This window comes from Malaclemys terrapin, chromosome 9 (assembly GCF_027887155.1).
Source record: "Malaclemys terrapin pileata isolate rMalTer1 chromosome 9, rMalTer1.hap1, whole genome shotgun sequence".
Lineage (NCBI taxonomy): Eukaryota > Metazoa > Chordata > Testudines > Emydidae > Malaclemys > Malaclemys terrapin.
This window is the reverse complement of record NC_071513.1, coordinates 49,003,885-49,290,194: the sequence shown is the minus strand read 5'-3', so window position 1 is coordinate 49,290,194 and position 286,310 is coordinate 49,003,885. Positions and strand designations below refer to the sequence as shown.

General features: G+C 50.5%; 4 protein-coding genes and 1 long non-coding RNA gene across 14 annotated transcripts in view; 2 read left to right on the top strand and 3 right to left on the bottom strand.

Annotated features, from left to right (window-relative positions):
• Positions 1-54,300, bottom strand: part of SNED1 (sushi, nidogen and EGF like domains 1) — a 147,959-nt gene extending 93,659 nt beyond the window's left edge. For all 10 annotated transcript variants that reach the window (XM_054040823.1, XM_054040830.1, XM_054040824.1 and 7 more), the window contains exons 1-2: positions 53,699-54,300; positions 2,597-2,884 (exon numbers count right to left, since the gene is read on the bottom strand). In XM_054040823.1, coding sequence (XP_053896798.1) covers positions 2,597-2,884; positions 53,699-53,902 — 492 coding nt within the window. In that variant the 5' untranslated portion in view covers positions 53,903-54,300. The remainder of the gene's footprint in view (positions 1-2,596; positions 2,885-53,698) is intronic.
• Positions 54,301-64,204: 9,904 nt separating this feature from the next.
• CROCC2 (ciliary rootlet coiled-coil, rootletin family member 2) lies at positions 64,205-234,325 on the bottom strand. Its single transcript, XM_054039911.1, has 37 exons — positions 233,724-234,325; positions 209,298-209,448; positions 208,324-208,469; positions 194,987-195,160; positions 193,387-193,470; positions 185,511-185,617; positions 182,539-182,704; positions 181,727-181,833; positions 179,845-180,072; positions 178,054-178,150; positions 177,843-177,932; positions 175,898-176,113; positions 173,395-173,594; positions 171,657-171,839; positions 171,075-171,198; positions 168,461-168,607; positions 165,891-166,121; positions 165,210-165,403; positions 164,023-164,150; positions 163,620-163,789; positions 132,528-132,707; positions 131,181-131,315; positions 122,307-122,450; positions 112,547-112,785; positions 111,792-111,951; positions 110,847-111,014; positions 109,987-110,338; positions 109,236-109,420; positions 100,634-100,754; positions 99,761-99,924; positions 91,959-92,399; positions 89,270-89,419; positions 79,041-79,241; positions 67,267-67,398; positions 66,028-66,177; positions 64,663-64,775; positions 64,205-64,276 (listed from the first exon to the last, which is right to left on the bottom strand). Exons 1-36 carry the CDS (start codon positions 233,763-233,765, stop codon positions 64,692-64,694), a joined length of 5,991 nt encoding a protein of 1,996 aa, XP_053895886.1. The 5' UTR covers positions 233,766-234,325; the 3' UTR covers positions 64,205-64,276; positions 64,663-64,691.
• On the top strand, positions 165,337-173,027 carry LOC128843245 (uncharacterized). The gene is made up of 2 exons (XR_008446210.1): positions 165,337-165,426; positions 172,532-173,027. It is a non-coding gene; the product is annotated as an uncharacterized LOC128843245 (long non-coding RNA).
• An 8,156-nt stretch (positions 234,326-242,481) lies between the features above and the next one.
• Positions 242,482-259,801, top strand: MAB21L4 (mab-21 like 4). Its single transcript, XM_054040726.1, is given in 7 exon segments — positions 242,482-242,782; positions 242,785-242,985; positions 249,291-249,513; positions 255,190-255,343; positions 257,546-257,693; positions 258,728-258,930; positions 259,709-259,801. Coding segments are annotated over 7 exon segments (1,323 nt in total).
• Positions 259,802-260,278: 477 nt separating this feature from the next.
• Positions 260,279-285,303, bottom strand: AGXT (alanine--glyoxylate aminotransferase). The gene is made up of 11 exons (XM_054040341.1): positions 284,869-285,303; positions 283,458-283,650; positions 281,614-281,678; positions 279,401-279,501; positions 274,185-274,255; positions 267,159-267,243; positions 266,051-266,146; positions 265,322-265,391; positions 264,480-264,575; positions 263,927-264,055; positions 260,279-261,589 (listed from the first exon to the last, which is right to left on the bottom strand). The coding sequence occupies exons 1-11, from the start codon at positions 285,130-285,132 to the stop codon at positions 261,482-261,484; spliced, it is 1,278 nt and encodes a 425-aa protein (XP_053896316.1). The 5' UTR covers positions 285,133-285,303; the 3' UTR covers positions 260,279-261,481.
• Positions 285,304-286,310: the final 1,007 nt, after the last annotated feature.

Here is a 286,310-nt window from a genome sequence, read left to right as displayed (position 1 = left end):
CCCTGGCCGAGCGACCCCGGCGGCTCTGGCTCCAGCCCGGCATGGGCCCCGGGGCACCGGCCCCGGCCGAGCGCGCCGGCCGAGCACCCCCGGTCCCGGCCCGAGTGGCTCCGGCCCCAGCCAAACGGCTCTGGCTCTGGCTCCGGCCCGGCTCGGGCCCCGGGCACCAGCCCCGGCCCCAGCCTAGCGGTGCCGGCCAAGCACCCCCGGCCAGGCTCGGGCCCCACGGCTCCGGCCCCGGCCGAGCACGCCCAGCTCGGGCCCTGGGGCGCTGGCCCGAGCGGCCCCGGCCCGAGCCCCTCTGGCCCCGGCCCCGGCCGAGCACGCCCGGCTCGGGCCCTGGGTCGCTGGCCCGAGTGGCCCTGGCCCGAGCCCCTCCGGCCCCGGCCCCGGCGGCTCTGGCTCGGGCCCGGGCCGAGCGACTCCGGCCTGGCCCCGGCCCCAGCGGCTCCGGCCCGGACCCAAACCTGCGACCCCAGCCCGAGCGGGGCCCGATTCCTGGGGGCGGGGCTTGCCAGCGGCAAGCCCTGCCCCCAGGAATCGGGCCCCGCTCTTGCTAAGGCCGGCCCTGGTGGCGTGCCTCCAAAGGGAGGTGTGCTGCATCTGGCATTTCTTGCCCCGTCTGGGGAGGCTTAGCCTCCCCAAGCATTTTATCCCCACATAGTTAACATATTTCAAGGGACACCATTCAAGGTGAAATGGCCCGTTAACTCCCCTCCAGGTGTAGGGGAAAAGGAAGTGAGGCAGCTTGGGGGGGGGCTGTTAGTAGGCTACATACCAGGGGTCGGCAACCTTTCAGAAGTGGTGTGCCGAGTCTTCATTTATTCCCTCTAATTTAAGGTTTCGCATGCCGGTAATACATTTTAACGTTTTTAGAAAGTCTCTTTCTATAAGTCTATAATATATAACAAAACTATTGTTGTATGTAAAGTAAATAAGATTTTTAAAATGTTTAAGAAACTTCATTTAAAATTAAATTAAAATGCAGAGCCCCCCGGACCGGTTTCCAGGACCTGTGCAGTGTGAATCAGCTCACGTGCCGCCTTTGGCATGAGTGCCATAGGTTGCCTACCCCTGCTACATACGAATTCATAACTTTACTAGACACTTAAAACCATGGACTGAACAGGTAGACTGGATTTATGGCTTATTACAACAATCTGTAACCCATTAACAACTCCTCCCACCTGCCTTCCCCCTTTTCTTCCCCCTCTCTGAATGGTGGAGCATTAACAGGCCACTGCACCTTGAATGGTCCGTTGAAATATGTGTTAAATCCTTATGCTAAGCAATCTGTTCCACCTTGTATTTAGCTGTGACCTGTGATACTCTGAGTACCTTTCCCAGACCTGAAGAGCAGCTCTGTGTGAGCTCGAAAGCTTGTCTCTTTCACTAACAGAAGCTGGTCCAATAAAACATATGAACTCACTCGCCTTGTCTGTCTCAAAGAAGTCTAAGCATATTATGTCAACATTTTTACCTTTATCAATCAAAATTGTAATCTCATCAAAAAAAGATATCAAGCTAGTTCAACTGGCTCTGTTTTCCATACATCTATGTTGATTTGCATTAATTACATTACGCTCCTTTAATTCCTTATTAATCGAGTCCTGTATCAGCTGCTCCATTATTTTGCCCGGGATCGATGTCTGGCTGACAGACCTATAATTACCCTGGTCGCCCTGTTTATCCTTTTTAAAAATTGGACATATCGTTAGTTTTCTTCCAGAACTTCCCTAGTACTCCAAGACTTATTGAAAATCAGCATTAATGGGCCAGCGAGCTCCTCAGCCAGTTCTTTTAAAATTCTTGGATGCAACTTATCTGGATCTGCTAGTTTAAAAATGTCTAACTTCAGTAGTTTCTGTTTAATATCCTCCAGAGATACTAGAGGAATAGAAAGAGATCACCATCTGATGAGACTATATCATCTGTTTTTTCCCCACATACAGAAGAGAAATATTTTTGGATCACTTCTGCCTTTTCTGCATTATTATCAATAATTCTACCATTTCCATCTAGTAATGGACCAATATCTTTGTCAGGATTCTTTTTGTTCCTAATATATTTTTAAAAATTGCTTCTTATTGTCCTTAACTCTGCTGGCCATACATTTCTACTTACGTCCCTTTGGTTCCCTTATCAATTTTCTACAATTCCTAACTTCTGATTTATATTTGTTACTATTAACTTCCCTCTTCTTCCATTTTATGTATGTATATATATATATTTTATTGCTGTCTTCACTTCTGCTCTAAATCAGGTCAATTTTTTAACCAATAGGTCATCTTCCTCAATTGCGGGATTGTGACTTTTTAGGCATGTAATAAGGTGTTCTTAAATTATTCCAAATTATCACTCACATTTTTCTGATGAAATTTCTAATATAAACTCCCTCATTAATATCCGCAGTTCCTTAGTTCCTAAGTGCAGCTGTGCAGGTGAGAGGGGTCTGCCTTTGAGTTCTAGACTCTGAGAGGTCTTAGCTAGGTCAAATTTAATTACTTTGGGCAACTCAGAGAGCATAATATAGGACTCCATACCTTGACCCTTTCCCATCCCATCCTCCACCCAGCATTGAATGCCAACAACTCACTGGAGAAAAGGAACTTCCTCCAAAGAAGGTCACCCGGTGCCAGGTGGCCACAAAAACCCATACGGCAGAGAACTCCAGGAATTCAGGGAAATACTGTCCGATGTCCTTGGTGGCTCTCTCCAAGATGGTCTGGTCCTTACTTTCCCGGTAATACACTTCACCTGCCCGTCGGTTATCCACATCAGCCCAGAAAGCTGCTACCACACGCCGGTCTTTGGAGATTGGGAAAGCGACCGGCGTAAACTGGGAAACCTCCTTCAAGAAAGAGATGATTCCATTGTTGTTTACCTATTAGGGGAAGAAGAACAATTAGACATGGGAGAAAGAGACAGCCAGTGTGAGAGAGGAAGCATTTCCCAGTGGGTAGGGCACTAGCCTAGGAATTGGGAGATCTGGGTGCAGTTCCCTGCTTTGCCACAGACTTCCTATATGATCTTGGGCAAGTCACTTAGACCAGTGGTTCTCAAACTAGGGCCACTGCTTGTTCCGGGAAAGCCCCTGACGGGCCAGGCTGGTTTGTTTACCTGCCACGTCCGCAGGTTCGGCCGATCACAGCTCCCAGTGGCTGCGGTTCACCGCTCCAGGCCAATGGGAGCTGCAGGAAGCGCGCGGGCTGAGGGACTTACTGGACACCGCTTCCCGACGCCCCAATTGGCCTGGAGCGGCGAACCGCGGCCACTGGGAGCTGCAATCAGCCGAACCTGCGGACACGGCAGGTAAACAAACCAGCCAGCCCGCCAGGGACTTTCCCTGAACAAGCAGCGGCCCTAGTTTGAGAACCAGTGACTTAGACTATCTGTGCCTCAGTTCTCTGTCTGTACAATGGGGTGATAGCACTGCCCCACCTCCCAGGAATGTTGTAGGTTGTGAGGTGCTCATTACTATGGTAATGAGGACCATATACGTACCTTAGATACACAGATCAGGGCCAAAGAGCCTGACATAAACCATTCCCTACAAGCTGTTGAGTGACTCTTTCATGCTTTGACCTTCTGGAGTAGACAGCTGCCTTTCCTTGCTGTGGCTGACTGAATGGCCTGATGGCTGCAGGACATGGGCTGGATTCTTATTTTAGAGAGTTTTTCCATAAACATTTGAGCTTTTCCCCTTCCTGCCCTTTGAAGCACAGACTGCCCCTCACTTAGGTGCTGATGGGCTGCAGATGAAAAACGGCGTGCTGAGGCCCTGCCAGGGAATGGCTGCCCCTCCCTGCCACCCCTCGCTCTGCTGCCCGTCTTGCCCCTCGCTGGCTGTGACTGAGGGGCGGGTTGAAAAGCCATAGCCTGGGGGTCTGGGAAGGAGGACAGAACAAACCGGGCTCTGTTCTCCTGCCGGAGATGGGCCAGAGGAAGGAGCAACAGCTGAGAAAACTGCAGCAGCCACAGCAGTTTAAACAAACAGCGCCCAGTTCATTTGGGTCGTTTGCGCGTTGCCGGGAGGGAAGGCGTTGGTGCCAGCGGAACTGGCTTTCACTTCCTCGCTTTAAATAGGCTGGGATTCATCTTGCAGTGTGAGGGAGAGGTTTTCTTTCTCTCCCTGTTCAAGGCTGGCTGCTGGGATGGGGATCGGCCCAGCAGCCGCTGCAGCACAGCAGAGAGCTGCTCAGCCCTTTCACACTCAGATCCCCACAGACGTCTCAGTGCTGACCTGCTGCACTCGACCCTGCTCTCCAGCCCCAGGCTCCCCAGCTGCACACCTGAACCTCAGACATCTCTGCCATGCCAGAGCTGGGCCTCCTGCTGCCCTGCTGATCCCTGGCAGTCCTGACCCACACCCGTTAGTCTAGTACTGAGTCGCACAGTGCGCTGCATCATGGCACAGGTTTGCCAACACCCCCAAGTGACAGGAGCAAAACCAATCTCATCTCACCTTTGATGTGAGGCCAATCAAATCCTGAGGCTACTAATAGGAGAGAGCCATGCATTCCCTTATATCATCAGCCCATCGCTCGACAGTGTTCTGTGCACGATCCAGCAGCAATGCCAGCTGCTACCAGTTCTGTCTAGGCTGCTCCAAGGCTGCGCTCAGCTTTCAGCAATGTCTGCTAGAAAGTCGGATTTGGGCTTTGCTGCCACAGGGTGGAGAGGCTGGTGCATTTGCCTCACCTCCTTTCCAGCTCTGAATTTCTGGAGCAGCCCCATGGCCTCCTCCAAGACCAAACAGATTCTTCCTGGCAGCCACAGGGCAAGGAGCAGAGGTATTACAAAGGAGCCCCTCGCTCTCCATCAGTGGCATTGCTTGTACGTCTCAGCTCTTTTGGCATCTGCCTCTCCTTTAGTGACAACTGGAGTGTCTGTCACTGAGCCCTGCACCCTCCACCACCCAAAAGGAACCAGAGAACACTTAACGAAGCCAAAGAGTCACAGGAGGGCAGCATCCATGGACTCCAGTGGCAATTCCATCAGGGTGTAACCGATGGAGAACTGGGCCGTACGTGTTCTCAGCGCACAGAAGGGTTCCGCTCCTGCATGGGAAACCCTCATTACGGCCAAAAGGGAGTTTTGCCTGCACAGGATCAGACCCTGAAACACAAATACACTGGTGTCCCAAGACATCAGTCAGGAGCCGGAACTACTGGGGGCTCAAACGACACACAATAGTAATCAATCAAATAACCATAATAATACCCCACTCTTAGCTAACACTTTCCGGGGTAGACCCCAACAGTGCCTTACAAGGTGGTCAGCATCACTATGCCCGTTTTACAGGTGGGGAAACCGAGGCACATATGGCAAAGGGACTTGCCCAAGCAGGCAAGAGCTAGCAACAGAGCCCAGGGCTTGTTAGTCCTAGTCCATGTCCTAGCCACTAGGCCAAGCTACCTTCCAAAGAGGCAGTACATTTTCCCAGCATATTCCCCCCACCTCATCAAAACCAACCAGCAACCATGACTTCCAGAATGGTCAGGCATGGCTCATGGCTTGATCTTGGCAGCCCATTGTATTCCAGGGTCACTTGCTTTTTTAAGTTGGCCTTCCAAAGAATTAATTAGTGATGGCTAGAGACCCCCTCCTGGCCCACGTCAAGCTAGCAGAATGGAGCACAGCACTGCTTTAATGCTGCAAGAGGGGAGAACGTGGCCAATGATGTGATTCCTCAAGAGCAGAGACCCATTCCCACATCACGTTAATAGGTTTTCCTCCTTCTGGAGTTTAACCCCGGGCAGACAGGGAGGGGCCAAGAAAGGGGGTTGGGGTCTTGATCTTCCCTAGCTGGGGGTGGGGAAGTGTAGCTGCTGGGGGCTCTCTGCTGCACCCCTCCCCAGATGCCCTGGAGGAGATTGCTTTTGGCTGCACTGCCTGTCTCCAGGCCATGGGGTGGCAGCTCCTTTTCAGGAGAGATGGTCAGGCATCCTGCCCTGCCCCTGTCTCACTGCTTTCCCCAGGGTTATCACCACTGCCCTGATGGGCAGCTGTCCACAGAGCTGTCGGATGGGAGGGTGGAATTACACGTCACTGCAAAATGGGTGCCTCCCCCTCAGCATAGGGGCAAGCAGCCATGGTGCCCTGCTGGGCCCCAGAGGACCTGAGGGTCCTGGAGGTGCCTTGGCTTAGAATCTGGCCCTGACAGATTGAAATAACAAGGCTTTGTTTAGAGTATGGTCTAGTCCTCTTACATCCCAGGAGGAGATTGGTGTCACATGTCCCAAAGTGCTTTACTATTCAGAACCCCTCCAGAACAAATCCCTGCAGAACTGGAAACACCATAAAAAACTGATCGGGGACAAGAATGGGCGCTGGGGACTTGATCACTCCCGGCTGGGGGGCAGAGTGGCTGCTGTGGGTGTCTTGATGCTAGTCCTGAAAACAGAATCTTCTGGCCCAAATCAGGAAAAAGAATTCCATCCTGGGACTCAAACTCACAAGAGGATGCCGCCAAAATGCTCCTTCTTCCCCAGCTCATAATAAGCCACATGGGCCCCAGGTCCCTATGTTGCAAAGGGCAGGGAGCTGGGGAAAGCTCTTCCTTTGCTTTCTCATTCCAACACACACACTTTCTCAGGACTATCTGCAAGGAGGGTAGGCAGCCCCACTGGGAAAGCAGCCCACAGCAAGTCCCTCTTTGCTGGAAGAGTTGACGCTATGTTCCTGAAAACTCCACTGCCTCTCTTGATGGGAAATCACAGTGGTCAGCCAGTGTCAGAAGAGGGGACAGCTTCAAGGGGACTCTGTGCACAACCTGCACAGGGAGGGGCTTGGGAAAAGTCCTGTCACATGATGCAGTCTGGGCTGCTCCAACTGGCAAGAACGGTGCTCTTCACAAATTTTTTGTTAGCCCTTGGCTAAGAGTCTTGTGTGGAAGAGACCATCTCCAATATCCAACCAGGGAGAAACTCTGTCAGAGCCTGGCAAAATGCCCCAATTGTCCCTTCTTCTGGGTGGCTCCTGCGAGGCCCTCCAGGAGCCTGCCTAGGACTGAGCACTGCAGGTGGCATAGAAGGAGTCAGTAAGGCACACAGGACCCCACCCAGAGCTGCAGTGTCAACCAAACTCTTCTGGGCGGTGACCTTTCCCAGGACACCCTAGTAGCGAAACTGAGCTGAATAAAAACCGAGGTGCATGTGTAACCCACACACCTCCTGGGCATGGTGCTCTGTCCCATCTAGTAGCAGCGAGACCACTTAGAGTTAAATGAGCCTGCTCTACAGCTTTAGCTAAGAGCCAGTTGGCTTTTAGTTCTTGCTGTAGGGGTTCATGCACTAAGCTCCAGAGATCCCCAGTTTGATCCTGCTCGCCGATGACGGGGGTCTGTCGGCATTACACATGCAGGAATCTTGGCTGCAGCAAGGCAAAAGAGACAAAGTATTTTATCTGCTAGCTCAAAAAGCAGCAAGTTACCATAGTCCAACCTAGATGTTACCAACATACACTTTTGGAGCTCAGCTGTGTTCCCCTCATTTCCATTCTTCTAGCCCTGGACACAGGGGCGGCTCCAGGCACCAGTGCACCAAGCGCATGTCTGGGGCGGCAAGCCGCGGGGGGCGGCCTGCCGGTCGCCGTGAGGGCGGCAGTCAGGCTGCCTTCGGCGGCATGCCTGCGGGAGGTCCGCCGGTCCCGCGGCTTTGGCAGCAATTCAGCGGTGGGTACGCCGAAGGCATGGGACTGGCGGACCTCCCGCAGGCATGCCGCTGAATCCGCGTTACCAGCGGACCTCCCGCAGGCATGCCGCTGAATCCGCGTTACCAGTGGACCTCCCGCAGGCATGCCGCAGAAGGCTGCCTGGCTGCCGTGCTTGGGGTGGCAAAATACAAGGAGCCGCCCCTGCCTGGACAACGTGGCCAGGTCCCAGGTAGTTACCCAGGCTAGCTGAGCCCCTCAGCTTCTCTCTTTCACTAAATTACCAACTCATTAAGACTCTTGTAATTGCTGAGAAGTTGCAGCACCCTGCTGGTCTCAGGTGGCTGAAGGGGGCAGCACGAACCCCTTTCTTCATTATTTCAGCAATGACCAGATGCACAAGGATTATAAATGACCTCTGCAACAACAGTCCTCTACCACAGCAAAGCTCTGTGCTGGCGCATGGCCATTCTCTGGGAGAAAAGGTGACAAATTAGTCTCACCAATGAGAATACCAGGGTGTGCTGAGTTCAGGGAGTGCACTGTGATGGCTGCTGATCACACAGCCCCTGCCTTTGAGCCTAAGTTAGAAAAGGAGCCAACCCAGCACTGAACGTGCTGCCATGCAACGTGCCAATGTTTTGGAAAGAAGGTTTCACTTTCCACCCCAGAGAGAGTTTGATCAGATGTAACCATGTTGGGAAGAGAAGCCAGGCCCAGGAGAAAAGCAACCACTTGCCATCCTAAGAAGTCCCTCTTGCACTGCTAGTCCCTTGTGTGTCATGTGCACAGCTCTGGAATGGTAAAATATTCCAGGGAAAAGAAGCTTCAGCCTTGTGCAGATAAGTGCATAGCGAGAGCAAAAAGAAGGCTGGGGTCAGATCCTCAGTTGGCACAAATCAACATAGCCCTGATGACTTAAATGATTTGTGCCAGCTTAGGATCTGGCCCTGAAGTGTTTGAAATACAAAAGGGTTTGACTTTATTTCTTGACCCTTTGATTAGCACTTTGGTGATTAGTCCAGAGGCAGAATCTGAGAGTGATGGAAAGTTCTCCTAAGTCTCCTTCCTGCCTGAGTCCCTAACAGCTGCCCATATAGCACAACTCCTTCCTGACAGTGGCATCTATTTCTTGAACAACTTAAAGCCTATCAAGTTCCCACTCTGGGTAAAATGGCAAGAAGAGACATCAAAGAAGGGATGGGTGTCTCAACTTGGACTGCACACTGAACCTGGACCTTTGGGCCAAGCTGGGATCTTTTAGATTTCAAAGAGATCAGAAAATTTTCTCTGAACTAGACTTTGACTTTTGATGGCATGAAAGTTACAGGCCTGGGATGGTCTGTGAGAGTGAAACCGTGGGGCTGCCAAAGTAACTCACTATGCTGCAGCGCTGGGGTTTAACATATTCACCAGGAGGCAAGACCTAGCTGAAGCAAATTGAATTTGCCTTCAGGGCACATGGCTAGATTGTGTTTTCAGGGACTTGGGACTCGGGACTCATCCAAAGAGCGTGTTGGGAAGGAGGAGTGGGGTCCTCAGCCAGTGCTCTTACTGACAATACATTGCTGGGGACATTCTCCTAAATAGAAGAGCAGGAGTCAAGGTTTGTAGAAAGGAACATCAGCTTTGAGGTCATATTGAAGCACTTTTCTGTATGTTTGCTTTGTTCTGCAACTAACCTTACTGGGATTTTAGTGACACATTTGTCTTGCTTACCCTAACCCGATGACTTGCTGCGTTTAGGAGGAGGCTCTATACAAGGGCAATAAGAAGCCTACCTTTGATCTGCCCAGCCTATCACAGGAGGTGTAACACACACTGCTGGGGAGTTCCCACTGTGCACCGAAGAGCTACAAAACTACCAGGTGCTAGTCTAATTGTCCTTTTAAGACCTGCCTTCTTGCGTATAGGCCATGGTGTAGAGGAGACACATGCCCATACTTCCTGAAGCTGGCTGATGCACGAAGCTGAAGTGCTACAAGAAGGGTACTGAGGGAGTCAGGATAGCACGGGGCTGTGCATGGTGCTGTACAAGAAGACAGAGCTCCATGAGGCCTGATCCAGCTCCACTACGATGAATGGAAACTGGATCGAGTCATAGTCCTTGCCTTGTTTACAAGCTAATAGCCCAAACCTGGGAAGTGCTGGACACCAGTGGGGCAATGGGTGTGGAGGCACTGAGCACACTGCGCCTGGGCTGGGTCGGGCGGCTACAGCGCAGCAGGGAAAAGGGGAAGTGAACCCTGCGAAGGGTGTGCAGCTGGAAGGGGGAGAGGATTATTTCACAGGGAAAGGTGCCTTTCCACTCTGCGCTTAGGAGATAGAGCCCATCTCCTCCCGAGAGGCCCTGCTGAAGAGAAGCATGGTTTAAGAAATGGATTCAGTGCTGTGACTTTTCCCAGCGGATGCAGCAAGAGGGCGAAAGAGGACTACAGTGCCATGCCCCTCTGTAGCAGGGTGAACACCCACTCCTGCCCTGAAGGGTTTGAAATCAGCCCTGAAAGAGGGCTGCAGGGGTAAAAGCAGCCCTTGAGAGGGCTGCAGCTCTAAAAGCTGGGCTGATTGGGGAAGTGGCCACAGCTGGGCCACACCCCAATCAGGCCACAGCTGGCCTCTATAAAAAGGCTGGGAGCCAGGCGCTCAGCACTCTCTCTCTGTGTTCAGGGAGAGAAGGGCCTGGCTGCAGGGAGCTTAACCAGGTATCTGAAGTGGAGCAGGGCTGGGGAAAGGCCAAGGGAGCCAGGGAGCTCTGGCCTAGGAAAGCCCCAGGCTGCAGGTCCAGGGTAAGGCCTATTAGGGACTGGATTGCAGGGGGCAGCCCACGGGTAGCCAGAGGCAGCACATCTGAACCCCTTTGCCTGTGATGAGTGGCTTATACACTACAGTCTGCCCCAGTGAGCAGGGGCTAGATGAGGAGTGGCAGTAGCCAAGACTGAGCCAAAGTACGGATAGTCGGTGGGGGTTCCCTTGGGAGGGGGAGACCCAGAGCTGTGAGGGGTTACTGCCAGAGGGCAGCAGCCCAGACAACAGGGCACCAGGTCTGGGAGGGACACGGGGGCCAAGTGGTAGTGGGACACCAGCCTGCAGAGGGCACTCCAATGGCTGGAGAGCTAATTTCCGAGATGACCAGCAGGAGGTGCCGCCAGGTGAGTCTGTGCTCGTTACACCCTCCTCTATTAGCACCAGATCACTCACAAGATATTTGCTTTCCTGATAAAAGGAAGAAAGGAGAGCAGCAGAATACAGACCCTGGACTTCAGAAAAGCAGACTTTGACTCCCTTAGGGAACTGATGGGCAGGATCTTCTGGGAGGCTAATATGAGGGGGAAAGGAGTCCAGGAGAGCTGACTGTATTTTAAAGAAGCCTTATTGAGGGCACAGGAACAAACCATCCTGATGTGCAGAAAGAATAGCAAAGATGGCAGGCCACCAGCTTGGCTTAACAGAGAAATCTTCAGTGATCTTAAACACAAAAAGGAAGCTTACAAGAAGTGGAAACTTGGACAGATGACTAGGGAGGTGTATTTAAAAAAATGCTTGAGCATGCAGGGGTGTAATCAGGAAGGCTAAAGCACAATTGGAGTTGCAGCTAGCAAGGGATGTGAAGGGTAACAAGAAGGGTTTCTACAGGTATGTTAGCAACAAGAAGAAGGTCAGGGAAAGTGTGGGACCCTTACTGAATGGGGGAGGCAACCTAGTGACAGATGATGTGGAAAAAGCTGAAGTACTCAATGGTTTTTTTTTTGCCTGGGTCTTCACGACAAGGCAGCACAGTATGGGGAGGAGGTGAGCAGCCCTCAGTGCTGGAAGAATCCCATGCACTGCTACAGGCAGGAGACCAACCGACTAAGCGGCAGTTCTGCAGAAAAGGACCTGGGGAACAGTGTGCCCTTGTTGCCAAGAAGGCTAACGGCATATTGGGCTACGTTAGTAGGAGCATTGCCAGTATATTGAGGGACGTGATTATTCCCCTATATTCAGCATTGGTGAGGCCATATCAGTAGTACTGTGTCCAGTTTTGGGCCCCCCACTACAGAAAGGATGTGGACAAATTGGAGAGAGTCCAGCGGAGGGCAACAAAAATTATTAGGGAGCTGGGACACATGAGTTACGAGGAGATGCTGAGGGAACTGGGCTTATTTAGTCTGCAGAAGAGAAGAATGAGGGAGGATTTGATAGCAGCCTTCAACTACCAGAAGGAAGGTTCCAAAGAGGATGAAGCTAGGCTGTTCTCAGTGGTACCAGATGACAGAACAAGGAGCAATGGTCTCAAGTTGCAGTGGGAGAGAAGGCCCAGTCCTTGGGTATGGCTGAGCCGTGCTCATACAGAACCCAGGTGGTGAGAGGACAAATCTGGCTATATCCTGCCTTTGCATTAGTGTAACATAGAGCAGCCTCAGAGTTGCTCTAATTCACACTAGCTATTAATGGCTCTCTATGGACTGTTATACTGGCTGGGGATCCTTTCCACCACACCTCCTCGGGCAGGTATGTCAGCCCTACACTATCAGGGATTCTCCTATACTTAGGGAAGCTCTCCCACCTGAATCTGCCCCTGGGCATTAACCAGATATTGTGCTTTCCCCAGAACTCCACCGGCAAGTTGGACAGAGTGCTGGCAACGCACCAGCTGCTCAGCTTTTCTTTGTAGCCCATCTGTGCAGCATGTAGGCAAAGAGCACCATCCCTGATCCCATGGACTATAAGGTGGATAGAAAGCTGGCTAGATCGTCGAGCTCAACGGGTAGTGATCAATGGTCCATGTCTAGTTGGCAGCTGATATCTACACAGGTTTTTAAATTGACTATTTTATATTTTTCAACACGGGGTAACTGGGTGGGGTTTAATGGCCTGTGCAGAGGTCAGACTAGATGATGGCTCCCTAATGTGGGGTCTTGGAAGCTATGATTCGACATAGGTATCAGCCCCCATTTTCTAGAGCAGTTAGTGATTTGGGTGCCTAACAAGAGACACCTAGGAGCCTGATTTCAGAGGAATGTTGCTCTAAGGCAACTCCAGTTGGGCACCCAAAAAATTGCTCACTGTTGTGACACTCTGCCGTTCTATATAATGGGAATGCACACGGCCCTTTCCAGTAGCTAGCACAGGCCAAGCAAAGAACAGAATCCCCATCACCTTCAGAGACATAAGGAGAAAATACAGAAACGCAGAATACCCAGAAGATAAAGACAAGGGGTGGAGGTTAAAACCAGCTAAAAGGAGTTAGGAACATGAGTCCAACGGAAAAAATCAATGTGATGTATGCTTCTAACTCCCTTGGGCACACCCAGAGTGCCTCATAGTGTTAGAGCTGGATCCATGGTTGTTTCCTCATGAGAAGTTTAAGCACTGGAAATGGTTAATTCCCTCTAGTCTAACACGGCTGCTACTCTGAAATCCCTCTAGTCTGGCTTTCCAGCCTGCTCATTACAGTTCCTTGTGAAAGGGCTACAGTCAAGCAGAGCACATGGCAGTGCTGGGGGTTGGTGTGGAGAGCTCTCCAGTCAGTATTCTGGCTGAGGTATCCCCTCCTGTGTAAACACACGGTGAATTATTGCCATAACTAAGGGGAATAAAATTACTGCTCCATAAATTCTTAGTAACTTTTCAATGTCCACAGAGCAACATTCTTCTGATTATTGTAGCAAGGTGGGAAGGTTTTTAAAGGAGGGGTGGGTGCCTGTCAGGCCCCTACAGTGAAAATTTCAGATCAGTCTAGGGGATTGAGACGCTTCCCTGTCATTCTTTTTAAATGAAGAGGTGTCTAAATCCCCCCGGCTTCTGTGACAAATCTCAACCCTAGCTCAATATTTACAGCATCTAAGTAAATGGCTTGATTTTCAAGAGTGCTGAGCATCCAGCAGCTCCCAGTGACAGTGACTTCAGCCCTTTAGAAAAGCAGGCCACTGATTTGAGTGCCCATGTCTGGGGTTAAGAGCCTAACTTTTGGCAGCCACTTAAAAAAATTCTTGCCCTAACCATACAAGTTGTGACATGAGGTTCTGCGATGCCACACTGCTCCTGGGCTAACAGGGGCACTACAGTGAAGGGTTTGTCAGTATTGTCATCCTGGACTCTGACTTCTAGGGTCCTCTCCTGCCAGGGCTGAACTTGCTTTGTCTGTGGTGTAGGCCCCAATCCCCAGGACTGCATTTGTGTGCCAAGGTAGGCAGACGTGGGCAGAATTGGGGCCTATCTGTGGCCGATGGGTATAAAACTGTGCGGGGCTGACAACTAGCCAGCCCAGGGCACAACCTCAAAGTGATGTTAATTCACTGGGTGTGGATAACAAAGGGATGTTAAATAAGCTAGCAGGCACAAGCCCATTCACTTGTGTTGATAAAAGTCAAGAATAGATGTTAATTGTATTTACCTACATCCTGTTAGATGTATACCAGCAGTAACCAAATTAACCTGGAGTTGCTAAGGCTACAGCTACACTACCTGCCTGAATCGGTGGGTAGAAATCCATCTCTCGGGGATCGAATTATTGCGTCTCATCGGGACGCAACATTCGATCCCCCAAATCGACACTTGTACTCCACCAGCAGAGGTAGGAGTAAGCGCCGTAGACGGGGGAGCTGCGGAGGTCAATTTGCCGCCATCCTCACAGCGGGGTAAGTTGGCTCCGATACATCGAATTCTGCTACGCTATTCGCGTAGCTGAATTTGCGTATCTTAAATCAACCCCCTCTCCCCCCATAGTGAGGACGTTGCCAAATCCTTTTCATGTCTTATAACTCTATATTATCTTTACATTATGTATGCAACTATACTCAATTGTCGTTAGATCAAAAGGTACAAATTTAACATTTCAGTGTGAATTTACTTACTGAAGATAGGTTTGGCGATTGTGTGTACAAGATGGAAGCCTTAGGGCTGAAGCATTTACTCTTCAAAGCAAGTGCCATTGGAACTTTTCACAGACTCAAGTATCTGTTCTTCACCAGAGGAACAAACATGCTGTGAAGGACTTTCTGGGAGAACACCAGTCTGCTTGCTCGCTGTACCAGAGAGCGATAAACACGGGTTCATGGGACTGATCCAACATCTCTGACCTGCTGAACTCTAACAGGGGGAGTTTTGAGCCATTGGACCGAGATCCCAAAAAGCCATTTTGGGACACCCTGACAGGTTCATGGAAGGACTCTGATAGACAGAATGTCTGCTAATTCTCCATATATCTCTGCTAACAACTGGGCTCATATCTGATTCACTGTAACATATTTTATCTGCTTTGACCTTTTAATGACTCATTTCTTTTTTTTAGTTAATGAATCTTTAGTTAGTTTACTAAGGATTGGCTACAGCGTTATTTTTGGTGTGTGATCTGAAAAATCCATTGACCTGGTTAGTGACTAGCCCTCTGGGCCTGGAAGAACCTAATGTGTGGTGAATTTGGTTTTAATAATAAAGTCCAGTTTGGCTGAGTGGAACAAAGGGGTGGGGATGCCTAAGGGGACTGCCTGTACTCTATGGTAAAACTAGTATAGTGGTCTAGGTGTGAACTTTTGTTACTGGCCTGGTGAAATCTAATGATTGAATATACTACCAGTTTGAGGTGTCTGCTCTATTTTCTGACAGCCTGTCCTGAGTTTGGCATTCTCAGCTGTGAGTCCTTCCAGGCACCATGACAAACAGTTTATGAGATCTGTGCTGTAGAGCTCCCCTAGAGCCAACCACAGCAGATCTGCTGGGCCCTCTTGCTGAGAGATATCCAGCATTCACCACTCCCACTGCAATCAACAGGAGATGCAGGGACTTAGCATTGGAAGAGGACAATGATCCATACAGAGGCAGGATGGTTTGGTCTATGGGGCATTGGACTGGGAATCAGGAGATCTGGGTTCCAATTCCGACTCTGCCACTGAGCTGCCGTGTGACCTTGGGCAAATCCCTGCATTGCTTGGTGCCTCAGTTTCCCCTCCCACCTGTTGTCTTGTCTATTTTGATTGGAAGCACTCTAGGGTAGGGACTGCCTCAGGCTGTGCTTATGTACAGCGTCTAGTGCAATGGAATACTAATCTCCATAACACAAAGAATGAAGGAGTCTAGGATCAATCTGAAATTTAAAAAAACAAAGCACTACAACCAAGATGTTAAACTCTGAAAAATGGCTGCCTGTTACTAACAGCAGCTGCTTCTCAAAGACTTTGCACCGAGATTCCTTTTTAATGCACATTCACTGTGCAGGCAAAGCAGAGTAAGAAACCCAAGGGCCATATTTTCACAATACACCCTCTGTGGCCATTTCTGAAGGGGTCTTCCAACCTTTTGCGGGTAGAATGCCACCTTTCTAATTGCTGTCATATGTCTGAACTCCAAAGAGCCACCTGGTGATTACGTGTGGCATGGATGACGCATTCATTAAGAAACTGATTTCATAAACTATAAAAACTTTATAGTTTTGTTCCAGCAGAGACTAACAGAGGGAGTTTGCCTGGGAGCTGTCCGAGAGTAGGTATGCTAAGTGCTGCATTAGGGGGGCTGTGTTGGTGAGTACCTGAGTGTCTGCTGCTGGGACAGTTGGTCAGTTTGACCGTGTGCTTGATTGCTTGCTTGTTTGTTTGAAAAGTGTGAATTGGGAGTGCTTTGTTCCAGGTGGGCCTTGAGTGGGCCTGACTGGTATATAAGGGCAGTCAGCAGCAAACCAGCTGAGCGGCGAACAGCAGAGGCTAACAGAGGGAGTTCGCCTGGGGAGAGCTCACTGAGGCGTTCATCTGCAGGTTTCCCTGAGTAGTTCCTGTAACAGTTGAGGAAGCTCTTAGGAGGACGGTGATATGGAAGGTGAGCGATCAGCTGTTGTAACCTGCACAGGTTGTGCCATGTTTGTCTTTCTTCCACAGGACAGAAGCGACTTTGTCTGCACAAAGTGCAAGCTGGTTTCCATATTGGAAGAGAAGGTTCAAGGGCTGGAGAAACGAGTATCGACTCTGCGTTGCATAAGGGAAAATGAAGATTTCCTGGACAGACGTCAGGAGATGCTTCTACAGCCACAATGTTCTGAAGATTCAGAGCAGGCGCAGCAGGGACAGAAGGATTGTGAAGAGGTTTGGCAGCATGTGACCTCCAGAAGGAGAAAGAGGAGCGTCCATGCACCAGCAATGGAGATACAGGTGAGCAATCGTTTCCATGTTCTCTCTACAGGTACTAATGTGGAGAGTGGACTAGATGACCCATCTGAGGGAAGAGAGCAGAAGGAGACTCCATCGATTGGAAGGCAAAAGATGCACTGTCCTAGGGATGGGGGTTCCACAACCACCACTCCCAAGAGGAGGAGGAGGGTGGTGGTGGTCGGGGACTCCCTCCTCAGGGGGACTGAGTCATCTATCTGCCAACCCGACCAGGAAAACCGAGAGGTCTGCTGCTTGCCAGGAGCTAGGATACACGATGTGACTGAGAGACTGTCGAGACTCATCAAGCCCTCGGATCGCTACCCCTTCCTGCTTCTCCACGTGGGCACCAATGATACTGCCAAGAATGACCTTGAGCGGATCACTGCAGACTACGTGGCTCTGGGAAGAAGGATAAAGGAGTTTGAGGCGCAAGTGGTGTTCTCGTCCATCCTCCCTGTGCAAGGAAAAGGCCTGGGTAGAGACCGTCGAATCGTGGAAGTCAACGAATGGCTACGCAGGTGGTGTCGGAGAGAAGGCTTTGGATTCTTCGACCATGGTGTGGTGTTCCAAGAAGGAGGAAGGCAGAGACGGGCTCCACCTAACAAAGAGAGGGAAGAGCGTCTTCGCCAGCAGGCTGGCTAACCTAGTGAGGAGGGCTTTAAACTAGGTTCACCGGGGGAAGGAGACCAAAGCCCTGAGGTAAGTGGGGAAATGGGATCCTGGGAGGGAGCACAATCAGGAGAGCGCAAGAGGGGAGGACTCCTGTCTCATATTGAGAAAGAGGGACGATCAAGGAGTTATCTTAAGTGCCTATACACAAATGCAAGAAGCCTGGGAAACAAGCAGGGAGAACTGGAAGTCCTGGCACAGTCAGGGAACTATGATGCGATTGGAATAACAGAGTTGGTGGGATAACTCACATGACTAGAGTACTGTCATGAATGGATATAAACTGTTCAGGAAGGACAGGCAGGGCAGAAAAGATGGGGGAGTTGCATTGTATGTAAGAGAGGAGTATGACTGCTCAGAGCTCTGGTATGAAACTGCAGAAAAACCAGAATCTCTGGATAAAGTTGAGAAGTGTTAGCAACAAGGGTGATGTCGTGGTTGGAGTCTGCTATAGACCACCAGACCAGGGGGTGAGGTGGACGAGACTTTCTTCTGGCAACTAGCAAAAGTTGCTAGATCGCTGGTTCTCATGGGGGACTTTAATCACCCTGATATCTGCTGGGAGAGCAATACAGCGGTGAACAGACAATCCAGGAAGTTTTTGGAAAGTGTAGGGGACAACTTCCTAGTGTAAGTCCTGGAGGAACCAACTAGGGGCAGAGCTTTTCTTGACCTGCTGCTCACAAACAGGGAAGAATTAGTAGGGGAAGCAAAAGTGGATGGGAACCTGGGAGGCAGTGACCATGAGATGGTAGAGTTCAGGATCCTGACACAAGGAAGAAAGGAGAGCAGCAGAATACGGACCCTGGACTTCAGAAAAGCAGACTTTGACTCCCTCAGGGAACAGATGGGCAGGATCCCCTGGGAGAATAACATGAAGGGCAAAGGGGTCCAGGAGAGCTGGCTGTATTTTAAAGAATCCTTATTGCGGTTGCAGGAACAAACCATCCCAATGTGTAGAAAGAATAGTAAATATGGCAGGCGACCAGCTTGGCTAAACAGTGAAATCCTTGCTGATCTTAAACGCAAAAAAGCTTACAAGAAGTGGAAGATTGGACAAATGACCAGGGAGGAATATAAAAATATTGCTCAGGCATGCTGGAGTGAATTCAGGAAGGCCAAATAACACTTGGAGTTGCAGCTAGCAAGAGATGTTAAGAGTAACAAGAAGGGTTTCTTCAGGTATGTTAGCAACAAGAAGAAAGTCAAGGAAAGTGTGGGCCCCTTACTGAATGAGGGAGGCAACCTAGTGACAGAGGATATGGAAAAAGCTAATGTACTCAATAGAGGGTCCTGTGGCACCTTTGAGACTAACAGAAGTATTGGGAGCATAAGCTTTTCTTCAGATGCAGTGATGTTCTTACCCACGAAAGCTTATGCTCCCAATACTTCTGTTAGTCTCAAAGGTGCCACAGGACCCTCTGTTGCTTTTTACAGATTCAGACTAACACGGCTACCCCTCTGATACAATGTACTCAATGCTTTTTTTGCCTCTGTCTTCACGAACAAGGTCCACTCCCAGACTGCTGCACTGGTCAGCACAATATGGGGAGAAGGTGACCAGCCCTCTGTGGAGAAAGAAGTGGTTCGGGACTATTTAGAAAAACTGGACGTGCACAAGTCCATGGGGCCGGATGCGCTGCATCCGAGGGTGCTAAAGGAGTTGGCGGATGAGATTGCAGAGCCATTAGCCATTATTTTTGAAAACTCATGGCGATCGGGGGAGGTCCCAGATGACTGGAAAAAGGCTAATGTAGTGCCCATCTTTAAAAAAGGGAAGAAGGAGGATCCGGGGAACTACAGGCCAGTCAGCCTCATCTCAGTCCCTGGAAAAATCATGGAGCAGGTCCTCAAGGAATCAATTATGAAACACTTAGAGGAGAGAAAAGTGATCAGGAGCAGTCAGCATGGATTCACGAAGGGGAAGTCGTGCCTGACTAACCTAATTGCCTTCTATGATGAGATAACTGGCTCTGTGGATGAGGGGAAAGCAGTGGATGTGTTATTCCTTGACTTTAGCAAAGCTTTTGATACGGTCTCCCACAGTATTCTTGCCGCCAAGTTAAAGAAGTATGGGCTGGATGAATGGACTGTAAGGTGGATAGAAAGCTGGCTAGATCATCGGACGGTGATCAATGGCTTCATGTCTAGTTGGCAGCCGGTTTCAAGCGGAGTGCCCCAAAGGTCGGTCCTGGGGCCGGTTTTGTTTAATATCTTTATTAATGATCTGGAGGATGGTGTGGACTGCACTCTCAGCAAGTTTGCAGATGATGCTAAACTAGGAGGCCTGGTAGATACACTAGAGGGTAGGGATCAGATACAGAGGGACCTAGACAAATTAGAGGATTGGGCCAAAAGAAACCTGATGAGGTTCAACAAGGACAAGTGCAGAGTCCTGCACTTAGGACGGAAGAATCCCATGCACTGCTACAGACTAGGGACCAAATGGCTAGGTAGCAGTTCTGCAGAAAAGGACCTAGGGGTCACAGTGGACGAGAAGCTGGATATGAGTCAACAGTGTGCTCTTATTGCCAAGAAGGCTAACGGCATTTTGGGCTGTATAAGTAGGGGCATTGCCAGCAGGTCGAGGAACGTGATCGTTCCCCTTTATTCGACATTGGTGAGGCCTCATCTAGAATACTGTGTCCAGTTTTGGGCCCCACACTACAAGAAGGATGTGGAAAAATTGGAAAGAGTCCAGCGGAGGGCAACAAAAATCATTAGGGGGCTGGAGCACATGACTTATGAGGAGAGGCTGAGGGAACTGGGATTGTTTAGTCTCCAGAAGAGAAGAATGAGGGGGGATTTGATAGCAGCCTTCAACTACCTGAAGGGGGGTTCCAAAGAGGATGGAGCTCGGCTGTTCTCAGTGGTGGCAGATGACAGAACAAGGAGAAATGGTCTCAAGTTGCAGTGGGGGAGGTCCAGGTTGGATATCAGGAAACACTATTTCACTAGGAGGGTGGTGAAGCATTGGAATGCATTACCTAGGGAGGTGGTGGAGTCTCCTTCCTTGGAGATTTTTAAGGCCCGGCTTGACAAAGCCCTGGTTGGGATGATTTAGTTGGGAATTGGTCCTGCTTTGAGCAGGGGGTTGGACTAGATGACCTCTTGAGGTCCCTTCCAACCCTGATATTCTATGATTCTAAAAACAAACACAGGAAAAGGGATAAAAACAACAAACAAAACTAAAACAATGATGAAAAAAATTCCCAATTAAACCCAGGAACAATTACCCCCCCCACCCCAAAACCAAAAAACAGACCACAAACAAAAAAACATCCAGGAAAAATGATCAAACGAGAACCACTCAGACAAACACATTTCAGACATCAATTGCTCAGGCAATACAAACTATCCATTGAAGCTAAGTATGCCATGGCAAGCAGTGTGATTAGGAATCAGAGGACCTCTTCCACTACAATTAGAACTAGGGCTGTCAATTAATCACAGTTAACTCACGTGACTAACTCAAAAAATTAACTGCGATTAAAAAAATTAATTGAGATTAATCACACTGTTAAAGAATAGAATACCAATTGAAATTGATTAAATATTTTCAGATGTTTTTCTACATTTTCAAATATATTGATTTCTATTACAACACAGAATACAAAGTGTACAGTACTCACTTTATATTATTATCTTTGATTACAAATATTTACACTGTAAAAATGATAAACAAATGTGATACAGCATGGCCAGAGGGCAGCAGGAGAGGGTTAGAAGGGAGCCTTATTCCCTGTAGAGGAAAGAAAGTTTGCTATAGATTAATTAAAACACCTGAAGCCAATTAAAGCACCTGAAGCCAGTCACCTGATAAAACCCCCCTGCTTCAATCAGACAGGGGAAGGAGTTGAAGCAGAGTGGATTGGTGTTGGAGCAGTGCTGTGGTGGGTTAAGAAGACCAAGACCCTAGATGAAGGGACACCTGGCTTGTACAGAGGGAGGGCAGGATAGGGAAATAGCCCAGGGGAAGGAACCACTAGTTCAAGTGGTTTACCACTATCCCTAGGGCCCCTGGGCTGGGACCTGGAGTAGAGGGCGGGCCCGGGTCCCTCCCTCTCCATTCCCCTCCTCTAGGACACTAGTGGGGCAGTTAATATCCCACTACAGGGGCAAGAAACGGTGCCCTGAACCTCCCCCCCCCCCCCACAAGAAGTGAGAGTGAGAGACCCATCATAGTAGTGCTGGCAATTTGCCACACAAAATAAATAGTATTCTTCAATTCACCTCATACAAGTACTGTAGTGCAATCTCTTTATTGTGAAAGTGTAACTTACAGATGTAGATTTTTGTTGTTGTTGTTACGTAACTGCACTCAAAAACAAAACAATTTAAAACTTTAGAGCCTACAAGTTCACTCAGTCCTACTTCTTGTTCAGCCAATTGCTAAGACAAACAAGTTTGTTTACTTTAACAGGAGATACTGCTGACTGCATCTTATTTACAATGTCACCTGAAAGTGAGAACAGGTGTTTGCATGGCACTTTTGTAGCTGGTGTTGCAAGGTATTTACATGCCAGATATGCTAAACATTCATATGTCCCTTCATGCTTTGGCCACCATTCCAGAGGATCTGCTTCCATGCTGATGATGCTCGTTAAAAAAAATAATGTGTTAATTAAATTTGTGACTGAATTCCTTGGGAGAGAATTGTATATCTCCTGCTCTGTTTTACCCGCATTCTGCCATATATTTCACGTTATAGCAGTCTTGGATGATGACCCAGCACATGTTTGTTTTAAGAACACTTTCACAGCAGATTGGACAAAACACAAAGAAGGTACCAATGTGAGATTTCTTAGGATAGATACAGCACTCGACCCTAGGTTTAAGAATCTGAAGTGACTTCCAAAATCTGAGAGGGATGAGGTGTGAAGAATGCTTTCAGATGTCTTAAAAGAGCAACACTCCGGTGTGGAAACTACAGAACCTGAACCACTAAAAAAGAAAATCAACCTTCTGGTGGTGACATCTGACTCAGATGATGAAAATTAACATGCGTCGGTCCGCTCTGCTTTGGCTCGTTATCGAGCAGAACCCATCATCATCACGGATGCATGTCTTCTGGAATGGTGGTTGAAGCATGAAGGTACATCTGAATCTTTACCGCATCTGGCACGTAAATATCTTGCCATGCCGGCTACAATGCCATGCGAACGCCTGTTCTCACTTTCAGGTGACACTGTAAACAAGACGTGAGCAGCATTATCTCCTGCAAATTGTAACCAAACTTGTTTGTCTGAGCGATTTGTCTGAAGTAGGACTGAGTAGACTTGTAGGTTCTAAAGTTTTACATTGTTTTATTTTTTGAGTGCAGTTACTTTTTGTACATAATTCTACATTTGTAAGTTCAGCTTTCATTAAAAAGAGATTACACTACAATACTGTAATATTAGGTGACTTGAAATATACTATTTCTTTTATCAGGGGGTAGCCGTGTTAGTCTGTATCTACAAAAACAACAAGGAGTCTGGTGGCACCTTAAAGACTAACAGATTTATTTGGGCATAAGCTTTCGTGGGTAAAAGCTCATCTCACTTTCACTCTATGCATCTGAAGAAGTGAGGTTTTTACCCATGAAAGCTTATGCCCAAATAAATCTGTTAGTAAGGAGTCTGGTAGCATCTTAAAGACTATTTCTTTTGTTTTTTACAGGGCAAATATTTATAATAAAAAATAAATATAAAGTGAGCACTGTACACTTTGTATTCTGTGTTGTAATTGAAATTAATATATTTGAAAATGTAGAAAACATCCAAAATATTTAAATAAAGGGTGTTCTATTATTGTTTAACAGTGCGATTAATTACAATTAATTTTTTAAATCGCTTGACAGCCCTAATTAGAACCACAGTCTTTATCTGGAAAAAAATCACATTGCTACAAATGCATGGATGCCAATAAACGGCTTTACTGGTTCCAGATGATCCCTTGGAGTGTCCTGGCCAACAGCTTTAAAGCTATAAACAGGATGGTCCTGAGCTCCATCTGGGAGTGCAAACAAACAACTCAACCCAGTCCTTGGGGGGAGCATTGTAGATTATCCACCAGCACCAGGAGCTGAGGAAAGGGGGATAAAAGGGAGTATCATTTCCAGACCAACGGAGCTACCATGTTTCAGCAAAACCTGGTCCTGATTTTACATGGCCTAATGGATAGAGCATTGAACTGGGACTCAAGAGACCTGTTCCTCCCCCCTCCCACCTCTGCCACTGACCTGCTGGGTGAGCATAGGCAAGTCCCTGTACCCCTCTCTGCCTCAGTTTCCCCATCCGTAAAATGGGGCTAGTGATGCTGTCCTCCTTTGTACAGCACTTTGAGAACTATGGCTGTCAGAGCTAGGTATTACTGGCATCCTATTGCCACCATTCTTCCCACTGACTAGTAACATGCCCTGCACTGAGCACAACAGGGAAGGAGGAAGGGTGGCAGAATAGAGCCCGCCCCTTCATTAGTCTTCAATCGCAGGGAATCCAGAGCTAAGCTGTGCATCAGGCCATCCCCTCTGAAATACAGACCCAGCCCACTGTGAGGTAGGAATTCTAGTCAACTTTACTGAGAAGGGTCCGTTAACAGCAATGGTACCATTTCAGATATTTCTCAAGGGGGAGGGATTTGGTCTCTGCCCCCCTGCAGGGACTCTGTTCTGTCTCCCTCCCCCCGCCCCTGCACCTCACAGGGACTTGGGTCTCCCACAGCCAGCAAGTCTCCCCACTCTCTTACCCACACAGTGCATGAGCCAGTTCTGCCAGATGTCGAGTTCTGGGCAGCCTCCCCTATGCTCCACCGCACAGGAACAGACTCCCCATGCACCAGGTCACAATGCCATTTGGCCCAGCCTCACCTCTGTCTGGAAGGAGGGACAGCCAGGTCAAATCTGAGTGGCGTTGTGCCCACACAGCCAGAGCGACGCTCTGGACTTAGTACGGGACCACTGCTTACAAGTGGTTGGGCCACGGCCACCCCCAGCTCCATGGCCTGTGGAAGTATGAGCAAGTGAATCACCTCCCCCTAATTGGTGCCATTGATTAATGGGAACTGAGTCTCCAAATGCCTATTGAAATCTCCCCTTAATGACATAGTCAATACCATACCAAGCAAAATGACAGCTGCACATGGCCAGTACCTGTGGCAAGGGACATAGACGGGGCAGGTCGGATTTGGAGTGCTAAGGCCCTGATCCAGCAGTCTAATCCCTGTGGGCAGACCTGTCAGTCCAGGGGACTCCGCACAGGCAAAACGGTCTGCCCAGGCCTGTCAAGTGCAGGGTCCAGCCTAATTTCGGGTGTCCACTTGAGACATCTCGGGTGAAATCCCAGCCCCCATTTGAAAGCAATGGCAAAACCCCCATTGACTTCAGTGGAGCCCTTGTGCCTAATTTTAAGAGGGGAAGGATCCACAGCTCCGACTTAAGTCAACAGGAACGTCAGGTCCTTGGCACCTCTGCCATTAAGGCAGCAGGTATCCCAGCTTGGCACACTGCAGGTGAAAAGTTGGCAGCTTGTCTACACAAGCATTACTGCTCCATGCTGCTGGGACCAACGGCAGGCTGGGCTTTGGCCGTATGCTCTCAGAGCTGTCCTTCAGGGACCCTCACCTAAGCACCACACGAAAATACAAAACAAAGTCTCTAGTGCATGAGCGAGGCTGGACTGTGCATAGAAAGCTGACCAAATACTCCATGTTTCAAGGAGCACAGCTCACCAAATGCTCCTCCGTGCAGCACGGAGAGACAGAATGCAATTGCACAGCTCCAGCAGATGGCTACTCGTGCCACACCCAGAGCTGGCAGGCAGAGGTCTTTATGCTAATGAAAGGCTAAGCTTTCCTTTCAAGTTACACCCAGTCAGAGGGCCCCTTCAACACACTCCTTTCTTCCTTTTAGTGCACTCTAGCTCCTTTAAGCTGTCCTGGTTTGTTTGCTGCCAAGCCAAACACCACTGAAGCGTGAATTTTTTAGTGTAGGATTTAGCTCTTGATTCACGCATTAATAGAAATCAAGGACCACACCTTTGCTTACTCTGCTTGAAATTCAGACCTAGGTTCATGTGCCATCGGAATATAAATTAGTACTGCACACATTATTCTCAGAAGCCCTGATTTCTATAGCAGAGGGTTGAATCCCTTATTTCCAGAATAAGAATTCTAGAAATAATATCAACTGGAGAGCCGGGCATGGGGATTGGCAGGGACAAACATCCACATGAAATAATGGAAGTCCAGAGTTTCTCAATGTGCCACTATGTGTAAGATGCAATTTACAATTCTTCACTATTGCTTCCTCCCACCCCCACGCCAAGTTATTTTCTGTGGAATGTAGTCCCAATGTCTCTTGGCTGAATCATGCTGACAAACAATGCCATAAGGCTCTGGTGTGCTTCTCATGTTTTGAACAGCCAGTATGTTACCACTATTCTTAAGTATCAGAGGGGTAGCCGTGTTAGTCTGAATCTGTAAAAAGCAACAGAGGGTCCTGTTTGTTAGTCTCAAAGGTGCCACAGGACCCTCTGTCACTATTCTTAGTAACATCACTATTTTATCCCCTAGAGAATACCACTAACAGTATGTCCCATGACATCCAGTAGTAATGGCAGCTAAGAGCAACCATCCTCAAGACAGATCCAAGGGTTTTTCACTTCAGAGCAGCAGCGTGGATAGGACACTGGGTGTCAGGAGACTTTGGTTCTATTTCCAGCTCTACTGGTGATTGGCTGTGGGACTGTGGGCAAGTCACTTTCCCCCTCTATGCCTCAGTTTCCCCTCCCACCTTTTGTCTACTTAGATTTCTAGATGTCTTTTTAGAAGCTCTTTGGGGCAGGGAATGTCTATTACTAGGTACAGCAACAAGCACCTGGAGTCCTGATCTGAGTCACGTCTCTGGTGCTACCATAATACACAGAGTTAATCATTCATTTATATATTTGTTCAAATTTATAAGGAGTATCTACACCCCCACACTATCCTCTGGGCACCTCTTCTGTGAATGAAACTGCCAACATACAGGGACTGCTAGTAAATACCCACTACACTTCTCTGGCTGTTGAGGCCAGCTATACTCTTTACTATGTAGTTCATTTATATATTCAATCATACCAAACCAAAAAACCTGGACCTTTACTTCAACTCAAAGAATCCACTACCCCCAAAAATGTCTTATGTACAGATTGAAGTGGAGATTTCACACAGGTAAAGAGGGGTATTTAACATGAGTCTCAGGATTAGTCACCACTTTGTAGTGTAATTCTCTTCAACACCCCAAGTGAATTGGTATCTGAATTTACACTGAATTGTCTCTGTTAGTTCCTCAGAACACAGCTATCATTAAAACACACATGCCTGGTAAGTAGCTTCTCCACAATCACTCATTCTTTTATTAAATGGAGTCACCAAATGTACACGGTGACAGATTCTAGGCTTGCAGCACAGGAGACCATAGCCTGCCCCAGCCATCTCTCCTCTTATGTATGGATCACAACAAAGGTCATATTTACAAATGGGAATAAGTCCAGGATTACCAACTCCAAGCACTCAAAAATTCTATATGAGGGTCCAAAGGAGTCATGAAATTGTCTTAAAAATCATGAGATTTAAAAGAAAGAAAATCAATAAAATTTGCCTTTTGGTGTTCTCATTTTCATACTTTTCTCTGGTGGTATGGAGGGCAAGAGGTGTACGTAGAAAAGAGCAGTACGCTGGGATTCTCACAGGATCACATGATGCTAGGAGCTGGGGCTGTAAGAAAAATGCTAGCTCCCAGGAGTTCGACAAAAGGGGGAAAGGACAAGTCTGTGCTCAGACACTTACCTCACTCCTCCACTGATCTATGGGAAGTGAACAGTAGGGACTCCCTAGCTCTGATTCGCTCCTGCCCAGCACCTTGTGTTGCAATTTACACCAGTGCACAGTCTGAACACTCCACTCACTCCCCCTGGCAGGAGCATCTTACACCCACTGTGCACAGGGCTCAGGGGCTGCACGTGGCAGTCGGGAAGCTGGCCCCAAGGGGCTAAACTCACACAGATGCCAGTTCCCTAACAGAAAAGCTGGCCCCTGCATTCTTTCCTGCTGCAATGTTGGGTTAGTGAACCAAATACAGCTGTCCAGGATTCACATGCACACCGTGTATTTGCATTTTCACTCTCCTGTGCTTTGGCTCGCTGAAGTGGGATGGAAACTGCATGACAGCCCCTGCCCTGGGGCCCCCACACTGCCAATGACACAAAACAAGGGTCTTTTTGGCAGGCAGATGGCCACCAGCTGCACTACTGGCAATGTAACTGGCAATTGTGCACAGAGCTTCAGCTGCTCTAACTCCACGGAGCCCCATTGACTTCAAGGGACCAGCAGCTGAGGATCTAGCCCAGTCCATGCTGAGTGCTCTCCACCATGGGAATGCTGAGGTTGCTTCACTGAGCAGGGCAGGCAGAGGCAGCTTTCTGCTAACCAACCAGGAGCCTGGGTTTGCAGCTGCGCTTGAAGGGCAGCATTTATAGGACTGGTATCAGTGCACACTTCTCAGGCGACTTGTCCTTTCACCAGAGCTCTGGAAAACAGCCCATCCCGTCAGATTAGGTCGGGGGTCTCCCAGTGCAGTGTTTATCCCACCAAGACATCATTGATCACCTGTCACTTGCCCTCACTGCTTCTTTCAAATAGCAGAGAACGGATAATGGATTCAGCCCCCCAGCAGGAGATGCTGCTGCACTGCATCCCGCACAAGCCAGGACTGCTGCTAATTGGTGTGGGGCAATAACAGAGAGACATGAGGGAAGGGGAGGAGCTCACCAAAGCCAAGGAGTTAGATGTGCCTAGGTAGTGGCGGAGAGCGAGATGTGCAAAACTCATACATATGCAAAAAAACTGACCAGCAAATAATATATATAGTCAATTCCTTACTGCGTTATAGACCTATTTTCCTTGCTAAGCCCGAAACTCCCTCACCCATGCTTATCGCAAGAGAAACACTGGATTATTAGAGCTGCTCAGGATTTTTCCCCCCATGTGACATCTTGACAAAAATAACAAAATGATCAATTTTGACAAGTTTCCTACAGAGGCTTTTGGGGGATTTGGTTTCAGTGAAAAGTTTGGCCCAACCAGCTGAAATTCCAGCTTTAGGTTGCTAAAAATCAAAACGTTTTTTCAAGACATTTTTGGTCACCAAAAGCTGAACATTTTTCAGCAACAACCGGGTGGGGGAGTATGGCAGGGAGGGAATGACTTGAAAACAGCCATTTCCTGTGGAACTGTCGCTTGGGATGAAAAAGCCTTTTTTCACTGAAAAAACATATAAAAGAGTCCCTTCCCACCAGTACTAGTGATTACATAGCAGTGACCCATTTAGCCAGGCAAGCAGTCTGCTCCCAGGCTACCACCAATACCCTTTAGTCGCCTGGGGCTACATTCTGGAAATTGCTGTGATGCCTGCCCGATTGCAGACAGTTTTTCATCCCATTAAGCATGCAATTATACCAGTATATATTTAACTCTTCCATCCCTCAGGATGAGTGTTTGTGACTCCAGGTTTCTTTAAGGAGGGATGGGAATGGAATATATGTCGCTGAGTCTGGTCCAGCCCCTCTGCTCCATCAGCAAAAGCACCTCTCTCTTCCCCAGCCTGCCCCATCCCTTCATTGAGGGTCCAAGTCCCTGCCCCTACCCCTGGCAGACTGGCTGACATCTCCATGCTATGCTGAGTTCCATGCCAGCTCCCGCAGGCATCAGCTCCTGATCTCCACTCCCAGCTCCTTCCCAGGCCAAGGGAATGCTCAGGGCCCAACAGCTAAGGAAGGCAGGTCACGAGAGAGGGCAGGCCAAGGAAAGAGGCTTCTCATCAGGATGGTGGCAGGTCAGGTTAAGGCTCACTGGTCCTAGGAGTCCCAAACTGTCCCCTTCCCTGCAGCCAGCATCTCTCCCTCTTCCCTAGATCAGCACCTCTCCAATTGCACCTGGCCGATTATGCAACACTGTGCGTGGGCAAAAATTCCTTCCTGATCCCTGCAGCAACCAGCTTGCCCTGCAGCGGTTGATTTGATTGTCCTTATTGTAGCAGGCTTAGCCATATAACATTTCCAGCAAGTAACTCTTCAGGGTATGAAAGCTACTAACCAACACTAGGGGAGCCCCAAAACACTGCCTGGGCCAGCTCATCAGCAAGTATAACGCCACAGAAAGCAAGGGCCTAAACAGGAAGATAAAAATCAGACAAATCAGGTGTGTGTCGTGGATGATTAGAAAAATATGGTGCTCATGCACAACATTTAATAGGAGTTCATTCACAAGCAACAATGGCAACTGGTTCCGTAGGTCTTCCCACCCTTCTAGCTGCCAATGACTTCTAACATAGGACAGCTCTGCTAATGGCCCATATTCACAGGGAAAGGAATCAGGAGGAGAGGACGAGGAGTCATAGCCCAGATTCTCAAAGATGTTTAGGCGCTTAACTCCCATTGATTTCAACTCAGCTTCCATCTACAACACAGAGGCCTCAAGACAAGTAAATTCCTCCTTAAGCTTCCCAGGGTTAAGCACTCACACACATACAGAGCATCCAAATTCAGCAACTACCTGGCACTTCCAATTTATTTTGTTTTAAAGTTTTAAAAAGTTAAAAACATAACCACAAAACCCCCGACTGGGACAAAGCAGGGGCAGCAACCCAAGTAGAGGGCCAAATACCCAGTTCTGGCTGGCCTTTTAGCATGCCTGTATAATTGACCCCGCTCAGGACAGCAGCAGGACCTCTACCTTGAACCTCCAGAACTAACAGCATGAGCATCTGCTGCTTCAGCTACAGAACTTGCTGTGGTAGCTAGTAGCGGTGGTAGACTCAGAAATCTCCTACCTGCACCAGCCAATAGTCTGGGATAAAGACCCACCCACTCAGTGTGGACTATACATATATTTGCATGAGCAACTAATGGCAACTCAAAGTGTGCATACCACTCCCATCTTGGTCACCCAACCAGCTACTTGCATATGTAAAGATGGTGGCAGGATAACCGGCAGTGTTTCCCCCAGGAATTGAAATTAGGGGGGCGGTGTTGGAATGTTCAGGGGGGGATGAAGGTTGAGACTGTGAGGGCAAAGGTGGGCTATATGGCACCATTGTAAATGAAAAATGTTTCATGACCATTGTGACGTTGTGCAGTCTATATGGTTTTATAAAAACATGATAATAAGTGAATATAATGTAACTGGGATAGTTTTAGAAAAATATGGTAAAAAGTGAATATAACGTAACTGAGATATGCTTCATGCAAAAGGTCTCTTGTCAGGTATCATTACAAAGCTTATAATCTACTGAGTATGATCATCCAATTTGTATAAATGTACCACTCTTGTATCTAAAACTAGAAATATAAAATATAACTCTGAGGGCCTATTGTAATTATGTAAAGTGTGGGCCATTAATGATGGTTTGGAATCTTGATGACTCCCATTAACAAGAACCATTATCCGCAGATGGCTGTGTTTACCTGTGAGTCTTCCTGTATATGTGTGTGCTGGCAAGTGGGCAATGAAGTCTTGCAGTGACATGTAGGGTGACCAGACAGCAAACATGAAAAATCGGGACAGGGGGTGGGAGGTAATAGGAGCCTATACAAGAAAAAGACCCAAAAATCGGGACTGTCCCTATAAAACTGGGACATCTGGTCACCCTAGTGACATGTGATCATGTCACCTGAACTGGAATCCATCTTTAACCTGGTGCTTTTCCAATGAGGGGGGGTGGAAACCAAGAGGGACAAAGGGTTCCTGCCTTATGCAAAAGATATATAAAGGGGTGGAACAGAACAAAGGGGAGAGAGGAGCCATCATGAAGAATCCCCTAGCTATCACCTGAGCTGGAACAAGAGTTGTACCAGGGGAAAGAATTGTGCCCAGGCCTGGAAGGTGTCCAGTCTGAGAAAAACTTATTGAAGCATCTCTGAGGGTGAGATTATCTGTATTTAGTTTGATTAGACATAGATTTGCGCATTTTATTTTATTTTGCTTGGTGACTTACTTTGTTCTGTCTGTTACTACTTGGAACCACTTAAATCCTATTTTCTGTATTTAATAAAATCACTTTTTATTTAGTAATTTACTCAGAGTATGTATTAATACCTGGGGGAGCAAACAACTGTGCATATCTCTCTATCAGTGTTATAGAGGGCGAACAATTTATGAGTTTGCCCTGCATAAGCTTTATGCAGGGTAAAACGGATTTATCTGGGTTTAGACCCCATTGGGAGTTGGGCATCTGAGTGCTAAAGACAAGCACACTTCTGTGAGCTGTTTTCAGGTAAACTTGCAGCTCTGGGACAAGTGATTCAGACCCTGGGTCTTTGTTGGAGCAGACGGGAGTGTCTGGCTCAGCAAGACAGGGTGCTGGAGTCCTGAGCTGGCAGGGAAAACAGGAGCAGGGGTAGTCTTAGTACATCGGGTGGCAGCTCCCAAGGAGGTTTCTGTGATCCAACCTGTCACAACCATTTTATTAGATTTAACTCATGTTTTAAAATCATCACAAAAATTAAAGTTGGCTACTCAAACCTGCTACGAAGCACTACATCTACATCTGTCTTGGTTTCTTGTAGTAATTTTGCACTCTTTGGTGTCTTCTTGTGTGTCCGTTACTTCCAGTCCTTCATGATATGTTCACGATCAGGCAGAAGGTGACTTCTTTCAGAACACAAAATTCTATTCAATGAGGAAGAAGTGTGCTCAACTGTAGATGTTGTTACTGGCAGTAGCAAGAGATGGATTCCTACTTCTTTCATCTCAGGAAACATAGCACAAAGATTGGGTTGAACCACTAGTGATAAGAAAGAAGTTGAAGTTAAATCTTCATTCGTTCATCGTATGATATTCCACTCTGTGTTCAAAATTCTCTATTCTGCCCTGATCACATAGCAGCCCTATTGCTGGTAGTGCCTCACTCCATTCAACTGTAGGTGTTTTATAAGACAGGCATCTGTAAAAGCTATGTGGAGGTTGAGTAAAACCCAGAAATCGCTATAGTGGATTTGTAAGAATCAAGTCTGTGTACTTTTTCAGCTGGCTTAACAAACACTTCTTGTCCTCTTCACTTAAGGAGTCAATATAAGTACCTTAATTAGTCAACGTCTTTGCCTCTTCTGGTACATTTTCAATGGATATCTCTGAGTGATCCAAGGGGAATTTCTATTGCTGGACAAAGATCTACTACTGTTGAAGCAGATGCCTGGGATGACAATGTTTAATGACCCAAGTGGTTTCAACAGTAGACTTACAAGAGAGAGACTCACAATAGTCTTCTCTGAACTTAGTAACAAAAGTAATCCACCAGCCTCACTACTTAGATCTGTCCTATCTTGGTGGATACTTTCCAAAGCCAGTAATAACAGTTGCAGTAATTTTAAGACAACAGCCAAGAAACGCTCATGAGAAAGCGCATATTTTCCCAGGTTAGACTAATTTGAACTTCAATTCCAGTGTATCTTCTATTTGTTTCCAAGATGTTCAGTCCTTTTGGACTCTTGCTGAAAAAAAGAGTATAAAAAAGCCATTAAATTTGTGGCTTTTTAATGTCTTTTTAAGATTCTGCAGCTTGTACTAGCACTAGCTAGAGTACGTTGCCTCTGTAGTGTGTATAGGAGAGATTAGGGTTACACTTTTCTCTGAGCAAAGCTTGTACTTCACCATGTCTTCCAGAGAAGTTTGTAATTCCATCAAATGCACAAGCAGCCATCTGTCTGGGGTTCAATTTACAAGCATTTAACTCTTCTAAGATGTCACAGATACAGCTGATGTGTCTTCTATAACCTGAACATCTAGAATGCATCTACTGGCCTACCAAGGACATCAAGCTAACATATGCAATGACTTAATACTCGATGCCTATTTGCATTGGTGCTTCATCAGCCATGTATGCACATATTTTGAATATGGTGAGAGAGTTCTTCACTTTTTCAACTGCTGAGTCTTTCATTGTCACACCGCATGCTTCTAGAGCAGGGGTCGGCAACCTTTCAGAAGTGGTGTGCCGAGTCTTCATTTATTCACTCTAATTTAAGGTTTTGCATGCCAGTAATACATTTTAATGTTTTTAGAAGATCTCTTTCTATAAGTCTATAATATATAACTAAACTATTGTTGTATGTAAAGTAAATAAGGTTTTAAAAATGTCTAAGAAGCTTCATTTAAAGTTAAATTAAAATGCAGAGCTCCCCGGACCGGTGGCCAGGACCCAGGCAGTGTGAGCGCCACTGAAAATCAGCTCGTGTGCCGCCTTTGGCACGCGTGCCATAGGTTGCCTACCCCTGTTCTAGGGTGACCAGACAGCAAATGTGAAAAATCAGGACAGGGAGAGGGGGGTAATAGGAGACTATATAAGCAAAAGACCCAAAAATCAGGACTGTCCCTATAAAATCGGGACATCTGGTCACCCTACCCTGTTCTAGAGAGTCAGCTGAGTTTTTTTCAGAAAGATAGCGAGCATTTGTCAGTCTTGTTTGAAACCAGTGTCCAACTTCAGGATTAATAAGAGACAATGCACTTAACATTGGCCTCCAGTTTGTAGTGTGTGGTATTTCTTACTTAAATAGAAAGTATGGTGCAACAGCCATGTTGGTTCACATAAACTAAGTTGTGTCTCCAGCATTCTTAACAGCCTCATTAAGTTCTTCTAAAATTGGCTTTGACAGTGACTAGCTTATAAGGCTTTCTGCATGTTGATGCAGTCCAGAGGCATGGTGTTTTGCAGCCTTTTCATATAGGTTGTTAGTATTGGCTTAGCTGATCAGTCTGGCAAACCAAGCTCCTCCACTTTTACTTTTATATGATATGCCCACATCTTGAATACTGCATGCAGTTCTAGTCACCCCATCTCAAAAAAGATATATTGGAATTGAAAAAGGTACAGAGAAAGGCAACAAAAATGATTTTCAGCTTGGAAAAGAGACGACTAAGAGGGGATATGATAGAGGCTTATAAAATCTTGACTGGTGTGGAGAAAATGAATAAGGAAGTGTCATTTATCCCTTCACTTAACACAAGAACCACGAGTCACCCAATGAAATTAACAGGCAGTAAGTTTAAAACAAACAAAAGGAAGTATTTCATCACACAGCTCACAGTCACCCGTGGAACTTTTTGCCAGGGATGTTATGAAGGCCCAAATTATAACAGGGTTCAAAAAAGAACTAGATAAGTTCATAGAGGTTAGGTCCATCAATTGCTATTAGCCAGGATGGGCAGGGTTGCAACACCATGCTCTGAGTGTCCCTAGCCTCTGTTTGTCAGAAGCTGGGAGTGGATGACAGGGGATGGATCACTGGATGATTCCCTGTTCTGTTCATTACCTCTGAAGCACCTGGAATAGTCACTGTCAGAAGACAGGATGATGGGATAGATCGACCATTGGTCTGACCGAATATGGCCATTCTTACATAAAAATAATTATAATAAAAAAGTTTAGTACAAAAACTCCCCAAGATAATGACCTCTTGAGATAGCGATGATGTAAGATAATGACCTTGGCAAATAATGCATTTTAAATGTTTCCCAGTCACAAATCTAACATTCTGTAGTGAAGTCACTAAAGCATAGTCCAATGCTCTGGCTGCTGTTGTTTGTCATGCCACCGTTCATTCTACTGCTCTGTCCCCAATGGCCGTGCACTGTCCTCTTCTCCTGCCACCCTCCACTGTAGGGTGACCAGATATCCCGATTTTGGGGTCTTTTTTTAATATAGGCTCCTATTACCCCCTACCCCCATCCCAATTTTTCACACTTGCTGTCTGGTCACCCTATGCCACTGTAACGTCTGCAAGTCGGTCTCTCGCGGTACCACCCAGCTGTCTGTGATTTCAGTTCTCAGGGGGGAACCTCGCTGCTAGTGCAGTCTGGACTGTCTCTTCCACAGAAACACTGTCCCACAGCAGGTCTAAGCACTTAGACCTGATTATCAGTGATTTCAGCTCTAGTGGTCACTTATGAAGCCTAATCAGCTCTCTCTCTAAACAGGAGAGAGGGGCAGGTCAAATAGTGCCTGTGACTCTTAGGCAGAGCCCACACCACCAAGCAAAACACCTGTGCCCCACCCTCTCTCACTTCACTAGGATATGGCATCCAAACCTCCTGCTTAGGGAGTGCAGTTCAGTTGGGGGTGACCAGTGCTTAATTTGTAATGAAAGAGGTGCTGGGGCTCAAGCAAGTTTATTACTTTCATAACTGATGTGACAAGCCCAGTGGTTCCACATTTATGAACTGCCGAGCCTAGAGATACTGGGGCTCAGCCCTGGAAAGCTCTAGCACAAATTAAGCACTGAGGGAGACCCCCTCATTCAGTCAGGCTAAGTACAGTTCTGCTGCCCTTTACTAGGACAGTAAGGATAACAACATTTCATGACCCCCACATTTAATACTTAAGTGATTTGTAACCCATCACAGCCAAAATCAATCACTTGGGCAGCACAGCTCTGTCTATGGGATTCCTAGGCAGAGTAGGTGTGTTCATGTAAATACAGTCTGGTCCTGAAGCCTTTCCACCCACCACTGGCTCATCACTAGCTGTCAGGGGAGAGCTCATTCAGACCTTGATTATAAATAATAATTTGAAATTATTAGGTAGGCCAATATAGCCAAAACAAAAGTGCTGACATTGTCATAAACAGCTGTATGAAGAAACTAGTCTTTGTTCATACTTTTCAAACCCATTATACTTTCTCAGGTACAAGTATTTTCTCATATCCTGTATATGCTTTTAAAGTGTGTATGAATGTTTCTATTTCAATTAAAATTTCCAACCAACGATTACATTGGTAACACTGCATGTAACTGGGTGGGGAGGGCTGTTGGGGAAATTCAGGGGGGGTGTAGGTAAATCCCAGCATCTGATTTACATGGATAACTCCAGGGAGGGTTGTGCACGCACCTCGACACGTGTCCACACCTCAGGGTGCAGTGGCACGTGAAGAAAAGTGGACCTGCACAATATAGGCTGAAGATCCGCCCTATCTGACAAACACACTGTAGAGCTGTGCCTGATCAATAACAAAGACTTATTCAGCAGGGCCGGCTCCAGAGTTTTGGCCACCCCAAGCAGCCCTCCCCCCCCCCCGCGATCGCAATCTGCAGCGGCAATTTGGTGGAAGGTCCTTCACTCCGAGCGGGAGCGAGGGACCGTCCGCTGAATTGCCGCCGAATCGCTGGACCTGCTGCCCCTCTCCGGAGTGGCCGCCCCAAGCACCTGCTTGCCAAGCTGGTGACTGGAGCCGGCCCTGTTATTCAGATAGCAGTGACGCAACAGTCATTCTTAGAGAGACCAAATTCAAATCTCTCCCAATCCAAGGAAACACGGAAAGGCTGCCAGATCCGCCTATGTCAGTCTTAACAATCTCAGATGTTTTCCTTGCAGTGTGTATTGGAAACTATGAGTGACAGGGCATTTTTTAACCTGCTAGCAGGGCAGCAGGCAAAAGGTTGGGGTTTCTTTTAACTCGTTCAACTGAACAAGCATTTCAGAGAACTAGGGGCCTGAGCTAGCAAATTCATCCCTGCAAAAGTGGACACGGCTGGAGCCAATAACTAATGGCTTCTTGTCTGAATAAGAACTGTGAGATGGGGCCCTAGTTTTGCCAAACTAGTGTACCTGTAAAGCGTTAAAAGGAATATGGAGAAAAACTGCTGAATGTTGTAAGGTCATTACTTGGTCTCAGTATAGATACAAACAGTCTACTGCTAATTTTCTTTCTGGCTAAATGTTTGATCTGAAGGAAGAGTTTGCTTTTTTTTTAACATGATGCAAATGAGGCCACAGACAGGTGGGGAAATGTGCTGTGTGCCATCAGCCACCTGGGAACCATGTGCCAGCATGAGCCCAATAGTTTCTTAGATGATTTGAGACCAAGATGATATTTTGCATGCACAGTGAGGGCACTAAGACTAGCTATGCAATGAGGTGCCAAGCTTCCTGAGGGAAAGAGACAGAGAGAGAGAGTGTGATTTGAAGGAATAAACACTGGGTTGGGGGTTCTAATCTAGGGTGACCAGATGTCCCGATTTTATAGGGACAGTCCCGATTTTGGGGGCTTTTTCTTATATAGGCACCTATTACCCCCCACATCCTGTCCCGATTTTTCACACTTGCCCTCTAGTCACTCTAGTCTAATCTAGGTTCTGCCACTTAATTTACTGCATGGCCTTGAGTAAGTCAAGTCAGATCCCTGCGGGGCCTGATCTCAGGGATGTGGTGAGAGGGTGAATGATGGTAAAGCGCTCTATAAAGGCTAAGCACTGTTGTTATTCCTGTCTGAGCAGAGAAGAGAAAGGCTAGGCAGCTTCTTACTGACAGCACTTTTGTCCCACTCCACAGAAATCAACTGCTTCCCAGACTGAGCTCACCCCTCCCCTTTCTGTCACCCTGAGCTCCCTCAGAGGACTGCGCTGCACCTAGCAGTTTTTCTCTAGTGAGGAATTTTTGTGCCTGTATAATTACGGGTGCTGTGCTCCTGCAGGAATCTCCTAATCTCCAAGCACACAGCCTTCATTGTGTGTGCCCAGGGTTGGGTTCTTGTTAAATTGCCAGGCTCCCCAGGGGGGAGAATCCCTCCCCACACTAATGCCATCTTGTAGCAATCTGCCAAGACAGTTCAGCTCTCCTAGGTTGCCCACATGAGTCAGGGGACAGAGTCATGCCAGCAGGGCTGGATCAACCTTTTGAGCGCCGAGGTCCTACAAATTAGCACCCCTTCCTCCCCATGTCCTGACCCTCTTATTCCTGACATGCCTCTTTAGAATCCCTAATGCAACAGATTAATCCAGTTCCCCTTTGGGCAGGGCAATGCCAACAGGAACCAGATGCCCCTGCCACTGTCCTGAAATGGGGCAGAGCCCCGCGAACAAACAGGCCAGTTCTGACAATGTGGCAATGCACATGCACTGGCCCTGCTCCTCCAGCCCCAAAATCAGGTGCACATTTCCAGAAACACATGGCTCTCCCGGGTGTTTCTGCTCCAGGGGCTGTTTTGTATCTCCCTAAAAGAAAAGGGGGCAAAGAAATCTAAAAGGCAGGAATCCAGGGAAATCCCCATGCAATAATAAAATTCCCAACCTTACCCAGAGAGTTAAAGGGACCGGCTTCCATGTATTTAAAAATATTAACTAATTTCCAGGCTTTTCTGGGAGAGTGCCCTTTAAATTGGATTTTTAAAATTCCCTTTCAACTTTGTATAAGGGATTTCCTGCCCCCCTGTTGATATTTAAAAGGGTCTTTTGCTAACCAGTTGACAGAGAAACCATAAAACTGGCTAGACACAAAGGCCCAGATCCTCAAAGGTTTTCAGGCTCCTAACTTCCAGGGATTTCAGTGGGAATTAGGAGCCTACATACCTTTGAGGATCTGGGCCAAAGGGCTGTCAAACACACCAAGTAAACAAACTGGAAAATCCAGAGACCATTTATTTTTTTACTAAAGGCTTTTAGCATCTTAGGCCCTGATCCTGCCAAGATTTACAGGCATGTGTAACTCCCTCCCCCCCACACATACACACTGGCTGCAATGGGATTTGTATTTATCAGTTGTATTACTGTAGCACCCAGGGGCCCTAATCATTGAATCTATTGTGCTAGGTGTTGCACAACACAGAGCAAACTCACAGGTGAAGCATGGGCATTACTTGTATTTGTTAGGTGTTACTTGTACATGTACTAGTAGATAGAACGGATTGGGATTTTCAAATGGACAGTGTCCCTTTAAGGGTCCCATCGTAGCTAGCCAAAGTTTTCTGCCTTTACTCTATAAAGGCAGGGAATGCATTGATGCAAATGTCCATTGGGATGTCCTTGAAGATGGCCTGTCCATGCTGTTTGGACCAGAATGAGCCAGTTTTGGGAATATTTTTCTGGAGAAATTGGGATTAAGATGGATCTCCTGACTGAATCACAGCCTTCTCTTCCCCTTGAAGAATTCAGGGTGGACCCCGCATGTTCTGACAGGAGAGCCCGGCCTGCGAAAAGCATCCCCTTTCTTCTCAAGGGAGAAACCTTTCTCTGGTATGGAGAAATTAAGAAGTTTCCCTTCTTTGCTGAAGCAAGAGACTGTTTGGTGAAAACAGACCCTGAACTAGAGCTGGGAAAAGCACTCTTAACCGAAGGTGGGTGAGTAAACCCGATGCTGCATGGGAATGCCTGGTTTGAAGGTTTTTAATCCCTTGTATTCTGCAGGGGGAGATCCGGGTAAGGAAACAAGGTCTCACATAGAACTGGGAAAATCCCTCTCTTAGGAAATGTGTATTGAAAGCATAACCCTGCGTATTCCTCAGGGAGCACAGAACATCCTCCTCCTCAGGAATGTATTTCCCCCTAAGCAGGGAGACCTTATCTTCTCTAATGCAGGTTTTCCTTGTCTTTTTGAGAGTCCTGAGAAAGCCACCAGCTTCCCTCTGAAGAACTGACAAGTTCTCACCATCCCCAAAGGACCCTGCACAGCTCAGACCCCCCCTTTCCCTTTGCCTCTCCAAATACAAAGAGAGAAGAAAACTAGAATGGAAATGTAGCTGAGTGGAGGTCCCAGCATCCTCTGTTGCCCCTACCAGAGCATCAAGAGGTTCCTTACGAGGAAGCAAGAGGCGTGAAGTGGACAGGAGCATGGCCCTAGTGTTGCAGTGAGAAGGGCTAAGGCACGAACTTGGGGAGGGACGATTCAGGGTGCTGGGGAGGGGGGAAATTAGATGGGTGTGAGGAGACAAAGAAAACAAAGGCAAGGGGAAGAAGAGAGAGAAAGATACTTTCAGCCTATGTTTTCAGAGCCAATGGCACTGCAGCCACTTACACGCAGACTTTGGCCCAAAGTAAGATAACAGGAAGAGAGAACAAGAGCCAGCAAGACAGGTGGGGAGAGTAGCAAAGGAGCAGCTCAATCTCAATGGCCTTTGCCTTTAGAAAGTGGTAGCAGGAGGACATTGAGGCCGCAGTAAGTGCTGTCCTAAGTGCGCCATGGCTGGGTGTGGTAAGGCTGCAGATGGTGCTCTAAGAGTTTGGTCTGGTCTACACAGGCAAACCCAAAGTGTATGAGAACATAGGCTGGGTGCAACTGGGCTGTGATTGGCTTCCCCAAGAGGGAGTTAACTGTAAAGCCAGATCTGCAGCTGGTATAAATCGGCCTTGACTTCAATGGAGTGACACCAATTTACACCAGTTGGGGATCTGGTCCCACTGACTACAAGGAGTGACACCACTTTACACCAATGGGGACTCTGTCCCACAATGTAAAAAGGCCATAGCAAAGCAGGTGCTTTTAAGACCTCCCTATCAGTGATTAAAGTAAACTTCAGGGCAAACCAACCCCCTAGGAACAGCACCTTCATTTCTCAGCCCGAGTAAGCAGCTGGAATCTGGGATCATTCCCTGTTGTACCAACTTTGGCTAGCAATGACCTGAATGGTAAACCCACCTGCTCTCTGCTGAAGTGCTGGCTGACTTTCATAAAGTAGGCAGGTGATAGAGCTGCAGAATGACATGGTGGGACTGGCTCCTGAACTGAAGCAAGGAGTCAAGCTGTCTCTGCCTGTCCATTGTGGAAGTGGAGGACAGGCAGATCTAGCACATGTGCATGCATCTCTTTTAGTGCTGTGCGGACACTGCATGACCGATAGAAGTGCATGAGTCATTCTGGCAATAGGTTTCATCCAGCACAGCTCTATCTCTGCCACATTAAATCCCATATCTGGCTGGAATGTGCCCTGGTTAAGATTCTCATCTGGGCATCTCCCTCATTAACCAGGGACAGGGAGTCTTGCTTTCGGCCTGGGGAACAGAATTTTGTTCCCTCCTGCAGCACTTTTCAAAAAAGAGGCATGTGGAATTGGAAAACAGCACTCAAATAAATAAAATCCTAGTCTTTTCTCTTTTTCTCAGGAGATAAAGACCAACCCCTGCTGTAATCTCCCTACCAGACAGCTGGTCACCTCAGCAGGTGAGGAAAACATCAAATCAGGCAGAGCTGAGCTAGGACACCTGCACCAAGCTTTTAACCCCTGGCAGGACAGACTCCCCTCCTATTCAAAAGCACCGAGCTGCAAGGTCATGTTATTTCTCTTAGATTTTAAGACCAGAAGGGGGCAATTAGATCACCTAGTTCAGTGATCCTCAGACTGAGGCTTGTGAGCCACAAGTGGCTCTTTAATGTGTCTCCTGTGGCTCTTTGCAGCACATGGTATTAAAGCCCTGTGTGATTTAATTATTGACCAGTCTAAGTTATTAACCAGTCAGGATGTGTTTTTACTATGTTATTAACCAATTGTAGTTGATAAAATAATAATACTTGGTCAGTCATTTTGCTGGGAGAATATATATATATAAACTCTTTCTATATACTAAATATATATACTAAACTAAATATTTCCCTGCCATACTATTTAAATATGAATATACGGTACTATAGAAAAGAAACAATGAATTCACACCCCATGGCTCTTTGGTGTAATGTTGATTGCTAAATTGGCTTCTAAGGTCTGAGTATCACTGATCTAGTTTGACCTCCTGTATATCACAGGCCAGAGAATTTCACCCAATTACCTCTGCTCTTGTATAGAAAAATTTCTGGATGCCTGGGGCCAGATCCCCAGCTGGTGTAAACCATCTACAGCTCCATTGGAGTCAATGGGCCAGATCCCCAGCTGGTGTACATTAGTGTAAAACCATTGAGATCAACATACACCTGCTGGGGATCTGGCCCACTGAGGCCATCAGTAGCAATCATGGACCTCGTGCCTTCCTCCTGCACAGAACCAGTGCAAGGCTGAGGTCCCGCTTAGGTCTTACTTGGGGTCCACAGTGTTTAAGTAGGATGCTGAGAGGTGCCTCAGCCTTGTTCAAGCCCCCAGCATTGGGGTCTGACCCTCACAGTCACCAAAGCCTGAAATAACATTGTGAAACCTTGCCCTGGCTCCTCAGGGGAGGGGGATGCAAGTTCCAGTCACAGAGACTTGTTGGCTCTTTAGAAGTATTCCCTTAGTGCTGCCACCCCCCAGCACATCACCACAGGGATGAGCGACCTCCCATTCCAGTAACAGAAGAATCGTTCATTGGAAGGATGTGTTGCTTGGAAGCGGGACAGGTCTCTTCCCATGCTACATGACTGGCCAAATTCAGACCTGGTGTAAGCAAGTAACATGCCACTGAAGTCAGTGGCATTGTGCCTGCTAGATTTGGCCCAGTGAACTGAGTCTCTAAAACCCAGTTCTGATGCTGACCGATCTGCAAGCACAGAAGGCCTGGTAGGTTCTGGATCACCAGCAGACCTAAGCCATCATGGAGCTGGATTTTCATAGGCACAGACTGATGGCTGAATAATACTGAGAAACAGGGAATGATTCAAGGTGCATTTTCAACAGGGTGCATGTAAGGTATGTGCCCAAATCATTGGCATCTAGGAGTCATGTGGCTCTGGGACCTCCCAGGCACTTCTATGGATACTGAACTCTAAGACCCAAGAGAAGAGGAGCATTCCAACCCTGCTATTCTATGATTTGAGAATGCCTGCTCTCTGTCAACTCATCACCTGGCAACTTGATCCCCAAGACTGCAAGCCTAGCCGTTCCTATGGGCCTCCTCCATTTGCCAGCACTCTCACCCTCTCTTCTGCTAGCAACATGCCTTGATGGCTTCAGTGTTCTACAGAACCTAAGAGCTCAGTGAAAACTCTCACTCTCACCCTCACCCTCCCCCGCCCCCACCTACCTGTGGTACCTCCGGGAGCTCTTTAAAGGGGCCTGGTTTTATAACCCCCAGCTGGCAAAGCACAGGATCAGGGCAGGTAGAAAAACCTAAGAGGGCAATGGCAGGCATGACCTGGTGCTGTGTCTGCTCATAGGCTCCTCTGCACAGAAGAGTTGTCTCTGCTTATCTGGGCTGCATCAGCATTCCCTGGGGGACCCCCCAGCCTGTCTCCTCCGATTTCAGAGTAACAGCCGTGTTAGTCTGTATCCGCAAAAAGAAGAACAGGAGTACTTGTGGCACCTTAGAGACTAACAAATTTATTAGAGCATAAGCTTTCGTGGACTACAGCCCACTTCTTCGGATGCTCCCTGCCACTTTGCAGCTGCTTTGCAATGTTTTGGCTCAGGTTTCAATCAATCACTGGTTTTCCAAACACATTGATTTCCCCGGCTCCCCCAGAGCACTGGCTGAAACAGTCAGAGGTTTAACCCCAGAGGTTAAAAAAGAAAGAAATCCCCTGCCTGAACTTGGTTGCTGGCTGCCCGCTGTGGGGTACAGAGCCAGTAATGCAAGGCACCCAACAAGAGCTGAAATCAAGGAAGGGAGGAAACAGGGAGCAGACAGCTGGAGCCCAGCTGATGAGCATGACCACTCCCAGTGGGGTCAGTATCTGCCACACTCTCTGCAAATCCTGTTGCCCCCCTTCCCTTTTGCGCACTTGTCTCTTTCCCTGTGCTGCTCCTCCTTGCTGAGCCTCCAGGTTTGTGCTCCTGCAGTGCAGTGTAAGCCCTGATTATGCTGCTCAGTGACACAAGCTTCCTAAGTCCTGTAGGCTGGGCCTAAGATGAAATGGGGAGAGGAATCTGGGTTGCCACATCATATCTGCTAATTCTGAGCAGTTCAGTGACAAGCTGTTACCTGACATGAGTAACTGCCCTGGCAATTAGCAACACGCATGTCGTGTGTGGTCCAACAGCAGGGTGGCTCCTTGCATCAGGGTGAGCCAATGTTGCCCAATGCATGAGAAGCCTCAACAGTTTGGAAAGGAGAAGCCCTAGGACCCCGGCAGAGGCCAGCGCAACAAGCAGGCACTGCCCATGCCACAGAACCAAATTCAATGGATTTTAGCCCGTGGCTTTAATGGGAGCAGGATCAAGCTGAAATTCATCACACTTTTACTCGGGGCCCTCAGGGCCAGAATTTTCAGACAGGTTCGGCACGCACAATTGGGGGCAATTTTCAAGAGCTTAGCACTCATCCACACCATTGAGACAAACAGAGAATCCCCCATTGTGACAAACAGAGACTCCCCCCACTGAGACAAATGGCAGCTGAGCTATTGAAAAGCTGACCCCCATGCTGGATAATGAGCACCCAAAAGTCTGCCCCCATGTGTCTTCCCTCCCTACATTTCCCTCCAGTGCCCTGCCATCATCTCCATGGGCCAAGTCCTGATGTCCGGACTCCATCTGGATTTAGTCCTTAGTCAGGCAAAGTCTCACTTGACCAAATTCTGGTCCCATCACAGTCAAAGGACTTTTGTCACTGGCATCAGTGGAACCAGGGCTGGGACCACTGATTTCCATGCTTGTTTCCCTGAGTATTAAGGACTGGATGATGCCAACATTTGTCCTAGTACATTTTAATACCCCTGCCTAGTGTCTCTCCTAAGTGGCAAGGTGAAAGCAGCAGAACATACAAATCTGTACTCTGGAAGCGGTTAACTCTTCTGCTGCTTGGTTTTGAAGGACCAGATTCTGAGACCTTTACTTATGCTAGGTAGCATCTTACTCCAGAGGTGCTCTCATGGGTTGAAATCCTGGGCCCATTGAAATCAATGGCAAAACTCGCATTGACTTCAGCAGGGTCAGGAAGTCACACAGGCATTATTCCACATGAGTAAGGGTAGCTGGATCCAGCCTAGAGCTATCTGAATAATTACATGTCTCCTATTGCCCTGGAAAGTCAGTGTAAAGGTGGTGCTTGTGGTGCTAGTCACCATACAAACAGAACAATCTTTGTAGAGTGTGGCAGGACCTCACAGGAGATTGGAGCATTTCTACGGAGCAGTGTGGATCCTATGCAGGGGCTGGGGTGAGCACTCCTACATGTAATGAAGATAACACTAGGCATTTCCATTGCTTTTTCCATTGAAGGCTCTCAAAGCACTTCGGAAACAACAGCCCAACCCTGTTAGATAGGGCAGCCTAAGCCCCATTTTACCGATGGGACACAAAGGTACAGAAACAGGTGGGGTGACATATCCAAAGTCCCACAACACGTTGGCGGCAGGGGGGCGCATCAAACCTTCAGGTCCTAATTTCCAGGCATACGCTTTGTCCTAAGTGCAAGCTACTGACAACCCTCTCCTGGGCTTCAGCACAGCAAGGTGTGCCAGTATGTGCTTCGGGTTACACAAACAGACCTGATTCAGGAAAGCAGCTCTGCTCAGGACTGCACATATGTACATGCACATGCTTAAGGCAAGTGCTTTCCTGAATCAGAGTCTTGTTGAATTAGTGCCTTAGACCTAAACATCAAGCCAGTGGAGCTCCAGGCACGAGAGTAGATCCCTCTGCCGGGTCAGGGCCTACAATTGTGCTGTACAATTTGATGGAAGAAGTAGATTGGAGGTGGCAGACTGAGTGCATGGAAGGGCATCTGCAGTGCTGATGGCACATGTGCACCTTGTGATGGACCAGACATTGTCTTTGGACAGAGGCTGTAGGAGAAGCGAGTAGCCCTCAGAGGGTGTGACTGAGGAGTGACCCAGGCTCATGAAGGAACAGCTCTTGCAGTTTTCTTGGAAGCAGCACAATGCTTTGACAGTCCAAAGATGCAGATTATTATTCCCAGCTTGGTTCCGGTCTCTCCCTGTGGATTGGTAGGCCCTTCCCCCAGCCCTCAACATCTGCATGTCAATTTTCAGTCCTGCAAAAGCCTTATGACATCTGCTCAAATGCTGACATTTCCACAGCCATGCAGAAATGCTGAGCTCTCACATGAGACTGAGCTCCAGCTGGGGTTTCAAGCGATCACAGAGATACGTGCATTTAAACACTCAGATCATCAGTCCTTTCTGTCGCTGCCACCGTCTTGGATTTCTAACAAATTACACAGATTACACAAAATCTTTGTTAGTTTATCCACCCTAGGACTGGGTCGTCACCAGGGACTGAGTTCTGGTCCTGCCCCTTGACCCTGGAGCTGGAAGACCTGCTGCACTGACGAAGGAAATCCCTTGACACGAGGGGCAGTGGCCCTGGTTCTCTCCTTTCTGGCCCCTGGTGGTGCAGGTGGCAGCAAAGTATGGAGATCTGAACTCCTGTGAGCCTCAGATAGACTCACAGATGTTAAGGCCAAAAGGGACAATTGTTGTCATCTAGTCTGACCTCCTGTGTAACATCGGCCAGAGAACCTTAGCCATAATCTGTGCATCAAGCCTGGAGCTTCTCACTGAGCTACAGCATGTCCATTAAAGATACCCCATCTTAACTGATAGACCGCATGATGGCGAACCCACCACATCCTTGGGTAAGTTGTTCCAGTGATGAATTATCTTCACTGTTACTTAGATGCTAGCTAGGAGTGTCAGTCCACTCAGTGACTGTTTCCACATGGAGGACAAGAGCCTATTACTGTTACTAGCTAATAAAGTTATCCTTTTAGCTCAAGTATGAGAGTCATCTGGTTTGGTTCTGAATCTCCAGACCTGTGATGACATGGTGAGATTGGTGGATCAGGAACATGTGGGTCTGATTCTCCATTGCCCTGCACCTGGCATTGTCATTTAGATTGGTGCAGAGAGTGCGTAACTCTCTGCCATTCTGCTCTGCTAGCAATCACTTTGCACTGATGTAAATGTTAACACAAGGAGCGGAGAATCAGGCCTCATTCAAACTTCTAGGCTATAATTTCTAGGTCATATCTTTATATTTCTTCTCCCTCAGGGACATTTGGAATCAAAACAAGAGCTTTGTCTCTGAAGAGTTTATCTGCTCGAGTCGTCATCCCTATGTGAAACCCTCACTCTCTGATTATGGCACAAGCATCTCAACAGTAGCAGACGGAGGTTCCAAACTCCGGTGAATTTGCCTTCAGGTGAGGGGCGAGAGACAGCAGAGGAGGGACAGATAAGGGACATGTTTTCATGCAGACTCTGCTAACAATAGTGGAGGAGAGATAAATACAGAAAGTTGCTTCTATGTAAGGTGACTGGTCTATAAATGGAATGCTCTCCAGAAAGTGATCTGAGTTGTTAGAAGGACTCTGAGCATTCCCAGGCACTGTCTTACAATTCAACCCAGAGATGTTTTTTCTACATCACACCCAAGGCCTTACGGTATCCACCTCACAGCCACATATTACAGCCAGAGTTTACAGAGCATGAGCTCTGAGCTCACGTCCATGAATCATCATATCACCACCGCACAACAATGCACGTTCTCAGGTCACCTCTGGGATATGTCTAACCACCGGCCAATACCATACACTCTCGACTGGTGGAGGGGATGTAATTCCTGAGGTTACCTCCACGACGCGTCTGATCTTCAAGAAATGAGTCCTCGGGACAGCTCCACCATTCAACTGGTTTCCGTGGCCCAAGTTCTGGTGGAACTGAGCCCATGTGAGACACCTGAACGTCACCGGCAGAAAGGTGGCATGTGGGAGATGCCTCTGGTGTCTGTCTGTCCAAGGCCTGCAGGCCTCAGGAGCTCCACTACAAGTTACATAATCTCCGCCAGCCTGGACAATGCCACTCTGGAGGTTGCTAGTGGGACAGCTGATTTGAAGGGCAGGGGGAAGCTAAGTGAGTTGTAAGATTTGCCTGAACCCAGATCTCCGGCCCAACAGGACTTTTCACATGGCTCCTGCCTGTGTTTTCCTTAAATACCAAAGGCATTCTGATTCTCAACATCCTGTTATAGCTTTGATGCTTTAAATTCAATTAGAACTGTTCAACTGTCCCCAAGTAAATCCAGATGCATTTGGAACAATTTAAACTGAATTAAAAAGGTGAGGGAGGATGGAGAAAAATGAAGCTGGAAGGCAGCTGAGTCTTAGTCTTCCCGTTTCAATTCTGGGTGCAGGGAAGAGAGTTACTGGTGGGTTTGGACAGTCTGTGAGGGGTGCTGCTCAGCTCCCAGGGGTTGGCAGGAAAACATGTCTCAACATGGGAAACGGCAAGAAGAACAGTCACCCTCAGCATGATGATGAGGAAATGGCTGCTGGGGATGTCAGCCTTGGTGTTTTCATTATGGAGGCCCCTGGCAGAGACTCTGTGGTCAGGCTGCCTTCTACACTGGGCCCCACAGGGGGCAAGGATGCCTGGTGTTCTCTGAAAGTAGTAGGTGGCCAGTGGGTGTGTGCAGAAGAGGGTGCCCTCGGAGCAGAGGCAGAGTGCAGGCTGTGGCGCGTGATGTGCCAGAGTTGTGGCAATGGAAGGGGATGTTTGGGGGGGAGGGGGCAGAGAGGGCATGATGTACCATTAGGTGACTCCTTGCTTTTGTGTCAGATGTGGTGTATGCACAGCAAGCCAAACCATGTGTTCATGGTACAGCCTCTCACATGCTAGCACTTCTTCCTCTTTAACATCACTCAGCTCCCTCCCTCTCACTGCCCCCACGGCTTATCCCCGCTTGCCTTCACTATTGTAGTAGTGCCTGTTGGCCTCCCCTCTTCTCCTTCCTCCCAGCCTGCCCTTGGTAACATCCTCAAGGCTCTGAGCCACCACCATCAGCTTCCTCCTGCTGCTACCCCCACTTCACAGCACCTCCTTCCCCCGCCTTCAAGAGCCTACATCCCCTTGCTCCACCTATGCCTCCGAGCTCACTTCCTTCTCCTCAGTCGCACCCCTGAGGGACAAGGCTGGCAGGAAATAATAGAGAACCCGCGAGGGTGCTATGGAAAGGGAAGAGGGGTCTTGAGACATTATTCCCCAAACCTTCAGGCTTTCGCAGAGAACAAGTTAGCATGGGGTGGTTTGAGCCATACAAAGACATTATCATTCTCTGTCCAATGCCACACAACTGTCCCATAATGGGTCTCCCCAACCCTCTCCTTAACCTTTGGCCACCCTCAGCTTGGTTCTTTCTAGTCTGCTCTCTCTACCCTGGGAGCACGCACCCTCTCTTCTCCTTCCATTCCCTTCTCAGCCCCCACCGCTGTCAGGAGTACTAGCTATCCGTCGCTTCTCACCGATGCTTTCCTCCCTTTCCTGACCAGGGCCGCCCGGGGGGGCGGGAGGGGGGCAAGTGGGGCAATTTCCCCCAGGCCTCGAACCCAACAGAGGCCTCCACGAGAATGTAATATTCTGTAGTATTGCAACTTTTTTTTATGGAAGGGCCCCCCGAAATTGCTTTGCCCCGGGACCCCTGAATCCTCTGGGCGGCCCTGTTCCTGACTACCTGAACCTGCCCAGAGAGCTGAAGTAGGGATCCTTAGCCCTAGGCAGAGTCCATTGGAGACCCCAAGGTCCTTGCTCATGAAACTCTGTCCAAGAATGGGGCCTTCTCTGTGAGCCCTTCATGGCAGGGAATGTGGCTCAGGCCACGTGCCCAGTTCAGCAAGCTCCCAGGCGCGTGGCTCATGCTGACATCAGTGGGAGGGGAGCAGGCCCTAGCTTGTCAAGCACTGCACAGACTGATTGTAAGGAGGCAGTGTGGCGAGTGCATTGCTTTTCACACTGTGGGACGCGACAAGGCATCAGGGGGATGGAAGTTGGGACACAGGGCCACGGCCGGCTGGGTGCCGCACCAGGGAGGGCATGCAGAGAGTCATCAGGGTGGGTGAGAGCACAGCCCCACCCTGCCCAGCCACACCCTGACAGCAGCCTGCTGCTCCCCCTCCTCCCCGCCCAGATGGCTGGGCACTCCCTGTACCCTCCCCTGCTGTCCTAGCCTGACTGCAGCCCTGCGTATTTCAAACCCTCCACAGCCTGCGGGAATGAGAGGCTCTGGGCAGGGGGAGGGAATGCGAGGAGCCCCAGCCCGCTCTGCACCACGCTGCCATGGGCTCCTCCAGGGATGGAGCCAGCTGGGTCCTGCTGCCACCCCGGCCATGAGCTGCCTGTTCCCCTCAGTGAGTCCTTTTCTGCTCAAGACGGGCAGGAGTTGGGGGGGGGGAGGGGAGACTGTGACACAACTCCCACAGAGAAGAGGGGCAAAGAAAAAAAGCTTAGGAACCTCTCGTCTAGTGCTGCACTGGGACACAGGGGACTTGGGTTCCATTCCTGGCTCTTCCACCAACTTGTAGTCTGACCATGGGCAAGTCCCTCTGCCTCTCTGGGCCTCTGCTTCTCCTCCCACCCTTAGTCTCTTTAACAGCAAGTTCTCTGGCTCAGGGACTGTCTCTCACTGAGAGTTTGTACTTAGCACAAGGGGGCCCTGGTCTAGTGATAGTAACGACAATGGTCACAGGACTGCCTTAGCCCATGTTCCGCAGGGGCTGTTCAGCCAGCCCAGGACCACTGGAATGCACTGTGCTCTCACCATGCCCCTTCACCTTGCTCCAGCCACTGCTTTGTCTCCCCAGAATGCTCCTACACCACTGGAGGTTCCCTATCACAGGAACCGCTTTTGGCAGCTGTAGGTCCCTTTTGCACAGCTGTAGCGTGGCTACATGGTCTTGACCTTGGCTGCTGGTTCAGCTCGGAGTTGGTGACTGCAAGGGCATTCCACTCCCTGAACACGAACACCAATTCTAGAGCTGCAAAAACCCTAATTCATCTGGGATGTGATGCTAGATTCACCCTCTGTGCACACTACAAGTGTGTCTGTCCACAGTTTCCCTGTGGAACTCACTGCTAGGGGATGTTGTGATGGCCAAAACTATCACTGGGTTCAAAAAAGAGTTAGATAAGTTCATGCAGGATAGGTCCATCAATGGCTATTAGCCAAGATGGTCAGGGACACAATCAGAGGCTCTGGGTGTCCCTAAACAGCTGACTGCCAGATGTTGGGACTGGATGACAGGGGATGGATCACTCAATGATTGCCTGTTCTGTTAATTCCCTCTGAAGCACCTGGCATTAGCCACGGTCAGAAGATAGGATACAGGGTTGGATGGACCATTGGTCTGACCCAGTCTGGCCATTCTTATGTTCCAGTCCATAGTGCAGACTGCCACAGAGACTTTGTGGGGGTTCTCTGGTGTACCTTCCCACCAATTCTGCACTGATGTAAAGGTTAAAGGTCATTTTTGGAACACAGTGATTGGGGGATATTCACCTTCTGTCTGTTTGCACAGGAAGATGGAAATGGGCTGAGCGACTGAATCACTCCTTCCACTTGCTGCACTCCCTGTTGGCCCCCTTTGCCTGCCCATCCTAAGGGAACAGATGGACAGGAGCTGCCCCAAGTGAAACAAGCACCTCCCTGATCAGTGATCTCCATGCCAATTGGTCACCGGGGAACCAAGTGGGCAATCCAAAGCCACTCTCAACATGTAGCGATCGGGAGCGTTCGGCTGGGGCCAGGCACCTCCACACCAGGTCAGCAGGGAATGAATGTTTTTTTTCAATGGAGACCCAGACACGAGACTTTAATGGGAAGCAGACAAACATATACAAGTGATAAGAGCTTCTCTAATGGCTCTATATCAGCAGACTGATAAAAACTCTCCCATAGCAATACAGTGAGCAGATATGCCTGTTCCTAGACTGTCCAAGGACCTGCTGAGTTACCATTCATGCATGGCATTTGGTCAAGGTCCATCTTTCAGTCCAAATGAGTGCTCAGAGGCAGGTGAGATGAGGAGAGAGCACCAGGGTTTGCAGGTGCAGGTTCTACCTGCATTGCAGATTGTCACCACATCTTCACCCCCACCCCAGCCTTTTGGTGAGAGATTGGGCCTTTGCTAAGAGGGAGCCTGGCCTATAGACCCTTTGGCACCCATTTCCATCCTCTTGTCCTACAGCTGCTCACTGAATGGGGACAAGTGAAAAATAAGGCACCAGTTCCCATCAACCTTTGTGAATTACATTTGCAAAAAATAATTTAAAAAAAATGTATGTGAACATTCTTTCTTGTGAATTCAAACTTTCCAACTTGGGAACAACTCGGAACCACCAGCTCAACGTGGAACCAACACCCCAAAAACTTTGCTCACAGGGCTTGTCTCTTAATATGACCCCACTCGCTCAGATCTGATACGCTCCCTACTGTGCATTTATTTATTGCCCACCTCCTCCTGACCTGGACTTTTAATGGGCTAGATCCTGAGCTGGTGTAAATCAGTGTTACCCCAATGGTTTCAGCAGAGCAAAGCCCATTTACATCTGTAGAAGAACTGGCCCATTGCATCTTATTCCTTGCCAGTGTTAATCATCTTGCTTGATAATAGTTTTTGAATAGTGGGCGAGGACGAAGCTGGGCAGTGTCTGAGGCATGCTGGACAGGTATCCTTCAGAAACATAGTGCCTTGGCCGGAGGTTGTGACACTGTCCATACTCTGGCAAAACCCACATTGACGCCCCTGGAATGTTGTCTGAATACAGACGCCGGACCTGACCGACCCCCAAATCACTACCAATCATTCATAATGCTAGACTTGCCACCTCCCCCAAATGCCCTCAGACACACTAAGGCCGGGTCTACATTCAAAACATTCATTGGCACAGCCCTGCTGATTGGATGTGATTTCGAAAGGACATTTCTATACCGGCACAAGCCCCAGTGTCCATGCAGTTACACTGGCCTAAAAGGCCTTTTGCCAGTATAGCTTGTTTCGCTTGCCAAACCAGTATAAACTATCCTGGCTAAAGGCCTTTTTAGCCAGTGTAAGCAGAATCCACACTAAGAGGGTTTGCAGGTATAGCTATATAGCTCTCCTGGCAAACCCTTCCTTGTTTAGACTGTGCTTCAGTCACAGAGCCTTTGTATCGTCAGTAACCCGTTTGGAATAAGGTAGCAGTTTCAGTCTGGTTCCCAGTGCACAGGTGTCCACATCCCTAAAACCAGCGCCTGTGTAGGCATGTTGCAGAGACGCCAAGGACCGAATGGCCATGGAGATAGACTGATTCTCTCCCTGCAGTTCCAGGAGTGGTGGAGCTGCGGGGAAGAGTGGCACTGCAGCAGGCTGTACTGGACCCAGACTTTGCACAACTTCAGTTTCTCCCCTTGAATCTCATTCCCTCTCACAGGCACTAGGCTCTGACTTGTGGAAAGAAAAAGTCAGAGTAGAGTCTGGGAAAAAATTGTAGGCTCCCCAGTGCCACCCTGCCCGGCCCCAGCCCTTCGCCTGCCTTGGGAGCCGTTTCCATGCCAAAAGCAACTTGTCACTCACTCTATGTCACTTTTTCCCTCCTGGCTCTTTCTCTCCACTCAGATTGGGATGCAAGAGAACTAAACCTCTGCCTGGAGTCCCTCTCTCCCTCTGCGTGAGCTCCGGAGAGGATTCACTGTGGGGAAATAAGCATCCCAAAATGGGCAGCAGGCTGGCTAAACCCTTGTGCCAGGAACTGGCAGCTTGCAGGGCACAATGTGATGCCCCAGCAAAGCCCCTTTGCCATGAAGCCACTCAGAGCCCTCAGCCTCCCCCAGAACCCAAGTAAAGAAACCACTACTTACATACAGTCCTGTGTGTCCCACTCCAAAGAAAGGGAATTTCACTGAGATCGGCTGAAGCCCGGAGCCTCCATCATCCTGTTTCAAAGTGACAGCGTCCCCCTGCTCCAAGCCAAAGGGGTAAAAGTCAGCCAGAGGCACAACACCCTCGACCCAAACCCATTTCCCCAGGGCTAGGATCACCATCCATCCAGCCAGGCCCCGCATCTCCACAACACACCGGCTGTCGCTTAGTTCAACTCAGAGTTACACCGGGGCTTTTTTTTTTTTTGGCTTTCATCAAGCAGAACTTTGCAAAATTCTGCTATCTGTCCTTGCGTGGGCTGGTTGGGTTTTTAATGCTGGTATGATTTGGTTTGGTTGGAGGGGATGGAGTGGGGAGGGGAATGCGATAAAAAAACAGGCTGAGCTGCAAACTGCCTAGCAGGAATAAAAAGGCACAGATCTCAATGGTGCAAAAGCCAGAGTCCCCCCGCTTCCCCCCTCCTAGGCAGTGTAGCGTGGGGAGAGTTAGGCACCACTGAAGAGAGCTAGAATCTCTGTATAAACAGAAAGGTCCCAGAGTCGCAGGCCAGTCGCTGTGGGTCTCTCTCCACTGATTCTTCTCTCTCGGCTACACTAATGTCTCTGTTTAGCTGGGTGTGGGATGAGGGGGGGTCTCATTCACAGAGCAAACTCCACCCTTGCTGGCCATCCTTTAATACTCAGGACATGGTCAGCCAATCATGGATCTTAGGGGTGGGGCTATGTAAATGAAAGGCTGTTCTTAAAGAGCAAGGGCCAGGGCCAGCAGCTGGGGAGGGAGGAAGGGCTGGGTTCACTTTTGGGTACCCCCTGTGTGGCTTGCTCCTGCAGTGGGATGGGGGCAGGGTGCCCCAAGGGGACATGCCGCCTCCTCCTCTCCCAAGGGCCTTTGGCACATGCCAGGGGTCGGGGTGATTGTGCTTGGGAAACAGGGCATAGAGGGAGGTGCAATGGGTCACCCTGGAGTAGGGATGAAATACTCTGGAGGCTTTGCTGGCAGGGAGTGCGCGGACACAGCCCCAGGGTTTGCGGGGATCTTAAACAGGCAGGAACCACAGGAAGCTAGCAGAGGCATGGGTCTGCTTCCCACCAGGGGCAGAGCCCACACTCACATGTGCAGCCCCAAACCCCATTGGGCCTGGGGCTCTGGTATTTGGCTAAGCCACGCTCATCCTGACCCCTCCCCCCCCCCGAGAACCCAGGTGGTGTCCCCTTCCTTTGGAGGGTAGGAGGGCAGAATTATGTGCCCTGGGGCTCAAAGCAGAGCATACTGGGGTTAGAGACTTAGCCAGCCACTCACCCACATTACTGATGAGTGCCATTCATTCTGACTGGCTGTGCTGGCAGTGTCTAGAGGCCCCTGAGAATGGAGAGCATAGAGAGCAAAAGGCTCCTGCAGCTGCTTCTCAGCAGCTTGTCCAGACTATGGAGCATACAGGCACAGTCCAGGGCCAGCCTTGAGGTCTGGGGAGTTCAGGAGGGCCTACATTGTCATTGCTTCTGGTGCTGCTGCTGGGGGAAGGGGCAGGCAAGGAGCCATTTGCTCCCAGTGAGAGAGTGATGTGGAGCTGGCCCAGGCTTGGCAGAGCTTGCAGCACCCCTGAAGTGGCCATCTGCTTTGACTATGCTTAAGGCCACCCCTGAGTACAGCACCTCAAAGGTGACCCTGTCTGAGTCATATCGTCCTGTTCATCAGTCAAGGTCAGGAATTTGAGCACCCCATGCTTCACAACTGTACTGGAATCTCATGGTTTGGGGAGGTTAGGGGGGAAGGACCCCATGGGGTAGGAGCCACAGGAGGCATGTGGTTCAAATCCCAGGGCCAGAAGTCTCATTGCTGAGCCGCTGGCCAGGGCCGCCCAGAGGATTCAGGGGGCCTGGGGCAAAGCAATTTCGGGGGCCCCTTCCATAAAAGTTGCAATACTATAGAATACTATATTCTCGTGGGGGGCCCTGTGGGGCCCGGGGCCTGGGGCAAATTGCCCCACTTGCCCGCCCCCTCTGGGCAGGCCTGCCGCTTCAGAGCTTCCAAGGCCAGAAGGGACAATTGGGATCATTGGCTTCTAGGAACAGCATCCTGCAAGGGAGAAGCCAAGACGGGGCAGGAGAGTCCTGTTCAGACCAGCCCCACGGGGATAGAGACATGATGGACAGACCACGTGGGGAGGACAGAGCCAGTGGTGCTGGAACAATTTGTATGGTGGGAGTGCTGAGATCCACTGAACCAAACTGCAAACCCTGGATATGATGGAAACCAGGGGGTGCAGCAGCCCCCTCACAGACCCCTTAGTTCCAGCACCTATGGTCAAAGCTGATGCCAGCATCCCCTGGGCAGCATCACCTTGTGGTCACCCTGGATAACACAGAAACACGGATGAGAAACTAGCTTGCCTTTAGTCCGATTTGGGAGTGAAGAGGTTAAAGAGGCAAAATCTAATTTTAGAGGCTGAGCTGGGGACAGATTCTCACAACTTAACACAAACTCCCTGCAGGAAGCAATTTTTTTTTATAAAGGCTACACACTGAACTCTCCGAAGGCTTTTATATTAACTCTTTGAGGGCCAAACCTGTGAACACCCCAGAACGTAACACTGATAGTGAGCAACCAAGAGGCTGTGCAAAGCAAATGAACGTTTCAAGTGGATTTTGGAGCTTGATGTCCATATTCTCCCACTTCTTAATTAATTTTTCCTGGTTTAATGACTGGCGTGCCTAATAAACATCCCATGCAAAACTGCTCTCTGGTAAATGTGTGTGCGCGAACATGGTGTGCAGCAATATGTATGTGTGTGTGCTGTGTACGTGCATTTATATGGATGCCAGTGTGCGTGTGTGTGTGTGTGTACTTGTGTGTATGTCCCTGTGTGTTGCATGTGTGCATTTATATGCATGCATGTAAGTGTGCGTGAACATGGGTGTTACCCTTCCTTCAACAACAAGCTTCTCATCAGAACTCCAGCCTTATAGAGATATGTTGTATTCTGGTGGCTGCTGGTTTCTTTCTCTTTCCCATTGCCTGAATTCCTGCTGTCCATTACTGTCCAGGTGTTAAACCTCACCATGTGGCAACACAGAAATGAATGAACCACAAAGGGGTTTGGTCTCACAGGCCCCTGGCCCCATCCTGCTGGCTGTGTCAGGGAGAGTCTCTTCATAATGCAGGCAGTAGGAAAGAGGCAGACGAATGGCACAGCCCAGCATTCCTTGGGGCACTGGGGCTGGAATTGTCTCATTGAACTTTTATCATTCTGTATTATTGCCTCTTATTGTTTGTTATGGTGTCACCCTGGTGCCCATTCAGGATTGGGCCACCCAATTGTGGGAGGTGCTATACAAAGTGGTGGGCACACTCCCTTCCCGTAACAGCTTACAGTCCCAAACAAGGGGCTGTGCTTCCTGGCCACACCACTGTGCTTCAGGGCTATAGTAAGGGGATCATAAAGGAACAGATGTTGATGAGGCAGCAAATGCCCACTGCCCCGCCTGTGTGCAGGCTGAAGTGTGGAGAGATGTGCTGGGGCTATGCCCTGAGGCCAGGCTTGCCTGGGCAGGAGCTAAGCCCAGCCAGGTCAGAACCAAGAGGAATGCAAGCACACTGGGGGAATGGTGCCCCGAGTGCCATGATGACACATGGGCAGGATAGAGCTGATGCTGTGCAAAGTAAGGCCGTCCCAGGCTCCTCTGTCTAATGCCCCCCAGCACTACTCGCCCAGGAATGCCTGGCCAATCCCAGGGAGATAGGCCGTGAGGCATAATGCAGGAGGGAGAACAGGAAGGCTGCTGCAGCAATCGCCCAGTACACCCCACTCTGGTGTTAGTGTTTGTATGATGGCTGGGCCGCACAGGGCAGGTGCTGCACACATACATGCAGGGCAGGCCCTGCCCCAAAGAGGGTCCCACGTAAAGAGACCAGACAGACCCCAGTGGAAGGAAGGATTATTAGCTCCATTGGACACCTGGTGGCACTGGGTCCAGAGAGGTGAAGGGCCAGAGTCTGAAAGGTGCTCTGCTCTCATTTAGATACACAAATGGTGTGGGTGGCTCTATGCAAGCACTCAGTCCTGAGCAATGTCCACCCTTTACCAGGACCACAGAGCTCTCTGCACACTCTCACTATGGCCAGCCCAGAGATTACCCCCCCAGTCGGCCCCGCAGGTATAGCTATGGCCCGTCTTTTGCGGCTGAACTGTCCTGCCCCTCCATGTGGGGCAGCAATCAGCACTGCCCCCTTCCCACACACACTGGGTGAGGGGAGACTGGCTGCCTGCAGCAGCTCTCACCCCACGGCTGCCCAGCAAGGAGCCCTGCCCCCCCAGCTCCCTCAGTTCAGCCCCCCAGCCTCCCCTCTGCTGCTCCTGAGGCTCTTCACCCCCCTCTCCCAGGCCTGGATGGCAGCTGGAGCAGGGCCCCTCTCCCTGTTCCAGGCTGGGTGCTTGCGGGGAAAGGGGATGGGGCAGAGCTGCCCTGAGCTGTGGGGCTCCTTAGCTCCCCCAGCCCACCCGTGAGAACAGCGTGGGCTCCTGAGGGTAGGGGCCAGAGCTCCACCCGCTTGCTGCAGCAGATCCAATTGGCTGTTTACACCCTAGATGGCAGATGATTGGGGATGCCAACCAATCTGGGAGGGTCCCCCAGGCAGAGCTGACATGGGGCCCCTTGCTGAGTACCGGGATAGGGCTGTAGCTGTGTCATAGCCGGGTCTGCCCCATGGTGACCAGGGGCACATTAAGCCATGCAGAGCCTCAGCCACAGACCCGGACTGCCCGCGGATGCAGCGTTTGTTGTGCCGTGCACAAACAGGGGTTGCTTTGTCTGGAGCGAGTAGCCTGGCCAGCTTTGGGGGGGTGAGTCAGACTGGCCCCTCTGGCTCTCCAGCTCCCTCTCTCAGGCTGAGCGGCTCAGTGGCTGCAGGTGTGGGGGGCAGGGCACTGGGGCGGGGTCTCTGCTCTGTGAGCATGAGCAGTGAGGACCAGGCTGGCTGTACAGCAAGGATCTGATGTTTGGCAAGGCTCCCTTCCTCTGTTACCAGTACTCGGACCGGGGTAGTCTGGAGCCTCAGCCACTGGGGCTGCAGAAGCAGGAGAAAATGTCCAGTCAGATAACATCACGGTCAGGATAACACCCAGCCGGTTCATTCAGGAGGCGGGACCTAGGCTTGGGCAGTTGGCTGCTCTTCCCCTAGGATACAGCTGGGTGCCAACATAAATGGGTGTGCAATAAGATGGCCACCTGTCTAAGATGGTACCCACATACCTGGCACCCAGGTTAGCTGCCATCACAGCTGATGCCTATAGTGCCAGCCCCAGCCTGAAATGCTGTTACAGCAGCAACATCAGCTTGTCCTTACTGTGCTGTGCGCCTCCAGGAGCTATGCTTCCTGAGCCCCCGGGGGCCAGGCCTTATAGGGTATTACAGCAGGGCCTAGAGGGCCTTTCTAGTATAAGGGCCCCTCTGTGCTAGGAGCAGTACACACACCTAGGGAGAGACAGTTCCAGCCCTGAAGAGCTTCTACTCTAAACAGACAAGCCAGATAGGGAAAGAGAGGGATCCGGAGGTGCCTATGAACACATAGCGTCAGAAGCAAAGCCAGCTCTCTCGAGTCCCAGGCCAGGGCTTTTCCTATGAGTCTACACAACCAGCCAGTCTGTTGCAACAGCAATTGACATCAGGTGGAAGCTGCATGTGTGCAACTGAAAGCAGGACCCAGGCTGTGGTGCCATCTGCCTGTTTCCGGGGGTGGCCTGGTGCACATTGATCCATATGCAGCAGTTTTCTGCACATGCCCTGCCCTCATGCCTGCATATGCCCCACAGAAGGTGAGAAGCACCAAGGGGTTTCTGTTAGACCCCTAAGCTCGGAATTCTTGGAAACTACTCTCGTTATTGGTCCAGAGGGGGAGTGACAGTTCGGGATGAAAGAGGCTGAACAGAAGCCACTTGTCAGGTCCTTCACCTCCCCTCTGTCACTGACTCTCTGTACAATTAGAAAAGACCAGTCAGAGTTTCAAAGTTCTGGTGCGGAAAAATGCAACCGCCCAAGAAACTTTGCCTCGGCCCAGAGTCCCTTTCAAACACTGCCGAATTCTCCCAGGATCTTCAAGTGCCAGGAAACCAAGCAGAGGGCCTTTCCCCTCCCGTGAGGTAAGGGAAGGGGGGAGCTTCTGGCTTTCAGTTCTGTAGGAGTGGATTTCAGCCCTGCTTGTTCCCTGGATTCTTTAGTGCCTGTGTTTTGTTGTTGCTGCTAGATCCTGGCACCCAACAGGTTAATCCCCAGACCTCACCCTGGGCATTACATTTCTTCTTCTCTTTTAAAATCCCCCACAGGCAAAGAAGGAAAAAAGTGGTGTGGGTTTTTTTTTTAAGGTGCTAAAAATATTATCAGGAAATTCTTTTCAGCAATGTTATGTTTTAGGTTACATTTTAGACTCAAGGGCCTCTTTGTCTCCACAGAGAAAATCCACAGTTATCATCAGCAAATCGTTTTATCAAGAAAGCTCCAGTTATCCCAGCAAAAGCAGCACAAAGCTCCCTGACAGAGCTAGAAAAACCCTGTGATGCTGGCAATTAAGATGCCTAAATATGCATTCAATTTAGATTGCTATTTCATGCTGAATGCCCCACTACTTGATTATTAAATATGAACTATGTAAGACAAGACAGATAATAATCATAACATTGCTACAGACTTACAAATCTATTACATGAGCATACACATTTAAAGGCCCCAATCCTGCAGTCACATCCATGCAGGATCAAGGATTCTTAGTTAGGCGGGACAGTTTCTCTTTCTTAATAAATAATAATAATGTCTAGCTCTTATTAATGCAAAATAGTTACCATCCACCCCCCTGTTCTTCTAAAGTACTATGGCCCCAATCTGGCAAAGTTGTATGCATGAGGTTAATTTTATGTGCATAGCTGCAATGAAGACTACTAACATGCACAGAGGTAAGCATATATGTCAATCTTGGCAGAATAGGACCCTATCCTAGAGCAACACATTTCTACAGAGCTCAAAGGTGTGTCTTCATTTTTCTCCCTGATTGTATGTTCTTGCTCACAGCTGTCAAATATTGCCATATACTGGTAACTCAGTATATAGTAACTCTCTCAATACATCAGCTGCTCAGGCCCACCTCAGTATTGCCAATGACACAAGTTCCAGACTCATACACCAGGCCCGGAGAAATCCTGTGATTGGTTTAACAATCACAAGGTTGGACCCAGAATTTATTATTTCTTTCATTTTATTTGCCTCTGTTTTTTGAGCTGTTCGGGTTCCTGTTTTGAAGCTTTTCTCTACAACCATGAGGGCTAGAAGGTGACCTTTTTCTTTTTAAGTTAAAACTGAGATTCTCATGTAATCACCTGACTCCAGGAGCTGGGGATTTGAGAAAAACAGCAAATACTGCAAGCCTTGGGATAAAATTGGGAGAACTGGCAACACTGGCATCTAAAGTCATTGTAAGAGTACTCCTCTTCCCTTCGCTGAGAATACATTTTGACCGGTCTCTCAATTTAAGGTCTTCAGCTCTGGCGGAAGGAAAATGGAAACTCAGAGAACTTCCTTTTCAGAGACCAACAAAAATGCATCAACATCCCTGCAATAACAGAAGCTGAAGAAAGATGTAGGGCATGGGGGAGGGAAGAATAAGAGTTTAAACAAACAATCCAAGGTCAAGCAGCTGAAGCTAGGGTGTACTAGGACCTAAACTCTATGTAAGACTATTCTATAGGCAGGCCCTGATGCAGCAAGGCACTTAAGCACATTTAACTTTAAGCACAGAATTAGTGCAAAGTTAGGCATGTGCTTAAATGCTTTGCTGAGTTTGGGGCTAGTTACCCATTCTCTTCAAATGCCTTGCTGTGTAGATGATAAGGGTGGAAGACATGGATTATAATCTAACATCTCACTGGGCAATCTGAAAGGAGGAGCAATACAGTATGGCTGGAAAAGTGGAAATGCTGCTGTCCTAAGGTAGAGACATATTTGCTGACAGTAAGCGATCAAGCCTAACACGGTGAGTTCTGCTATCTGTCTGCTGATATAGGACTGAGGCTCTTATTATTTGTACATGTCTGTTTGCTTCCCATTCAAGTCTTATCTGGGCCTCCACTGAAAACCCATTCCCGGCTGACCTGTTCTGGAGGTGCCTGGCCCCAGCTGAACACTCACAATCTCTAGGTGTCGAGCGTGGCTTTGGTTTTCCAGTTGGCTCCCCAGTGACCAACTGGCATGGAGATTGCTGATTGGGGAGGCAACTTGTTCACTGCCCATGCCATCTCCATATCGAGATCAGTCAATGGGCCAGTTCCCCAGCTGGTGTAAATCACTGTAACTCCACTGAAGTCAGTGGGTCAGATCCACAGCTGGTATAGATCAGTGTAGCTGCATTGAAGTCAATGGGCTAGATCCTCAGCTGGTGTCGATCAGGGTAGCACCATTAAATCCAATGGCACGCCTCTGATTTACACCCGTTGGAGAACTATCACCCAGAATAACTCCCTCTGAAGCTCAAGGAGGAGGGGTGGAGCCATGGTAAATGCAGCCAATAATCTATTCCAATCCTTTCAGATCAGGCCTACGCTCTAGTCATCACTTGACCAATACAGAGTAATAGCCATCAGTCCCTGCTCCGATGCATTCAGTATTTATGACAAAACTTCAAACCCCAGCAATTTGTAAGAGGTGCCAAAAATCATCCAGCTCTCAGTGCTTTGAAAATATAAAAATCAGAATCATGGTTCAAAATAATGTACGTTTTTATTCATAGAAATGCAATATAAATATTCCCCACTGCAATGATTGCAAGGTACATTTTAATACTGAACACAGGCCAAGGAACATGTTATGTAAGGACTGAAATGGAGCCGAAAACAACAGCAGGACTCAGTTAGAATCAACAGCAAAGGGATTATGTGAAAACCAACATGGCACATTTCCCTCAGTGAGACCCAGCTGTGCCATCAATGTGAGGGTATTCTCTGGGCTGCCCAGATCCACGCCCACACACTCTTCCCAATCCAGAGGGTCCAGTCCTGAAATGCACTGGCACTGGAATGTGGGCGTGATGATTCCCACCCTCCTGATGGAGATGGTGGTTTGTTTCTGCATGGTCTTTCCTGCCGCCACATCCAACTCCACGTAAACAACCCATTGGAGAGGGGGCAGAAACGCTAGCTACAGAGTGAGATATCCGCTCACTCACCCCAGGGGCACTGCATTGGCTGCAGGGAGCTACTCCTGATTTACAACAGGGTGAGAAGAGAATCAGCCCCAGTGGGCCAGAGCCTTGGCTGGTGTAAATCAGTGTAGCTCCATTGAAGTCAATTGGCCAGATCCCCACCTGGGTGTAAATCAGCTTAGCTCTGTGGAGATCAACAGACCACCTCCCCCCACTGGCATAAATCAGCATAGACCCATGGAAATCAATGGGCGAGATCCCCAGCTGGTGTAAATCAGCGTAGCTCCATTGAAGACAATGGGCCAACTCCTTGAATAGCATGAACCAATCTCACTCCAGTGAAATCAATGATGCCACATTAATTTACACTGGCTGAGGATCTGGGCCAGTGTGTCTGAGGACCCAGTCCTATGAGGACCTGAGCACTTCCTGCTTGCTGTGGGGTCACCCTCAAGGGTGCTCAGCAGCTGACAGCACTGGGTCCCTGTGTAGGTCTGGTCTCACTTTCACTGACACCGGTGTAAGGCCAGAGGGACACCACAGAAGTCACTGGAGTTAGGCCGGTGTGAGAGCAGAATTGCTCTACATGCCTGTATGTTGCATGGGGTGGGGTGGGATGGGGAAGATTTACCTGTATCATGGGAAGGAACAGAATCAGATGTCGCTTATCAAATATTGTTAAAAGATGAAATGCAGGAAGATCCATCCAAAGCCTTGAAAATGCCACTGTTGATTTCCTTAGCAAACACCTATTCTCAGCATTTAAAATCAGTGCTTAAACAAACCACAACGTTGGGACAAATTATGCCGCCCCCCCACTCCCGGCCAGTCATGAGAAAACGTGTAAAGCGGTCCCAAAATGATTGTCTCCGTTGCCATGGAAACCACATTTTGATTCCTTCAGGGATTTGCTTGGAGCCTGTGGCTGGCAGAGTGGGTGGAACGTTGAATTTTACACTTTGACGCCTCTCAGGGCCAGTGAGTCACAAAATGACTTGGCTTTGAGCTAATCCCAGCCACCTGCCACCATTAAAAAAGGCCTGCGTTTCCTGAAAGGATGAAGGGCTTGACCAGTCTCCAGGCATGGTGGCGATGCGCTCTCTCACTGCGTCTCATTAGCGTACACTAGATTTTTGATTAATGCCGGTGGATGCAGTCCCCTGCAGGTTCTGTGCATTCAAGGGCTGGTTCCTCAAGCTGCACAGATCTGTCTGATGGTGACAGACTCTGTCTAGCATATTGAGAAGATGCTGCTGAGATTGGGAGGGTCTGTCACTCCACCAGCTAGACAGGAGGCACTGACAGTACTGGATGAGGCTCAAATGGCACCGCTCCTGAGGGAGAGAAGAGTGGCTCCGATTGCTGGGAGAGCAGAGCTATTTAAACAATAGGGGTGAGATAACATAGGAAGTCAGGACCCATTAGTATGGTTACAACAAACACACAAAGCCCCAGCCAGACCCCTCAGCCCCTGGATGAGAAACACCCTGGTAGCACTAATCACAGAGAAGTCCCTCATTGCCAAATGGCCTAAATAAATTAATCATCAGTGGCCTGGGATTCGGCTGCGTAAGGCCTACAGTCCCCGTTGCTCCAGCCACTGGTGTAGTGCAGGCTCCTCCCAGAAACCTCTCCCCACAGCAGTGCTGGCCATGAGTCAGTCAAGCGTCCTGGCGCAGGAGGAGATGTCAGAGTCCGGCTTGCAGGCTGCAGAGTCACTGTTGAAAGCTGGTCCTGAGGGTTGTCTTTGACTAGATCTTACCAGGCTGGAGCACAGGGGCTATTTCGGGATCATTTCCCTGTCCGGAGCACTTGAGTGAGGTAGGACTGTCTCTTCCGCACCTCCTGGCCCAACTGCTCTTTCAGCGAGTTCACCTGGGGAGCATGGGGCCATTACGACTACGGAGAGGCAAGGTAATACTTCCCCATGGGGCTGTACAGGGATCTGCCTTATGGGGTCTGGGCATCTCCCCAAGGGATTACTGAGGCAGAAAATAATACCCTCCCCGGACCTGCCCTGGGGGTCCGATTCCTGTGGCCCTGCCCTCTGGCACTGCATGGCAGGGGTGAGAGGCTCTGAGATCAGAATTGTGCCACCCAAGTGTACGGCTCCCCTTGGCAGTAGACACTTCACCAGCCATAGCACCCCACTCTGCCCCATCAGCCCCGGTCTTGCCCAACGTGGCCTCTACATGAGCTCATTCAAATCTGGTGCCCATGTGGTGCCCGCACCAGCAGCCAGGGCATGGCCTTCCCGATGGCTTTTAAAGATGTTACTTAGGGTTACCATATTTTGTGCCTCCAAATGGAGGACACTCCACGGGCCCCCGCCCCCGCCCCCAGCCCCGCCCCGCCCCAACTCCGCCCCCTCCCCAAAATCTCCGCCCCCTCCCCTGCTTCCCGCGAACATTTAATTCGCGGGAAGCCTGAAGCAGGTAAGGGGGAGTGTGGGGGGAGGAGGCGCGGCCCAGGCTGGCCCCCGGCGGCTCCAGCCTGTCGCGGCTCGGGCCCTGGGGTGCCGGCCCCGGCCGACCACCCCCGGCCCGCCCAGCACTGCCGGCCCCCGGCGGCCCAGCGCACCCCCCAGCTATCCCGGACCGGCTCCCAGCTCCGTGACCCCGCGGCCCAGCGCACCCCCCCCCCCGCTACCCCGGACCGGCCCGTGGCCCAGCGCACCCCCCCGCTACCCCGGACCGGCTCCCGGCCCCGCGGCCCTGCGCACCCCCCCCGCTACCCCGGACCGGCCCGCGGTCCCGCGCACCCCCCCCGCTACCCCGGACCGGCCCGCGGCCCCGCGCACCCCCCCCCCGCTACCCCGGACCGGCCCGCGGCCCCGCGCACCCCCCCCCCACTACCCCGGACCGGCTCTCGGCCCGGCACCGCGCCCCCGGCTCCCCGCTCGGCCCGGCACCATGCCCCCGGCCCCGCGACCCCGGCCCGGCCCCGCACCGGCCCCGGCCAAAGAGGCCCCGGCCGAGCCAGCCCTCCCTCCCGATTTTCCCGGACATGCCCGGCTTTTGGGGATTTCCCCCCGGACGGGGATTTGAACCCCCAAAAGCCGGACATGTCCGGGAAAATCCGGACGTATGGTAACCCTATGTTACTGTTGTGTGCCTAACCCCTCTACCTGATCCTCTAAGTCCTTGACACGCTGCTTGTGGGCTCTCTCCCGGGACTCCAGGGACCATTCAGCCTGAAGCTGGGTGCTGCGCAGCCTCTCTGTCTCCAGCTCCATCAGGCGCTGGGTATGTGCCCGCTCCATCTCTGTGATCTGGGCCTAGCACAGAAACATAGGTAGGGCGTCAGCCAAATCCCGCTGGAATCATGTACTGGGCCATTGGGCAATGCAGGACAAGGGCCTGGACCCAGACACTCCTTGTCCTTTAGCCTTCCCTCGGGTCATTTCCACAGGGCAGTGCTGAGCTAGCACCGTCCGTTTCCAACAGCCACGTGGGGCTCCAGTACCCATGTGCGGGCTCACAAACAGCCATTTCCCCCTTTAGTGACTCTGCACCATTCACATGGTGCCTGACCCTTAGCTCCCCTGTGCTGGCTGCAGACAGGTCCCTGCCCTCTCTCAAAGGATCCCTTTCAGGGTGTGGGCAAGCATGTGGACACCTGCTCCCCAGGCTTCTTCACAACTGCTGCCTTGGGCCTGGACCCTCTTGAAGAAGTGAGTGTCTGGGCTGCAGTGCACCGTGTCCTGCCTCCTGGATCCCCTCGCTTCTCAGAGAGACTGTGTCCAAACAGCACCGTGTCCCGCCAGATCTGCTCTCTGGGGAACTCCACATGGGGGGGGCGCAGGCTGGGCGGGGGGGAGGGGGGGTGAGGAGAACTGGCCTTTGCCAGCGCCTCCGCCTGCACCCAGGCCACAAGATGCCATGCACCCCATCTCCTAGCCAGGGGAGCCAGGACATGGATTAGAGCCCCCTGCAGAGCAGAGAGACTTTCACTGCCCTAACAGGAACCAGAAGATCTCCTCACCCCACCAGGCCTGGAAACTGGGAGACCCCTTTCCTGGGCACCTGGCCTCCTCCTCCCCAGCCACGGAACTGGGGAGGAAGAAGTTTCCTGGGCAGAGCCTCCTCCCAGCAGGCACCTTCCGAGACCCCTGGCCACAGATGATGCCATGGGCTACGGCTTCCTTTGGCTGGGACTCTAGGCATCCTTTGGACTCTACTGAGCTCCTGTTTGCTCCTACTTACCCCCTGCCTGGCCTGCCTCCCTCTGTCCAGGCCTCCTGTGCTCCTCTCCCTCCCTTTTCCTACTGCCATGAACCTTCATCTCATCTCCTCACCCCAGGGCAGAGTAATCCTCTAAGGCGCCCCCATTTCCTGTGACAAACCACCGTTACCAGTGGACTGACCTGCAGTGGCTGATTCTGTCTCAGGGTGTCCTCCACCTCCTGGTGCAGACTGCTCAGTGACAGGTCCAGCTGCTTCTTCTCTGCACTGAAACGCATGGCATTGTCTTCTTTCCTGAGTGTCTCCCATTCTGCCTGCAAGGACAAGTCGCATGGCAGGGACCTTCACTTTCCCTCTGGCACGCACATTGCTCAGCAGTTCCCAGTGGGTTGGGATTTTCAAGGTCTTGGGCTGATTTTCAAAAGAGCCCCACTGCACCCCGGAAAACCTGACCCTACCAGCTGGCACACATAGCTTGGCTTTGGCTGCCTGGAACTGGCACACTCATTGAAACCAGGGTACCTTCTGGAGTGTCTGCTTGCTGAGTTCATTATTACAGCAACAGCTAGAGACCCATCCCAATCTAAACAGACAACACAGAGAAAAGGTGCAGAGTGGAAACTGAGGCACAGAGAGGGAAAGTGACTTGTCCAAGGTCACTAGCAGATGCAGGGCTAGCATGCAGATCCCCTCCCTCCCAGTCCAGTACTCTTCCCATTGGACCATCCCAGTACCTATGAGAACAGCTGCATCAAGATGTGAAACTGAGGCAGAGGACTTTTCTATCTCCCAGGATTCTGTGCTGTGGGTGAGGGCAGTGTGGGGCAGGCCTCCTTCAACAGAGGGAAGAGTGACAGCAGAGGAATCTTGTGAGGGAAACAAGGGAGTCACCGGAGGCAATGCTGAGGGAGCAGTCCGAGGGGGAGGGTGGTCTCAGAAGTGAGGGGGCAGAAGACATGTCAAAGGCCATGTGTAGATTGAGAAGGAAAAGAGCGTGGTGAAGCACTGGAATGGGTTACCTAGGGAGGTAGTGGAATCTCCATCCTTAAAGGTTTTTAAGTCCCAGCTTGACAAAGCCCTGGCTGGGATGATTTAGTTGGTGTTGGTCCTGCTTTGAGCAGGGGGTTGGACTAGATGACCTCCTGAGGTCTCTTCCAACCCTAATCTTCTATGATTCTATGACAGAGATGGAGAGGAGACCTTGAGACCTGGCTAAGAAGAAGCCGGGGAAACCCTGGGGAGGGAAAAGCCAGTGGAGTGGAAAGGGCAGAGTGGGATCAGGACATCTGAGGTGTTTGGAGGAAAAGGCAGGTGGGATCAGGAGAGAGGCAGAGTGGGGGGAAGACCCCAGGAGGTAGGGAAGGACTCAGGATGATGTGTGGGGGGGAAAGCAGTGGGATGAGGTGGATCATGGGGAACGCTGAGGGTTTGCAGCTGAAATGGGGACACCATGCCGGTCACTATTCAGTGGAAGAAAGAGCTGTCAGGGACTGGCCTCACAGCCCAGAGCTGTGGACACAAATCAACTTCTTGGCAGTTTGTTGAGGTCTGAGGGGCCCTTGGGCAGGCGAGACCAGCTGTGAAGCAGAGCCACATTAGCCAGGACAGTGCAGCGAATGCTTCTCCTCCAGCAGCACTTTCAGTATCTGTGCACACAGTGCACAAAGGCTGGCCAGGAAGAACTGCGCTGCAGCGCTGAGCTCCCGAAGGGCACAACCATCTTCAGGGCAGCATCTGGAGGCTGGTCATGGCATGATGGTACAAGAAGGGCTGTGTCTAGAACCCCCAGCTGGGAGAAGGTCCCCAAAGGCCCAGCGCTTGGGCGATGCTCTGCGTGGAGCCTGCTGGCTGGTCAGGGGCCTTTGTTACCAGCAATTCCTGCCCTGCATGAACAGATAAAAGCCTCCAAATAACCAAAGGAAGGCCTGTCCCTTTAAAAAACAATGAGCGTCTCCTGGAAGAAAATGTTGAAAGGAGAAGAGAAGAAAGCAAAATCCAAAATAAATAAACGGCCACATCCGGATTTCCCCTCCTGAGACGCTACTCAAGGGTTTTATGAGTTCGATATGAATTACCCTCCCTGGCCATTTACAGCTGATCTTCTGGAACTCATTAGCTATCCTCTCCCGCCCCCCAGCCCAGGGGAAGAGGTTGAGCACAGGGAATAAAGGGGCACCATGTAAAAGCTATTTCATGCTTGCTGAGACTCTCATACAGCCTGTAATATTGCTTTTCCACAACAGAAAAATATCACATTTCCCTTCATCCTAGTTTCTGCAGCTAGAAAATCCATTAAGATGCCTGATGGACAATCCCTATTCAGTGCCAAGCTCAGCCAGCAAAGGCATACCTGGCTTTCCTGCCTCTCTGGCAGATCCAGAGCAGAACATTTCCTAGCCTCTCCTCTGGGAGCACGTGTTCTCAAGGATCCCAGTTCAGGCATTCCCTGCTAGCTAACACTAAGACATTAGACAACAAAACGTACTTTTATATAGAATTCTTTATAGAGAGCCCCACCAAGCCCTCTGCAGGGGGAACTGGATAGCTCAAAGGGTGAATAATGGCCTCTAGTGCCTTGTACTTCTAGAATGATGGTTTGAACTCAACCTGGATCAGCTGTGACCTAGAGAGAGGTGAGAGAGTCCAGCCTCAACAAGGTAACTTATCTGCATAATTCTCACCCTGGAACACAAAGCTTTACTAATGTTGCAAGTCAAGATGGCCCCAAATCCAGGTGTTCTCTACCCCAACAGCTGTCAGGTGACAAAAGGGCCACCCAGAGGATTCAGCGGGCCTGGGGCAAAGCAATTTCGGGGGCCCCTTCCATAAAAAAAAGTTGTAATGCTATAGAATACTATATTCTCGTGGGGGCCCCTGCAGGCCCTGGGGCAAATTGCCCCACTTGCCCCCACCCCCGGTCGGCCCTGAGTGACAATGGTCCTTCCTTCTCCAACGGTGCAACCCAGCTGCATTGAAGATGGCTGCTCTTGGAATGGCTTCCACAGCAAGAAATATTAGTGCTTGATTGGATTGTTTTTCCTTTCTTTGCTGATATTTCTTGGGATTTCGAATGCAAACCTCAGGGGGTTTGATCATTATAACAACTTCTTTAGCACCGAAAGGGCCCAACTAGGACATGCTGGGAACAGCTACAGCAGTGAAAAGGAGCAAGCAAAGACAATGAAGCTGACGTGCTGAAGTCATGCATGCTGCCCACTAACACATCTGCACATACCTTTTCCCCTTCTCCATCCAAAGGTTGCTTGGCTCCACCTCTGGAGTGAGAACCAGGAGTGACAATTCAACAGAATGCTATGCAAATGTTCAAAAGAAGCCCATTGTTGGATTGCAACATTAGGATATTCTTGCAGAGTTACTGATGATAGGGTTACCATTCGTCCGGATTCCCCCGGACATGTCCGGATTTTTGAACTAAAAATAGCGTCCGGGGGGAATTTGTTAATGTCCGGACTTCCCTCCCTCCCGCCCATGCAGAGCACGCGCGGCAAACAGGGCAGCCGGATGGTGCCACTTACATGGGGCTCCGACAGCGAGAGAGAGTCCCTCCGCCTCCCCTGCAGCATAGCTCACTCCCTCCCTCCCTCCCTCCCTGCATTCGCCTCCGGCAATCTGGAGCTCCCCTCCCCCGCTGCTGCCCAGTGTGCCGGGAGAATGGCTCCAGCCGTTCCTGAGCAAGCTCCCAGAGAGACCTTAGGCGAACCGAAGGCCAACGACAAGGGAGCCAGGGGGTCGGAGAAGGGGCAGGGAGGTTTTGGAGGGGGCAGTCAATAGATGGGGGGGAGGTCGGGAGTTTGGGGCGGGCTTTCTGGGGGGTGTGTGGATAAGGTTTTGGGCAGTCAGGGTACGGGTAGGGGGTAGGATCCTGGGGGGCAGTTAGGAGGGGGCAGTTAGGGGATAAGGAATAGGGAGGCTTAGGTAGGGGGTGGGGTTGTGGAGGGCAGTTAGGAGCAGGGGTCCCAGGAGGGGGCAGTCAGGGGACAAGGAGCGGGGGGGTTGGGAGTTCTGGGGGGGGCTGTGAGGGGGCAGGAGTGGGGAGAGGGATCAGAGCAGTCAATGGGACAGGGAGCAGAGGGGTTTAGATGGGTCGGGAGTTCGGGGGGGGCTGTCAGGGGGTGGGGAGTGGTTGGATGGGGCGTGGGAGTCCCAGGGGTCTGTCTGGGGGTGGGGGTGTGGATAAGGATTGGGGCAGTCAGGGCACAGGTAGGGGGTAGGGTCCTAAGTGGCCAGTTAGGATTGGGGGGAGGGTCTCAGGAGGGGGCAGTCAAGGGACAAGGAGCGGGGGGGAGGGTTGGGGGTTCTGAGAGGGGTGGGAAGTGGGTGGGGCAGAGGCGGGGCTAGGGCGGGGCTCCTTCCGTCCTCTTTTTTGCTTGCTGAAATATGGTAACCCTAATTGATGATTCCTTCTTCCCTAGAATTCTTACTGCTTGGAATTTGATCATTCATGACAAATGAAGTTTAATTTAAAATGTCTGAAATGATCTTTGAGGAGGATTTCCGTTCTCCCATATTTTCATTTCTTGTGTACTGTTTTGTATAATCACCCTGCAGCAGAGTGCAAATCTTCCCTGGAGATCAACAGGCAATCCCAGGGAAGCACTGCACTCTGATGCAGGCACTCACTGGCATTAAACAAGATAAGTAAAATGCACCAGCTCTCACCATCTTGCTTTTCTTCCTCGACAGCCTAATTTATGCTCCTTCTAGCACTCTCAGGGAGTATATTGTTGTCACTCACACAGCTCCTAGCTAATTCACTATGGAAGGGGCATAGCTCAGGGGGGCAGAAGGGTTTTGTGGTTAACACACTGACTTTAGCCTCAGGAACACTGGGTTTGAATCCTAGCTCTGCTATGCGAGAACTGGAGCAAGTCACCTAATCTGTTTTGGTGCCTCAGTTCTCATGGGGATAATGTACCTTCCTTTCTCCCACTCTTTGTGTATTTCAATTGTACATTCTTCAGTGCAGCAATTGTCCTTTACAATGGATGAGTACAGCACCCAGCATGATGGGATGCCAGTCTCCTTTGGGACAGAAGGGCACTACTGCAATAATGAGCCATGAACAGAGGACTAATAGTCTTTTAGCCAGCCTTGGCGCTCGTATCATGGAGTGTTGTGTTTCTTTTTGACTTTCCTGCACCTTATTTCTGAGGTTGCATAAGGGGAACTGGAATGTAGTCATGACCAAGAGTGGAAGATACAGTATTCATCACATTCTCCTCTTCTCCCTCCCAGTGCTAATGCAGAACAACTTGATTAGTTCAGTATGGACCTCTGAAATAGATCTCTATCCGACGGTATCACCAGAATTGTATTGGACACTCCCTGGAGCTGGGAAATGCCTTGTGACTTTCGGCTCAGAGCGGGATGTTTAAACGACTGTTCTGGAGCTTCGTTTTCACACTGTCCCTTAGAATCCTGATGATGTACCAATGCAATGCAATGTATGCCAACAGGAATTCAGCAGATTCAGCAGCTCACTCCCATCCCACAATCTACAACTGATTTTGCAAAAGGAAACCAAACTGGTGGCTCTATCCTCTGCAGCGCAGCACAGCACACCCAAAATCACAACTGCACACACACATGCCCATTTGTGAAGAAAACCAGGACAATGATCTGACTACCTTGTGTGAATTAAACTCCTTACTACAGTAAATGGAAAGCAGTGACATAGTTAGGGAAACAGCTGTTGGACACAGCCAGAAGTGACTTCCTTTGGGTCAAATTCTGGACCTGATGCAAAACCCAAGGAGCTGGACTGTATGTTGGGAAGGTCTGGCATGAAGGAATCCTTCCCCACATCATGGAGATGATCCATGGTAGTTATCTCTGGCCCCCCCTTCTTCAGGAGAAAGAACAGGAGTACTTGTGGCAAGTACTTGCCACAAGTACTCCTGTTCTTTTTGCGGATACAGACTAACACGGCTGCTACTCTGAAACCTTCTTCAGGAGGGAGAGCCTAGCAGATCTGCACCACTCTTTCCTTGGCCTCCCCCCCATACATTGATAGCTCCCATGGAGCTGTTCTCAGGAGTCCTGGGCCCCCATCCAGGGCTCTCCACGTCGGCCCCACCCTACACAGTCACCTGATCTGTGAGATGGGAGGAGAGCAGAGGGGGTGTGAATTGCTGACTCCTTCCACTTAATGCTCCTAGCAAAACCTTAATCTACACCCTGTAGGATATGCTTGTATCCAATCCATCAGGTACAGAGTTTATCTGCTAGAGCCAACTTGACCTTTCTCTTATTAGTGACTTCGTCTCTTAAGAGACCACCCCAACGTCTCCCTATATGTACTGGGCCAACTCGGCTCTAAGTCACACTAGCCTCAGTCAGAGGTAACTCTATGGACTTCAGTGAAGTGACACCAGAGCTCCATGAGTGCGACTGGGAATGCTGAGTATAGACCTGTTCCATCTTTATTACCAGATTTCCACTATTAAGTAACCAAGCCCTTAAGCAGTTGCTTCGAACAGGTTCTTTATTGCCTGTTCTGTTCCTGTACAGCTCTATGGAGACCCTCAATAGAGAAAATGTTAAAAGAAACAGTTCCCCTTTTCTCACCAAGTCCCAGGCTCTGGTACACCTTGTTGGCTAATATCAAGGTATTAATAAAGGGAAATTTTCCTCACCTATTCATCTTCTTTCTTTGGCTAGGTCTATACTACCCGCCTGAATCGGCGTGTAGAAATCGACCTCTCGGGGATCGATTTATCGCGTCCTGTTGGGACGCGACAATCGATCCCCGAATCAGCGCTCTTACTCCACCAGCGGAGGTGGTAGTAAGCGCCACCGACAGAAAGCCGCAGAAGTCGATTTTGCCGCCGTCCTCACAACGGGGTAAGTCGGCTGCGATACATCGAATTCAGCTACGCTATTCACGTAGCTGAATTTGCGTATCTTAAATCGACTCCCCCCGGTAGTGTAGATGTACCCTTTGAGATTGTCTAAAGCAGTGGTTATTGTTCCTCCCAACCAAATGTTTGGACAGGTATAGCAGATCAGAGAGAATTTCCCCCCTCCTAATAAAGCCCCAGATCAGAAAAGATCTGAGGCCTGATTTTTACTCATGTTATCCATGCAGTTGCAAGCAAAACACATGCTCCCTTGTGCATATAGGTTGTGTGTGCACTTAGCACAACTGCATGCATCGGAGCGGTAGTAACGTCTATTTTGCACATGTAGTTACCAACTCTGCATACACTTTTGGGGTGACGAAACATGCAAATCAAGCACAATTGAATACGTTTTTATGATTCCAACTGTGCATTGAACATTGGCTCACATGCTTCCCTTACACAGTGTTAATGCTACAGCTTGTTGATTTGTAAGGTGCTCCAAACGAGGCACTGGCTGCCACATTAAACAAAGCTATGTATGTCCCCCGATGGAGAGGCTAACATCAGGGTAGTCACCCCTTTCAGGCTGTCACCAATATCTGAACAGGAGCACCCACTGCTTCCTGTGGCATCTGTGGGGTCAGTTGCATCATTCTACCAGGCAGCTCACAGCTTCTGTTAAGATCCAGTTTATTTGAACAGACCCTGGAATCACAGGGCCACAGGGGCAAGGGCAGCAATGCCAAGGAAACATTCACTTCCAGAGCAGGACAATCTGTTCTGCCAGGGAGAGCAGCTTTAAGCTCTGTCTTCATGGGGACACCCACAGGGGAACCCATGGAGCCAAGCTGGCTGTATTGTCCAAGCAGAATGGAGCAGGAAGCAAGGCTGCCCTGGGGGTTAGTTTAGCCAATGCCCAATTTGTGAGGCCCTCCTGGATTCCTTGAGGGTTCTTGATGCTGGAAAAGGGGAGACGGCTTCTCTGGAGGGACGTGGATGTTCAGCACCAGGATCTCTCAGTCCTGGGCTTCCCTACTTTGCCTTACCAACAAGAGCATGAACCTGCTGCTGGAAAATCACTGGTCGCTGAGTTAGATGGGGTGGAGTCAGACTCATGGCCAGGTTTTTGGTCTGCTGAAGGGTCTTTGCAACACTTGGGGAAACATTCTTAGGGGTCCTGGGGTGATGTAGGGGCTGCTGTAGCACCACTAAGCCACCTCCTTGCATGAGGGGCATGGCTGGGGATGAAGGGCATGGCTCCTGCTGATCCCTGGACAGCACAGTGCCCCCTACTGGCTACTGTTAGCCAGTGTAGTTCACAGAAGCCCAGGCTGGAATAGTTTTGAACGGCCTCTAATCCCTTTTGTTTGGAGCTGTCAATATATCAGCGGCACCCAGACTCCGCCCAGGAGCCCTTTGCAGCCACCCTCACCTTTCATACCTTGACTGTGCAGATCAAGGCAGAGTGTTGCATTCTGAGACCTGCGGTGCCGGATCCCCAGCTGATGTAAATGGGTGTAGCTCCACTGGGGTCAATGGGCCAGATTCCTAGCTAGCATAAATGGGTGTAGCTCTGCTGATGACAATGAGACAGATCCCCAATGGGTGTCAATCAGCATAGCTTCACTGAAGTCCGGGAAAATTGATACCCACTGAGGATCAGGCTGGATGTCTCTGTGGGCTGCCCTGGTGTGTCTGAGAGGAGAGTAGCTGCAGGACCCAGGCTGTGTTTGCTCTGCAGCGGCTCATCCCAATCACTTGACAATGGCAGGTTTCCCCACCCCATGCCCTGCCCGTCCTTTCTTCTCCTGTGAGGGAAGGTGTTTCCCTTTGCAAGGCATAGTGCCTTCCTTCTCCAAGGCTCCCAGTCAGAGTCCAGTGCTTCACACTCCCTGGCTCAGCTTCTCCTGGTGGAGCACTGCAAACAGCTGGCCTGCTGGAGGATCACCCCAGGGAGGGCATCCTCAGGTGGTGCAGAGTTGACAGAATGGCTATGCCAGCCCACCTCCCTGTGGCCAGCACTGGAGATGGTGCCAGGGCATCCTTGCACCCCAGTGATCCACAGCTATTGCCTAGGCCCCTTCAGACTATTCGCAGCTGGTGCAAGTTAGAGCAGCCCTCACGGGACTTCTACTGGGGACCATCCCAATGCACAGCCAGCCTAGGGTCAGTGGGTGTGTAAAGGTGATGCAGTCCACTCGAGTTATGCCATGTGAATCTCATCCGCAGCTAAGGAACTGGGCTATTCGGATATGAATATCAATGGCATGTAGCCATTTCTGGGGTGGAGGAGACGGCCAATCAGCAGACAAGCATGCTGTGCAGCACTGGATGAAAGGGAAAATTTGGCCCTGTGGCAAATCCATCCTCTTATGGAAAGAGCCATGAGATGAAGTCTCACAGCACAACTGATGCTCACAGCACACAGGTAAGGACTGTGATTGCCTCCATCTTTCAGACAGACAAATTGAGACACAACACAAGGAGCTGATGTCACTCCCCCACAGTCACCTAGCAAGTGGCAGAGGCAGGAACAGCACTAAGGAGATCCTGGCTCCCAATCCTGCACTCAGTGCAGACTATGCTAAGGGGGCAAACATATCCCATACTCCTCCATGCTCTCTGCAGTGGGTAGCTCAGTCTCCGAGGATATTCAGTTCATGATATTTTACTCTGGGTCAGTTCCCATGGGATTGCTTCTGCACCCAGCTCTACGTGCCGTGGTCAAGTTCAGAAACCATCAAACTGGTTGGAAATGAAACAATAAAAACTATGAAACCATCAAAAAAGAGAGTTCTGAATGAAAGAATGTGTGTGTGTGTTTGGGGCAGCAGGGGAAAGAAATAGCAGCTGATTAAAGAGACAAAAACTTTTAGACACCAATCTTTTTGGGTAGAGGGGTCAAAAGTCAATCTGAAACTACTTGTATTAAATTTAGAAGACGGCTTTAGCACATGGTTTGGATTTTGCTTCCCCCATCACTAGAGCTAATTAGGCCAATCCCAGAGTGCCCCTGCTGATACCTAACACATGCGTGACACAAATTATTCCTTCGAACTGGAATCAGCGCCTCAGAGCTGAACATTAGCTCCCTCTCTAAGTGGGAGAAGAAATCAGGTAGCCAACAGGCACGCACATGTATGTGTGTGCATGCGTGTGTGCTTGTGCATTTGTGTTTGTGGGAGTTTTGGAGGAGAGTACATTTGAATGAAGAGTTTTGAACTCATTATCTGGACTACATTCAAAGAATGCGAGAGCAATAATCATGTACATAAATGCATGTGGTGGGAAGTGACTGGATGGGGGCCAAGAAAACAAAAGTTACTGGAACACACAGTCAGCGCTCTCTCTCTCCCACTCACAGGATTCTGCTTGGGCTTTTGTGTTCGCATGGTTATGTCTATTCCATGTTATGTGACTGTGGGAATGCACAGAGCCTGACTCTCCTCTCTCTCACAGAAGTCTGTCTCCACTGACTTCAGTTGGCAGAGGTGGAAGGGAAAGCTCACATCTATACCACACTATGGCTCTGGTTCAGGAAAGTGCTTAAGCATGTGCTTGACTTTAGTGGAATTTGAGCACATGCTTAATGTTAAGCAGTGCTTTGCTGAATTGAGATGCTTTCCTGAGCGGGATCTATATGCATGAATATACATTGTCAGTGGCAAATGTATGTGTATGTCTGTAATATCTCTATCTATCTGTCTATCTAGAGACATGACTGTGTGCACACACAGACATGACATGATCCAAGGCAAGTGTGTCTATGTACATGATCAGTGGGGTAAATTGACACAGCTCTCTTGACTAACAAAGCCAGGCTGATTTACACCAGCTGGGATCTGCTCCCATGTCTGTATGTTGGTGAACTTGTACGTCTGCACACGAATCAGAATGAAGAAGATAACCCTTTCCCCTTGCACTCCACCTTGTATTCTCACTTAGACTCTTTGCAGATCAGCAAGGTTGCATTTTGCCCTCCCTTTGCACTGGTGGACATGATGATGCAAAGGGCAGGAGAATGCAGAATCAAGCCTGCTCTCTGGATGTATATGCTTGTAAATGCACCACTGGCAGGTTCTCATCACTTGCTTTACTTATTATTTATACTCCAGTAGTGCTCAGAGGTCCTGGCCAAGCTCAGGGCCCCGTGTGCTGTGTAGACACACGATGAGGAATATCTCCAGGGGACAGGAGCGAATGATGCAGATGATGGGGAGAGCCAGGGTTTGGGGCTGGAGGAAGCGACTTTGCAGATGGAGAGAGGGGCCCAGAAGTCCAGACTGGAGGGGAGAGAATCAATGAGTGAGTCAGAAAAAGGAAGGGGGTCTGGAGCAGGGGACTGAGAGCAGAAGAGAGGTCCTGGACATGGATGGAATGCAGCTCATAACAATGTCAGGCAAAGGGGTGGGTGCTGGGGGCACCAGAGCAATGAGGCAATGGTCGAAGAGAGGGGCCATGGAAGGTGCGAGGTCAGAGATGGAACAATACTACAGGGTAAGCAAGGTGGAGCAAGTGGCCCTTTAGCTGAGCAAGGGGTTGAGGAGGTGGGGGGCTAGCGAGTGGGAGGGGACACCAGAGTGGAAGTTGGAGTTACTGAGGACAAGGTCAGGGATGGAGAAGAGAGCCAGGACTTCAGGTCCGAGTGGAAGGTACTTTGGGAGGGTCTGGTGCATGGTAGCTGGCAGCGACAGATGGGGGACGAGAGAAGAACTGAACAGTATTGTACTATGGGGGAGGAGGAAGATGGGGAGCAGCAGCAGGGGGAGGGGAGGAGCTTTTGACCCACCTGCCTCCTACAGATCTTCACTGACTTTGCTGCTTGTATTTCTGTTCATAGATACCTGTGAATGGGCCAGATCCCCAGCTGAGGTCAATGAGCAGAGCTCCACTGACCTCTTTGAGGGTCTCAATGATTTTTCTGCTGAGGATCCAACCCTGGACATTGCTAGTATTACGCAGGCCGTGAACTAGTGTCTGCAGATGGAATACACAGCTCCAGGCCTGAGATAGGTTATGCCTGTTTGCGTACTTGTGCGTCATTGCACGTGTCCAATTTAACATCCGTTGGTGTCTTCACAACTCTACAGTACCTTGCTGAGGGTCTTCTTCAGGGCAGAATTGTCCTGCTTCAGCTCAAAGGCCGATCGCTCCAGCTCCTTGTTCTCCCCTTCTAGGTGGGCTACAGCTCGCTGCAGTGTCATCAGTCTCTCCTGGAGAATGCTGTTCTCATCCTGCACGTTCTGCAGCAATGCTGCAGCCTCCTGCTCACTCTGCTGCTGACGACAGACTATCTATGACATATCCAACAGATGGACTGTAAGACTTTGGGGCCAGATCCCCAACTGGTGTAAATCAGTGTGGTTCCACTGCTGCACCAGGTTACACCACCAGACGGTCTGGCCCATGGCTGTCAATGGGGTGTGGGCGGGGGGGAAGGAAAGAGACTTTAAGGAATTCTTATCTCTAGTGAGAGTTCAAATCCAGGCACCAGCTGAGCAGAGCAGTTGCATTTCAGAGTTAATAACAGTGTGATGCTTGTACTTTTGTGCTCTACTCTTACAGGAAGCAACTACAAGAACCAGTCTCCTTAGAATAGTGACATGTAGGCCTATGATTTACAGCCAACATTTTCAATGTCATGTGCCTAAAGCTAGGCACCAAAATCCATAGGTAGGCACCTAAATAAATGGTATGATTGCTACGAGAGCTAGGCCCACGGAAAATGAGCTGGGTGCCTAGGTCTGAAAAATGCTGGCCTACTATTTTTTGGAGCAGATATTTTCTATCTGTAAAATTGCCCCCGGCACCTGCCAATACTGGAACCCAACATTCACCAGGCCAGCCTCTTGGTAAAGATAGCATCTATGCTCCAAGCGGTGAATGTTTCATCACACGTCGGGTCTGGTGAATATAGGCTTATAGGGACATTCAAAATGTAATTAAGGTTAAAATAGGAAGACCAGATGTCCCAATTTTATAGGGACAGTCCCAATTTTTGGGTCTTTTTCTTATATAGGCTCCTATTACCCCCCCATCCCCGTCCCGATTTTTCACATTTGCTGTCTGGTCACCCTAGGTTAAAGATACAGGGCCAGTGCCCGGCTAGTGCAAAGCAGTGTGGCTTCATTGAGTTGTGCAGCATACACAATGGTATTTCACTGTTCCATGTAGCATAGCAATAGTCATTTTGCCATGCTACAAACTGCACAGATCATGCAGCATGGGAGAATGAGATGCAGCCCAGCCTGTCGCCAGGCTCATTTTGTCAACAGGTGGTCGCTGCTGGGCAGCCCAAGCCTAGCAGAAGGCCGTAAACAGAAGTGGGTACAAGCAGGGCCGGCGCTTCCACTAGGTGACCCTAGGCGGTCGTCTAGGATGGCAGGATTTGGGGGGCAGCATTTTGCCGTCCTCGGCGGCAATTCAGTGGCGGGGGTCCTTCCGCTCTGTGTCTTTGGGGCGCTTCGGTGGCGGGTCCTTCACTCGCTCTGGGACCCACCGCTGAAATGTCCCGAAGACGCGGAGCGGAAGGACCCCCGCTGCCGAATACTTTGAGGAGGAGCGCTGCCGCCTAGTGCAGCAAAAACCCTTGCGCCGCTCCTGGGTACGAGATGGTGTATAGGTACAACACCTAGCACAATGGGGCCTTGTTCTCTGTCAGGACCCCCGAGGTCACTTGTCTTCAGGGGCTGAAGCTCTTTCTGCTGTTTTTCTGCGGAGTCCTGGGTAGCAGTGGAAAAAACAATCCCTCGTTGCACAACTGCAGTTTGGGAGGTGACACATTTTCACACACTATTAGGCTGCGGAGGCCAACCCTGCTTTGGGACTGGTGCTGTGCAGATTGAGGCTGGTGTAAAGAGATGCAGCCACAGGAGGAAAAAACGGATACTCACCTCTCGTAACTGTTGTTCTTCAAGATGTGTTGCTCATATCCATTCCAATTAGGTGTGTGCGCGCCGCATGCACAGTCGTCGGAAAGTTTTCCCCCTAGCAGCACCTGTTGGGTCAGCTGTGGAACCCTCTGGAGTGGCACCTTCATGGAGCTCAATATATGATGACCCCACTGACCCGGCGCCTCCTCAGTTCCTTCTTGCTGGCTGCTCCAACACAGGGGAAGGCCGGCGGGTTTGGAATGGACATGAACAACACATCTTGAAGAACAACAGTTACGAGAGGTGAGTAACCGTTTTTTCTTCTTCAAGTGATTGCTCATATCGATTCCAATTAGGTGACTCCCAAGCCTTACCCAGGCGGTGGGGCTGGAGTTAAGGAAATGCTGATTGTAGCACCACTCTACCGAAAGCTGCGTCGTCTCTGGCGTGCCGGACGATGGCGTAGTGAGAGGTGAAGGTATGCACCAAGGACCAAGTCGCTGCCCTGCAGATTTCTTGGATGGGGACCTGGGCCAGGAATGCAGCTGACGAGGCCTGGGCCCTAGTCGAGTATGCCGTGAGAACCAGGATCGGCACTCTGGCCAGTTCATAGCATGTGCGCATGCAGGACCTGATCCAGGAGGCTATTCTTTGAGATGAGACTGGGAGCCCTTTCATCCAGTCTGCCACCGCTATGAACAGCTGGTTCACTTTTCTGAACAGCTTAGTGTGCTTGATGTAGAAAGCTAATGCTCTTCGAACATTGAGGGGGTGTAGCTGCTGCTCCTGGTACTGGTATAAGGCTTCGGGTAAAAGACAGGCAGGAAAATGTGCTGGCTGGTGTGGAAGTGCGACACCACCTTGGGGAGAAAGGCCGGGTGTGGCCTGAGTTGCACTTCATCCTTGTGGAAAACTGTGTAAGGCGGTTCAGAGGTGAGGGCCACTAGCTCAGACACCCTCCTCGCAGATGTAATGGCGACCAGGAAAGCTACCTTCCAAGACAGATACAGGAAGAAGCACGCCACCAGTGGTTCGAATGGGGGCCTCATGAGCCTGGAAAGGACCAGGTTAAGGTCCCATGCAGGGACAGACTGCCTGATCTGGGGATGTAGGTGGTCCAAACCTTTGAGGAAGCGACCAACCATAGGGTTGGCGAAGATGGATCGACCAGATGCTCCTGGGTGGTAGGCTGAGATAGCAGCGAGGTGTACCCTTATGGAGGACGCCGACAGGCCTTGCTGTTTCAGGTGTCGGAGGTACTCTAAGATGAGGGGTACTGGCGCCTGGAGGGGGGGCGGGTGCGACCCTGGTCACACCAACACAAGAATCTTTTCCAGTTTGTCAGATACATGGCTCTCGTGGAGTGCTTCCTGCTGCTGAGGAGGACTTCCCTTACTTGTTCTGAGCACAGAAGTTCCATGGGGTTCAGCCATGAAGCTTCCAAGCCGTGAGGTGGAGGGACCGTAGGTCAGAGTGACAGAGGCGACCGTATTCCTGAGTGAGTAAGTCGGGGAGGAGAGGTAACGTGACCAGTGCATCCGCCGACAGCTCCAGTAGCGTGGTGTACCAGTGCTGGCGAGGCCACGCTGGAGCTATCAGAATTACCTTTGCCCCCTCCCTGCAGACCTTGAGCAGGACCTTGTGCACAAGAGGGAATGGGGGAAAGGCATAGAGCAGGCGACCTCTCCAGGGTAGCAGAAATGCATCCATGAGGGAGCCTGGGCTGCGACCCTGGAAGGAGCAGAACGTTGGGCACTTCCTGTTGTGTTGAGAGGCAAACAGGTCGACCTGGGAATCCCTCATCTTTGGAAGACAAGGTGTATGACATCCGGCCGGATGGACCACTTGTGAGTGCAGAAGGATCTGCTGAGGCCGTCCGCCAGCGTGTTCTGAACTCCTAGTAGAAAGGATGCTTCCAGGTGAATGGAGTGGGTTATGCAGAACTCCCACAGCTGAAGGGCCTCCTGGCATAGGGGAGAGGAACGGGCTTCCCCTTGCTTGTTGATGTAAAACATGGTGGTGGTGTTGTCCGTTAGAACTGCTACGCACTGGCCTTACAGTTGGGGCTGGAAGGCCTGGCAAGCGAGGTGCACCGCCCTCAGTTCCTTGACATTGATATGTAGGGAGAGCTCATCCTATGACCACAGGCCCTGTGTCTGGAGATCCCCCAGATGCGCCCCCTGCCCTATCCCAGAGCTGACGCATTTGTAACCAGGGACAAGGAAAGTTGAGGGTTGTGGAAGGGGACTCCTTCGCACACCGCTTGGGGGTCAAGCCACCAGCGAAGGGATGTGAGGACTTGCCCTGGCACCCTGACCACTGAATTCAAGCTGTTGCTCCCCGAGCGGCAGACTGAGGCGAGCCATGCCTGCAACAGTCTGAGCCGCAGCCTGGTGTGCCGGGTCATATAAAGTGGAAGAAGCCATGTGACCGAGGAGACTCAGGCACCCCCTTGCTGTTGAGGTTGGGAATTGCTGGAGGCTTTTAATTATGTCCGTGATGGCTCAGAATCGGGACTCCGGTAGAAGGGTCCACTCCTGAACACTGCCCCAATTAATTCTATTCTCTGGGTTGGTTCCAGGGTCAACTTCCCCAAGTTGAGGAGGAGACCCAGTCACTCGAACATGCACCTGACCAAATGGATTTGGGACTGCACCTGTGCCCTGGTGTGGCCCCTGAGCAGACAGTCATCGAGGTAGGGGTACACCTGCACCTGCGGGCGATGGAGGAAAGCAGCCACAACCGACATGCACTTGGTGAACACTCGTGGGATTGTTGAGAGGCTGAATGGTAGGGCAGCAAATTGATAATGTTCATGTTTGATCACGAAGCGCAGGAAGTGCCTGTGTGCTGGATGGATTGCTATGTGGAAGTACGCGTCCTTCATCTTGAGGGCGGCAAACCAATCTCCTGGATCCAGAGAGGAGATAATAGTGCCCAGGGAGACCATGCGGAACTTCAACTTTACCATGAATTTGTTGAGCCCACGCAGGTCTAGGATGGGTCTGAGGCCCCCTTTGGCCTTGGGGATTAGGAAGTATCAGGAGTAGAAACCCTTGCCCCTTAGCTCCTGAGGAACCTCCTCCATCGCTCCCATGGTGAAGAGGGCCTGCACCTCTTGGATAAGGAGTTGCTCATGAGAGAGGTCCTTGAAGAGAGACGGGGAAGGGGGGTGGGAGGGAGGGTAGGAGCAGAACTGGAGAGAGTATCCTGCTTTCACCGTGCGGAGGACCGAGCAGTCCGAGGTTATTTGGGACCAGGCACGGTAGAAGTGGGACAAAAGATTCAAAAAAGGGTTGGGAATGAGTCTGGTGCACTGTCCTCGGGCGTCCCTTTAAAAGGCCTGCTTGGAACTCGAGGATGGTTTGGTCGGGCCCTGGGCTTGTCTGGAAGTGGAGTTTGAGGGCTTCCTTCTGCCGTTTCTGCTCCTTCTCCTGTAAAAGTCCGGCCTCGGCTGAGGAGGGTAGGAGTGCTGCTGCTGCTGTTGGGGCTTGAAATGCTTGTGTTGGGTTGCTGGGATGTGTATACCCAAAGATTTCATAGTAGCCCTTGAGTCTTATAGGTTATGCAGCAGTCTGCTCTGTGAACAGGCCTGCCCCATCAAAAAGCAGGTCCTGCATCATCTGAAGACCCGAGGCCTGCAACCATGAGGTGCACCTCATGGCAATACCTGAGGACAAGGTGTGCGCCACCGAGTCCGCCGCGTCCAGTGAGGCCTGTAAAGAGGTCCGTGCCACCACCCTGCCCTCCTCTACTATGGCCCCAAACTCCTCCCTGGATTCAGTTGGCACAAGCTCTTGAACTTGAGCATCGAGTTCCAGGAGTTGAAGTTATATCGGCTCAGAATTGCCTGCTGGTTGGCAATTCTGTGCTGGACCTCCTCCTGTAGAGTACGCTTTATGCCCAAACAAGTCCAGACACTTGGACTCCTTGGACTTGGGCACTGGGGCCTGCTGCCCCTCTTTCTCACTTACAGCCGCAACCACCAATGAACAGGGCTGCGGGTGCGTAAAGAGTTATTTGTACCCCTTTGAGGGCACAAAATACCTCCTCTTGACGCCCTTGGCTGTGGGAGGGACGGAAGCCGGAGTCTGCCAGATAGTCTTGGCATTGGCCAGTATAGTTTTGATGCGGGGCAGAGCCACCATCGAAGGACCTTCTGGGGCCAAAATGTCGACCACCGGGTCCTCTGACTCCACCACCTCCTCGGCCTGCAGGCCCATGTTGCGTGCTACCCTGCGCAGGAGGTCTTAGTGGGTGCGGCTGTCTACGGGAGGCGGTCCAGAGATGGAAGTGCCTGCGATGGCCTCGTCTGGGGAGGAAGACGAAGAGGATAATGGGGGAACAGGATCCTCCCTCCCTTTCTGCTCATCAGGAGCCTGACAACCTGCGTCGCTGGTAGCCCCAGGCTCAGGAACCGGAGTTGGAGTTGGTTCCAAGGGGGGACAAGGGCATGGTGCCTCCTCAGCACCCCTAGGGGTGGAGCAACTGGCTGAGGCCTCCGGCACCCTTGGTTCAGAGGTGGCTGATTGGGAGCCTTTAGACTGGGTGCCCTGGGCCTAGTGGTTCGCCCACAGGATCCAAAATGGCCACTGCGCTGGTCCCTGCCACTGCACAGGCCACGGTCCTTCCCCCACCTCAGAGCGTCCACGGCCGAACCAATGCTGGTCCCGTTCCAAGTACCTAGATTCCACCTCCAAGGACCGGGATTGGGACCGCAAGGGCCAGGGTTGAGCCAAGTAGAGGTGAGCTGGAGAGTGGTGCCGCAAGGGTGGGGAGCGGTGCCGTGACCTGGAGCTACACGGGGTCGTCGAGCGACATCGGGACCGTTGCCGGGTCCAGGACCTGCTTCCCGAAGGAGACCAATATGCGGATCGGCGTCGCGATCAGGAGTGCTGGCGCAACCTGGAGCGGTGCTGTGAGTCCAATCAGTGCCGTGAGTCCAACCAGTGCTGCGACTGCAAGCGGCGCCGGGACTCCAAGCATTGCTGGGACTCAATCAGTGGTGCTGACAGCCGGATCATCACTGGTTTGCCTCGAGATGGTGCCATACGATGTGGTACTGGAGGCTTGGCATGAATCGTAGGTGACCTCAGCGCTGTCATGGCGATGAGGTCCCTCACTGCCGAAAAGGTGTCCAGAGTGGATGGCAGCACCAACTCCTCGATGATGTGGGCCGGGGAGTCCAACGGCACCAGACTCGACGGTCCCCCTTGCAGGGCCGAAGTCAACGGTGCCATCTCCGCAGGCTTAGGCACTGGGTGCTCCTCACAAGGACACACCCAATTGGCTGGCTCCAGAGGGGTGGGCCTCTGGGATGGAGAGCCACTCCTCCCTTGCTTCTGGTGCTGCTTCTGCGCCGGGGAGTGGGAGTGGTGCTGGTTCGATCCTGCTGGTTTCGGTGCCGGGGAGTGGTGGTTTGCAGTTCTCTGCTACAGTCTGTCAGTGGTGTCACTTCCACCACTGCTGCCAGGGTGCTATGTACCAAAGAACTTGGTGCCGGGTCCTGCAGCACTGAAGGAGGCTGAGGTCTAAGTGCCGCCTCCATAAGGAGCTGCTTAAGGCGAAAGTCTCGCTCCTTTTTGTTTCTGGGGCAAAACCCCTTACAAATCCTGCACCGATCAGTTTGGTGAGCCTCCCCCAGACACTTCAGACAAGTGTCGTGGGAGTCGCCCGTTGGCATGGGCTTGGAGCAGGACTTGCAGGGCTTGAACCCCTGGGACTTGGGCATGAAAGCCCTCCCAAGAAAAAGTGGTCGGGATAGACGGTAACCCCACCTCAGCCCAACTGCTACAAACTACTGCTAAAATAAACTAAGTAAAAAGATGTAAGAAACAACGAGAAAAACAAGAGCTAGGGAAACATGGAGAACTTGCTAAGCAAGACGCCATAGTTCCAACGACCATCACTGGCGGTAAGAAGGAACCGAGGAGGCACCGGGACAGCAGGGTCATATATTGAGTGCGGTGGTGGGGCGACGAATCACCAGCATGGCGCCTCCTGCTGGTCGTCCTGGCAATTAGCTCTTCCAGCCCGGAGCGCCTTCTGTAGGCCGGTGTCTTACCTGCCGCTGGCCCCCGTGTCCCTCTTGGAGCCCGGTGCCCCTCTACGTCAGGGTTCGGCCCCAGCAGTAACCCACCATCTGGGTCTCCCCACCCAGGGGAACCCCCAACCCTCTATCCCCACCTTGCCTCAGTGGCTACGGTCAGTCATCATCTAGCCCCTGCTCACTGGGGCAGACTGAAGTCTATAAACCACTCATCATTGGCAAGGGGATTTGGACCGGCTGCCTTTGCCTACCTATGGGCTGCCCCTTTGCAGCTCCAGTACCCTTTGTAGGCCTTTGACGAGGCCTGCAGCCTGGGTTTCACTAGGCTGGAGCTCCTCAGCTCACTTTGCCCTTCCCCAGTACTGCTCCACCCTAGGTACCCTTCTCAGCTCCCAGACAGCCAAGTCCTTCTCTCAAAGAAGCTAGAGAGAGACTCTGTCTCAGCCTCTGGCCCTCAGCCCTCTTATAGGGGCTACCTGTGGCCTGATTGGGGCGTGGTCCCAACTGTGGCTGCTTCCCCCAATCAGCCCAGCTTTTCCCCTGCCACAGCCCTCTCCCAGGGCTGTTTTAAGCCCTTCAGGGCAGGAGCGGGGTGACCACCCTGCTACAAGCGCCATGAAGGTGCCACTCCTGGAGGCTCCATAGCTGACCCAATGGGTGCTGCTAGGGGAAAAACTTTCTGATGACTGTGCACACAGCACGCACACACCTAATTGGAATGGATATGAGCAATCACTTGAAGAAGAACCGTGCCAATTTACACCACCAGAAAATGGGTCCCAACAGTTTCAGAGAGGACGGCTTTGTGGCTCCCTCAATATTTGTATATCTGGTTTCTCTTCTCGACTTTTTCTCTGTGGGCCCAATTCTGCTCTCAGTCCAGCAATGTAAATCTGGAATAATTCAACAAGATTTACACCACACAGCTGAAACCACAGTCCCTACCAGTCTACATTTGTGTCTCTATCTTGCTTCCTCTTGCTGTTTTTTCTATTCCATCTTTTGCTGTCTTCTTTCCCATAATAAATAAATACATGATAACCAATACGTAATTAAATAATACCCTACATGTATATAGCCCCTTTCATCCCACAGGGTTTTACTAACCATTGTATAAACAGCTGTTACTTCTCTTGTGTCTTGGAAGCTGTGATGGGGCAGACAGGCCCCAAACTGGCAATGACAGGGTTAAGGAGAGCCTGTGGACCCAGTTGACCCCATCCCGCTATACCTGCAACCAATGGCAGGTGTGGAGAGAAGAGCTGAAAGGTGGAAGAGACCTAGCCCTGGGAAGGAGAGTAGAGATCTGATGTTTCCTTGGGGACGGCACCAACTACAGACGAGAGCCTAAGGCAGCTTGTGGCATGGAGGAGCCATGTGGTGGACAGGACGACCAGAGCCAGGCAGACTGACAAAAAGGGACCAGCCTCAGGGAGACAAGCCCAGACCAGAAGGGTGGAGCCCTGGTTTTGAAGTGCACTGTTTTCTTTTTCGTTTTGGACTCACACACACCAGAAAGGATAAGACTTCAGTGTGCCATAGGAGGGGGTTGAAGGCACCATGGCATCAGTTCCAGGAGGGGCAACACCTGACCACTGGAGACCTGCACTGGAGTGAGTTATGTCTTGATGCGCCACAAAAAGGGGTGCTGCCTAGACAACCTGGTAAAAGGGTCAGCACATCTGGGGCAGAACACAGCAGCTGGTTAACAGCCTAGAGCTACACTACACAACAGGCTTTTGGGAAGTGAAGACTACTCTATGCAGCTGAAACGGCACTAGCCAACATCTACTTCCCCCAGCTGCAATTAGGCCCCTCCACTGAAGCTAACTCCCCTCCTCTTGTAAAAGGGATGTAGGGTCATTAATGCACACAAGTACTTGGGGCCACAGTTTTGTGTCTCAATGAGAGCCCAGTCTCTTCAGTGGCAAAGGGCCCGCTGCCTCATGGGAGAATATTTGCTTAACTAACTGAGAGGAAGGCGTGCTATCTCCTGAGTCACCAGTCTCATTTCCCACAGCAGGGTTACTTGGAGGGCTCCCATCCAGATGCTGACCCTACTTAGCTGGATGGGAGCTCTTTCCTCTCCTCCCATCTTCTTTCTGCTCCTTGTTGGCACTCCCCCCCTTGCTATGTTCCAGCTGCTCCTCGGGAATTATGTACACTGCCCGGTTCCTCGACTAGGATCAGGGCCCCCTGTACGAGGTGCTGTACACATGCCCCATATCTAAACAGGTAAAGGAAGCAATATTATGAGGGGGAACTGAGGCCTAGAGAGGCTAAGTGACTCACCCAAGGGCACACAGGAATCTGTGGCAGAGAAGGGACTTGAAATCAGATCTCCTGAGGCTGCGTCTAGGGCCTTTAGCTCAAGGCCATCCTTCCTCTCTCCCCCACTCACCTTCTGTAGGTGCTCGACCTGAGCTTCCAGTTCCCTGCACCTCAACTCCAGCTCTCCCAGCTGGTCCTGCAGCATGCGCATGGTGTCCGTCAGGCTGTGGTTCTGCCTCTTGCTGTCTGACAGCGCCTGCCGCACGGAGTCCAAGCGCTCCTGAGAAAGGAATGGGTCACTCAGAGGTAGCATTCAGAATCCAGGAACTGACTGCTACCTCAGCTCTGCCTGTTCTTAATGCTCTGCATGTGTTAGTTGGCATGTGCAACAAGATATATGTATTATGTATCCCAGTACAGAGCTCTGTCATTGTAAATATATGATAGGCCAGATCCCCAGCTACGGGCCAGGTCCCCAGCTATTGGCCAGATCCCTACCTATTAGCCAGGTCCCCAGCTGGGGTGACTCGACTTTGCTCCACTGGAGTTTATGGGCTAGGTCCCCAGCTGGGATGACTTGGCGTTGCTCTACTGGAGTCTATGGGCCGGGTCCCCAGCTGGGGTGACTCAGCATCTATCCACTGGAGTCTACGGGTCAGGTGCCCAGCTGGGGTGATTCGGTGTCGCTCCATTGGAGCCTATGGGCCAGGTCCCCAGCTGGGATGAATTGGCATAGTTTCATTAAAACTATGTTGGGAATCATTAAGAAAGGAATAGATAATAAAACAGAAAATATCATATTGCCTCTATATAAATCCATGGTACGCCCACATCTTGAATACTGTGTGCTGATGTGGTCACCCCATCTCAAAAAAGATATATTGGAATTGGAAAAGGTTCAGAAAAGAGCAACAAAAATGATTGGGGTATGGAACGGTTGCCATATGAGGAGAGATTAATAAGACTGGGACTTTTCAGCTCGGAAAAGAGATGAATAAAGGGGGATATGCTAGAGCTCTATAAAATCATGACTGGCCTGGAGAAAGTGCATAAGGAAGTGTTATTTACTCTGTCTCATATCACAAGAACTAGGGGTCACCAAATGAAATTAATAGGCAGCAGGTTTAAAACAAACAAAAGGAAGTATTTTTTCACACAACGCACAGTCAACCTGTAGAACTCTTTGCCAGAGGATGTTGTGAAGGCCAAGACAATAACACAGTTCAAAAAAGAACTAGATAAATTCATGGATGATAGGTCCATCAATGGTTATTAGCCAGGATGGGAAGGGATGGTGTCCCTAGCCTCTGTTTGCCAGTGGCTGGGAGTGGGTGACAGGGGATGGATCACTTGATGATTCCCTGTTCTGGTCATTCCCTCTGGGGCACCTGGCATTGGCCACTGTCAGAAGACAGGATACTGTGCTAGACTGACCTTTGGTCTGACCCAGTATGGCTGTTCTTATGCTCTTATTTTTCTCGATGAGGCAGTGCCATGGGTGTGCATGGCACTGCACATATACAGGAGAAAGCAGGCTGCTGAGGGGTCAAACACATAGATAACAATGGTGAGGTCCAGCCCCAAGAGGAAAGACTACAGCCTTCATCAGCTGGGAATCCAGGGTCCAGAAGAGCCTGTGGGATGTACCGCTCTGTAGCTAAGTGTGGGTGCACACAGGCCTGCTGAATCCTCCATGAACAGTTCACGTCGATAGTCATGGGCCTCGACCAGCTCACATCAGGGATGGAGATCACCTCTTTTAGCCATTCATCTTGCACTGAAAAGTGTCAGCTGAAGACTTGAGTTACTGCCAGCCAAGAGCCTGTGTTCCCAGAAGGATCAGCAGGGACTGGGGGTAGGCCAGGGAGTTACTCTCTTTCTAGCTAGCTCTGCATGCCAGTCACACCAGCGACCACAGGCTCCGAGCCCCTAGAGACAGCCCCGACCTCTCAGCCATCTGCGCTTATATCCTGAGTCTGAGTCTGTGCTCACGCTGGCAAAACACCACAGTAACTCCCTCAAGGTCAGCTGTGTGGATGAACTCTCTGCAGGGATTCCAGAGCTGTGGATGGCACATTGTGGCTCTGGAGGGGAATGTACTGGCTGGAATTGATCTGGATGCACAGCTCCCTTTTTCTTTGCAATGGATTGCTGATGGCAGCTCTAGCTTGACAACACATCACCCCACAGAAGAGGAACAGCATGGACAGCATTACCATCTTACTGGGACCCGGGTTATGCTGTGCACCAACTCAAACCTCAGGCCAAGCTGGCTGAAAGGGTTGCTAATGTTTGCAGCCATGGAGGAGAGCCAGGGCCCAGCCCCAAGCAGGCTAGGCTGATTACAGGGCTGCGCTGACATCATGCTAAATCCACAGGTTTGTGGATTTCCAGGCTGAAAGGTCCCATTCTGCCCATTTAGTCTGACCTCCCAACTCAGGCCTGCAAACTTCCTCCTGGGGGGTCCTGCAGCCAGCTGGCATCCCTGTGATCTCTGAACAGGGCAGCTTCCCCTTGGGCCATGCTTCACCCAAACACTGGTTTGTTCCAAACTGCTGCGATATTTGGGCTGGGCAAACCGCAGTGCATTGGAACCAAAGGGAGTGTTTACAAGCCCCTGTTCAGGCTGGTGGGGCATGGTGCATCCTGCAGCACGGGGTGTTTGTGGGGTGGACTGGACCCCACTGGGATGTACACAGGTGGGCTCAGCAGGTGGAACGGCCTTCCCGACTGTATCCACTGACCCCTTTTCCCCTGCTCAGTCCCACCCCTACATTGTCTGCTCGCCCAGTGCTGAGGAGAAGGGGTGGGACCATTACCTGGAGCACCCGGCGGTCTTGTTCCGCTGCTGTCAGAGCCTTCTGCAGCTGGAAGACGTTCTCCTGAAGGGTGGAGGACCCCGTGGAGGCATCAGTCAGTGCCTGGGAAAGGCTCTGCACCTTATCCTTCAGGTGGCTCTCCTTGTCCTCTGTCTGGGCCAGTGAGTGACCCAGGCGGCCCAGCTCCTGCTGCAGCTTGGCTGATTTGCTCTCGCTGTCCCCCAACTGGCAGCGCAGGGACTGGACCTGCTCCTGCAGGGCCTGGATCTCGGTATCTCGGTCCACCAGGCTGAGCTGGACACGCTGAAGCTCCCCTTCCACGGAGCGACGGCTCAGCTCCAGCTTGGTGGCCCTACTCTCAGCTGCCTCCAGGACTTCCTTCAGCCTCCGCTTGTCTGTCTCCAGCTTGGTATCCTTGGCTTTCAGCCTAGTGACCTTCTCCTGAAAAACAAAGGCGACCTACTTCAGCAACGTGTATCATCCTTTCCACCACTGCCTGCAGTGTGCTACTCTCTCATGCGCCGTCCCGTCTCTCCACGCTCCCCACGACGTGCTGGCCAACCCCTCCCCGCTTGTGCATGCACTGGCCTGCCCCTCCACACTCCCCTTGCATGCTGACCTGGGCCGCCCCTCCACGCTTCCACCTCTTGCGCCGGCTCGGCCCGGCCCTCCACGCTCCCCGCCTGCGTGCCAGCCTGCCCCTCCATGCTCCCCACTCACACGCCTGCTCCCCCGTCACATGCCGGCTCGCCCCTCCACGCTCCCTGCTCGTGCACCTGCTCCCCCCCATGCACTGTCCCGCCCAGTCTTGCCACGCTCCCTGCTCGTGCGCTGCCCCACCCCACCTCCCTCGGGTGCCAGCCCATCCCTCCACACTCCTGTGCCTGCTCCCCATGCCTGCTCCCCCCTCGCATGCCAGCCTGCCCCTCCACGGTCCCCGTTCACATGCCTGTCCCTCCACACTTCCCGCTCATGTGCCGGCCCGCCCTTCCCCACTCCTGCGCCTGCTCCCCCCTCGCACGTCCCGCCACGCTCTCCATGCCTGCTCCCCCCTCACACGCACCAGCCAGCCCGCCCCTCCATGCTCCCTGCTTGCACGTCGCCCACCCCATACTCCCTGCTTGCACGCCAACACATCCCTCCACACTCCCTGCTCACATGCTTGCTCCCCCCTCACATGCCGGCCCACCCCTCCACGCTCCCTGCTCGTGCGCCTGCTCCCCCTCATGCGCCAGCCCATCATACTCCCCCATCGTGCACCTGCTCCCGCCCCCCACATGCACCAGTCCATCACGCTCCCCACTCACACGCCTACTCCCCCCTCGCGAACTGGCTCACACTCCCCACTCGCGCAACTTCTCTCCCCTCTCATGCTGCCCACTCCCTGTGTCAGCCTGCCCCCCCCCCCCCCCGCCACATGATTCCCCTGACCTGCTTTGGCCTGCTCCCTCCCCGCCACAGGCCAGCTCCCTACCCTGTGCACTGCTCCGCCACACTCTCTTTAACGCGTGCCCAGTTAGGGTGACCAGATGTCCCGATTTTATAGGGACAGTCCTGATTTTTGGGTCTTTTTCTTATAGAGGTGCCTATTCCCCCCATCCCCTGTTCCGATTTTTCACATTTGCTGTCTGGTCACCCTATGCCCAGTTAAAAGCCAGCGGCACACCCCCTGAACTAGCCTAATAGCCTGGCCCACGTCCCAGTGCTGTCTAGGGACAGCCCCGGGTGCTATATTAGGAGGGTTCTTGGTCTTGTGTGGAGCCTAGAGATTGGTAGAAGGTGTGTGATTGTGTAGTGGCGCAGGGTATGGGGGGCAAGATGGGAAGAGACAGATCAAGGGGAGCGCTGGGTGGGAATCAGGGTCCCAGTGTGACTGGTGATAACAGGAAGGGGAATTTGCCAGGACTGGCTGCTCCGTGAAGTTCTGGGGGCTGTGATGGCCCTGTCCTGGGCAGCCTGGCAGCTCTGGAGTTGGAGCAATCACCAGGGCCTGCTCTACACACAGAACAGTACCAGGGCAACTAACAGTGTGAGGTGGCACCGGTTTAGCTAGCCCACAGCAGCTTGTGCCTGTGGGGCTCTACAGAGGTGTAAACCTGGCCTGGAGCCGTGTCACCTGCCCAGGAATAAAGGTGTATGGATGAGCCCTGTCTGGAGGCACTCCAGGGGTCTCTGCGCTCCCTAGAGAAGCACGTTTGTCTCTGAAGGCCAGCTGATCCCTAGGAGTCATCCAGGACAAGACCCAGACTCCAAGGTAGGAGCAGAGCCAGTGAGCACTGGCGAGCCCCCACTTCCCAGACCACGGAGAGAGAAGCAGCAGCAGGCAGCTGGATATAGAGTGGGGTCCTGCCTGGCAGGCGCAGGCACTGAGGGAGTCGTGAGTCTCACTGTCCAGGCAGGGCACGTGCCCTGCTGGCTCCTCCCTCAGTAAAGGGGCCTGGCTCTTTGATGGGCAGCCCGTTTCCTTTAATGGCCATGCCCTGCAGACTGGTCCCCCTACTCATCTGCTGTTCCCAAGCGCCCTGGAGCTTCCATGGCCCTGGGAAATGGCTCAGCTCTAGGATGTGCACTGAGAACGTCTGCAGCCCTCCCTCCACCCCTCCCGAGCAGTGCAGCAGAAACTTGTCCTGGGCAATGGAGGAGGGAGCCAAGGAGCAGTCTCCCACGCTCATCCATCCCTGTCACTGTTCCAGGGAGTGTAGCAGATTGCGCTCTGCTTGCCCACGCAGACCTGAGCTGGACTGAGGATATTGATATATTAACTGAGGATATTGATGTAATAGTCATCACAGAAATTTGGTGGAATGAGGATAATTAATGGGACACGGTAATACCAGGGTACAAAATATATCGAAAGGACAGAACAGGTCATGCTGGTGAGGGAGTGGCACTATATGTGAAAGAAAGCGTAGAATCAAATGAAGTAAAAATCTTAAATGAACCAAACTATACCATAGAATCTCTATGGATAGTAATTCCATGCTTGAATAATAAGAATATAGCAGTAGGGATATATTACCAACCACCTGACCAGGATGGTGATAGTGATGTGAAATGCTCAGGGAGATTAGAGAGGCTATTAAAATAAAAAACTCAATAATAATGGGGGATTTCAACTATCCCCATATTGACTGGGTACATGTCACCTCAGGATAGGATGCAGAGATAAAGTTTCTTGACACCTTAAATGACTGCTTCTTGGAGCAGCTGGTCCTGGAACCCACCAGAGGAGAGGCAATTCTTGATTTAGTTCTAAGTGGAGCACAGGATCTGGTCCAAGAGGTGAATATAGCTAGACCGCTTGGTAATAGTGACCATAATATAATTAAATTTAACATCCCTGTGGTGGGGAAAACACCACAGCGGCCCAACACAATAGCATTTAATTTCAAAAAGGGGATGTGACGTTGCACTCCATATACTTTATGAAAACATGCTTATGAATGTGAATATGATGTAACTGGAATATGCTTTATACAAAAGTTCTCTTGTAAGGTATCACTACAAAGCTTATAATCTACTGAGTGTATTCATCCTATTTGTTTGCATGTATTATTTCTATGTCTGGAGTTAGGAGAATAAGATATAAACTTGTATTATTGATGTAAACATATTAAGTGGAAGCCATTAAGGGTGCTTCAGAATCAATGAACTGTGAATGGGTTTATTTACCTGCAAGCCTTCCTGCATATGTGTGGGCCAGCCCATGGGTAATGAAGAATGTGGTCTCACAGGGACATGTGACCATGTCACCTGATGCTGAAATCCATCTTAAATCTGGTACTTTTCCATTTAGAAGGAGGGGTTGGGACCCAGAGAGACAAAAGATTCCTGCCTTGTGCCAAAGCTATAAAAGGGGGTGGAACAGAACAAAGGGGGCTGCCAGTCATGAGTAAACCCTTAGCTACCACCTGAGATGTCTGCTGAAACTAACAAGGACTGTACCAGGGGAAAGGATTGGGCCCAGACTAGGAAGGAGTCTAGTCTGTGAAAGAAGCTTATTGGAACATCTCTGAAGGTGAGATATTACCTGTAATCAGTTTCTTAATGTATTAGGCTTAGACTTGTTTGTTTTTGCTTTCCTTTCCTTCATAACTTACTTTGTTCTGTCTGTTATTACTTGAAACCACTTAAATCCTACTTTTTATATTTAATAAAATCATTTTTGTTTATTAATGAACCCAGAGTAAGTGATTAATACCTGGGAGAGCAAACAGCTGTGCATATCTCTCTATCAGTGATATAGAGGGCGGACAATTTATGAGTTTACCCTGTATAAGCTTTATACAGAGTAAAACAGATTTATTTGGGGTTTGGGAACTGGGTGTCTAGGTGCTGGAGTCAGGTAACCCGCAGAGCTGTTTTCACTTAAAGCCTACAGCTTTGGGGGTGTGACCCGGACTCAGGGTCTGTGTTGCAGCAGGCTAGCGTGTCTGGCTCAACAAGGCAGGGTTCTGGAAGTCCCAAGCTGGCAGGGAAAATGGGCTCAGAAGTGATTTCAGCACACCAGGTGACAGTCCCAAGGGGATCTCTGTGACTGAACCCGTCACAGGGGAACTACACAAAAATGAGGAGGTTAGTTAAACACAAATTAAAAGGTACAGCACCAAAAGTAAAATCCCTGCAAGCTGCATGGAAACTTTTTAAAGACACCATAAAAGAGGCTCAACTTAAATGTATACTGCAAATTAAAAAACATAGTAAGAAAATCAAAAAAGTGCCACTGTGGCTAAACAACAAAGTAAAAGAAGCAGAGAGAGGCAAAAAGGCATCTTTTAAAAAGTGGAAGTTAAATCCTAATGAGGAAAATAGAAAGGAGCATAAACTCTGGCAAATGAAGTGTAAAAATATAATTAGGAAGGCCAAAAAAGAATTTGAAGAACAGCTAGCCAAAGACTCAAAAAGTAATAGCAAAAATTTTTAAAAGTACATCAGAAGCAGGAAGCCTGCTAAACAACCCGTGGGGCACTGGATGATCGAGATGCTAAAGGAGCACTCAAGGATGATAAGCAGATTGCGGAGAAACTAAATGAATTCTTTGCATCAGTCTTCATGGTTGAGGATGTGAGGGAGATTCCCAAACCTGAGCCATGCTTTTTAGGTGATAAATCTGAGGAACTGTCCCAGACTGAGGTGTCATTAGAGAAGGTTTTGGAACAAATTGATAAATTAACAGTAATAAGTCACCAGGGCCAGATGGTATTCACCCAAGAGTTTTGAAGGAACTCAAATGCTAAATTGCAGGACTACTAACTGTCGTCTGTAACCTATCATTTAAATCATCTTATGTGCCAAATGACTGGTGGATAGCTAATGTGACGCCAATTTTTAAAAAGGGTTCCAGAAGTAACCCCAGCAATTACAGGCTGGTAAACCTGACTTCCATACCGCGCAAACTGGTTGAAAGTACAGTAAAGAACAAAATTGTCAGACACATAGATGAACATAATTTGTTGGGGAAGAGTCAACATGTTTTTTGTAAAGGGAAATCATGTCTCACCAATCTACTAGAATTCTTTGAGGGGGTCAACAAGCATGTGGACAAGGGGGATCCAGTGGATATAGTGTATTTAGATTTTCAGAAAGCCTTTGATAAGGTCCCTGTAGTGAGGTGGCCTGGCTCCCAGCCGCCCCAGAGAGGGACGAGCCCCTCCGGATGCCAAAGTGGACGGAGCCACTGGAGCCTGTGCCCGCCCCCCAAAGTTCAAAGCGCAGGACAGGAAGTATAAAAGCCCCACCCCAGGGCTCAGAAGCTGCCTGGCCGCCGGAGAAGCCAAATGCTGGGGGGCCTAGCTCCCGCTGGGGAGACTCCTGTAGCCTATGACCGACCAGAGGCCTGGCCATACCAGTCAAGACCTGATGGTGACCAGACCCCGGAGAAGCTGTTAAGCCTACCTGTGGGAAGCGACCCAGAGGAGCTGCCAAGCCTACCGCTCGCCGAGTACCCTGAGGAGCCCATGGTGCTTGATGCCATGGAGGACACCGACCAGACGCAGGTACTGCTAGTGGGGAGGTAGGAAGTAGCCTGGGGGAAGCCGACCCTAGTCTGGCTGTGGCACACCCAGAGCCGATGTCAGTGTGTTGCGGCCAGGATCCCCACTGACACCGCAGCAGGCCGCCTGCCGCTGTTAGGGCCCTGGGCTGGGATGCAGTGGAGTGGGCGGCATGCGTCCCCCCTGCCACCCCACTCACGGGTGGCAGTCTCCCCCTCGCCCAGACGCTCAGAACCAGGAGCCTGAGTTTTGAGCTCCTGCTTGTTTGCTGTCCCGCCCTGACCCAGGGCCTGGGCTTGTTCCTGAACTATTTGCTCAGCCCCTGCCTGAGGGCCTGAGCCCTTGACTGTTTCCTGCCTCACCCGGCTAATTCCCCGACTCACCGGACCTAAGTAGTGAGGCTCCCAGCCGCCCCAGAGAGGGGTGACCCCAACCGAACCCTTCTACAGTCCCTCACCAAAAGCTCTTAAGCAAAGTAAGCAGTCATGGGATAAGAGGGAAGGTTCTCTCATGGATTGATAACTGGTTAAAAGATAGGAAACAAAGGGTAGGAATAAAAGGTCAGTTTTCAGAATGGAGAGAGGTAAATAGTGATTCCTCCAGGGGTCTGTACTGGGACCAGTCCTATTCAATATATTCATAAATGATCTGGAAAAAGGGGTTAACAGTGAGATGGCAAAATTTGCAGATGATACAAAACTACTCAAGATAGTTAAGACCCAGGCAGACTGTGAAGAGCTACAAAAGGATAGCTCAAAACTGGGTGACTGGGCAACAAAATGGCAGATGAAATTCAATGTTGATAAATACAAAGTAATGCACATTGGAAAACATAATCCCAACTATATATATAAAATTATGGGGTCCAAATTAGCTGTTACCACTCAAGAAAGAGATCTTGGAGTCATTGTGGATAGTTCTCTGAAAACATCCACTCAATGTGCAGTGGCAGTCAAAAAAGCAAACAGAATGTTGGGCATCATTAAGAAAGGGATAGATAATAAGACAGAAAATACCATATTGCCTCTATATAAATCCATGGTACGCCCACATCTTGAATACTGCGTGCAGATTTGGTCACCCCATCTCAAAAAACATATATTGGACTTGGAAAAGGTTCAGAAAAGGGCAACAAAAATGATTAGGGGTATGGAACGGCTGCCGTATGAGGAGAGATTAATAAGACTGGGACTTTTCAGCTTGGAAAAGAGACAACTAAAGGGGGATATGATGGAGGTCTATAAAATCATGACTGGTCTGAAGAAAGTGCATAAGGAAGTGTTATTTACTCTGTCTCATAACACAAGAACTAGGAGCCACCAAATGAAATTAATAGGCAGCAGATTTAAAACAAAAGGAAGTATTTTTTCACAAAACGCACAGTCAACCTGTGGAACTTTTTGCCAGAGGATGTTGTGAAGGCCAAGACTATAACAGGATTCAAAAAAGAAATAGATAAATTCATGGAGGATAGGTCCATCAATGGCTATTAGCCAGGATGGGCAGGGATGGTGTCCCTAGCCTCTGTTTGCTAGAAGCTGGGAATGGGCCACAGGGGATGGAACACTTGATGGTTCCCTGGTCTGTTCATTCCCTCTGGGGCACCTGGCATTGGCCACTGTCAGAAGACAGGATACTGTGCTAGACTGACCTTTGGTCTGACCCAGTATGGCCGTTTTTATATTCTTATGTTCTTATGACTCTCCCTTTCCACTAGTGACTTTTACAGAGCTCCCCCTCCGTTTCCTAACGGGTGGCTGCCCCGTAACATGCACTTCCTACTCCTTCTCCTTGCAGGCTCAGACCCACCTGCAGCTCCCTGTTCTTCTCCTCCCTGGCATGCATGCTGCACTCCAGGGTAGCAATCTGCTCTGCCAAGGCATGGCGCTCCCTCTCCACTCTCCGAATGGTCTCTTCCTGCAGTGCCAGGGCCATCTGCGCACTGCTCAGGCGCCCGTCCATGCCTCGCTTGCCTGGGTATGGGAAAGGAGAGGCAGGGGTTTGAGGAACGGGCTCTGATCTGTGGGAGGGAGAAGAGCACTGCTTCCCCAGTGGATCTCTGTGATGGCTGGGGGTGCAATCCAGCCAAGCCATCACCCAGCCTCCTGGAGTCCCCGAGCTACATGTGAACAGCGAGTTCACTGGATCTAAGGGTTGCTGCATCAGTGCATGGGGACATCACCCCAAAGGAGCCATGTGCCAGGAACCCAGCCCTGGACTCCAAGCGGCAAGGCAGTGCTGACCACATCAGGAAGCCAAAGAGAGACTGGCCTTGCCCCAAGGTCAGGAGCTTGCAGTCCCTATGGATAAAGGCTGGGAGGGCAAAAAGAGGCACTGAGAGCAGAAGTGGCTTTCTTATGGTTGCATGACTCTTGGGCTCTGGTCACAGGAGCTGTTTTTGGCAAGCCCCTGTAGCTTTACACCTGTAGCTAACCTTCTAGTCACACCCCACCTCCATCCCTCAGGTTGGGATGGCTGCATCCTGGCCAGGAGATCAGGGCTTGCCTGGCATCACTGTTTAATCCCAAACTAGAACCTCTCCAGTTCTGCCTGACCAGCTAGCCCCTTCTGACACGAGAGGAGAGCTGATCCTGTGTCTTCCTGCTGTCCCAGTGACAGTCTGCTCCAGCTGCATCAACTGAGCCTTATGGAATCTAGGGGGAGAAGAGGAGAATGACTGGCCTTCCTCAGAGTCTGCCAGCAACTTCTGCAGCTGCAGGACATGATTGCTGGTCTGGTCCCGGTCGCTCGCCATTTCATTCAGCTGACGGTTCAAGTTCATCACCTGTGTCCTTAAATCATCCTGGGAGAAAGAAAAATAGTGTCAGATTTTTAAGTGCAGGCCAGAAAGAAAGAGGAATATGCCGAGACAGAACGGGGGGTGGAGGTAGAGAAAGAGAAAGGAGAAAAGGAAGTACATGAAACACTAAGTTTAACAATGAGAACTTCCTGTCACAAATCAGAACATCCCTGGAGCCAGAGCTCTAGGGCGTCCTGTAAATATTGGTGTCATGTCAGTTTGTGAGTGTGATGTCTGACACACACATACACAAATGTGTCTACACGATGGTCCCAACAAAGGACCATTTTAATCTCAGTGTCCCTTTCCCCAAAGTCTTCTGAGCATTTTTAAACATCACTAAACTGCCAAGCTCAGCAAATAAAAGCAACGTGTGCTAACAGATCCTTAGCTGTATAACTGACTCTGTTGTGGATCTATCCTGATTTACACCCCAGAGTCCAGTGTGGGAAACGGGAAAGGAGGACTCAGCAGCAATCCCATACCCAGCACCTAAAACACACCACACCTCCACCGCACACTGCACGCCAGGAAGGTGGATGAGTTTGTTCTTAAAGTACAGGGATTACGAACAGCCCCATTCTTCTTCCTGGCGTGTGGAGGGGCGACTTGCCCAGGGCAGCAAAGTAGAACCTGACTCTCCTGAATCCTACTCTCATTTCTGCTACCCTGGGCAACTCACCCACCCACTCAGTGCTTCCATTTCCTCATCTGTATGATGGGGGTGTCCCCACTTGCCAGGAGCCTGTGACGAGGCTACAGACAGCACTATTTGTAAAGGCTTTATATCCTCAGATGGAAGCTGCTGCCAAAGTGCATGACATAAACCATCATTAAAAAACCAACAAAACAGGATCCGGCTCCAGGTCAGCACGGCAGCAGGAGTGTAATGGGAGGCAGAATCTGGCTGCTGGTTTGCAAATCACAATCCAGTTACCTTCAAAAGAACAATATTATCAAACCCAGCCTGTACTCTTGGCCACAAACAGCCCTGAGTGTCTGTAGTCTCCTGGCCAAAGACAGCTCCCCATTTCTTGCTAGTTTCCATTATGTTCTTTGCCATCCATGCCGCAGGTGCCCAAACTTTGCCAAGCTAAGCTTCACGGGCACCCTGCCGGGAGCCCAAAGGGGGAACCTACTTTGCACAAAATGGCACAGATTGCAGCCATCCTCCTCTTCAGTATGGAGCTGAGCCCTACAGAGACCCCTGGTTCCAGCATGCAATGCTACATCTTGACTGTTATGGCCACGTGGCAGCACAATGGAGTACGGCAGGCAGGGGTCTATAGCCTTCATATTAAAGACAAGGGGTAACATTTTCCACAGCACCTAAGTGACCTACAGCCCAATTTCAAAAGTCACTTTGGACTGGTCTACACTGGGGGGGGGGGATCGATCCAAGATACGCAACTTCAGCTACGCGAATAGCGTAGCTGAAGTCGAAGTATCTTGGATTGAATTACCTGGGGTCCAGACGGTGCGGGATTGATGGCCGCGGCTCCCCCGTCGACTGCGCTACTGCCACTCACTCTGGTGGAGTTCCGGAGTCAACGGAGAGCGCGTTCGGGGATCGATATATCGCATCTTAACGAGACGCGATATATCGATCCCAGATAAATCGATTGCTACCCGCCGATACAACGGGTAGGAAGACGTACCCTTAGCCCTGGTCTGCACTATGAGTTTAGGTCGAATTTAGCAGCATTAGGTCAATTTAACCCTGCACCCGTCCACATGACCAAGCCTGTTTTGTCGATGTAAAGGGCTCTTAAAATCGATTTCTGTACTCCTCCCCGGCGAGGGGTTTAGTGCTAAAATCGACCTTGCTGGGTCGAATTTGGGGTAGTGTGGACGCAATTTGACGGTATTGGCCTCTGTGAGCTATCCCAGAGTGCTCCATTGTGACCGCTCTGGATAGCACTCTCAACTCAGATGCACTGGCCAGGTAGACAGGAAAAGCCCACGAACTTTTGAATTTCATTTCCTGTTTGGCCAGCGTGGCGAGCTGATCAGCACAGGTGACCATGCAGAGCTCATCAGCACAGGTGACCATGGAGTCCCAGAATCGCAAAAGAGATCCAGCATGGACCGAACGGGAGGTACTGGATCTGATCGCTGTATGGGGAGAAGAATCTGTGCAGGCAGAACTCTGTTCCAAAAGACAAAATGCCAAAATATTTGAAAAAATCTCCAAGGGCATGATGGTCAGAGGCTACAACAGGGACACACAGCAGTGCCGCGTGAAAGTTAAGGAGCTGAGGCAAGCCTACCAAAAAACAAAGGATGCAAACAGTCGCTCCGGATCAGAGCCCCAGACATTCTATTATGAGCTGCATGCAATTCTAGGCATGGCCTCTGCTACTATCCCACCACTGTCCATGGACACCTACAAGCGGGAGTCTCATGCAACAGGGATGAGGAGTTTGAAGATGATGAGGAGGAGGAGGTTGAGGATAGCGCACAGCCGGCAAGCGGAGAATCCCTTCTCTCCAGCAGCCAGAAACTGTTCATCACCCTGTAGCCAATACCCTCCCAACTCTCCCAAGGTGGACTCCCGGACCATGAAGCCAGAGAAGGAACCTCTGGTGAGTGTACCTTTGTAAATATAATACAGGGTTTAAAAGTAAGCGGTGTTTAATGATTAATTTACCACGCCAAGCCAGTAGCAAGTAGTCTGGAATCATTGCAGAACAAAACCTTGCAGCGAATGGGCCCAGGCTTTGGCTGTTTGCCTTTGGCTGAAAATAAATAATTCCCGCTGTTAGCCACGCGGTGGGGGGAGGCCCGTTCATGCTGAGCTGTTCGTATTTGGCTGACAGGGATCTTCCCTGATACTAGCCATGCGGTGGGGGGTGAAGCGATCATCCCAGAGAGTTGGGGGAGAGGGGTTGGATTGTGCTGCACATTCACCCTAAAACTGCAGCCCCTCCTTTTAAACGGCCAACCCAACGGGCTTTGCTTGGTATAGGAAAGGAGGGCGCTGCTGTTTGAAACTGTTCCCACATGTTATGAAGGTTGAAGAAGCCGAAACCCTTTGCCTTACCATGGCTGCTGCAAGCCGAATTCTGTTGCCCAGCCGAGCATGTGTGATGTCTCACACCAAACCGGCAGGCCCTCAATATAAGAGGCAAAATGCGACCTTGTAGCAAAAGCACATGTGCTATGTAATGTGAATCACTTGATTCAGTGTGAAATAGTCTTCCCTTTGTTCTCTAAAATGTATCTTTTTAAATTCTACTCTCCCTTTTTTTCCTCCCGCAGCTGCAAATGTTTCTACGCTCCCCCATCGTCTCCGTCCCAGAGGCTAGCGCAGATTAGAAGACGAAAAATATGCACTCGCGACGAGATGTTCTCAGAGCTCATGCAGTCCTCCTGCACTGAAAGAGCTCAGCAGAATGCGTGGAGGCAAACAACGGCAGAGTCCAGGACAGCATTAAATGAATGCGATGAAAGGAGGGAGGAGCATGCTGAGTGGAGGCAGGATGCAATGCTGAGGCTAATGGGGGAGCAAACTGACATGCTCAGGCGTCTGGTGGAGCTGCAGGAAAGGCAGCAGGAGCACAGACTGCCACTGAAGCCCCTGTATAACCGCCTGCCCGCCTCCCCAAGATCCATATCCTCCTCACCCAGACACCCAAGAATGCGGGGGGGGGAGGGGGGAGAGGCTACAGGCACCCAGCCACTCCACCCCAGAGGATTGCCCAAGCAACAGAAGGCTGGCATTCAATAAGTTTTGAACTGTAGTGTGGCCTTGTCCTTCCCTCCTCCCCTCATCCACCACCCCACCTGGTGCTTCCCTCCTCACCCACCCCTCCCGGGCTACCTTGCGAGTTTTCCCCCTATTTGTGTGATGAATTAATAAAGAATGCATGAGTTGGAAACAATAATGACTTTATTGCCTCTGAAAGCAGTGATTGAAGGGGGGAGGTCGGTTGGCTTACAGGGAAGTAGAGTCAACCAAGGGGGCAGATTTTCATCAAGGAGAAACAAAGAGAACTGTCACACTGTAGCCTGGCCAGTCATGAAACTGGTTTTCAAAGCTTCTCTTATGCGCAGGGTGCCAGCTGTGCCTTTCTTATCGCACTGGTGTCTGGCTGCGTGTAATCGGCCACCAGGCAATTTGCCTCAACCTCCCACCCCACCATAAATGTCTCCCGCTTATTCTCACAGATATTGTGGAGCACACAGCAAGCAGCAATAACAATGGGAATATTGGTTTCGCTGAGGTCTCACCTAGTCAGTAAACTGCGCCAGCAAGCTTTTAAGTGTCCAAATGCACATTCTACCACCATTCTGCACTTGCTCAGCCTATAGTTGAACTGCTCCTTACTACTGTCCAGGGTGCCTGTGTATGGCTTCATGAGCCATGGCATTAAGGGGTAGGCTGGGTCCCCAAGGATAACTATTGGCATTTCAACATCCCCAACGGTAATTTTCTGGTCTGGGAAGTAAGTTCCTTCCTGCAGCTGTTCAAACAGACCAGAGTTCCTGAAGATGGGAGCGTCATGCACCTTTCCTGGCCATCCCACGTTGATGTCGGTGAAACGTCCCTTGTGATCCACCAGTGCTTGCAGCACCATTGAAAAGTACCCCTTGCGGTTTACATACTGGCTGCCAAGGTGGTCCGGTCCCAAGATAGGGATATGCGTTCCGTCTATCGCCCCACCACAGTCAGGGAATCCCATTGCAGCAAAGCCATCCACTATGACCTGCACATTTCCCAGAGTCACTACCCTTGATAGCAGCAGCTCAGTGATTGCGTTGGCTACTTGGATCACAGCAGCCCCCACAGTAGATTTGCCCACTCCAAATTGATGCCTGACTGACCGGTAGCTGTTTGGTGTTGCAAGCCTCCAGAGGGCTATTGCCACTGGCTTGTGAACTGTGAGGGCTGCTCTCATCTTGGTATTCTTGCGCTTCAGGGCAGGGGAAAGCAAGTCACAAAGTTCCATGAAAGTGCCCTTACGCATGCGAAAGTTTCGCAGCCACTGGGAATCATCCCAGACCTGCAACACTATGTGGTCCCACCAGTCTGTGCTTGTTTCCCAGGCCCAGAATCAGCGTTCCAGAGCATGAACCTGCCCCATTACCACCATGATGTCCAAATTGCCAGGGTCCGTGCTTTGAGAGAAGTCTATGTCCATGTCCTCATCACTATCATGATTGTGCTGTCGTCGCCTCCTCACCTGCTTTTGCAGGTTCTGCACATTCCGCAGGATAATGCGTGAGGTGTTTACAATGCTCACAGTAGCAGCGGTGGTCTGAGCGGGCTCCATACTTGCCGTGGTATGGAGTCTGCAGGAGAGCAGAGTTGCAGCGGAAGCAGTGGAGGACGACCGTTAGCACCGCGCACATTTCCCGAGGAAGAACACACGTACCCAGGAGCCCATGACAGACAACATGGAGAAATTCGCTATCGAGCCAATAGCAGCAGAGCAGAGTTGCAGCGGAAGCAGTGTATGACGATGGTTTGCAGACCTACTGCACCGTCTGCTGCCAGCAGCACCCAGGACACAACAGCGGCGGTGTTGGTGAGCTGAGCTGAGCAGGCTGCACGCTTGCCGTGGTATGGCGTCTGTGCGGAAAAAAGGCGTGAAACAATTGTCTGCCGTTGCTTTCACGGAGGGAGGGGAGACTGACGACATGTACCTAAAACCACCCGCAACAATGGTTTTTGCCCCATCAGGCATTGGGAGCTTAACCCAGAATTCCAATGGGCAGCGGAGACTGCGGGAACTGTGGGATGGCTACCCACAATGCACCGCTCCATAAGTCGATGCTAGCCACAGTAGTGAGGGCGCACTCCGCCGACTTAATGCGCTTAGTGTGGACATATGCAATCGACTGTATAAAATCGATTTCTAAATATTGACTTCTATAAAATCGACCTAATTTTGTAGGGTAGACATACTCTTAGGTGCTGTGGAAAATGTTACCCCTTGTCTTTAATAGGGAGGTGGGCTGCTGCCGACCACCCAGTAGAACCTGTGAGACTTGAAGCCTACTGAAATCAATGGGAATCCTTCAATTGATGTCAATGAGCACTGGTGCAGGCTGATAGTTTGGCCAGTCAGTGGGAGTCTTAAGGAACGGTTGTACACAGTAATCATATGAAAACGACACACAGAATGTTACTCAAACCATCAAACCTCCTTCAACTGTAAGGGAATACATCTTCCCTTGTGTTCACTGAGAGACACAACTGGACACAGCTGCTCACCTCAATTCCAGCAAACCCCAGCAGCCTGATGGGATGGGGAAGGCAGGAGTGCCTCAAACTCGATAGCTTAGACCCATAAAGTATTAATTAATTTCCCAATCCTAGAGAAAGCCCTTTGGCTGCGCCGCGGCTTTGATTATTATGACAGTCCATGTTTTTTACATTACGCTTGTATAAATATTTATGCATCTTTATAAGAATCATGTTTTGAGCAATAGGACACAACAGAGGAAGGCCAAAGGGGAGGGGGCTGAAGGACCAGAGAGCATTGCTATATAAATGCTGTTAAGGTCAACTTGGGGTCGAGCTCAGCTGGTGGGGTCATGTGACACTGAGCATGTCCTTGAGCTGGCCTGGTGGTTTGCCACGGGTCCCACGCTCCGCGGAGTGCTGTGCGGGGGAGGGTGTTCAGCTCCCATTGCTATTGAGTAGCTGTCTGCCCAATGCCTGCAGGGGCACAGACGGGCTCACTGCTAAAACAGAGGGTGGCAACCATTCTGGCGTGGTCAGCTCCCCAGCTGCTGTCAGTCAGCATCTCTCCATAGGAGTCAATGGGGTCTGATCCCCAGCTGGTGCAAATCAGCCCTAGCTCCACTGGAGTCAATGGGGCCAGATCCCCAGCTGGTGTAAATCAGCCCTAGCTCCACTGGAGTCAATGGGGTCAGGTCCTCAGCTGGTGTAAATCAGCCCTAGCTCTACTGATGTCAGCAGGCCAGATCCCCAGCGGGTCGCCAGCCTTGCTCTGCTGGAGGTGAGTCGCTGGGGGCGAGTCAAGTTACAGTAGCAGGAGATCAGGCCTGGACACTGTAGGGGTGGCCGAGAGAGTAGCTGGCAATATCCTCTAAGGAAATGCAGCTCTCCATGTGCTCCTGCCCCTCCATGTCCTCTTTCCTTGACTCTCCTTGCCCAGTGATAGAGCTTGGCAAACCACAGCACTGCATGGGTGGTCGGCTCTCTGGCTGTGGAGTGTGTGGGGAGGGCAGTGTCTGAAGGCATAGTTTAACTCTTCCATGGCCTGACATGGCCTGGCATACCACTTTCCTGCCCAGGTTGTGCACACATCCCGCACGGCTGCACTGAGCTAACTACAGAAGTGAGCAATGCCTGACTTGCTTTCAAGCATGTGGCATCTCATGTGCCATTCCTTGGCAACATTCCTCTGCTCCCCCAGCAGCTAACAGGGAAGGACACACTGTGAACTGACCATATTCTTCCCTGAGTCAGCCCAAGGGTGGGAACGCAGCTTCCATGCCTCCTATGGCTGCTCTGCTCCCTACGCCACCCCGTCATACAGGCAGAGCTGAAGAGAAAGAGGGGTGGACCTGGTGCTGTGACTCTTGAGCAGAGTCCTCTGTCTCCGGGGATAAGAACTGATGGGAGGGATAGGGAGACAGTTGGGGAAGGAATAACACAAAGGGTCGGGGAAGAAAGGCCAAGGCATGGAATACAGGGAGGGTAGAGAAGAATGAGAAATAATATCCCACCATCCCCCTGGCACTGCCAGTGCCCTTGCCCTACAACCAGACCACAGTACCAGAACAAAGGGGCGTTCAGTGACACTCAGCAAGCAGTGGCGGCCAAGTAAATATTTTTCCATGCAATGAGCCTGTGGAACCTATTGCCTAAAGCTATCACCGAGGCCAAGAGCTCAGCAGGATTCAGAACAAGGATCTCCAGTGTTATAACAAGGAATAAAAAAATAACCAAGTGTTTTAGAAATGATCTAAACCTTCCAGCTACAGGGCTTGAACTGGCCTATAACTGACAGGGGGAGGGAAGGAGACTGAAGGGCTCTTGCACCTTCTACTGAAACTGGTGCTGGCCATTGTCAGAGCCATAACACCAGGCTGGCTGGAGCCCTGCTCTGGTCCAGTGTGCCAGTCCCATGCCCCTTTGTGCAGCGCCTCATGTTCTGAGGGCTGTGTCCCACACTGCAGCACTGGGAGTGACTGTGCTGGTTAGAGCTTGGTGGACAAGGCGTAGATTGGAAGCTACACAGAGAGATTAAATGAATGAGGGTAAAGCTTGCATGCAGTCCTGGGCAGTACTAAGGCCTCATTTCTGGGCTCATTCTAACTGAAAGGGACAGGAGTTTAATGTCCTTGTACATTAGTTTCAGTTAATGCAGCAATCCGATGTGGGGCAAATCTGTGTTAGCATTGCCAGAGACCATGACGCTGAGCATGGCCTGGATGTGAGCAGAGAGTGGGGAGTTTGTGGAGGGGCAGGGGGACACCATGGGAGCAGAAAGGAGATGCTCTTACCCTCTCTCTCTGAGTGTCTCGCAGCTCCTGCAGGAAGTCTCTCAAAGCATCTTGGACTCTGTCTGGGTCAGGCTCGCTGGCACTGTGCTCCCCTTGGAAAGGGGAAGCCCAACCAAAGGGGGAACGGGAACAGCTCCTCTCTGGAGAGCCAGTGCGAGAGGCCGGAGTCCATCGCCCGTCAGTTCCTGTGGTGGCAGAGAAGTTATCAAAGCCTGAATGCCAGGTGGGTGTGTTGGGATAGGGACCATCAGGCAGGCCTACACCATCCCCATGTGATAATGGCAGGAGGCAATACGGATTAGCTGGTGCAAGGCAAGCGTGTCACTACAGCCTTACAACTGTGCTTCTCTCCTCAGCCCAGTCTGGGGATAATCCATGCAGGGATTCAGAGCCACCCTCTCCCAAGATTACTGCTAGGTTGGATTTCCAAGCAGACCCCTGCCCCCTCCATGGCTTTCCCCTTTCAGGGCAGGGATAGCTGCCTGACACTCAGGTCCTTCAAGCGCCGCCCTCTTCCCCTTCAAAGTGACTACTGCCATGGCAACACCTTTCCCTCTATGCTGTATCTGCCCCCACACAGCAAAGCTACAGACCCCGCCAGAGCAGCCCTCACCCTGGAGCACTAGGGAAATGTCATGCAGCTCTTGTGATGTGCAATCAGTGCTCCAGTGCAGTCACACACACGGCACTCTGTGATCTGGCCCAGTCAGTCTGTCTCCCAAACCCAGCTGAGCCCTCCAAGGCTGCTGACCTTTGCTAGGTGAGCAGGGTCTCTGCGGTGAGGGGCTCCGCCCACCCAGCCCTAGTGTCCGGCGCAGGGCGGAGTGCAGCACCCCGAGCTTCAACTCCACCTCCCTCTTGGCAGCCTCCGCCTTGGCCAGCTCTGTCTCTAGGCCTTGGAGGCGCCCCTCAGTGGTGCTGAGGCGCAGCTGGAGGCCTTCGCTGACCCTGCCGGCCTGTTGCAGTTTCAGCTCCATGTTATGGAGCTCATCCCGGAGCTTCTTCTCCTTGCTGTGACTCTCGCCCAGGCTGTCGGCCAGCCCCTTCTCTCTGGCTCTGGCTTCCCACTCCACCTCCACCAGCTTCCGCTGCAAGCTCAGTACCTGGAAGGGAGGGCGCTACAGAGTAACCGCCAGGCCCTGTCTGCATACATTCCACCAGAGAGCATGCTGAAAGGGCCAGGAGGGGCACACCACCTCAACACACACACAGTGGCCAGGAGCTTCCCAGCACAGACCCAAAGAGAGCCCTCTCTGCAGGGCGGAAGCGCCCACAGTTCAGTGCACAGGCTCCCAGGCTGAGCTGCTGCTTTCTACCCCACTGGCAGAGAGAGCCCTGGGTCGCTCTCTGGAGACCTCGGGGCAGTGTTTACAGGCAGGCACCAGGGAGCGGACTGCCCTCCCCTCTGCTTCAGGGCTGCACCCTCAGGGTGATGGGAAGGAACAGGAGGGGAGGGAGACAGTCCTTGAGGTCTCCCACAGGGGCCTGGTGGGCCTAGCTGGGTTAATCTAGAGATGGCCTTGTACCCTTCCCTCCACACCATCCTTTCTCTCTGCCCCCCTCCTTCGCTGCCCGCCTCTGCCTGCCAGCTCCAGTGCCTACTCAGCTCACCTCTTTGCGAACACATTCCTGGCCGCCCTCCATCTCCGCGATCCTCTGCTTCAGCTCCAGGGACTGCCTGCGGCACTGCTGCTCGCGCTGCTCCTGCTGCAGGAGACGGGCCTGCAACTCGCTCACCTCTTTGCCCTTTTTGCTGTTCTCGTCCCCCAGCGTCTTCACCTGTAAAGGGCAGTTCTTCGGGTTGGTCCTGGGCTTGACCTGGGGCGGACAGGCCATGCTGGCAGGCCCGTCTCGGCCACAGCAAGCCACTGCTGCTGCCCTGACCGGGGGCAGGGCTGCCTCCCCCCGGCAATAACTGCTTGAGGATGGACAAAATGGTCCCTTCTTAGTTTGGTTCCTCCGCCTCCCCGGAGGAGCTGGCCAAGTGCCACAGGGTGGAAAGTACCAATGTGGGACCCACTGATTCACTCTATGTCGCTAGCAGGCTCCTCCGGCCGCCTTTCCCCAGCCTGCCAGGCCTGGGCCGGTGCTGGCGCAGCCCATGGGAAGCAGGCCTGTGTAGCACGTTCCCCTCTGCAGTCAGCCACTCCTGTGGCCAGTGGGATGGGGGATGAGACCAGGCCATTCTGCTCCTCGCACTGGGGGATTGAAGCTGGGGAGCTTTGAAGCCTCCAGTTTCTACCCAAGGGGTTTTCAGGGCATGGTCTCCATTTGGGAGGGAGATGCCCCTCACCTCCCTGGGAGCTGCACTTCTGGGCATGCCCCAGGTGGCTTCGGCTGCTACCAGCTCTTCCTCTCAGCCTGGCGCTGAAATCTAGGTTGCCACAGGGGAATGGGACCCATTCAGTGGCCCAAATGGGCACCCTACGAGGAGGCATCGCAGTCAGGAAGTTCCCAGTAGGGGAGGTGCGGGGCAGAATGTGTCTATGGAGTCTGATGGAGCTGGGACAGCAAAGGGACCTGGCTGGCACGTGTCTGGGAGCCATCTGCACTTGCCTGTCTGTGCAGCTCCTGCAGCTCCCGGCGGGCCTCCATCTGAGACTTCTCCACCTCCCGTAGGTTTGCCCTCAGCTCTCCTGCCTCCTTCTGAGCTGCAGCCTTGGCTTCCTCCAGCATGGTGATTTTCTGCTCCTTCTCCTCTAGGCCTCTCTTCAAGCTGAAGCAGACATGCAGGGTCACTCCTGCCCGGGGAATACTGAAGGGCTGTGAGCGGACATCTATGCAGGGGGCAGTGCCCGCCCAGTCACCCAGCTGTCGTCACGGTGTGAGTGGGAGCTCTGGGCTGTCTGGGGACAGGTCTGGAAGGGAAAGAACCCGCAGGGAGTTCTGCATTGGCTGGAAGTGAACGAGGCAGAGAAGAGGTCAAACCATGCTACTGTGCCCATTCTAATGCGCCCCAGGGCAGCCCTGGGACTGGCCTCTGGGCCCAGCTCTGGGGGGAAAGAGACATGGACTGGATGGAATGGCTCTGGGTTGAGCTATGGGAGAAGCAGCTGCCTTGAGCCTGCCTGGAATGGCTGCAGGATCCAGCCCTATTTGTACATCCCAGGCCTGAATACAGTGCCCAGTTCTTAGCTGGAATGGCTTTGGGTGGACATGCTGGTAGGTCTTTGCTACTGTTCTGCACTTTCTGGTTTGGATCTGTGGCCCAGCTAACAGTCCCTGGCCATGCCTGCACCTTGGCAGGCTATCACAGTGCCAAGTAATGTCTGCTGCAGGGTGCAGCCCGCCTGGTACTGCCCTGAGCCTACCTGGTCCTTTTGCTCTCCATCTTCTTGATGGCAGCTCGCAGCTCAGTATTGGATTTCTGCATTATTTCCTTCTCCCTGGTCTCGTCCCCCAAAGCCCTGCGGGTTTCCAACATCTCCTTGCGCTGGAGCTCTCGGGCCTCCTCAGCCTCCCGCAACCTGCGGTGCAACTCGATCAGGTCCTTGTGCGCCCCATCGCGGGCATCCTCTGCAAGCCGCAGCTGCATCCTTAACTGTTCTGCCTTTTGGGGAGAGACATGCACGCCCTAAGCTATCTCACTCAGGATCTCTGCCCTACTAGAAGAGCAGAGCTGGGCTCTGCTGCTTGTCATCTAGGATGGGTGAATACCAGTCCATCCTGCCAGGAGAAGGTGGCAGCTGCTAAGCCAGCATGATGCCCTTTGCAAATGGGGCTCGGCTCCCCATTACCGTCACAGGGAGACTGGGCACTCCACCCTAGCAGGAGGCACTTGGCAACTTGAGAAGCTGGCTTGTTTCACAGCTCAGCATGCAAAGGAGGAATATGAAGTCCTTGTACAGTGCAGCGTGCTGCCAGCCCGGGCTGCGAGCGCTGCAGTCATAGAATCATAGAAGATTAGGGTTGGAAGAGACCTCAGGGGGTCAACTAGTCCAACCCGCTGCTCAAAGCAGGACCAGCCCCAACTAAATCATCCCAGCCAGGGCTTTGTCAAGCCAGGCCTTAAAAACCTCTAAGGATGGAGATTCCACCACGTCCCTAGGTAACCCATTCTAGTGCTTCACCACTCTTCTAGTGAAATAGTTTTTTCCTAATATCCAACCTAGACCTCCCTCACTGCAACTTGAGACCATTGTTTCTTGTTCTGTCATCTGTCACCACTGAGAATAGCCGAGCTCCATCCCCTCTGGAATCCCCCTTCAGGTAGTTGAAGGCTGCTATCAAATCCCCCCTCACTCTTCTCTTCTGCAGACTAAATAAGCCCAGTTCCCTCATCCTTTCCTCATAAAAAATGGTTACTCGCCTTCTCATAACTGTTGTTCTTTGAGATGTGTTGTTCATGTCCATTACAATCAGGTGTGCACGTGCGCATGTTCATGGTAGCCGGAAGATTTTCCCCCTAGCAGCATCTGTCAGGTCGATCTGGGTGCCCCCTGGAGTCGCGCCCTCATGACGCTCAATATAGAGCCCTGAAGAACAACAGTTATGAGAAGGTGAGTAACCATTTTTTCTTCTTTGAGTGCTTGTTCATGTTGATTCCAATCAGGTGACTCACAAGCCCAAGTTTAGGTGGTAGGGTCGGAGTCTTCCATTGATTGAAGTGCTGCTTGTCCGAAGGCCACATCATCTCTGGCCTGCTCGGTAATTGCATAGTGGGTGACAAAAGTATGGATGGAGGACTACGTCGCCGCTCTGCAGATTTCCTGAGTGGGAACCTGAGCCAGGAACACTGTTGATGAAGCCTGCGTCCTGGTGGAGTGCGCAGTGATTGGAGATGCAGGAACCCCCACCAGGTTGTAGCATTCACAAATACAGGACACTATCCATGACGAGATGTGTTGTGACAATATCGGCTGACCTTTCATTCTGTCCACCACTGCCACAAATAACTGGACTGACTTTCTGAACGGCTTTGTTCTCTCCATGTAGAAGGCTAGAGCCCTGCAGACATCCAGAGAGTACAGTCTCTGTTCCCTGCCACTGGAATGAGGCTTAGGGTAGAATACTGGGAGAAAGATGTCCTGGTTAATGTGAAACTGCGATACAACCTTTGGGAGGAAAGCAGGATGAGGCCTCAGCTGAACCTTGTCCTTATAGAACAAGGTGTAGGGAGGCTCTGACGTTAGGGCCCTGAGCTCAGACACCCTCCTGGCTGAGGTTATTGCTACCAGGAATGCCACCTTGTAAGAGAGGTAGAGCATGGAACATGTTGCCAATGGTTCAAATGGTGGTCCCATGAGCCTAGAGAGGACCAGGTTAAGGTCCCAGGTGGGGACATGCTGATGGAAGTGAGGGTACAGTCTGTCGTCCTTTTAAAAATCGGCTGACCATAGGGTTAGCAGACACCGAGCAGCCCCCCACGCCCAGATGGAAGGCCGAAATAGCATCTAAGTGCACCCTTATTGAAGACAACAAAAGCCCCTGCTGCTTTTGATGGAGGAAGTAGTTCAGAATGAGCAGCACTGAGGCTAACGTCGGGGGACAAATGGCACTGCATAGACCAGATTGAAAATCTCTTCCACTTGGCAAGGTAGGTGGCTCTCATAGAGGGTTTCCTGCTACCAAGGAGGACTTGTCTAACCTGGTCTGAAAAGGAAAGCTCCATCGGGTTCAACCATGGAGCTTCCACGCCATGAGGTGAAGCGACTTGAGGTTCGGATGTTGAAGACGACCATGATCTTGCGTCAGAAGGTCCGGGAAGAGTGGAACAGTGACTGGGGCTTCCACGGACATGTCTAGGAGAGATATGTACTACTGCTGATGGGGCCAGGCTGGTGCTATCAATATGACCTGAGGTCGTTCCCTCCGGATCTTGAGGAGTACCTTGTGAACTAGTGGTATGGGCGTAAAGGAGATGGCCTCTCCATGGAAGGAGGAACGTGTCCGCTCTGGAGCCCAGGCTGTGATTCTGGAAGGAGCAGAATTGCTGGCACTTCCTGTTGTGTTGCGTGGCGAATAGGTCTATCTGGGGAAAGCCCCACCTCTGGAAGATTGAGAACGTGACTTCCGGGTGAAGGAACCACTCGTGGGTGTGAAACGACCTGCTGAGGTGATCCACCAGCTCATTCTCTACCCTGGGGAGGTACAACGCTTGCAGATGCGTTGAATGTTCTACACAGAAGTCCCACAGCATGAGGGCTTCCTGGCACAAGGGAGAGGAGCGTGCACCCCCATTTGTTGATATAGAACATTGCTGTTGTCTTGTCCATCTGATACACAATGTCCCATTAAGTGTGCACGGAAGGTCTGGCATGCACCATTCTCAGCTCTCTGATGTTGATGTAGAGAGCCAGATCCGCCTGAGACCAGAGACCCTGAGTCCTGCGGTCTCCCAGATGAGCTCCCCAGCCCAAGTCTGATGCGTCCATCACTAGCGAGAGAGATGGCTGCGGACTGGTGAAGGGGACCCCTGAGAACACCTCCTGAGGGTTGAGCCACCAGATGAGGGAGTCCATGACCGGGTGAGGCAGGATCACGATCCTATCCAAGCTGTTCCGGGCTGGGTGATACAATGACGCAAGCCACAACTGAAGAGGTTGAAGCCTGAGTCTGGCATGCTGCACCACCTAGGTATAGGCAGACATGTGTCTGAGAAGCTTCATGCAGTTTCTTGCTGTGGTGGTAGAAAACTGTCCAATACCTCAAATGGTATCTGTCAGGGTCTGAAACCTTGCTTCTTGCCGGTATGGCCACAGCTTGGGTCGAGTCCAGTACTGTCCCTATAAACTCTATCCTCTGGACAGGGACGGAGTCGATTTTGCTTTGTTTAGAAGGAGACCCAGGTTGTCGAAGTCCTGGAGTGGCCCTTCATCAGCCAGTTGTCGAGGTACGGAAACATCTATACCTGGTGACTGCACAAGAACGCGTCAACTGCCATGCACTTAGTGAAGCCTCTAGGTGCTCCTACAGGCCAAACGGAAGGACTGTAAACTGGTAGTGGGTACCACTCACCACAAACCTTACGTACTTCCTGTGGAGCTGAGTGATTGTGATATGGGAATATGCGTCCCTCAAGTTGAGGGTGGCATACCAGTCTGCTGGATCCAGTGATGGGATGATTGAGGCCAAAGAGATCATGTGGAACTTGAGTTTCTTCACAAACTTGTTGAGTTTTTGCAGGTCCAGGATGGGCCTGAGGCTGCCTTTGGCTTTTGATATAAGGAAATACCGGGAGTAAAAGCCCTCGCCCCTGTACTCCTGAGGAACCTCCTTCACTGCCCCTAGAGATAGGAGTGACTGCACCTCCTGCATAAGGAGCTACTCATGAGAAGGGTCCCTGAAGAGGGATGGGGAAGGAGGATGGAAGGGTGGGTGAGCACAGAACTGGATGGAGTATCCCTTCTCTACTGTGCAGAGCACCAAAAGGTCCGAGGTGATACAGGACCATGCATGGTAGAAAGAGGATAGTCGGGACGAGAAGGTAAGGCGGGTGGGATCCAGTTGGGGATCTGGTGCACCGTCCTTGACCGCATCTTCAAAAGGCCTGTTTCAGCCCAGAGGGTGGCTTAGATTGGCCAGAGCCCTGTCCTGAGGATGGGTGCGGTCGCCTTCTGCCGTTCCTATTCCTCCTCCGTGAGCCATCCTGATGGTTCTGTGGCTGATAGAACCGTGGAGGAGGTTGCAGCCTAAAATGTTTATGCTGTGTAGTGGGAGTATGGAGGCCCAATGATTTGAGAGTGGCTATTGAATCCTTCAGGCTATGCAGCCTTTTATCCATCTTTTCAGAAAATAGAGCCGAACCCTTGTAGGGGAGATCCTGAATAGTTTGTTGGACCTCATATGGCAAGCCTGAGATTTGGAGCCAGGAGCCCCTCCTCATAGCTATGCCTGTGGCCATGACACGAGTAGCCGCATTCGCTGCATCCAGTACGGCTTGTAGTGAAGTCCTGGAAATAAGCTTCCCTTCCACCATGAGAGCCAAAAACTTGGTGCAGGAGTCCTGCGGCAACAGCTCTGCAAATTTAGCCATTGCCCCGCATGTGCTGAAGCAGTACCTCCTGATAATGGCCTGCTCATTTGAAATGCAGAGCTGTAAGCCTCCAATGGAGTAGAACTTTCTCCCATAAAGGTCAAGCTTTTTCACCTCCTGATTCGTCGGGGAGGGTCCCTGGAAGCCCTGACGCTCATGTTGGTTGGCAGCATTGACCACGAGAGAGTCAGGTGTGGGATGTGTGTATAAATGCTCATAACCCTTGGACGGCACAAAGTAGCGTCTTTCGTTGCACTTAACCATAGGGGGCAATGAGGCTGGGGTCTGCCACAGAGTTCTCATGGTATTTGAGATGGTCTTTATGAGGGGCAGGGCAATCCGTGAAGGTCCAGAGGGGGTGAGGAGGTCCACCATTGGATCTGCATCCTCCACTACCTCCTCCGTCTGAATGCCCAGGCCCTGGGAATCCCTCCACAAAATTGCTGCAGAACCCTGTTGTCTTCCAAGGCTGGGACTGTCACCGTGCCCTCCAATGCCTCATCTGGCGAGGACGAGGAAGAGACCCCCATGAGGGGTGGCTGCTCCCTTCCTTCTGCACTCAAGGGATCCCGCGGCACCTGGGTTTCTTGGGCTAGTGCCAACCCATATGGTGTTGTGCCCCTCAGTATAGGGGCTGCATACACCGACGCAAGCAACGCCGGTGCCAAAAGTGCCATCAGTGCCAATGTCATCCTTGACATCGGACTCGACGCCGGTGCCAGAATCGTCATTGGTGCCGGAGTCCCCGCCAATGCCGGGGCTGCCGGGACCCCCGGGCCCAGTGCTGGCTGCACTGGAGGCATTGAGATGGTAGCGAAGGGTGGTAATAGGCCTACCCCCGATCCTGCTGGTGCTGGCGGGGATACAAATAAGGCCGAGGCCACCAACGTCGCCCTGGAATGAGATCCTTGGCTGCAACCTTGGCTTTCCTTTGAAATGCCCAGGGAGTCCAAAATAGCCATGGTGCCGGGGCTGCCATTGGGCGGGCCACGGTGCCGTGTAAGGGTGCCGGTGCCAAGCTGACATGGACCGTCTGCTCCTACTCCTCCGGGAATGATAGGAGCCCGACTCCGAGGTGTCTGAAAACAATGACCATGGGGGAGTGGTACTTCTTGGCACCAAGCTTTCACGCTGAGGGCTGGGGGATCGGAGTGACTGCTGGGTGTGCTCTGGTGCCGGGGAGTGGCCTCCGGTGTTGAAGGGAGGTGCAGCTCCTGGCTCGGCCTTGGCAAGCGAGGAGAGTCTGGACTCAATCGCCCTTCCATGTGGGCAGGAGTTGGCGTGACCATCACCAGTGGTGCAGCACTAGTGTGGCCCGACTCAGGTCTCACAACGGCAGGCTCCTTAGGCCTAGCTGGGGGAGAGTGACCCCTCTCCGGCCTCTTCTTCTTTTGCAGCACCGACAATTGCAAATGGTGCCTGCATGTGGCATCTGAGCCACGAGTGGAGCAGGGACGGTGCCATGAGTCCTTATCCTTACCCGGCACCGGTGCTCGTGCTGATGGTGCCAGAGCGCTCTGCACTGAGGAGGAGGTATTTGGCGCAGGGTCCATCGACACAGAGTCAGACTGGGGAATAGAGTGCTGCCTTCATCAATAGGACCTTCAGGCACTGTTCTCTATCTTTTGAAGTCCTGGGCTGAAAAGTCTTACAAATGGCACGACAATCCTTCTGATGGCCCTCTCCTAAACACTTAGACATGAGGTGTGAGGATTGCTTCTGGGTATACACTTGCTTCAGGCTTTGCAGGCTTTGAAGCCCGGAGACCCTGGTGTCAGGAGAGCGTAGGAAAGGATTCCCCTCCCCACCCCCAGAAACTTATCTAACACTAATGAACTACTAACTATTAACCAACAATGGAAAACTAATGGAGAACAATGTAAGAAACTGCTAAATGCGCTTGTCAAGACATGAGCACAGGGAAGTTTCAGCTAACCATCACTGGCGGTAAGAAGGACCTGAAAGGGTCGTGGGTCAACAGGGCTCTATATTGGGCGCCATGAAGGCGTGACTCCAGGGGATGCCCAGGCCGACCTGATAGATGCTGCTAGGGGAAAAAAGCTTCTAGCTACCATGCACGTGCACGGCACACACCTGATTGGAATCGACATGAACAAGCACTTGAAGAAGAAGTCATGTGCCCTAGCCCCCTAATCATTTTTGTTGCCCTCTGCTGGACTCTCTACAATTTGTCCACGTCCTTTCTGTACTGGGGGGCCCAAAACTGGATGCAGTACTCCAGATGTGGCCTCACCAGTGCCCAGTGGGCACTCACCAGTGGAGTGGAGTGGCATGGAGCGGGGGAAGGGATAGCTCAGTGGTTTGAGCATTGGCCTGCTAAACCCAAGGTTGTGAGCTCAGTCCTTGAGGGGGCCATTTAGGGATGTGGGGCAAAAATGTGTCTGAGGATTAGTGTTGCTTTGAGCAGGGGGTTGGACTAGATGACCTCCAGAGGTCCCTTCCAACCCTGATATTCTATGATTCAATAGAGGGGAATAATCACTTGCCTCAATCTGCTGGCAATGCTCCTACTAATGCAGCCCTTTAGCCTTTTTGGAAACACTGTGACACAGCGAGGTGTCCTTAGGGGATCACAGATGGGGAATTCCTGAGAAAACGGGGCCCAGAGAGAGATTTGCTCCCAGACAGCAAGTCCCATGAAGGCTTGCTCTGCTTCAGCTGCACCTCTCTGGTCACACCAGGATCAGCAACAGTGGGGCTGATCCCACACCCTCCTTCACATGCCAGCACAGCTACCACAGAGACATGGCAGGGAGACATGGAGGGCACTCAAGGGAGGCTTACGGGGAGGCATTCAGGGGCTTACAGATTCAAAGCAAATGGTGCCAATAAATGAATGTTATAACTTATGGCTGTTTACAACACAGTAGCCCCCGGAGGTGCCAGTGTAGATTAGATCTGGGTGCTGCACCCACACACAGGGAGAGACTGGCCCTACCCCAGAGAGCTCTGCAGCTAAATGAGCACAGGGCTGGAGGGGAAATGGAGGCCAGGGACGTGATGTGATTTGCCCAAGGTCAGTGACTGAGGTGGGATGGACCCCGGTCTCCTGACTCCCAGGTCAGTGTCTTATTCACTAGCCCAGATAGGGCCTAATCATGTCCCCTCTCTCAATGTCAAAAGGAGGGGAGTGAAGGTTGTGTAGCATTCCCTGGGAATAAGTCAGCTGTTTCCCTCCTTAGCACAGGGTTGCTGGTGCGGGGCGGGGTGGGGACCAGCTGGGAAATCTCCTAGTGTTGAGCCCATTGATTCTGCCCCTTTAGTAAAAAGCTGCCTTGAGTTTATCCTGCTGCTCCAGTTCTGCCCCAGTGACCTTTGAGGTGGGGGCTGGAGTGTGGGGGTGGGATAGAAATTTCCGCAGAAACTTAAAGTCACCAGTTTCTTTCGTTCCTTTTTCCTCCTTCGATCTGTAAAACCCTAACACTGTCCAGATCCTCCCTGTTGGCCCGGATCACTTCGTCCCACTCCATGTTGTTATTGTTCTGTTTCTGAGGAGGATTAGGGTGAGCTCCCCCTCCCATCCCCCCCACCCACATATGGGATCCACAAATGCGCCTAGCATTTTCCACCGAGCTCAGCAGAAATTCACCCAGAAGGTCAATGACCAAAGAAAGGGACGATCCATCATAAAACAAACTGTTTTCATTTCCCAGGATAAAGGGGAGGGGGCTGGGATTGAGAAAAAGAACAAAACCATGAAAAGAAAACAACCCCAGCTCCTTCTCTGCAAAGACAACCTTCCCCATTTGCAGGAATGTGACAGCCAAAGCTCTTAATATGATTATCGTAATTATTTCTTTACTAGAAATTTTTATAAACAGCCTCTTTTGAAATCCACGCTCAGGGAGCCAAATCTCCAGCTGAGTCCTGGGCGGAAGGACAGAGCAGAGGGAGGGTGGGGAGGAGAGAGAGCGAATGTGTGCATGCATGTGTGTGTGCGTGTGCATGCCTGCGTTGGGAAGGCATGGCTGCAGAACCGGCCTGAGACACTTTCTCAAGTTAAAAGGCTGTGAAAATGTTATGGTTCCCATGGCGATAAGTGGGCCCTAGCAGGCGTCTGCTAGGATTTCTCTGTTTCTCTGCCCTCAGCTTGTTCTATAAGTCCTTTAATTGTCTTTCTCCCACTCTCTGCCAATTTCTCCCTCTCCCTCAGCCCCCTTCTCTCTTCTGTCTTTATCTCTGAGTTTTGCACCCCCTTCTTTCACTGGGACTGGCTTCTGGGTCCCTCTTTCTGTGCCACGGTTCCTCGGCCCTTATCGTATACCAGTGCAGCCCCCTCCTCCCTCTGCCTCCCCATGCTCTGAATCCCCTTCTGCTTCCCTGTGTGGTCCCTCCCAGGGTCGGACTTTGAAATCTGTTGAAAGGAGCCCATTGTTGCCAAAATAAACAGCCTGTCATGTTAAATTACTCTCTCTCCTCTTTCATGTTTTTTAATTTTCTGTCCCCCCACTCTCCTGTCCTTTTGTGGTGGGGGCCATTCTCTCGCTCTGATGCTGACTCACCAGAGCTGTCAGCCAGGGAGCAGAGCCCAGATCGTAGACAGCACTGGGCTAGGGCTTGCACCTGGCCCTTACTCCCCGAGGGTTTGAGCCAGCTTGTGCCATCTGCAGTGGCTGGTGTAGAAGCGATGGCTGTGGGAAGCTCGCAGCTGCTCCCCGTGTAGTGTACCCAGCAGGAAGGCTCTGGGGCACTTGCACGGGACGAGAGCGCACAGCTACAATATGTTTTGGGTCTGTTACGAATGCTGTGCTAGTGTTGTGTGACGGCCGTCACCAGGGACTGACCCCAGGACCCCCAGAGCTAAAAGCATGAGCTGCTACAGATTGAGCTAAAGAGTCAGCCCTCCATGGCTAGAGCTGCTGCTGCAAGGACTCCTCTCCTCTCTGGTGGGCATGGCATGGGGCCCGTAACACACTCCCTTGTGGGTGACAGTTGCATTGATGGCTGGACTCAGGGCAAAGCCCCAGTGCAGGTGAGGCCGAACTTGTCTCCTCTGTCAGACTGGCTTGCTTAGACTCTTGGCAAGCAGAGAGTTAACCCACAGTGCACAGATGACCCAGAACAGCCATACATACCTCCCTCCCCGCAGAGTCCCTCTCTCTTGCCAGCTCCTTTATGTGCTCGTTCAAGCTCTTGGCCTCTCTCTGATGGGCAGCCACTGCGTCTTCAAACTGAGCCTGGAAGGTGTGCAGCTCTCCAGTGATACTGGTGACTGTGTTCTGGGGGGGGACCAGGAGGGGACAGTGCTGTCAGTGATGCTCAGTCTCCATGCCCATGTGTGCCAGGCTGGCTGCATGCCGTGCTGCTTTACCTCTTGCACTCATGCTCCAACCAGCTAACCCCCATGTGTAACACACTCACTGTCGGCTGGCCCCACGGAGCCTGGAGTGTAAGAACTGTGGGGAGGAGTGTGCTGGTTTGCAGGACAAGGCTCTGTAAGCCAGTGGGTGATGCCAAAGGGCCGCTGCCTCCTCCCTAAGCCAGGTCATCCCCGGTGGCAGACAGTGCCCATGCTGCTTAAGGGCCCAGTGCTTTGCTTTACAGCTAGGGTGCACTGCAGAAGGCCCAGGTGACAGCCACCACCTTGGCCAGGGCCTGAACCAGAGACCTCCAGAGCTAAACATGAGGGCTGCTCCAGCTTGAGCTAAAGCTCCAGAACTGGGACTGTGATGGATTGGCATCCTCCGTGCATCAGACACAGGGGGCATGGTACACATGCGGGCCATCCCTGTCTTCCTCTGTCCAGCTCCTGCACTCCCACGCCACGCAACTCCCCTCCCTGCCTTCCTGACATGTTTCCATGCACCTTACAACACAGTCACAGCAAGGCCTGGCTCCCATCCCACCCCCAGTGCTGTGCACTGGGAGGGACTGTGTGGTGCTGCAGTGGAGTGAAAGCACTGTGAGTTCACAGTGAGGGCCATTTGCTTCCATGGGCCAATTCCCCATCCATGTAGATGTAAGTCAGAGGAGAATCAGGTTCACGAGGGGATTCACCCCTGTGCCTGTACTGAGCCCAATGTGTGCCCTTGATCCTTGGACTGCTGGAGCTGGTTAGCCTCCAGCCTGTCCAAGCAGCCTCACAGGCCAGCCTCTCCTGGGTATAGTGTCCCCCCAGCAGCTGGGAATGGCTGGGTTTAGCAATGTCCCAGCCATGCCCCCAGCACACCTCCTGGACCGGAGGGCTCGTGCAGGGCGTCATGCAGGGCAGCTATTCCAGCTCTGTGCCTGGAGGGAGCACCCTCCTCCTGTAGGGGGGCCTGACACTTGTGCTTGCACAAGGGGGTGAATTCCCCCACATAGGACAAGACAGCAGCCTGGCCTTGCACATGCAGTTGAGCAGGGGCATGGCCTCCCCACATATCCACTGCAGGAGCAGGCAGAGGGGTAGGGACTGAGCTGAGCTCCACTGCCAACATGCCTGCAAGCACAGCAATGCTGGCACATGGGGGTAGCAATCTGGTCTGGGCCAGCCCCCTTCTAGAAGCCAGGGGGAAGGGGGCAGGAATTGTGCCTCTTAACCAGGGCTCCTATCAAACGGGCGGCAGTCCATAGCATTTAGCCAGGAAGGGTGTAAAGGGCATCGTCAGCTGTTTCCATATGTTCTCTTTTTCCCTTTCCATTGTGCTGGATGCCCCTTTTGATTCTTTACTGTGTCCCATGATCTGCCCAGGATTTTTTCTCTCCTGCATTTCTAATGGAACTAAAATTCGTAGAATCATAAAATGCAGAGATGGAAGACGACCTATTAGATCATCCACCTCAGGCCCCTGCCAATGCAGAACTGCTCCCTGCAGAACATTCCCGCGTGACTTGTCTAGACCAAGTATGAGCAGTTCCAGCGAAGGGGCTTCCAACACTTCCCTGAGAAAATTATTCCATGGTTTAATTGCCCTTATTGTTAGGAAATTTTTCCCGATGTCTAGCCTAAATTTTTGTTTGTGAAGTTTGATCCCATTATTTTGTCACTCCTCCCTGAACTACTCTATACAATCAGTCTCTCCGAACCTGCAATTACTTTTGTTGCCTCTCTCTGAATTGACTCCCGTTTGCCACTATCTTCCTTGAAATGGGGCATCCAAAACTGCTACACGCAGAATTCCAAAGGTGCTTGAACTAACCCGTTACCTCTCTGGGTTGGGATGTTACGGGCCAGATTCCCAGCCGGTGTAAATTAACGTAGGACTACTGACTTCCATGGAGTTATGCTGATTTGCACCAGCTGAAGATATAGCCTGTGGGGATACAGCCTATGGACCCCCAGGAAGTGACTGTTAAAACTCTAATCAACTCCAACAGGAGGAGCCTCAGACTTTCACCCAGCATGGTCAGTTTCTGCCCCCAGAACATGCTGTAGGGGGATAAAAAGGCTGCTATCCACTGTCACACCTCAGCATCTCCTCTCTGCTTTGTAGATTTATGCTTTCCCCCTGCGCCCAAAAGGTCCTAGACCCTGATCCTGCAAAACTCAAGTGCTTAACTTTACTCATATGAGCAATGCTACTGAACTCAGCAGGGTTCCTCAGCTGTGCGAGCGCTTGGGAGCTTGGGGCCCACTTAGATTTTTTTCCAAGTTAAAAGCTGGTTAATCCTTGCCCATTTCTCTCCTCTCTCTGCGTCCATGTATATTTTCTCTGCAGCCTCCTGGATGTTTGCATTGATTTTATATTATCCAGGCTGCAGTGGGGATTCCTGGGATATCTGCATCTTCATTTGTGTGGTATCCCACCAGCAGCATTTATATGGCTACAGCGGATTTACTCATAAAGCATACACAGAGCATCCCCTGGCATTTCCTAGGGCTCCTCACAAACTAGGGCTTTCTGCTCTGGATGCAAGAAATAGCCTGTATCGAGATACTCCGCCTTAGGAGGGGCTTCAAAGCGATGCGCTCACCCTACCCATTTCTGTCTATATTACTGTATACCTAGTATTGCTACAAGCAGCCCCAAAGCTACCCAAAGCCAAGAGCATTTGACCACTCACTCACTTGCACTGTTTCTCCTGTGTACTAAAGGGAGGCCCCAATTCTGCCAGCTAGTCCTCCCAAACGGCCCCTTGTCCATAGGGCACCATATTGACATCAGGCCTGTGTGGAACCGTACTCTAGTCAGCGTGGCTTTGGGTGGCCATGCACTTGGCAGGATCAGGGCTAGTGTCAGTGGTTTCCCTGAGATCTGTGTGGGTCTCTCACACAGCAACAGGGGAGACAAAACCGCACTTGAGCCGAGGACAGCACAAACCTGTCAAGGGGTTTCATGGGCAGGGGCAGCACCTGACACTACACTGAACTCATTTTTTGGAAGCTGACTAGATTACAAACTGTCTCTTTAAAACCCAGCATTTTATTGCAATCCTCTGACATGGGGCGGGGGTGGGGAGGAAGGACACACAACTCATCAGCTCTCTACAGACCTGATTCTGATCGCAGTTTTCCAGGTGTAAATCAGGGACAGCTCCAGCAAAGTCAATGGAGTTCAGTCAAGTGAGTGAGCAGAGCTGGGCCCAACATCTGCCAGTCTGGGGCATTCCACCAACAATAACGGTGACAAGTAAGCAAGGATGGAAGATTTGGGGGGCTACCAAGAAAGGGACGGATCCTTAGTTGGTGTAAATAGTACAGACCAGTGGACGTCAATGGAGCTTTGCTGATTCACACCAGCTGGGCGCGTGGCCCATTGACTTCCACAGAGCTATGCCAATTTACATCATCTGGGGCTCTGGCTCATTAACTTTCATGGTGCTATGCCAATTTACACCAGCTGGGGATCTGGCCTCATGTTTCATTGAGGGACTCTTAAGTGCTCCCAATGGGCCCATTATTCCACTCCCTGCTCTGCCGCTCTGTCACATGCAGCCTGGCCAGCAAAATTCTTTATAACTCTGAGAGATGTGTGGAGAAAAAGCAAACCAAAGCCTCGAGCTACAGGCAAAGATGCAGATGGGGCACTTGGCATCTGGGACTGAACAGGATTCCACTTCCCTTCTGTGTTTTGAAGGGCTTGTCTGCGAACTAACGAGGCATAAACTGTAGAGCATTCTAACTGCCCCCTGGAGACCCTGCTAGTGTGCTCTAAGTAGTACCTAGTGCGTGTACCATAGCTCTGTTTGAAGCAGGACTGCATCGGCACAAACTAGCTGCCTTTTAAAACTTGTCAGCAGAGTCTACACAGTGCAGTTAGAGCACTACACACTAGAGCATTCTACAATTCACACCCCTCTAGTTCACATTGCGGTGCTGGGTAGATAAGTCCTTAAGGCTACACTGGCCCATGAGTTGCCATCTGAGCAGAGAACTCATCTGGGTTGGAGGGGTGGGGAAGCTCCAGGAAATGAGAGACTCTTAGGCAAGGTCTTTTTTTCTGGTGCCAGAAGCTGTTTTACTGGGTTGCAGGCTACATATGATTTCTCCAAGGAATGTCAATTTCAGAGCCATGCATAGAGCAGGATGAAGAAATACAAGGCAGCTTCCAGCACTTCATTGCAACACACGGGCTCCCTGGAGATGCCTCTGTGGCTTAGACTCACTCTCTGCCCTGCCCATTCTCTCTTTGGCAGAGCCCCCTCCTTACACGACTGTGAGGCACTGCCCACAGCACACAAACAGGAGAGAACTTATATAATCAAACCATCTTTGCCTTAACCCCTTGGCTGCTGAGTCCAGCAGCAACAAGACCACACCAATTAATGAATTATGTGTGGTACATCCTCAGCAGTGTATTCTCAGTATAAATCCATGGCAATGCCAGGAAAGTCATTCTGGAGGGAGCTAATGGTAGAGCACTGTGGGTGTCAGAAGAGGAACCATCCAAGATGACCCTGCAGGAGTGTTTGGTAGGTGAGCAGGGCCTTTCTAGCCAGAGGAGAGCATGATTAGCTGTGTCTAGGGAAGCGCACAGCTAGGCTAAAAGGCTGTGCAGCTTGGCCAGGGAGAGGCTGTTGGTGACCTGGCTAAGGGCAGTTTGAGAAGATGAGGGGCAGGCAGCCAAACTGCAGGAGGTGTAAATGGGGGAAGTTGAGGCAGTGGGAGTATAGCATGTGCTTGAGAAGTATGGAGGAGGGTTGGCAGCTAGAGAGGAAGATAGGGTCAAGGAACTATCTCGGAGGACAGGGAGACAGCAGATTGGTTGGAGGCAGAGTACAGGAGCCAGGTAACCAGCAATATCTGAGGACAAGGAAGAGGGATGGACTAAGGTGCGTTCAAGGGAGGTCAAGAGTGCAGCGGGATTTGGGCTGAGATATGGGCTAGAGTAGTGGTTCTCAACCAGGGGTACACGTGCCCCTGGGAGTACACAGAGGTCTTCCCAGGGGTACATCAACTGATCTAGATGTTTGCCTAGTTTTACAACAGGCTACATAAAAAGCACTAGCGAAGTCAGTACAAACTAAAATTTCATACAATGACTTGTTTATACTGATCTATATACTATACATTGAAATGTAAGTACAAGATTTATATTCCAGTTGATTTATTTGATAATTATATGGTAAAAATGGGGCAGTAGCAATGTTTCAGTACTCATGTGCTGTGACACTTTTGTATGTTTATGTCTGATTTTGTAAGCAAGTAATTTTTAAGTGAGGTGACACATGGGGAAACACAAAACAAATCAGTCTCCGGAAAGGGGTACAGTAGTCCGGAAAGGTTGAGAGCCACTGGGCTAAAGGATACCACATGGAACTGGGCTCAAAAGATGTGGCTTCTGATCCTGCCTCTGCCACTGACTTGCTGTGTGACCTAAAGGGTGTCACTTCCCCTCGCTGATGTGACACTCAGAGAGGGAGAATGCTGTGGGAGAGCAGCCATGATGGGGGAGGGATAATTGTCCTTAGCACATCCATGGCACTTGATGTCTTCTAACCATAATCAAAGCCAATCAAGTAATTAAAGACCTAATTAAATCCTGCTTTGTGGCCTCATCACAAATCTTCAAAACGCCTGATGTTCCCATGGATGAATGTTCCACAGCAGGCTTTGGCAGCCTTGATTTGTGCCCCAAGCCCAGCATAAATCTCTGTGTGTGAGAACGTGGGGTGCAGAGGAAAGGTGGCTGTACAGTGTATGGCATTACTATGGGTGTCACACACAGAGAAAGCTCTGCACATGCCTTTCCTTTCTTCCTGAGGATTTTCTCCCTTTCCCCCTCCCTATCTCCATCTTTTGTGCTCTCTCAATTTTGTCCTTTGCTTCTTTTCCTGCTCTCCCTCCATGTTGCCTCCTCCCCTACCTGCTCATCCATGGTTTCATCCCCATTCCTTGCCCTCCACTTCTGGCCCTTCTCTATTCTTTCCCTTCACTGCTCTGCCTGGATTATCCTCAGCCTCCACCCTGCTTCCCTCTATGAGCAAGCAATGAAGCAAAGCAAAACTGACCAGCTCTGTCCATTTCATCTTGTTTCTGGGCTAGCCTTGAGAAGAACTCAGGAAAGTGAAACTGACTAGATCCTGTTTTGCTATTTCTCTCACATGTAATGGAAGGGAAGGCAGTAAGGAGAGGTGTTTTGTGCCACCCTCTGGCCTGCACTCCTCGGTATGTTAATCCCTATGCTAGAGAAATCTGCTGCTGGAATGTATATTAGTGACTATTATTATTGTCTATATAATGCAATGTAATGTGTGTGTGCATTAATCTTTAGAGGTAGCTAAAAACACAGGTCCAGCAACAAAGGGTTTACAGTCTAGTTATTCGCACAGTTGCACATCCCACATAGGGGTTAAAGATGAAAGTCCAATCCTTTCCTCATAGTAATCAAGGGAACTTTTTTTGTTGACTTCAATGAGAATACAACTGGGCCCAGGGAATCAAATGGAACATTTTCCAAGGGAACAAAGTCTCTCCCCTTTTGATCACACCACTACACCACAGCAGGTTATTTCCATTCCTCCCACTCAGTGATATTTGGGGATAGGGGATTGTTTACAGTCATTGAGGAAAGTTTTTTTTTGCATTTGATTTCCCTTTGGTTCCCAACCAATCTTTCCAATGTCAATGCTTTGCAGATGAGTTCTGGTTGGAGTTTTATATCCTTCTTGTACTGTTTGTTTGGTGTTACGGGACTATTCTTTAACGTGCATGTTCTCGTTTGGAATGATCTATCTGGTGGCTGAGCCCCTGCTGATGTCATGCATAATTTTTCTGATTGTAAAACCAAACCAAACCACCCAACATTATGCTAGCTCACTGAAATCTCACAATGGAATTCTGCAAGCATAAGCAATGGTCAAGCACACAGCGGTGCCGATGTGCCTTAATTTTGGCCTGTAACAGGACTCTATGCAGAGTTATGTGTCTCTGATAACAACAAACTTCAGCCAGGTAGTAGATTTAGACTGGCCAAGTCATCTAACTTGTAAGATCAGTCACATTTTCAGTGCATGGAGGAGGCTGTGATAAATGAAGGGGGCAGGGGGGAGTAGCTCCCTTTTATGGACACCCTGCCAGCCAGTAGTTAAACCTCTTAGTAGCTGTTCTCTAATTGCTCTACCTGTAAGGGGTTAAAAAGTCTCCCTGCGATGCATAGGTAAAAGGAAGTGAGTGGGCACCTGGCCAAAAGAGTCAATGGGAAGGCTAGAACTTTTTAAAATGGAACCAAGACTCCCCTTTTGTCTTTCTGTCTGTTGTTGTTCTCCCGGGGAGAGGAGGACAGGACAGCAGTTATGCTGTAAGAAGCTTGGGCCAGGTAAGAAAAAATCATCAGTATCATACCTAGAAACTACTAATTTAAAACCCCAGATATGTAAGTAGATCAGGAAATATCTAGGAAGATGTGATTAGGTTAATCCCTTTTATTTAATTATGGCTTGTGGATTCGTCTGTGCTAACTCCAGGTGCTTTTGTTTTGCTTGTACCCGTTAAGTTGGACCTCAAAAAAGCTACTCTTGATGCTTAATCCTTGTAGTTGCTCTTTTAAAATTTAGCAATAGCCTGAGTTCCCAAATGTATTTTCTTTCTTTTTTTTATTAATAAAATTTACCTTTTTTTAGAACAAAATTGGATTTTTGTGTCTTAAGAGGTTTGTGCACATGTTGTTTAATTAACTGGTGGCAACAGCTAATTTCCTTTTTTTCCCCTCCTCTTTCTCAGCTCTTCCCGGTGGGGGAGTGGTGAAAGGGCTTGAGGGTACCCCTCAGGAAGGAATTCCCAAGTGCGCCTTCCTGGGCTCTCAAAGGGGTTCTGCATTTGGGTGGTGGCAGCATCTACCAATCCGAGATCAGAGAGAAGCTGTAACCTTGGGAGTTTAATATAAGCCTGGAGTGGCCAGTATTAATTTTTAGAATCCTTGCGGGCCCCCACCTTCTGCACTCGTAGTGCCAGAGTGGGGAATTAGCCTTAACAGAGGCACTGAAAGACTTCTCCCCCTGAAGAGGGTTTTTATTCTCATAGCAAGGCTCAGTCTAAATGAAGAAGTTGTGGCAGTCTAGTGTGTATTGATGTAAATGGACCAATGTAGCTGCATTGACTGTGTGTCCACACTGTGCACATGCCCCAGGTTAAAGCTACTTCCCCTTTGAAGCTTCACATCCACATTTCACAGTGCTGTACTGCCAGAAGCATATTGCACTGCAGGTAGGTATCCCAGGCACCAACTGCTGTTTCTAGGCACTATGCATTCTGGGTACTTTTCATAGCAGATTAGGGGATACCAGTCAGGGTGCAGAGGAACTGTCCGACTATGGATTCAACTCCTATCATCCCTCCTGTTGAATCCCAGAATTCATCTGGAGCTTGCTGGCCCAGGCCATTTTCAAACAATTGGCTAGCAACATGGAGGATAAACAGGCAATCCTGTCCATTACTGATACTCATCAGCTTCAATGGGATCACTCACATGCCTGAAATTCGACATGTGCTTAAGCACCTTCCTGCTGCAGGGCTGGCCACAGCAGAACTCCTGCAGGGCACATGACTGTTTGGGCCACACAGTGTCTAGAGAAGGATCTGAGCTCACCTTATCCTGCTCCTGGCGGTTCAGAGCCTCCAGCTTCACCCGGTCGATCTCCATTCTGGCATTCATAAGCTCCCGCTGGGCCTCGCTGAGCTTCTCTGACAGCAGACTCTTCTCCGTTTCCTTCAGGGACAGTGCCTGGCAGGGTACAACAGACAGGAGCCATCATTTAAGAATGGCACACATGGAAGGACAAGTGCAGGAACTCAGCATGTTGGGACGGAAGAACATTCTCCACAGGTACCCCCTGCTAGGACTGCAGTGGCTGCACGCTTCCTTGCAGCTAGCACTGTTATGCCATTCAATAGAGAGCCTCCTGCTGGCCCAGGCTGGGCCTGTAGTAGCTGTGGGGTTACCCACACCCAGCACTCTATATCACCCCCCACAGCGCCTCCCGTTGGCACAGGCTGGGCCTGAAGTAGACTCACTGACACATAGACTTTAAGGTCAGAAGGGTCTATCATGATCATCTAGTCTGACCTTCTGCACATCGCAGGCCACGGAACCTCACCCACCCACTCCTGTAACAGACCCCGAACCTCTGGCTGAGTTACTGAAGTCCTCAAATCACGATTTAAAGACTTCATTTTACAGAGAATCCACCATTTACACTAGTTTAAACCTGCAAGTCACCCTGCCCCATGCTGCACAGGAAGGCGAAACCCCGCCAGGGTCTCTGCCAATCTGAGCGGGGGGAAAATTCCTTCTCAATTCCAAATATAGCAATCAATTAGACCCTGAGTATTTCAACAAGACCCACCAGCCAGACACCTGGGAAAGAATTCTCTGTAGTAACTCAAAGTCCTTCCCATCTAGTGTCCCATCTCTGGCCATTGGAGATATTTGCTGCTAGCAGTTGCAGATTGGCTATATGCCATTGTAGGCAACCTCAACATACCATCCCCACCATAAATTTATCAAGCTCAGGCTTGAAGCCAGTTAGATTTTTTGCTCCCACTGCTCCCCTTGGAAGGCTGTTCCAGAACTTCACTCCTCTGATGGTTAGAAACCTTCACATATTTCAAGCCTAAACTTGTTGATGGCCAGTTTATAGCCATTTGTTCTTGTGTCTGCATTGGTGCTTAACTTAAATAACTCCTCTCCCTCCCTGGTGTTTATCCCTCTGATGTATTTATAGAGCGCAATCATATCTCCCTTCAGCCTTCATTTGGTTAGGCTAAACAAGCCAAGCTCCTTAAGTCTCCTTTTGTAAGGTATGTTCTCCATTCCTCTGGGTTCCCCACAGCCAGCACTCTATACCACTCCCCCAGTGCCTTCCACTGGGAGAGGCCGGGACTGGAGCTTTCCTGCAGCCATTGCTCCTCCAGGACCATTGCTCTCCCTGCTTACCTTCTGCTTGTCATTCTCCAACAGGAGGAGGCTTTCATCCCGCTCCTGCTGCAAACTCAGTACTTCCTCAGCCAGCTCCTCTTTCTCAGCCTCATATTTGGACAGCAGCTCCTCCTTCTCCTGGTGCAGCCGGTGCACAGCCTCTTCCTTCTCCTCCCTCAGTGCCAGATACAGACTCTCCTGACATCAAGCAAGAGCAGAGCAGGCCATTAGGACAGGTCTGGATGGGGACAGACCTTCCTGAGAAGTTACAGCCCTCACCCTGCTGCTGTGCAGAGCCATGTGGCACTCCATACAGGGCTTGCCAGACAGAGGTCAGGGAGAGCGTTAATGCTGTAATGGCCCAGCTACTGTACAGGTCATGCTTCCAGCCAGCACGGAGGAGAACGCTTAGGACAAAGAATACACAATGTAGCTAGGGTCCCAGGACTGCCTGTGATCTGGAGTCTTCACCATATTACTATGGTGGAGGAGAGGAAGGTGATCAGGAACAGTCAACATGGATTCACCAAGGGCAAGTCATACCTGACCAACCTGATTGCCTTCTATGATGAGATAATTGGCTCTGTGAATATGGGGAAAGCGGTGGATGTGATATATCTTGACTTTAGCAAAGCTTTTGATACGGTGTCCCATAGTATTCTTGCCAGCAAGTTAAAGAAGTATGGATTAGATGAATGGACTATAAGGTGGAAAGAAAGCTGGCTAGATTGTCGGGCTTAACAGGTAGTGATCAATGGCTCGATGTCTAGTTGTCAGCCGGTATCAAGTGGAGTACTCCAGAGGTCGGTCCTGGTGCCGGTTTTGTTCAACATCTTTATTAATGATCTGAATGATGGGATGAATTGCACCCTCAGCAAGTTCACAGATGACACTAAACTGGAGGGAGAGGTAGATACGCTGGAGGGTAGGGATAGAGTCCAGAGTGACCCAGACAAATTGGAGGATTGGGCCAAAAGAAATCTGATGAGGTTCAACAAGGACGAGTGCAGAGTCCTGTACTTAGGAAGGAAGAATCCCACGCACTGCTACAGGCTGGGGACCGACTGACTAAGCAGCAGTGCTGCAGAAAAGGACCTGGGGATTACAGTGGATGAGAAGCTGGATATGTGTCAGCAGTGTGCCCTTGTTGCCAAGAAGGCCAACGGCATATTGGGCTGTATTAGTAGGAGCACTGCCAGCAGATCGAGAGAAGTGATTATTCCCCTCTATTCGGCACTAGTGAGGCCACACCTGGAGTATTGTGTCCAGTTTTGGTCCCCCACTACAGAAGGGATGTGGACAAATTGGAGAGTCCAGCAAAGGTCAACGAAAATGATTAGGGGTCTGGGGCACATGACTTACGAGGAGATGCTGAGGGAACTGGGCTTATTTAGTTTGCAGAAGAGAAGAGTGAAAGGGAATTTGATGGCAGCCTTCAACTACCTGAAGGGGAGTTCCAGAGAGGATGGAGCTAGGCTGTTTTCAGTGGTGGCAGATGACAGAACAAGGAGTAATGGTCTCAAGTTGCAGTGGGGGAGGTCTAGGTTGGATATTAGGAAACACTATTTCACTGGGAGGGTGGTGAAGCATTGGAATGGGTTACCTAGGGAGGTGGTGAAATCTCCATCCTTAGAGATTTTTAAGGCCTGGCTTGACAAAGCCCTGGATGGGATGATTTAGTTGGTGTTGGTCCTGCTTTGAGCAGGGGATTGGACTAGATGATCTCCTGAGGTCTCTTCCACCCCTAATATTCTACGATTCTATGTGCTACTTGCTTACTATAGTGCCACTATTAGGGGCAGGACAATTTGGATGTATAACCAACTGTAGGGCAATCAAGATTGGATCCACAGCCCATTGAAGTCAATGGAAGACTTTGCATTGAGCTCAGTGGGCGTTGGATCAGAAACCACTGTTCAACAGTGGCAGCACAAGTTCACTGCACCCATTGATGTGGTCCAGTTCACTTGCAGCAGATCTTGTTTCCACTGTAAAGTTTGTCCTCTCACACCCAGTGGTGTTAATCAGGAACTATTCCTACTGAGTCAATAGAGATACAGCAGCATAAATTGGGTGTCTGTGAGAGGAGCACAAGACCTGGTGTCCTGCCATGCCATATTCTGCTGAAAAGTCTCGCACAAAAGATCTCAGGAGGATAGCAGTCGGACTGGATCATCAGAAGCTGCAGGGTGTCCCTTCTGGCAGCTCAATACTGCTCAGCACAATTCCCTTCTCACTGCCTTGTCCACAGAGTCACAGATTTGCAGGCCAGAAGGCAGAGTTGTGATGCAGGTCTGACCCTACACAGCCCAAGCCAGAGGGCCTCCCACAGGCATTCCTGCATCAAGCCCAGCCCCTGTGTTGAGCTAGAGCAGGGGTCAGCAACCTTTCAGAAGTGGTGTGCCGAGTCTTCATTTATTCACTCTGATTTAAGGTTTCACGTCCCAGTAATACATTTTAACATTTTTAGAAGGTCTCTTTCTATAAGTCTATAATATATAACTAAACTATTGTTGTATGTAAAGTAAAGAAGGTTTTTTAAATGTTTAAGAAGCTTCATTTAAAATTAAATTAAAATGCAGAGCCCCCCGGACTGGTGGCCAGGACCCAGGCAGTGTGAGTGCCACTGAAAATCAGCTTGCGTGCCGCCTTCGGCATGTGTGCCATAGGTTGCCTACCCCTGAGCTAGAGAGTCCCTTTCCAAATGACACCCATCCTCCCTGAAAGACTCCAAGGGCCACACAGGCCACCATGTCCTGCGTAAGGTGCCCCATAATACGTTACTGAGGGGTCACCGTGCCCTGGATAAAGCCTCATGGTACATTACCCAAGGGTCACCATGCCCCAGGTAAGGTGCACCATGGTATATTACCCAGGGGTCACTGTGCCCTACGTAAGGTGTCCCAAGGTACATTACCCAGGGGTCACCAGACCCCGGGTAAGGCACCCTGTGATAAATGAAAAGGGAGGGGGGTAGCTCCCTTTTATGGACACCCAGCCAGCCAGTAGCTATAAAATCCCTCTTAGAAGCTGTTCTCTAATTGCTCTACCTGTAAAGGATTAAAAAGTCTCACTGCTATGCATAGGTACAAGGAAGTGAGTGGGCACCTGGCCAAAAGAGCCAATGGGAAGGCTAGAACTTTTAAAAATTGAAACAAAGATTCCCCTTTGATCTGTCTGTTTGTTCTCCCGGGGAGAAGCGAACAGGGCAACAACTATGCTGTAAGAAGCTTGGGGCCTGGTATGAAAAATCCCCGATATCATACCTAGAAACTACTCATCTGAAATCCCAAATATGTAACTAGATCAGGAAATGTCTAGGAAGACGTGATTAGGTTTATCTTTTTATTTCTTTATGGCTTATGGACTCCTCTGTGCTAACCCCAGGTGCTTTTGTTTTGCTTATAACCTTTAAGCTGGACTTCAAGAAAACTATTCTTGGTGCTTAATCCTTGTAGTTACTCTTTTGAAATCTAGCAAATACCTGAGTTTCCAAATGTATTTTCTTTCTTTTTTAAAAAAATAAAATTTACCTTTTTTTTAAGAACAAGATTGATTTTCTGTGTCCTAAGAGGTTGTGCACATGTCTTTTAGTTAGCTGGTGAAAACAGCTGATTCTCTCTCCACCCCCCCCCGCCCTTTCTCAGCTCTTCCCCGGAGGGGGGTGAAAGGGCTTAAGGGTATCTCATAGGAAGGAATTCCCAAGTGTGCCTTCCTGGGCTCTCAAAGGGGTTCTGCATTTGGTTGGTGGCAACATCTACCAAACCGAGGTCAGAAAAAAGCTGTAACCTTGGGAGTTTAATATAAGCCTGGAGTGGCCAGTATTAATTTTTAAGAATCCTTGCGGGCCCCCACCTTCTGCACTCAAAGTGCCAGATTGGGGAATTAGCCTTGACATGGTGGCAGAGCGGTGGGATCATTTTGAACCAGAAGCACAGACCTCAGGATTTTAAAAGGACACATTTTTCCTTTTGACAGGTTTCAGAGTAGCAGCCGTGTTAGTCTGTATCCGCAAAAAGAAGAACAGGAGTACTTGTGGCACCTTAGAGACTAACAAATTTATTAGATTCTTCGGATGCATATAGAATGGAACATATATATATATATATATTCCATTCTATATGTATCCGAAGAAGTGGGCTGTAGTCCACGAAAGCTTATGCTCTAATACATTTGTTAGTCTCTAAGGTGCCACAAGTACTCCTGTTCTTATTTTTCCTTTTGGTAGCCTGCAAAGCCAGGTAGTTTGTTTGTTTGTTTGTTTCTTTCTTTTCCTTTCCTTTCCTTTTCTTTTCTTTTCTTTTCTTTTCTTTGCTGCCTGAGGGGAAACAGGCACTCAAAGGGTTCATCCTGCAAAGCCAGGGAGTCCAATGAGCAGTTTATTTTTGTTTTCTAGCTTCATGGCAACGAAATAGCTAGGCTAGATTAGGGCAGCCTTGTGCATGAGGTTGTGGTTGGGCACTGAGGAGGGAATGGGGGACCGGAAATTTCCCTGGAGGGAGGGAATGGATAGCTCTCCTCAACCTGAGATCCAGGTGCCAAGATGGAGGGATGCCCTTAACCCAGACCAAGTTCTAACTGTGGAAGACAGGAATTTCTTCCTACAGATGAAGTGATTGGAGGTGCAAGCGGAGGAGAAGTCCTTGGAAGCAGAGGAGAAGCGCTTGGAGGCGCAGGAGAGGAGAGAGATGTAGCGCTTGGAGGCGGAAACAGAGGTGAAGCGCTTGGAGGCGGAGGAGAGGAGAGAGGCAAAGTGCTTGGAGGCAGAAGCAAAGGGGAAACGCTTGGGAGGTGGAGGAGAGAGGCAAAGCGCTTGGAGGCAGAAATGGAGCGAAGGCGCTTAGAGCTGGAAAGGGCTAAGCGGGTCAGCCAGGTAGCCCTAACAGTCCTCCTCCAGGTACCACTCCCCATTCCAAGAAATTCCCCACATACAAGGTAGGCGATGATACAGAGGCCTTCTTAGAAAATTTTGAAAGGGCCTGCCTTGGGTACAACATCCCTCCAGAGCAAAATATGGTGGAGCTGAGGCCACAACTCAGTGGACCCTTAGCAGAGGTGGCAGCTGAAATGCCTAAAGAACACATGAATGAGTACAAACTTTTTAAACAAAAGGCCAGAATTAGGATGGGGCTAACACCTGAGCATGCCCGTCAGCGGTTCAGAGCCCTAAGGTGAAAACCAGACGTGGCATTTTCCCGACATGCCTACCACATTGGAAAATATTCGGATGCCTGAATATCAGGAGCAAATGTTAAGTCTCTGGAAGATCTGTCTCTCCTAATACAAATGGAGCAGTTCTTAGAGGGGCAACCCGAGACAACACCATCAGAGTCAGCCCAAGGCGCCACCTTGCAAGGAGGACCCCTCCCCACAGACAGGGAGACCCCAGATGCCCTCTCGTCCCACCACCCTACTCTCCAACCACCCACCTCATCCCAGCCCACAGTCAGCTGGGCGATGCTTTAAATGTAATGAGCTAGGATATGTGAAGGCCAACTGCTCCAAGAGCACCAGTCGACTGCAACTCATCAGCCCAGGGTCCCACCAAGAGCCTTCAGACCCAGATGCCTCGCAAATACCCCCAGAGCGAAGGGAAACTGTGAGTGTGGGCGGGAGGAAGATTACTGTATGGAGAGACACTGGAGCACAGGTGTCAGCTATCCACCAATCCCTGGTGGACCCCAAATTCATCGACCCAGAGGCCCAAGTGATGGTGCAACCCTTTAAGGCCAACTCTTTTAACTTGTCTACAGCCAAGTTGCCTGTCCAGTACAAGGGCTGGTCAGGAATATGGACTTTTGAAGTCTATGACAATTATCCCATTCCCATGCTGCTGGGAGAAGACTTAGCCAACCATCTGAGGCTAGCAAAAAGGCTGGGGATGGTCACCCACAGCCAGGCTAAACAGACCTCCACACCTAATTCCATTCCTGAGCCTCCTACAAAGACTCAGTCTGTGTCCCCTGATACCACTGGCCTGGGGACCCAGCCAGAGGTGGTGGAACCAGACCAAAGTCTATGGCAGCGGTTGTAGATCCAGTTCCTGGGAACCAGCAGAACCAGCCCAAGGATTGGAACTGGTGGAGCAGTCCACCATAGTCAGGGGAGCCAGCACCAAGGACCACCACAGAGCCTGCACCTGCAGCAGTAGCTAAACCGGCACAAGAAGCTCAACTGGAGCATGAAATACAACTTAGTACACCAGCGGAGAGCAGTTCACAATCGATGAAGACACCCCCATCACCTGCATCGCTTCCAGTGAGACCAAGCCCAAGTCCACAACCCAGGGAGGAACTAATGTCTCCAGCATCAAGGGAGCAGTTCCAGGCAGAGAAGGAAGCGGATGAAAGCTTCAAAGGAGCTAGGACGGTGGCATGGAACGACCCACCACCTCTCAGCTCTTCTAATAGGTCCAGGTTTGTTGTAGGGGGAGGACTCTTATACAAGGAAACCCTTTCTGGTGGGCAGAAGGAGGACAGGCATCCTCAGAGACAGTTAGTAGTTCCAACTAAGCACAGGGAAAAGCTTTTGAGGGTATGTTACCCAGGGGTCGCTGTGCCCTGGGTAAAGTGTCCCATGGTACGTTACCCAGGAGAACGTGGGCACTGAGTAAAGTGCTCAATGGTACATTACCCAGGGGACACCATACCCTGGGTAAGGTGCCCGAAGGTATGTTATGCAGGGGTCGCTCTGCCCTGGGAAAGGCGCCCCATGGGACATTACCCAGAGGTAGCCAGGAAAGGGGGTGAATGGGCTTGGGGGGATATTTTGGGGAAACAGGAACTCCAAGTGGTCCTTTTCCTGAATCTTTGGCTAACTCACTTGGTGGTGGCAGCGATACCGTCCAAGGACAAGGAAGAATTTGTGCCTTGGGGAAGTTTTTAACCTAAGCTGGTAGAAATAAGCTTAGGGGGTCTTTCATGCTGGTCCCCACATCTGTACTCCGGAGTGCAGAGTCGGGAGGGAACCCTGACACCTGGGTAAGGCACCCCATGGTATGTTACCCAGGAGACACTGTGCCCTGGGTAAGGAGGCCTATGGTACTTTACCAAGGGGTCATCGTGCCCTGGGTAGGGTGCCCCATTGTATGTGACCCAGGGGTCACCATACCCCTGGTAAGGCACCCCATGGTAAGTTACCCAGAGGTCACCGTGTCCCGGGTGAGGCACCCTGTCATAAATATAGAGATAAGGATAGCATAAAATCCCTCCTGGGCAGCTGTACTAAATCACTTTACCTGTAAGGGGTTAAGAAGCTCAAATAACCTAGTTGGCCCCTGACCAGAAGGACCAATGAGGAAAGAAGATACTTTCAAATCTGGGGGACGGGGGGGTGGGAGGTTTTATTTGTGGCTCTCTTTGTTTTGTTCCCTCTCCGGATGGAGAGAGAGTCTAGACAGGCACAGCATCTCCTGAAAACTCATAGACTCATAGACTCATAGACTTTAAGGTCAGAAGGGACCATTATGATCATCTGGTCTGACCCCCTGCATGCTGCAGGCCATAAAACCGTCCCTACCCCTTCCCTGGACTCTGCTGTTGAAGTCCCCAATCCTGTTTTTAGTGACTTCAATCGGCAGAGACCCTCCTGCTAGAGATCCCTGCCCCATGCTGCGGAGGAAGGCGAAAAACCTCCAGAGGCTCAGCCAATCTGCCCTGGAGGAAAATTCCTTCCCGACCCCAAATGTGGTGATCAGTAAGACCCCGAGCATATAGGCAAGAGTCTCCAGCCCGACCCCGTTAGCCATTATACTATTTACCCACCATTGCTTGGCTTTCCTTGACTACTATGTTTTACCATTAAACCATTCCCTCCATAAACTTATCTAACTTTATCTTAAAACCAGACAGGTCCGTCGCCCCCACCGTTTCCCTCGGTAGGCCGTTCCAATATTTCACCCCTCTGACGGTCAGAAACCTTCGTCTAATTTCAAGTCTGAACTTCCCCACGGCCAGTTTGTATCCATTCGTTCTGGTATCCACGTTAGTACTAAGCTGGAATAATTCTTCTCCCTCCCTTGTATTAATCCCTCTAATATATTTAAAGATAGCAATCATATCCCCTCTCAGCCTTCGCTTTGTCAGACTAAACAACCCAAGCTCCTCTAGTCTCCTTTCGTACGACAGCTTTTCCATTCCTCTGATCATCCTAGTGGCCCTTCTCTGCACCCGTTCCAGTTTGAGTTCATCTTTTTTAAACATGGGAGACCAGAACTGCACACAGTACTCCAAATGAGGTCTCACCAGCGCCTTGTACAACGGAAGCAGGACCTCCTTATCCCTACTAGATATACCTCGCCTAATGCATCCCAAGACCGCATTGGCTTTTTTCACCGCCACGTCACATTGTCGACTCATAGTCATCCTGCGGTCTACAAGAACCCCTAGGTCCTTCTCCTCTTCCGTAACTTCTAACCAATGCGTCCCCATCTTGTAACTAAAATTGTTATTAGTCATCCCCAAATGCATCACCTTACACTTTTCACTATTAAATTTCATCTTATTTCTGATACTCCAGTTCACAAGCTCATTCAAGTCTCCCTGCAGGATATCCCTGTCCTCCTCCGAGTTTACAACGCCTCCCACCTTCGTATCATCCGCAAATTTTATCAGCCCACTCCTGCAATCGGTTCCGAGGTCAGTTATAAATAGATTAAATAAAATGGGTCCCAAAACCGAACCTTGAGGCACTCCACTAGTAACCTCCCTCCAACCTGACAGTTCACCCTTTAATACAACCCGCTGCATTCTCCCCAGTAACCAATTCCTTATCCACTTCTGGATTTTCATATCGATCCCCATGTTTTTCAGTTTAACCAATAATTCCTCATGGGGTACAGTATCAAACGCTTTACTGAAATCCAGGTATATTAGGTCCACCGCATTTCCCTTATCTAATAAATCCGTTACTTTCTCAAAGAAGGAGATCAGATTCGTTTGGCACGATCTGCCCTTCGTAAAACCATGTTGTAATTTATCGCAATTGCCACTACCCTCCAGGTCCTCCACTAGTTTCTCTTTCAGAATTTTCTCTAACACCTTGCACACTACAGATGTTAGACTAACAGGCCTGTAGTTACCCGGATCACTTTTTTTCCCTTTCTTGAAAATAGGAACCACATTAGCTATTCTCCAGTCTAACGGGACCACCCCCGAGTTTACAGATTCATTAAATATTATCGCTAACGGGCCTGCTATTTCCCGCGCCAATTCCTTCAATATTCTCGGATGTAGATCGTCCGGTCCTCCCGACTTAGCCCCATTAAGGCGTTCAAGTTTTGTTTCTACCTCGGATACGGTAATCCCCCATCCCGAGTGCCCCTCTATAGTGGTGCTAGTATCCCTAATACCTTCATTGGCCTCATTAAACACCGATGCAAAATATTCATTGAGATATTGCGCCATGCCTAGATTGTCTTTAATCTCCTCTCCGGCAATAGACTTCAGCGGTCCCACTTCTTCTTTCTTTGCTTTCTTCCTATTTATGTGGCTGTAAAACCTCTTACTATTGCTTTTAATTCCCCTCGCTAGGTCCAACTCTACACGGCCTTTGGCCTTTCTCACTCTATCTCTACATTCTCTGACTTCACTTAGGTACATTTCCTTACTGATCCCTCCCATCCCGAAAACATACCTGAAATGATCTAAAATTACAAAAATTGTAAGTAAGGCAAAGAAATGCGTTAGGTTATCTTTTGTTTTGGCTTGTGAATTTCCCTATGCTAAAGAGGTAGTTTCATTCCTGTTTTGTAACTGTGAAGCTGAGCCAGAGGTAAATCCTCTTTGTTTTAAATCTTTTTATTTACCCTGTAAATTTACCATCCATCCTGATTTTGCAGGTGTGATTCTTTTACTTTTTCTTTATAAGTAAAGTTCTTCTTAAGAACCTAATTGATTTTCAGTGTCCTAAAGACAAAGGGTTTGGTCTGTGCTAACCAATTGGTTGGTATATTATTCTCAAGCCTCCCCAGGAAAGGGGGTGAAGGGACTTGGGGGGATATTTTGGGAGGGATATCGATTCCAAGTAACCCTCCCCTGAATTTTTGTGTAAATCACTTGGTGGTGGCAGCAATACCATCCAAGGACAAGGAAAGAAATTTGTGCCTTGGGGAAGTTTTTAACCTAAGCTGGTAAAATATAAGCTAGTCCCCACATCTGTACCCCAGAGTTCAGAATTTGTGGGGGGGAACCGTGACATGGTGTGGGATCATTTTAAACCAGAAGCACAGACCTCAGGATTTTAAAAGGACACATTTTTCCTTTTGGCTGCTTGAAAACCAGGGTGTTTTTTTTTTAAAGGACTTTTTTTTTTTCTTTTAATTTTTAAGCTAAGAGCAGCTGCAGTTTTTTTCTTTGCCTGAAGGTAGAGTACTTAAGCTACAGCAAGGGAATTCCCTTTTTTTCCCCCTAGCTCTCGGGCTAGGCTACAGTCAGGGCAGGAATATTAGCAAAAATGACTGAAAGTGAGGTTCAGAAAAAACTGGAATTAGTCAGATTGGAGGCAGAAGAGAAACAGAAGGAACATGAAAGACAAATGGAATTAAAGCACTTGAAGTTGGAGGCAGAGAAGAGAAAAGAGGCAAAGCGCTTGGAGACGGAAATGCAGGTAGGGTGACCAGATCACAAGAGTGAAATATCAGGACACATTGGGCGAGTGGGGCGGAGGGAAGGGAGAGGACGACAATGACAGACACAGGTGCACAGAGCCATGAGAGGGGGTCCTAGGAAGCTGTGAGAGGGGGCCCTAGGAAGCTGCGAGAGGGGTTGTATGGCCCCTGCTGCAGCCCGCACCATAAGCCACAGGGAATTTTGCATGTGAATTGATGTACCTAGTTCTGAGATTATAAAGCCAGAAGGGATCTGGTGATCACCTGGTCTCACCGCCTGTATAGCACAGACATAGAACTTTCCCAAAATAATTCCTAGAGGATAGCTTTTAGAAAAAGCTTTTAGAAAAACACCATGACCCTTAGTATATTGTTAATCGTTAATTACTCTCACCATTGAAAAGGTATGCCTTGTATCCAGTCTGAATTTGTCTAGCTGCAACTTCCAGCCGTTGGCTCATGCTCTACTTTTCTCTGCTAGACTGAAGTGCCCATTATTAACTATTTGTTCCCCATGTAGATACTTACAGTCTATAATCAAGTCACTTCTTAACCTTCTTTTTGTTAAGCTAAATAAATTGAGGACCTTGAGTTGATCACTATAAGGCATGTTTTATAATCCTTTAATCAGTCTTGTGACTCTTCTCTGAACACTCTCCAATTTATCAATATCCTTCTTAAATTGTGCACACCAGAACTGGACACAGTATTCCAGCAGTGGTTGCACCAGTGCCAAATACAGAGATAAAATAACCTCTCTATTCCTGCTTGAGATTCCCCTATTTAGGCATCTGGTCACCCTATTTCTGTATGCATTTCCCCAGGTTTTTTTGTAAAAATCAAAACTGAACTGCCCCAGAAATTCTGTCATGTGGAATCCTCATGCAACTCGCATTGCTCCAACTTGCCGATGAACCTTTAGATCCACTGCACAGACTTCTGTCACTTGAGTTAATGGAGTAAGTGATGGCAGAGGCAGTAGGTTGTCATCCTATATGTGATAGATCAGCTCTATAGGGGGATGAGACACTTTTTGCCACTGGGTTTCACAGATATCTGCTGACAGAAGAGGAACTGTGAAACTCAGGAATCCTGGGTCTATTCCAGGCTCCTGAACGGAGTGGTCTCTAGTAGTCAAAGACCCTTCTTCCCTGTCCCCTCCAGTCTATGTCTATCCTATTGCTGTCTAACCAGCCCCAGCTCCTCATCTGATTTCAACTACTGCTCTGGATTCCTTGTCCCAGTTTTCTGGTCCTGTCTCACTCTCTTCTCTCCCCGCCCCCATCCCTCAGATGGGATGTTCGTTCCAGACTGGCAAAATTATAAGGCTTCCCAACATTTCAACAATTCCCATTCTAAATTTTCGGTTGCTTAACTATAGGCTAGTTCTGCCTACAACAAAGCATATTCAGAACCTCTGATTAAAGGGATTATAAGTGTAGCAACCTCCATCATAGCTAGTCACCAAAGATTGAACCCGAGCCATTTAGACTTAAAAGGATGAGCTTCTACTACTTGAGTTCAAGCTATAACTCCCTTAGCTGGTAGCTATACAGTTATCCTCAAAAAATCTACCAGAGGAGGGCACAAAATACATGTTGCACAGTGAATTACAAAAGTGCCAAATATTATTATTAGACCTGCAATACTTTTCACAATGAACATCAGTGGGGGATAAACTGGGAGTTTAAGAATATTTGGGAAACAATTTTAGAATAATATTCAGTGCTGTGGTTTAAAAGAAAAAAAACCTGTTAAAACTCATAACTTAGCAGTATTCAGTGTTTGAAAAAAAACAACTTCTAGGAGCTATGGGATACAAGTTAAGAATGTTGAAACAGGAAGATGTTATGCTTAGTTACCACTTGGGCAAGGCGGCGTGCTATGTAATACTTGCAAGATTTCACTGTAATGTTTTACAATATATAGCAGCGCAATGCTGATTCCATTGATATTGTTGAGCAATTCATGCTGATTTTATTTCAGCCCACATCTTAATAGTTTTGAATACTATAGATCACAATTTTCAGCTCAGTTGGTCTGAACATGCAGAGCTTTAAAACTGCTATGCTCTAAACTGTATATTAACTACAATTTTATAAACCTGCATGTCAGAGAACTGTGTGCCACTACTAGTAGACAGTGGCACAAGGCAATTCAGTGTGAATCACAGAAGTGTAGGACTGGAAGGGACATCAACAGGTCATCTAATCAAACCCTTGCACTGAGGCAGGACTGAGTAATAACAACACGAGATCATCCTTGACAGGTGTTTGTCTAACCTCTTAAAAAACTCCAACGACTGCTATTCCATAACCTCTCTAGGTAATTTGTCCAGTGCTTAACTACCTTTACAGTTAGGAAGTTTTTCCTAATGTCTAACCTAAATCTCCCTTGCTACAATTTAAGCCCATTGCTTCTTTTTCCTGCATGTCCTGAGTGGGACGGGGGTGGGTCTGTCCAGACAGTGGGATTGGGGGGAGGGAGGTCGAGGAAGTCAGTGGGTGTGGGGGGATGGACCAGGGGAAGCAGGGTGGAGGAGCTGAGTGGGACAGGACTGGGACTGGGACTGGGGGAGTCGGGGGGGGGGGCTGAGGGGAATGGGACAGGACTGGGATGGGGGGAGTAGGGTAGGGGCTGAGGGGAGCATGAATGGGACAGGGTAGAGAGAGCTGTGTAGAGTGGGGCGGGGTGGGGGAGACAATGGGGCTGGGCTGGGGAGGATCGGGGGGTTAGGGAGAGGGACAGGGTCTGCAGGGGATGAGACAGAGAGGAGCAGGACTGGAATGGGGGGAAGTTGAGGGGGTGGGACAGCAGGGGGAGCAATTGGGGTGGGATGACGGGAGAGGCGGAAGAAGAGATTTGGGATAGGGCAAGGCTGAGGGCAGTGGGTTGTGGGGAGCAGGGGGACTGTGGGGGAGGCTGTTGGAACGGGGGCAGGGACTGAGGGCAGTGGGTTCGGGGTGGGAGGTACAGGGGGGACTGCGGGGGAGGCTGAGGGAACAGGGTCAGGGTGGGGGCTGAGGGCAGTAGGTCGGGTCTACACTGGCACCTCTCAGCATTGCTGTGCCGGGTGGTAGACCTGCACCAGCACTACCCTGGCGATGGAAGAGTCCTCAGTGGAAATGCAGATTTTATGACACAGACCCTCCTCGACACTTCAAACCTGGCGCTGCTCTGGTCAGTCGCTAGGCTCTTGTCACTTTCAAACTCATGCAGGGTATCTGGCTCTTTTTCAGTTCTCAGGTTAAGAAAAGCCTCTGCATTTTGTGAGGGCTTCAGCATTCACTTTCCTACTTGACAAACTATCTGCCTGACACATTGCTCCCAGGGCATTCATCTTTATTCATTATCGGCAGGTCCATCAGATTAAGGAGCAACACAGGGGGAAGCAACACAATGGTGTCAAGGATTTTTAATTTTTCAAACCACTTTGGCCTCAACAGGGATAACAGCAAATCTGGACAGAGCAGATGGGTGTCAGGATGGGTTTGGGTATTTATTTATTTTTTTAAGTGAAAATGTTTGGGTCTGAGCAAAGGCTGCAAACTTCCCTTTGGAAACCTCTGCTGATCTTTTGCCCCAGGGGCTAACGACAGCCTGGAATCCAGGACAGATTTCCACATCCATGCAGGGTGAGATGATCAAGCGGGGGGGGGGGGGGGGGAGGAGAGGGGAGGGACTGTGGGGGAGGCAGAGGGAACAGGGTCGGAGGCCTGAGGGCAGTGGATTGAGGGTGGTGGTATAGGGGGACTGCGGGGGAGGCTGAGGAAACAGGGTCAGGGTAGGGGCTGAGGGCAGTGGGGCTGAGGGGAGCCCCCCCCAGAGGGACCTGCCAGGGGGCCAGGTGAGCCCAGCAGTGCTTACCTGGAGCGGCTCCCAGGAAGCATCCAGCAGGCAGGTCCCTCCCAGTCCCTCTGGCTCCTTCCTAGGGTCGGGTCAGGTCAAGGAGAGGGGGGAGGGCGGCAGGGGTGAGGGGGGGCTCTCTGCCGGAGTCTACAAGCCCCGCCCCACTGCAGCACACAGCAGAGCGAGACCTCCTCGCTGCCTCTCTGTGTGCCGGGGCAGGGGCAGGGCTGCGCTCTGCAGGCTCCTGCCGGCTGGGTGGCGGGCCCCGTGGGCTGGCGCCACCATGCCAAGAGCTCAGCTGCGCGCTGCCCCAGGGCCCAGGGGGCGGAAAGGTGAGTGGCGCTGGCGGCACCGGCTTGCCGCGGTACCCCTCATATAGGGTGACCAGACGTCCCGACCAATGTAAGGTCGGGATGCGGGACAAGTCCCCTAAAATCGGGACTGTCCCGATAATATCGGGACGTCTGGTCACCCTAAATGCAGGTGAAGCACTTGGAGGTGGAAGAGAGAAAAGAGGCGAAGCGCTTGGAGACAGAGTTAGAGCTGAAACAGTTAGAGCTGGGAAGGGCTAAACTGCGTCTACCAAATAATCCTAACAGTTTTTCTCCGGGTACTGCTCCCCATTCCTAGAAATCCCCCACATACAAGGTAGGCTATGATACAGAGGCCTTCTTAGAAAATTTCCAAAGGGCCTGCCTTGGGTACAACACCCCTATAGACCAGTATATGGTGGAGCTGAGGCCGCTGCTCAGTGCATCCTTAGCAGAGGTGGCAGCTGAAATGTCTAAAGAACACATGAACAACTATGAACTTTTTTTAAAAAAAGGCAAGAATTAGAATGGGGCTAACACCTGAGCATGCCTGTAGGCGGTGGAAACCAGATGTGGCATTTTCCTGACACGCCTACCACATTGTAAAAAATTGGGATGCCTGGATATCAGGAGCAAGTGTTAAATCTCTGGAAGATCTGTCTCTCCTAATGCAAATGGAGCAGTTCTTAGAGGGTGTTCCTGAGGAAACAGAAAGGTACATCCTAGATGGGAAGCCCAAAACAGTAATCAAGGCAGGGAAGATCGGAACCAAATGGGTGGAGGTGGCGGAAAAGAAGAAAGCTAGTAGCAATTGGAGTGTATATCAGAAGGGGCAACCTGAGACAATACCCTACCACCAGGGGCAGCCCAAAGCCCCACCTACACCCCAAGGAAAACCCTAGACACCTTATCATCCCACCACACCGTTCTCCAGCAACCCACCTCGCCCCAGTGACCAGTCAGTTGGGCGATGTTTTAAATGTAACGAGCTGGGGCATGTGAAGGCCAACTGCCCCAAGAACCCCAACAGATTGCAATTCATTGCACCGGAATCACACCAAAGGTCCTCTGGCCCAGATGCCTCCCAGATGCCCTCAGAGCGAAGGGAAACTGTGAGTGTGGGCGGGAAGAAGGTTATCACATGGAGGGACACTGGAGCCCAGGTGTCAGCTATCCACCAATCCTTAGTGGATCCCAAATTCATCAACCCAGAGGCCCAAATGATGATTCAACCCTTCAAGTCAAACTCTTTGAACTTGCTTACAGCCAAGTTGCCTGTCCAGTACAAGGGCTGGTCAGGAATGTGGACTTTTGCAGCCTATGACGATTATCCCATTCCCATGTTGCTGGGGGAAGACTTGGCCAACCATGTGAAGCTAGCCAAGAGGGTGGGAATGGTCACCTGCAGCCAGGCTATGCAAGTCTTCACACCTATCCCTGTTCCTATGCCTTCTACAAGGGCCCCGTCTGTGTTACCAGAAACCCAGACTGAGGTGGTGGAACCCGACCCCCTGCCAACAACTGCAACAACAGTAGTGGATCCAGTCCCAGAGTCCCAACCAGAACCAGTCCCAGAACTGAAACTGGCAGAGCAACCAGCACCAGAACCATTTTGCCAGCACTGAAACCAGCACTTGCAACCATGTCTGCAACTCCAACGCCAGAGGGCACCACCAAGCCTGCACTGACAACAGCAACTAAACCTGTGCAAGAGGCTCAGCTGGAGCTTGAAATACAACCTAGTGCACCAGCGGAGAGTGGTTCACAGTCAATGGAAACAACCCCATCACCTACATTGCTTCTAGAGGGACCACGCCCAAGTCCACAATCCAGTGAAGAACTGATGTCTTCAGCATCAAGGGAACAGTTCCAGGAAGAGCAGGAAGCAGATGAGAGGCTCAAGGGAGATTGGACAGCAACACGGAGCGACCCACCACCTCTCAGCTCTTCTAATAGGTCCAGGTTTCTTGTAGAAAGAGGACTTTTATACAAGGAAACTCTTTTTGGTGGGCACAAGGAGGACTGGCATCCTCAAAGACAGTTGGAAGTTCCAACTAGGTACCGGGTAAAGCTCTTGAGCTTAGCCCATGATCACCCTAGTGGCCATGCTGGGGTGAACAGGACCAAAGACGGTTTGGGGAGGTCATTCCACTGGGAGGGAATTGGTAAGGATGTTTCTACCTGTGTCCAGTCTTGTGAGGTGTGCCAAAGAGTGGGAAAATCCCAAAACGAGGTCAAAGCCCCTCTCTAGCCACTCCCCATAATTGAGGTTCCATATTAGCGAGTAGTTGTTGATATTCTGGGTCCTTTTCCTAAAAGGACACCCAGAGGAAAGCAGTACATACTGACTTTCATGGATTTTGCCACTCAATGGCCAGAAGCCATAGCTCTAAGCAACACCAGGACTAAAAGCATGTGCCAGGCATTGGTAGACATTTTTGCCAGGATAAGTAAGCTCTCCGACATCCTTATGGATTCGGGAACTAATTTCCTGGCAGGGACCATGGAAAGCCTTTGGGAAGCTCATGGGGTAAACCACTTGGTTGCCACCCCTTACCACCATCGAGCAAATGACTTAGTGGAAAAGTTTAATGGAACTTTGGGGGCCATGATACGTAAATTCATAAATGAGCACTCCAATAATTGGGACCTACTTTTGCAGCAGTTGCTCTTTGCCTACAGGGCTGTACCACATCCCAGTTTGGGCTTTTCACCATTTGAACTTGTGAATGGCCACGAGGTTAAGGGGCCATTACAGTTGGTGAAGCAGCAATGGGAGGGGTTTACACCTTCTCCAGGAACTAACATTCTGGACTTTGTAAACAACCTACAAAACCCCTCCGAGAATCTTTAGCCCTTGCTAGAGAAAACCTAAAAGATGCTCAGGAAGAACAAAAGGCCTGGTATGATAAACATGCCAGAGAGCGTTCCTTCAAAGTAGAGGACCAGGTCATGGTCTTAAAGGCGCTCCAGGCCCATAAGATGGAAGCGTCGTGGGAAGGGCCATTTACCCAAGAGTGCCTGGGAGCTGTTAACTATCTCATAACGTCCCCCACCTCAAACCTAAAGCCCAAAGTGTACCATGTTAATTCTCTAATGCCCTTTTATTCCAGAGAATTCAAGGTTTTTCAGTTTACAGCCCAGGGAGGAGATGACGCTAAGTGGCCCGAAGGTGTCTACTATGAAGAAAAAAATGATGGCTCTGTGGAAGAGGTGAACCTCTCCATGACCCTCGGACGTATGCAGCGACAGCAGATCAAGGAGCTGTGCACTAGCTTCGCGCTGATGTTCTCAGCCACCCCAGGACGGACTGAACAGATATACCACTCCATTGACACAGGTAACGCTCGCCCAATTAAAGCCCAACCTTACCAGGTGGCTCCTCAAACCAAAACTGCTATAGAATGGGAGATCCAGGACGTGCTACAGATGGGCGAAATCTGCCCCTCTTAAAGTGCATGGGCATCTCCAGTGGTTCTAGTTCCCAAACCAGATGGGGAAATATGCTTTTGCATGGACTACCGTAAGCTAAGTGCTGTAACTCGCCCAAACAACTATCCAATGCCACGCACAGATGAGCTATTGGAGAAACTGGGATGTGCCCAGTTCATCTCTACCTTAGATTTAACCAAGGGATATTGGCAAGTATCACTAGATGAATCCGCCAAGGAAAGGTTGACCTTTGTCACCCATAAGGGGCTGTATGAATTTAATGTGCTCCCTTTTGGGCTGCAAAATGCACCCGCCAGCTTCCAGAAACTTGTAGATAGTCTCCTAGCGGGATTGGGAGAATCTGCAGTCGCCTACCTTGATGATGTGGCCATCTTTTCTGATTTATGGGCAGAACACCTGGAGCATCTATGAAAAGTCTTTGAGTGCATAAGGGAGGCAGGACTATCTGTTAAGGCTAAAAAGTGTCAAATAGGCCTAAACACGGTGATGTACCTTGGACACCAGGTGGGTCAAGGAACTATCAACCCCCTACAGGCCAAAGTAAATGCTATCCAAAAGTGGCCTGTCCCAAAGTGAAAGAAACAGGTCCAATCCTTCTTAGGCTTGGCTGGATATTACAGGCGATTTGTACCGCACTACAGCCAAATCGCTGCCCCACTGACAGACCTAACCAAAAAGAAACAGCCAAATGCAGTTCAGTGGACTGAAGAGTGTCAGAAGGCCTTTAACCAACTTAAAGCGACACTCATGTCTGACTCTGTGATAAGGGCCCCAAACTTTGACAAACCTTTCCTAATAACCACAGACGCATCCGAGCGTGGTGTGGGAGCAGTTTTAATGCAGGAAGGACCAGATCAAGAATTCCATCCTGTCGTCTTTCTTAGCAAAAAACTGTCTGAGAGGAAAAGCCACAGGTCAATCACAGAAAAGGAATGTTACGCCATTCTGTATGCTCGGTAGAAGCTATGCCCAAACATTTGGGGACGGCGTATCCATCTGCAAACTGACCATGCTGCACTGAAGTGGCTTCATACCGTCAAGAAAAATAACAAAAAACGTCTTCAGTGGAGTTTAGCTCTCCAAGATTTTGATTTTGAAATACAACACATTTCAGGGGCTTCTAACAAAGTCGCTGATGCACTCTCCCATGAAAGTTTCCCAGAATCAGCTGCTTAAAATTGTCCTTAAAATGTGGAAAATATTGTTAGTTTTTATATAAGCAGTAGTACATCTAGAGGTGCATGTGTCTTATTAACTCTGTTTTCTCCTAGAGCTCCAGGAAGAAATCACAGCCAATGTGGAACAGGCTGTCCAGCACCGTCTGTGATTTGGGGGGATGTCATAAACATAGAGATATGGGTAGCATAAAATCCCTCCTGGGCAGCTGTACTAAATCACTTTACCTATAAGGTGTTAAGAAGCTCAAATAACCTAGTTGGCACCTGACCAGAAGGACCAATGAGGAAAGAATATACTTTCAAATCGGGGGGGAGGGGTGGAGAGGAAGTTTTGTTTGTGGCTCTTTGTTTTGTTCCCTCTCCGGACACAGAGAGAGACCAGGCAGGCACAACATCTCCTGAAAACATACCTGAAATAGAATCATAGAATATCAGGGTTGGAAGGGACCTCAGGAGGTCATCTAGTCCAACCCACAGTTCAAACAGGACCAACACCAACTAAATCATCCCAGCCAGGGCTTTGTCAGGCCTGACCTTAAAAACATCTAAGGAAGAAGATTCCACCACCTTCCTAGGTAACCCATTCCAGTGCTTCACCAGCCTCCTAGTGAAAAAAGATTTTCCTAATATCTAACCTAAACCTCCCCCACTGCAACTTGAGACTATTACTCCTTGTTCTGTCATCTTGGACTACTGAGAATAGTCTAGATCCATCCTCTTTGGAACCCCCTTTCAGGTAGTTGAAAGCAGCTATCAAATCCCCCCTCATTCATCTCTTCTGCAGATTAAATAATTCCAGATCCCTCAGCCTCTACTCATAAATCACGTGTTCCTAAAGACAAAGGATTTGGTCTATGTTCACATTGCTAACCAATTGGTTGATATATTATTCTCAAGCCTCCCCAGGAAAGGGGGGTGAAGGGGTTCGGGGGGATATTTTGGGGGGATAGGGATTCCAAGTGACCCTCCCCTGAATTTTTGTGTAAATCACTTGGTGGTGGCAGCAATACCGTCCAAGGACAAGGAAAGAAATTTGTGCGTTGGGGAAGTTTTTAACCTAAGCTGTTAAAATATAAGCTTAGGGGGTCTTTCATGCAGGTCCCGACATCTGTACCCCAGAGTTCAGGGTGTGTGTGGGGGAACCCTGACACACCCCATGGTACATTACGCAGGGAGCGCCGTACCTCAGGTAAGGTGCACCATGAGATGTTACTCAGAGGTCACCATGCTGTGGGTATGGTACCCCATGGAAGGTTACCCAGGGGTCACCGTGCCCTGGGTAAAGCACCCCATGGCACATTACCCAGGGGACCGCATGCCCTGGTTAAGGCACTCAATGGTATGTTACCCAGGGGTCCCTGTACTCTGGGTAAGGCGCCCCATGGTACATTACTCAGGGGTCTCCGTGCCCAGTGTAAGGTGCCATATGGTACGTTATCCAGGGGTCACCATGGCCTTGGTAAGGAGCCCCATGGTACGTTATCCAGGGGTCGGCGTGCCCTGGGTAAGGTGCCCCATCGTACATTACCCATGGCTCACCGTGCCCCTTGTAAGGGGCTCCATGGTACATAACCCAGGGGCACCATGCCCTGGGTAAGGTGCCCCATGATATGTTACCCTAGGGTCACCGTGCCCCGGGTCAGGCGCCCAATGGTATGTTACCCGGAGCCACCATGTCCAGGGTAAGGCGCCCCATGGTACGTTAACAAGGGGTCACCGTGCCCTGGGTAAGGTGCTTCACTGTATGTTACCCAGGGATCACTGTGCCCTGCGTAAGGTGCCCCATGGTATGTTACCAGGGGGTCACCATGCCCTGGGAAAGGAGCCCCATGTACGTTACCCAGGGGTCACCATGCCCTTGGTAAGGCACCCTATGGTATGTTATCAAGGGGTCACCGTGCCCTGCATAAGGTGTCCCATAGTACGTTACCCAAGGTTTGCAGTGCCCTGGGTAAGGTGTCCCATGGTAAGGTATCCAGGGGTCACCATGTCCTGGGTACAGTGCCCCATGGTACATTACCCAGCGGTCGTGTGCTCTTTGTATGGCGCCCCATGCTATGTTAGCCAGGGGTCTCCGTGCCACGTGTAAGGAGCCCCATGGAAAGTTAACTGGGGTCACCATGCCCTGGGAAAGTCACCCATGTATGTTACCCAGGGGTCACCGTACCCCTCATAAGGGGCTCCATGGTATGGTACCCAGGGGCACCCTGGGTATGGCGCCCCATGGTACATTACCCAGCAGTCACACTGTACTGCATAAATCTCCCCATGGTACATTACCCAGCGGTCACTGTGCCGTTTGTAAGGCGCCCCATGCTATGTTAGCCAGGAGTCCCCGTGCCCAGGGTAAGGAGCCCCATGATATGTTACCATGGGTCACTGTGCCCCAGGTAAGGCGCCCCATGGTAGGTTACGCAGGGGTTGCCATACCCCGTGAAAGGAACCCTACTGTACGTTACCCAGGGGTCACCGTATATTGGGTAAGGTCCCCTATAATACATCACCCAGGAGTCGCTGTGACCTGGGTAAGGCACCCCATGATATGTTACCCAGGGGTCAGCTTGCCGCGGGTAAGGCACCCCATGGTACATTACCCAGGGGTTGCCGTGCACTTTGTAAGGAGCCCCATGGTTCGTTACACATGAGTCATCAAGCCCTTGGTAAGGTGCCCTGTGGTATGGCTCACCGTGCCCTGGGTAAGGTGCCCCATGTATGTTACCCAGGGGTCACCATACCCCAGGTAAGGAGCCCCATTTTACTTTACCCATGGGTCACTGTGCTCCGAGTAAGGCGCCGAATGGTACATTATGCAGAGGTCGCCGTGCGCTAGGTAAGGCGCACCATGGTATGTTACCCAGGAGTCGAAGGGCCATGCATAAGGCGCTCCATGGTATGTTATGCAGGAGTTACCAATCCCCTGCTAAGGCGCCCCATGGCATGTTACCGAGGGATGATTGCATCCTGAGTAAGGCGCCCCATGGTACATTACCCAGGGGTCACCTTGCCCTGAGTAAGGCGCCCCATGGTGCGTTACCCAGAGGTCTCCGTGCCCTGTGGAAGGAACCCCATGGTACGTTACCCAGGGATCACTGAGCCCCTGATAAGGTGCCCCATGTATGTTACCCAGAGGCTGCTGTGCACAAGGTAAGGCTCCCCATGGTATATTACCTAGGGGTTGCCGTGCCTCGGGTAAGAAGGCCTATGGTACGTTAGTTTGATGTTCTGTACCTCGAGGGAACACCCAGCTCCCCCATGTTCATCCTTATAATATGATTGTGTGGTATCTAATGCAAAGTTTGTCATGTCGGGTGTCTTCGGAAGGCTCATGATGTACTAAGCATTGTTGTTATGGTAATAATATAGTAATCATTGTTATAGTAATGTTATAGGTTGTAATTTCATGTATATAGTTATGAGGCTGAAAATGTGTCCTCATAGCTTAAAGCAAAAACTGTCCAGAAGCAGAGGGTCAGTTCACCCCTCATAGGGCATGTATGGGACAAACCCAGCCCATCCTCACAGGAACAAAGGACACTGGCCTAGGCAAAAACAAAGGGTCTATTGGACTCTTGAGTGAGTCACCCCCCTTCCTGGTCAGTTTTGGGACTGTGATGAGGTAATGCTCACCTAACTCTGAAGTTGCAGGGGGGGCAAAGCCAAGAGGGAGGAAAGAACATGATAAAAGGGAGAGATGTTTGCCATGCTCTCTCTCTCTCTCTCTCTTCCACCTTCATCTACAGACATCACCACCAAGCGACTGAAGCGCTGATCAAAGGGGAGAGCCTGGTTGAAGGGCAACCAGCCAGGTTGTGGTGAGAAGTATCTAAGTGTGTAAGGGCACTGAAAGTGTTAAGAGCAGCATAGAATGTGTTTTGCTTTTGTTTCATTTGACCAAATCTGACTTGTTATGCTCTGACTTATAATCACTTAAAATCTACCTTGGTAGTTAATACATTTGTTTGTTTTTTCTACCTGAAGCAGTGCATTTGGTTTAAGGTGTGTCAGAGACTCCCCTTGGGATAACAAGCCTGGTACATATTAATTTCTTTGTTAAATTGACAAACTCATATAAGCTTGCAGCGTCCAGCGGGCATAACTGGACACTGCAAGACGGAAGTTCCTAGGGTTGTGTCTGGGACCGGAGATATTGGCTAGTGTCATTCGGTTGCATGATCCAAGTAACAGCTTACATAGCAGAGGCTGTGTGTGAACAGCCCAGGAGTGGTGGTTCTCATAGCAAAGCAGGGTAAGGCTGGCTCCCAGAGTAAATAATTGGAGTGACCTAGCAGATCACGGGTCCATATAACACCAGAGAGGAACGTCACAGTTACCCAGGGGTCACCGTGTCCTGGGTAAGGCGCCCTATGGTACCTTACCCAGGGGTGACCGTGCCCTGCGTAAGGTGCGCATGGTACCTTACCCCAGGGCACTGTGCCCCAGGTAAGGCGCCACATGGTACATTACCCAGCGGTCGCCATACACCGGGTAAGGTGTCCCATGCTACATTACATTACCCAGGAGTCGCCATGCCCTGTGTAATGTGCCCCATGGTATGTTACCCAGGGGTCGTGGCACCCTGTGTAAGGCGCCCCATGGAACATTACCCAGGGGGTTGCCGAGTTCTGCATAAGGCACCCTATGGTACGTTACCCAAGGGTCGTTGTGCCCTGGGCAAGGCGTCCCATGGCACCTTACCGAAGAGTCGCCGTGCCTTGTCTAAGGCACCCTATGGTATGTTACCCAGGGACACCATGAGGCGGGTAAGGCACTCCATTGTACGTTACCCAAGTGTCACCATGCCCTGAGTAAGGCACCCCATGGTACATTACCCAGGGATGACCGTGACCTATGTAAGGTGCGCATGGTACATTACCGAGGAGTTGTGGTGCCCCATGTAAGGTGCCCCATGGAACGTTATCCAGGTGTTGCTGAGCTCTGCATAAGGCACCCCATGGTACGTTACCCAAGGGTCACAGTGCCCCGCGTAAGGCTCCCCATGCTACATTACCCAGGGGTCACTGTGTCCTGGGTAAGGAGTCCCATGGTATGTTACCCACAGGTCGGTGTGCCCTGGGCAAGGAGTCCCATGGCATGATACCCACAGGTCAATGTGCCCTGGGCAAGGAGTCCCATGGTATGTTATGCATGGGTCACCGTGCCCTGGGTAAGGTGCCCCATGACAAGTTTGTGACGTTGCACCCCTTAATGCTTTATAGAAATAACTGGAATAGGTTTTATGCTAGATATGCCATGTAACATAACCTTTGCACAGACATGTTATTCTGCATGTATTCATCCTATTTGTATGAATGTATCATTCTTGTATCTGAGACTAGAAATATGAAATATAACTCTGAGGTCCTATTGTAATTGTGCAAAGTGTGGGCCATTAATGGTGGTTTGTAATCTTGATGGCTCCCATTAACCAGGACAATTGACTGTAGATGGCTCTGTTTACTTGTAAGTCTTCCTGTATACGTGTGTGCTGGCAAGTGGGTAATGAAGTCTTACAGTGACATATGATCATGTCACCTGAACTGGAATCCATCTTTAACCTGGTGCTTTTCCATTTAGAAGGAGGGGTGGGGACCCAAAGAGACAAAAGATTCATGACTTGTGCCAAAGCTATGTAAGGGGGTGGAACAGAACAAAGGGGGCTGCAGTCAGGAGAAATCCCCTAGCTATCAACTGAGCTGGAATAAGGACTGTACCAGGGGAAAGGATTGGGCCCAGACTAGAAGGAGGCTAGTCTGTCAAAGAAGCTTATTGGAACATCTCTGAGGGTGAGATTTACCTGCATTTGGTTTCCTACTGTATTAGGCATTAGACTTGCACGTTTTATTTTATTTTGTTCTGTCTGTTATTACTTGGAACCACTTAAATCCTACTTTTTGTATTTAATAAAATCACTTTTTACTTATTAATTAACCCAGAATAAGTATTAATACTTGGGGGCGGGAGGGGGGGCAAACAGCTGTGCATATCTCTCTGTGTTATAGAGGGCAAAAATTTGAGTTTACCTTGTATAAGCTTGATACAGGGTAAAATGGATTTATTTGGGGTTTGGACCCCATTGAGAGCTGGGCATCTGAGTGCTGGAGACAGCAGCTCTTCTTAAGCCGTTTTCAGTTAAGCCTGCAGCTTGTGCGGGACGTGGTTCAGACTTGGATCTGTGTTTGCGGCAGGCAAGCATGTCTGACCCAAACAAGGCAAGGTACTGGAGTCCCAAGCTGGCAGGGAAAATGGGCTCAGAGGTAGTCCCAGCACATCAGGTGGCAGTCCCAAGAGGGTTTCTGTGACCCAACCTGTCATAGTGGCACACCGAGCTGGGTCTGTGCACAGCTGATTGCTTTGAAATACTGGTAGTGATTTTAAGTGAGTTTTAAGGGTGTTGGCTGGAGAACAGACAAAGTGGTTTGTTATTTTCTGTTTGCTTATTTCGGGTAAGGGAAATAGAGACAGAAAAATAAGCAAAATAAGTAAGAGTGAAGATCAGAAGAAACTAGAACTGCACAGGTTGCAAATTGCCCAGAAAGGCTGAACACTGGGCACTGGGCAAGTGTCTGTTAACTAAGAAGCCCCTGAGCTGAGTGCATCCCAGTTTCAGTGAACTGCAGAGGGGTGTGGGGCAGCACAAGAAAGCACGAAAATGACTAGCAGTGAGGCAGCTACTAAACTAGAGCTGGCCAGACTGGAAGTAGAAGAGAAGGCAAAGGGAGTTTCAATTGAAGCTCAAAGAAGCAGAGGCAGCCAGGGAGGAAGCTGCTCACAAATGAGCTATGGAAGCAGAGGCAGCCAGGGACAAAAGAGCCCCAGAGTTAAGGGACAGAGAAATACAGGCCCAGATTGAGGCCCAGAAGCATGAACTGGCTGTTATGGAGTGGAAGAGACAAAACCCTCCAGCAGCTGGCCCCACTTCCCCAAAAATCCACAAATGGGAACAACTATGTCTGCAGTATGATGAGTCCAGTGACATTGCCGAATATTTCATCACCTTTGAGAGACTGTGCACCCTCCATACAATTCCTGACAATCAAAAAATGACCACATTGGTAGCAAAATTGACTGGAAGAGCTCTGGACATATTCAATAAGATGCCTATTGATGATGCTTCAAACTATAGTAAATTTAAGGAACTGGTTTTGAAACCGTTTCAGATTACACCTGAAACCTACAAGGTTAAATTCAGGAGTCTTAAGAGCAGCTCTGGATTGAGTAATGTGGCTTATGTAAATGAAATGAGAGATTTGTTAGACAAGTGGGTGAGGGGGGGAAAAAGGCATAACGGGGATTGGCAAACTTTGGCACGCGGCTCGCCAGGGTAAGCACCCTGGTGGGCTGGGCCGGTTTGTTTACCTGCCGCGTCCGCAGGTTCGGCTGATCACGGCTCCCACTGGCCGTGGTTGGCCGTCCCAGGCCAATGGGGGCAGCGGGAAGCGGCAGCCAGCACGTCCCTCGGCCCGCACCACTTCCCACAGCCCCCATTGGCCTGGGATGGCGAACTGCGGCCAGTGGGAGCTGCGATTGGCCGAACCTGCGAATACGGCAGGTAAACAAATGGGCCCGGCCCACCAGGGTGCTTACCCTGGCGAGCCGCATGCCAAAGGTTGCCGATCCCTGCATTATAAGCTTGGAAGAAATGTGTGATTTGGTTACTCGGGAACAATTCCTGAATATGTGTAGTGATGATGTAAAACAGTATTTGTGGGACAAAAAGGTGGATGCAGTGGGTGGATTGGCTGAGTTTGCAACTCTTTTGAGAAGTCACAAGCTGCAATTAAACATAAGCCACTGGCAGAGGGGTACAGGGTTGATGGAAAGCAGAATCACTATTTTACCCCTGGGGGAAAAAGGAGGCTGGGCGTTCACCTCCCCATTCCCCTGTTACTCGTCCCAAATCTCCTGTACAAGCAGAGAAGTCCAAGAGGTGCTATAATTGTAAATCCACTGACCACCTGAGGAATAAATCTCCTTGGCTGAATCGGAACAGGCAGCAGGTAACATATGAAGCTGCTGCTTCTCAGAGCCAGGCTGCTGCCTCTTTCCACACAGGATTTGTAAAGTTTGCTTCTACACAACCAAGCAGTGAGCATATGCATGCTGTTAAACTTAATGGGAAAGTACTCCTGGGATTGAGGGACACTGGTGCAGAGATTTCTGTGGTCAGGAGGGACCTGGTCCATGAGAAGGATTTGTTGCCAGGGAAAATGGCAGAATTAGAACTGGTGGCAGGTTACAAAGTCCTTGCACCTTTAGCTAAGGTACACATGTGATCCAACCCATCACAACATTACCCATGGGTCACCGTGCCCCAGCTAAAGTACCCCATGATACGTTACCCAAGGCACTGTGCCCCTGGTAAGGCGCCCCATGGTACATTAACCAGGGGTTACCATTGTGACGTTGCACTCCATATGTTCTATGGAAATTTGCTAATGAGTGTGAATATAATGTAACTGGAATATGCTTTAGGCAAAAGGTCTCTTGTAAAGTATCATTACAAATCTTATAATCTACTGAGTGTGTTCATCCTATTTGTACGAATGTATCATTCTTGTATCTGAAACTAGGAATATGAAATATAACTCTGGGGTCCTACTGTAATTATGCAAAGTGTGGGCCATTAATGGTGGCTTGGAATCTGGATGGCACTCATTGACTAGACCAATTGCCTGTAAATGGCTCTGTTTACTTGCAAACCTTCCTGGGTGTGTGTGGTCCAGCCCTGGAAGAATGGAGGCTGGAGTCTCACAGGACATGTGATCATGTCACTTGATACTGGAATCCATGTTAAACCTGGTGCTTTTCCATTTAGAAGGATGGGTGGGGATCCAGAGAGACAAGATTCTCACCTTGTGCCAAAGCTATAAAAGGGGGTGGAACAGAACAAATGGGACTGCCAGTCATGAAAAATCCCTGAGTTAACACCTGAGCTGGAACTAACAAGAACTGTACCAGGGGAAATGATTGGGCCCAGACTAGGAAGAAATCTAGCCTGTGAAAGAAGCTTATGGGAACATCTCTGAGGGTGAGATTTTACCTGTAAACAGTTTCTTAATGTATTAGGCTTAGGCTTGTGTTTTGTTTTATTTTGCTTGGTAACTTACTTTGTTCTGTCTGTTATTACTTGAAACCACTTAAATCCTACTTTTTATACTTAATAAAATCACTTTTGTTTATTAACAAACCCAGAGTAAGTGATTAATACCTGTTCATAGCTCTCTACTCATAGACTCATAGACTTTAAGGTCAGAAGGGACCATTATGATCATCTGGTCTGACCCCCTGCATGCTGCAGGCCACAAGACCCTTCCCTGGACTCTGCCGTTGAAGTCCCCAATCCTGTGTTTTAGTGACTTCAATCGGCAGAGACCCTCCTGCTAGTGATCCCTGCCCCATGCTGCGGAGGAAGGCGAAAAACCTCCAGAGGCTCAGCCAATCTACCCTGGAGGAAAATTCCTTCCCGACCCCAAATATGGCGATCAGTAAGACCCCGAGCATGTAGGCAAGAGTCTCTAGCCTGACCCTTGTTGGCCATTATGCTATTTACGTACCATTATTTTTTTCGTCTAATTTCAAGCCTGAACTTCCCCACGGCCAGTTTATATCCATTCGTTCTCGTGTCCACATTAGTACTAAGCTGGAATAATTCCTCTCCCTCCCTCGTATTTATCCCTCTGATATATTTAAAGATAGCAATCATATCCCCCCTCAGCCTTCGCTTTGTCAGACTAAACAACCCAAGCTCCTCTAGTCTCTTTTCATACGACAGGTTTTCCATTCTACCAGTGTTAGAGGGTGTACAATTTATGAGTTTACCCTGTATAAGCTTTACACAGAGTAAAACTGATTTATTTGGGGTTTGGATCCCATTGGGAGCTGGGTGTCTGGGTGCTGGAGAGAGGTGACCTGCTGAGCAGTTTTTGGTTAAAGTCTGCAGCTTTGGGGGCGTGGACCAGACCTGGGTCTGTGTTGCAGCAGGTTAGCATGTCTGGCTCAACAAGGCAGGGTTTTGGAGTCCCAAGCTGGCAGGGAAAACGGACTCAGAAGTAAATTCAGCACGTCAGGTGACAGTCCCAAGGGGGTCTCTGTGACTGAACCCGTCACAACCGTGCCCCAGGTGAGCCGCCCCATGGTACGTTACCCAGAGGTTGTGGTGCCCCGTGTAAGGCACCCCATGATATGTTACCCAGGTGTTGCCACACCTCGGTTAAGGTGCCCATGGTACGTTACCCAGGGGTCATCATGCCCTGGGTAAGGGGCGTGTAGGTGTCCCTCACCTCTCCCCCTCAGAGGGAGGCCACTCAGGTTGGCCCAGTCTGGTCAGGACCAGGGTTTGCGGGTTAGCCGGGAGCCCACAATAGGGGTGGGCGACCAACCGTCACTACCAGGCTTTGGCCTGGGCTGGGGTAGCTCAAGTAGTCCGCCCGTCAACACAGTCTATCGGGGTAGCCCCGGCCCAAGTCAGGCCCAAGCAGCCAACAACCAAACAGTCTTTAAGTGCTGGCTCTGACCTGGGTGGAGCCCAGGCAGACAGCGAGCAAACAGTCTTCACAGGGCTGGCTCTCGCCGGAGTAGAGCTCAGGCAGCCAGCAAACAAACAGACCTTACAGGGCTGGTTTAAGCCTGGGCGGGGCCCAGGTAGCCAGCAAACAGTCTTTCCAGGTGAGAGATAAGGGGGCTCCTGTCCTGGGCTAGAGCCTCCTTGCATCGTGTAGGGGGTCAGCCACCTGGGGTGGGGTAGCAGGGGGACACGGGCCCACTCTACTCCACCGTCTCCCAGCCCAGGGCCCTGGCAGGGGCAGGATTGGCTGCCCCTGCATCGGCAGGGATCCAGCCGCAACACGCCGACTGAGCCACGCCGGGCTCTGCAGCCGGCTGTTCCGTGGCTGCCCCTGGGCTATTTCTTGCCTCCCCAGGGCTTGGTAGCTGCGGCCTGCAGGCCTCTTCCAGCTCTTCAGGGTACTCTGGGCCATATAGCAGGTACTCCGGGCCATCTGGAAATCGTGAACAGCCAGACACATGTTCCTCTCGGGAGAACAGGCCGAGCGTCCTCCTCCTTCGCTGGCTCTCCCCCAGCTGTGCTGCAAGGCCAGCCTTTTATACTTCCGGCCACGCCCCGGTACTTCCGGCGAGAGGGACGGGGAGATCTAGGCTCCTCCCTCCAAGGCCACTCAGCCTCGCTACAGGGCCCCATGGTACATTACCCAGGGGTCGCCGTGTCCCAGGTAAGGCGCTGCATGGTATCTAAACTATGGGGCACTGTGCCCCTGGTGAGGTGCCCCATGGTATGTTACCCAGGGGTCAGTATGCCCTGCGTAAGGCATCCCATGGTACGTTACCCAGGGGTTGCCGTGCCCTGAGTAATGGGCCCCATGGTACCTTACCGAGGAGTCGCCATGCGCTGTCTAAGGCACCCTATGGTATATTACCTAGGGGTCACTGTGCCGTGGGTAAGGGTAAGGGTACATTACCCATGTGTCGCTGTGCACTGAGTAAGGCGCATCATGGTACTTTACCCAGGGGTTGCCGTGCCCTTCGTAAGGCGCCCCATAGTATGTTAACCAGGGGTCACCATGCCCTGGGTAAGGGGCCCATGGTACGTTATCCTCAATGCTACCTGTTTGCCTCATTTCTATTGCAAATGTGTCTAGTTGCAGTTTGCAGACCAGTAGGCTCCTCTCTCACTGAGGCTGGAGGCTGCAGCTCTCACCTTCTCCTGTTTCAGCCATGCCAGGTCCTCCTCATGGGCCTTCTTCTGGTTCTTCAGAGACAGCTGAGTCTCTTGTTCCATCTGCGCCAGCTGCTGCTTCAGTGACTCTATATCCCGCCTCCGGGTGGTGTCCTGTAGCTCCAGCTCCTGCTGGGCCTTCTCCACCTCCACTGTGGACCAAAGAAACCCTTGTGAGGCTCCCAATGGTCCTGCTTGCATAAAGCGCACTCAGGTGTGCAATGCGGGCATTACTCTCTGCTGCAAGCCATGGGGCCTGAGGCTCCATGATACCACAAGGCAAGGGACATGGGCATAGCTCCACTTGGGCTGGGGGTACTGAGCTGAGGAGCTGAAGCCATAGACAGAAGGGAAGTGGGGATTGGCAGTAGCACATACACTTTACCTTGGAGCACCTGCCTTGTCTGGTCAAGGCTCTGATTCTCCCCTTCCAGCTGTTCCTTCTTGACTTCCAGCTGTGCTGCTAGCTCCTGCATCTCAAAAAGGCTGATCTCCAGTGAGTCCTTCTCAGCTCTGTGGCACAGCAGCAAAGAATCAGGGCCAATGATGGAGGCTATCACTTCCCCGACCTCCAGTGAATTAGTTGGGGCTTTGATTGTGGGAGGAACCTTTGTCTATGCTGAGCCCTGAGGCCTTTATGGCTCAGCTATGAGCCATGCAGCACTGTCCCAGCCACAGCTTGAATGCCGTGTGTGCCCTGTATGAACATCTGCTGCACACAGGCTCCTTGGGGCCTCTCTCCTGTTCTCCATTCGCCAGATGTGTTCCCAGCAGCAGGCCCTGTGGAGCTGCCCCCTGAGAGCAATTCCACATGAGCATGGCTGAGCCTGGCTGTCACACATGTGATGGCTGTGTCAGCGTGTCTGGGCAGAACAAGGGCACGGGACTGGCTCTCCTCACCCAGAGACCATGGTCGAGGAGCAGAACTCCACTTCCTCCTGCGCAAGTGAGGCTTCATTTCCACCAAGGTGTGGCAGAGGAGAACCAGGACTGTGAAGCATTAACAATCCTTTCATCAAACTACCTAGGGAGCTGGAGCGAGGCCTCTGCATGGTGAATGACTGCCTAGGCCAGCTGGCACTGCATCCCCGCCAGCCCAAGGGAGTGTGGGCATCATGTCTCCCCACACAGGTTGGTAGTGGCTGAGAACAGCTACCCTCCCAGCTGTCCACTGACTGTGTGGGCTTAGCTGGAAACTCCCTCCCTTGCTCTGCAGTGCTGCTGGGTACCAGTTGCCCCCCTGTGCCCCTCAGCAGGAGGGAGAGGAGTGAATGCAGCAGCAGGGAGGGGGAGCGTGTTGGGCAGAAGTGGAGCTCCTGGCATTCCTCCGTCGGGAATGGCCCCTTCTGGTCCATCTCCATTACGGATCTGGGCTGTTCCCAGCCTCATACCAGCAGGTAGCACTGGGAGCAGCAGAGCAAGAAGCTCCTGGCACACAGAAGAGACCTTCTCTCCCCTGCCACGGCACCCCTTAGTAGCCCTCCCCCGCAAAATAAGAGACTAGCCAGCCTCCAGGTGATACCCACAGGACTCTGCCAGTCTCCCAGGATCTGAAGAGCAAGGAGGGGGTACCTGAGCATGTCTGTCTCTTCCAGCAGGCCCTTCCTCTGCCTCTCCAGTACATTGAACTCCACAGCCAGCTGTGCCTTCTCCTTAGCGAGCTCCTCCTTCTCCTGTGCGGTGCGGAGCAGGGCGTCGGCCTGAATCTCCAGCTCCTGGTGTCTGTGTGCCAGCTGCTCACTCAGAGTGTGCTGCTGGCTGCTCGCCTTGGAAGAGCGAGGAAAGGAAGGTGAGCAAAGCTAGAGAGCAAAGGGTGTGACTGGGCCCTCCATGCTCCCAGAGTCCCTTTTGCTGGCTACCCCTACTGCAGGCAGCAGAGAGGGAGGGAGAGAGATGCCCATGGGAGGGCTACTCCCCCTCGGCCCCTCCCCATCTCACCAGCCAGGCACACCAGGGCAGTATTCTGCGCCAGGGATACAGGTGGGGTAGGTCATTTCTCCCACACAGCAACTTGGGGGGAGGGAGGGGGGGATTTGCTCTCTGCATCCCCATCTTGTTCCCAGTCTGCTCCTGTGGCTCCCAGTTGCTCCAGGAACCAGCTGGCTGACAGCAAAGCCGCCACAAGCGAGGAATGGAGAAGAGCAGGCATGGGGGAGGAGGACCTTTGCCACAAAGGGAAGACTGGCTCTTGCCCAGCAGTGTGCAGGGAGGGAGCGTTATCTGGGGCAGATCCCCATGTGGGCCTGCTCTCACCTGCGTCAGGTGATCCTGCAGCTGGGCTTTTTCCCTGCGCAGCAACCTCATCTCTTCCCCCAGTGCCTCCTGCCTCTCCTCTGCTGCCTGGCAGCTCTGCTCCAGCTCCCGCCTGGCCGCGCTCATCCATGCCAGCTCCTGCTCCAGGTGTGCCAACTGCTCTCGCAGGCCAGCTCGCTCCTGCTCCAGCTCCCGCCTCTGCTCCAGCAGCGAGCTCTTCTCCTCCTCCAGCTTCACCACACCCAAAAGCCAAAGAGAGGGCAGTGGGATAAGGGGCCGGCCCTGGGAGGAAATACCCTACAGACTTGACAAGAGTGAAGGGCAGGGGGGAGCTAGCCCGCTCTCAGGGGACATCAGAACAGCACAGCTGCCTGCTGTTAGAAGCTCAGCTGCAGAGACGACAGTTGCTGTTGCCATGGGGGATCCGTTCTCAGCCTGGGGATTTTCCCTGGATAGGGAACATATCCCCAACCCTAACTCAGACCTGGCGGGGCCTGGGGACTGCAATTCCTTCATGCCTGTAGAACTTGGAGGCTCTGATGGTCACACTAGCGAGACGTGACATCACAGTGGCTCCTGAGAGCTCAAGTGCCATAGGCTGAGCTGGCAAGGTACAGAAGCATGGTGAAGCCTTCTGCGTGTTGCGTAAGCAGGGTCCAGGCTCGTGGGGGGAGCTGGGCAGTGCTTGAAGTGCCTTGGAAGTTCTACCGGCTGTTGGCACAAGCAGTCGAGCATGGAACCGCTGCGCTACCCCCCATGTCAGGCCTCCCTGAAGTAACGTGCCCACGAAGATTACAAGCCCCGCTGGGACAGTGCTCATGAGGCTAAAACATTTCTGGCACAGCCCAGGGTTAGAGAGATTTGAAGCGAACGTCCCATGGCTCAGAACCGAGGGGGAACTGCTAAAGAGAGTGCGCTCCGGCTGCCTGCACTCCCCACACCAGCAGGTGGGAGAGGGCAAACCTCACCCACCAGCCTGGGTGCTCTGGGGCAGGGCTTCTCCAGGAGATGCTGACAGACAGTCTGTAGGTACTTAACTCCCACTGAATCAATGGGAGCTAGGTGCCTACGTCCCTTCTGGGTCATGCCCTTCCTCTCTTTGGGCTTCCGCTTTCCAGTGGTAAAGGGGACAATGACATTTACCTTTTCCCACCCTCGTTTCTTTACCCGGTAAGCTCTTTGGCAGGTCCTGCTCCTGGCTGGGGCCTCTTGGTGCTACAGGAATGCCTCCCAATGGTAGGAATGGGCGACAGAGCGCAGTCCTGCATGGCTCGGTGCCCTGGGGGGGGAGGGGGGGGGACTCTGCCTTTGCCTTCTCTCCCACTGAGGGAGTTCCCAGCCACTAGAACAAGAGGGATGCTTTTCACTTGGCAGAGTAAGACGTTTCTGTTTTCCCTCCCCCCCTTCTCTCTGGATCCACCTAGCAGCCCTGGTGGGATGGGGCTGGATCCAGCAGGCCCTGGCATTGAAATCTGCAGCCAGGAGTGGGAGCTGAGTGGCTGGATGAGTGATGGGCACTTCTGGTACAGCCGGCAGCCCCTGCCCCAGGGCTGGAGGTGGCAAAGCCCTGAGATGAGGCTCCTAGAACACCAGCACAGGGGGTAAGGGCAGGCCAGCAAGAGAGGAGCTGAATGAGAGCAGGGAGGGGGGATGCTCTGGTGGTGGAGGGGGGAGGGCCTGTGGAGAAGGGAGGGGCACAGCCCACTCAAAGGGACCTGACCCTGCCCACCCAGACACATGTACCTTGTAGCCAAGTTCAGGAACTGCCCCTTTCAAAGGGGTGAGAGGCACTTCCCTGGGCTGGGCTGTGGTGATGCCCTGCAGCTGGCACATCTTGGCTGGGTACCTAACAGTGCTCTGGCATGGAATAACGGAACCAGCTTCTGTGGGCCAGTGCTGAGCGACAGAACGCAGGTCATGGGCTGGGGGTGGGCATGTGAGGGACACAGGGGCAGAGTGCAGGGCAGGAGTGTGTGGGGGTATGGGCAGAGGGGTGCAGAGCACAGGACGTAGGCTAGGGTGTTCGTGATGGGCACAGGGCAGAGTGTGTGAGGGGCACAGGGGCAGCGCACGGGGCAGGGGTGTGTGAGGGGCACAGGGCCAGAGCACAGGGCGGGAGTGTGTGATGGTCACAGGGTGCATGGCGGGGGTGTGTGATGGACACAAGGGCAGAACGCAGGGCAGGGGTGTCTGAGGGACACGGGCAGAACGCAGGGCGGGGGGATGTGAGGGGCACAGGGGCAGAGCGCAGGGCAGGGGGGTGTGAGGGGCACAGGGTGCAGGGTGGGGGTGTGTGATGGACACAAGGGCAGAGTGCAGGACGGGGGTGTCTGAGGGACACGGGCAGAACGCAGGGCGTAGGTGTGTGATGGTCACAGGATGCATGGCAGGGGTGTGTGAGGGGCACAGGGGCAGCACAGAGGACGTAGGTGGGTGCTTGGGCGGGGCTGTGTGATGGACACAGGGGTAGCATGGAGGGTGTAGGCTGGGGTGTTTGTGAGGGGCACAGGGGCAGAACACGTGAGGTGAGTGCAGGTGTTGAGTGGAGGCCATGGGCAGGGTAGTCTTACCTGCAGGAGAAGGCGGTTGAGGTTGACCTTGTCCTGGGCAAGACCTTCAGTCAGAGCCCCCATCTTGGCCAGTGAGTCTCTCAGCTCGGAGTCCTCCAATCTCAGTTTGTTTATGGCTAGTTCTAGCTCAGCACTCTTGGTCTTGGCCTGAGGAGAAGGGAGACCTCAGCACTTAAACACTGGCTGGGAGTTTTTCCAGCCACAGTGAAGTAAAACCTTCCTTGTTCCCAAGATTCAGGAGCCCCTGCTCCACTCTGGTGAAGAACTGAGGCGCAGTGCGAGGAAGTCTCTGGCCTGGGTTCCGCGATACACGCTGGGGTTGAAGCACTGATATCAGTAGTGGTCAGGCTACTACAGCTGCAGATCCCACTATGTGGTTCACAGGGAGCAGACCTGGGCAATCTGTGAGCCAAATCACACAGTCCTTCCTCATGCAAAACTCCCATTGAAATCACCCCAATGAGTGCCCAATGCCTCCTGCAACTCGTGTCCCGACAGCAGGGTACATCCCGATGACACTGTTCAGCCCCCAGTTCACACTGGGATGCTACAGCTTTCTGGTCTTTGCAGGGCTGTATCAGACACTAACGAAATTTGTTACCAGCTTCCTACTGTCACTGCAGAGCCTCGGAAATTCTCAGCCAGGCCAATGGCTACTGATGCATTAACGAGAATTCCTCCTGGGGGCTTGCCTCCCATGCCAGCTGTGCCACACTCGAACCCCATAGCTCATTTCACCCACAGACAAGACCAGCACATGGGTGCTAGCCCGGCCACTGTTACGAAGTGCCATAAATTAGACCTGCACATTCTTCCTGATGGACCCTTTGGGTGAGGTACACTCTGCTGGGTCAGCTAGCAATCCAGCAGACTGCACCTCCATTGATGGGGCCCGGTACTTCAGCCCCTGCAAAGGAATTGTTGACAGAGAGCTCTATATGATATTACTCATCAGGGTTAGGACATTTTTAAAAAGCTCTCCCACCCATTCTACCCTCAGCTCACTGCTAGTTGCTCTCCAGGATTTCCTAGAAGAGTGAACACTATTGAGTGAGACAGGGAAACCCTTCTTTCCTGGGAAAAAAACATGTTCCCCAGTCGGGACATCTCCTACCCCACTGAAGATGAAGTGGATCTGACAGTTGTTTTAACGCAGTGCTATTATGATGTGGCAAGTAATATACTACTTTGGAAAAGTTAATACCTCTGAAAATGCTGCCTAACAGAATTCTCGGTGCATGGATTTAGCTCTGGGCAGATCATTCTGCTATCGTCACAGAGATGGCTGCTGCTCAGTATCTATTCACTGGAGCCCAGTTTAACACCCACTGACTTCAACAGGCATTGGGTCATGCCTGTGGTGGGCATGTTATTTCCAAGCAAAGAAATTAACTTGTAACACATTTTCCATTTTGAAATATCAGCTCCTAATAATGTCATGCCATGCACTGGCATCTCACCCACCACTCTACCAGAGCCCTGTCCTCCCATCCCCTATGGCTGTGTGAGAAACTAATGCCAATGGGCAAGGTCTTTGTGCCTCCCGCTTACCATACAATTTAGCCGGTGTCACTCCTGCCTTCAGGCTGGAAGACTGGGTGGGATTTCAACACAGCCTCAGTGACTTCGGAGTAGGGCGGGGTGAATAACTGATTATTCATTTTGGTTCAAAAAACAGGAAAAAAAATTGTTTCAGTTTGACCCGAAAATGAAATTTTTTGACAAAAAGAAAAGTGGGGGAAAAAATTCATTTTCGGTCAAATGAAACATTTCATTTGCATTTTGAATGTTTCACATTTTTTAATCTTTTAAAAATTAAATTGAACAAAATTTCTAAATGAAAACAATTCAAAAAATCAAAATGTTTCACTTCAAAAATGTTGAAATGAAATATTTCAACTTTTTCAAAAGGAAATTTTCAGGCCCAAGCAATTCAGCATCGCTGACACAAATCTGTGAATCATTTTGGTGTCACCAAATCTGCATTTTTTTGCTGAAACAAGTTTCAGCCAAAAAATCCCATCTGGTTCTACTTAGGAGCCCAAGTCTCACTGAAAGGAAATGGGACTCATACTCCCAAAGCAGGTGGGTGGTTTTGAAAATCCCACTTCCATGGATTCAGGTCTCCTACTACAGGAGTTGGGTTCATGGTCTGTGCTGATAATGCACTTCAGACCCAGAGTGATGCTGTAGTTCATACCAGATACATTAACATTCTATCAATCAAGTTCTAGTGGGCATCCAGGTGGGAAGTAAGGATCCACTGGCATTTTCCCACTGGAGAGGGGATCACAGGTTGATGACCCCAGGCCCAGGGCTCTCTGGGTGATAAGTTACAGCTGTTCTGTTTGCCTGCCAGCCACTGCCTGGCAATAGGATCTAGCTTATCACTTCTAAATGCTTTTGGAAAAGCTGAGCATGAACAGTGCTGCACAAACCCAAACTCGGTTCCCCAGAGGAGGTGAACTGACAGGAGAAGTAGCGGTGATGTAGATGAGGAAAAATGCCTTCAGTAAGGGAACAGACTGGCCTGTGAAGTTCATGAAACAGCTGATCGCTAGCCAAGCTCCTAGGACACCATCGCCATTCTTACTTTAGACAGAGCACAGCTTACACATTCCTTCTCATTCTCCAGCACGTCCTTCTCCAGGACAGCCTGGTTCAAGGACTCCTTTACCACCACCAGTTCCTTCTTCAAGGCTGAGGTCTTCTCTTCTAACAGCTCCAGGGACCTCTGCCTGCAGGAGTCACGCAAAAGGGAGGAAAATGAATTCTCCAGCAAAGTCTAGGGCCTTACTTCTCCGCTGGCCTGCGCCATTTGCCACCCGAGTGCCGTGTGGCTGTGAACGCTGCCATTCTGATCTGGGAGGAGTTTACGCTGCCTTCGCATCATTGTAAATGACTAGCCGGGCTTACTCCCCCATGGCAATGAAACCTACAGTCAGGTACATTGTGAGCAGCTCCCCAGCCACGCCTGCTTCACTGCTACCCTTCAATCGAGGCTGCACCTCAGGCCTGCATCACTCCAGTGTCAGGTGGGCATGGCTCCGAGTGGGTTCCCAACCTGGAGGATGCTGGGCCATCTCCCCCAGCACTGTCCGTTACATCAGCGTAGAGTGGGGAATCCGCACCCCCCTCCCCCAAGCGGGACTGCCCTGCACGCCATAGTAACATGGGCAGATGTGAGGCACCTCACCCTTGCTCCAGCTCCTTTCGCACTCTCTCCCGCTCCTTTGCCAGCTCCTCCTTCTGCTCCTCCAGGAGGCTTTGCTGCCTCTGCAGCTCCATGGTGCGTGTCCTCAGCCTTTCCACCTCCAGACGGGAGGAGTCCACCTGCTCGCTCAGACTTCCCACTGCGGCCTCTCTGGTCTCCTTCTCCCTGAGGGGGGAAGGGAAACTGTGAGTCACCAATCTGGCCCTGTGATAATGTCACCCACATCAGTGGTGGGCCTCTCTGCCCCCCCAGTGGCTGGACCAAGTAAGAGTCCTGGATTCCCCTGCTGCTTCCAGAGCAACGGTGTTAGAAGTTTAGCACAGGCTAGCCCCACGAGTAATTACCCAGCACCCTGGGCAGGCCTGTACAATGTGTACTGCTACAGCTTTGCTGCTCCGGTACCTGAGCAGCGTGGGGATGTCTGCTTAACTGCTGTCACACCTCATTATTGCGGTGAAGACATCCCCTTGGATTTAGGCTCAATCCCAGCTGATAACACATCCAGGGGCCCGTGACAATGACACAGAATTAAATGTTGGAGCAATCAGCATCCACCAGTTTCACCCTGGAAAAAAGGGTGGTGCACAAGCCAGACATAAGAGAACGATGCATGCCAGCACTGCGCAGAGCAGCCGTTTCTCTGAGATCCAGGATCAGTGAGGTTTCTGGGCTCCCCAGAACAAAGGAAGAACCTACAGAAACATCCTCATGTCTCAGCCCTGTTGTGCAGATCGCTCCGAGTACCCAACACAACGAAACCACGCAGGGTAACTTTGTTGAAACATCCTGGCTTCAATCTCTTTGCTCTTCCCATCAGGAATTTCAGTGGCATGACTGTTCTGAACCTTCTCTCACAGGCTGGTGACTAGAGGAGGCAGGTGGGAGGGTCTGCGAGGATGCAACATCTGGTGGAGTCACATCTGGAGCCCCAGTCCTCAGATTGGAAGCTCCTCAGAACCTTCTACTTGCACGGAGGACAGGACTCCTTCTCCTCTCTGCCTGCTCACCAGTCCATGTCTGTATACATCATTGGGTCTCATTACCTAGGTCTCCTTAAAATGGAGAGCTGCTCGCAAATGGATGTTGAAACGTGTTTCACAAATTAATCTGAAATTTTCCTTTTTTTGTCAAAAACAAACAACAAAAATGATTTTTTTTGTTTTGTTTTTTGAAACAGGAAGCTGAGGTTTTGGTGTTGGAGGTTTTTTTCCCTTTCTCTCCCCTTTTTCCCCATATGGGGGGAGGGGAAAAAAAGGAGAGAAGGGGAAAGAAAGAAATCAAAAGCCCAAAAGCTGAAACAATTGGATTTTGTTGGTTAAAAACCCAGAAAATTAATAAAAGAAAACAAAACTTTTCAGTGAAAATGTTCATTTCCAAAGACAGCCATATTTTTGTCCAATAAAAGTTTGGAGCAAAAAGTTTAGACCAGCTCCAGTAATATGAGCAGTCTGAGTGAGCCCAAAAAGCCAGAGACCTGCAATGGGGCGGTTCCCTTTCGCTTGGACTGAGACTCCAAAGGCTGAACATCTGCAGGGGTTGTTTAATCCTGAACACAGCACTATGGAGTGACACCCTTTCCAATCTGGGCCATACCACAGGCTTGTCACGTGCATTACCCTTGGGGGTGGGAGAGTGACTCCGTCCTCAGCCAGGCCACCCCAGGGGTATGGTGGCTCCTGACAGTAATTATCAATCCCCCCTATCCTGCTCCCAAGTGCACCTGCTCAGAATCTCCACTGAGGATTTACAGTGCTGCAAGTCCCGCCTGCAATCCTGTAGGGCTCTGGCCAGCTCCTCTCGCTCCTGCCTCTGCTCCTGCAGCTGCTGCTCTGCCACCTGCACCTCCTGCTGGCAATCGGACAGTTGCTTCCTGACGGCCCCCAGCATGTCCCGGGCGGACTCCAGCTGCAATTGCAATTCCTAGCCACAGAATGGAAAATAAGGCACAAGGGTAAAGAGCATATTGCACGCCACTTCATATGGCACAGCGCACGCGCCACACGCACAGGGACAGAGCCCTGCTATCCTGGTGAGTGAGTGAAGGGTAGATCCTGTGATGCAGGTACCTAACTTACTCAAGGCTGTGTCACATGGCTTAAACTCATCCCCCCTCCCCCCCGACCCCTGAGCTAGCAGCTGTGCCTTGCTGACTTTCTCCCCTCCAAGGAGCAGCCTGATGCCGCTTTCAAACCAGGCCCACACAATAAGCTGCACTGGCTGAAGGGCTGCAAGGGCTGCTCCGTCCCCCAGACCCTCCCCTGTGCCCCAGTGTTACATCCCCTCACCCTCACGGCATGGTGGTACAACCACTACTAAGGTTACCATATTTCAATCCTGCAAAAAGAGGACACTCTACGGGGCCCCGGCCCCAACTCCGCCCCTTCCCCAAAGTCCCCGCCCCAACTCTGCCTCCAGGGTGACCAGAGCGAAAAAAACAAAACCCCCCCCTACCCCCCAATTCCTTCTCCCTCTGCAAGCGCTAGAGGGAGGCCCGGGAGATGCAGGGGGAGTGCGGGGCCGGGGTGAGTGAGTCCGGCCTGGCCCCGAGCGCAGGCAGGACTCGGGCAGAACCTGGAGGGAGAGTAGGGGGGCGGCCTGTGGGGCCAGGCGGCGGCTGTTCGTTCTCCCCACCTGAGCAGCGGGACTCAGGAGCAGCCGCTGCTGCAGCTCCCACTGCCGCGGGGGGGGAGGAAGCGGCCAAGCACGTGGCGCTCGGCGGCTGCGGCTCTGGCGCCCGGGCCCGAACCCTCCGAGCCCAGGCCTGCTGCGGCAACCCAGCGCGCATGCTGCGCACACCCAGCCCCTGGCCAGTCGCGTCTGGGCTGGCTGCCCAGCTGATGCAATCCCGCAGACGGCCCCAGGGCGGCGGCATCGGCAGCCCCGTTCGTTCCCCTGCGGGGCCCTAGCAGGACGGGGGGGCTGGGGCCTACTGCCCCCACTCCGGGGCCGCCTGCAGGATTGCACCAGCTGGGTCCCCGCAGCAGGCCCGGGCTCAGGGGGTTCACGCCCCGGGTGCCAGAGCCGCAGCCGCCGAGCACCACATGCTTGGCTGCTTCCCCCCACAGTAGTGGGAGCTGCAGCAGCGGCTGCTCCCGAGTCCGGCTGCCCAGGTGGGGAGAACGAACAGCTGCCGCCTGGCCCCAGAAAGTTGGAGCCCGGGGAGGAGGCGGTCCCCTTACCATACCTCTCCTGCTTTTTGGAAATTCCTCCCGAACGGGGATTTGATGACTGAAAAGCTGGGCATGTCCAGGGAGCCAGACGTATGGTAACCCTAACCACTACCCTTCTATCTGGGGGGCTCCATCACCACCCATGGGATAGCCCAGCCCCACCCAGCACACGCTCCCATCTCTGAGCTGGTGCTTCCCACTCCCGCTGCTCCAGGCAACAAGAGACCAGGGCTGGGGCTCACTCCCAGGTCCCCACATGGAGATGCTGAGACAGCCCTGGCTGGAGCCTTCAGGCCGAAGTCATCAGTGGCCTGCAAGGTGCTGTAAAGCAGACCCTCCTTGCATGTCTATTGACACCTGCCCTTGGTGCGAAAGGGAGTGGGGACTGACGGAGCCACACACTCAGGAGCTGGGCCCAGTCTACAGTAACTGACACCTCCGTGCCCCATCTTCTGGCTCTCCACAGCCCCTCAGAGTGGCACCCTCATGGCTCTGGCCTTTCCTTTTCCTTCTCCATCTCATGCTCTCTCCTTTGGCCTGTTCCTTTGCTCCTCCCATGTTATTTGTCCCCCTGTCAGCACCTAAGCAGCATAAGGCCCCAACCAGGTTCTCTTATTATCTGGAGAGACACTCCTGACTCCCTCGCTTCCCTTGGGGGCGGTTCCATCTCTCTTTGGGTGAACACAGGGAAGTTGGAGATGACAAGGAATTGCAGGTCAATATGCCTGGTCCACTATTAAGGGCAGTGGCTGGCCAGTCCATCCCGCACAGTAACGACACTTCAAGAAATCATGTTTACGCTCATTCCCTTCATGCTTGCCCTTCCGTTAGCTGTTGATCCTGCCCTCCCAGCCCCCGCCTCTGAGACTGGCAGAGCTGCCTCTCCTCTTTTCATCCCCCACAGACGTTTTGGGATGCAGCATTCCACTGGATGCAATGCCATCACTTTGCTCCTCAGGGAAACCAGCCCCAGTCTGTTGGCAGAGATTTCCTGGGATGCTGACTCTGAGTGGAATGAGAGGGGCTGCCAAGAGCTCGAGGCAGTGTCCTCACCTGCTCACGCTGCTGTCGCCTCTGGAGGGCACTCTGCACGGCTTGCAGCACAGCATCCTGGCGCAACGGGGAGTGGGCGCGGGATGGTGACGCCCGCCTGTGAAGTGAAGAGCTAGAGCGCAAAGGGGAGGTTTGTCTGCCAGGGTCTTCTGCACCTGTCGCCCTCACGCTGTCCAGTGAGAGGGGCCCTGCACTCTCAGCATCAGCCAGAGCCAGCTGGGGAGAGAAGGGTGGGGGGGTTAATCCCAACAAAGCCAAACTGCTGTTATCTTCTGCACTCAACCTCCCAGTTACACTAGAGCAACCCCAGCCACCCCTGCCAAGTGGGAGGCCTGAAATGAAGCCCTGAGTGCTGAGAGCCCCCATTCCTGCTGACATCTGCGGGAGCTGGGGATGCTCAGCACTTCTGAAAGGGAGGCCCTTAAAGCTATTTAAACCCAGATAGCTATTGTAGACATCTCCGTGCTGACCTAGGCACTAACCAGCCTAATTCAGTTCTGACATGAGCACTTGGGGCCTACAGAAGGCCCTGGTCCAGGAAAGCACGTAAGCATGTGCTGAACTTTAAGCTCATGAAGTCAATGACCTTAAAGTGAAGCATGTGCTGAAATACTTTCCTGCATCAGGCCCTATGTAATTAGTGCCCAGCTCTTGGGGATCCACATTTGAAAATGTTGACCTTGGCTACACTATCAGGAAATGCACTTTAGCCCCAAAACAAACACAAGCGGTGAAGAGAACTGTGCACCCAAACCAGGAGCAACATTAGTGTCCAGTGCACATGGAGATAAGAGATTCTGCATGCCCAATTGCCAACCTAACCAAGCTCTCAGCACCTGATCACGAGACATGCTGAGCAACTCCCAGTAACATCCATACTCCGCAGGCTCTCAGTTGGGAGCACAATTGTACGTGCATAAAGCCATCTACAGCTTTGCTAGATGGGCAGCTCAAAATAATAATGCCTAGTTCTTTTCATTCAGAGATTTCAAATCACTTTCCCAAGGAGATTAGTATCATTATGCCCATTGTATAGATGGGGAAATGGAGGCTGAGAATGGGAAAGGGACTTGCCCAAGATCTCCCAACCAGTCAGCAGCAGAGCTAGGAATAGAAGCCTATTCTTCTGAGTCCTAGTCCAGTGCTCCAGTGCACTGCCTCAGAGCTCCTATGCTAGGGTTCCATGGACAGCTGTTTAAACTGTGACTGGTGCCTGCATAAGAGTGTCAGTACGATGGCCCCGATTCAGCAAAGTCATTAAATACCACTGCAGTCAATGGGACTTAAGCCCACGCTTAAGTGCTTTGCTGACTCAGGGCCTACTGTTATAAAAGCAAGCACCAGGTCTAGAAATGGAACTGACAATAAGTGCCTGAAGAGCCATGGAATGACCTAGTGCATGCATCAGATTAACAACAGCATGAGCTGAGCACCAGATGGGAGGCCTGATTTCAAACAATCATTGAGCCAACTTTCAGAAGAACAAAGTGTACAATAACAGAATCTGTACTAACAACTCTGCTTTAGTGCCTTCCCTTAGATACCTGACATACTCCTTTCCAACACATGGGTAAGCAAAGAATCTGTACCATCAACTATACTGTTGTCTTTAATACACTATTAGTCATCAAATTTCCACTATTGAGCCATATGGTCTGAATCACCAAATTAAAACCATTCACAATATAGACATAAGGGGCCCTTACTGGATTTAGTTCTCTATTGATCTAAGGTACATATGGCTCCCATTACTGTAGTAGCTGAGCAACCTTGTGAAAGATCCACATTTTACAGATGGGGAACTGAAGCACAGAGAAGCTAAGTGACTTGTCCATGGTCACACAGGAAGTCTATGGCACAGCAAGGACTTGAATGCAGATCTTCCAAGTCCAAGGCGAGTGCCTTAACCACATCCTTGCACTTTGCTGTGAGTGAAATAGCACACCTGTGTGATGCTGTTCACGATTCGCTGCAAAGATTCACTTTCATCTTTCAGGTCCTGCACCTCCAATAGCTCTCCAGTTTTAATGACTTCCTGTGTTCAAAGATAAGCGGTGTCTTAGTGATGAACATACGGAAAGATCAGAGAAAGAGTGTGTGTGTGTGTGTGTGTGTGTGTGACTAATTGAGAGAGAGGAGTTTGTGGATATGTGTACCAGTTTCTGAATGTCCAGTTTTAGAGCAGAGATGGTCTTCTCTTTCTTTGCATTCTGTTCTTTAAGTTTCTGTCCTAAAGCAGTCAGTTCTGTTATCCTGAAAGATACAAGCCGGGCAGAGAGAGAGGTTGAGCAAAGTGAAGAAAGCACCAGGGGCTCAATGGCAAAGCTGACATTTCCCCAGCACCTTTCAGTCCCTCCAGGGCATTCAGAGACAGTTCAATGCAGAGAACAGCTGCTCGTACAAGGTGAGATCTACACACAGGAATTGGATGGATGGGGTGAACACCTGACACATTTCAGAGATAATGACCTTAATCAAAGAGGCACCAAGCCAGGAGGATCGCTGAGCAATAGGAAGGGAGGGTGGAATGAGGAGAGTTAAAACTTTACACAGCTGGGAAATTTGTCACTGATTTACCATAATTCTGCTGAACAACAACCTCCTGGGCCACAGAATGCTATTTCCAGGGTATCTACTGTGTCATTTCCAGGAACATGAGAAGAAGTGCTTTAAATAGTCCATGGTGTTTACTGAGTTATTTTTCTAGCACATTTCTCAACATCAATATCAGAGGAATAAGAAGAAGCTGCAGCCAATATCATTCTTCACTCTCTTTCCCTAAGCTTGGAAGCCCTGGCCTGGCTAGCCGAGAATGGGAGGGGAATGTTGTCTCAAAGGCCCCAACCCCACAATTTGTTGGACGTGGGTAGGCTTCTGTGCTAGCATAGAGTCGCCGTCCATTGGCTTTAGCAGCTTTGGGTCAGTTGCAGGATTGGGCCCAACACCTATCAGTCTTAGGCTTCCCCTCAGAGCTCTACTGGTGATCCTAACCCTGATACAAAGCCCGCTCCTGACTGGACAGCTGTCCCCCTGCGGCTCTGCAGTCACCCAGATCAGCTCTGGCTTTCAGCTTCTAACCAATGGATTCCGGATGTTTGTTTTCTCTAGTTTGGGGCCTTTTAGTTCTTAGAAAACACTTCTGTGGGTTTAATCTGTTCGTGGCTGCATCACTTTGAGCGGAAGTCGGATTCCATTAACGCATCACAGCCTGTCTGCCTAGGTATAGTGGTTATATGGCCCTCTTGGCCTCTGCAAGTTCACCGTGGGTCCCCAAAACATGCCATTGGAAGAGGGGGAGGGGATGAGATCGCATCCTGTCACTGACTTGTTTCCTGGGTCTAACCTAGTGATCAGCATCTCAGAAGAATCCTTGACAGATCAGTGGCATTATTTACATGCAGAGTGCAGCTGAGATCACTCCCACGCCTGCCTGTAGCGTGACCCGCTGCCCCCCTTCCCCTTTCAATCTTTGTCGGTTATTTAAAACCAGTGATGAAAACAACAGGATCAAAGAAGGGTTTGGTGTTTGATTTTAGTTAGAGTCAGTCTCAGGCGGCTCCACCATGCCCCTGAAGTGGAACCCCTCCTGCCCTGGGCAGAGCACCCTTTTCTTGGGTGAGAGGAGATTTTGCTTTCTGAGCTCAGATCCTCAGCTGGCCTAAATCAGCCCAGCCCCCTGCGTCCCACTGACATGAATGATGCTAAAAGAATTGACACCAACTGACGATTGGGCATTTTAGCTTCAACAGAGCTATGCTGATTTACACCCGCTGGGGAGCTGGTCCATGGGCTTCAATGGAGTTACACCAATTTACATCAGCTGTGCAGCTGGCCCTTCCTTGGAAGCTCTTAGGAAAAGCCAGAGGCAGGGAGCCGGAGCACGACCCCAGCTGGAGACCTCTCCGAGGATTGCCCCATTGGCTCGCTAGGCCCCATCACATCTTCACCTAGAGTTCAGCTCTACTTTCTCGCCATCCCAGCGGCTCTGGAGCTGAATCATCTCCCAGACCTTCTCCCGAAGCTGCTGCTCCAAGCGTGCCCCCTGCAGAGCCTGCTTCTCCAGCGAGCAGGCTGCGCCACTCTCGGACAGACGCAGGTTCGAGTCCAGGTTCAGGCAGGCAGTCTGAAGGCGGCGTGCAGTCCTTGCCATGTCTTTCTGGGCCTCAGCCAGGCCTCTGGCAACAAGAGAGAAATCACCACATGTGAAGAATCACACAGAAATCCTTGTGGTTTTAGAGAGCATCACCTCAAAGTCCAGCCAGGGCTCCTAGCACCCAGCCAGCCAACAGCTGTCTGAACCTCCTCCCAGCAACTACCAGGGCCCCAGCAATGGAAACCTACTCAGGACAGCCTGGCATGACTCACTTCCTGGGGGCACCAGATCCAGTGCCTCTCCTTTGGAAGCTCAATCCCCTGTCTGGCTGTTATGATGTTATTAATATGAACTGTGACCGTATAGATCATTGTTGCAACCAAAGTCCTATAGTGGCACCAAATCTTGTACAAAGGAGGTCACGTAAGGTGTCAATGAAAAGGTTATGATTTGCTTGTTATGATTATGCTATCTGTATGCATGCATCATTTTTGTATTTAAAGTTATAAGTATTGGCTCTATACTGTCTGTATTTCAAACTTGTGCTATGCTTCTGGGTGACACCCCAGACAATTTGGCATCAGCACTGCCTAGCCTGCTTGATGGCCAATTAAGGACCATCAGCTATACAACTGACCCATTGAGAGACGGTAGATACACCTTGTGACTCAGCAAGGCATACAGGGACATGCCTATGGACAGAACTCTAAGGTTTTTCCATGCCATGTGCTGGTTGGCTTGTGTTTGGAACAAAGGAAGCACAAGCCATATGGCAAAAGGACTATAAAAGGCAGCTGCATCATCTCCATTTTGTCTTCAGTCCTGCTTCTAACCTCTAGAGGAACTTTGCTACACTGAAGCTCTGCACAAAGGACTGAATGACCCATCCAAGCTGTGGATGTACTCCAGAGACTTGATTTGAGCCTGCAGTTTATTCCATCACTGCTACCGGCCTGAACCAAGAACTTTGCCATTCCTGTATGTAATTGATTCCATTTAACCAATTTTAACTCTCATTTATATTTCTTTCTTTTTATAAATAAACCTTTAGATTTTAGATTCTAAAGGATTGGCAACAGTGTAATTTATGGGTAAGATCTAATTGGTATATTGATCAGGGCCTGGGGCTTGGTCCTTTGGGATTGGGAGAACCTTTTTTATTTTACTGGATTATTGATTTTCATAACCATTCATCCCCATAAGGAGTGGTGGTGGTGATACAAGGGAACTGGAGTATCTGAGGGAATTGCTTGTGTGACTTCTGGTTAGCCAGTGGGGTAAAACCAAAGTCTCTCTGTTTGGCTGGTTTGGTTTGCCTTAATAGTCCAGCTTTGGGCTGTAACTGCCCTGCTTTAAGCAATTTGTCCTGAGCTGATACTCTCAGTAGTGTTCCGCCAGAGGCCGCATCATTACAGCTGTGCAGCTATCATCCCGGGGAACTTGCTGCAGAGATCACGCCTAGTTGGCACAGGCACTTTCTGACTTCGCTTAGGTCAGCTGAGAGATCCAAGGACCCTCTGGCTGTGGTTAGCTGGTATCGTTCCATCTTTGGCAGTCCCCGGGATCAGATTTACATACCCCCTGGAGGGGATTCAGGTTAGGGCACTGTTACTCGGAGCCGGCGCGTGAACCAGCTATCGAGATCTACACACTCGTCATCCTCCTGCTTCCACCTACAGGGCCATCAGGGATAGCGGGGAAATCTCCTGGCAGAACACCGCCCAGGGAGTACTCACTGCTCTGCTGTGGCACGCAGCTCCGCCAAGTTACTGCGCAGCGTGGCAGCTTGGCGCCATAGCAGCAGGATCCCGCTGTGCTCATTGCTTAAGTACGTGCCAGAGCTCTGAGGAAATAAGAGCAAACTGTGAGGGGCTGTGAGGGCAGAGGTGACGTCTCAGAATTCAGGAGTTCACCAACGGAGTGCCATGGCCGAGGCCCAGGCTCCATCCCGTCCCTTCTGTAGCCTAACTCGATGTGTGTGCACCCCCGCGGCACACTGAACTGAGGTTTCCATTGAGTTGTCAGCAGTGACGTCCAGCCCCCATTCCCGAGTGGATACAGTTAATGGAGAACCCTGCAAGGTGTACACGCCATTCCATCTTCCCCCCAATGTACATCACTTTGTATTTATCAGCACTGATTTTCATCCCCATTGTGCTGCCCACTCCCCTGGCTTGTTCAGGTCTCTCTGACGTTGCTCTCTGCTCCTCGCTACCCTAAATAACTGCGTGTCATCTGCAGACTGTGCCCCTCACTGCTCTGCACCCCCCGCCAGCCAGGTCATTAATACATCTATTAAACTGCATTGGCTCTAGAACAGAACATTCAGCTCTCAGCTCCAGGGAAGTCACTTTATTTGACCCACCCTGCTGTGTTTAAGGTCAGATAAGTAACAGGCTACATGGGCAGATTTAGAAATGGAGCCGGTGTAAATTGGCACAGCTCCATTGACGTCAGGGGCCCAGGCCCCCAGCTGGTCTAAACTGGCATCACTCCACTGAAGTCAACAATAAAAAACCAAACCACAATGCCCAGCAGAAGGACTCACCTCCCTGTTGTTGCCCCACTGGGATGCTCTCTGCTCTAGCTCGCCTCTCAGCCTGTGCAGGTCTGATGTTGCCTTCTCCAGCTCCCCCGCCAGTCCCTGATTGGAGCATTTCATCTGGTCCAGATGTTCCCCCAGCAGCATGTTCATCTGGGAAAGGCTGGTGCTCCTAGGGCAGAACAAGCCAGACATTGGTTTCCCCTGTGCTGCAGCACTGGCACTAGAGGGCAGCTCCGATCTCCAGGTACTCCCTTTGCTCCAGCAATCCTGCCCCAGTAGCAGGAACACCCTCTCCTGTGTGGGACACTCCGTCTCCAGGCTCAGTCCATTGGACATTTACCCCCATATGGAAGGAGATGAAGAGAATACAGTCGCCATGCCTTGGATTCTGATCTCCAGAGCACAGCTGTGTGGCATGTGCTGCTCCTGCAACAGACCACCCTTCAGAAGCAAAGGTGTGGAGACACCAAACCTATTTCATTGCACGTACCATTCCAGGCCCTTCGAGTGGCTCTGAGCTAATGGCCACACAGTCAGAGGGCATCAGGCAATAATAATGCTTATCGCCTGTATAGAGCACTGCATTTCTCAAAGCACTGTATGAACATTAACACATTGTTTCTCCCTTCAGCCCTGGGAAGTAGGGAATGATCATCCCCATCTCATTATGGGAACTAATTTCTTTGGGCTACAATTGAGAAACACCATCCCTGCTCAGGGACCTGTATACAAATATTACACTATTCGTAGAACTAAATGGAGTGGCCACAGCTCAGACAACGACCCAACTTGGGATCCCTCAGCTAGCCCGAGAGCTGCGTCCTTCACAGATGTATAGACGCTGAGGCCAGAAGGGAGCGTTGTGCTATCTAATCTAACTCTTGCAGAGCACAGGCCTGAGCAGCTCACACAGTGATTCCTGCAGCAAGCCCACAACTTCTGGTTGAGTTAGAGCACATTTTTAGAAAGACACCTTTATCCTCAAGTGCCTGGGGAAAGAGCCAGGCTCTGCAGTGGGCCTGAGAGGCTCACAGATCCTGACTCTGTGGGGCCAAGGAGGGAGCACATTCTGGACCTGAGGTCAGAACACCCTGCCTGCAGCACCTTTCCAATGGGACCCATCTCTGCACATCCCACAAGCAGCAGTATGGCATGAGGAGAGCAGTCACCCCAACCCCCCCTCCTCCCATCAGCATGGGGAGAGCAGTTGCCCCAAACCTTCCATCGGCACAGGGAGAGCAGTCAGATGTCACCCCAAACCCCGCCTCAGCATGGGGAGAAGAGTCAGCTTTCACCCCAAACGAACATCGGCACGGGGACAGCAGTCAGCGGTCATCCCAAACCCTGCCTGGGCACGGGAACAGCAGTCATCCCAAACCCCGGATCCTCACAGGGACAGCAGTCAGCGGTTACCCTAAACCCAACCTCGGCAGGGGGACTGGAGTCAGCGGCACCCTGAACCCCACTCTGGTACGGGGACAGAAGTCACCCCAAACCCCACATCAGCACAGGGACAACCATCACTCCAAACCCCGTATAAGTTTAAATCAATGCCTTGAAGTCATTTCTGAAAGCAGCAGGGAACAGGGCAGACTTCAGCCCCCCTGCGCTGTGTCTGCAGCTTGACACACCCCATTTATGAATGGGTAACCACATCCTGTGCTGGCTCACGCTTCCCAATGCTCTCAAGGTGCCTCCTCCATCTACTAAACTCTCCCATCTCAGGATGCCCCAGGACCTCCCTTCTCCCACCTCCCACCAGCACCCATCCAAACTCCACCCAGAGGACCTTGCTGCAGCCCCACCACAGACACAACCCTGCATCCTGGTGGGTCCCAGGTAGATCTGGGATCCTGGGTGAAAACACACTGAGAAAGGCAGCATGCTCACGTGCTGCCTAGCAGGAATACGTGCAGGACTGGCCCCCACAATGCCTCTAAAACAGCCACTATTTCATCTCCTGGTTTCTGAAGATTAGCCCCTCAATAGCTGGAGATTACAGAGCAGCAGGTGGTAGAAAGGAATTTCAGTGGGTGCTGGCTGATGGAGCTGATTGGAGACTGTTGTATATGTGGGGGTATTCTGAACAGCAACCCCCCATCATTTGCCTTTGCTGGGTGACTCAGCTCCCTGGGCGAGATCACAGCCAGGCTGAGTCACAAACAGAAAACAACAACCTCCTCAGCCGCTTTGCAGTGCAGGAGGAGAGGAAAGACACATGCAAGTGTATCTGTGTGTTGCAGAGAACGGCAAAGAGCTAAGAATTGAGCAAAGAAATCAAAGCACCAAGCTGCACCACATGGCCAGGCTCTGAAATCTCAAACTGGAAACATGTTGCACACCTGCATCCAAAATTACAGCTAGGGCTGGAGAGTTCAAGGGACAGCTAATGGAATACAGAGCCTGTTGCCTCCAGGTCCCCAGTTCAAATCCAGCTCAGACAACTGCAAGCTGTTACCATTAGATGGCAGTTGAGTAACACCCAGCTCTAGGCAATGCTCTAGCGCAGCGGTTCTCAAACTTTAGCAACCCAAGGGCTCCCATTTTGATTTAAAAATTTTCACAGACCCCCAAGTCGGCTTCTAATTTTCCCCAGGGGCGCTGAACCCCCACTCAGCCTCAGGCCCTGCCCCCACTCCACCCAAGGTTCCACCCTGCCCCATCTCGCTCTGCCCCTGCCCCACCTCTTCCCGCCCCCTCCCCCGAGCACGGCCTGTCCCTGCTCCTTCCCCTCCCTCCCAGTTCCTCCTGCAAGCCACAGAACAGCTCTTCAGCGGTGTGCAGGAAGCACTGGGAGGGAGGGCTGGTGGTCCCAGACATGACTTTCGGACCCCTGGAGTACTCTCACAGACCCCCAGGGTCCACAGATCTCAGTTTGAGAACCGCTGATCTAGTGTCACCTGCTCTCTCCCTTCCTTTGTACAAGGGATAACGAGGACCCACAGGTGCTCCTTGGACAGAGACAACAGCCTCACCTCTGCTGCTCCTCCTCCAGGCGGATAAGAGTGTTCTCCAATTCTGTGCTGTGGTCGTGCTCTGAGCGGCACAGGCAGGATTTTGTGGACTCCAGCCGAGTCTGCAGCTGGGAGAGGGGAATGACACATCAAAAGGGCAAGGAGAGGGAGCAGAATGGCTCCCATAGGACAAAGAACTTCACGCAGGACAGACAGAAACAAAACAGACACAAATCAACAGACAAATGGAAAAGAACCAGCAGCTGGTACAACCAGAGACCTTCCATGAGGCAGAGAACTCCAGTTCCGGTCTGTACAAGAGTTTGCCGGGGCTCGACCCTCTCCGGGGCGGTGGGGAGCCACACCGGCTCACTACACCCCGGTGAGCTAGGGAAATTCGTCCGGCCGTGGGGTCTCACTCGGCAGCTCTTGCTGTAACCGGAAGAACACGGTAAGCCCGGCCCTGCTCAGGGCGGGGCAACAAACGCTGAGTCAGGAGCTCAGGCCCTCAGTCAGGGCTGAGCAACAATAGTAGGCCCAAGCCTCAAAAGGCCTGGGAGAGGGGGAGACTGCCACCCACAGGTTGGGTGGCAGGGGGGATGCAGGCCCTCCCACTCCACTGCGTCCCAGCCCGGGGCCCTAGCAGCGGCAGAAGACCCGCTGCTGTCAGTGGGGATCCTGGCTGCAACACACTGACATAGGCTCTGACAGTGATGCAGCCAGACTGGGATTGGCTGCCCCCGGACTACTTCCACACTCCCCCTCAGGGCCTACCTGGGTCCTGGTGTCGGCCTCTGGGGGAATTCAGAACCATGGGCTCGTCAGGGCAGGGATTGATCAGCAGGCCCGGGGGCTCCTCCAGATAGCGGGCGCAGGGCAGGCCCGGCCAGTCCTGGTGGCTGCCTTGGGCCGCAGGGTTTTACCAGTCATGAGCTAGGCTGGAGACGTCTGGTCTCTCTGGCGACTGGGGCCTGACTGAGCTGTGAGGACGAGTTTTTATACTTCCGGGTTGCCGCCTGACCCTCTGAGGGGCAGGCTCAGTGCTTCCCTAGCTCCGCCCACTCCGACCTCCGGATGGGCTCTTCCCCCTCCAGGGTGGCGGGGAGCCACACCGACTCACTGCACCCCTCCACCCCTCCCAAGTCTGGCTCCCGCTCGTCAGGGCCAGGCCCTTCCATCCCTCCTAGGCAGGACAGGAAGTCTGCGTTGGCATGCTCCTTGCCAGCCCTATGCTGGATGGTGAAAGCGTAGGGCTGTAAGGCCAGATACCAGCACAGTAAATGGTTATTATTATTTTTCATCCTCATCAACCATCAGAGGGGGGCATGGTCCGTGACTAGCATGAACGGAGCCCCAAGGAGGTAATACCGTAGGGTGTCACAGGCCCACTTCATGGCAAGTGCCTCTTTCTCAACCACAGCGTAGTTCTTCTCCCGGGGAAATAGTTTCCGGCTGAGGTATAGAACCAGGTGGTCTTCTCCATCAACTTCTTGGGACAGGACGGCCCCCAGCCCCACCTCTGAGGCATCTGTCTGGAGGATAAATCCCCGTTTGAAGTTCGGGCTGTAAAGGACCAGCTCCCGGCAGAGGCACATCTGGAATGTCTGGAAGGCATCTTCACAGTCGGGGGACCACCGCACCTGCCGGGGGCTGTCCTTCGTCAGCAATCCTGTTAAGGGTGCTACAACAGATCCAAATTGGGGGATGAACCGCTGATAGTATCCAACGAGCCCCAGGAACTGTCAGACTTGGCGCTCCGTGGTGGGGGTCGGGCAGGCTGCCAGGGCTTGCACTTTCCCAACGAGGGGCTTCACTCGTCCTCCCCCTATAGTGTATCCCAGGTACGTGGTCTCCTGCCATCCGATGCGGCACTTTTTTGGGTTGGTTGTCAGTCCCACCTGCCGCAGGGATCTCAGGACCGCCGCCACCCGTTCCAGCTGGTCTTCCCAGTGGCAGCTATAGAACACAACATCATCCAGGTAGGTGGCCATATAGTCTTGATGGGGTCGTAGAAGGCAATCCATTAGCCGCTGGAACGTCGCCGGGGCCCCCTGGAGGCCAAAAGGCATCCGGGTGAACTGGTAAAGTCCCGTTGGAGTGGCGTACGCTGTCTTTTCCTTAGAGGGGTCATCGAGCGGGATCTGCCAATACCCCTTACTGAGGTCGAGGGTGGTGATGAACCGGGCCTCACCTAGGCAGCCCAGCAACTTGTCCACATGGGGCATCGGATAGGCGTTGAACCGTGAGATGGCATTCACCCGTCAGAAGTCTGTACAAAAGTGTCGGGTGCCGTCGGGCTTGGGTACCAAGACCACCGGGCTACGCCACTCACTCTGAGATGGCTCGATGACCCCCAAGGCCAGCATGGCTTGTACTTCTTCCTCCACCTCCTGGCGCATCCGGTACGGCAGTGGTCTGGTTGTTTCTCAGATTACCTTCCCTGGCTCAGTCTGGACAGAGTGACAGACCAGGGTCATGTACCCAGGTAGGGCCATGAAGGTTCCCAGGAAAGCCTGCAGGAGACATTTGGCCTGCTTGCGCTGCTCCTCCGTGAGAGTGTCGCCGAGCAGGGGAGCAGCGGGGTCCTCGGTCCGGCGTGCGCGGGGACCGAACTCAGGCTCTGGTGGGTAAGGATTAATCAGGCCCTCCCGCTCCCGCCACGGTTTCAACAAATTCACATGGTGTCGCTGAGTCTTTTTGCGCTGGTTGGGCTGGCAGATCTCGTAGGTGACGGGCCCAACCTTCCGAGCTACCTCGTAGGGTCCCTGCCAACGGGCCAGTAGCTTCGACTCACTCGAGGGCAGGAGGCGCAGGACCCAATCCCCGGGTTCAAAGTCACGCACCTGCGCCCCTTGGTTATAAGTCTGTTCCCGCCTGTCCTGGGCGGCCCTTAAGTTTTCACGAGCCAGGGCCCCAGCCTGAGCAAAGTACTCCTGCATCTGGAGGACATACTTCAGGAGGCCCTGAGTTGGAGAGGGAGACTGCTCCCAAGTTTCCCGCATTAGGTCCAACAGGCCCCATGGGCAGTGCCCATACAACAGTTCAAACAGGGAGAACTTGGTCGAGGACTGGGGTACCTCGCAGATGGCTAACAGCAGGGGAGGGAGCAACTGTCCCATCGGCGTAGCTCCTCCGGGTGGAATTTCCGCAGCGTCTCCTTGAGGGTCTGGCTGAATTGTTCCACCAGCCCGTCCGTCTGCAGGTGGTAGACAGAGGTCCGTAACTGTTTGACCCCCCCAGGATCTTGCAGATCTGCTGTAACAATCGGGAGGTGAAATTAGTGCCTTGATCTGTTAGGATTTCTCAGGGCAAGCCCACCTAAGCAAAGATCTTCACCAGTTCCCCGGCGATGGTCCGGGCGGTGGTGCTCCGTAACGGAATGGCCTCTGGGAAATGGGTGGCGTAGTCCACGATAACCAGGACATACTGGAATCCTGACGCACTTTTTGGGAGGGAGCCCACAAGGTCCATGGCCACTCATTCAAATGGTGTTTCTATTATAGGCATGGGGACAAGGGGTGCCCTGGGTACTTGTTGTGGAGCGGCTAACTGGCACTCCAGGCAGGAGCTACAATAGTTCCTCATCTCTCTTCATCACGGCGTGCCGGTGACACCATGGTACCAGCAGCTGGGTTTGGGGCTCCTTCGTGCGGGAGTCAAGGTCGATCTGGTAAAGACGGTCCCGGCGTAGTTCGAAGTGGGGCCACTGGGTTGCACGTTGGGGGTCGATGATGGTCCCATCGGCTGCCGCTAGCTGTTCATAGGCCCCGCTAAGGGTAGGGTCAGCTCTCTGGTCACGGCAGAAATCGGTATGGAGGAGGGTCTCGACCACTGGCCCCGGCAGGGGATTGTCGGCTTCTCCGGTTCCTGCCTCGGGTTCTGGGCATGGGTTCCCGTGCTCCTCTTCCGGTAGGGCCCCCTGGGACTCTCCTTCCAAGGCTGGGGTTAACCGGAGGATCTCCTCAAAGGCAGGCCAGTCCCGCCCCAAAATCACCGGGTACGCAAGTCGAGGGGCTAAGCCAACAACGATTCGTCAGGTGACGCTAGCCACTGTTAACTGGACCCAGGCACTAGGGTAAGGCCGGACATCCCCATGGATGCACTGCAGGTGAACTGTTCCCAAGTGGGGGTCCGCCTGAGGTCCCAACGCCTGGCGAACCAGTGTCTGGCCACAGCCGGAGTCGATCAAGTCCTGGGTGGGGTGGTCACCGACAACTACCGGGAGCCTGATCTTGGGAGCCTGTGGTAGCCAGGCCCTCATGTCCCCTGCACAGACCTGACTGAAGCTGCAGTCCATTTCTGTGCAGTCCCGTTGCAAGTATCCCGACTTCCCACAACGGAAGCAGGGCCCGAGTTCAGGGTGACCGCCATGGGAGGGGGCTCCCCTCAGACTCTTAGGGGGACTCCGGGGAACCCTCACGACACTCGGCACGGGGTTGAACGGTCCGGGCCGAGGGGGAGGTTCTGGGCGTCTGAGCCGAGGTCCCGGGCGGGCCTCTTGCCTGCGGCCCAGGTTCCGTGGTCTGGTTGGGACGTCCCCTTTTCTTTCAGTGTTCGGGTGTTCCAGCCCGGGGTTTTGAGCTCAGAGGGTGGGCCCCACTGGCGTTTCGGTCGCGAGGAAGTCTTTCATCAGCGCAACGGCCGCAGCTAATGTTGCCAGCCGGTGGCGGAGCACCCAGGCCCATCCTCGTGTTGGGAGGATGTGCACGAACTGTTCAAGGATGACTTGTTCCATAACCTCCTCCGCCGTCCTTGTTTTCGGCTGTAGTCACTGCCTACACACCTCCTTCAGAGTTTGGGCCACCAGCCTGGGTCTGGTGCCCATGGGGTACGTCTGGCTTTGGAACTGCTGCCGAAAAGTCTCTGGGCTGATATCTAAGGCATCCAAGAGTGCAGCCTTCACCCAGCTATAATCCCTTGCCTCTTCCGTAGCCAGCCCCCTGTATGCCGTCTGGGCAGTCCCTGTTAAGTAGGGGGCCAAAAGGGTGGCCCATTGGTCCTGGGGCCACCCCGCGACCAGCGCCACCCGTTTGAACAACGTTACCAGGACCAGGACGGCGGTGCGGGGCGACCCAGCCTCGTCCTCTGGCTGTGGGTCTATGGGGCACGGCAGCGCTGTCACGAGTTGTTGCAGCTGGTCTCCAAGCTGCTGAATGAGCTGCTGCTGGAGTTGAGCGGTATGCTACTGTTGCTGCTGCTGGAGCTGGGCAGCGGCTTGCTGCTGCTGTATGTGGGCAGCCTGCTGTCGCTCTTGACTCTTGGCCAGCAGCTTAAACAGTCGCTCCATCTCCATGGTTCTCTTGGGGAGTCTTTCCCCCTCAGGCCTCTTCTCACAGGGGCCAAGGGATCACTCCCCACTTCTGGTACCACGTGTACAAGAGTTTGCCAGGGCTCGACCCTCTCTGGGGCGGCGGGGAGCCACACCGGCTCACTATACACTGGTGAGCTAGGGAAATTCGTCTGGCCGTGGGGTCTCCCTCGGCAGCTCTTGCTGTAACTGTAAGAACACAGTAAGCCTGGTGCTGCTCAGGGCGGGCAACAATGCGAAGTCCGGAGCTCAGGTCCCCAGTCAGGGCTGAGCGACAAACGAATACCAAGTATTAAGCCCAGGCCCTAGGTCAGGGTGGGGCAACAAACGCTGAATCAGGAGCTCAGGCCCTCAGTCAGGGCTGAGCAACAATATTAGGCCCAACCCTCAAAAGGCCTGGGAGAGGGGGAGACTGCCATCCACGGGTTGGGTGGCGGGAGGATGCAGGCCCTCCCACTCCACTGTGTCCCAGCCCGAGGCCCTAGCAGCGGCAGAAGACCCGCTGCTGTCAGTGGGGATCCTGGCTGCAACACACTGACATAGGCTCTGGCAGTGCTGCAGCCAGACTGGGGTCAGCTGCCCCCGGGCTACTTCCATACTCCTCCTCGGGGCCTACCTCGGTCCTGGTGTCGGCCTCTGGGGGATCCAGGACCATGGGCTCGTCGGGGCAGGGATTGATCAACAGGCCCAGTGGCTCCTCCAGATAGCGGGCACAGGGCAGGCCCGGCGGCTCCTCCGGATAGCGGGCGTAGGGCAGGCCCAGCCAGTCCTGGCGGCTGCCTTGGGCCGTGGGGTCTTCCCAGTCGTGAACTAGGCTGGAGACATCTGGTCTCTCCAGCAGCTGTGGCCTGTCTGAGCTGTGAGGGCGAGCTTTTATACTTCCGGGTCGCCGCCTGACCCTCTGAGGGGCGGGCTCAGAGCTCCCTAGCTCCGCCCACTCCGGCCTCCGGATGGGCTCTTCCCCTTCCGGGGCGTCGGAGAGCCACACTGCCTCACTACATGGTCCTTAAAGCCAGGGGTTGTGCCTCCCAGCCAACCGGGCCACTTTGGATAGACGATTACCTGCATTTACAGGGAGCCAGAGCCATTTATTTAAGGTCTTTTCTTCCCAAAGCTGCATCCAGAGTTCATTCCAGATAAATGCAAAGAGCCAGATTCTCAGCTGGTGTAAACAGGCATACCTCAACTGAAATCATTTAAGATAAACTGATTTACACCAGGTGAGGATCTGCCCCAGAAACCCTTGACTGGACTCTGGGGCCCCCATTTCCTCCCCCATGTCACTGGGACTTAATGCTGTGATGCTGCCCGTCATTAATGATCTGGAGGATGGCGTGGATTGCACCCTCAGTAAGTTTGCAGATGACACTAAACTAGGAGAAGTGGCAGATATGCTGGAGGATAGGGATAGGATACAGAGGAACCTAGACAAATTAGAGGATTGGGCCAAAAGTAATCTGATGAGGTTCAACAAAGACAAGTGCAGAGTTCTGCATTTAGGACGGAAGAATCCCATGCACTGCTACAGACTAGGGACCGAGTGGCTAGGCAGCAGTTCTGCAGAGAAGGACCTAGAGGTTACAGTGGACGAGAAGCTGGATATGAGTCAACAGTGTGCCCTTGTTGCCAAGAAGGCTAACGGCATTTTGAGCTGTATAAGTAGGAGCATTGCCAGCAGATTGAGGAACATGATCATTCCCCTCTATTCGGCACTGGTGAGGCCTCATCTGGAGTACTGTGTCCAGTTCTGGGCCCCACACTACAAGGAGGATGTGTAAAAATCGGAAAAAGTCCAGTGGAGGGCAACAAAAATTATTAGGGAGTTGGAGCACATGATTTATGAGGAGAGGCTGAGGAATCGGGGATTCTTTAGTCTGCAGAAGAGAAGAATGAGGGAGGATTTGATAGCTGCTTTCAACTACCTGAAGGGGGGTTCCAAAGAGGATGGATCTAGACTGTTCTTAGTGGTACCAGATGACAGAACAAGGAGTAATGGTCTCAAGTTGCAGTGTGGGAGGTTTAGGTTGGATATTAGGAAAAACTTTTTCACTAGGAGGGTGGTGAAGCACTGGAATGGGTTACCTAGGGAGGTGGTGGAATCTCCTTCCTTAGAGGTTTTTAAGGTCAGACTTGACAAAGCCCTGGCTGGGATGATTTAGTTGGGGATTGGTCCTGCTTTGAGCAGCAGGTTGGACTAGATGACCTCCTGAGGTCCCTTCCAACCCTGATATTCTATGATTCTATGATTGTCACCCATCCCTTTCTGCACTGCCCTGTCTGAAGTGCTCGGGCTGTTTTCTCAAAGGGTGGTGATGGGATCTGGCTGTCATGCCACCGCAGCAGGCTGCTTGGAAAGCCCCTAGAATCTTTTCAACTATATCCACTTTTACTAAGAGAACCATACACAAAGGGGCATTTGCAACAGCTGTTTTGTTAGGTGAGGCTGACTGCCAAAAGAACACAGAAATTAAACACAAAGGCATGATGGGATACAACTATGCAAATTTCTTGCAAAGTTCAGAGTAAAATCATTGCATGATTCGTCATACCATTTTTCTGCATTGCCAGGACAATGAAAGCTGTACTGACCATCTGTTTCTGGTGCTCGGATTCAGATGTTTTCTCTAGCAGCTGTTGCTCCAGCTCCCCACATCTTTTCTTGTACTGTAGTACCTAGGCCGAGGGGCAGAAAGGAGAAGTGGGGGAAGGGAATGAAAGATTTAGAAAAAAAGAAGGTGAGAGCAAGAAAAGAGGGCAAGAGAAGCCTGGATTAGGATAATTAGTTGGAGCATTACAGGCACTCAGGGTTAAATGATCACCCATGGGGCTACCACTCTGTCAATCCATGACGCTTACTGATGACAGAGGGTCAGATTCGACGCCCTCTAACGTCAACGTCACTCCACTGACTTCAGTGGGCTTTGGATCATGCCTTTAATGCAATAAATATGAAACTGTCACCTGGAAGACAGGAGAGGCATCTTAACGTGACATAGAATCCAGTCCCACACACCCGAGTAGAGTGCTAAGCAAACTCTGTCTCGGAAATGCATGTTCCCTTCCTAAAGTTGCAGCAGGGCAGGGGGTTACCCAGAGGTGTAGTGTGTGTGTGGAGGGGTTATCAAGAGGTGCAGTGGGGAGGTGAGGGGGGGTTAGCCAGAGGTGCAGCAGGGGTGGGGAAGGTTGCCCAGAGGTGCAGTTGGGGGGTGGTTGCCCAGAGTGCAATGGGAGGGGTTATCCAGAGGTGCAACAGAGGTTGGGGAGGTTGTCCAGAGGTGCAATGGGGGGTAGGGTGGGTTACCCAGAGGTGCAGTGGAGGGGTGGGGTGGGTTACCCAGAGGTGCAGTGGAGGGGGGGTTGTCCAGAGGTGCAATGGGAGTGGGAAGGGTTACCCAGAGGTGCAGCAGAGGTGGGGAAGGTTGCCTGAGATGCAAAGGGGGTGGGGTGGGTTACCCAGAGGTGCAATGGAGGGGGGGGGTTGCCCAGAGGTGCACTGGGAGCAGGAGGGGTTACCCAGAGGTGCAGTGGGGGATGGGGTGGGTTACCCAGAAGTGCACCAGAAAGTGGGGAAGGTTGCCCAGAGGTGCAGTTGGGGGGGTGGTTGCCCAGAGTGCAATGGGAGGGGTTATTCAGAGGTGCAACAGGGGTCGGGGAGGTTGCACAGAGGTGCAGTGGGAGTGGGAGGGGTAACCCAGAGGTTCAGCAGGGGTGGGGTGGGTTACCTAGAGGTGCAGTGGGGAGTGTTTGCCCAGAGGTGCAATGGGAGCGGGAGGAGTTACCCAGAAGTGCATCAGGGGTGGGGAAGGTTGCCCAGAGGTGCAATGGGGGTGTTACCCAGAGGTGCAGCAAGGTGGGGGGGGTTCCCAGAGGTGCAGTGGGGTGGGAGTTGCCCAGAGGTAAGGCTGCCTTCTTCATAACACTAACAGAAATTAAAGAGTATGCTGCACGTCCCTTCCTGCTCCTTCCTTGCCCAACACGTGCCCGTGTCACAGCTTGGACTCTGAGCAGACTGAGCCTAGCGCCCAGGTGGTATGAATTGGGGCGTCACCACAGCTGCAGTACAGCTATCCCATTCACCAGATACCCAAAGCAATCGCTGGGCAAGCTAGACAGTCAGTTTTTTCTATACCCCATCCTAGGTACCCTGCGGTTTGCCCAGTGGGAGGCTGGCACGGGTTCGGGTACTTACCTTGTTCTGGAGCCTCTGGACCAGCTGAGCCTGGCGCTGCTGCCCCTCCTGATAGGCCTGTAGCTTGCACTTGTATGCCTTCTCGTCATCCTCGAACCGCTGCCTCATTTCCATGAGCGCCAGACTGCCATCCCCTTCCTGCTGGGCTGCTTCCACCCGCAGTGCCTTCTCCAACTGGAAAAGCAGAGACCCCCGAGAGCTGAGCTCTGCTCTGCCCTTGGCAGCCCCCACAGCAGAAGAAGGGGCAGCAGCACATGGTAAGACACTCTGTGTGAGCCACGCGAATAATAAACCCCTCCAGGGGGCAGCAGGGATAGAAAGGAAACAGCCAGAGCTGTGTGAACTCCCGCACCGTGCAGGCCTGGTCCCTACCACAGGTAGCCATCCACCTCAATCCTGAGTCTCAGTCTTTGATTCAAGGAGCTCCCCAGGGCCTCATACACAGCACAGTCTCCCCACCCTCGTGCAAGGCAGGTGGTTTCCTCTTGCAGTCCCCCTCTCTACCTCCTGCAGAGCTCTCAGGGTAGGATTCACTGGTGCAGCTGGCTGGTTGTCCTGGGTTGGCTCCTTTAATCCTCTGGCTGAACCCTCCGCAAGGGTCTAGCACACCCTCCCTCCACTCCCTGCTCTTCTGCAGCAGGAGAAAAGGCCAAACTCTCCCCTCCCCCACCCATTCCAGTACTAGCGCCCCCCAAACTCCCACTCTTGCAGGGAGCTGGAGAACAGCCTCTTTACAGTTGGTCTTTGCTGAGGACCAGGGAATGATGGCTGCCAGGAATTCAGCCAGAGGCGGGCAGTGCTGTCATTCAGAGGACTGCAATAGCCATGAAATGATACCAGTAATAATAATAATTCTTAGCCTGTCCATAGTGCATCTCTCTGTAGAGGTCCAAGGTGGGTTCACATCACTATCTCCATTCCACAGGCAGAGCCATGTGAACTTAAGGGACTTGCCTAAGGCCACTCACCAAGTCACTGGCAGAGTTGAGCTCAGCACTCAGGTCTCCTGACAACTCTCCAGCTCAGATCCCTCACCATATTCCAATCTGTATATCTGCCCACGTAAATACATGCGGTACTATTAACAACCAGGCATTTCCTGCACGCCTAGTCTCTGGCATCAGAATGTTTCCCTTGCATGTGGCCAGAACAACATGGCTGCTCCTTGCTGAGCTATTAGCAAAGTGTTTCACACTCAGACACAGCAGACTTGGGGGGGTTAGATTTCCAGGTGCCCTGCAAGGGGTAAAGAAAGCATAAGCCATGTGCAGAACATGTGCAGCCTGACCTCTGGGAGGCAGGAACTGAGCTGGGTTCTTTTTTTTTTTTTAACCACCACAGAGCAGGAGATTTTAGAAAAATACATCATTATGCGAGACCCTTTGGTGCTGATCATAATGCTACTACTACAAACTTTCCAAGTAGGCACCATGGAGTAACCAGCAGTAATTTCCTGAAACACTCAGCCTCCCCTATCGGCTACCCTCATGCAACAGCTGAGTTTGATGATGTGTGTGTGTAATAGTGGTATGCTGGGGCATTTCATACAGTGATTCATGACTCTGGGAAACCTACAAAGGTAATGAGATCCATTTAGAACCACTTAAGTGCTGAAAGCCCCTTCTGCTTTGCTATCGAGGCATCAATGCATTAAGGCCCTGAGCTTGCAAACACTTTCTCACGACACTTTGCACATGGGAGGAGTCCCACTAAATTCAGAGGGACCACTCACAGGCATAAAGGTACTTCATGTGCCAAAGGGTGTGGCTTCACTGCAGTTAGCCCAGGCCATCTGCACCCATGTTACAGAGGTGAGGTATAGGGGAACATGTGGGGTCAAATGCCCCCCAGATTGGCCTGCTGGGGGGGGGGGGCTCTGTCCTCCTGCTGCGCCTGCCCTTGACATGCTCAACCCCTGTCTCAGGTAGCTGGGCCGGGTGGGGAGTGAAGGTGGCGGAAGCAGCCGTTTCTCAAGCTGGCTGCTCTGGGTCACTGCTCCATGTGCGGCTGCCTGAGAGAGCCTGGCTGGGGAGGTGGTGGGACACTCCCCCCGGGCCCAGCTGCTAGGGATGGGGACAAGTGAGCCAGAGTCCCCCAGCATGTTTCTGGCTTGCTCAGCTGCGGACCCCGGTAGCTGGGGCCCGGGGCGGCCTGCTTCCGCTGCCCCAGCGAGGCTCTTTCACAGGCAGCTGCTTCGCTGCAGAGCAGTGAGCGGAGCGGCCGGCTTCAGCTAGGGTTACCATCCGTCCGGGTTTCCCCGGACATGTCCGGGTTTTTCAGCTTTAAATGGCCGTCCCGGGGGAGATTTCTAATCAAGTAGAAATGTCCGGGATTTCCCCCTTCCCATCATGCAGAGTGCGGGGCGGTTGATTTGGACGCCTGGCCTGATTGAAAGCTGCTCGCAGCCACTAGGGCCTCTAGCAGTCAGAGTCCCTCCCCCTCCCCCACTCCCTCCTCCTCCACAGAGCAGCGCAGCAGTGTTTGAGTCCACGTGGAACCTGCAGCTCTCCCTCTGCCTGGTGAGTGGGGGGGAGCAGGGCAGGCGGCGGGTGGGTGTAGAGGCTGCAGGGGCAGGGCAGGCAGGGGGCGCGGAGGCTGCAGGGCGAGTGGGGAGCAGGGGGCACAGAGGCTGCAGGGGCGGGGGGTGCAGAGGCTGCAGGGCAAGGAGGAGCAGGGCAGGCAGGGGCATAGAGGCGGCAGGGGGTGCAGGGGCGGGGCAGGCAGGGGGCACAGAGGCTGCAGGGCGAGTGGGGAGCAGGGGGCACAGAGGCTGCAGGGGCGGGGGGGTACAGAGGCTGCAGGGTGAGGTGGAGCAGGGCAGGCAGGGGCATAGAGGCTGCAGGGCGAGTGGGGAGCAGGGAAGCACCTAACAACCCCCAACCAAGATCAGAGCAGGAGGGAGGAGGGGGAATGCAGGGTGCTCAGAGGAGGGGGCAGAGTTGGGGCAGGGACTTTGGGGAAGGGGTTGGAATGGGGGCGGAGAAGGGTTGGGATGGGGCCGGGGGCGGGGAAGGGGCAGAGTTGGGGCAGGGCCGGGGCCGGGACCGGGGCCCTGTGGAGTGTCCTCTTTTTTTTAAATGTTTGAATATGGTAACCTTACTTCAGCTACCTGAGAAGCGGCTCCCTCCCGCTCCCCACCCAGGCCTGGCTGCCAGGGAGAGTGACCAAACGTGCTGGGGAGATGCAGTGGGAGAAGGACAGAGCCGCCTCCCCCCCGCGCCCCCCCGCAGGTACTATGGGGTGGGAAGAGCATGGTGGCCCTGTGCTGGGCGCAGGACGGGGGTCGCTGGGCAGAGGAGACACGTGGGGCGGTCACATGTCCGCCCATTTAGGTTGTCCTGCCTCCCTCCCCCCCAGTATGGGGAGGTACAAGTCGTCTATAGGGTAGGTGTGAGCAGCCACACTCTGGTTACTGGGTCCCGCGGGTGTTGCTCGGACTGCTGGGGCACAGCCCATGGTTGTTAGTGCACTAAGCTGAGTGGCTCTATGATTGCTTCCCATGTCTGTCGTATTGGGCACACAGAGGGAATTCATAGAATATTAGGGTTGGAAGAGATCTCAGGAGGTCATCTAGTCCAATCCCCTGCTCAAAGCAGGACCAACACCAACTAAATCATCCCAGCCAAGGCTTTGTCAAGCCAGGCCATAAAAACCTCTAAGGATGGAGATTCCACCACCTCCCTAGGTAACCCATTCCAGTGCTTCATCACCCTCCCAGTGAAATAGTTTTTCCTAATATCCAACCTAGACCTCCCCCACTGCAACTTGAGACCATTGCGTCTTGTTCTGTCATCTAGCACCACTGAGAACAGCCACGCTCCATCCTCTCTGGAACCCCCCTTCAGGTAGTTGAAGGCTACTATCAAATCCCCCCTCACTCTTCTCTTCTGCAGACTAAATAACTCCAGTTCTCTCAGCCTCTTCTTGTAAGTCATGTGCCCCAGCCCCCTAATCATTGCCCTCTGCTGGACTCTCTCCAATTTGTCCACATCCCTTCTGTAGTGGGGGGCCCAAAACTGGACGCAATACTCTAGGTGCGACCTCACCAGTGTCAAATAGAGGGGAATAATCACTTCCCTCAATCTGCTGGCAACGCTCCTACTAATACAGCCCAATATGCCGTTGGCCTTCTTGACAACGAGGGCACACTGCTGACTCATATCCAGCTTCTTGTCCACTGTAATCCCCAGGTCCTTTTCTGCAGAACTGCTGCTTAGCCAGTCGATCCCCAGCCTGTAGCGGTGCATGGGATTCTTCCTTCCTACGTGTAGGACTCTGCACTTGTCCTTGTTGAACCTCATCAGACTTCTTTTGGCCGAATCCTCCAATTTGTCTAGGTCACTCTGGACCCTATCCCTACCCTTCAGCGTATCTACCTCTGCCCCCAGCTTAGTGTCATCTGCAAACTTGCTGAGGGTGCAATTCATCCCATCATCCAGATCATTAATAAAGATGTTGAACAAAACCGGCACCAGGACCGACCCCTGGGGCACTCCACTTGATACCGGCTGCCAACTAGATATCGAGCCGCTGATCACTATCCGTTGAGCCCAACAATCTAGTCAGCTTTCTGTCCACTTTATAGTCCATTCATCCACTCCATACTTTTTTAACTTGCTGGCACGAATACTGTGGGAGACCGTATCAAAAGCTTTGCTAAAGTCAAGATATATCACATCCACCGCTTTCCGCATATCCACAGAGTCAGTTCTCTCATCATAGAAGAAAATCAGGTTGGTCAGGCATGATTTGCACTTGGTGAATCCATGTTGGCTGTTCCTGATCACCTTCCTCTCCTCCAAGTGCTTCAAAATGGATTCCTTGAGGACCTGCTCCATGATTTTGCCAGGGACTGAAGTGAGGCTGACCAGTCTGTAGTTCCCTGGGTTCTCTTTCTTCCCTTTTTTAAAGATGGGCACTATATTTGCCTATTTCCAATTGTCCGGGACCCTCCCACCCCTGATCGCCATGAGTTTTCAAAGATAATAGCCAATGGCTCTGCAATCACGTCAGCCAACTCCCTCAGCATCCTTGGATGCATTAGATCTGGACCCATGGACTTGTGCACATCCAGCTTTTCTAAATAGTCCTTAACCTGTTCTTTCACCACTGAGGGCTGCTCACCTCCTCCCCACACTGTGTGGTCCAGTGCAGCAGTCTGGGAGCTGATCTTGTCTGTGAAGACTGAGGCAAAAAAAGCATGGAGTACTTCAGCTTTTTCCACATCATCTGTCACTATGTTGCCACTCAGTAATGGTCCCACACTTTCCCTGATCTTCTTGTTGCTAACATACCTATAGAAACCCTTCTTGTTACCCTTCACATCCCTTGGTAGCTCAACTCCAATTGTGCCTTGGCCTTCCTGATTAGACCCCTGCATGCTCTAGTAATATTTTTATATTCCTCCCTAGACACCTGTTCAAATTTCCACTTCTTGTAGGCTTCCTTTTTGAGTTTAAGCTCACCGAAGATTTCACTGTTAAGCCAAGCTGGTCGCCTGCCATATTTGCTATTCTTTCTTCATTTTGGGATGGTTTGTTCCTGCACCCTCAATAAGGCCTCTTTAAAATATAGCCAGCTCTCCTGGACTCCTTGCCCCCTCATATTAGTCTCCCAGGGTATCCTGCCCATCAGTTCCGTAAGGGAGTCAGTCTGCTTTTCTGAAGTCCAGGGTCCGTATTTTGCTACTTTCCTTTCTTCCTTTTGTCAGGATCCTGAACTCAACCATCTCATGGTCACTGCTACCTAGGTTGCCACCCACTTCTACTTCCCCATATTGTGGGAAGGCACTGAAGGACTATCAGCACTCTGAAGGATTTAGCCTGCGTCCTCGCTACAAAGTGGGTGGCTATCCGCCTGAGTGAAAACAGCATATGGGCTTGTCATAAACATACAGCTAAGGGTAGCATAAAATCCCTGTTCACCCTGTAAAGGGTTAATTCTTCTTTTACCTGTAAAGGGTTAAGAAACTCAGATAACCTGGGTGCCACCTGACCAAAAGGACCAATAAGAGGAGAAGATACTTTCAAATCTGTGGGGGAAGGTTTTTTGTCTGAGTCTCCTGGAGTCAACAAGGAAACAGGGCAGGGAAAATACATCTCCCTAAGCCATATCTGAACTAAGCATCTAGTCTTGCAAAAATAGTAAGTAATAGCAAAGAAATGCGTTAGATTACCTTTTGTTTTAGCTTGTGAATTTTCCCTGTGCTAAGAGGGAGGTTTATCCCTGTTTTTGCCTAGAGGGGAAATCCTCTGCGTTTTTGAGTCTTTTGTTATTCTGTAAAGTACTTACCATCCTGATTTTACAGAGGTGATTCTTTTACCCTTTCTTTAATTAAAATTCTTCTTTTAAGAACCCAATTGATGTTTCATTGTTCTTAAGATCCAAGGGTTTGGGTCTGTGTTCACCTGTACTAATTGGTGAGGATATTATTCTCAAGCCTTCCCCAGGAAAGGGGGGTGCAGGGCTTGGGGGAATATTTTGGAGGGAATAGGACTCCAAGTGGTCAGCAGCGGCTCCAGGCACCAGAGCTCCAAGTGTGTGCCTGGGGCAGCAAACCACGGGGGGCACCCTGCTGGTCCCTGCGAGGGCAGCAGTCAGGCTGCCTTCGGCGGCTTGCCTGCATGAGGTCCGCCGGTCCTGCCGAATCTGCGGGACCGGGGACCTCCCGCAGGTGTGCCGCTGAAGGCAGCCTGCCTGCTGTGCTTGGGGTGGCAAAAAAGCTAGAGCCACCCCTGTAAGTGTTCCTTTCCCTGATTTTTTGTTTAAATCACTTGGTGGTGGCAGCATACTGTTCAAGGCAAGGTGGAATTTGTGCCTTGGGAAAGTTTTTAACCTAAGCTGGTAAAAATAAGCTTAGGGGGGTCTTTCATGTGGGTCCCCACATCTGTACCCCAGAGTTCAGAGTGGGGAAGGAACCCTGACAGGGCTCTAACAAATAACCCAGCCAGGCTGGCTAGTCTGGGCTGAAAGCACCACAAAACGGGTGACACGTTTGTGTGGGTGGAAGGGAGCAGAGTTAGGGGCTGTACGAACCAACCCTGTAGTGCAGACAGTGTTTGCAGTGTCTCCTATTTATTAGTGCCTTGCACGTGCATGTTGCTGTACAGACACTGAGGAGCTGATGATTTATACATTTGTTGTTGTTGTTTGTTGTAACACCCAGGTCCCCCAATGCAAGGTGCTCTACAAGCAAGGAACAAAAAGACAGACCCTGTCCCAAAAAGCTGACAAGTTAAGTATGTCTAAGGCTATGTCTATGGTAGCACTTTTGTCAGTAAAACTTATCACTCGGGGGTATGAAAAAACACCCTCCTGACTCACTTAAGTTTCGTCAACAGAAGCACTGGTGTGGACAGCACTATGTTGGTGGGAGACGCTCTTCTGCCCACAGGGCTACCGCCGCTTGTTGGGGTGATTTAATTATGCCAGTGAGCGAATTCTCTCCCGCCGGCATAGAGCGGCTACAGAGGAGACCTTACAGCAGAGCAGCTGCCAGTGGTACAGCTGTGCCATTGTAAGGTCTCTAGTGTAGACATAGCCTAAGAAACAACACGTGGCTACAGCTAGACAAACAGATGGAGGAGTGGAAGGACACAATCCTGGTCTAGTAGGAAATAGCCACACACTCATCCTTAAATTTGTTTTCACAATGCTACAGGTCCCCTTGAATATCTGTATGTGTCTTCCTCAGCTGTGCGATACAGATCTGATCTCGTCTGCGTGCAGTGTACTTTGCAGTGCTGAGTCTGACTCACAAGGCACAGTAACCCAATTATAAGGTTCTCTTGGCTTCTATATCCGCTGAACCTTGTTATAAACATCCTTCCTCCTTTGATGACACTACCCTCCGCAGGCCAGGAGGATTCCTGCCTCACCCCAGGGACCAAGCTCCCATATGGACGGAGACCTTTACAGTATTAGCACACATAGAACAGGCGATGGGAAAGAAGCATTTTTGCCTTCTGTGAATTTAGATTTGATCTGTTGGTGGTGGATGTTGGGAGAAGTCCCATGACTTCTTGATATTCACATAAAACACCATGAGTTAGCTGGGCTTCTTGCAGAGTTGGGGCAGAGAATTGGGCCCTTTATATGTGATGCTGGCAGACCAGGTGCCAACTCATGCCAAGGTCCCCCTGTCTCAATTGGACACTGACAAATACCAAGCTGGAATCAGTCTGGCTCACCTGAGTGTTGGTATGGTTAAAACAGGGGCTAGAATGATAGGAATGTATTTAGTAGTATTTAGACTTTATGGACTGCTGGTGAATGACTGCATGCATTCATTTCACTTCTAGCATCTGTATCCTGTGTTATAAGGTAATATTTGAGTGTTTGCACTGTAAGCCTCTGTGACTGTGTAAATCACCAGACAGGAGAGAGACACTTATGAGTGTAAAGTGCTGGTCTCCAACAGAAGGTGTTATGTCCTGGCAGAGAACAAAGGCCCATTGACATCAGACAGACTAGAGTGGAGCATTAAAGAGGACAAAAGACTTTGTTCTTTACTCTCTCTCCAACCATGAAGATGAGTCTTGCAAGTGAATTCCTCCCACCAGCTGAGTTTGCAGCTCAAAGCAGAAGTGAGTAAGGGCATAGGATACATGTAACTGAGAATGGGGGCCACAATTTAAAGTTTTGGGGGGGAAGAGAATGTGACCACCCCACGTGTTGACTCAGGGTGCAGGAAACTTTCAGCCCCACTTCCCTGGGCCAGAGCAGCCAATCCTGCCAGATCCTAGGGAGCTGGGGCCTCAGAAGCAGGGAGCACATGCCTCTGGGCCAGCCCCAGCCCTGGGTGGAGGGGACTCACAGCAACAAAGCTTCTCCCTGGAGCTCCCGTATCCTCGGGGACATCTCAGCACGGGGAGGGGTGTGGGCAATGCCCCTAACTGAAGCTGAGCAGAGGGAACCTGCTCCCAGTGCCTTCCCCAGTGACCTCACCCCCTGCACCTAGCCCAGGGCTGCCATTTTCTCCCTGCCAAGGTTACCTGCCACTTGGGCTGCTGCCGCCTCCCCAGCCAGACTCTTGCAGGCAGCTGCACAGAGGCAGCAACCCGGAGCGGCCACCCTCACCCTGCAGGAGAAGCAGCTCTGTCCTGCCCTCTCTGCTCCCTGCCTGGGTGCAGCTGCCAGGGAGAGGAGCCAAGTGAGATGGAAACGTGCCGGGAGGGGGGCAGCATGAGAAGCACAGAGCCTCCTTTCCCCCCAGCAGGCTGAGCATAACAAGCCCTGCAAAGGCAGCTCAGCACTCATAGAAATCGGGTGGGGGGAGAGGGCTACATGCCCCTGCATGCCCCCCTGCATCGCCTTTGGGTAACGGAATAAATCCCCCTAACAAGGAGGAACTGTATCTTTATGCTGCTTGGACTCTGAGGGACAAGAATTACTAGGCATAAGCAAAAGATCCAAAGTGGATCAGCCCTAAAGGACATATAGAGCTTGGTTATTATAGAAGTGTCTGTTACTTTTTGAAACTTCAGACTGGAACTCATTTGTGTGTGTGCCTGCTTTAACCTTGTAAATAACTCTATTTCCTTTTCCTACTTAATAAATCTGTAGATAGTTTATTACAGGACTGGCTACAAGTGTTGCCTTTGGTGTGAGATCTGAAGTGCAATTGACTAGGGTAAGTGACTGGTGCTTTGGGACTGGGAGTAACCTTAATATTAGAACATAAGAACGGCCATACTGGGTCAGACCAAAGGTCCATTTAGCCCAGTAGCCTGTCTTCTGACAGTGGCCAATGCCAGGTGCCTCAGCGATACGGTCTCGCATGATATTCTTATCGATAAACTAGGCAAATACAAATTAGATGGGGCTACTATAAGGTGGGTGCATAACTGGCTGGATAATCGTACTCAGAGAGTTGTTATTAATGGTTCCCAATCCTGCTGGAAAGGCGTAACGAGTGGGGTACCGCAGGGGTCTGTTTTGGGACCGGCTCTGTTCAATATCTTCATCAACGACTTAGATATTGGCATAGAAAGTACGCTTATTAAGTTTGCGGATGATACCAAACTGGGAGGGATTGCAACTACTTTGGAGGACAGGGTCATAATTCAAAATGATCTGGACAAATTGGAGAAATGGTCTGAGTTAAACAGGATGAAGTTTAACAAAGACAAATGCAAAGTGCTCCACTTAGGAAGGAAAAATCAATTTCACACATACAGAATGGGAAAAGACTGTCTAGGAAGGAGTACGGCAGAAAGGGATCTAGGGGTTATAGTGGACCACAAGCTAAATATGAGTCAACAGTGTGATGCTGTTGCAAAAAAAGCAAACATGATTCTGGGATGCATTAACAGGTGTGTTGTGAGCAAGACACGAGAAGTCATTCTTCCGCTCTACTCTGCTCTGGTTAGGCCTCAGCTGGAGTATTGTGTCCAGTTCTGGGCGCCGCATTTTAAAAAAGATGTGGAGAAACTGGAAAGGGTCCAAAGAAGAGCAACAAGAATGATTAAAGGTCTTGAGAACATGACCTATGAAGGAAGGCTGAAAGAATTGGGTTTGTTTAGTTTGGAAAAGAGAAGACTGAGAGGGGACATGATAGCAGTTTTCAGGTATATAAAAGGGTGTCATAAGGAGGAGGGAGAGAACTTGTTCACCTTAGCCTCTAAGGATAGAACCAGAAACAATGGGTTTAAACTGCAGCAAGGGAGGTCTAGATTGGACATTAGGAAAAAGTTCCTAACTGTCAGGGTGGTTAAACACTGGAACAAATTGCCTAGGGAGGTTGTGGAATCTCCGTCTCTGGAGATATTTAAGAGTAGGTTAGATAAATGTCTATTAGGGATGGTCTAGGCAGTATTTGGTCCTGCCATGCGGGCAGGGGACTGGACTCGATGACCTCTCGAGGTCCCTTCCAGTCCTAGAATCTATGAATCTATGAATCTATAAGAACAGGTAATCATCAATTGATCCATGCCCTGTCGCTCATTCCCAGCTTCGGGCAAACAGAGGCTACAGACACCATCCCTGCCCATCCTGACTAATAGCCATCAATGAACCTATCCTCCATGAATTTATCTAGGTTTTTTTTGAACCCTGTTATAGTCTTGGCCTTCACAACATCCTCTGGCAAAGAGTTCCACAGGTTGATTGTGCGTTGTGTGAAGAAATACTTCCTTTTGTTTGTTTTAAACCTGTTGCCAATTAATTTCATTTGGTGACCCCTAGTTTTTGTGTTATGAGGAGTAAATAACACTTCCTTATTTACTTTCTCCCACCAGACATGATCTGATAGACCTCTATCATATCCCCCTTTAGTCGTCTTTTTTCCAAGCTGAAAAGTCCCAGTCTTATTAAACTCTCTTCATACGGCAGCCATTCCATACCCCTAATCATTTTTGTTGCCCTTTTCTGAACCTTTTCCAATTCCAATATATCTTTTTTGAGATGGGGTGACCACATCTGCACACAGTATTCAAGATGTGGGCATACCATGGATTTATATAGAGGCAATATGATATTTTCTGTCTTATTATCTATCCCTTTCTTAATGATGCCCAACATTCTGTTTGCTTTTTTGACTGCCGCTGCACATTGAGTGGATGTTTTACTTTGCATTTATCAACACTGAATTTCATCTGCCATTTTGTTGCCCAGTCACCTAGTTTTGAGAGATCCTTTTGTAGTTCTTTGCAGTCTGCCTGGGACTTAACTATCTTGAGTAGTTTTGTATCATCTACAAATTTTGCCTCCTCACTGTTTACCCCTTTTTCCAGATCATTTATAAATATGTGGTCCCAGTACAGACATCTGGGGGAATCACTATTTACTTCTCTCCATTCTGAAAACTGACCATTTATTCCTACCATTTGTTTCCTATCTTTTAACCAGTTACCAATCAATGAGAGGAGCTTCCCTCTGATCCTGGGTATAAGGGACCTTATACCACCTGGGTGGCTAGACAGATTGGAGTAGCCAAGAGAACTGTCTGTCACTCTACATTAAGGCTGCTATAGTGCCTGAGGAGTTTACACATAATTGGTTGGTGAAATTTAAGCACAGAACTCAGCACCAATTTGGGGTTTGTGCCCTGGTTCTTAACAGTCTTCCTTGAGGCTGGCACTCACGGTCTTAAGTCGCTGCAGGACAGCTTGACACTCCTGACTCCTTGAGATTCATGGAGAACACTGTGAGTTAGTAGGGCTATTGGCAGAGTTGGGGCCAGAGAATTGGGCCTGTTATAAATCATCTTTTAAAATTCTTGCTTAAAGATTTATGTGCAGTGCTAATGAAAACAAGAGGCTGATAACACTAGCTGGAGACAGGCATAATGCAGGCAAGCCCTCTGCTAGCTGCTCCCACACAGTACTCTGCCAATGATTCTCCATCCAAAGGTGGAATGCCTCTCCTGATTCCAGGCGTAGGTCTCCACATGGCTTGGCTAATACACCTCAGTCCTAATGAGTGACAGGGAATATGTGCTTGACTTCTGTGCTAGACTAACACAAGGGATCAGACAGTTTCATCAGCCTCACCCATAGGGGGGACACAGCCCTCAGGCCAGTGATGATAACCCAGGGGTACTGAATGGGTCTAACTGCCCAGACAATGTTCCCCCTCCCCCGCAGGGGACGAGCTGACCACAGTGGTTCCTTCTGGCCTAAAGTTCTACCATTCTGTGAATGTCAGTGCTGAGGTCTCAGATAAAAGGCCACTCCTGCTGATCATCTTATTCTGATTGCACTTCCAGAACACCAAAAGCCCTAAAAAAATCACTCCGTGATCTATCCAAGAGTTTTTCTCATCTTCAGCAGCAGCTATACTTGCTGCCTCCGCAGGGAGGAGTGACTGCCTCAGGGTTCCAGAATACCTTTCTGCCAGGATAAGGGAGATGATACATTTCCTTGCAGAGCTAGAAAAACTAGTCTCAGGAAATCAGGCCAAGTGCACCGATTTTTGTCCTGAGTTTTTTCTCCCCTGTGACAGCTGCAGTTAGAGTTACTTTGCCAATTCAGTCTGAGAGCCGGGTGCCTACATCCATGGACATAAACTGACTGATCATCACGCACTGAAAGAACTGGGGAGAAATCATCCAGCCGGAGGCTTCACAGGAGGTGTGGCCAATGGGTAGTTTAAATGTAAGAGCTGGGTGTGACCTCAGTGTGGCTTCTGATTCACGCCAGTTCACGATCTGCCCCAATGTTATGCATACCCACGATGAATTCCAAGCCTCCCTCCTATTTGTTTCTCAGTGGCTGCCCATCAGCACTCATGAAATGCCATGTAAAGATGGGGCATCCACCCCAGAAACCAGCTGGCCAGCCTGACAGAGATTGTTCCACACCCAAAGGGATTCAGATGGATTTAAGCCCAGCACTCACCCTCTCACTGATGGCATGATGCTTGCTCGCCAGCTCGTCCTTCTCTGCCCGGGTGTGTGCCAGCAGGTCCTCAAGGCGTGAGAGCTCCTTTTGCAGCATACGGTTTTCTTCCTGCATATTGAGTGAAGAGGTTGTTTCCCACAGAGCTGGAAGGAACAAGAAATGTGGATTAGTGGTGTGAGGAGGTCCCAACCAAGCAGGCCACGTGAAGAGCTAGCTGTGGCATCAGCCTTCGGGCAGGAAGAATGACCTTGTGATTAAGCTACTGAACTGGGAATCAGAACATCTGGGGTCAATGTCCAGCTCTGCCACAGAATGCACGCGTGCCCTTGGGTGAGTTATTTAATCTCTCTGGGCCTCAGTTTCTCTCCTGGAAAATGGGAATAATCCTTCCTTTGTCTATTTAGATTGTAAACTCTTTGAAGCAGGAACTAAATGTACAGCACCTACCTCAGTGGAGCTCTGATCTCACCTGGGTGGCCCCTACATGCGACAGTATATACATATTATAATGGTGATTGATACCTGCTCCCTTTTTACTATTTGCTGTCACTCTCCTGTGTACAGTGTTGCTGACAATCAGGTACAAAGTTGATCCTGTGACTCTCCCAGCCCTGCTGCAAACAACCTAAAAACACTTCCCTCATTTTTTCCACACACTCAGAATAAACTGGCTGGTTACTCTAACCTGGGATAGTGAGAGTTGAATTCAGTTAAATTATTTAACATTTAAAGCATTTCTCTGCAGGATCCAAGGGGCAGGTTTGGATCATTTAAAAATACCCAGATTATTCCAGCTAGCTGAATGGACCCCTTAACAATCCCTCCTACCCCACCAGCCCCATTGCTCACTCAATCCATTCCCCACTGCAGTGCTGACTTCCCTGTAGGCCTTCTCAGAGCTAAGATGGATGCTTCTTGGGCACCCCCATGGCCCCTCCCCTGGCCCAGAAGAGCTCATGCCCATCCTGTACCTTGGGATGACTCTTCGGCCAGGCTCTCAGTGATGATCTGCCGAATCCTGGCAGGAACTGGGGTGGGCGTGGCTCGGTTCCCCTCTCCCCGCACAGTCAATGTCTTATCCTCCTTGCTGGCTTCTGGGCTCAGGACCGTGTCCTCTAGTTTCTGAAACATAGGTGGATGTTACCCTTTGGCTGGTTCCTGGTCAGGCAATCATACATGTGAGTAGACATTAACCAAACCAGAGTGCAGGGGGCTGGCAGAGCCCATCACACTGTCAATGGATGCTAGCATACCCTGGCTGAGAAACATGCATACCCCATCCCACACCCTCAGCTGTCCACATAGGCAGCTCTTTAGTGGGGGCTACAATTTCAGGGTGACTCCAGCCAAGCTGCCCCCTTCCATTGCAGGTCTGCCCCTTTAAGGGGGCCTTTGCCTTACACTGCCCGGAGCAGCAGCAGCAGAGGCCATGAACCTTTGCAGTTCTGGCATGGCCCAGCCACCCCTCTGGCCCAGGACAACTCTGGAGAGGAGGAGACCTCCTTTAGAGGCACTCTTTCTCCTGCAGCAATGGCCATCAGAGGCCGAAGGCTCTAATGGGTGTAACACTGGCCTGGATTCCTCTCTCCCATAGATGCACATCCTTCATTCCACCTGGGAACTGGAGGGGTCTGTGATCACTGGCCCAGCAAAGGATTTCTAGTCAAAGCAAGTCTCACAATATCAGAGCCTAAAGCTCGATTGAAGTGATGCTGCCCAGTGAAGGGGCCAAGTGCTGTGCATACAGGGGCAATGTAAAAGGGCTGGGCAGGACAGGGAAGGCAGGGGACCCCAACGCTGCACTGGCAAAAGCACTGCTGCGTGACTACCTAGTCCCTCCGGCCTGTCAGCAGTAAGGCCTACAAGATCGTTTCTACCATTCTCATGCTGAAATCAGTGGGGTTACCTGTTTACATCAAGACGGTGCATTTCAGACACAGCCCTGGGCTGGGGGAGGGTGTAGCTGCACTGTCCCAGGGAGAGCTCTAGGAGCACTCCTATACCACTGTGGTTTGGGTCATCTGTTACAGCCTATGATGGGGCGGCTGCCCCACACTGGGTTCTAAGGGGTTAATAGAGCCCTAGGGAGGCTGCATAAGAGGCAGCCAATTAGAGAAGGGCTGAGAGGAGTAGCCTTCCATTGACCTTGCTGCGTCTACATTGGAGTGTTAGGCCAACCTAACTACGATGCTCAGGGTGTAAAATTTTTCACGGCCCTGAGCAAAGTGGCTGGGTCAATCTAATTTTTAAGTGTAGACCAGGCCTCAACCCTTGTCTTCACTGTTACCCTGAGGTAAACACACACCTTGGTTAACTAATGCATGTGAGCCATCCTGAGGGAAAAAGCCCAGTGAAGACCATGCCCTTTAGTTGTACCATGAGGTAAAATAGGCAAGGTCAACCCCAGACAAAAGGGTATAGGGCTAACCTCGGTGAGTTACCTCATGGTAAAACTGAAAGGCCTGGTTTTCACTGTGTTTTCCCTTAGGCTAGTTCCCACCATTAATTACCCGGAGGTAAAAAAAAAAAAATACTAGAGCTGGTTGGGAATCTTCCAACAAAAACTTTTTTGGGGGGGAGGGGTTTAATAAAATGCTGATTAATCAAAACCAAAACTTTTGGCAGGAAAGGCTCAGTTTCAACAAATTTTTCTGCTCAAAAGGTGTTTTTGGAGGGGGGGAGGTTTTGGAATTGTTAAAATAGTTTGTGACACGTTCAAAATGGAAAATTCCAGTTTTACTGTTCAAAATGTATTTTTGTTTCAAAATTTAAGGTAATTATAGTAAAAAAAAATTTTACTATAATTTCAAAAATCGAAATAAAACATTTCTAAATTATTAAAGCAAAATATTTTGACTGAGCCAAACCAACTTTTAACAGATTTTCAATTCACAACATTTTTCAAGACTTCTATTGTTTGTACTGATTTGGGATGGAAAATTATTTTGATATCTTACATTTTTGCAGGGCAGGGAAAACCCTGCCTGGGGTTGAACTTGCCTGGTTTACTCCACAGTAAAACTACAATGCCTGGTCTTCACTGTGTGGTGTGTTTTAACCTCAGGACAGCTCAAGCACCTTAGTTACCCTGAGGTAAAATAAACCTTTTGGAGCAGTGAAGACTAGGCCTCAGAGCCGCTCAGTGCAGGGGACTATGGATTGCTCAAGATCACAATCTGCCTCTACTGGTGGTGGTGGTGCTGGACCATCATGGGAAGACTTGCAGAATTAAGGCCTATATATTAAACATGGGAAATTTGGACAGTTTTATAAACATTAAAGGGTAGTTAACATTATGCCTCTGCTCAGATTCCTTCTCTCAGCAAGCCAGACAGGCTGTCAGAGTCTCAGGCTCCTGAGGAGATTCGTGAGGCATTCCCGTTTCCAATTCAAGAGATCCTATTGTTGACATCACTAGGCATCACCCTAGGTAACTCGGGAGGGTGGAAGGCCACTAAATGTCAATGAAGCCTTCCTGCACTAGGCCTAAGTGAACCAAACTCTATCCTTCCATGTTTAAACTCTAATCAACCTCAAAAGCCAGGTGCAATTGGAATATGTAAGCAACCAGTTATCTGTGTGCAACCCCCTGCTCAAGCAGTAATAATGAGGCCTGCATGTTTCTGGCTGAAGGGAAAAAGGACAAGATAACGGTTTAAAGAAGTTATTAACAAGCTAGGCTTATAGCTGCCAAGAATGACTTAACTATTAGCAGGGACGGGAGGGGTAGAGGGAGGAATGGGGGGGAGAAAGGGAGGGCTAGAGCGGAAAGGGGGGAGGTGAGGCTTACCTGCAAAATGTATAAAAGAAGAAAAACTGTTCCTGTTAGTGTGCTTGATCTGAGACGTGCCTGTCTCCTAGCACTGCTTTGGGATCCCAAATAAACTTTGTTTGCTTCTCCACCTGGTGTGTTTATTGACGCGAAGCACAGCGGGCAACGAACCCGCTGTTGCTGTCCTCGGGCACCCCTGTGCTGACAACAGTTTTGGCGCCCAACGTGGAGCTCGAGGCTGAAATTTAGCCTTGCCTGGACCCCTCTCGGAGGTCGACAGATTGCGGCAATGACCGACGCCCAGCGCGCACCGGTGACTTTACCGGGGGCCTCGGCGAAGACATGGTTTGGTCGACCCCAGAGGGCACAACAGTGCAACGCGCTCGAGTAGTAGAGAAGCAGCTGCGGGCGACGGTGGGGAACTGGTCGCATGGATAGGGCGACGGTGCAGAACCGGACCCTTGGATAAGGTAGGAACAGTCCAGTGGGGACTTTATCTGTCTTGACCCGGGGACACCCAGTGTCTCCCTACGGGGCAGGGACAGAGTACTGCAGGCAGGGCAAGGTGTACACCCTTGGAATGCATTCTGGTGAATTGGAAAGTGTTTCGCGCAAATCCAATAACTAAAAGTAAACTGAAAAGATTCTGTACAGTAGACTGGCCTCAATATCAGCTAGAGGACCAGGAAAGGTGGCCACCAGAAGGATCACTTAATTATAACACGATCCTTCAATTGCATCTGTTTTGTCAGCGAACGGGTAAATGGAATGAACATATGTATGTACAGTTGTTTGTTGCTAAGAGATAGGTTAGATATTTTGCAAAAGTGTAATTTGATTCCGACAGGTTCGGTAGTAGCTATTGTTAGTCCCCAGAACCCCCCCACAGCTGTAATGGCAGGTCCAGTGTCCCCTTCAGCTATCACACCCCCACCATATAAAGACAAGGTGTCTCAGCTCCCAGAGATTGCCCCCTCAGTGGAATTTTATCTGTTGATCACTGAGACCGTGGTGTCCAGACATGGCTCAGATAGGAATCAGGCCACTACTATGCAGGTTTACACCCATGTGTCTTTTAACCCGGTGGACCTAGCAGCCTTTAAGGAACAGGCAGGGGAATTCTCTACGAACCCAAGCAAGTTTATCTCGGTCTTTGAAGGGTGCCTGGCTAGCTGTAAGCCTGACTGGGATGATTGTAATGTCCTTATGCAGACCCTGCTGTCTGAGGTGGAGCGTAATCAGGTTGTGTCTAAAGAAAAGGAAAAGAGGCAAGCGAAAATGATGCTCGCAGCAGTACAGGCCGGTGGCAGGGGAAAATTCCAGGAAGGTGGAAGGGGCCGGGGAATGAAAGGGCATGGGCGCCCTGGCTCACAGGAAAGGCGTCTGGGTCGCAACCAGTGTGCCAGATGCCAGAAGGAGGGACATTGGAAAAATGAGTGCCCTGAAAGGGAAGGTACCCCTATGATGGCAGCGGAGGATCAAGAATAGGAGTGTCAGGGGAGACGGACTATCCTGCCCCTGGAACCCCGAGTAAACATGAGGGTGGGAGACTTGGACATAAACTTTTTAATAGACTCTGGAGCTGCACGAACCGCCGTAAACCAACCCCTGCAGCTGCCTGTGTCAGAGTCCCTCACTGTGGTGGGTGCCACAGGGAAAGGAACCAAGTGCCCAGTATATGCCCCAGCGGAATGTGCTTTGGGAAACAGAACTCTATCTCACAAACTCGTTTACCTCCCTGATTGTCCAATGCCTCTATTGGGACGGGACCTGCTTTGTCGCTTAGGAGCCACCCAAGATGAAATAACCCTCACCTTACCTCCAGAGAATGCCTGGATAATGACCCTTGCAATTGAGCCCTCAGCCTTGCAAGCCCCAGAGTGGAGCCAGTGGGAGGACAAAAGGAGGGTTAAAAAGCAGCTTTGCTGGACAGTGTTGGCCCAGGGATTTAAAAATTCCCCCACTCTGTTTGGCCAGGCCCTGGCCAGAGACTTGGAGTGGGACAATGAGGACAGGGTCCTCCTCCTGCAATATGTGGATGACTTGTTAATTGCTGCTGTGGGTCTCATCCCTTGCCTTAAAGCCACTGTGAGCCTCCTGAACTTTGTTGGACTCCTCAAAAGTGGGTGTGCTTGTCCTGGTTTGTTGCTCCAAAGCTCTGTATAGAAGTTATTTTACTGGAAGGGTGTATAATGGCAATGTGTATGTATTCATTGTTGGGAAAAGGTGTATGAGTGAAGAGTGGAAGTTTCTTTTGTAAGTTAAAAGAAGCCAAGAAGGAGAGCAGGAAAAAGAACAGAACGAGTTAACTGAGGAAAAAAATATAGCTAGCAAGCTCAGTCCAAAGATAAGATGCTGGCACCATCCAAGGACATTGTTCACAGCTAAGACTTGGCTGACAACCAAGAAAAGGGGGGCCTGAATGTGCCCAAGCAACTATGAGATCTGCAAAACACTGCCAGGCATTAATGAAATGTGTTAGGTTTCTTTTCTCACAGATAAAAGAAGTGCTAACCAATGACCCTAGCAGCCCTGCCATTCATTGAAACAAGGAAACTGAGTCTACGTAAAGTCCATCAACGAAAAACTGCTTTGGCTCCACACTGGAAAGGCCCTTCCCAAGTCCTGTTAACCACCAACACCGCTGTGAAGTACCAAGGACTGCCCACCTGAACCCATGCTTCTCACTGTAATAAGACCCCTCCACCTCGGGAGGACTCTCCAACTGATGATAAGCCTATTTAAAGACAGGGTGATGTGCTAGTAACTTCTCCCCTGTATGATGCTGAACCACACTGTTTCAGGAAAAGAGAAGAAGGAACACTTGCTTCATTGAAACCACACAGTCCAGGGATTCCTGACTACAAAAAGAAGAACAGGAGTACTTGTGGCACCTTAGAGACTAACAAATTTATTAAATTTGTTAGTCTCTAAGGTGCCACAAGTACTCCTGTTCTTCTTTTTGCGGATACAGACTAACACGGCTGCTACTCTGAAACCTGACTACAAAAGACATTAAGAACTGACCCTGGTGAAGAAACAAATAATTATACGCTGGCAGGGAGGCTCTTACACCCCTGGCCTCCCAGGTACAGGCTGAATGTCTAGTCTGCCAAAAGAACAACCCTCGACCAGGAGTGTCAGTGCCATCAGCCACTCTGGAACCTACCCCAGGCCCAGGACTGATTTGGCAAATAGACTTTACTGAGTTCTCCTGGACCCAAGGATTCAAATACCTTTTCGTCTTGGTGGATCGATTCAGCGGATGGCCTGAAGCCTTCCCATGCCATAACACTGCCAAAATGGTGGCTCTGAAATTTGTCAAGGCGATCATTCCCCGCTTTGGACTCCCCCAGTGGATGGAATCTGACAACGGAACACACTTCACATCCCAAGTTGTTCAGAAGATATCGGATGCCCTGCAAATCCCCTGGAAGCTCCACACTCCATGGCGACCACAGGCCAGTGGAGTAGTGGAACGCACAAATCAGACACTTAAACGGCACCTCTCAAAGGTCTGCCAAGAGGCTTCCCTTAAGTGGCCTGATGCCTTACCCCTTGTTTTGCTCCGCATTCGCACTCTCCCAAAGGACAGGTTAGGGCTCAGTCCCTTGGAGATTATGTTTGGAAGGGCATGGCCTATGAATGGTACACTGGTTCTGGCAGGGGAGTGGGAAATGGGGTGTGGCTTTTTATCTCAGTATATGTGCTCTCTGTCTGCTGTTCTCTGTTCTCTCCACAGGTATACCAGAGATTTGCAGCCTCTCCCACTGGATGCCGCTGTCCACTCCTTGCAGCCAGGCAATTCCGTTCTCATTCGGACCTGGAAGAACTAGCTTCTCCAAGAGAAGTGGAAGGGACCCCACACCGTCCTGCTGGTCTCCCACACAGCAGCAAAGGTCAAGGGACACAAGAACTGGATTCATCACTCCCGTCTGAAGGCAGTGCCCGCTCCTGAACGGTGGACTGTCCAGCCTACGGAAAAGGACTACCAGCGACGACCTGAGACTTAAACTGTTATTCAAAAGACAATAAGGCCTGCTGGGAATGCCCTGTGGTCTCTTTGGACAGTCACAGCGCACTCCCTGTCAAAACTCTAAGCATTGGTTGTGTTTACTCTCACAGGGCCGGCCTAACCTGGTGGCCTGGTCCCTCTTTGTTTTTAATCTGCCTACTATTGGTAATTGTTATTTTGTGGGTATTTGGGGAATTGTAATTGTTAGGCCTTAGGGTCACCTGCCCAGCATGAGTTCAGGTCCAGGGTCTGCCACAGTGGTACTCTTTGCCATAGGGACATTCCTTTCGTTACCTCCCGTTCCCCCCAGGCACATGTGGGATGGAAAGGGATCCCTACTAACTTGGAAACAAACACATATGAGTCCTTGCAGGTTTGCTTTGCCCAAGAGTTTAACCTCTCTAACTGCTGAGTATGCTCCCAAATCCCGCACCACGCAGCAGGGTTACCCTGGAGGGTGGTCCCCCAAAATTGGTCAGATATCTGTTGGGGATGGTTCAGTAGGGGAAGAAATATCTCGGGTACCCCCTTGTCACAAAACTGTACCATTGAATCCCAGTATGCATTAAGGGACAACCCCTGGCCACCCCAGGCAGCGTAAATCTTTGTATGCCACCTCAGAGCCCATTAAGGAAGGAGACAGGTTGGGTATGATCCTCCTCCCATCCTATGGGGTGGAACAGCTAACCCAATTTTATCATAGGCTCTCTGTGTTTCTCACCAAGTTCACTAATGAAACCTTGGCCATAAAGAAAAGCCTTAACTCAGAGCTATACCAGCTCTGGTTGCTGTCCCTGAAAAACAGACAGGCCTTAAATTATGTTTTAGCCTCCCAGGGTGGAGTGTGTGCCCTTATTGGGAATGAATGTTGTACTTATGTCCCGGAAAACTCACAGGACATTAACGAGCACATCCTGTCGGCCAAACAGGCTTTCAAGCAGTGGAAGGCCCAGGAAAGGAAACCCACGGTTTTTGATTCCCTTTGAAGTTGGTTGCCTGACCTAGGAGGACTTGGGGGTGGCCTTGTGCGTCTCCTCCTCACAGATGTGGTACTGTGCCTGGTCACCCTCCTCCTAATTGCTTGTTTTAAAATGCTCCTCCGTAAGCTTTGTGCCCCCCCGCCCCTCAAAAATCCCGGCATACCCTCTCATTGAAAACCCCAGCTTCATAGCACTTAATCATATCTTGTCCACAGAATATGAGAAAACTCAGCCAAAAGCTTGTTGAGTATTCTCAAAGGAGGGAGTTGTTGACGTCACTAGGCATCACCCTAGGTAACTCGGGAGGGTGGAAGGCCACTAAGTGTCAATGAAGCCTTCCTGCACTAGGCCTAAGTGAACCAAACTCTATCCTTCCATGTTTAAACTCTAATCAACCTCAAAAGCCAGGTGCAATTGGAATATGTAAGCAACCAGTTATCTGTGTGCAACCCCCTGCTCAAGCAGTAATAATGAGGCCTGCATGTTTCTGGCTGAAGGGAAAAAGGACAAGATAACGGTTTAAAGAAGTTACTAACAAGCTAGCCTTATAGCTGCCAAGAATGACTTAACTATTAGCAGGGAAGGGAGGGGTAGAGGGAGGAACGGGGGGGGGAGAAAAGGAGGGCTAGAGCGGAAGGGGGGGGGTGAGGCTTACCTGCAAAATGTATAAAAGAAGAAAAACTGTTCCTGTTAGTGTGCTTGATCTGAGACGTGTCTGTCTCCTAGCACCGCTTTGGGATCCCAAATAAACTTTGTTTGCTTCTCCACCTGGTGTGTTTATTGACGCGAAGCACACCGGGCAACGAACCCGCTGTTGCTGTCCTCGGGCACCCCTGTGCTGGCAACACTATAGCATTGAAGAATTGGGAAGTCCACCCTTCCCATGATATACCATTTATTTCCAGACTTGGTGGTTCTTGAAATCTTACAAAAAGTGGAAATATGGACCAATTGCTAAGGAGGAATACAAAGGAATAACACAAGCATGGGGAGAAAATCAGAAAGACTTGCTCACAAAGTGAGTTACACCTCCAAGGGACATGAAAGGCAAGGGGAGAGGTTCATTAAATACATTAGGAGCAAGAAAAAAATGAAGGAAAATATAAGTCCTCTACTTAGCAGGAAAGGAGAGCTAATAACTGATGACTTTAAGAAAGTGGAGGTGTTTAATGCCTATTTTGCTTCAGTCTTCCTAAAAAGATTAATGGCGACCAGGTTCTCAGCACAATTAATATTAACAACAAGGGGGAAGGAATGTAAGCCAAAATAGGGAGAGAACAGGTTACAGAATATTTAGATAAGCTAGATGTATTAAAGCCAGCAGGGCCTGATGAAATTCATCCTAGGGTGCTGAAGAAGCTAACTGAAACAATTTTGGAACCATTAGCAATTATCTTTGAAAACTCATGGAGGATGGGTGAGGTCACAGAGGACTGAAGAAGGGCCAACATAGTACCTATAATTTCAATACATGGAAAGATACTAGAACAAATTATTAAACAATCCATTTGGAAGCACCCAAAGGATAATAGTTATAAGGAATAGCCAGAATAGATTTGTCAAAAACAAATCATGCCAAACCAACCTAATTTCCTTCTTTGATAGTATTTCTGACCGGATGGATGGATGGAAGGTGTAAACATAATATATCTTGATTGTAATAAGGCTTTTGACACAGTCCTACATGACATTATCATAAGCAAACTAGGGAAATGTGGTCTAGATTAAATTACTATAAAGTGGGTGCACAACTGGCTGAAAGACTGTACCCAAAGAGCAGTTATCAATGGTTTGCTGTCAAACTGGGAGGACATATTCAGTGCGATCCCACAGGGTCAGTTCTTGGTCCAGTACAATTCAACATTTTTATTAATGACTTGGACAATGGAGTAGACAGTAACCTTATAAAATCTGCAGAAGACACCAAGATGAGAGGGGTTGCAAGCACTTTGGAGGACAGAATTAGAATTCAAAACAACCCTGACAAATTGGAGAATTGGTCTGAATTTTAACAAGATGAAATAAAATAAAGATAAATGGCAAAATACTACACTTAGTAAGGAAAAATCTAAGCACAATTACAAAATGGTGAACTAATTGGCTAGGTGGTAGTACTGCTGAGAAAGCTCTGTGTTGATTATCGTGGATCACAAATCAAAAATGACTCAATGTGATGCAGTCCCAAAAAAGGCTAATATCATTCTGGGGTGTGTTAACAGGGGTGTTGCATGGGAGGTAATTGTCACACTCTACTTGGCACTGGTGAGATCGCAGATGCAGTACTATGTCCAGCTGTGGGCCCCACACCTTAGGAAAGATGAGGACAAACTAGAGAGAGTCCAGAGGAGAGCATCAAAATTATAAAAGCTTCAGAAAACCTGACCTTTGAAGAAAGGTTAAATCACGGATCGTCAACCTTTGGCACGCAGCTCGCCAGGGTAAGCACCCTGGCGGGCTGGGCCCATTTGTTTACCTGCTGCGTCTGCAGGTTTGACCGATCGCGGCTCCCACTGGCCGTGGTTTGCCGTCCCAGGCCAATGGGGGCGACGGGAAGCGGCGCGGGCCGAGGGATGTGCTGGCCTCTGCTTCCCGCTGCCCCCAGTGGCTTGGAGCGGCGAACCCCAGCCAGTGGGAGCTGCGATTGACCAAACCTGCGGACGCGGCAGGTAAACAAACTGGCCCGGACCGCCAGGGTGCTTACCTTGGTGAGTCGTGTGGCAAAGGTTGCCGATCCCTGGGTTAAATAAACAGGCCATGTTTAGTCTTGAGAAAAGAAAACTAAGGAGAGGAACTGATAACAATCTTCAAGCATATGAAGGGCTGTTACAAAGAGGATTGTGATCAACTGTTCTCTATACCCAATTAAGGCAGAACCAGAAGTAATGGGCTTAATCTGCAGCAAGGGAGATATAGGTTAGACACCAGGAAAAACTTTCTAACTCTACAGGTGATTATGCTCTGGAACATGCTTCCAAGGGAGGTTGTGGAATTCTCATCACTGGAGGTTTTTAAGAAAGTCTGGGCTACACTAGTGGGGGGGTTCGAACTAAGATATGCAACTTCAGCTACGCTATTTGCGTAGCTGAAGTCAAAGTATCTTAGTTCGACTTACCTGGCTGTCCTCACGGCGGCGAGTCGACCACCGCAGCTCCCCCATCAACTCCGCTTACTCCTCCTGCCGAGGTGGCGTACAGGCGTCGATTTGGGGATCGATTTATTGCGTCTAGACGAAACGCAATAAATCGATCCCCGATACATCAAACACTACCCGCCGATCCGGCGGGTAGTATAGACGTACCCTTGGTCTGGGTTTACATGGTCCTGCCTCAGCGCAGTGGGCTGGACTTGATAACTTCTCAAGGTCCTTTCCAGCCCTACATTTCTATGATTCTATTACAGACTGGAATGTACAATGATCACTGGTGCATGGAGCAGCAGAACTATTCTGACCCAGGCCTAGGACTTAGCATAGTGAGTCACAGACCTCGGGCCACGATAATATTTTTAGCCTTATAATTCATACCATGAGAGCAGGTAGGGGAGTGGGAAGGTGAGAAGGAAGAGGAGAGAGGAGTGAGAAGAATCCTTGGGCTGATGTCAGCAGAGCACCCTGCTTAGAGCAATGGGTGTGATTATAAAGGACAATCAATTATAGCAGAGTCACCAAAGAGATTTCCCAAACCAGCTGTGTTTGATTCAATGCATATTTCAGGCAGAAAGCTCAGTTATTCTGGACACGTTCTGCTGATTTACAGTGCTCCGCATGCAGAAGGAGGGCAAAATACATTGCAGGTAGACAGACACAAGCACCACAAAGTTTGCTCCTTACAAAATACCCCTCCAGAAGTGGTAAATCTCTTCCTTCCATTGCAACAGGCAAGAATTGTATGTTTGTAATGGGAAACTGACAGTAACAATTCCCTGGTTTGTGTTGAGCTCGACAACAGGTGCCAAGGCCACATTCTACTCTGTTACACTGGTGTAAAATCATAGTGACTCTGCTAGAGTCAACTCAGGATTTACACTCAAGTTTCCAAGAGCAGAATCTTGTGCTTTAAAGATACCTCCCTACTGTCTTCCACTGCCTTAAAAAAATGTACCAGCAGATGTGACTACAGAGGGAATTTTATAGTTACAGGGTATTATAAAACAACCAGTACTGCTCTAGTGACACTCCTGGGCTGCACGCAGCCCAGGGAGAAGGGAACGCCTTGTATAAATCTAAGGCTGAGCTAAAAATGGCTGTCACAACCAGAAGCCTTTTCAGAGCTGGCATGGCAGGGAAAGGAGGGGTCCAATGAGGCCCCCATAAAGCCCCAGAATTGCTAAGTAGACCTCTGTGCTGCTAAAGGCTACTAACCCAGAAGCAATGAATGGGGGCATGCTCCTATGTAGATTAACTATGAGATTGCCCATGCTGCCCATTAGAGTTGCCAGTTTTGGTAGGATGTATTCCTGGAGGTTTTGTCACATGACAATCTTTAATTCAGGGATCGGCAACCTTTGGCATGCAGCCCGCCAGAGTGCTTACCATGGCGAGCTGCGTGCCAAAGGTTTCCTACCCCTGCTTTAATTAAAGATTAATCTTTAATTCCCGGAGACTCCAGGACAATCATGGAGCATTGGCAACCCTAGCTGCCCTGCTCCTGGATACCGCCCCGTAGGATCCCCCTCTCTGCACCTTCAGGACATCACAGTCATAGAATCATAGAATATTAGAGTTGGAAGAGACCTCAGGAGATCATCTAGTCCAATGCCCTGCTCAAAGCAGGACCAACACCAACTAAATCATCCTAGCCAGGGCTTTGTCAAGCTGGGCCTTAAAAACCTCTAAGAATGGAGATTCCACCACCTCCCTAGGTAACCCATTCTAGTGAAATAGTGTTTCCTAATATCCAACCTAGACCTCCCCCACAGCAACTTGAGACAATTGCTTCTTGTTCCATCATCTGCCACCACTGAGAACAGCCGAGCTGCATCCTCTTTGGAACCCCCCGTTCGGGTAGTTGACGGCTGCTATCAAATCCCCCCTCGCTCTTCTCTTCTGCAGACTAAATAACCCCAGTTCCCTCAGCCTCTCCTTGTAAATCAGTCCCAGGACTCTGTGGAATAAAGTTTGCCCAATGGCGTTTGCTGGTATGGCCATTTCTCTCATTGATACTGATCTTAGGCCACCAGACTTATCTCACTCAGACTGGTTGAACTGAGCCCTGATCCAAAGGGATCCCCATTTCTCCCTGTGACCCAGCCCTCAGATCAGTCCTCCTGCCCCATTCAACAGCAATCTGTGACTGAGAAGTGCTTGAGAATTGCTACAAAATGAGAGAAAACCTCCCCAATGGGGAAATGCCAGCAGTTCTAGATTCCAAAGCCAGCAAGGACCATTGTGATAATCTAGTCTGACTTCTTGTATAACACAAGCCAGATAACTGCCCCACAATAATTCCTAGATCAGATCTTTTAGAAAAACATCCAATCTTGAATTAAAACTTGCCAGTGATGGAGAATCCACCATGACCCTTGGTAGGTTGTTCAATGGCGAATTACTGTCACTGTTAAAAATGTACACCTTATTTCCAGTCTGAATTTGTCTAGCTTCAGCTTCCAGCCACTGGATCCTGTTATACCTTTGTCTGCTAGACTGAAGATCACATTATTAAATATTTGTTCCCCATGTAGATACTTATAGGCTGTGATCGCCACTTAATAGTCTCTTTGTTAAGCTAAATAGATAGACCTCAGGAGCTCAATCACTACGAGGCAGGTTTTCTAATCCTTTAATCATACTTGCGGCTCTTTTCTGACCCCTCTCCAATTTATCAATGTCCTTCTTGACTTGTGGACACCAGAACTGGACACAGTGTTCCAGCAGCAGTCACCCCAGTGTCAAATATAGAGGTAAAATAACCACTCTGCTCTGGCTTGCAGTTCTCCTGTTTATGCAGCCCAGGATTGTATTAGCCCATTTGGCCACAGCTTTGCACTGAGACTCATGGTCAGCTGACTATCCACCCCCCACAAATATAAATCTCTGCTAAAGCAGGGTATGAAACTAGCAATTACACCCTCTAGAGGCTGAAATGGAAGCAGGCCAAAAGCCCCCAGAATAGTTCAAGTACTTCATTCATCTCTCATCACCAGCAGCTGCTTGTTCTAATAGCTAGGGACCCACACAACATGAGGGGAACCAGACTGACTAAGGCCTCAGTCCTGGAAACACTTAAGCACATGCCTAACCTTTTACTCATGGAAATAGCCCCTAGGAGTCAAGAAGGCTGCTCAGATGAGTCAAGCTCTGCACATGCTTCAGTGTTTGCAGGATCAGGGCCTGGCTGGCTGTTCGAGGGAAACAGTTAAACTGACTCTTCAATTTCTCTGCAAAAGGCATGGAGCAACCAAACTGGGATAAAGAGAGATAAATATGGGGTTTCCCCCCCTAATCTCCTACAGTTCTGGGGCCCTGAGGCATCGTCTGTAACAACAGCAGGTAAAAAATGTGCAGAGAGCAGTGTGATTTTTAGGCTCATGGTGTCCCTTTAACAACAATCCCATCCCTCCTCAACTCACTTCTAGCTGTTCTGGGGTTTCCCCTTTAACACACACATGCCACATCTTAGCAAGGAAACTGCAAGACACACAAAAACTTGAGTCATTTATAACTTTCAGGCCACCTCTTAGCTCCAGAACGGATGCAAACACTTTGGCACCGGCTGGGTAATGGGTTCCAGCTGGAGCCTGGAGGCTGCAGTACAGTGAATGGCGGGACCCAAGGAGACAGGGACTCCCATTGGTGCCAGGGATTTCAACACAGCTGGGGCAACCGGAGAAGGAGCAGCCCTGGGTGCAGTATCCGAATGGTGCTGTCTCTGCCTGACACTGCCTTTTTCCTTCTGCTAGGGTGACTCACAGGAGGAGAGAGAAGGACAAAAACTAGCAGATTGAGAATCATAGACTCATAGAATCATAGAATATTAGGGTTGGAAGAGACCTCAGGAGGTCATCTAGTCCAATCCCCTGCTCAAAGCAGGACCAACACCAACTAAATCATCCCAGCCAGGGCTTTGTCAAGCCAGACCTTGAAAACCTCTAAGGATGGAGATTCCACCACCTCCCTAGGTAACCCATTCCAGTGCTTCACCACCCTCCTAGTGAAATAGTGTTTCCTAATATCCAACCTAGACCTCCCCCACTGCAACTTGAGACCATTGCTTCTTGTTCTGTCATCTGCCACCACTGAGAACAGTCGAGCTCCATCCTCTATGGAACCCCCTGTTCAGGTAGTTGACGGCCGCTATCAAATTGCCCCTCACTCTTCTCTTCTGCAGACTAAATAACCCCAGTTCCCTCAGCCTCTCCTTGTAAGTCATGTGCCCCAGACCCCTAATCATTTTTGTTGTCCTCCACTAGACTCTCTCCAATTTGTCCACATCCCTTCCGTAGTGGGGGGACCAAAACAGGACGCAATACTCCAGGTGTGACCTCACCTGTGCCGAATAGAGGGGAATAATCACTTCCCTCGATCTGCTGGCAACACTCCTACTAATGCAACCCAATATGCCATTAGCTTTCTTGTCAGCAGTGTGCCCTTGTTGCCTCATATCCAGCTTCTCATCCACTGTAATCCCCAGGTCCTTTTCTGCAGCACTGCAGTCGGTCCCCAGCCTGTAGCGGTGCATGGGATTCTTCCTTCCTAAGTATAGGACTCTGCACTTGTCCTTGTTGAACCTCATCAGATTTCTTTTGGCCCAATCCTCTAATTTGTCTAGGTCACTCTGTATCCTATCCCCACCCTCCAGCGTATCTACCTCTGCCCCCAGCTTAGTGTCAGAGGGTGCTGAGGGTGCAGTTCTTCCCATCAGCCAGATAATTAATAAAGATGTTGAACAAAACTGGAACTAGGACCGACCCCTGGGGCACTCCGCTTGATACTGGCTGCCAACTAGACATTGAGCCATTGATCACTACCTGTTGAGCCCAACAATCTAGCCAGCTTTCTATCAACCTTATAGTCCATTAATTCAATCCAGGGATCGGCAACCTTTGGCACGCGGCTTGCCAGGGTAAGCACCCTGTCAGCCAGGCCATTTGTTTACCTGCCGCGTCTGCAGGCTCAGCCGATCGCGGCTCCCACTGATCACCTTCCTCTCCTCCAAGTGCTTCAAAATGGATTCCTTGAGTCCATCTTCTCTGCACAGCCAGGAAACGAGGCCCTGATGGTGGACATGTCCTGTGTTGAGCTGATGCTGCACTTCTTTCGGTCAACAGGGCCAAGGGCAAGTGCGGTAATTTTTAAACCATCATTGCCATTGCGCTTAAAGCAGGCTGGAATACAGGGACCCTCACTTACATGGAGGAGGTTTGCTGTGGTAGGGAAAGATGTCGGTATCCTAAACCAGCAGTGCAGGATAGCAAATGCTCAGCCCCATCCTGCCAGGAGCTGAGCACCTTCTGGGAGCACCTTCTGATCTCACAGCCAGCTGAGGTTGCTTAGCACTTAGCAGCTTACAGGACTGGACTCTGCATCACAAAGCCCCAGTTGTACCTACTTCCTCTCCTAGGAGGTTGTAAAGGGTTAAGTATGACCACAAATTGCCTCAGCCTGCAGGGATGATGCCTCCTCCTCTCAGTTATCCATGACGTTATCCATGACTTCTTTACCTCTAGCTTGGCTACTGCAATGGGCTTAGCCCTGCTTTACCCACCAAAGCCCCCCAGAAAGTCGGTTTCGGGCACAATGCAGCCCTTCTCCTTTTGAATGAGGCAGGCAGCTTGACTGATTCCACTCTTTTGGCCTGGTTGCCAGGGAGACTCCCAAATGAAAGTCTAAGGGCTGGTGAACTGTTTCAAGGCCCTAAATGGCTTTGGCCCCTAAAGACTGACTCTCCATCTCCTATGTGCTGTCCAACCTATGCTCATCCAGGATGCAGGATCTAAGTATCCAGGGGTCAAGGTGATGGGTTTCAGAGGCAGGGACTTCTCAGTAGTGAGCCCAAGAATTGGCTCCCCACAGGAATTTGTCTTAACTTGAACTTTGGCCACTTTTTTCATCTCTTTACCCTGGCTTTCAAATTCAAACCTTAGCTGACTGGCCAAGTCACTCCCTTTTCTAAAGGCCAGATTCATTCCAGGGGGTGAACTGAGATCCCAGAATTTACAGCCCCAGAGTCCAAAGAGACCTAAATTCCCCCCACTGTTAAAAAGACCCAGCTGCCTAGAATACAAGGATCATCAGGAGTTTCAGGAACAGAGGGATGTTTTACTTAAAAAGACAATATAAAGATCAGGATTTGAGGGGAATGTTGCCCGTGGTTTAGTCTCTTGCAGGACTCCTGCATGTCGCTTTGGTGATCCTAGTGACTTTCAGTGCTCTAAAGAGGTCTGACCAGCAGCAGTGTGAGTGGGGCATTGCTGTGCTATTGACAATGGGTGACAGATCATACCACTGATAACCATGTGAAAACTACAGAGGGACAGAGCTGACACTGAGTGGGGGACAGAGCAATCCATTGGAGCGAGATGAAACTGCCTAAGGACAGTGACACCTTGGGTATGTCTACACTACGAGAGTAGTTCGATTTTACTTAAAACGAATATGTGGAATTGATATTACAAAGTCAAACGTGTGTATCCACACTAAAGACAGTAATTCGACTTTGAGTCCACACTAACGGGGCAAGCGTCGACATTGGAAGCAGTGCACTGTGGGCAGCTATCCCACAGTTCCCGCAGTCCCCGCTGCCCATTGGAATTCTGGGTCGAGCCCCCAATGCCTGTTGGGGAAAAAAATGTGTCGAGGGTAGTTTTGGGTAACTGTCGTCATCCAACCGTCACTCCCGCCCTCCCTCCCTGAAAGCGCTGGCGGGCAATCAGTTCGCGCACTTTTCTGGTGAGTGACAGCGCAGATGCCACAGCACTGCGAGCATGGAGCCCGCTGTGACCATCGCTGCAGTTATGGCCGTTGTCAACACCTCGCACCTTATCATCCACCTTTTCCAGAGGCAGATGCTGAGAAATCGGGCGAGGAGGTTACGGCAGCGCGGTGAGGACATGAAGTCTGAGAGTGGCACAGACCTCTCACAAAGCACGGGACCCCGCGCCGTGAACATCATGGTGGCAATGGGTCATGTTGATGCTGTGGAATGGCGATTCTGGGCCCGGGAAACAAGCACGGACTGGTGGGACCGCATAGTGCTGCAGGTCTGGGATGAATCACAGTGGCTGTGAAACTTTCGGATGCGGAAGGGAACTTTCCTGGAACTTTGTGAGTTGCTGTCCCCTGCCCTGAAGCGCAAGGACACCCGGATGCAAGCAGCCCTGACTGTCCAGAAGCGAGTGGCCATAGCCCTCTGGAAGCTTGCAACGCCAGACAGCTACCGGTCAGTCGCGAACCACTTTGGCGTCGGCAAATCTACCGTGGGGGTTGCTGTGATGCAAGTAGCCAACGCAATCATTGAGCTACTGCTGTCAAAGGTAGTGACCCTTGGAAATGTGCAGGTCATCATAGATGGCTTTGCTGCGATGGGATTCCCAAACTGCGGTGGGGCTATAGATGGAACTCACATCCCTATCCTGGGACCGGACCACCAGGCCAGCCAGTACATTAACGGAAAGGGCTACTTTTCAATGGTGCTGCAAGCACTGGTGGACCATAGGGGACGTTTTACAAACATCAACGTCGGATGGCCGGGCAAGGTTCATGACGCTCATGTTTTCAGGAACTCTGGTCTGTTTAGACGGCTGCAGGAAGGTATTTACTTCCCGGACCAGAAAATAACGGTTGGGGATGTGGAGATGCCTATAGTGATCCTTGGGGACCCAGCCTACCCGCTAATGCCCTGGCTCATGAAGCCCTATACAGGCGCCCTGGACACTGAAAAAGAACTCTTCAACTACCGTCTGAGCAAGTGCAGAATGGTGGTGGAGTGTGCTTTTGGACGTCTCAAGGGAAGATGGAGAAGCTTACTGACTCGCTCTGATCTCAGCGAAACCAGTATCCCCATTGTTATTGCAGCTTGCTGTGTGCTCCACAATCTCTGTGAGAGCAAGGGGGAGACCTTTTATGGTGGGGTGGGAGGTTGAGGCGAATAGCCTGGCTGCTGATTATGCCCAGCCAGACAGCCATGCGATTAGAAGAGCCCAGCAAGACGCGCTGTGCATCCGGGAGGCTTTGAAAGCTAGGTTCCTCAGTGAGCAGGGTAACCTGTGACTATTAAGTTTGTTTAAAGAGAAGCTGAACCTGCCCCCGTTTCTTTACCCACTTAATGTTGACTATCCTCTCCAGCTACATACCCCGTTCATCCCGTCCCCCCCCTTCCAACACACGTTTAAAAATAAAATAAATGGAACTTTGTTAATGAACACCGTTTTCTTTATTATGGATTTCGCGGTAAAGTGTTGAAACTGGGACGCAGACTGTGGTGGGGAGCGGGCCTAGTGATGGAAAGAACGCTTCTAAACTCGAGGAATGACAGGCTCCTGCTCCTAGAGTGGTCCGCAGTGGTGGACTGGTTGTTTCAATGGAGCCTGCCACCCCTCCTTTTCGGGACTCGGTGTGTGGGGGCTATGTGACTTTGTGGCAGGGGAGGACGGTTACAGATCCCCTGCTGCGTGGCTCTGTGATCCAGGATAAGGACCGCTGCATAAGATCTGTAACCGCCCTCTCCCGCCACAAAGTCACATGCCCCCCCCCACACACACACACAACATGAAAACCACCTCCCAGACTGACCAGGGTGCCTAGTGACTGTAATGTGTGTGTGACCTTCTGCTGAACCTGTCCCCATGTCTGTACCCTGGTAAAGGTGACTGTCCTCTCCAATTACCAACCCCCTTCCCCCGCTTCAAACACACTCTCCCCTAAAAGAACATGATGGAAACAGTAATTAACAGAAACTTATCTTTTATTAGCAACTACACAGTTAGGGGATGAAACTGGGACGGGGGCTTGGGTGAGGCGGGAAGGAAAGGACTTATCAAATTTTTGGGAATGAGAGCCTTCTGGTCCTTGAGCAGTCTGCAGGGGTGGAGTGACAGTTTTCACGGCCCCTGCCGCCCCTCCTTCTTGGGACTTTGGGTGAGGGGGGTATGGGACTTTGTGGCGGGTGAGGGCGGTTAGAGATAGACTGCAGCGGGGCTCTGTCCTCCTGCCTCCGGTCCTGCAGAACATCCACAAGGCGCCGGAGCGTGTCCGTTTGCTCCCTCATTAGTCCAAGCAGCGTTTGAGTCGCCTGCTGGTCTTCCTGCCACCACCTCTCCTCCCGTTCGCTGTGTGCTCGCTGGTATTGCGAAATGTTCTCCCTCCACTGGGTCTGCTGGGCCGCCTCGGCTCGGGAGCAGCCCATAAGTTCTGAGAACATGTCGTCCCGTGTCCTTTTCTTTCTCCGCCTAATCTGCGCCAGCCTCTGGGAGGGGGATGCCAGGGTAGGTCGGGAGACAGTTGCAGCTGTGGGATGGGAAAAAGGGAGTGAATTCCTCACAAAGATAATTTTTTGTGAACAATTAACATAGTCTTTCTCTGTGAACAAGACCATGCACAGCACCTATCACATGCACACTCAGGACAAGGTCGAATTTTCGGCCTTCGCATTCAATGCCTGGGGTCTTGCAGTGGAGATCAGACAAGCGGGGCAGGACAGCGGAATTCGGGTAGCAGGCTGACATGGTAAGCCGTAGACTTTTGGCTGCTTAAAACTTAAATTATAGCAGTGCCCTCCTTTCACGTTCAAAGCAATGCTCCTATCGTTGGCCAGTTCCTGCTGCCAGCAATCCGGCAAGCATAAACTCTGCCCCTGTCCCACCCCCTCACGGCTGTCCCCGGAAAAAAAAACAGTATGCTGCCTCTCTCCCGCCTCCACCGCGTGGCTGTAAACCGCCGGTGACAGTTCTGTAAAGGTAATAGTAACATTCCCCTAATTCTAAGCAGGTCACCATGAGCAACATCACTCTGCTGAGGATTTCTGAGACCGAGAAAGAACGCATGCTGTGTGAAAGCCAGCAAAAACCAGGGCCGTATGCCGCCATGCTCTGCAAGGCAATGATCCCAGAGTACTTGATGATAGCCTGGCGTGAAAAAGTTTCCTACCATGGAGGACACAATAAGGCCGCTCTCCCCAGGAACCTCATGCAAAGGCTTTCCAATTACCTCCAGGAGAGCTTTGTGGAGATGTTCCTTGAGGATTTCAGCTCTGTCCCCGGACATATAGACCTTCTTTTCCAGTAGCTGCACTGGCAAGGACTAAAAAGTAGAGCGCCTAGGGCAAACTAATCATGAAAAACCCATTGTTAATATTCCTGTTCTGTTCAAAATAAATGTTTACATGTTTAAAACACTTACCGACTGATCCTTCCCCTGATTCAGGGTCTGGGTTAACACCTGGGGACGGTTGGTAGGGGATCTCTGTTAGGGGGATGAAGAGATCCTGGCTGTCGGGGAAATCAGCGTTGTAAGCGCTGTCGACTGCCTCGTCCTCCTCATCACCTTCCTCATCTTCCCCGTCCGCTAACATCTCCAAGGAAGCGGCTGTCAACAATATCCCATCCTCAGAGTCCACGGTCAGTGGTGGGATAGTGGTGGTGGCCGCACCTAGAATGGAATGCAGTGCCTCGTAGAAACGGCATGTCTGGGGCTGGGATCCGGAGCGTCCGTTTGACTCTTTGGTCTTCTGGTACGCTTGTCTCAGCTCCTTGATTTTCACGCGGCACTGCGTTGCATCCCGGCTGTATCCTCTCTCTGTCATGGCTTTTGAGATCTTCTCATAGATCTTTGCATTCCGTCTTTTCGATCGCAGCTCCGAAAGCACGGACTCATCGCCCCACACAGCGATCAGATCCAAGGAAATGAGATTCAAACTGCCCAGACAGGAAAAGGAATTCAAATTTTCCCGGGGCTTTTCCTGTGTGGCTGGTCAAAGCATCTGAGCTCGGACTGCTGTCCAGAGCATCAACAGACTGGTGCACTGTGGGATAGCTCCCGGAGCTATTAGCGTCGATTTCCATCCACACCTACCCTAATTCGACATGGCCATGTAGAATTTAGCGCTACTCCCCTCGTTGGGGAGGAGTACAGAAATCGAATTTAAGAGATCTCCATGTCAAACTAAATAGCTTCGTTGTGTGGATGGGTGCAGGGTTAATTCGATTTAACGCTGCTAAATTCGACATAACCTCCTAGTGTAGACCAAGCCCTTGTGCCGAAGGAGTGTTACATGCTTAGGGGGCAGCACAACCATAGTCCTGCAAATCTATCTGCTAATATGAACCCCTTGCTAGCATGGGTTCCTACTGACTTCAGTAGGACTCTAGGCAGGCACAGCAGCCTGAGTCAGCACACATATTAGTAGCCAGGGCCACAGCCAGCAACACAAGAACAAGATTCTTCTGCATCTCTTGGTGCAGGTAGTGGGGCTTCTATTTCAAAGCCTCTGAGATTGGTTCTAGGCTTTCAAAGACATTGCAGCTTGTTCATTAAAATGCAGGGCTCAGGCTGGCAGTGCCGATGGTCATAAGAGCCTCACACAATTGTTTCATTTTTAACCATATTTATTCAGTTTTAAATCAGTTACTGGGAATAACCTGGCCCTTGACTGATCCGCAAAATTTTGTGATGCATCCCAGTGATCAGCTCTCCCTGGCAGGGGCAGATTAGCAGCATCCAGCCAAAGGTATGAGCCCCAAGACAAGTGGAGAAAATAGCCCAACATTCCCTTCAGTTCTATGGCAGAATTTTAGCCCCTCCAGCACATCACTGCCCTGCTCACCCTTAGAGCCTAAACCTCAGCAGGTGCTCCCAACTCCACTTGAATCCTGTTGCCTCCTGAGCATCTTTTCCTTTCCTCCTCCTGAGATCTTGCTGCCCTCTAGTGGCCTTTGGATGTGATGACAGCTCTAAAAAACACCCACCTCCCCAATTCTGCAGCTTTCAGTTATTTCTAAGTAAATCTCGGTGTCCATTTTACTGATATTTTATTTCTTAGGCTTTGTCTGCATTGGAACCTGAACAACAAAAACACCCCTCGGAACATCAAAAGTTTTGCCGATTAAAAATGCTGGTGTGAACAGCACTTTGTCAACAGGAGCCCTCTCCTGCCAACAAAGCTACTGCCGCTCATTGGGGGTAGAAGTTTTTTTGTCAGCTACACTGTGCGCCTTTCAGTGGCACGGCTTTAGCGGCACAGCTGTGTCACTAAAAGGTGCGTAGTGTAGACATAGCCTCACTCTGCATGCTATAATCTAAACATGTATACAGAAAGCATTCAAAGGACTTGCAAGGACATGTAAGTGAAATCTCAGTGCAGCACCAGAGACATGCATGAATTATCAGATAAGCATCTGCATTTATTTAGCTTACACCACAGACAGAAGATCAGTTCAGCATAACATTTCACAACCCCAAATGGGTGTCTTCCTTATGTAGGTGAGCAATGCCGCTGTCCATTTTGGCACCCGGGCTGCTAGGCACCACCATCCCAGCATCTGCTCTCAAGCCAAACACACTTGATGTAACACCAGGCCCTGTATTTGCAGCCAAAACCATTTAACATGACCCACAACCCACCTGAGCAAGTCAACGTAGATTGGTACTAGTAACAGCAGCATCTATGCAACAGACATGACAAGGGGTCCAACATGTAGGTCTACTGGCCACAGGCAATGGTCACAGGGGGAGACAGTCCTGAGCTCTTAGCTGTCTGAGGAGCTGCTGTGGCTCAGACTCTTCTCCCTACCTGTGCCCATGCAGGCGAATTTTGCCAAGTGACTGTTGGGAGTACCCATCTGCCAATCTACAGCAAGTGGGAGGAGGGATATTTCAGATCAGACTGAGCAAGACTCACCAAAACACACAGGAAATTCTCCTTTGTAAGGGGAACAGGCTTTTAAAATGGTCTCAAAATGAACACAAAATGAGGTTCTCCCTCTAGGTAAGTGAGAGTTGGTGAGTCTCCATCTCCTCAGCTGGGGAAAGTCAAACCTTCTTTTGGCTCCCTTTCCTGTTTAGGGCCCCAGGGCCCCACACAAGGCATCATGTGGCACCTTAAACCAAAGTTAGGTGGAACTTCAAGTGATGCCCAAACTATGCAGCCGAGCCACAGCATTATATTGTTCCACCTTTCTCGCCCACAGCCCTCACACTATCAATACTCCCCAATCCAGTCCAGCACAGGATTCTTGGGGTTATTGACATTAAATTCATTTTATTTTCTGCTGTCCTAAATTGGTAAAGGTTTGCTGTGTTACTCCTAGAGTGTCCTCACAGCCTGTCTCTTTTGGCAAAGGAGTGCTATGCTCTCAATAACAGCTCAGCTGAGAGCAACAGCTCGGGGGGTTGGGCGGGGGGGGGGGGGGGGGGGGGAGGAAGATTGATTTAACTTTTCACCCCATTTCCTGATCTTTGCAGTACTTTGGGATATGAGGTTGATTTAACTCTCCTCCCCAGCCCAGTCTTTGCAGTTGGGGAGAGAAGAGGGGGAGGAAATAGAATAGATTTAACTCTTTCCCCCCCTGCCTAGCTCTGATCTTTGTGGGGGGGAGGGGCGGGGGATTGTCTTGCTTTAACCCTTTCCTCCTCCCCACACTGGTCTCTGCAATGAGGGAGAGGGGGGTTAGAGTAGAGGTCGGGGAGCCACACACTGACCTGGATCGCAGCCTCCAGCTTCTTGTCAGCCCACTCACTCATCGCTCAAAGTCGGAGTCTAACCCAAACGCATGCCGGGCTTTCTAACCTCTGTACAGCAACTCCTAATGCAACACAGAGGGCATGGCTCGGAGTGGCCGATGGGAGCGGGGGGTCTCAGGCCTGTGGAAATGGGGAGAAGGATGGTCCCGAGGAGATGGTGGATCTCAGACCTGGGGGAGGTGGTAGAGAGGTCTCAGGCCCAGAGGACGGGTGTCCTGGGTGGGTGGATGGAGGGTGTCCCAAGCCCGGAGGATGGGGCTCCAGGCTGCGGGGAAGGGAGGCTCAAGCCTGGCGCCCCCGCTGGTCGCTACTCGGGATCCGCGGCTGTATCGCCCTGGAGCGGAGCGGAGGCGGCAGGCCCCGGTCGTGGTTGCTGTGGAAACCGGGACGCTGAAGGCCCGGAGTTGCCATGGAAATAGAACGCGAGCCCGGGGTTGCCGTAGGGACCAAAGGACGCGGCGCGGCGAGGCCCGGGCTGTATCCTGGAGAAGCGGGGGCGGGGGAGAGGAAGTAGATTCTACAGGGATCGGCAACCTTTGGCACGTGGCTCGCCAGGGTAAGCACCCTGGCAGGCCGGCCCGTTTGTTTACCTGCCGCGTCTGATTCGGCAAATCGCGGCTCCCACTGGCCGCGGACCGGTTGGCCATCCCAGGCCAATGGGGGCGGCGGGAAGCAGCGCGGCGGAGGGATGTGCTGGCCACCGCTTCCCGCCGCCCCTATTGGCCTGGGACAGTGAACCGCGGCCAATGGGAGCCATGATCGGCCGAACCTGCGGACAAGGCAGGTAAACAAACCGGCCCGGCCCACCAGGGTGCTTACCCTGGCGAGCCACGTGCCAAAGGTTGCCGATCCCTGCTCTACACAGCAATTAAACAGCCCCTTAGCCCAAGTCCCTCCAGGCCAAACTGGCCCGAGCCCAGCCATGGGTGTCTAATTACCATGTAGAAATACCATAAATATAGGCCAGCTATGCTCCATTATCACATTCGCTCTTCACATATTTGTCAGAAATCCAAGAGGATCCCTATAAACCTGAGTAGGTGGGATCCTAACTTCTGTTCCTCTGCGAGTGAGAGAGTAACTGGCTTGGATCAGACGTAGGCCCCGGTTGGTAGCCTTGCCTCTCAGCAACACACAAGTGCCAACTGCTATAGGCCCCTCCTCTTCAGGCGGCTCTTTGACCAGTCAGCACATTTCCAGCTCATCTGCCCACTCAGCCTTTATTGTACCTGCTGTATTTGTATCTCTTCATGATTATCTCACATTTATTATGCACCCAGACTGACTGATATCTGGGATGTCTTTGCTGTGGAGGATTTCACTGCTCGTAGCCCACAGATATTCAAGGGCTGGCTCTGTTGTTATGGACCCTCCTTCCACATGAGCAATGTCCACTGGAGTTTCCAAAGAGGAGAATAAATTTCTTTCCCATACACAAGTCTCACCCTTTCCTCTCCATTTTGTCTTAAATAATCCGCAAATAGATGTAAACTTCTTATACAAAATATACATAGTAATATCTGTTACTATAATTTGTCTTTAAAGATACTACACCCTGTATCCACATGCACATTAATTAGACTAGACAAAGCTAAAATGGAGCTAACACAAAGCTGTGTCTTCTCACAAGAAAAAAGTAGCTATCTTCAGCAGCTCTGCAGGAGCCATAACTACATTCCTACACCCACACTGATCAGACGTCCATAGGAACACACCTTTTCCTTTAGATCAGACTACACCCCACTGCAATGAAACCCAATGGAGCTGTTTATCTGCCAAGGACAAACCAGCCTTGTCTATGTGGTTTTAGGGGCTGGAGTCAGGTCCCAACAATACTACAATTTCTGATTAAGGTAGAGTTAGTATTTACAAGATGAGATAGGACTTGTAATGAAAATAAAGGAGATTCTTTACTGAGGCAGATAGTTTTCTCTGGATCTCCAGCACCCTGTCTAAAGAGGATCTCCCTGGATCTGGCCTGAAATGAGCACTCATAACGGAAGTGATCGTTATGCAGGACATTATTTGCTCTTAGAAAAAGAATTTTAAGAAGTTGTCATTTAAACAACACACTCAAAAGTCAGGCCATTCACTGTTACATTTCCAACCCCATCCTTAAGGCTGCCACATCCTTCCTCTCCTGCCACTTACAAACCTCACCATTCATAACACAGAACTCCAATCTGTGTTGAAGCAGAGGAGTCAGCCATGCTACAAGTACTCCAGGAAGGCTTAGTGGCCTCACTTTGGATTCAAATAGATTTAAGACAAATTGTCAGAGCAGTACTGTGGACAGTATTTGGCCAGACCAGTACTCCAAGCTGAATTCTGTGTAACCCAATGGGCAGTATATGTTACACATTCCCCCACTGTGCTGGATTCACAAAGGATGTGATTCTGTGACAGTCCCCAGCTACAGGGTACACCTGCACTGCAACTGGGGGACATGGCTGCAGCTTTTGGAGAAAGAACAGCAGTGAAGCTGTGGCAGCATGGGGTAGCCCCACCCCCCTAAGATTCTGGGTACATACTTGAGTGATTTCCACTGGTGTAATGTAACCTGAGCTAGCTTTGATCTGCCTACACATACTCCAATCACATTTCCTGACTGCACTATAGCCTGAGCTACAGGGGCTTGCTCTTTAGCTCAAGCTGTAGGGATTCTTTCTTTCAGTTTTGGGCATCCCAAGTTCAGTCCCTAAGATGATGGCCTTCCCAATACACTTTCATCTGTAACAGGGTTGCACTAGAGTCTGTGAAGAAAAAGTAGGCACCTGCTGATATTTCTTTGTTCCCCTCTTTCACTTTTCTTGTTCTCCTCCTTTATCTGGTTCTGCTGCTCTCTTGGGGCCTGATCCAGTTCCCACTGAAGTCCATGAAAATTTTGTCATTGAATTCAATGGAAGCAAAAGGCCCTTGATAACCTCAGTTATACTATGGCTGGGAGTCGGAACCTGATCCCAGCCTTAAAAGCATGTCCAGAATCAGTGACACTGCTAAATCAAGCATGTTCTTTTGAACTCTAAAAACCTTCCCAACCCTTTCCCCAGATTGAATATTTGCTTATTGGTGGTGCATGGGGTTGTGGGGGGAGGGGTCTCTGCCATTCCTTGGTGAGTTAATGGATTGCTAACTAATGGAAGACCTGACTCAGCTGGATTGTTTGCTCTGGAGGGGCAGGGGAGCAGGATGTGAGGAAAGCTGGGGTGTTATTCCAGAGTAGTTAGTGGACAAAGGTGCTTCTATTTCCTGGAATAGTAATTCGAAGCAGTAGCTGGAGTCTGCTTCTGGGATGGAAGGAATGCCATGGGGCTGCATGCCTGGCTCTGCTTATCTATGCCCCAAGGTGAGAGTGGGGGACCATGACACAGAACAGAGGAAGCCTTTATTGACCTGCACTCTGCGTTTAATGTCCCCTATTTACTCTGCTAAAAGAGAATGTGGGGGGGGGAGGGGAGAAGGAGCAAGAACTCTGGAGCCACATAGAATACGGAATTCAGACATACAGTACATAGCAAAGAGTGGCTGGGGCCCCATTCAGATCCCACTAAAGGCAATGGGATTTTTGCCAATGGTTTCAGCGGTAATGGGACTGGGCCCTGTGGACATAATTTGCTGTTGCTCTGCTCCTTGTACTGTCTTTGCCACCAGAGATGAGTGAGCACAAAATGCTCAGATCTGGCACCATTCCACATCCACATTGCATTGATGGAAATTATTGCACAAAGGAATCAGACCTTCATTCTCATTTGGTGTCTTTGAATTGGTAACCCTTGGGAGGAGGTCTCTTCCAGGGCTTGTCCACACACAGAGGGACACCTGTTTAACTAAAGGTGTGTGACTTTATATAATTGAAAGAAGAGAAGAATGAGGGGGGATTTGATAGCTGCTTTCAACTACCTGAAAGGGGGTTCCAAAGAGGATGGGTCTAGACTGTTCTCAGTGGTACCAGATGACAGAACAAGGAGTAATGGTCTCAAGTTGTAGTGGGGGATGTTTAGGTTGGATATTAGGAAAAGCTTTTTCATTAGGAGGGTGGTGAACCACTGGAAAACCTAGGGAGAAGGTGGAATCTCCTTCCTTAGAGGTTTTTAAGGTCAGGCTTGACAAAGCCTAGGCTGGGATGGTTTAGTTGGTATTGGTCCTGTTTTGAGCAGGGGATTGGACTAGATGACCTCCGGAAGTCCCTTCCAACCCTGATATTCTATGATTCTATGAATGGGTGTAAAGGCTGGGTGGATGCTCTTTTTGAGTTTAAATTAGGCTTATTTCAGTTTAGCTGATGTTGATGTAGAGCAGGGATTGGCAACCTTTGGCATGTGGCTCGCCAGGGTAAGCACCCTGGCGAGCCGGGCCAGTTTGTTTACCTGCCGCATCTGCAGGTTTGGCCGATCGCGGCTCCCACCGGCTGCAGTTCGCCATGCCAGGCCAATGGGGGCGGTGGGAAGCAACGCGGGCCGAGGGATGTGCTGGCCCCCGCTTCCTGCCACCCCCATTGGCCTGGCGCGGTGAACCGCAGCCAGTGGGAGCCACGATCAGCCAAAGCTGCGGACGCGGCAGGTAAACAAATGGGCCTGGTGAGCCGCGTGCCAAAGGTTGTCAATCCCTGCAGTAGAAGTTTCTGTGTAGACGAGGCCTGAATCTTCCTCTCATCAGCTTGTGTGACTTCAAAAAGCAGTGTGGAGTAATAATAGACAGGACTTGTGTAGCCCACACACCTCCTGGGTGTGGTGTTCTGTCCCATCTAGAGGCACCAAGACCACTTAGAGAGAGAGATAAAATGAGTCTGCCCTACAGCCTTAGCTAACAGCCAGCTGGCTTTTAGCTCATGCAGTAGAGCAGTGGTCTCCAAAGTGGGGTGCGCACATCCCAGGGGGTGTGCAAAAGGATCCTTGGGAGTGCACGGCAGGAGGAGCGCTTTTTAAAAAAATTTTTGCTTTGGCAGTTCAGGTAGGAGTCTGAGGTTTTTTTTGTTTTGCTTTGGCGTGGCAGGGGGTGCGTGCTCAAAATTTTTTTACTGATAGGGGTGCGTGATCAAAAAAGTTTGGAGATCACTGCAGTAGAGGCTCATGCACTAAGCTCCAGAGATCCCATGTTCGATCCTGCTGGGGTCTGTCAGCGTTACACTTGCAGTACTATTATGTTGCTCATTGTGCTGGTTGGGATGATGAAAGGTTGCAAATCTGCTTGCACTCTAATCCCTTATCTACACTTGGTCCAAACTTCTGCAAAGTTTGCCCTTTGCAAGGAAACCTTCCATAACTGATTTGCTCCCAAAGGCAAATGTTTTGGAAAGAGTGAATTCACTCCACTGCCATTTTTATATTACACAATAGGGGGAGGGATACTTTGTAAAGAACTGCAAAGTGGCTAGTATTCCTTCCCTTCTAGCCAGTCCCATGGTTCTTTTCCCATGAGGGAGAGAGGCATGATTTGGGCCCATAGCTTTTAGCAGGAACATAGATTTTCATCTGGAAATATACTTAAAGGAATGGATTTGCAGAAGAGCTCAGACCCAAGAGTTCCCATTTAGACAGTGGTCAACAGGAGAAAATAAAGAGAACTGTGGGGCACTGAGAACTACAGTCAATCAGGCCACTACATTAGGTGGCTAAAGGGGAGCAGAGTTCTTTTGAAAATCTGGCTTTAAAAGTATATCCTGGTATCTAAAGACATTTTCTGTCATGGGTCAGTGTTTTCATGATAATTAAACCATAAGGCTGGGACTTTTTCAAAGGAGTCTGTGGGATTTAGGCCAGACCCAATTGAACCTTTCAGTGGGTGTGGGTGCCTAACTCCTTCAGGGTCCTTTGGAAAGACTGCAAGTTGTTTGGGGCAGGGAACAGCTGTTTGTTCTGTTTGTGCAGCACCTAATGCAATGTTCTCCTGGACATGACGGGGGCTGCCAGGCACTGCTGGAATAATATTAATACCTACTTCTGTGCTGCTGACTGTATTAAGTCATTTTGTTTTCATATGAAAGTTGGACATACATTTTTTATAGCCTGGTTCTCATTTACACTAAGGCCTCTCTCTGGCAGTGACCTGGAAACTTAGAATGAGTGCAGCATTACACCCTGCTAACATGCATTTGCACCCCCCTTCCCCATCTTTCCTTTTTCTTGTAATGTTTATCTTCTTTTCACTGCCGGAGAGGTGACAGAAAGGGGCCTTAGTGTAAACGAGAACCAGGCCCTTCAATGTGCATTGCCTTTTCTTATATGATTGGTACCTTTTTAGGACACATAGAACATGTTGGAAAACACCGCACAGCATTTTTCTAGATGGAGTGCTAGTGGGTTAATAAGTGCCTTGCTTCCAGCCTCTGCATTGACCAAGATGCAAGCACTAAAAATTGGCAGATACAATATGATAGGAACAATACCTAGCTCTGACATGGTGCTTTTCATCAGTGGATCTCAAAGTACCTTATATTTACTTGTCAGTACAAGGTCCGATCTCAGCAGGAATTGTACTCAGGCGATAGTTCAGTGCATTTTTGGTCTGGCATATGGGCATGGATGATCTGTGCAACAGAGATTAATTTCACTGAAAGAATGTATCAGAGTGAGGTGACAGACGACATGAAGAGAAGAAACTCTCCCTGTTCTGAAGGGACCATCTGACTTTTTTCAATTTTGAGGATTTCAAATGGCATCCAATGCTAATTTTTGACATGCTTGGTGTTTTAATCATCTCATTGTTATGCAATGGGTTGGCCAGAGTCCTCAATGAACATTCACCTCAAAGGCATTTCTTGCCTTGATGGGATACCAGCTGTGGGGTTGGTTGGCAGACAGCCAGCCTGAAGTGGTTTTAAAGCAGCAAGCATCAATGGCAACTTGCCAGTGGCAAATGGAAGAGTGAAGTCTGGCATATCACACTGGGGGATGTCTGTTTCAAGGCTGCTCACTAATACAGGCCCAAGGTCTGGGATTCTGACTGTATTTCCTCCTCCCTTGATAACACCAAGAGCACTCCAAGAGAGCAGACCCCAGCACAGTGCTCACTGGGGACTTGATCCAGCGTTCAGTGAAGTCAACAGGATTCTCTCCATTGTTTTCGATGGGCATTGGATCAGGCTCTGAACTTTACTCTGTGCCCAAAGCAGCTCTGGGCAGGAGTAGAAGCTTCTCTTTTTCATTTGCTCACAGATTTAGACTAGCAAATAGAAAATAACGCTGACAGTACTAGTGGGCAGTGTGGATAACTGCAGGGCAGTTCATACACCCTGCATACAGTCTGCGGCAGGAGGAAACAGAGCATGGACATTTCCCAGAGTGAAAAGTACAGGTTCCTACCCATGTGGCCCACAGTGGAGTGATGACACAGCCTCCAAACCCCTGTCAGGGGGTGGACTGGGGCCTTTATGAGGGAATTGGTCCAGCCCACCAGTTTCTCATGATGGGGGGAACTGCAGAGTGAAGCTGCAGGAAGAGAGAATCTCCTGCCATGGTCCCTGAGTAAAAAGGGACCCCTTTTTAAAAAGGGTAAAAAGAAACCCCTGGCTGGAAGTTTAGTTTTCCTTTTAGGGAGAAGGCAAAGAAGACAGGCCAGGCCTTGTGTCTTCTCCAGCTGCTCAGAAGAGGCAGGAAGAGCCAGCTCTCAGGGAACAGGGACTGGGATGAAAGACCTTTTTGTATTTATTTTTGACCTTTATGTTAATCAGCCAGACCCCAAGAAGGGTTGTTGCTCTTGCAATCACGAAAGTCCTTTGTGTGTGGAGTTTATTGAGGAGCCTGAAGAGGGGAAACTGAGGCAGTGCACTGCAGAGCCACTCCAGGTCACAAGGGGCATTCAGGAGGCAGCTGACCCTGTTATACTCTCTAAATCATAGGGAGCTATCTGCAGGCTTTTCATTCTGGATTAAGGCATAGGCTCAGTAGGCCCATGCCTGGGGCCCCAGCTCCTGTAATTACAGAATGAGATTGGAATTCTGCTTGCATTAAAAAACAACTATGCTTCGAGGCCTCATGGATGCAAAGAAAACTTGAAAATATGTTCTAAGCATAACTGATGACTGCAGACAGGAGGTCCCAGAGGCGTAAACTGGCCCATTCATCTTAACTCTGACACCTGCTGCCATCCCAGGAAGGGGCAGAGCCATAACAAGGGGGAGGGGTAATGGGGGGGAATCTCATATGGATTGTGGGTAGGACCTCAGATTGCCATCATCTGACACCAAGGCTTCCTAAAGGTGCATGACAAAATGGATGGGCACAGAGTCCAAGTGATCAGTGGGCCATGAGGAGACACGTGATTTAGTCAAATGGACAGAAAACATCTCTCTGACCCAGAGAGAACACACAAAGAGAGACAAAACAAAAACCTTCCCCCATAGATTTGCAAGTATCTTCTCCCCTTATTGGTTCTTTTGGTCAGGTGCCAACCAGGTTATTTGAGCTTCTTAACCCCTTATAGGTAAAGGAGGGATTTTATGCTACCCTTAGTTGTATGTTCATGACAGCCACCTTGGCAATGAATAGTTCAGAAGGATTTGGCCCTCTTTCAGCTATGTAGGAGGAAAACACTGGGTTTATTAATGTCTTAGAAGGTCTCTCCACTGGCTGCTTCTCCCACAAGGCACTTGCTCCCAGCCCTCTCTGCCTTTCCCCTCCCACCTGCATGCATACCCGGCTTTACTGGGGAGGGTGTGGCTTGCACCACCAAAGGAGCTCTGCAGACAGGAGGGGGTCTTTGCCCTGGCTTTGTAGCCATGGCTGAGAAGGTTTCTCATTGGCGCAACTATCTGCGAGTGATACTGTCCTGTGAAGGTCAGAGGATGGAGCATTTCCAGAGGGCAGAGAACATCCTGCTGACTGTGCTAGAGAAAGTCACTGCCATGGACCCCAAATTTATAGCTGATTATTCAAGAAACCTGGAAGCTTTTAAATTTGCCCTCTGCACCTCAGAGGATGCAGTAACTGTGGGGGTTCCCCTGTAGATTGTGGCTGATGCCCTCCTGCTGCAGGAGTGCTCCAGTAAACAGGGCCAGTCAGAGACAGTTACCAATGGGCACATCAGATGTCAGGCTGCTACCACCTAGTAGTGCCCAAAGAAGGAACTGGCTGGGAGAATTGGACCAGAGAGGATGTGTTCAGTGTGGTGGACAGCGCTGAGTGCAGGGGGCACATAGTGCCAGGCAAGGTCCTCAGGCTCCTGAAAGAGCTAATTGTCGCTGCCATTGTCCACTGCAGGCACCAGTTCCTCATCAAGCCAGGTCTGTATGCCAACTGCATCCACAGGGGTGTGGGCCAGGGGGCAGAGTGATCGCAGGGGGTTCTGTGGTTTGACTAGAGGCCTGCTACCTCTCTGCTTCTGGCCCAGAAGGGGGGAAGGGGACAGAGATGCAGATAGCGAGAGACAAAAAAGGAAACAAGAAGAGGCACAGAGAGAGGCTGAGAGGTGAGGGAAATGGGAAGAGGAGAAGGGGAGAGGAAGAAGATGGAACAAGTTGGAAAAGACATCAGGTTATTCAGACCATATTATATGTGATATGACAAGAAAGGTCTTTGATAGGTTTCAGATAGATAACGGGTCAATAAACTATATAGAAGTGATGGTTGTTACCCCAAAATGAACATAAACTGAAAGGCTGGATTCTGAACTCCCACCTATGCCAGGAAAGGGAGAAGCTATTCAGTCAGAACTGTAATCTATCAGTGAAGCACAAGCCAGAGAAATAACAGAGAAACTCAGTTCCCCTCTCATCCCAAGATGCACTGATTGGTCCACTGAGGACAGAGTGGCTCATTGATGGAGACATAAACAAGAGGTTGCCAACTTTGGATCCCAATGTCTGTCCAAACTTTGACTTAGTTAGTTACATACTCTGCAGTGTGGGGAAAACAAACAAACAAACCAAACCCCTAGGTTTCACCTAGAGAGGTAAATTTCTTCGTGTTGTGAAATGCTGCTGGCACAGGATATCTTCAGTGTTTCACTCTAGAGGTGGTTGCATTTCAGTGGTAGGTGAGAAAGACCCATGGAGTGGCTATAGTTTAGAGTGCTTTGGGATTCTTCAGGCAGAAAGGGCTATGTAGTAGGTTTGGGCCGAGGTTCGGCCCTCAGCGGGGCTGTCCCACCGCCTCGCTCTGGTCCGGCGGTAGTCCAGGGCAACAGGCACACAGTTAGGGGCTCAGGCCCATAAGCAGGGGCTGAGTCCAGAGGTCCGAAACCCAGGCCCTTAAGCAAGGGCTGAGGCAAGGTCTATAGCAGCCCAGGCCCCAGGTCAGGGCGGAGCAGCAAGCAACTAGTCTGTCAGGTACCCAGGCCTTTAAGCAGGGTCTGGGTCAATTTGTGGCAGCCCCCAGCCTCTCTAGGCCAGGGAAAAAGAGGGGAGTCTGCCACCCAAGGAGTGGGTGGCAGGGGGGACGCAGGCCCTCCCACTCCACTGCGTCCCAGACCAGGGCCCTAGCAGCGACAGAAACTCGCTGCTGTCAGTGGGGATCCTGGCCGCAACACACTGACATCGGCTCTGGCAGTGCAGCAGCCAGACTGGGGTCAGCTGCCCCCGGGCTACTTCCACACTCCCCCTCGTATGGTACCTGGGCTGTCTTGCTGTCGTTGGTGCTCTCCACCAGCATTGGCTCCCCTGGGTAGGTGGCGAAGGGCAGGCTCGGCTCATCCTCGGGGTAACTGGCACGGGGCAGGCTCGGCTGCTCCTCGGGGTACCTGGCACGGGGCAGGCTCGACCGGCCCAGTGACTCAGCAGGCTGGTCGCGGCCTGCGGCTGTTTCCCAAGCAGGAGCTCGGCCATGGACATCTGCTCTCTCCGCCAGTCTGGGCTCCACTGAGCTCTGCAGGCGAGCGTTTATACTTCCGGGTCGGGGCCGTGACCTCGGAGGGGCGGGCGCCGGACCCGGTGGCTCCGCTCACGTTGGGATTAGGGGAGGTTTGGCCCTCAGTGGGGCTGCAGGATGTCCCACCGCTTTGCTACAGGCTAGATATGCCATTTGACTACAATTCAGTACCACATTGAAATAAAGTTGCTGGGTGAAATATTGACACCAGTAAAGTCAATGGGAGTTTTGCCGCTGACTTGAAAGGGGCCAGGGTTTCCCCACTGTAACTAAGGATGTCCTAATAAAAGGCTTCTCAATGATCAGATTACTGTTAAACTGTGGACATTGTCCTGGTCTCAGGTCTTGCTCTCTGAATTAAAAACATCACTGCTAGTGGTATGATAAAGAAGTGACCATGTTGAAGTTAATCATAGGCTAGTGAGGCATTGCTGACCTCTCTGTTCTGTGAAATAGAACTATGAGTGGGACCAGTTCAAAGTGGGCTTACTACAAGCTCAGCTAAGCAGGACACTTGTTCCAGGTTACCCCCATCCCTGGCAGGGCTGGGCTGAAAACAGGGTGATTACATAGGTTTGTGTGATCAACATCAACTCCAGTCTTTCCTTAAAAGGAGAATGACTGTCAGGCTACAGTTCACCTCTCTGTCTGATCCAGTGCTAACTTGAGCAACAAGTCCATCTTCTTGGGTATGACACATGCAATGTGAATGGCTGGTGGCAGCTAGCACCTGAGAGGTGGGAGTCAGTCTTGGCAGCATGTCGGCACATTGGCTTTTGAAATGCAAGCAGTAGAGAGAGAGAAGGAAGTGTTTACAGTGGAGATCACCAGCGATATAAGCTTCCTGCAGTGCATTTAGTGTGCAATGATGACATGGACCTGGTTCGGCTGTAACAACAACAGCAAAGTCACCAGGACGCAAATCCCTCTTTGGTGACCTCCACTGCCTCTTCCTTATAAGGATTTATTTTTCAAAGAAAACAGCTCAGCATCATATTCTCATTATATCCATCACAGGCATCATTAGTCATCCTCAGCCAACTCCAGGGCTAGAGCCTCTTCAGCATGTGGTCATGCCAGGGGGCTTGGTTTGAACCTCACCATATGTGGCTTGTGCTAAGCGTTAACCAAGTGCATTTCCCCAACAACCTCCCCTTGGCAGTTGAACCTGCTCTTCCCTAGGATTGCCCATCTGGATAATTTTCTTTGATTGTATCTTTGTCATGCAAGGAAAGAACTCAAGATAGTGGTTCCAGATGCTGAATCAGACTCAAGATTGCTGTTAGCGGGTTTTAGGTAATCCTGGATGACCTGTGAAATAGTAATGCGGTTGTGTCTCCGTGAGGGGAGTTTTTAATGTCATTCTGGCATAGAGTAGGGTAATGGGATTCTCATTGCTGGAGGTAATGTTGTGCAGTAACATAGGGGAGGTAATGCAATCAGGGCTGGAGACTAGAGGACAGTGGCGGAAATGCAATCCTGTCTCAGGACTGGAGGTTCCTACATAACTGTGCTGCAAGAAAACAGTTGTTCCACTGTAGTTTTGCATCTGGTTTTAATAAAGAATCCAACTTCCTCCTTGTGTTGTTGAAGGACAGACACAATCTCTTGGGTCCTGCTAGGCCTTCAGAAAGGGAGGAGCACACAGCAGCCAGGGAGAACTAGAGGCAGGAAGCCTGGGGGCAGAGTGGGCCTTGGAAGCACATCGTGGGAAAGGCCAGGAGAGACACTTAGAAGCCTCAGGGATGGAGCAAGCTCCTGTGGTGAACCTGGATAAAAGGGTAAGACCTCCTGGAGTCAGCCTGAGCAGGTCAGCTTGTGAGGAAGGAGCCAGGAACACACAAAGAACCTAAGGGGAACTGGGCCTGCAGGGAGAAGGTGCTGGGGGGGCATCACTTGATACAAGAGCCAGAAGGAACTATGCAGGGTCTGGGAACAGGCAAAGAGTCTGCAGAGGGTGAGCCCAGGCAGGGGCTGGGGAAAGGGCCTAGAGGCAGGCTGAGGCAGAAAGTTGTCCAGGAAGGCAGTTAAAGCATAGCTGCTTACCACCAGCACTCAGGACTGTACCCTAGAGAAGAGGGAGGGCCCAGGTTCCCCTACCAGCCACTGAGGCAGCGGCTATGAAAACCCACCTGATTCAAGGGGGTAAGGACTGTTGGAAGCCCTGGGGAAAAGGGGTGTAAGGAGAACTGGGCCCAGAGTTGGGGCTAGGGTTGCCACCTGTCCAGGTTTTCCCAGGATTGCCCCTTTGTTGAGGTAGCAGACACGGATGAAATGGTTCAGATGTCCCAGTTGGTTGTACCTCAGAGGTGGCAAGCCTGGCTGGGGCAGAGGACCTGGCATAAGGTCACTGGACAGTTGTTCATGGAACTCTGTTACCCTCGAAGGGGTGGGATTGAATGTTAACTGGTCAGAGGGCCAACTCATATGATGAGGCAAGGCCGAAGCTGCTGATGGCAGGGGTGTTAGAGGAGGAGGGACTGCTATCTTGTGCCCAGCCACAAGGGGGTGCCAGCCAGTGAGTCACTCTTCTACACACACCCAAACAACCATTTGTCTGTCCGACCATCTGACTCACCAAACACCCACCGATCTGTCTAGCTAAGCATCCTTCTCTGTGTTTCCCTCAACACACATTTCTGTCAGGTGCCAGCTCATGCCAAGATCCCCTTGCCTCACTCGAACACTGACAAATACTGAGCTGGAATCAGTCTGGCTCACCTGGGAGTTAGTATGGTTAAAAAACAGGGGCTAGAATGCTAAGAATGTGTTTAGAGTTTAGACTTTATGGAATTCTGGTGAGCTGTTGTGTGCATTAATCTTACTTATCACATCTGTATCCCATAGTGTAAGGCAGGGATTGGCAACCTTTGGCACACAGCTCACCAGGGTAAGCACCTTGGCGGGCCGGGCCCGTTTGTTTACCTGTGGCGTCCGCAGGTTTGGCTGATCGCGGCTCCCACTGGCCACGGTTCGCCGTCCCAAGCCAATGGGGGTTGCAGGAAGCAGCGTGGGCCGAGGGATGTGCTGGCCGCTGCTTCCCGCCGCCCCCATTGGCCTGGAGTGGCGAACCGTGCCAAAGATTGCCGATCCCTGGTGTAAGGTTATATTTGAGCGGTTGTATCGTGAGCCTCTGTGACTGTGTAAATCACCAGACAGGAAAGCGACATTAATTAGTGTAAAGGGATGTTCCCAACAGAAGATGTTACACCCTTCCCAAAAGGAAGGTCCATCAATACCAGATAGACCATTGTGGGATGTTGCAATTGGAATTTCTGTATGTACCACCACCAAGAGGACAAAAGACTTTTCTTGTTATTGTGCATCCTCCCCGTGAAGATGACTCTTCCCATCAGCTGAGCTTTGCAACTGAAAGTATGTGGGAAGAAGAGAATAAAACCCCTATCAAGAAGAGACTGATTATTTCTATGCTGCTTGGACTGTGAGGGGCAAGATATTTTTAGGGATAAGCAAGAGATTCCCAGCTGCTTAGCCTGGGTTAGCCCTAAAGGACGTATAGAGCTTGCTGGTTAAAGAAGCTTCTATTACCTTTTGAAATTTAAGATTGTAACTCATTTGTGTGTCTATTGTTTACCCGCTTTAACCTTGTAAATAACTTCCTTGTTTCCTTTTCATATTTAATAAATCTTTATGTAGTTTATTATAGGCTAGGCTATAAGTGTTGTCTTTGGTGTGAGATATAAGGCGCAACTGACCTGGGGTAAGTGACTGGTCCTTTGGGACTGGGAGTACTCTGAATATTGCTGTGATTCTTGGTGTAAATGACCAGGTATCACAAATGTATGCTCACCTGGGTGGCTAAACAGATCAGCATACCCAGGGGAACTGTCTGTCGCTCCATGTTAAGTGTTATAGTGCCTGGGGAGCTCACAATTGATATTTGTTTGGTGAAATCTAAGCATAGAACTCACCATCAATTTGGGGTTTGTGCCCTGGTTCCTAACAGTTTGCACAGAGGTTGGTACTCATGCTCTTGAGTCATGCAGGTAGCATGACAGCTATGTCCATCTCCCAATTGTACTCTTTATCACTCTGATTGCTCCTGCCTCTCTGACCCCATCACCAGCATTACGTCCTTGTTCTTCTGCCCAATCACAGCCCATTGTTCGGAAAGGGGAGCATTCAAACCTGGCCTCTTGGTCTGCCAAATAGGGGGACAGATACAGAAAGGGAGTGTCTGGAGCAAAGATCACCTCAGTGCTACAGGCCCTATCCCCTATCTCCTGCTCTGCCCCAGTGATAAGTATCTAGGAAATGTTGACCTGCTTATTAGTTTTGGGTCCTTTTAACTAACAAACCAAGCAGCTGCTGTATGACATCTGGAGGGGGAAGAATGAACTCATAGGTATCCAAGCAGAGATACCAGGTTCTTCATTTCAAAACTTTTTCTTAATTTCATCCATTGATCTCACTCCAGCAGCAGCCATTGCCATGGTATGTTGCCCTTGCCCATAGATGCTGAAACAAGGGGAATTCTCATTCTCTCCCAGACGGTCTTCCTGGTTGACTGGATGATGCACTGCTGCTAGGCATCCATCCAGGAAAGGCGGTTCTATTTTAAAGAACAGGGTAAGAGCTACCAGTCTGAGGGTCCTGCTCAGCTGAACTGGGACTTGTCTCCAAGACAAACAAGGCTTAAAGATGTGGGGAGAGAGATGAGGATGGGGAGATCTCTATTGTTTTCTAAAAAGGTCTTGCCCAGGTGACCTCAGCGCTGAGAGCCTAAAGGAAGAAGGTCTGCAGCTGTCCCTGCTGGTGTCCAGTGGCTGGAAAATAATCAGGTTCAACATTATCCCTGTGGTGCAGAGAAAGCAGGGTGCTCTGAAACTCCACAGCAGACGAAGAGAAGGAGGTTTTTCAGAAGGCAGCCTGCAAAAAGTAACACAGTGGGCTGACTTCATCCCCAGCAGCTACAATCACTGGAAGTAAACACCAAGCTATGCTCCTGCCATCCGCACCCGTTCCTGAAACCTTACTGGGAGCGAGACAGAGGGTTTGTCTGCCATACAGACTCTTAGTGGGGATGCAGTCTTAAGCAATGGAGTATAGTTCTGTAGAATTTAAAAGAGCTAGTGAAAAATGGAAAAACAACGAGGAGTACTTGTGGCACCTTAGAGACTAACAAATTTATTTGGGCATAAGCTTTTGTGGGCTAAAACCCACTTCATCAGATGCATGGAGTGGAAAATACAGTAGGAAGATATATATACACAGTACATGAAAAGATGGGAGTTGCCTTACCAAGTGTGGGGGGGGGTCAGTTCTAATGAGATAATTCAATTAAAGTGGGCTATTATCAACAAGAGGAAAAATCATTTTTGTAGTGGTTATCAGGATGGCCCATTTCATACAGTTGACAAGAAGGTGTGAGTAACAGTAGGCGGAAATTAGCATGGGGAAATTAGTTTTTAGTTTTTGTAGTGACCCATCCACTCCCAGTCTTTATTCAGGCCTAATTTGATGGTGTCTAGTTTGCAAATTAATTCCAGTTCTGCAGTTTCTCATTGGAGTCTGTTTTTGAAGTTTTTTTGTTGAAGAATTGCCACTTTTAAGTCTGTTATTGAGTGTCCAGATTGAAGTGTTCTCCTACTGGTTTTTGAATGTTATAATTCTTGACGTCTGATTTGTGCCCATTTATTCTTTTGCATAGAGACTGTCCAGTTTGGCTAATGTACATGGCAGAGGGGCATTGCTGGCACATGATGGCATATATCACATTGGTAAATGTGCAGGTGAACGAGTCCCTGATGGTGTGGCTGATGTGGTTAGGTCCTATGATGGTGTCCTTGAATAGATATGTGGACAGAGTTGGCAACGGGGTTTGTTGCAGGGATAGCTTCCTGGGTTAGTGTTTTTGTTGTGTGGTGTGTAGTTGCTGGTGAGTATTTGCTTCAGGTTGGGGGGCTGTCTGTCAACCTCCTTCTTACTGTATATTCCACTCCATGCATCTGATGAAGTGGGCTTTAGCCCACGAAAGTTTATGCCCAAATATTTTTTTTAGTCTCTAAGGTGCCACAGGTACTCCTCATTGTTTTTGCTGATACAGACTAACCCAGCTACCACTCTGAAAAATGGAGGGAACTTCTTGTTTCTGTAAATTTTGATGAATTTGTTTGCTGTTTTCCATCCAAATTTGAAGTTTCAGTGAAAATTTTCATCAAAATTTTAAAATGTTATCTTCAAAATTTGAAAAATTTCAATCAGCTCTAAATAAAATTCAGCCTTTCACTAGGAAGAAAAGTCCTAATAAAATGAGGACCCTGCAATGGAGTTCAGTCCCAGTGTAACACATTGTGAACCACAAGATCTACTGCTGAGTTCAGGTGTCATGCCATGCTGGCCACTCCTGGGTTCTTCTATTGAGTTGTCATAATCACTACTAGCTTCACCCTGGAGCACAGGACAGATTCTGTTGCCTCAGTGGGCTGGACCCACCAGCTTTTTCTGCTTGGGAAAGCTCTGGCTGGTAAGAATTCACAAGAGCGTTGGCTGCACAGATGGTGCTCATTTAAAAACAGAACCAAGCACTATTTTTAAATCTGTGTTGCTATGTTCCTAATCTAGGGACGTACAAGGTGCGATTGTCCTATGTGAAAGAGGAATCAAACCAGTTCCGTTCCTGGAGAGGCAGGGCTAAATCTGGTGTGTCTGTTACAGATCTCTTATTAATACATTACTGGATAAAGGCAAGGGCCCAAGTCTCTAGCCCTGCTGAGCAAAGGTGCCCTGTTCCCCTAGGACCTATTCCCACACCAGCCCGGCTGGGCCTATGGGTGGTTCAGAAGAGGAGGAGGATGAAAGGTCTTCAGGCTTGCTCCATTGCCAGGGCCCTTGTACTGCTCTCTGCACCTCCTGGCGCCCTTCACCTCCTGCAGGCCATATCGGTTTTTAAGTCTTGGGGAGATGTTTTGGGAGACACAACAGCCAGGAGGAGTTTGTACATTAAAAACAATAAATACATTGAACATCTCCAGGGGGGATCTTCTCCTGGTGGCCATTGTCAGCTCCCCAGCTGGGAGCGCTGTTACTGAGCTGTCAGCGAGGGTCTCTCTTTGGGCTACTCATCCTGCTCTGTCTCCCCTGCTGCCAACCACAGGAACCCACTTCTCAGACGGGGATATTGGAGATCCACCACCAGCCCAGTCTTAGCCCCAGTGCCCTTTTGAGAGGTGAGGTCTCAGACTCCACAGAGGGGTAGGCAAAAAGTTTGGTGCCACAAGGCCAGCACACTGCCTCCCCTCTGAGAGGGTGGGTGTGACATTGCACTCCATATGCTTTATGTAAATATGTTTATAAATGTGAATATGATGTAACTGGAATATGCTTTATGAAAAAGGTCTCTTGTAAGGTATCATTACAAAGCTTATAATCTACTGAGTGTGTTCATCCTATTTGTTTGCATGTATTATTTCTATGTCTGGAGTTAGGAGAATAAGATACAAACATGTATTATTAATGTAAACATATTAAATGGAAGCCAGTAAGGGTGCTTCAGAATCAATGAACTGTAAATGGTTCTGTTTACGTGCAAACCTTCCAGTGTATGTGTGGACCAGCCCAGGAAGAATGGAGGCTGGGGTCTCACAGGACATGTGACCATGTCACATGATGCTGGAATCCCTCTTAAATCTGGTACTTTTCCATTTAGAAGGAGGGGTTGGGACCCAGAGAGACAAAAGATTCACCCTTGTGCCAAAGCTATAAAAGGGGGTGGAGCAGGACAAAGGGGTGGCCAGTCATAAGAACCCCTAGTTAACACCTAAGATGTCTGCTGGAACTAACAAGGACTGTACCAGGGGAAAGGATTGGGCCCAGACTAGGAAGGAATCTAGTCTGTGAAAGAAGCTTATTGGACCATCTCTGAGGGTGAGATATTACCTGTAATCAGTTTCTTAATGTATTAGGTTTAGAGTTGCGTGTTTTGTTTTATTTTGCTTTGTGACTTACTTTGTTCTGTCTGTTATTACTTGAAACCACTTAAATCCCACTTTTCATACTTAATAAAATCACTTTTGTTTATTAGTAAACCAGAGTAAGTGATTAGTACCTGGGGGAGCAAACAGCTGTGCATATCTCTCTATCAGTGTTATAGAGGGCGAACAATTTATGAATTTACCCCGCATAAGCTTTATACAGAGTAAAATGGATTTATTTGGGGTTTGGATACCACTGGGAGCTGGGTATCTGGGTGCTGGAGGCAGGGAATCTGCTAAGCTGTTTTCAGTTAAGTCTGCAGTTTTGGGGGCATGGACCAGACTGGGTCTGTGTTGCAGCAGGCTAGTGTGTCTGTCTCAACAAGGCAGAGTTCTGGAGTCCCAAGCCGGCAGGGAAAATGGGCTCAGAGGTAACTTTACCATGTCAGGTGAGAGTTCCAAAGGGATCTCTGTGACTGAACCCATCACAGTGGGATCATCCTCTGGCTAGAGTTTTGTCATGGCCAGAATTTAATTTGAGCTGTGGCTTGCCAGGGCTCAGCCCCGGCACCTCTTTTCATGCCAGGGTACAGCCTTGGCACCTCTTCTGTCAGTGGCCTTTAGTAAGGCATGCAATTCTATACTTGCATGCAAGGCGTGACCTTGCACGTACAGTGTGTGAGAGGTCACGGTGTGCAGAGGATGCCATTTTGTTTTGCTTGAGCTCCAGCACCTCTTTACAAATGAAGCACTGGGCAAGGCTGGGCCTCCCAGTTCTGGATGGTTCTGCAGTGTGAGGAGAAACACAAAGAGCCATGCTTTAAGCAGCAACTGGAGACCTCCCTGAACCAGGAAGAACTCATGTTTATTAAGCTTCCTGTTGCAGCCCATCCTGGTCCTCTCTGGTAACTGTGGAAGACCAGGAACGCTATAGCCACTCCACATCTCCCTTTATGATAAAAGATTAAAACTTAACTTATAAACCAATGTGTTGTGACAAAAGTTCCTCCTCTATCTTGGTGGGTCCTGCGCTTATTGGCGGATTTTCTTTTCTTAGAGATTCACCATGTGGGTTGGGGAACAGCCCAGAGACCTTCCCCTCTGGAAGGGCCCACAGTCCAGGTCAATTGGGAGGTTTGGGGGGAACCCGGGCACGCCCTCTACTCTGGGTTCCAGCCCAGGGCCCTGTGGACTGCAGCTGTCTATAGTGCCTCCTGTAACAGCTGCATGACAGCTACAACTCCCTGGGCTACTTCCCCATGGCCTCCTCCAAACACCTTCCTTATTCTCACCACAGGACCTTCCTCCTGATGTCTGATAATGCTTGTGCTCCTCAGTCCTCCAGCAGCATACTCTCAGCTCCTTGCACCTCTTGCTCCCAGCTCCTCACACTCACACCACAAACTGAAGTGAGCTCCTTTTTAAAACCCAGGTGCCCTGATTAGCCTGCCTTAATTGATTCTAGCAGCTTCTTCTTAATTGGCTACAGGTGTCCTAATTAGCCTGCCTGCCTTAACTGGTTCTAGCAGGTTCCTGATTACCCTAGTGCAGCCCCTGCTGTGGTCACTCAGGGAACAGAAAACTACTCATCCAGTGACCAGCATATTTGTCCTCTACCAGACTCCTGTACCCCACTGGTCTGGGTCTGTCACAGTGTGTACTCACACTGCAATCCAAAATAAACTTAAATCCTTAATACTATTTACACAGGTATGTCCCCTTATCCATTCCATTTAAATAGCCCTGAACATTATTCTATAGATCACATCTTTGAGGGATTCTCATCAGCCTTCCAAACCTTGTTCTCACTTCGGCTGAGTTCCCGTGTAGCATTCCCTGTGGAGAGGGCTCAATTCCTGACAGAGTACCTGCAAGTTCGAGAGCCTCTCTTTGTTGTGCTGGGGAACACTGAGAATTAATCCAATTGCTCTGGAGAAGTCCTTTTGGAGTCTTCACTTGGGAGGATCTGGGAGTTCCTGCTGAGTTTTGAACACTTCCAAAAGCGAGGAGCTATTATCTACACTTTGTTCCCTGGGCTCAATTCAGGCAGTGCTTTTGTTCTGTGCTGAACATTGAAGTTTTATTGCTGTTGAATTTCTGTTTCGGCATTCAGTTTTCATATTCCTTCAGATCAGGCCACTTTGGTTTAAGTCTACATTGAACTTGTTCTGGCAGCAATTCCAGCATCAGCCAGCTCACTTCAGCAAATTAGAGATGAACAACTAAAGGATGAAACTTGCCAGAAATTGACTCACCTCTGCCAAAGAGGGTGGGGTCAAAGAAGACAACTTCCAATAGGCCTACTACCCTATTATCAGGACCAAAGTGATGTTCACAGGGCTGATGGCCTGCTTCTGAAAGGACGGCACTTTTTTATGCACTTTTTTTATTTCAGAAAGATGCCCTCCAAAATCCATTTTAGGGACACCAAAATATAAACAAGCACAGGGATGAGCACAACAATTCACATAGTGACCTGATCTGAGGAGGAACCTTAATAGAGGGTGCCATGGTGCTATAGACTTCCTTGGCCTCCACTGCTCCCTGGCATCTTCCTCTTGCTTGGAAGGATCCAGGAGAAAGGGCAAACCTGCTCATATTAATGTTGATTCAATCCATACCAACTCTAGAAAAGCCCTGAAAAGGCAATGACTTGTTCAGCTGCAGCCTATAAATTTCTCTCACCAGGTACTCCACCAATCGCCCTGTCATGAAACTGCTCCATATTGTGGGCACGCTGAAGGGCCACCATGTGGACAGCCTTCACCTACTGGACCAGGTCAACAGTGAGGACTGGAAAGAAGAGGGCAGGAAAGGAGGGCTCACATTTAATCATTTGAAGGTATGTTTTCCTGAGAGACCAGCTAGGGACACTGTGAATAGCTCGTATTCTGGTGTATGGCACCGTATTCCGACCTGAGTCACTTTGACTCTATGAGAACTGTGCACTTTACACATCTTTATTGAAATAAACATTCAGTTAACCTTGGCATATGAACCTAACAGGATGGGAATAATATAGGTAGGTGTGTATTTGTACCATTGTCTTATGCTGAACAGAATGCCAGGCCTGGTTAGGTGTATCAGAATACCTCACTTTCTTGTACCCATGAGCCAGAGAGGGTACATAAGCCTTAATACTGCTAAAGCTAATAGTGATTCTTGTTCCGCTCATGTGACAGGGGCCTGTGTTTCCAGCCCTGAAGATCTTGTGTTCCCTGAGCTCCATGTGTGATGGCTAGGGCTGCACATTTGTCATGGCTGGGAAACTGTCACAGAGAGTGTGATTTTCCTGTTCGTCTGTGACTTTTCTCCATGTCTATGACTCATCCCACAATTGCTGTTCGTGCAGCCACTCCAGGTGTTTCAACCTGGTGCATCTGGTTGCAGCGCTGCTCAGCTTTGGCCCACCTGACCCTCCATAATGATTGGGGGGGGGGGCAAACCTGAGCAACACTGTGACCCCACACACCAGGTCACAACACCATGCCCAGCCACATGGAACACAGGAACCGCCACTGCTGGGGGAGTGCAGGGTGGGCTCAGTGCTGGGGGAGTGCAGGGCAGGCTCACTCTCCAGCCTCCATCCCCCCAGGGACTCCCCTCCATAGTGGGCCAGGATTAGGGTTGCAGTACCGGGGCAGAGGGTGCTGCAGTGATGGTCAGGGCCCCGTTGGTGGGGCAGTGAGGAGAGTTTGCTTTTAAAAAAAGTCAGGGAGCAGGCACTGGAAGTGTAGCAACCCAGGCCTTTTACTCCAGTTACTGTGACTGCTCTGGGATTTTTGATAAAAAATACTGTGACAAATGTTCAGCCCTAGTGATGCTTGATACATGGGGAATGGAACCAGGGACCTCCAGAGCTAAGAGCACGAGATGAGCTAAACAGCCAAGGCTCTATAGATGGGGGTTACACATGTTGGGCTCAACCAGCAACTGCAGTGTCAATTCTTTGTGGCTACTGATTTGGTACAAGAGAATCCTACTACAACTTGAGATGTGGCTTTTTCTACCAAGTCCCAACATGCCATTAGGAGCTCGCACACAGCTGGAGGGTCATACGTCATGCTTTGGACAAACTTCATCTTTCAACACCCTAGGAAAGGGAAGATTGAGCTGCTGAACTTGTTTTTCACAGCCTGAGCATGCACCAGCTGCTAACATTGCAGCCTGATGCTGAGGATGTTTGGTAGTGGCAGTACCATCTTTAATAATTTGGACATGTTGCATCTCACAGGACCTCAGCTAAGGTATTATGAGGCACCATGCTCTTGGATGTGCTTCCTTTCATGGTTGGGACATGTTCTGTCCTCCAGAACCACAGATGGTGTTGAGGAATTTGTCCTTCAGATTTGAACCCAGTTAATACACTGGAATGCCCACTTTGGGCAGTGCTAATCTTTATGACTTGTGTATACTTCATGTTATAGCATGGTATTGGAAGGTACTAGCCATTGTGACCAGTGCTCCGTTTCTCAGTATCCCAGCATGGCGATAGGGCTATGCTATGCTAATTACAGACACAAGAGTGTTAGTAGAGGAGTAACATGCCAGTGATGGCTGGTATGGAATTGTGCCCTGGCCTTGCTGATAGTTTCAATGTGATGATGCCTCCATGTAAATTGCCACAGAAGTGCCAATTATTTTCAAGTTGCTTAATAATTTGAATCAAGCTTTCATTAGACAAAAAATAAAATACTTATTAATTTGAAGAAAGTTTTCAGAATATGAACCGAGTGTCCCTGATGTGCGGATGTCTGCTGGAGTCCGCAGCTCTGGGAGACAGAACAAGTCAATGAGATGCAAACTAAAGTCTGTCCACATTTAAATGTCTTCATTAAGCATTTAGCTACCACAGTTACAAACATAAATAATGGGTGGGAGTTTCAACATTGCCGAGGGATTTGAATGCCCAATTCCCATTAACATCAGTGGTGCCTAAATCCCTTTGGCAGCTTTGAACATCCCAGCCATAGCTGTATAACCCCTGATAGTTTGCATATTCTGTATTCTCCCTCTCTAAATAAATCCTTTTGGTTTCCTCTAGATGGTGTGGGCCACTGAGCTGTTCCCTTCCCCTGAGGACTGGGAGGACCTGGAAGGGTCAGTCTATCAGCTCCTGGTGATCCTGCTTTGTTGCTTAGCAACCAAAAACCTCCCCCACTGCCTGTATCCAGAAGAAAATCTTTTCCAAAGTGTGACCTTATGAGTGTAATATAATATCTCATTGAAAGGTGACAGGGCCAGAAAGAGTTAATTAACTCACAGACTGACCTGACCCATGGCCGAACTTTAGAGACTGGTTAGGAAGATATGTAAATGAATAGAGCTTTGAAATGCAAGCCTGTATTGTTAGAGGTAGAAGTGTAGATGTTTGCTCAGGTCTTGTGATATAAGAAAACAAGTCTTGTCTATTGCTATAGCTTTGATTCAAAGATCAAAAAAGGAATAGTAATATTTAGGAAGATACTTGAGTGAAATAGTATTATTGGCTATATGTCTCTTTGAAGGTTGTGGTAACCTGTATCTGAACTGTTTAATGGATAAATTACCCTATGCTAATTGCCATGATGTTTAGGAGAAGGAAAGTTAAGCCTATTGTTTTCTCAGGCCAAAAGGCTGCAGGAAATGTATAAAAACTCTGGGACATGATCCTTCTTCATCTCAGATCTGCTTTGGGTTTCAAGAGGGGGAAACCTTAAGCCTTAAGGATTGAGATCCCCAGTCACTGAGTGGCGTCACCCTGAATATGGACATTGGACTATAACCTATGAACTATATCTAAAAGGACTTTTGGCAACTACAAGCTCATCTCTGCTGTATATCTGAACCTCAAGAATTGAATTCAAGTCTGTATGTATATTGATCTTTTAACTATAAGCATGTATTTTGGGTAAGATCTAAGTTATCATTTGATCTGGGTCTGGGCTTGGTCCTTTGGGATCAGGAGAACCTTTTCTTTTATATGATGAGATAAGATTTTCAGTAATCATCATCATATCTGACGTGTGTCTGGATGGAGGCCTGAGGCTGGGTACTTTAAGAGAACTGCATTGTTTGGACTTCTGAGTAACCAGTGAGGTAATATAGAAGTTGTTTTGTGCTGGCTTGGTAAATCTAAGTATTGGAATATCCACCAGCGTTTGTGGTTTGTCTGCCCTGTTCTGTTTGCAGTTCACCCTAATTTAGTGACCTCAGCTGGCTCCCATGGGCAGCAGCATCATACAAGGAGAGGATCTAGACCCAAGTGCTTTGTACCGCAGAGTAGAGGGGTTTGCCAGCTCACCAGAGCATTTCCTCAAGTGCCATTTCACCCAAGCAGAGTAGAACAATCACCAGTGGCTAGACAATGGCATCAAGACCTGGCTGCAGCTCCCAGCTCAGGCTGGAGCCTACTGGGACACAGCCTACTTTGATGTGCTGCTTAGTAAGGTAATTCAGAATCACACTCAAGGATCCCATCAGAGTGCCAGAACAGTTAGTGGCCTGGATTCTCAGCTGTCTGTAGTATAAACTGAACCCAGTGGGTGGGGGAAGGCTGCCAAGGGGAGAAGAAAGCTGGTTACAGGTCCCTGATTCTCTGCCCTGGGTGCAAGATAGAGTGGGTTAGGAGATGCTCTAATCTGTGCTAGCTGATTGTGGTCCTCAGAGAAACTTCCACCAGCTGGAGATTGCTGAAGCTCCTTGCCATGCCCACACTGTCGTATGGCTAGAGATAGGATTCCTCCAAAATATCCAAATAGGTCAGCATGGTGCTAGAATGCTAGCACTTAACCTATAGCTCTAGAGCAGTGGTTCCCAAACTTGTTCCGCTGCTTGTGCAGGGAAAGCCCCTGGCGGGCTGGGCCGGTTTGTTTACCTGCCACATCCGCAGGTTCGGCTGATCACGTCTCCCAGTGGCCGTGGTTCACTGCCCCAGGCCAATGGCAGCTGCTGGAAGCGACGCAGGCTGAGGGACGTATCCCATTGGCCTGGAGCAGCAAACCACAACCACTGCGAGCCGCGATTGACTGAACCTGCGGACGCAGCAGGTAAACAAACCAGCCCGGCCTGCCAGGGGCTTTCCCTGCACAAGCAGCGGAACAAGTTTGGGAACCACTGCTCTAGAGCCACACACAGCTCTCTGTGGCTGAGAAATGCCTCTGATCAGCAGCATTTCGTGATCAGAGTGGGCCTTCCATCTAACTTTTCTTCTTTCCTTGCTGTTCAGTTCCAGGCCTACCGCATCCAGGACAAACAGCGGATCTCTGCTCTGTTGGACATCTTGTCAAAGGCCAAGAAGGTGGTTAATGACCAGAGCTGAGCCAGCTCACCTCACGTGATCCCGCCCTGAACCCATAGACTGAATGGGTTCCCCCCACGTTTGCCTTTACTGCCTTGATCACAGCAGCTGTGCTGGGAACCCAACATCCATTGGCTTCACATTGCACAATTGGGAAAAAGAGCAGTTGGGACAGAGCTGAAATAAGCTTGTGGTGGAGGCCGGGTGTTGACACCAGAGTATCACCAGAACAGGAGTGGTGACGGGGCTACCCATGGCGCATAGACCCTTTTCAGTCCTCTGCCTTTGAATCACTAGCTGAATGGATACAAGACACAGTTCTCTGTGTATGACACACTCAAGTACACTACTACCACATGGCTGTATAGCTGAGCTCCAGTCAGTGCAGGGTAAGCCATGCCCCATGGAATTACTCCTAGTATTGCTGGTCACTTGTACCGTGTCTTCTGCTAGGGGAAGTATGGTGTTCTGTAGCAAATCAGAGTCACACACAAGCTGTGCTGTGCCATATGTCACTATTTATTAATGCAGTATGATCTATTCTGGGGTCATGCCCTGTGCACCAGTGAATTTACACATGTATATAGCATATGCTTTTGCATGGGTGTGCCAGTAGAGCTTGGCTGCTGAAGGGAGTTTCCAAGTTCCTGACTGGTTGTAATACCTGATTTGAGGATGTAGTTTCCTGTTTGTGGGACCACTGTAAGCAGGATTGTGAGGTCGTCCAGGCTGCTGTGCTCATGCTGAAAGGACCAACATGGCAGAGGGCAAGAAGGAGGAGGAATATGAAGCCTTGATCCCAGGAATCCAGGGGCCTGCAAGTCAGTGTGCAGCAGTGAGGGCAAAGCTGTTATGTTGGAGGGCAGGTGTGAACAGAGCAGGCAGAGAGGGCACAGATAAGAACCAGGCCAGCCCTTGGCACTCAGCACATGCCTGCATGTCCGCTGTCTTAAAAGAGGGCAGGGTGTGAAAGAGGGAAGGCATAGGAAGAGAATGGGCCTGGCTGAGGTGACCAGGACTTAACTTTAGCTCGGTGTTCACCTCTCTGGCCTTGCTGTCACTGCTAGGCAGGAGCACCGGGGTGCCTAGCAGCACTCTCACTGATGAAGGTTCAGGTTCCACTGTGCTCCCAAGTCCTCCCCATCCCTTTTTCCTCATCCTTCAGCTGAATGCTGCCAGATCAAATCCTGAGAGGGGGTGTGGGTTGATTCTGTAGCATGCTTCCTCTCTCAAACTCCTGCTTTCGATTAGATTGCAGCCCAAGCAGATTTGGAGTTCTGCAGCTGGCAACAAGTTGGAAAGCTTTATCCCTCTCCTCCTACATCTCATCTGCCCTTCCTCCCCCTGCCCCCCACCTCCCCCCCGTCCAACTCCCCACTCTTGCACTGTCACTTCCACACTACCCTGATCACATCTTGGTCATTCATCAATAAAGCAAAAACTCTGAATATCCATGTGCAGATCCACCTGACACTGCAGTCAATTCCCAATGGAGCATGGCTTCATGGTTCATTTTTCCCCTGTAGGGTGCTGCAGCTGGTCAGGCGCTCACCAATATTTCATAGGGTACAACAGACATGAGGGAAATGAGAGCAGTGGCCCCACTTCAGCCTCCTACTTGAGTTCGGGAGAAGACAGTGGCATTAGCAAGGCCTGAAATGATCCCTCTGTACTTGTGTCTGCAGCTGCACTAGGAGCTGCTCACAGTTTGTTCTTGTGGCAGTGCTGGAGGGCATCTTTCATGGCATGGAGGACTCGGTCTACATTGTATTTGGTGGAGTTATAACCCATGAGTCCTATTCGAAGAACCTGAAATTGAGAGAAAAAGAAACTCAGTAGAGAGTAGTAAATATTGATGAGATCAAATTGGTTCTCCAGGGTCGGCCCCGTGACACGTTGGATTGCATGTCTGCAGGAGGTGAGACCCACGCCAGTGACTTCCTACACACATACCATACAATGGGCTGGATTCTCCAGTGCCCTGCACCATGTACGGTCACTTATGCCTGGGCAAAGTGAATGCAAAGGAGGTGTAAAAAGGTAGCAGATCAGAATGGTGTCAAGCTGCCGTCCCAGCCACGTTGCAGTAGTGTACACTGCAGAAGGTGCATGGCAGTGGGGGAATCAGACCACATAGATGTAATTGTTTTTGTTATCACTAATTTAAGCAAATACAAGTAAAATTAAAACACAAGAAATCTTCAGTTTCTTTGGTGGCACTTGCTTTAGCTCTGCTGGCCAGCATGCTAAAGATAAAATACACTAGAGAGCAAATTTGTGGCTGATTTCCTCCTAGGGTGACCACCTACAGTTAGAGATAATAAATGACATGCTATGAAACACTAAAACAAAGCTTATTTATAAGGGGCTGCCCCTCCCAATGCTTTATTCATCCCTTTGTATCATGTTATACTATTACTTATGACTACTGGGAAAAAGTACCTCATATATTGACTTGGGTTGATCCAATTCCCATTGAAATCAATAGAAGTCTTTCTATTGACTTCAGTAGGAATTGGATCATGCCTCCAATAAGGAACAGCTCTTAAAATAAGGAATCAATGGTCAACCTAGGTCCTCCCAGCCAAAGCCCTGCAAGAATAGCTTTGCTTAAAAACTCATCCCGGTAAGTCTGCAAGCTTCTCACAAGTGTTATGCCCAATCCAGAACAAGGTATACTCTCTACTGAGGCTTGGAAAAAGTGCCCAGAGCACTTGACCTAAAGCCAGCATAAATATCATGCTGTTATTGGAACTTCCCTCTCCTCTAATAAATGATTGCATTTGAACTTTCCCATTTTCCCTAGTCTCTTCCAGTTTAGGGTAATGACTGGTTAGTAACAAGCCTATGGAAAAAGACTCTTCAATGCAGCTCTGTCTTAGGTATTCTCTTTTAATTTGCATTCATTGACACAAACAAGAAAAACATGGAAAGAACAAAGACTAGCTTTTCTTCTCCTCTAAAATTTGCTTATGCAAATTTGTCTATAAGCAATTCCATTCTCTCTTGGAAAGACCTACAAATGCTACATCTTCTAACACACACCTTCTATTCTGCCACACACCTTCTACCCACAAATAATGTTGTGTGTTGGGGGGGGGGAGGGGAAAGGAGGCTCTTTGTTATTACAGCCCCTAATTAAACAGATGTCTATGTTAGAATTCCCTCCCAGAGCAACTGGCCTCTTTAAGAGGAAATCGGTACAGTTCATCTGTGTCTAGTTAGTTGCCTGATAGAGGGCACCTGACCTCTATAGAGACCCAGGCAGCAGTTGAGAAAGGGGAGTAGGAAGCAACACCAGGAAGGTGGAGAAGAGCAACTTGGCCAGCCCTGGGGACCATGAGGGAAACTGAGGCAGGACTCATCTGTATCACTGTGGTTGGCTACAGAAGGGTGGTAAACCCTGCTACAGGTTCCCAATAGTCACTGCTTATTTCGCAAGTGGCTGTAAGAGCACAGCATGCCAAGCCTTATCTCGAGAGAGCTTTTTCTCTAAGTTTGCTTGTTTCTGGATCTCAGTGCATGAAGTCCCAAGGCAGTGGTTTGTATCAGTCTTGGGCTTCATTCCCTATAAAAGGCCCCAGGGATCTATTTGGAAAGGAGTCTGTGATTGGATGAGCTGGGGGTTCAGCACATCTCCTGGACTCTACTCTTCACAAGCCTATCCAGACTAGTGCTGAAAGTCATTGGGATTCAGCAAAGGCAGACACTCATTTAGGGAAATCCTCAGATACCAAATCACCCCTTGGCCCCAGGTGAAAGGACCCATTTCTGTCAAGGAAACTGGCTCACTTGCTACCTTCCTGACACCGGACTGGGAGTTCCTTTGTGGGCAATGGATCCTGAGGTTCTTATTTAAGCAGCAAGGGGGGAACCAGGAGGCTGATGGCATTGGTGGCACTATCAGGTTCAAGGCAAGTTCTTGGTTGGATACATAAAACACATATAATGTATCGCTAGGGTGATGTTCCACCAGTATCATTCCAGTGATGTCAATGGAGCTGCTCTAGATATACCGGCAGGAACTGAGAAAAGAACCTGGCCCATAATCTGTTGAGATCCATATGGGCATTTTTAGCAAGCTCAAGTACCTGACTAGCCACAGAGACTTGCAGAATTCGACCCTGGCTGGCAGCTTGTACCTACCTTCCCTTCTGATGGTCCCAGGCCCCCTGAGATCTCGATTGCATGTTTATTCATAATAAACGCTGTGACCTCCTTCCAGTCATATTCCTTAGGCAGTACAAAGGTGGTGATTGTCGGGAGCCGGACCTCCTGAAAAACAGAGAGATCCATGCAGGAGGTCTCCTCTGAGCATGTGCAAACAGTTCTCTTCCCCACTCCTTCTGTACCTTGCTGCAAACTTTGCTGTCTGGAACAAAGATTCCTTTCTATGGGGAGGATCCTGCTTTTCTGTCCTGGGTTGGCTGGGAATCTCCCAGCATGTGAAACCTCCTGAGAAATTCAGAGCTGGGCGAGGTCCCCAGCTGGGGTCAATCGGTGTAGCTCTGCCAAAGTCAATGGAGCTACACTGATTTACACCAGCTGAGGATCTGGGCTCATCTGTCCCAAACTATCCCCTTAGCTCTCTTTCTCTGTAGCCCAGCCAGACGACACTTCATCCGCAGTGTCACTCTACCAACATCAGGGAGATCCAGCAGGTCTATACAATGTTCAGTAATATCAGCCCAAGTCCTACCTGTTCCTTCACAAAGAGCTGGAGACCCAGCTTCTGCAGCCCTGCACACAGGTAGAGACTGTTCTCCTTGTGACGCTTCCAGGAGTTCTCCAGCCCCTGGACCAATGGGGAGAAGAGCACAGCCATTAGCTAGGAGGTTACTGTCCCAGAGCCAGGCATGTGACAGGCAGACACAAATACCGGCTCAGATAGGTTGATTTTACGTTTCATCTTGATGGGGAGAAGGTGGCTCAAGTGACCCTTGATGGGACCTCTCACTTCCCAAGCACCAGTTCCCATCTAGCCCAGTTCTGGAATGACCACAATTTGTTACCCACTGGTGGCTGCTCGATGGCTGCACAAACCGAGCCCAGTCCTTGGGGGCATCTCTAAAACAAAAAGCAGCTCCCCCAAGATTAGCCTCCTGCCTGGCAGGCTCAGCAAGAGGCCAGGACTGAATGGCAGTGGAGATTGAACTATCCCTCCTGGAGAGGCACTAGGCACACACTTTGATGCTTGCCTGGCAGCTGTCCATACTGTGATTAAATAAAAGACTTCAGTCTCCAGGGCTGTCCAACTGGTTTCTTCCATAAGCACCAAGCACAGATTTTTAAAGGCATTTAGGTGCCTACAGAGGCAGACAGATACCTAGCTCCATTTTAAAATCCCACCTGGCCTACGTTTGCATCTTTAAGCACCTAAATACTTTAAAAAATAGCAGTTTTATCTTCAACTGCATTTCTAAATAACAATCCCAACAACCAGCTCGGTGATGATAGTCCCAGTATCGTTTTCCCACTCATATTCCTTCTCTTTGCCTTTCCCCATCCTGCCTGGCCCGAGTGTCTCCTGCCATTGCTCACCAGTTCCGCAAGGATTGCCAAGCCTTCCCTCAGGCTGAAGAAGCTATTGATTGGTGCAGTATGATGGTATCTGTAATATACATGCGACATGCTGGAGAAGGGCTCATGACCACATTGACTAAATACATTATTGGATCAGATCAATACATTACAATCAATACTGAAACCTAGACAGATCCTGCAGGCTAAGCCACCAAAAACCATACTTCAGCCTCCTCTTTCTATCCCACCATAGCAGGGGAAAATGAAATGAAGTGAGGTCACTACACTGACATCAGAGGTTGGAACTGCATGAAGACTAAGCAGCAGCCCTGGATTTGCTGACGCCAAGGATGCGGATAGCAGGATGCTGTAAGTTGGTGTTATGTGAGAAGTACTGTATTCTCTGGTTCACCTCTCCTCTTCTAATGAGGTGATGGAGGTTGGGCATGAATTAGTTTTGGGGGAAGAATGAGGATTAGCTCAGGGTTAGGGTGAGGGTGGACACAAGGGGTTTGGGATCAGATTGAAGTTTAGATGAGAAGTAGGTAAGCTGTGAGGTCTGAATGGATGTCAAGTATGAAGCTGGGGTGAGTGCTGGGTTCAGATGGGATTTGGGTGGGATTTCAATTTGGACTGAAGTGGAAATGCTTTGTGATTTGGATGAAAGTCCGTCTGGATTCAGGTCGTGGTGTGTTAAATCCTTGGTCAGAGAGCTGCTTCCTGGACACCCCAAAGCTTGCCCCTCACATTCTTGGCTTGTCATCACAGCCCCAGTAATTGGCCAGCCAGCCCATGTCCAGGAAGAAGGAAGGTGGCTTCGTCCTCCTGCTGAAAATCTTCTTCCTGACAACATGGATATGATAAAGCTCAGTAACTGATCCTAGGAGCTCTGCCCTCCAGCCAGAACCTTTACTTAGTTTTCCCACTACATGCACCACACAGATACACTCCTGGCCCCTTTGTGCCTCAGTTTCCCCACCCGTAAAATGGGGATAACTGTAAGGCACTTTGTAAGGAACTTTGAGATCTGCCAAGGGAAGCACTAGACATGAGGTAGATGTGGTTATTGTTAACTAGTCGAGCTTACTCCCACTGGCTAGGGATGGTAGGGGTTGCTTGGGTGGCACTCAGACGTGACATTCACATAACTGCTGGGACCGAGATCGATTCAACAGATTAGATAATGGTGAGGTGGAAAGGAATCCCGCTGAGTGCCCCATGGGGGATAAGGCAGCCACTGCACCAGCCAGAACTGATCCAGTGAGATAGTGACAGTGCCTGGCTTCCTGCAGCTTGAACTGGCTGTGGGCGCAGAGAGCTCCTGTGTACTGGGGACTGCAGGGGTACAGGCTGGGGCTGCAGGGGTAATGCCTGCACCTCAGGCTTAATTGGAAGTTGTCAGGCCTGGTCAGCGGCTGCTTTTACTCTCCCCTCATATGACATAGGGCCCGAGCCTGCCACCCTTCCTCCCATGGCGCAACGCTGACTCGTGGGAGGGGTCCCCTAGATTTCAGTGGCACTGCCCCCAGGAGTGACAGCCCTGCTGCTGGAGGGCTGAGTGACCACCCAGCTGTACACCTAGGAATCAATGGTCTCAGTCACTGGGAACGGAGATATTTCTGGGTGCTTGAACACCTTGGGCTGGACTTACCCACGTGTAACAGAGGGTTGAATGTGGGCCACGTTTCCCCTCTTTCAGGGACATTGTTCAACCTGTGTAGGTGCTTCTACACATCTGTGGACCTGAGTCACCTGCTGTTTAGCCTGCCTCGCCCTGGTGTTGTGTACATGAGCACCCCTCCCTGGCCCCGTGCACGTGTTTCACAGTCTACAGGGATGGCGGCGTTGTCCTCACCTGGCTCGCTCACTGAAGGAGATAGGGGCACTGCCAGGGGGAGCATTCAAGACTTTTTGAGATCCTGAGTACAAGATGTCAATACCTGTGTTAAATGAAAAAGTAGTATTAGAAACCCAGCCGTTTAAGATTGATTGTGGAGGAAAGGCAGTGACACCGTCCTTCCCGTCCTGACTAGCAACTAGCTTTCCATTAGGAGCCCAGTTCTGCACCCAGGGCCGGATTAACTCTCCTGTGGGCCTGGGGCTACTAGATTTTGTGGGGCTCCTATATACAAGCCTTTATCCTAATTTAAAACAAAAGGATCACAATTATGGCATCAAAGCTATTAACTCTATACTAAACTTGCCTTTTAATTAACATAAAGCTGTTCTGTGTTTACATTTCAGTCTTAAAACACGTAGAATATAGTTAAGTTAATTCAAAATAGCCTACTTCTTACCTTAGAACAGCTGTTATATTAGTTTCTTTCTGGTTTTCAGGGCTCAGAAATCCTCAATGATGTCACTGAAATCCAGTTGACGAAGCAAGTCATACTCTATTGACATTAGAGTCAAATTATTCAGTCTCATCTGATCCATGCTTGATCTCAGCTTGTTTTTTATTAGTGCCAGTTTTGAAAACGATCATTCTCCTCCAGTGTTAGTTACCGGCAGTGTCAAAAAAATCCATAAGGCAATGTCTACATTGAGAAACACAGACTTCAGACTCCATTGTCTTAAAACGAGAAGTAATGTCTTTGCTGTTTTGTTTTCCTCGTGTTTTGTGAACTCCCTAAATTGAACCAGTTCATCTGCAAAATCCTCTTGTAAGTTGGTACTATATTTGTTTTGTAGTTTAACAGCTGAATCATGTAGTTCTGATGCAGAAAGTAGATGAAGATAGTTCATACATCTGAAGTTGCCGCATACCCCTTTGTATGCCTCATACCTGCAATACAGCTCTGCAACAGATTTATCAATAATAACATTGAAAAGCTCCACGCAAAATTTCTCTAGGCCTGACAGCTTACAGTCCAGCTCCCCAGAGTCATCCTGTTGTTTTTTACATTTAAGTTCACAGTGCTTTTCCGATTTATACTGTTGAGAAACTTGAGGTGTCATTTGTTTAGTGGTAGTTTCAAAGCTGTCAAACTGAACTTGTAGACCAGCCACAAAATCCTTTAAAGAGCCCACCAACTTTACAGCATTAGGCAAGTCAAGGTCAACAGCCTGAAGTGCAGTGCTTGTTGCTTGAAATCTTTGCAGAACTGTGTTCCAGAGGTTGCAAAGAAAAACAATTTCCAGCTTGTCCATTTTCATGACCAGTGATCGAGCATCGTTGCACGTATTTGGGTTCTGATTTGGATCGTCTGCTAGTTTTCGGAGAGATTCCTGAATATTTTCATAATTCAGCTGTAGTGTTTTTGTAGCCTGGGCATGTGCTGACCACCTTGTATCTGAAAGAGCTTTCAGCATCTCGATTCACTTATTGTCATTTGGCTCTAATCCTGCAGTAACAATTTGCCAGCGAGTGGTTGATTTCAAGCAGAAATTTAAAAGCGACGGAACAAAACAAAGTATTTGCCTCCAAGCAGCAGTTTATGCTCATAACCCCAACTAAATTGAGAGTAAAAAGAACAGGAGTACTTGTGGCACCTTAGAGACTAACAAATTTATTTGAGCATAAGCTCAAATTGAGAGTGTGAGCTGCGCAAGGTACCCATTCTACTAAAGGGTTTATCTCCCAAATTTGTGATTGCAGATCTTTGTATGCCCCTGACATGTTACTAGCACTGTCATAATACTGACATCTCAATTTGTTATGTCAATGTCCATCGTCTGCAAAACTGTCAAAACAGTTATTGCGAGAAATTTAAGAAAACACTCTTGAATCTGTCCCTCTTGCGACACATAGCGGACAATGAACATAAGTTGATCTACATGGGATATGTCAGGAATGGAATCTACAATAATTGAAAAGTTCTTTGCAATCTGCAACTGACTGTTTATTTCTGAAAGCACCCTTTGTCCCATTAAAGTTATAAATTCCTCACAAATCGTTGAAGAAAGGTATGAAGGCCTTCCTTACCAGCATTCCCATATTTCTTTAATGTTCATAGAATCATAGAATATCAGGGTTGGAAGACACCTCAGGAGGTCATCTAGTCCAATCCCCTGCTCAAAGCAGGATCAACACCAACTAAATCATCCCAGCCAGGGCTTTGTCAAGCCGGGCCTTAAAAACCTCTAAGGATGGAGATTCCTCCACCTCCCTAGGTAACCCATTCCAGTGCTTCACCACCCTCCTGGTGAAATAGTGTTTCCTAATATCCAATCTAGACCTCCCCCACTGCAACTTGAGACCATTGCTTCTTGTTTTGTCATCTGCCACCACTGAAAACAGCCTAGCTCCATCCTCTTTGGAACCCCCCTTCAGGTAGTGGAAGGCTGCTATCAAATCCCCCCCTCACTTTTCTCTTCTGCAGTCTAAATAACCCCAGTTCCCTCAGCATCTCCTCGTAAGTCCTGTGCCCCAGCCCCCTAATCATTTTCATTGCTCTCCACTGGACTCTCTCCAATTTGTCCACATCCCTTCAGTTTTGGTCCCCCCACTACAGGACGCAATACTCCAGGTGCGGCCTCACCAGTGCCGAATAGAGGGGAATAATCACTTCCCTCGATCTGCTGGCAATGCTCCTATTAATACAGCCCAATATGCCGTTGGCCTTCTTGGCAACGTGGGCATACTGCTGACTCATATCCAGCTTCTCATCCACTGTAATCCCCAAGTCCTTTTCTGCAGAACTGCTGCTAAGACAGTCGGTCCCCAGCCTGTAGTTGTGCATGGGATTCTTCCTTCCTAAGTGCAGGACTTTACATTTGTCCTTGTTGAACCTCATCAGATTTCTTTTGGCCCAATTCTCCAATTTGTCTAGGTCACTCTGGACCCTATCCCTACCCTTCACATATCTACCTCTCCCCTCAGCTTAGTGTCATCTGCGAACTTGCTGAGGGTGCAATCCATCCCATCATCCAGATCATTAATCCTTTAGAAAAGGATCAAACTGACTCAATAATTCCAAGCTGCCCAAGTAATTCCAGTTATTGGGGGATCCAACAGTTTAATTGTCTCCTTTGAAAGAAAGCCCACACTCTGCCAGAAACTTAACAACTGCAACAACCCGTCTGAGGACCTCTTTCCAATAAGCAAGGTCAGTTTCAAACTATTTTTCCAGTTCTGAGTCAATATGCCATTTGGCTTGTGTCCGAGAAATCCTGGGAAGCATTGCATTTCTGTGACAAATGTTGCTCTCGTGCTCGACAACACAAACTGCATCATGTTTCCAGTCATTAAAGCCAAAACCACTAAATGCCCATGTATGAGAGGATGAATCGCCAAACAATCGACACACAAAACAAAAAACAGATCCTGTCGATGGAGAATAAAGAAGCCACTCAAGAGGTACAGATTCCCCATTTTGAAGAGTATGTGTGAAGAGGGTTTTCGATAAACACTGTTTCTGATGTTTTTATTGTTTTTCAGACACTGAAAAATCACAATGTTTGTTTTGACATAGTGTTGGCCCTTTTGTGATCCAATAAGATCGCACTGTTTCATTTATTGGGCCCCAACGTGCTGCATCAGAGCTGTATGGGTCAAAGTTAGCTGCGTTTTTACCTTCATCACATGCAGCTATTTCACTCTCGTCCAAAACTGATGACTGACTGTGTCTGGAATGTCTGTTGCAGCTGCTGTCGTTCGCTCGTGTGGATTTGTGATGCTCGTTGACTTATTTTCCAAATCACTAATATCTGGTGCATTTGTTGGTGGTTTACTGAAATAGCCTGTCAATTTTGGTATTTTGTTTAACAACTGTTCCTCACGAATCATTTTTTACTTCTGCACTTTCCTCTTTTGAGCTCCATTGTCACATTTTCTAGGTGCACCATTATCCCACATTTTTATAAAACCACTGCACAGGAGCACAGATCCAAGCAATAAGAAATGGCACATGATTGGATTTTATCACATGATAATTATGATCAGGAAGTTGTTTTAATAAGATATGTTAGTAAAATAGATTTGTTCTATCCCAAACCATAGATCATACATTTTTTTTCTATATTTTTTCATGTATATAATTATAGATTTATTTTTGCAGGGCCCCCCTTAGCCCAAGGCCCTGGGCTGCAGCCCCTAAAGCCACTGTGTTAATCCAGCCCTGTCTGCATCCTATCATTTCCTCAAAAATGCCTCATGTCTCATTACATATGGGCCAGCAGCTCCAACACATACCCTCTTGCACTTCAACCACTCACTGCAAGACACCAGGACATCTCATCTCATGCTGCACATATGTTACATTAGAATGACTTTTCCATTGCCAGCCAGCCAGGCCAATCTGCATAATGCACAATTCACTATCCTCAACTCATCATCCATCATCCTAAGGACAGAGTGGTTTTAATATCCCATTAGTACCTCTTAGTCACCCTGTGATCTGGCTCAAACTACTCCTGAAAGTGAATAGAAACTACACAAGAAGATAGTATCCCTAGTGAATCATAGTGAGATGACAAACTAATCAGAGGTCCATTGAGGAGCGGGCTATGGGTCAGAGTTAAGGCTCTTTGTGAACACAAACTATGAGGGTTTACAGTCCTGACTACATTTTTTCCAGTTTTGGGAGGAAGGATTTGTACCTGAATTTCTTTCACAATGGAGAGAGGTAAATAATGGGGTTCCCCAAAGGTCTGTACTGGGACCAGGGCTGTTCAACATACTCATATATGATTTGGAAAAAGGGGTAAACAGTGAGGTGCCAACATTTGCAGATGACACAAAATTACTCAATATAGTTAAGTCCACAGCTGACTGTGAACAGTTACAAAGGGATCTCACGAAACGGGGTGACTGGACAGATGAAATTCAATGTTGATAAATATAAAGTAATGCAGATTAGAAAACATAATCCCAACTATATATACTCCAGAAAGAGACCTTGGAGTCATCATGGATAGTTCTCTGAAAACGTCTGCTCAATGTGCAGCAGCAGTCAAAAAAGCTAACAGAATGTTAGGAACCATTAGGAAAGATAGAGACAATAAGACAGAAAATACCATAATGCCCCTATATTAATCCATAGTACACCCACATCTTGAATACTGAGTGCAGAGCTGGTCTCCCCATCACAAAAAAGATATATTAGAATTGAAAAGGTGCAGAGAAGGCCAACAAAATGACTAGGGGTATGGAATAGCTTCCGTATGAGGAGTGCTTAAAAAGACAGGGACTGTTTAGTTTAGAAAAGAGACATCTGGTGGGGGGATATGATAGAGGTTTATAAAATCATAAATTATGTGGAAAATGAAAAGGGAAGTGTTATTTACCCCTTCACATGACACAGGAGCCAGGGGTAACCCAATAAAATTAATAGGCAGCAGATATAAAACAAACATAAGGAAGTACTTCTTCATACAACATAAAGTCAACCTGTGGAACTCATTGCCAGGGGATGTTGTGAAGGCCCAAGTATAAGTCGATTAAAAACAGAATTAGATAAATTCATGCAGGATAGGTCGATCTATGGCTATTAGCTGAGATGGTCAGGACACAACCCTATGCTCTGGGTGTCCCTAAGCCTCTGACTGCCAGAGGCTAGGACAGGGCGAGAGGGGGTAGATCACTCGATAAATTGCTCTGTTCTGTTCATTCCCTTGGAAGCACCTGGCATTGGCCACTGTCAGAAGATAGGATACTGGGCTAGATGGACCATTTTTCTGACCCAGTATGGACACTATTATGTTCTTATGAACAGGAAATACTATTACAGCCCCACCCTCTGGATCCCAAACCCTAGACCGGAAAGCCCTACCCTCTGGATCCCAAACCCTAGGCCGGAGAGCCCTATCCTCTGGAACCCGAACCCTAGGCCGGAGAGCCCTACCCTCTGGATCCCGAACCCTAGGCCGGAAAGCCCTACCCTCTGAACCAGAATCCTAGGCCGGAGAGCCCTACCCTCTGGATCCTGAACCCTAGGCTGGAGAGCCCTACCCTCTGGAACCCTAAGCCTGGCCTGGGGAGTCTTAACATCTGAAACCCTAATGCTAGACAGGGAAGTCATACTCTCTTGAACACTCATCCTTGCCTGGGGGCCGCAACATTTGTACCCTCATCCTAACCCAGGAAGCCCTACACTGGAAGCCTAACCCTTGCTCGGGGAGTCCTGTCCATTGGAATGGCTAACCCTACCCTGGTAGTCTTAGGCTCTACAACACTAAGTCAAGCCCAGGGTGCCCTACCCTCTGGAACTCTAACTTTATATGAGGGAGCCCTAACGGTTGGAACCCTAACTCTAGCCCATGGAGCCATGCCCTCTTGAACCCTAACTTGAGCCTTGGGAGGCCTACCCTTTGGAATGTTAACCCTAGCCTGTGCAACCCAAAGTGCTAGAACACCAACCCTATCCTGCAGAGCCTTACCCTTTGAAACCCTACCCACAGCTCAAGGAGCCCCATGCTTTGTTTCCCTAAGCGTAGTTTGGAGAGTCCTCTCCATTGTAACCTTAACCCAAGCCTGGGTAACCCTACCCTTCGAAACACAGCCCTAGCTTGGGAGCCTTGTCCTCTGGAATCGTTCCTATAGCCCAGACAGACCTACCATGTGGGACATTAATGTTACTCCGAGATGTCCTACCCATGGACATTCAGGTTCAGCACCTGGCCATAGCACTACCTTCAGGAAGCATAACCATAGCTCGGGGAGCGCCTGCAGTGGAAGGTCTCATCACTACCCTAGACCCAGTTTCTCCCAACAGAAATCACTCTAGAGAATATGGTTCAGGATGAACCCTCCGCTAACCTTCGCCCCTCCAACCACCACCTGGAATGGCCCAGGAGCTCTGGTTTTTAAGACAATCAGAGCTACCCTTTCCACAGCCTCCCCTGTAGAGAGGACCTTTCTATCCACACATAAATTTTTTCTTGTTTATTGTATGGGGCTGGTGAATACTCTAGTTAAGAAGATGAGTTCTTTGCTCCTTACCCTGTTGGTCCATGAGGATGGGAGCTCCACCTAATGATGCCACAGAGTCCACCAGTAGTAAGCACTTATATCTAGCAGAGGGAAAGGAAGAGCAGATATTACTTAGCAAACGTCAACCTGTTTGTGTTGGTGTCTGAAAGCTTCTCATTAATTCTGGTTCTTATCATTTCTCTCACCAGACAATATTTTTCCAGAGTCTTGGATTTCCCAGGACCCTCCTGAAATGTGTTAAGCAACACTGCAACAGCTCTAGCAGGGTCACTAACGGGCCCATTGCTTTGCCCATGGGCAGTGGTGAAAGAGAAACATGCAATTTTGCCTTATCTGGGAATGCTATTATACCCCATTGTTCGATGAGTATTCAGCACCCCTCTGGGCACCTGATCCACAGAGGATCTGAGTCTGCAACAGCTGCCTAGGAAGGGCCTCGAACCCTAACCCGAACCCAGGTAGCCCTACCCTCTGGAACCCTAACCCTAGCCCAGTGATTCTCAACCTTTCCAGACTACTGTACCCCTTTCCGGAGTCTGATTTGTCTTGCACACCCCCAGTTTTCACCTCACTTAAAAACTACTTGCTTATAAAATCAGACATAAAAATACAAAAGTGTCACAGCACACAGTACTGAAACATTGTTACTGCCTCATTATATCATATAATTATCAACTAAATCAGTTGGAATATAAATATTGTACTTACATTTCAGTGTATATGTAAGGGACTGTTAGCCCCTTACTAAAACTCAGTGGGGGTGTTTTGGTTGGCTAGCTCCCAGTACTAAAAGTAAGGGGAAGGGTCAATGGGAAATCAGGACCCTGAGACGACAGTCCCCAGGAGCAATGGGGAGAGACCCATGCTCCAGGTGAGTCTGATTAAAAGGTCGGGCAGGCCAATGAGGGAGTCAGGAGGCCAGAGGGGCTCCCATCCTCAGTGTGAGCTAGAATTGCCTGGAACAGAGTGGGGCTGAGCCAAGGAGAGAGCAGGGACCCAAGCTGAGCTGGGGAGCAGGGCTGTGCCAGACAGAGAACCTGAGAATCATAGAAGATTAGGGTTGGAAGAGACCTCAGGAGGTCATCTAGTCCAACCCCCTGCTCAAAGCAGGACCAACACCAACTAAATCATCCCAGCCAGGACTTTGTCAAGCTGGGCCTTAAAAACCTCTAAGGATGGAGATTCCACCACCTCCCTAGGTAATCCATTCCAGTGCTTCATCACCCTCCTAGTGAAATAGTGTTTCCTAATATCCAACCTAGACCTCCCCCACTGCAACTTGAGACTATTGCTCCTTATTCTGTCATCTGCCACCACTGAGAACAGCCGAGCTCTATCCTCTTTGGAATCCCCCTTCAGGTAGTTGAAAGCTGCTATCAAATCCCCCCTCACTCTTCTCTTCTGCAGACTAAACAAACCCAGTTTTCTCAGCCTCTCCTCGTAAGTCATGTGCCCCAGCCCCCTACTCATTTTCGTTGCCCTCCGCTGGACTCTCTCCTATTTGTCCACATCCCTTCCGTAGTGAGGGGCCCAAAACTGGATGCAATACTCCAGATGTGGCCTCACCAGTGCCGAATAGATGGGAATAAACACTTCCCTCGATCGGCTGGCAATGCTCCTACTAATGCAGCCCAATATATTGTTGCCCTTCTTGGCAACAGGGCACACTGCTGACTCATATTCAGCTTCTCATCCACTTTAATCGCCAGGTCTTTTTCTGTAGAACTGCTGCTAAGCCAGTTGGTCCCCAGCCTGTAGCAGTGTATGGGATTCTTCTGTCCTAAGTGCAGGACCCTGCACTTGTCCTTGTTGAATCTCATCAGATTTCTTTTAGCCCAATCCTCTAATTTGTCTAGATCATTCTGGACCCTATCCCTACCCTCCAGCCTATCTACCTCTCCCCCCAGCTTAGTGTCATCCGCAAACTTGCTGAGGGTGCAATCTATCCCATCATCCAGATAATTAATAAAGATGTTGAACAAAACCGGCACCAGGACCGACCCCTGAGGCACTCCGCTTTATATCGGCTGCCAACTAGACATTGAGCCGTTGATCACTGCCTGTTGAGCCTGACAATCTTGCCAGCTTTTTATCCACCACGTTGTCAATTCATCCAATCCATACTTTTTTAACTTGCTGGCAAGAATACTGTGGGAGACCATATCAAAAGCTTTGCTAAAGTCAAGATATATCACATCCACCGCTTTTCCCATATCCACAGAGCCAGTTATCTCATCATTGAAGGCAATAAGGTTGGTCAGGTATGACTTGCCCTTGATGAATCCATGTTCATAGATGCCGACTCCGTGGGTGCTCTGGGGCTGGAACACCCACAGGGAAAAATTAGTGGGTGCTCTGCACCCACCGACAGCCAAGCAGCAGAGCTGCAGCCGTGCTGAGGCAGAGTGGAGCTGGAGCTGGAGCTGGAGCTGGAGCTGGGGCTGGGGCTGGGGCTGGAGCAGTCTGGAGCCAGGTGCGGTGAGCAGCTGGGGAGAGCAAGGGGGACACTGGGCAGCAGGCCCAGTGTAGGGAGATGCACCCAGCCAAGAGATCTTCCAGGCGGTACTGGGAGGGGGATCATAACCCGACAGGGGTGGGGAGGAGCTGATGTTGGGAAGAAGGGTCCTGCCACCTACAGCCTGAGGGCGTGTGGCCACCACCAAAGCAAGTGTCTGACCTGCAGCATCCCTGCAGCAGAGCCAGGGCCTGGGCAGGAGGCCTGGGACATGTGAGGAACAGACTGAACTGCCCTTACATTCCAGAGATGGCTGGTTGTGGTTTGGCCATACCACAGAGCGGGGTGATGTATTTTCCTTTAACCTTTCTCATTTTTTCCTTTAAAAAAAAAATTGATTTCTGTTTAATAAATTGTGTTTGCTTGAACTGTATGCAATGATCAGTGAGTCAGGGAAGTGTCCAGTGCAGAGAGAGCATCCTGGAGTGGGGACACCCTAGCTCCTGCCCTAAGTGAGTACAACAAGGTTGGGGGTAGAGCCCCCCAGGAGTTCTGGGCCTAGACTTTTTAGGGTTACAAGGACTCTGCCACACAGGAGAGTGGAAGGGGAGCCCTCGAGGTCAGGCAGGCCTCTTGGTAAAAGGAAGTGGGAGCAAGGACTCAGATCCTTCCGCTAGCCCATTTCACCAGGGTAGTGTATAAGCCAGGAAAGTTCCTCACAACAGCGGGACCATTCCCTCGCTTACATGCAGTATATAGAGTAGGGTTGCCAGGTGTCCGGTTTTCGACCAGAATGCTGACCAGGCTGTTAAGTCTGGTCGGCGATGCTGCAGGGTAAGGCAGGCTAGTCCCACCTGTCCTGGCACCGTGCTGCACCCCGGAAGTGGCCAGCATGTCTGGCTCCTAGGTGGGGAGTCCTTGGGGCTCCGCGCGCTGTCCCCGCCCTGAGCACCAGTTCCGCACTCCCATTGGCTGGGAACCACGGCCAATGGGAGCTGGGGGGGTGGTGCCTGCGGGCAAGAGCAGCACGCGGAGCCTCCTGGCCTTGAGCCCCAAACCCCTACCCCCCAAACCTGGAGCTCCCTCCTGAATCCCAAACCCCTCATTCCCGGCCCTACCCCAGAGCCCACACCCCCAGCCCAGAGCCCATACCCCCTCCTGCACCCCAACCCCCTGCCTCAATCCACAGCCCCTCCCGCACTCTGAATCCCTCGGCCCCTCCCCACAGCCTGGAGCCCCCTCCTGCACCCCAAACCCTTCATCCCCAGCCCTACTCCAGAGCCCACACCCCCAGCTGAAGCCCTCACCCCCTTCCGCACCCCAATTCCCTGCCTCAGCCGAGACCCCCCTCCTGCATCCTGAACCCCTCATTTCTAGCCCTGCCCTGGAGCTCACACCCCCAGTTAGAGCCATCACCCCCTCCCACACCCCAACCCCCTGCCCCAGCCCAGTGAAAGTGAATGAGGGTGGGGGAGAGCCAGCCACTGAGGGAGGGGGAATATAGTGAACGGGAAGGGAGCAGGGCCTCAGGGAAGGGGCGGGGTTAGGGTATTCAGTTTTGTGCGATTAGTATGTTGGCAACCCTAATACAGAGCAGTATAAACAAGTCATTGTCTGTATGAAATTTTAGTTTGTACTGACTTCGCTACTGTTTTTTATGTAGCCTGTTGTAAAACTAGGCAAACATCTAGGTGAGTTGATGTACCCCCTGGAAGACCTCTGAGTACCCCCAGGGGTCTGTGTACCCCTGTCTGAGAACCACCGCCCTATCCCACATAGCTCTACCCTCTGGAACCCGAACCCTAACCCAGGAAGCATTATCTTTGCATCCCTAACTCTTGCTGAGAGAGCCCTATCTGTTAGAACCCTAACCCATAGGCACCCACGGGGAAAAATTAGTGGGTGCTCTGCACCCACTGGCAGCCAAGCTCCCTTGCTCCCCGCCCCACCTCCTCCTCCCCCCCCCGAGCATGCCACCTCCCTGCTCCTCCGCCAACCTCCCAGCGCTTCCCCCTGTCCACCACCAAACAGCTGTTTGGCCTTTCTGGGAGGGAGTGGGAGGAGCGGGAACATGGGGTGCTCAGGGGAGGAAGCAGGGAAGAGGTGGGGCTGGGGTGGGGATTTGGGGAAGGAGTCAGAATAGGGGCAGGGAGAGGGCGGAGTTGGGACGGGGATTTTGGGGAAGGGGTTGGAATGGGGGTGGGGCAGGGGTGCGAAGAGGCGGGGCAGGGCAGGGTCGCATGGAAGGGGTGGAGTGGGGGTGGGGCCAGGGGCAGATGTGGGGTCAAGCACCCAGGCAGATGTGGGGAAGTTGGCGCCTATGCGCCTGGCAATGACCTGGCTGATGGTTGTTGTTCTGTGCCTGATTGCAGAACCATCTCCTGACCAATGCACTGTTTGACACTTTGCACCCCCATTCAGTCCCCCTGAGTAGAGGCTGTTGATAGACGTTTGCTCCCTTGCTGCTGCTTTGTCACCTATCTCTTCTCTGCGGCACTTAGCAAACAATAACGTGTGGTCCCTGGGCTCTCACAGGGCCACTTGCTAATCTCCCACGACTTAGAACAAGAATAAAATGCAGGTGTGGTAACCTGGTGATGTTTGAGCTTTGTGGTTTCTAGAGAGCATGATGCTCATTGGGTGTTGTTAGTAAGCGTAGTGATGGTTTTGAGTTTCCCAACACACCCTGACATCCCTGCCTTCCTATGGTGCGTCCATGGCCCAGACAGTCTGTCCAGCCACAGGGCACCGTGTGGAGGATCCCACTGACCTGTGGCAGAGCTCTCCAAAGCCATCCAGGGGCTGAAGCACCCCGCTGGATGATTCTCCATGTGTGATGAAGAACAGTGAGGGCTTGTGCTGCGCCAGAGCCTATAGGGGCAAGAGAGAGAGAGAGAATTAAATACACCAACCAAGCTGAGGTGGCTCTGGCACAAGGGTGGGCAAACTTTTTGGCCCAAGGGCCACATCTGGGTGGGGAAATTGTATGCAGGGCCATGAATGTAGGGCTGGGGCAGGAGGTTGGGGTGTGGGCGGTTGTGCGGGGTGTGGGAGGGGGCTCCGGGCAGGGGACTGGGGTGCAGGAGAGATGCAGCATGGGGCTCAAGGCAGAGGGTTAGGGGGGCTCAGGGCAGGGAATTGGGGTGCAGGAGGGGTGTGGCAGGGGGCTCCAGGCAGGAGGTTAGTGGGCTCAGGACAGGGGGTTGGGGTGGGGGGTGCAGGAGGGGTTCGGGGTGTGGGCTCTGGCCCGGCACCGCTTACCTCGAGCAGCCCCGCGCTGCTCCCAGAAGTGGCCAGCAATGGCTCCTGGGGGTGGGGTGGGGTGGGGCAGGCAGCTCTGCAGCATGCTGCCTTGGCCTGTGGGTACCACCCCTGAAACTCCCATTGGCTGCGGTTCCCCGTTCCCAGCCAATGGGAGCTGCGGGGGGGAGGGGGAGGCAGTGCCTGCAGGCAAGGGCAGCCCCCTCAGTCCTCACACCAAAAGAGTAACCTGCTGTCATGGAGTATAGAGATCCCATTCTACCACTGTCACTAAGGAGTTAACAGGTAGGCTAGCCATCTTCTCAGCTGCAGCAACAGCTGGGGGATAAGAAGGCAAGCAGGGCCAAGGAGAGGGGGGCTGCAGAGGGACTACAGAGAAGGAGTTGCCTTCAGCTGCAGACTGGCAGGAAACTGGACTTCTAGAGAGGCAGAAGCAAAGAGTGTGAGTCTGGCAAACGCTTCCAGGAGAGCTGAGGTAGGTAGCAGCCCAGGGAAACAGTGAGGTTTGTGAGGAGACAGTCCCCACTATTTAATGCGTGGTCACTGGGCTGAACCCTGGAGGAGTTTGTTTACCAGCCGCGTCTGCAGGTTCGGCCGATCATGGCTTCCACTGGCCGCGGTTCGCTGCCCCAGGCCAATGGGGGCTGCGGGAAGCGGCACGGGCTGAGGGATGTGCTGGCCGCGGCTTCCCGCAGCCCCCATTGGCCTGGAGCAGCGAATTGCGGCCAGTGGGAGCCGCGATCGGCCGAATCAGCGGATGCGGCTGGTAAACAAACCAGCCCGGCCCGGCCCGCCAGGGTGCTTACCCTGTTGGGCCGCGTGCCAAAGGTTGCCGATCCATGTGCTAACACAACACAAATTAATAATGCTGTTACAAAGCCAGGTGGGCTTATTAGTGATGAACGCTCTCCCTCTTCTGGACACTGTAGGTGTACCAGGCATTCAGCTCTGCTAGGAACCTACACAGCAATCTCGGGGTGAAAGAGCCCTGCCTGAAAATGCTCGCTATATAGTCTAGCAGTTAAATACGTGCACATCTAGTGGAAACAATGCATGGTTCTCTTTCTTACTTCTCCATGCTTTCCTCCTATACCCCCTCATGCCTTTCCTCTGAAGAGCCAAGGAGACAACCCTCAGCCCCAAACACTTACACAACAAAGCAAAGGGTGTGTGGGTGGCAGCATAACAGATTTAGGGCCAGGTCATCAGCTGGTGTAAACCAGCATTGCTTCCATTGCACCAAGCTGGGGCTCAGCCCTTTGCTTTCCCTTTAGCCGTGCAGGACAGAGTTCCCACATGAGGGCTGCATTTGGCAGGAGCCAGCGGAGACGCACAGTGCCCCTGACTGTCTGGTAGGATGGGGAATGCTCCTTTTCCCAACATTTCTCAGGGCTGCAGGCAGAGATGGGCAGGGAGCTGAGGCTCTGCAGACACGCTCTGATAGTGTGAGTAGCTGCACACTCTCCACTTGGTGAGCTGCAGGGTTATCCTGGGCAGGACAGCTACTCGTAAGCCCAGAGGATGCAATCAGGGGACTGTTGAGAATGGTTTCTCCTTTGGGCATAGCCCATTCTTGCTTTCTCTGCCTGCCATTGCAGCAACATAAGGATTCCTGCCTCTCCTTATGTCCCAGGAGGCCACAGTCACCCAGACTGTTCTAGCCAGTGCCTGTGCACTGCAGTCTAATCCCAACATCCTTGCTCCGATACATGCAGCACTCACCTCCTCAATCTCCTGTAGTGCAAAGTATTCTCCAGGGGGCTTCACCAGTTGGTGGACAACAGCTCCTGAAAGGGGTGGGACAGAGTCAGTGCCCTGGCAGAAATGCCCTAGCAGACCCTGCTGTGCAGTCCCATCTCTAACAACAGCCCTGAATAGCACCAGTAGCCTTGAACCCCCAACATTAAACAATGAGGGACAGATTGTGCTGGCTGTGCTGCGGTATGCAAGCTTGGGAGAGGATGTACAGAGCCCTTCCCCATGGGCACCTTGGCACAGTGCAGCCAGCATCCCAGGGTTGGTGCAATGACCTGGGGAGAATTAGCACGTCTGATGGCACAAAGCACCCCAAAGGGGGTGGGTGGGGAGGTGGGGTCACCATGGTGCCAAGCCTCCACTCATCAGCGGATGGACCATGACCAACTTTGAGCTGTTGTTCTGGGTGTGTAATAAGTCATGTATTAACTGGAAAGTGGAGACGCCTGTCAAAGTCCAGCCTGGCCTCATGGGAATTTGTCCAGTTGAAAACTGGGAAAATGCTGAAAGCCCTCCCAATATCACTGATTAAACTTGGACACGCTGTGCCCCTGGGTAGCAGCCCCCCTATTCCCTGTCCCAACCACTGGCTCACTAGAAAGGAGGGGAAATAGAAGCTTCTCTGTGTGGGTAAGAGACCTAAAGGCCAGAAGGCGCCATCAGGATCATCTTGTCTGGTCTCCTGTATCATGCAGGCCAGAGAGTTTGGCCCAGGGATCCCTGCATGGAACCCAAAGACTGTGTCAGTGTTACATAGCCCAGTCAGATTCTCACTGAAAGACTGAGAACTGCAGCTGTCATGGCTCCCACTGGGATATCACATACAGGGACTCCATGCATTTCTGAGGAAGGCAAAGGTGACGGTTCCATGAGATGTCTGTTCTTTTTAAGGCTTCCTGGGTGGATTCAGTTCCCCTTCATTACCCCCAAAGGTCTGTATTGATGGCAGGGCCCCTGGACCTACTTCTACTCAGTGAGGCTGCTCTACACTGCGGTTTTTGCAGTAGGGTAGCTACAGTGATGGATGTGCCCAAAGCAAACCCTTAGTGTTGCTTGTATTAGTGTAATACATCACTTGCATTGGTTTAATTTACCCAGGCTTGCAACTGGGGTTAACTCCACTGATATAATTCATGGCTTACCCAAGGATAGTGTGTCTATACCAGGCATTTGCACAAGGGGTTTACAATGGTCCAGCTACCCCAGTGTAATTACACTAATGCATAGAACCCCAGTGTAGACATAGACTTATGGCAGATCCTCAAAGGCACCTAACTCCCATTGAAATCAAGTGGGAAATAAATGTCTTTGTGGATCTTACATACTATTCAGTCATGCCCAACTTCTTCTCTCCTTCAGTGCCTGAAATCTTTCTCTCTATTCTGCAGCAAGCCCCTTGCTAACCAAATCTGCCTTTGCCAAAGCTTTCCTGATTTCTATGAGTTCCCAGAAGACAGTCAGTGGGAAAGGGAGAGAGGGCTATTTCTTCCAAATTCTCTCAGGCCTGCCAAGTGCCCAGCTGGGGCAGAGAGAGCAGGGCCATACTGTATCTGAGCAGCAAGAGTCCAAGCGAGCTGTCAGTTACACTAGGTCAGTGTAATCACTCCAGAGTTGGACAGAGCAATTTGACCCTATGTGTCAAGATGCAGCATGTCTCTGTATAATGGTTCTGACCTAGCCACGGCACACATTTTACTGAGAGCCACTGGGAGTGACCAAGAGTCTAACTTAGGCCCTGGTCTGAGCCATCCTGGAGCTGTTTGTAGCTGGGGGCCTCACACAGCAAACGGGAAGGGGGCCAAGTCCCATACCCAGTCTCTTGGAGATGTCTGTTGCGCGCTCGCCCCAGATTCCATTCACTGCAATCAACACCACCTCTCCAGCCTCCACCGTGTTCATCAGCGCAGCCTCCATGGCACAGTGGCCTGGGCCACTGATGGCCAGAGTCAGTGGGTTCTGTGTCTGGAAGGCATACTGGATTCCCAACTTGATTTCATCCATGATCTGAGGAGAACGGACAAGATGCCAGGGTTAAAGCAGCCACCTGCAGTTTGGCAGTGTAACTGCATTGAAATCAGCACCCACTAACAGTGACTCTTTGTGTGCTAGGAGGAAAACAATCAGGATGTGTCAGCTGCTAGTGGACCCAAGTTTACATCTACCCCCTTCTAGTGACTCTTATACAGAGGAAATAATCAGCCATCAAAGGGGGAGCTAGAATGTGCAGAGCTCCAGCCCTCATCTGCCTGCTGTTGTTTCTGCTCTGTGCTAGGCGATGAAACAGAGGGACAGGCAGAAATCACTGAGTTCATGATGTGATCCAGCGGAGCTGTCTCTTACTGCAGAGTATTTGACTGTGAGCCACAAACACACTATATTTACAGCTTTTAGCTATTTCTTACAGAAATGAGTTTTACCAAAAATAAAACTGATCCCTACCCCTCCCTTTGTGGAAAGCCTCTCTTGTGGTGCCCATGGGGCACTACTGAACTAGACAGTCACTCTACTCAGTTCTGAAAGCAATTTAAAGAGCTAGAGACCTACACCAAACAGCTAGACGCAACGAATGCCAGACCCTGCTGGCACCGCTCATGGAGAGCTTTGCCATGGAAGCACTGAAGGAGGTTAGGGACAGGATTTTGTTTTTACCCCTGAGTTCTCCAAATGCTGGAAGAATTGGGAACCTGATAGGCAGTGGATGGTGGTCCTCTAGGCAGTTCCCCAAACTGCTTGTCAGCTTGATCCAATGCCCATTCAAATCAATGGGAATCTTTCCACTGACTGAAAGGGTCATGGGCTTTGGAGTAGCCCCAGAGTGGTGAATGGGGAGGAATCAGAGCTGTGGCTCTGAGTCTGCAAGAGCCTGAAGCATATGAGTCATCCCAGTGGCTGTGGGGGCAGAGGCACATGCACAGAGGAAAGATTTCAAGAAACACACTGACACCAAAAGCTGAAAGAAGCCAGGAGAAATGACAGCCCAACAGTGATTTATAATTAGTATCACCAAAACGCCTCCTCTGGGCCCTAGGAGACTCAGAAAGTGGCGTCATGTGGGAATGGAACCCAGAAGAGGGGAAAAGAAGATCAGGAGCAAGGGAAAGTGGGTTTCATTTGCTATCTAAAACATTGCACTGGGGCCTGAGGAGAGGGGGAGGCTGCAGATTATAGGAAACGCTTGGAATGAGTGACCATGTTCTGGAGAAGTTGAGTCGTAGCCCTCACCTGGAACATTTCCTTGTGGAGGTGTCCAATTAGCTGCCGACCTCCTGCAGTCAAGATCCGAGGAGGGACATTTGAGGGCCCAGGCCCCAGGAGCAGCCTGTCTGGAATGGCCAGGGGCTGCCGCAGCACTGCAGGGGGTGGCACCAGCAGCTGTTTTGAAGACATTGCGCGATAACGTGGAGCTGGAAGCACAGGCAGACAGAGAGAAGCCCGAGCCATAGCCTGGAGCACTCGGGAGGCACTGCCCATCACTGCTCGGTGCATCTTTTGGGCCAGAGATAACAGAATGAACCTTCGCCCTGACAGCAACCAGCCCCTGGGCCTGCTGCCACTAGCCTTCGAGCTCCCGTTCCTCTCTGACAGAGCCTCTGCCGGCAGTGGTGACTCAAAGGCTGTCAAACCCTCCGCCCTGTCACACTGACCTTCACAGTCCTGGCAATAAAAGCCTGAGCCCACCTCCCAATGGCCCAGCAGCTCCCTGGCTCCTCCTTGATTCAGAGAGCTCCTCTTGAAAACATCCCACCCCCATTGGCCCTCCTGGCCTGTGAACTCTGCACCTGGTAGGAGCTGGCACTCTGAACGCTGCTGCTCATGTGGCACTAACAGCTTTGCTGCTTCTGCTTTAGCCACATAATTTCCTGGTGCGGGGGAAAGTCCCCATGTTTGTCTAACCTGCTCGGTCAGAGTAGTTTTCCCCAAAGCTAAGTGAGATAACAAGACACTGTTGCGCTCTGCCAGACTTCCCTGTTGGGGCCTTGGTGAGGGTGCACCAGTCCTTACTCCCTGTCCTATGTCCTTTTTACCATGCCATGGTTTCTGGTAGCTCCGAGAGGCCACAGCCATGCTACTGAGCACTCACAGAAGCCCTGCCCCGAAGAGCTTCCAGTCTCAATAGCCGAGATGTACAGAGGGTGAGTCTTGCCCCAGGTCATCCGGCAGGGCAGTGGCAGAGCTGGGAATGGATCCCAGCTCTCCCAAGTCCCACTCCCATTCAAGAGGTCACTTTTCATCACTGTGGGTTACTCAGATATTGGTGTGTGAACAGTCCCAGGCTGCTTCCCTGGCACTTCCCTTCAAGGACGCGTTTGTGACATCCAGTCACTATCCTGTGGTCAGGGATGTCACAGACATTGCCCGGGAAGTGCTAGATGCTGCAGTGGGTTTGTGGTCTGAATTCCACAGCACAGCTTGTCGAAGAGGAGGAGTGTGGAGTATGGAGAGCTCTGAACTCTCATGAGGTGTTTCTCTCTCTCTCTTTTCCTTCTCACATTCTCCCTCCTACCCTCCCTCTTCCCCCACTTCCTCTGCTTTCCTTCCCTTCCTCCCCTCTTCCTCTCAGCCTCACTTGGGCCCTGAACCAAAGCCTGGGAAAGTTAGCAGGAGGCATTTCATTGATTTGGGATCAGGCCCCTAGGCCTCATTAAGTGCCAATGAAATCAATG

Coding starts and splice junctions, on each gene's coding strand:
- CROCC2 (XM_054039911.1), bottom strand. CDS start 233,765: ATGAGTGAGTGGGCTGACAAGAAGCTGGAGGCTGCGATCCAG. Junction 181,834..182,538: donor AGTGGGGCAACAACAGGGAG/GTGAGTCCTTCT, acceptor TTATTTCCTCAG/AGCTCTGGCACGTACTTAAG. Junction 110,339..110,846: donor AGGAATGTGTTCGCAAAGAG/GTGAGCTGAGTA, acceptor CCTCCCTTCCAG/GTACTGAGCTTGCAGCGGAA.
- AGXT (XM_054040341.1), bottom strand. CDS start 285,132: ATGCACCGAGCAGTGATGGGCAGTGCCTCCCGAGTGCTCCAGGCTATG. Junction 267,244..274,184: donor CATCCTCATGGACCAACAGG/GTAAGGAGCAAA, acceptor CATTTAACACAG/GTATTGACATCTTGTACTCA. Junction 266,147..267,158: donor TCCTTCAGTGAGCGAGCCAG/GTGAGGACAACG, acceptor CCATGTTGTCAG/GAAGAAGATTTTCAGCAGGA.